The 258,664-nt window shown below is 40.9% G+C and overlaps 1 protein-coding gene across 9 annotated transcripts; it reads left to right on the forward strand.

Moving 5' to 3' along the window:
• Window positions 1-57,118: 57,118 nt before the first annotated feature.
• Window positions 57,119-215,435, forward strand: MBNL2 (muscleblind like splicing regulator 2). Of its 9 annotated transcripts, XM_036831100.1 has the most exons (11): window positions 57,119-57,333; window positions 90,976-91,082; window positions 106,488-107,259; window positions 161,714-161,878; window positions 169,854-170,054; window positions 173,182-173,445; window positions 180,296-180,349; window positions 180,981-181,134; window positions 188,286-188,321; window positions 189,614-189,708; window positions 212,641-215,435. In XM_036831100.1, the coding sequence occupies exons 3-11, from the start codon at window positions 107,086-107,088 to the stop codon at window positions 212,653-212,655; spliced, it is 1,158 nt and encodes a 385-aa protein (XP_036686995.1). In that variant the 5' UTR covers window positions 57,119-57,333; window positions 90,976-91,082; window positions 106,488-107,085; the 3' UTR covers window positions 212,656-215,435. The 9 variants fall into 9 exon arrangements, with proteins under 9 accessions (XP_036686995.1, XP_036686994.1, XP_036686998.1 ...); XM_036831099.1 differs by lacking the exon at window positions 90,976-91,082; XM_036831101.1 differs by lacking the exons at window positions 57,119-57,333; window positions 90,976-91,082 and adding an exon at window positions 91,094-91,114.
• Window positions 215,436-258,664: the final 43,229 nt, after the last annotated feature.

Genomic DNA, 258,664 nt, shown 5'->3' on the forward strand with positions numbered 1-258,664 from the left:
TTGAGATCTACATGAAGCCACCTCTAAGAATGAAAAGTATGGTGGAAGAACAAGTAACAGAATGCTTACTGGGCTCCAGCCTTGGATAAGTGGAAATGTTCCGTACGTAAGCAGTGGCTCATATACGTGAATTCTTGCATAGAGAATGCTCCTGTGTGGAGAGATGAGTGTATTTTCCACTTAACACCTGTTACTTTTGATACATGTGCATTCGTATGCATAGGTTTCTTTGTCTTACAATCGCAGTTCCTGCTGCATGTGGCTTAGGGAAATTGTGAAACTGTGAAGGGCAGGTCCTAAAACCCTCCCATAGCTGGGTATCTGGCGCTCCTCACTGTTCTTTCACCATCCTCAGGAGGAAGTCAGGACAGTCATTAAGGAAGGAAAAGGAAATTGTGCTGCAGCCCAGCCTCTCCCCACCGGCTCAGACTGGATGGAGTGAATTTATTCATCTTTGCATATTGCTCACAAGAGTGTAAACCTGTGCAATGTTATATTTTTATTATTTTTAAGGTCTAACATAAAACAGGTTTATTCTCCATACCTAGCCAAGATGTGGGTGACCAGAGAAGACTTTAGTCTGGATGGGGAGATAGGAAAGTCAGGGCATTTGGGGAAAGATGGCAAAGACCACAGGTCTTGAGAAGTTCGGGCTTCCTAGGTGGGAGATTTAGATGTTCAGGGGAAGAGGAAGTGACGACACAGAAGATCATTTCCTTTGCCAGCCTGAGCATGAGCCCACTGTCGGCCGCAGAATACTTAGGTTTGTAGACCACCACCACGAACGACCACCCAATGACAAGGAACCACAGCAAAGAACGAGCTCTGTCTTTACAGTTTTGTTTTCTTTTTTAATTTATTTTATTTTTGGCTGTGTTGGGTCTTTGTTGCTTTCTCTAGTTGTGGCGAGCGGGGGCTACTCTTGGTTGTGGTGCGTGGGCTTCTCGTTGCAGTGGCTTCTCTTGTTGCGGAGCACAGGCTCTAGGCGCGCGGGCTTCAGTAGTTGTGGCACGTGGGCTCAGTATTCGTGGCTCGCGGGCTCTAGAGCTCAGGCTCAGTAGTTGTGGTGCACGGGCTTAGCTGCTCCGCGGCATGTGGGATCTTCCCAGACCAGGGCTCGAACCTGTGTCTCCAGCATTGGCAGGCGGATTCTTAACCACTGCGCCACTAGGGAAGCCCCTGTCCTTACAGGTCTGAGGAGAAACAAGACACCAAGCAGAAAGAGCACCATCGCACAACAGGGCAAGTGCCAGCCTACAGCTTTCCTGAGCTGGCTCCACCCTCCCTTTTAGCCTCCAGGCTGTAACCTCTGTGGGCTGGGATGAGAGGACAAATGGAGGTCCTGTCCAGATACCAGATATTTAAATTTGTAAATTATACAGTGCAGTCCCTGGCTGAAGGGCAGGGACTTTGAAAAGATTGCATCAATTTTTATAGTCTTCTTCCTTTAGAGAGAGCCAAATTTAGACAAATTTTTACAATTAGAAAGCAGGTGATTAATTTTCCCTGTTTCTAAATAATGCCAAGGGGAAGAATGCCTCTTAGTTCCAGGCAACCCCAGTTCTGATTTTTCACCTGATGCGATACCACCAATGACTGTGTCTCCTGGGCCACATACAAAGGTCTAGCGCAGGCCTCCAGGGGGAGAATCATTCTCATTATGTTCCCAGACTTAGAAAAAGAAAATAAACTCTATTTCCAAAACAAACGCTAAGGGCCTATGCAAAAATATAGCCTGAGGGAAATGAGGAGCAATGAACGGTTTTTATAATAATCCCTTAAAAGGGGAAATGTCACTTTAATTTAATTGGGGCTTTGCTATTACATTTCTTCTCTATCTGTGACACAATTAAACTCTATTATCTAAAGCACTGACCCAAGATGAGCTACTTTTTCTCAAAAAAAAAAAAAAATCTTCCTGACATCATTTTTCTAATGTCTTTTGTGAGTCCTTTGGTTCTGAATTAATTATTCAGAAGAAAGGAGAGTGAATCAGAACTTCAGTTGGAAGGTTTTGGGGCATGAGTAGTTTTGAAAAGCATATTCAACATTGTAATATAGATTTATTTCTAGAAAAATTTAAAAAATGTTTTGATGATACAAACCATAGGAAGTAAAGGGTGACAAATCCTCACTAGTAGGGACACATAAAAGACAGTCATCTGAGTACCAGCAACTCAGCAGCACCAAGACACTGCCCCAGGAGGGATGATCTTATCAGAATCTTGAACTTGAACACCTAGTAATACATTTATGCTTTTAAAAATATAACACCCTGTCTAATATTGTATTTTCTCTTCATATAATTCACACTGTCCGTGACATTTGGAGTCTACCTTTGGGTATCAAGAGCCTTGAAGTCTGTTCCCAAACCTGGGAGCTGTAACTTATTATTTGGGGTAGAATTCCTCCATCCTTAAAAATGTGCTTTGCCCCCTCTATGGCTACTGTTTATCAATGTTTTAAGACAAGTAACTAGAAACCCTTTCTAATCCTAGTGGATAGTTGCCAGGTAAACACAAAGTAACAGTTTGCTAAAGATCTAAGTGGAGTGGAGAAGACACAGTGTAAGACATGAATATCTTTAGAGTGTGAAAATGGTACTCCATGTTGGTTAAAGACAGGGGCAGGCATGATTTTTTTTTTTTTAACTTAGGAGATGTATCGTTTAGGATGTTTCCTCCCAAATTAAATAAGCTATCTGGCAGCACGTGAATCATACGAACTCAGAAAAGCCTTTCAGAGGGTCTTTTAATGTGTTCATTTTCTTACAGTAGTGGATGCCTTTCCTCTCCATCTTAGTTTCAGGTGTGAACGATGCAGGTAGATAAGGCTTAGGACATGCATGTGCCTCAATTCTTTCCTCTTCTGGGTAATTCTGACTCGGCAGCAGCAAGGGTGGGGGGACCTCAGCAACCTAAGGGTCTTCTTCTACCCAGATCTACCCGTTGGACTCCGTTCCCATTACAAAGTTTAGATAAGAGAAATGCCTTGAATGCTACACAACACAAAAGAAATGCCCAATAACATTTGTTGAACCAATGAATAAATGAGTATTAAAATATTGGGGGACTACCTCCCTGTATTAAGAATAATAATTAATGGAATAAAACAGCAAAGAATCATTCAATTTGAAATTCCAGGAATTGAGGTCAATAACCAAAATTACAAAACAAATCAAACAGAACATGTGTAGGGGAGTACACATGGGCGTAGGAGCGTGTTTAAAGAGATAAGCCAACTGAATTGCTCTCAGAATTGCCTCTAAATTGTAGCATTCACCTACATGCTCCACAATGTTGCCATCATAATTGTCCAAACGTGGGAAGACCAGTTAATGAGTTGGTTTTTTTTTTAAAGGTGGATCTTAGAAATGGGAACCAGAAAGTAGAAATTCTTATAGGAAAACCTACAAAGTAAAGGGAATAAAGCATTAAAACGAAAACAAACCAACAAACACCAAAAAGAGGGGAAAAAAAAGAAAAAAAACCCAAACCAAAACAAAAACCTCTAGAGAATGAACTCTTTTTATTTATTTATGAGGCTGTATTTCACTGTTTTCAAATTAGACTCATTATATTTTATATTTTTATTAATCAGCTTATTTAACATATCTAGACAAGTTATAGACAAATTTTATACTTAATCATAAAGCTGGGTATTCAACTAAAGGTCTTCATTCTACATGGATCATAAACATGACCTTGGGAGCAACATTTTTCCTATACTTCTAGAGTTCCGTGTGTTCTTATGCGTAGAGATCATTTTGAAAATAGAACATGAGGTCTGAGGAATGAGTGCCTTCTATCATGTCCCCAAAAGTGTATGTCTTATTTGTCCCTTAACCTATATATTTGTCAAATTTTAAATTGACTAATTTCTTGCCACATTAGCATACATTGTGGCAGGGGGAGAAAGACAGCCCAAATTTTTTGTTGGTGTATACTTTAAATAAAAAAAAAAAGTGGTCCAGAAGTTTAAAAAGAGTAGCTTCAAAACTCATCAAACACAAATAATCCCCCAATTAACTTTTATTTCCCCTGTGGCTTTCCAGAATTGTCAACAAATGAAGAACAACAAAGAAAGAAGAGATATTATGTAAACGAAAGAGACTAGAAGTGTTATATAAATATTTCATTCCCCATCCCTATCTCCCTTTCCTACTTTATTTTTCCTCCATTGAACTTGCCATTTTCTAATATTCTATATGATTTTAAACTTTGTTTGTTTTCCTCTGCCTCTGCAGAAAGTAAGCTCCATGAGGTCTGGAATTTTGTATGTTTTATTTTCTGATGCAGCCCCTGTGCTTAAACAGTGACTGGCACATAGTAGGCACATCATAAGTATTTTATGAATTGAATAAACCTAATGCAGGACTACAAATATCATGCCAACACATGCAGCTCAGAGCCCCAATTTTCTATCAACATTTATTTAGAACAGTATGTGGTATCAACATTTATTTAGAACAGAAGCACAAAGTCAGTGTTTTCTCAAGGACTACCAGGTCATACTTAACAGAAACAATAAACTAAATAACATTTCTATGGCACTTAAGCAATTTGCAAAGTTCTTTCTCTTGCACTGTCTCATTTGATTTCCCAGCAGCCTCTTGGGGAGCTATTTCCATTCTTACCATGTCACAAAGGAGGTTACTGAAGCTCGGACAGGTGAAAGGATTTGTCCTAAATCACCAAACACAGAAAGTGCTGGAGCTTAGATGTAAGCTGCATCCTGAGAAGGCAAAGTTTATCTAGGCTCCCTTCAGCCACATGACTTCTTATTTCTGGATTCTTCTCAAGCTGCCCTCCATGCAGCATCCCTGTAAATGGCCATTTCAGCAACCAATGACTTGTCATAAATGTATCCATGTCAGATTGCTGAATGCTCCATAATTTCAGATAACTCTTACTTGACAACCATGTTCTTGTAGTTATTATGAGACACTATTTTGTCAAATGAAACAGAGAGGGTAATTATCTAAGGTGGTTTCATTTCCTCTCATTCCTATCCCCTAATTAATTATAAACAAAATACAGTTGACACTTGAATAACACAGATTTTGAACTCTGCGGGTCCACTTACACACAGATTTTTTTCAATAAATAGCACTACAGTACTACATCATCCACAGTTAGTTGAAGCAGTGGATATGGAACCAGGTGTACAGAGAGCCAACTGTAAAGTTATATGCAGATTTTCAACTATGCTGGGAGGGGGTCAGCACCCCAACCCCTGCATTGTTCAAGGTTCAACTATTGATATAATGCAGTAAGGTGTCAGACACTCTGCTGGACACTAGAGATTCAGTAGTGAGCAAAAAGGGCTTCAGAAAATGATGGTTTCCATGATAAAAACTCTCAGTAAACTAAGAACAGAGGGGAACTTCCTCAACTTGATACAGAATATCTACAAAAATCCTACAGCTATTATCATACTTGATGGTGAAAGACTGGAAGATTTCCCACTTAGAGAAGGTACAAGGCAAGGATGTCCCCTTTCACCACTCCTTTTCAACATCATACTAGAAGTTCTAGCTACTGCAACAAGAGAAGAAAAGGAAATAAAAGATATGCCAATTGGGTAGAAAAATATAAAACTGGCTCTGTTCATGGATGACGTGGTTGTCTATGTGGAATATCCAAAAGCATAAATAAAAAACTCCTGGAACTAATAAACAGTTATAGCAGGGTTGCAAGATACAAAGTTAAAGCTCATCACTTTCCTATATAGCAGCAAAAAACAAGTGAAATTTGAAATTAAAAACACAATACTATTTACATTAGCATCCCCCCAAATGAAATACTTAGATGTAAACCTGGCAAAATATGTATAAAATCTATATGAGGAAAAGTATGAAACTCTGATGAGCAAAATCAAAGAACTGAATAAATTGAGAGATATTCCATGTTCATGGATAGGAAGACTCAATATTGTCAGTTTTTCTAAATTTTGTCTATAGATTCAATGCAATCCCAATCAAAATCCCAGCAAGTTATTTTGTGGGTATTGACAACTGATTCTAAAGTTTATATGGAAAGGCAAAAGACTCAGAGTAACCAAAACAATATTGAAGGAGAAGCACAAAGTCAGAAGACTGACGCTACTGAGCTTCAAGACTTACTGTAAATCTACAGTATCAGGACAGGGTGGTACTGGTGAAAGAGTAGACAAATAGATTAATGGAGCAGAATAGAGAGCTCAGAAATAGACACTCATAACTTACCTACAAAACAGAAATAGAGTTACAGATGTAGAAAACAAACTTATAGTTACCAAGGGGGAAGGTGGGGGATAAATTGGGAGATTGGGATTGACATATACACACTATTATATATAAAATAGATAACCAATAAGGACCTACTGTATAGCACAGGGAACTCTACTCAATACTCTGTAATGGCATATGTGGGAAAGGAATCTGAATAAGAGTGGATATATGTGTATGTATAACAGATTCACTTTGCTGTACACTTGAAACTAAACATTGTAAATCAACTATACTCCAATAAAATTTTTTAAAAAATAATATTTTCCTAATAAAAAAATATAAAGTGGCCTTGGGAATTTCGTGATCCAAAGGGGAAATTGAGTTGGTGATACATTTAGTTTGGGTTTAGTGAGAAAAATTTATACAATTTAAACTCAGCTGATGTAGGGCTATTATTGCTAGCTGTTCTAGTGTAAAAATGGCTTCTATGTATATTCTCACCACTCACTGTGACAGCCTATCATTATCATCACGAGGCCAGAGGTAATATTGTGATATCAGCATGTCCAACGGCATCCAGCACTTGAAATATGTGGATAATGGAGGAGAAACAAGGTTTGAGAAGAGCTGGAAGCTGGTTTGAGGACGATTCTACCAGTAATTACATATATACAATTTCTAGTAGAAGATTCTCATTAATACCTACTTTAAACAGAAATTCTGGGCTTCCCTGGTGTAACAGTGGTTAAGAATCCACCTGCCAATGCAGGGGACATGGGTTCGAGCCCTGGTCCGGGAAGATCCCACATGCCACAGAGCCACTAAGCCCATGTGCCACAACTAGTGAGCCTGCGCTCTAGAGCCCGGGAGCCACAACTACTGAGCCCACGTGCCACAACTACTGAAGCCCATGCACCTACAGCCAGTGCTGCACAACAAGAGAAGACACCACAATGAGAAGCCCGCTCACCACAATGAAGAGTAGCCCCTGCTCGCCATAACTAGAGAAAGCCCGCACACAACACAAAGACCCAACACAGAAAAAAAACCAAAACCCAGAAATTCCCTCCTCTCAGAAATATACTTGATAATGCATTTATTTTTGACAATGAGAAATACACTATACCATCTTTTTTTTGCCTGGGAATTGCACAAAACAGAAATTTATGAATTTTAAGGTGTATAGGATAAAACCTGTGCATTATTACAAATAGTAAGTATATATCTTTGTAAAGTCATATGCATCATATATCCCAACCAAAATAATAGAAAATAAATTCCAACGAACTATGTTAAAAGAGAGACTGGTTGTCTTTCTTTTCTCCGCAGAAAGTATGACAAAATCATCGTCACATGAAGACATGATCAAAAACTATGCTGCCAACAACATTGGAATCAAAAAGTATTATAAAGTAAACTCAAATTGGATAAAAGACCTAAATGTAAGGCCAGACACTATCAAACTCTTAGAGGAAAACATAGGCAGAACATTCTATGACATAAATCACAGCAAGATCCTTTTTGACCCACCTCCTAGAGAAGTGGAAATAAAAACAAAAATAAACAAATGGGACCTAATGAAACTTAAAAGCTTTTGCACGGCAAAAGAAACCATAAACAAGACTAAAAGACAACCCTCAGAATGGGAGAAAATATTTGCAAATGAAGCAACTGACAAAGTATTAATCTCCAAAATTTACAAGCAGCTCATGCAGCTCAGTATCAAAAAAACAAACAACCCCATCCAAAAATGGGCAGAAGACCTAAATAGACATTTCTCCAAAGAAGATATACAGATTGCCAACAAACACATGAAAGGATGCTCAACATCACTAATCATTAGAGAAATGCAAATCAAAACTACAATGAGATATCATCTCACACTGGCCAGAATGGCCATCATCAAAACATCTACAAACAATAAATGCTGGAGAGGGTGTGGAGAAAAGGGAACCCTCTTGCACTGTTGGTGGGAATGTAAACTGATACAGCCACTATGGAGAACAGTATGGAGGTTCCTTAAAAAACTAAAAATAGAACTACCATAGGACCCAGCAATCCCACTACTGGGCATATACCCTGAGAAAACCACAATTTAAAAAGAGTCATGTACCACAATGTTCATTGTAGCTCTATTTACAATAGCCAGGACATGGAAGCAACCTAAGTGTCCATCAACAGATGAATGGATAAAGAAAATGTGGCACATATATACAATGGAATATTACTCAGCCATAAAAAGAAATGATATTGAGTTATTTGTAGTGAGGTGGATGGACCTAGAGTCTGTCATACAGAGTGAAGTAAGTCAGAAAGAGAAAAACAAATACCGTATGCTAGCACATATATATGGAATCTATAAAACAAAAAAAAAGAGGTCATGAAGAACCTAGGGTCAAGACGGGAATAAAGATGCAGATCTACTAGAGAATGGACTTGAGGATACGGGGAGGGGAAAGGGTAAGCTGGGACAAAGTGAGAGAGTGGCATGGACATATATACACTACCAAACGTAAAATAGATAGCTAGTGGGAAGCAGCCGCATAGCACAGGGAGATCAGCTCGATGCTTTGTGAATACCTAGAGGGGTGGGATAGGGAGGGTTGGAGGGAGGGAGATGCAAGAGGGAAGAGATATGGAGATATATGTATATGTATAACTGATTCACTTTGTTATAAAGCAGAAACACACGATTGTAAAGCAATTATACTCCAATAAAGATGTTTAAAAAAAGTATTATAGATGACTATCAAGCAGTAAATTAATAAAAATACATTGTTTTTCTGGAAAAAAAAGAAATAGACCCTCATAAATACAGCCATCTGATATTTGACAAAGGACCAAAAGGCAATAAAATGGGGCAAAGATCGTCTTTTCAACAAATGATGCTGGAACAACTAGACATGCACATGCAAAAATATGAATGTAGACACAGACCTTAAACCCCTTACAAAAATTAACAGAATGTATCACACACCTAAATGTAAAATGAAAACCTATAAAACTCGCAGAAGGTAGCATAGGAGAAAACCTTGATGACCTTGAGTATGGTGATGCCTTTTCAGCTACAACACCAAAAGCACAATCCATGAATGAAATAATTCATAAGTTGGACTTCAATAAAATTAAAAATTACTGTTCTGCAAAAGACTATGTCAAGGGAATGAGAAGACAAGCCAGGGAATGGGAGAAAATATCTGCAAAAGCGCATCTGATAAAGGACTGTTATCCAAAACATACAAAGAACGCTTCTTTTTTTCCTATTAGAACGACCAAAATCCAGAACACTGACATGACCAGATGCTGGCAAGGATGTAGAGCAACAGAAACTTTCATACATTGCTAGTGGAGAGTACAAAACGCTGCAGACACTTTGGCAGACAATTTGGTGGTTTCTTAACAAAACTAAACATACTCTTACCATAAAATCCACAATTGTACTCCTCAGTATTTACCCGAAGGAGTTGAAAACTTAACGTCCACAAAAAAGCCTGCACGTGAATGTGTATAGCAGCTTTATTCATACTTGCAAAAACTTGCAAGCAGCCAAGATATCCTTCAATAGGTGAGTAGATAGATAATCTGTGGTCCATCCAGGCAATGGAATAGTGTCCAGTGCTAAAAAGAAATAAGCCATAAAGCCATTAAAAGACTTGAAAGTTAAGTGCGTATGACTAAGTGAAAGTAGTCAATCTGAAAAGGCTACATACTGTATGATTCCAACAATATGACACTCTAGAAAAGGCAAAATTATGAAGACAGTAAAAAGTTCAGTAGTTGCCAAGGGTTGGTGACAGGGGAGGGATAAATAGGTGAGCACAGAGGATTTTTAGGGCAGTAAACTACCGTGTATGATACTATAATGGTGGGTACAGTCATTATACATTTGTCAAAACCTGTCGAATACACAACACCAAGAGGGAACCCTAACGTAAACTATGTACTTTGGGGGATAATGATGTGTCAGTGTTAAGTTCATCAGTTACAACAAAGGCACCGCTCTTCTGGAGGATGTTGATAATGGGGGAGGCTATACATGTTTAGGGGTAGGGAGTATATGGGAAGTCTGTACTTTCCCTTTAATTTTACTGTGAACCTAAAACTGCTCTGAAAAAAAAAATAGTAAAGGCTTAATACACACACACACACACACACACACACACACACAGAGTCTGATGGTTTCATGTCTGCCTATCAATGTTTGTGTGCTTCCTCAAATGTCCTCAAGAAGAGATAAATTAGGTTGGAAATTTTGCAAAGACAAGATTTCTCTGCTTTCATAGTTTTCTGAGAAAACTCAACCTGGCCAAAGCCAAGTGTTTTATTGTATTTTGAAAGCTTGTGTCCCTAAATGAAATCATGAATGCAAAATGACCCTGCAATTGTCTTTTGCATTTAAAGTTCTCCATCTTTCCTGGCTTTTATAGTTGTGTATGTGAAAAGGTCTAGTGAGAACGTCTAATAACAGGACTAATGGTCTTCCTTTCACACTACTCCTTCAGCCTGCCCTCCCTCCCAATTACGACTGGGGCCACTCTTCCCAAACCTCGTCCAGAGCAGAGGCTTAAAAGATGCTTCCTATTGTACTGGGCACTGACTTTGCGGTGTTCTGGAAGGTTGTTTCCCTACAATGCTGCCACGTTGATGTGGCCCTTCAGCGTGAGGCTCACATGGTGCATTCAGTTTCACTACGTTAATCCCAATGAGATGATTTCAATTTAGCACGTTTTGGAAAAGAAATCCGATTGCTAATATAAGAAGTGTCTGGGCTTCCCTGGTGGTGCAGTAGTTAAGAATCCGACTGCCAATGCAGGGGACACAGGTTCGAGCCCTGGTCCGGGAGGATCCGACATGCCGCGGAGCAACTAAGCCCGTGTGCCACAACTACTGAAGCCCGCGCGCCTAGAGCCCGTGCTCCACAACAAGAGAAGCCACCGCAATGAGAAGCCCGCGCACTGTGACGAAGAGTAGCCCCCGCTCGCCTCAACTAGAGAAAGCCCGCGCGCAGCAACGAAGACCCAACGCAGCCAAAAATAAAAAAAAAAAATTAAGTAAAAAAATTTTTATTAAAAAAAAAAAAATGAAGCGTCTGATTGTTCTTTACTTACACTGCAACCACATCCTAACCACAACTACCTAAATCATTAGAACTCCAAGGCTCAAGTTCTCGTAATTTTAACAGTGGCTGTTCTGGTCATTCTGACACTGCACATTATAGGGTTATCCTGATCCCTTTCATCTGGGATACTTTTCTATGACTAGGATGTCAATTTCCTTATTTGCCTGAGATCAGCCTAAATCCTATGTACTAGGAGACCGTTAAGAGTTACATGTGGCTTTGTGATGATATTTAAAGCATGTGTGTGCGTGAATTATAATTATCACTCCCATTTATTGAGTACCAACCATGAACCAGTCCTTATGCTAGGTGCGTTACATGTGCTATCTCATTTAAAACTCCCAGTAATAATTATAGGACATAATTATCACTGGAGGGGGTAAGGAACTTGCCCAAGGTTGCACAGTGGAAATGCTGAAACCCAAACAGGTTTGTCTGATCTCAAGCATTACATAGGACTGCCTCTTCACTCCAATTCTAAGATTTTTAAAAGGGTTCAACCACGCTCACTTAATTATAATAATAGTAAATACATAGCACTTACACTCATCATGAGACAGGCACTAGTACTGCTTATATATTATCTCATTTAATACTCATGAATAAGGTAGGTGCCATTATTATAGTTGGGGAAACTGAAGCCTACAGTGGTTAAGGATCTTGCCCAAAGATCTTTGCACACAGCTTGCAACTTATAGAGTCAGAATTTGAAATATGACAACCTAGTACCAGAGGCCTTGCTGATAACCACTACATTATATTAGCTACTCAGCTTAACAAATACCTTTGAAGATACTTTTGCAAAATCATTAGAAGTGTAAAAATTTTCTTTGAAGCTACGTAAGTGTATCCATGTGCACATACTGTACACTACACCCATACACAATTTGTATACTTAAAACCCTTTCTTCACCATATGAATCATTTACAATTTGAAAATTTACCATGCCAAATAGATCCTGCCTACAGAGAATACATTTAGAATTGTCCCCTTTTTCCCCCACCAGACAAATCTACACGGATTTCTTGGACACCAAGCCAAACAGGACAGGAAAAAGAATCAACCTGCGGGCATTTCATTTTCATTGGTCCATTCCAGGATGAAGGAGGAGAGCTTATTTTGGTGGCATCCAGCATCACAGACAGAAACCCAAGGCGCAGGGCGCTCAGGGCACTGCCGGACACTTGGTCAGCTGTGAACTCAAAATCGTCCTGTTGTTGTTTCAGTGCCCTTCTGCCTAGCCCTGAACACAGTCCTGTTCTCTGTTCTGTTCTCTACATAAAGTGTTAGCAATTTATTTAGGGCAGAGCTCTGATTTGGATGTCAAATAAAACTGATTGATTTTATGATTCTGTAAAGGTTACCTCAAAAGGTGAAATGATTTCTGCTGCAGAAGAGCACCCATAAATCCCAGCTATTTGTGACAAGACCTGTCCCACTGTGGGAAGATGGATTCTTGGATCTGCATCTAATCTAGAAGAGAAGGCAAATTTTCCACCAGACGTGGCTTAGGAGCTCATGCTCCTGAGGCATCAGGGAAGGTGACATACACGAAGACAGCATGGTTAAAGGAGAATTTGTTTTCAACTTTTCCTAGGGCTGCACCATGAGAATGAGAAATGAAATCGCCATGCTATTCCATCAGCAAAATAAAACAACGATTCTCACACCTGTTAGTTACCTCACTGCCATCAGTTAAGAGCCCTGGAACATGTTGCCTCCAAATGGTTGAGAAGGTCAGTGTGTGACTAAAAGCCTTCCAACTCTCTCACCTCTTCCAAAACTCCCGAGAGGCAAGGAGTCTTCTTGTTGGGTATCACAGACTAGGCGCTCAAATACATTTCATGAACTCTTTGATACATCTTGAATTTCCTCGTATCCTCAAAACTCTTTGGGATTCTTGGCCCAGCAAATGGAGGATGGGAGCCATGGGAGATGGTGACTATGGTAGAAAAGTGAGGGAGGAGAGGGATGCCGTGCGTGTGTGTGTGTGTGTGTGTGTGCACCTGTCTATAAAAGCAATGTCACAGTGGATGGATGGGCAGGGGTGCATACTAGTTTAAAGCAAGAGGGTCCACTGAGCATGTTTACTTATCATGACAGTTGGCCTCAAATAGCTACCAAAAGCAAGACAGTAGGGAAAACTGGAGGTTACTTAAAAACACAGAGTGAGGAAAGGGGATGAAACCACGTTCTGTGTGCCAAGCAGCACGTCAGGTACTTCACGGGATCATCCTCTCTAGAGCTCAGAATTAACCACAGGGCAGAGTGTGGTTCTGCTCTGCAGGAATGTGGCTGAATGACACCATGTACAAATGACTGGCAGAGTAACAATTCCAGCCTGGTCTTTTGGCTGCGGTTACTGCCCTTTATTCTTTTCAATTCCTGCTCTCACCCACCTGGTTCAGGCCCTCACTGCCAATGGCTAGCCTGCCCTGCTCTCTCCTTAGTCCTTATGGCCTAATCAGATTGTGTCGATATCCAAGTCAGACCATGTTGCTCTTCTTTCATTCCTTGAAGCAGCACCAAAGGACCCCACGATCTGGCCCTTGCACTTTCTAGCATCCTCTCAGATCACCCCTCAGCCTCTCACTTGCCCCCCTGCCTTATAGTTTCCCTACATGCAGCTGGATATTCCTCACCACCATACATTAGCTATTCCATCACCTATTTCTGGAACGTCTGCCCCTCCCATCTGTGCCTGGTTTGTCTAACATCATCTGACACTTAGCTGAGACCTCAATTCCTCCAGGGATCTTGCCTGATTTCCAAGTTGATTTAGGGGCCCTCCTGGATGTTTCCAGAGCATTCTCTATATTCCTGTGCCATAAAAATTTACCACATTATGTTAAAATTGCCTTTCTATATCATCTATCTCACTAGTTTAAAATTCTTTAAAGGCAAGGGCCAAATGCTACATGTTTTTGTACACACGGGGCTTTAGATGCAGTGCCTTTAAGAAAGTAAATTTAAAAAATTTGCTTTTCTCTATTATATATAAAACACATAGAAAAGGGAGATTTGTCTTAGATAGAGTGGAAATGTGATTAATCTAAATTGCTCCTGGAATGATACTGGTGGGTGGGCAGCGGGCATGAGAGAAGATAGGTTTATAAGAGGAAACAAACAGGAGGGCATTCAGTGGGGAACAGCCTCATATCCCAACTCTATAGTCAAAGAGCTATCACAGTCTGTACCCAGATCTTTCCGATTTTCTTCTGGTCACATGGAGGAGTTGGCCCTTCTCTGGACTAAAATTTATCACTTCATCTCTAGATCCCATCCTCTCCTTCCTCCTGAAGGCTCTCAGGTCATTGATTATCCCTCTTTAACTCTTGAATTCTCGATTGATTGAGGCCTTCCATCAGAATTTACACATGCGCTGGTCTTAGCGCTTCTAGGTAAAGAAAGTAGGTTTCATATATTCTTTACCTCCACTCTCGTCCCTAAATCTATAAGAATAAAGGAACATAAATGGTGTAAACGCAATAGGACAAAGAAAAGCAGGACAGAAATCTACAGTGGATGAGAAATGTTAACCAAGTTTTGAAGCTGGAAAGAGGATGTATAAAAGGTCATTGACTTAGCAAAGGAAAAATAGCTGAAAACTGTGTGTCTACATAGAGAAATGCTAACTAGAAGCAGATTGATTTGTGCTGTAAACCCCAGCACACACTGAGGGATAGGAGGTGTGAGGTATGGTACCTCAGAAGGCAGGTTTATAAGGTATGGTTGAAAACAGGATTGGTTATAGAAGAAGCAAACTCCTAAATCTCACCACTCACTTTGCAAACAATTAACCACCCTCCCCTAGCTCAGCATTAGAAGGTTTGTTTTTTGGAACACTTTTTGAAGCAGAGGCTCTCCAGTCTCAGAAACACTGCAACCAGTGGAAAGAGGTAGTGAGTCATTCACCTTGAAAACAAGAAAATTCAGTGAAAGTCCGTAAACTGATAATGATATTCTCAGTCCCTTCTCCCCTCAACTCACAGATTACTGGTAACCAGATGTGGGTCTTCAGGAAGTAGACTATAGAATTCTTCTGTTGAGAAGATGACTCTCTGTAGCAGCCAAAGAAGTGGAGGTGGATAACTAGAGTTAAATCCCAACATAACTTTGCTGGCAATGTACTGTGTCTGATAAAGGAGGAAAGAGATTACTCACTAAGAAGCTGAAAGAATTAGCTAGTATGTACTAGGAGGAACTAGCAGGGTACCCCTGGGATTAGATTTTAAGAGTAATTGATCAAGGGGACCAGAATATAAAGGCGTATAAGCAAGAATACATTGATTTGAGGGCATTTTCTTAGAACATGGGATTAAATACTCTGGCTAGGATCCCAGGGGTTGGAGCAAACTCACTGTTAGGCAAGCCTGTACATGCTTGCCTCACACTGAGGAAAACTGAAATGCCTGGATTTCTCTGGCAGATGGCAGAGGAAGGCATAAAAGGTGGAGAAAGGTAGGCCTGCTGGAATAGACATACTATGTGAGGCCCAAAGTCCCTCTTGAGGATTCTCCTCAAGAGGGTTCAGAGGATGCAACAGTCACCTAGGCCATCAGGAATGCACTGGCAAGAGAGTAAACAGCATCAGTAAGAAGTTCAGCTTGTGCTGCATAAGAATTTGCAAGTGTTTTGAAGGGAAAAGTCCCAAAGAATGTAAGACCCACCTCAAACTGTTCCTCTTCTCTCACAGATCTTGGTCCCTCAAGTCCTGGATGATTTGGTAGCCTTGTGATACCTGTCATCAGATGTTTTGTGTATATTGTCATATGTTTTTAGTTATATTTTGTAGAGGATTATTCTGCAATGAACTACTTTGCCACTACAGAAGTAGACATCCCTCTAGCTTTTTTAGGTATTTAGGTTTTTATACCTAAATATGAATATAAGCCCATAAATAATGAATATGAACCAGTAATCAATAAATAATGAAAATGTACCAAAAGTCAGATCTCCAGAGACAATTGAGAAAATTGACTAACTTGAGAGGCAGATACAAAAAAACAATAAAGAAAAAACAAACTTTGAGAGATGCATGTGGAGCAGGGGGCAAAAAAATAAAAATATGTAGTATACTTATCAGAGAAATAAGAGAAGCTATTGCAGCCATGAAAAAACAACAGGATATCATCAAAATGGAACATCTGAAGAATAAGTAGAAGCTTTTGAAACTTAGAAATCATTATTTCTAAAATACTATATTCTAAAATATAAATCAATAACTCAGAGAAGATTTGGAGGATAAAGTTCAAGATAAAGTAGAACAAAAAGGTGAAAAAGAAAAGGAAAATTGAAAAGAAAAATAAGAAAATAGAAGATCAATTCATTAGGTCCAATGTTTCAGAAATAGGAGACAAAGAAGAGAAAAAAATTATCAAAGAAATAACAGAAATATTTTTCCAAAATTAAAAAAAGTGTTTGTAGAAAATTCCTGAAAGAACACAATGACTGAAAATATAAACAAGACACATTATCATTAAACTTCAGAATACTAAGGATAAAAAGATAATCTCAAAAACTTCCATAGGGCCTTCTCTGGTGGCGCAGTGGTTAAGAATCCACCTGCCAATGCAGGAGACACGGGTTCGAGCCCTGGTCCGGGAAGATCTCACATGCCAAGGAGCAACTAAGCCTGTGCACCACAGCTACTGAGCCTGCACTCTAGAGCCCATGAGCCATAACTACTGAAGCCCACGCTCCTAGAGCCCGTGCTCCCAACAAGAGAAGCCACCACAATGAAAAGCCTGCGCAACGCAACGAAGAGTGGCCCCTGCTCGCTGCAACCAGAGAAAAGCCCGCGTGCAGCAACGAAGACCCAATGCAGCCAAAAATAAAATAAATAAATTTAAAAAAAAACTTCCATAAAGATAAAATATGTCACATATGAAGGATCAAGAATTGGAATGGCATCAGAATTCCCATTTACAATAGTGAGAGCTAGAAGAAAATGGAACAAGGTCCAAATTCTGGTGGAAAATGATTTTCCACCTAGAATTCTCCAAGACAAACTATTAATTATGAGCACAGATTACTCCCACTTCCAGACATTTGAAATCTCAAAAATTTACCTCCGGGGGCTTCCCTGGTGGCGCAGTGGTTGAGAATCTACCTACCAATGCAGGGGACACGGGTTCGAGCCCTGGTCTGGGAAGATCCCACATGCCGCGGAGCAGTTAGGCCTGTGAGCCACAATTACTGAGCCTGCGCATCTGGAGCCTGTGCTCCGCAACAAGAGAGGCCGCGACAGTGAGAGGCCCGCGCACCGCAAGAGTGGCCCCCACTTGCCGCAACTAGAGAAAGCCCTCACACAGAAACGAAGACCCAACACAGCCATAAATAATAAATAAATAAATAAATAAATAAATAAATAAATAAAAATTAAAAAAAAAAAAGAATAGCCATTTAAAAAAAAAAATTTACCTCCTATGCATTTGTTCTTAGAAAGATACTGGAGAATTTTCACTACCAAAATGACAGAGTAAACCAAGAAAGCCAAAGACATAGAATCTAGGAAACAAGGGGCTCCGACAGAGGAAGAGGCTGTGGGAATTGATCCACAGGATTCTGGCAAAGAAAATGCCAGGATGACAGCCCTTTGGCATAAAGAGAGAGCAACTGGGGTGGATTGGAGCAGAATAACAGAGGTTGACAGTAAGAAAGGCTTCAGTAACAATAACAACTATGAAAATGGACCTGATTTATTTATGTGTTTGACTATACTAAGAGGAATATACAATTCTCTTGGAGAGGTTGGGGAAGAATTAATGATCAGCACAAAGAAATTTAATGAAAAACAAACTGTACAAGAAAGAAAAAGCAATAATAGTGTACTTTGTGGCTCAACATGAATAATAATTATATAGTAAACACTAAATATTTATTTAAATAAAAAATTGTTATATAACCATTTTGGGAAAATAAGGGGAAAAAATATGTATGTGGGTACATAGGTTTTCTCTAAGAGTACTTCCACCTCATCTTTCATAGCAGGGAGTCAATAGAAATGTCCAAAACGAGCATTACTTAGAAATACAATGGCAAATATCAACATGAACAGCTAAAAACATTAAGCATGTTTCTAGGAAGTAAGTCCTGGAGATGGAAGGTTGAGACGGCGGAATTATAGTCATTTTATTAGCCTTTGAGCCATTTGACTTTTTAAAATTTTGTACATGTATTGCTTTGATTATATATATATATGTATAATTTAAGACCTAATCACTTACACAATAGGAAGAGCAATCAGTGAGTCACAAACACTTAAGCATGTACCAGTCTCTCCCATCTTAAAACAAAGAACACCATAAACCTCCCTTGACATTTTGGCTTCTTCCTTTCTGCTCCATTTCCTTTTCTTCACAGACCAGCTTCTCTAGCAGTGATTGTTCTCACTGTCTCCATTTCTCACTGGCCACTTAATCATCCCCCGGCCTTACTGATCTCTTGCTCAACCCCATACATTCATTTTCCTTGTTTGACCATGTTATCGACTTCTCTTTTGGCTTACCTCCCACAGTTTCTCCTACTCTCTGTGCCCCTCTGGTCACTCCTTATCTCCTCATCCCTCCAAAGCTTCTGCTTTTTCTATTTGACATGCAAATGTGCTCAGAAAACCTCTCTCAGTCCCTGTAACTCAATTCCCAGGTTATTTCCTAGGTTCCTCTCTGGACTGACCCTTAAGCAGAATGTCTCCTCCTTGCTTCCAGATTTGCTTGCTTCCTCACCTGCTCTCATCAGATATGAGGTCACCAGGTTCCCTTGAAGTATGCCCTGAATCTCTGAGCCTTTTGCTTACTATTCTGCCCAGCCCCATCTTCTAAGGCTGCTGCCTGGGCCAGAGAATCTGGTTCCTGCTTGTCCAGGCAAACAGTATGCATGACAGCCCTCAGGAAGGAAGGAACAAGGTATGTCAGAGGGACAGAAAAAGAAGTCCATTACTCAGTTTTCCTTCTTTGCGATGCTGTGCATCTATTAAATGTTTTACCTGAGCTCCTTCTCTTTCCTCTCCCTGCTCCCACTAACTGATATGGTCTTACTAGTGACATATATGTCATTTAGCTCATAGGTGGAAGACTATTGATGAGAACGATGGAACACAATGGAACAAGAGGAGGAGAGGGCATCACTCACATAATCTAGGCTTGGAGATGGATGGAGAAACTGGCAGAACTTTGGGTTATGTTCCTTTGAGAGAAGAGAATCGCTCACTTTTGATGTGTCAGGAGAGTTAACTTATGTTAGTTTGGGGTATTTTTTGAACTGTCAAGATGAGAATAAAGATGTGGTGGATTTTAGGCAACCGAGTGGACTATATTAGGCATATATCAGCTCTTTTTTTAAGTGCACATCACCATCACCTTTCCAAGAATATGTTGAATTCGTTCTGGGGAATGACTCCCCTCCATTGTGTATTTCATCTTGGCAAAGGAAACTGGTTGATCTTGGGAAGGGGAATGCATGCTGGCAGCCAAAAACAAAACAACAAAAAGGACAAGTGTCCATTGCAAGCTCCACCAAGTATAGATATGTCTATTGCCATATTTGGAGAATAAACTCAAGATTTTTATAATGTCCATAAAGATGTCTGAATTTTCAGCACTGTACAATGGAAGTATATGCAATTTACTATACAATTACTATACAATGGAGTCAAGCATAAATGCAGATCTATCAAAATCAAATGTTACAGAGTAGGGCCTTCTTATCAGCTCTAATCTCTTTTCAACAAAGAATTGAAGAAAGTTTAACCTAGATGTGGCTACAGGATGTGTGTCAAATTTGGTTTTCTCTTCCGCTTTGATTGTTCAGCACCAGCGATCTCTGTGTGTCTCTCTTTGTCCCAAGTATTCCTTCCATTATTACATTTAATAGAAATTGCAGCAAATTCTCTCTCAGATTAATTACTCAAAATTCAGCAACTATGTTCTCGAGCTCTAGTTACCTCTATTCTTAGTTACACAGAACTTAAGAAGATTCTTTCTGTTTCCAGTGTACCTGTAAAATTCCTTCCCTTTATTTATTGCCTGAGATTAGCATTTTTCTATTTGGGAGATGCATTTTGGCAAATGTCTTCTCCTCACCTCACTGATCTCTCCTTCTACCTTTTTCTGAGCCCTCCTCAATCTGCCATCATACCCTGCCAAATACCCAGTGGGATTTCCTCTCTGCCCAGATACCCATTTGTGTTTCTCCTAAATACATAGTGGCAAACACCTGGTGTTTGACAATTTCACACCCGCAATTGGGTACCTCTCAGAAAGCACCTTGGCCTGATCTGACTGGAAGGTAACTGTCCATTCTCTAGTGCATGCCTTCCTTTCCCCCTTTAATTTTCCTCTTAATGGTATTTTTTTAAGGATGTGAAAGGAAAAATATTGAAATTTTAATGGTAATTTCTGATCCTTGCCTAGGTGGATTGTGTTTACCTGCCTTCTGATGTTGGTAAGAGGGAGAATTTATTGTCTTACCCTTTCTGGCATTACCTTTTTTTCAGTTGTTGAATTGCTTGCATAAAAGTACTTCTAGGTGACTGAACTAATTGTTTGGACTGTAAAGGAATCAGACAATTTGATATGAAATCAAACCCCCAGTCTCTTTTCTTCACTATTGTGCTTTGGTCTAGTCATTCTCATAAGAGGGTGAAACTAAGGCTTTTTAAATGAGCTAGAGATTTCAGAGATGGATATAAAATATTACAGCTTAAATGATCATTAGAGACCATCTGATCCAAACCATGCATGTTAAAAATGAAGAAACCGAGGCTCATCAAATGGAAATATCTTTCCCATAGTTAGAGAGAGAAAAGACTATTCTCATATTCATAACACTACCAGGCACTGCTTCTCTTTCCTGAAAGACATAGAGAGTGTCATCTAGGAAAATTTAAAGTACACATTCAATATAGCCTAGCTCTTGTTACACAGCTCTGCCTGGTGCTTCGGTCAGAATTGAGAATCTCCTCTCTTCTCTTAAAAACGATGACAACAGAATCAACCACCTCGCTTTCCTGGTCCCTGGCTTCCAAGAAGTTTTGCTGTCATCTTTCCCTCCCTAACCAGTGATCTCCAGCTGCTGTCCTGATGGTCTCCGATATAATCCCTCACTGTCTTGTCTGCATTCCCACCTCACCTGGGAACTGCTCTCCCCCAGCCATCACCAGTGACCATCTGACTCCCCGATTCTGTAATTCCTCCATTGCCCGCATTTCACCTCGTTTCTGTATTTGGCATTAATGACTTATTCCTTCATCTCTTCCCTGAGTCAGACTGTTAAGAATTCTTTGGTATGTCACTTTTTAAAAGCAGTTTTAAGTTATTTTTTTATTATAGAATGCTTGAGAATTAGAGTAAAGGACAAAAGTACGATCTGTATTCCCATGTTTCTAACGAAACAACTACCCATTTGATATATTTCCTTTTGGTCTATTTTCACATTTCATGTGTGTTATCTCAATTATTTTCTGTGTTCCTGCCTATCTTTCATGCTTTTAATCATGAAAGCAGAGATTGGGGTAATGTACTTTGAAGATGGAATGGGCCATGAACCAAGAATGTGGGCAGTTTTTAGAAACTGGAAAAGGCAAGGAGAGAGACTTTTCCCCTGAAACCTCCAGAAGGAATGCAGATCTGCCAACACCTTGATTTTAGTGTGCAAAACCCATTTTGGACTTCCAACCTCCAGAATTGTAAGATAATAAATCCACTAAGTTTGTGGTAGTTTGTTACAGCAGCCATAGGAAACTAATACAATCCCCTTCCATACTCAAGACCAGAACTCCAGGAGCTCCATACAAAACACCATGGCTTTGTTCTAGTGACTCAGGGTCTCCTTCTAAACTCTATCACCCACCTGCAAGTTCACGGCTTCTCCTCATTTTGCTACTTTTGCCCAGGCCTTGGGTTCTTCCTCTCTACCCTGCCCCTTTGGATTTGGATTAGTGAACTGGGTTGACTTTTTACCTGGATGCTCTCTCTTGATAAGTCAACTTTCATCTCTTCAGTGTCTGGCCTCAGTATCTAAAATCCTAGGCTGAGAATAGCACTCTGAGGTCAACACTTGTCTAAAAGGGGAGATTAGACAAGGGTTTTCAGATCCATAAGACATGGACAATTTATCATTATCCCAGAACTTTCCTGAGCTCCGGACTCATATGTTCAATAACTTATTGGGCATGTCTCCCAGGATGTACCCATAGATACTTAATATGTCAAAAAGTGAACTCACAGTTTCCCCAAGTCCTAACCCTTCTCTTGCATTCTTAGTCCTGGTTATTGGCAACACCCAATCATCTCATCCTCAAACCTCAAAGTTATTGTGGATCCCTCCTTCTCCCTATGAAGTGTATGCCACCCTATGCTCCAATGTGGAGAGCTTGGTCAGTTGTTTACTTTGGAATACTTATAGCTTACCATTCATCAAGGACCATAATTATAGTAGACATTATTATTTTAGTATAATTTAGCTATCATTAGCCATTAATAAAAAATGCATATAATATTAATATATAAACAAATATAGTATTCAAATTGGTTTGTCAATTAATGAAACAGGCCAGAGTGAATATCTCCCCATATGCAATGCATGTTCCCCTTACTAACTAGAAAACTGCACAGGGCCTTTACCAGTATAACAGCAGGCTCTTTCTTCTCCAACTACGGGTACTTCTAAATTCTTCTGGAGGTCACAGCAAATTAGGCTTGTATTATAGAAAGAGGTTATTCCTGTTTTCAGTTTACCCTGATAATAGCATTTAAAGTGATCATCGTACATCATGATACAGGCGTTGATATTTTGATCATATGCGGGAAAGGGTAGCATCCCACACTTGTCATTGCCGGTGCTCAGAAAGTGCTTCTGGGTTAAGATACAGATGTATTGAAATTGGATCCCAGGGGCTCCCCAAATGATCTCTCAGTGACTTCATCTTGTAGGGACCCATTGACCTCCACTGCCTTATTCTCACGCTCAGTTGGAAGAGTAAGAAGTCAATCTCCTTTAAGGATTCCCTGTCCTGTGCATTTTGTCCTACTGGGGATGACAGTCTTAACGATCCTATCAAATATTTACTAACAGATGACTGCTTAGAAAGTGCAAGTGACACGGAGATGTACAAGCCATGTGCTTTTTGGAGTGTAGACTAGAGGGTTTGTAATTTTTATGTTTCCAAATGGGCTCCAGCCTTATTGTTTTTCTGTTTATAAAAATATACATTCTCATTGCCAAAAAGTGAAGGTAAGTATAAACTAAGATATATAAAATAAGTGCCGTCTTAAATCCATCACTGAGATTTAGTTACTGTTTACATTTGGTTCATATTCTTTCAGGATTTTGTCTAAGTAGCAAGTAACTCAAAGGCTTTTGTCTGTGCCAGAGGGGAAGAAATGAAACAGAGAAGCTAAAATGTTCAAAAATAGGAGAAGCAATCTCTTATTTGTGCTGTGACAGCAAACATAAGGAATCAGAGCCCAGAGCCACGCATAAGACTCCCTAATGTAATTAGAAAGCCAAACCTATCTGTTTCCTTCTGGCTTTAGGAACCCTCACACCATGCAGTATGCAGCTTAAAAAAAAAAAAAAAAAAAAGGAAACTGACACAATATCTTTCCTTAAATGCACACAGGACGAAGATATTTGTCCCTAGTCCGTGGAGAATTGATGTAGCCCTTGATTTACTAGATCTTCTGGGGAACAATTTTGTTTTTCTTCGCCGCCTCTGACAGATTCATGCTTAGAGCAAGGCTGCTTTAGGTTGCAGAGGGAATATTTTCCCTAAATTCACCCACAGAGTAATTGTCCTTAAAATGAAACTACAAAAGGTGAGAGGATCCTTAGGAGGCCCTTGGACTGACAAATGGTTCCCCTGCAGCCATCATCAAAGAGACAGAGTAATTCCATCACCTCGCCAGATCCTGGCTCTCTTCCCTGCCTGGTGGGGCTGGAAATCCATGTTCAAGACTCCTCACAGGATGCTTCCCCAAATAACGTCCTGACGGTGGACATAAGGGCACTCCAAGATGACTAGAGTCATGCACAAATATCGGGAATTATCATCACTCCTGGGGCCATAATCATACCCATCAACTCTGAGTGGTGAAATTTACTGGGGGACACACACACTTTTCTCTCCTCCTGTATTTCTGTTTAGATCACAGAATCCACATCTGCTACACACACATTGAAATGTACAATGTTTTCTCCTTAACTGGATCCACTGTTTCTTATAGCTTTCTGAATCAATTGATTGAGGGAACCAAGCATCTGTATGCAGCTGATAGACATATGATTTCCCCAGAACACGAATACATGTGAAAACTAAGCCAAAAGAAAAAGAAAAGGGAGGCAAAAATAATACATATCTTTGACGCCTTATTTTTCACTAAACCCACCCTGATTTCCTTTGGGCCGTGGACCAGGGCTTCCTTGAGCACGCATTCTAAGCTCCTCATTGTGACACCCAATGTTCTCCATTGCTCGATTCCCGTCAGTCTCTCTGGCTGTCTCTCAGTGTCCCACCCCATCCCACTTCCCCCAACCCAGGCCTCACTGACTTCTTCACTCTCAGCCAACATTACCTGAAATTGCTGAAAGAGCCGTGCTGTCTCAGGCCTCCACACCATTGCCCACACAGGCTCTTCTCTCCCTCTGGGACTCTCCTATCGCCGTCTGCTAATAAATCTTGTCCTTTAAACAACTGTTGCACTCCTTGACCTAGGAAGCCATATCTTAACACTCCAAAGTAGGCAATGTGCTCCACGCCCCTTGTACTCACCCCATCAAAACCCCATCCACTGAATTCCAGGGGTCAGTTTAGTTGCCTGGGTCCCTCACTGTGGCAGGAAGGGATTGTGCTTTCTATCTTGTTTTACAGGTACTTGGTACATGATAGAACTCAGTAAATACCACCTATTGCAGAGAAAAAGGAAGGAAGGAGGCAAGGAAGGAAGGAAGGAAAGAAGGAAGGAAAGAAGAAAGGAAGGAAAGAAGGAGGGAGGGAGGGAGGAAGTTAGCTCAAGGTGGAATCAGAGCATTTTGGCTTTGTTAAGATGAAACTGAATATTTTGGTAGGAGAAGAAACAAAATAGTTCTTTGTTTCTGTGGGGAAGGACACACGTCTATATATGGGTGTGTATACACACATACATATACGTATACACGTATCAGCAGAAATGTGTATACATACGCATGTACATATATTTATGTGTATATACGTGTGTGTATATGTGTGTCTGTGTGTCTGCAAGTGTGTCTGTCTGCATGCGCGCATGTACACAGGCATGGAGGCATGCAAGCACACATGCATACTTATTCTAGTCTTCCTGGATCAGCTAGCAGCATATCTACGCAAACCACAGTATGCAAAATGGAATTAAGACGATCACAACTTAAGGGGACAGATAAGGACTTTTAGCCAATTTTCAGCAAATGGTTATCGATGTTTACCTTTGAAACCACATGCACAGCATGTGCAGCTGGTGACGCTGTGTGGGCCACCTGCTACCTCGTGCTTCTTCAATCATGCTTGATTACAAAGATGACGGAGAAAATTACCAGATAGCCCAGGCTGCTATGTATTTTATCATTTAGCCTGTGTTTGGGCAAAGGAGTTCAAACCACGCATGTCAGCAGTATATACGACGGCCTGGGGCTCTGGCCACCTGCCGCAGCAGATCCCTTGCTTGGTTTCCATGTGCTCTGTTAGCATGACAGAAAGCAAATCCAACTGGCCACAGTAGGTGACAGGAGCTGAAGCTCAGCCCTTCCTGAAACTGACCTGTGGCCTCGCTGATGCTGATAATGTTCTGAATAAATTTTCCAGCTCCCTTGTCCTGTGTAAATAAATTAAAAAAAAGAAACAATCACCAGCAGTGAAATAAAAACATTTTATGAAGACCAGCATAATTATCCTCCCTTTCCTTTGGATGGCACTTCACAGTTTGTTCATTGTTTCATATCTATCATTGTGTTTGTTCTCTAGAATAACAGAGGAAAGAAGACAGAATGTGATTTTTTTTAAAAATGAAGATAATGAAAATAGAGAAGTAAAGTTAATTTCCCGTAATTGCTCATGATAAGCCTTGAAAAGTCATGTTTATTTTGTATCACATTATTTATTTATCCTAAAACAAAAGTTCAGAATAGTAGAAGAACAATGGGCTTAGAGGTAGAAGAGCTTTGAGTTTGTCCACATACATCTACTGGATTTGGGCGAGTCATTTGCTTTCTCTGGGACTGATATTCTCATCACTAGAAAGGAAACATCTGCCTCTTGCATGTCCAAGGAGATGGTGTGTATGAAAGGACTTTATGAGTTATGAAGGAGTAACTCCTATAGGGGCGTGACCACCAATGTGGTGAGTGCTTTTCATCTGCACTGATTGTTGGTCTTCAGAGGCCCATCTGACAGAGTCTGAAGCCTGAATCTGAATTTATGGTATCACTAGAATACATCTGCTCCTAACATCCCTTTGCAAACAGGTTACGTATTCATAAATCACAGACTGGTTTCATCTTTTATTGTAACTTATCATCTCTTGGTTAAAATATCTTCTGTTGCTTTGATTATGGATAGTAACACAAAGTTTTAATGAGAGATGTGTACTTTTCATTAAAAGTAAGTCAAATGAAATTGAAAATTTTCTTGTTTACTTGGGAATCAAAATGCCTAAAATCAAGTCATGCTATTGTAGATAGAACAATGGAATGACTAGCTCTGATAAAAGAGTTGTCACCTGAACCCTCTGTAGGAGCATTTTTCAGTTTACATGAAGATTGTGTTCTAGAAGTTCATGTATAAGTTTATACTTATTGAAATTTATAATTCAGGTCCCACAGAAAAACATGTTATCTGTGTCAGTCAGCCCACCAACGCCTATTGAATCACAGTGTGGGCAAAACGTAAGAGGAATAATTCTGCTATGTTTTGGATTAAAAGGAATTTTGTGGAGTAGCACGGTTTTAATCTATTCACCGTTCTTGTGGGAAAATTTACTCATGAATGGGAACTCAATATGCTGTGAGTACACATTCTCATTTTCAGAACAGTTGCAAAAGACACCCCCCTGCCAATGAGAAGAGTCCCCCTGGGGAAGGGGACTCCCTCTGCAGCTGTGCTGGGCACCTGGCACAGGATGAGAAGGGACCTTCCTCGATGCATCTGCCATGGCGTCTCAAAGGAGAAAAAGAAAATGTTCTACCCACGCTTCGGGACTCAGCACAGGATGTTCCTATATATAGAACATTCATAATTTAGGTGTTTATAGGTCAGGGAGTGGCTATGACGCATTTCCTAAGTTTTGTTCCCTGCTATAGACATGTACGACGGGCAGTCCTTAACTATAAGGTCTAAAAACCAGAAATCACCTGGCCCGTGGTTAACCTCGTTACTATGACAGCTTGGTTGGCCTTTTCAAGCTTAACATTCACATCCGCAAATGAAAGAAAACAATATGAGAAATTAACATCTTCGGTAACTGAGGCAGACCTGATATTAAAGGATATTTATTCAGGAAAAAAATCTTCATTGTTCACGCTTTCACAATGTACCAACTGCTTAATTTAGCTTTGATCTGACCCCATACGTATTTTTCCAGCATAATTTTTGCTACTGGTATGGATATGACCCTGGGCTGGACCTGAACTGTCGCTAGAGAAAATAAGATCAGACCTGGCCCACATGGCAGATGTCAAGTGCAAACAATCGGAGGCAGAAGTGAGACAAATAACTTGGAATTGAAAGCTTGGTTTATACTAGAGCTTAAGAAAATAATTAATACTCCCAAGGTTAGGCCAGTTGGAAAACAGATGGAATTGAGCCCGTCAGCATAGACAAGGGCGCCCAAGAATAGCTGAATCTGAGCAGGCTCATGGGTACCTGGGCAGTTGAGCTGCCCTATTTACTGTCCATGGCTTGGCAAGCAGGAAACCCAGGATCCTGAGAAGGGGCCAGGAAGTCATTCTACACCAGAGGTTGGAATTACCCAGAGGTTAGAATTACTCCACCTGCAGAGATTCTGATTCAGTTGATTTATGGCAGGCCCAGGAACCTGTGGGTCACAATTTGGAAAACACTGTACTAGGGAATACTATTAGATTTCACCCCAAAACAAGTAGGTCATCTGTGACACTGGTAAGTGAGTAAATTAAGATAAAGAGGAGGTGAAGTCAAAGTGTGTACGGATGCCCGGTATCAATCAGCAGGTTCACATGAAGCTTGACACAAGCCATGGATCAAGCCAGCAGATGAAGAATAAACACTAGAACCATTCCGGGCTTTGGTCCCAAGACAGCTTAATCAAGAGGGACTTGGTGGATATTTGGATGTGATCACTCTGCCGCCCATTTCCCATCCAAGTCTGAAGAGCCCTGACAGGTTTTCAGGTGGATGGTTACATAGAGGACAGGACCTCCTTTGAGGGAAGGCTGCAGGGAGGCACCTGGTGTGGAGGGCCGGACAGAACATAGATGGTCAGGAAGAGGTAGCGAGGGAAGGGAAACCCAGCGGGTTAAAAAGCAGCAGCAGCACCATTGTCCAGGGGATGGGCAAGTTCTCCTAAGTACTGTCTTCTTTAGACAAGCCATCCCTGGAGAAAGATCTACCCAATCAGCTGGCTTTGGTTCTACCAGGTTTGGTTCACACCCTGAGGGCCCCTGGGATGGTTGAGGGCAAGATGTGGAACAGTGGGAAGGCAGGACCCTGAAAGGTATGTTTGATGGACATTGAGCCGGCAGGAACACGTGGACTCGTTGGTTTCTGCTGGGATTAAAGCTGACAGAGTGGGAAGGAGGCACAGTGCAGGGTTTTAAGAGGCAGCTCCGGCAGCCGAATGGAGTTTGCATCTCGGTGTTAGTGCTTTTTGGCTTCAGAAACCGTGGGCAAAATATTTGAATTTCAACTATTTTATCAGTAAAATGTAGATAATTACAGTTTCTACCTCTTGGGGTCTTGTGAGGGTTAAATGTGATAACAAGCTAAAGTGACTAGAAATTACAGGGTAGATGCTACCCATGAGGGATGTTACTATATTAAGAAGTTCTTTGTCCTCTTGGCCTTTCTCTGTCAATCAACCCTCCTTCTTTTCATGTGCTCCCTGACCACTGGCTCATTCCTCTTAGCATATACAAACGCAGCAATTTGCTCCATGTTTTAACACTCCAACTCAAGCTGGCTTTAAAATGAGGCTGCTTGAAGGATTCAACTATACTCTGTCATTTCCTCACCAACCATTCACTTTTGCCTCCACCCATCCCCCTTCAGCTGCTCTTGCCAGCGTCCCTGATGAGATGATGGCCAAATCTGCAGGTGCCTCTCAGAAGGTTGTGTCTAGGGCTCCTGGCCACCCCTGGCGCTCACCCACTCCTTCCTCCTTGGGCCTCCCTCCCTCCTTGCTGGCCATTCTCCCAGGCTCCAGCGTTTCTCCATTTCATGAGCTATCGTCATACCTTCTCAGTGTCCCGGAGCTCTCCCTCCACTGCACCACACTTCCACGGCTTGCCCTGGCTGTCCTCACTTCTCAGCAGCCTTTGTCCCTATTGCGGTCATTTCCCCAGTGTTATATTGCAACCTTCTTAACCTCAGAACGTCAAATCTTCCAGTGACCAGAAGTCTCCCTACCTTCCCCCAAGTCCCACACCCCCCGCAAAGCTTAGTACATCCACCACCAGACCACAAGTAAGATTTCATTTCTACAGTGTAAATGTCCTATGTTTCCTGTTCCACTCCACCCAGAGTCTCCAGAAATTAAAAGACCAGTAAGGCTGGAGCCTAGCGAGAGAGGACAGTGGTCCGAGGTGATGCGGGAGGGGTTACCGGGAGTCAGACCACGGAAGGCCCGAAGCCATGCACGTTTCAGTAAATGGCTTCATCGGTGACATGGCTGTCCAGGCCATAGAGCTAGGAGACGTCTGTGATGAAACACTGGCCACCATGTTGCGTGGCAATGTTGTCAGAAGACAGAGCAGTGCTACCTCCAAAGTATACCCAGTTCTTGTCTCCCCTGCCACCATCCCAAGTCCCAGCCACCATGACTTCCTTCCTGAACAACTGCCGTATGCTTGGTTTTCTTGCTTCCCTTCTTGTCTGCATGCAGCCCACTCTCTACCTAGTAGCCAGGGCTCTGTCACGTCACCTCACTGCTCACGGCCTTTAAATGCCTTCTTAGGGCATCTTCCATGAACCTCCAGCCCTTTAGCCCTGGACTTCGGGCCTTCCGTGGTCTGACTCCTGGTAACCCCTCCAACATCATCTCGGACCACTGCCCTCTCTCGCTATGCTCCAGCCTTCCTGGTCTTTTAATTTCTGGAGTAGTGCCAGTTCCTCGCCTACCTCAGGGCATAACATTACCTGAATATCCTGGCATATCCTTCTGCCTGGAACATTCACCCGGCTCTGTGTGTGACTGCCTCTTTCTCAGCTTTCAGGACTTTCCTTCCATAACAACTCCTTAGAGAGGTCTTCTCTGAACGCCTCGCCCAAAGTCCATTCCCCTGGCCCACAAGTCTCAACATGCACCTTATTTCCTCTGTAGCGTTAATAACAATTTGTACCTATTTTATCCATTAAAATTGTTTTCCTTTCAATGTGCGCCCTACCATACCTCCTTTAGAATCTAAGTTCCGTGAGGATTAGGGACCCTTTCCATTTAGTTCGTGCCTATATCGTCAATGCCTAGCATCATACCCCGTATACAGGTAGGTTCCTTAAATACTTGTTAAATGACCAGATGAATTAAACTGATTACAAACTTCAGTGATCTCCAGAGATCACACGGCACAGATCAAAGCCCTCGGCATGTGAGGCCCCTGCCCGCCCACCCACGCCCTTCTCCTGACATCTCTCTCCATTACTGGAGGAACCGCCAGAGCAATCTCTAGGCAGCCTCTAAATGGAACATCCTATCTCAGGATGGTACTTCTACCTGGAAGATTCTGCCTTGTCCTTGTCCTCCTAGAGAACTCAGGCATTATCTCCTCTATGATTTCAGCTACCTCCCAGCCCACCCCAAAGATGCCAGCTCGCACCTTCCACTATGCAAGGCTCCCTATTTGGAATTATTTGTCTCTTCCCAACCCTGCTCTCCTTTGGACTGTGTGTGCCTCAGGGACATATCATTTGTCACTGTATTGCCAGAATCTAGCACCTTACATAGCACATAATTGGCGCTCAGAAAAAAACTGTAGAATAAATAAATGAATGAATAAATAAATATCCCTCTTGGAAGGTTCTTAGAACAACTGTATTAGACTACCCATTTATTAGTCTTACTGAAGTTGATCATTTTAGACTAGAAATTCCATATGGCATATAGGGTGAATTAGCATGATGTAGGTCATGGTACTAAAATGATATGTTATAGCATAATTATAGCTGGTATCAGATAATTAGATGTGATAGGTGACTAAAAGGTTTTAGGTACATTTGCACTAATGGTTGATTCTCGGCAGTCCTGGACATTTTTGATATTGCCGATTGACACGTAGCTTGGTGACGATCCATTTTAGTGGTGAGAGCCTCGTATCTGCGGCACGTTGTTTTTCTCACTAGTGGTACAGCAAATGTTATTTTATAGATTCATTACACTGGGCAGCATCAGTCAAAGGTAAGTGGAGGATAATCTCCAAGGAATTCCATAGTCCCAGCAAGACAAACGTGTACAAGTGGCTTCATTAGTTTCAGCCTAGAGAACATTAGTTTTCAAATAATTTTGACCTTAATCTTTCCCTCGCTGTGTCCTGTATCAGTCCCATAAAACGATAACAAATATAAACCACCTTTTCGTGCTTTGCAAGGTTGAAACTCTGTTCCTCCTCTGTGTATCCTCTGTGGATATGACAGGAAACCTCAAAGACTGAGAAATGACTGTCTTAAGGGGGACGTGGATCCAATTGACATAGGAGGCGACCAGCCCTGCGCAGAGCCTATAATTCATCAACAACTTCTGAACAGAAATATTAAGATTGCATTGCATTTGAAGTGCCATAGAAGGTGTTTTGGGAATTATAAGACTATACAGTCCCTACCCTTCAATTTTTTGTTGCCACTTAGAAATTACCTAGCACTCTTTTTTTTTTTTTTTTTTAAACTAGCACTCTTGTGTTATTCAGGGGAGCAGAATCCAATTTAAATGGTTCAGAAGATGTATTAAAGAAGGGACTGTCCACAAAGGTAAAGAAAGGCAGGGTAAAAGCAACCTATAAGAGATGTCGAGGCACCCAGGGATTATCAACAGTGGGAAGCCATTATCACCTTCAGGTCTGGAGGGGAGAAGCGAGGGACAGTGTTTCTGGGGCCATGGAGGAGGGGCCCACGACAACAGCTGGTGCCATGGCGGGTCACAGTCACTTCCAGAAATGCAACTCAAAACGAGGCAGGAAGATACCTCCTCCTGGGTGTCCATAGAGGATTAATTCCAGGGCACAGAAAGGTGAGGATGGGGGGGAGACAAAAGCAGAATAACTAGCTAAATTCTACAATTCTAATTACCATGATCCCTCCCCACATACTTTCTTCTGAACCTTACCCATTTCCAAGATATTCTTTGCCACCGTATGGTTCTGAAGCTCCTTCTTTGAGAACCAGCAGCCTAGAAACTTGCGATTTAAATTGAATGTCTCTCTAGTGTGCCTTTTGTGATCTTTGTTATTCAGGTTGTTTACATAGACCAAGGGTCACCAATTACTTTGCCCCTAGAGCTAGGTTGTGGAATGCCAGGAAATTGCTTTCAGTGATACTGCAAATTAAAAAGCAGAGTCACAGAACCTCAAAAGGCATTGATTATCCAGCCTGCTACTTGACTGGGGAGGTCAGATACCTCCCTTATTAACTCTGCCATCTGTAAGCTTGGCGAGAGGTTTTTCTCTAGTTTGAGTAACAAATATACTTTATTTCTCATGTAGATAAATTGTCTTGATATGATGCTTCTACTTTTATTTAAAAAATGACTGTTCTTTGCATGCACAATCATTCTGCCTTATACCCTACACTTTTACTAAATCAGAACAAACTGAAGAATGAATTCGTAACCTCTGCAATAGATTCATGTTTTTATAAGTGAAATTATCCATTACCCTTCCCTGGTTAAAACAATGAATTCTGGTATTCTTAGTTCTTGAGTTTCTACGTTTATTCCATTAGTGTGTCAAGGTCAGCTTTATGTTTATTCATTTTCCCAAAATAGAATTGATAATCTCTTGAAAGTTTGCTGCTACAGTGGTTTCTTTTCATTTGCCCTAGAGATAGTTTTTCATTTGTTCAGGCAATTTTTTTTGTTTTGTTTTGTTTTGCCATTTTTTCTCCAGCCCGTGTGCTCATTCTCTCTGCTTTCTCATACTCAACTCTCTTGATAAAAATCACATGAACGATATGTTTGCGTTCTTTGATCTACAAATGCGTTACTACTTTATTTGAAGTATCTATAATTCCCCTAATTTTGATTTCAGTAATGTAATGTTTCTCTAGAGAATAATATTAATGGGTCTTTGGATTATATTGCGATCCAATTAAACTAGTTAAGTTTTTTTTTAACTTCTTAAACATTTGCCTGATTTTTTATCCTTAATTCTTCTTCTTCCTCTTTTTTTTCCACTGTGGTTATGTATTGAGCCTCTACTTCCATCCTGGATACAAATGATAAACAAACACAGATCCTGCTGTCAGGAAGACTTAGTACAAACAAGACTCTCAAGATTGGATCTCCTGCCCAGCCCTGTCCACTGAACTTCAGACTCATGTTCAGCTGCCTTCTCTCGAATGTCTAATGGGTATCTCACATTGAGCGTGTCTCTAACCAAACCCTTCACTTCCCTTGGCTCACCTGCTTCTCCCACAGTCTTCCCTTCCTCAGTAAATGGCAACTGCATCCTTCCAGGTGCTCGGGCCCAAATCCCTGGAGCCATCCCAGGCTTCTCTTTTTCTACCACATTCCACAACAGTCCTTCAGAAAGACCCATTGGTTTTATCTTCAAAACATATGCAGACCCTCCACCCTGATCCAAGCCATCACTGTCTCTCACCTACTGCAATCAGCAATAGCTTCCTAATCAACCTCACTGCTCCCACCACTGCCCCATCATCTGCCCTCAATGCAGGACTCAGATCACATCACTCCTCTGCTCAAAAACCTTCCAGTGGCTTCCCTTTTGACTCAGAGTAAAAGCAAAAGACCTTACAGATTGCTTGCATAAGATCCAACATGATTTGCCCCTGCTACCTCTCGGGTTTGTCGACCTCCCCTTTCCCCTTTGCTCATGCGTACTGGTCCTACTGGTCTCCCTGCTATTCCTGGAACAACATGCCAGGCCTCCTTCTGATTCAGGCCTTTGTATGCACTGGTCTCCCTTCCTAGAATACTTGTCCTCCAGAGCTCCGACAGCTGGCTTCCTTACCTCTTCCACGTGTCTACTCAAGTAGCACCTTGTCAGAAAACCCTTCCCTTCCCTTCCTATTGAAAAGAGCATCCCTCTGTGCTTGACAATTCTAATTGATCTTATTTTTCTCTGTAGCAACTATTGCCTCCTCACATATATTATATACACTCTTTAATCTGATGTCTCCCCACTAGAATATAAGCTCCATGGGGGCAAGGTGTTTGCGTATTATGCTGCATCCTAGCATGAAGATCAGTGCCTGCCCCCTTATAGATACTTGAGAAATAGGAGTTGGCTGAATAAATAAGCATGGGCGTGGATGACCGCTGCTGAATGCAGAATGTGTAACTGCTATCCGAGACTCACGAGACAAGAGCTGTGCATGTGGAGATGAGAGATGACATCTTATGGGAAAGACCAAAGAAGGCTCATTTCTGAGGAACCTCTGATCCACATTCGGATAGGATGGAAGGCTGATGGCACCTCGGTTAAAAGCTCAGGCTTCCTATCAGCCATACCTGGATTCAAACTCCGACCTTGCCGCTTACAGCTTTGGTGACCTTTGGCAAATCTCTTTACCTTTCTCACCCTCCATTTTCTTAACTGGAAATGAGTAATAAGGCCTGTTTCCTAGAGTTAATGTGAAGACTTGAAGGGGTGAATATAGGTCCTGTTTCACAGGCGCGAAAAGCACATCTCAACACGCGGTCACTCTTAGAGAAGCAAAAACTGGAGAAAGCATTCTAGGTATAGAGACCTGGAAAGGAGTCATAAGAGGCGGGGAAGCACAGGATGTGGCTGGCGAAAAGCAGGATGGTCTGATCTTTCTGAACATGAGGGCCATGCACGGGGAACGTGAGATAAAGATGAAGAGGAGAGGGTTGTAGCAGACCGTTGAGGAGCTTATGTGGCAGCCATACCTGTGAACTTTATCTGAAGGCACCAAGGAATCATCGAAGACATTGCATAGGGGCGCAGCTGGAATGAGATGATCCGAATAAACCCATTCTAATCAGTGTGAAGGAAGGATTGAGATATCCGCGTGCAAGTTGCCTCTGTAGCACGGAATTCAGAGTGAGAAAACCTGGCCCCCAGCCCTCACTCTGCAACATTCTAGCGAGTTAATCTCTCGGAGACCTCAGTCTCTTTGCCTGCTTCATGCAGGCAGTAAATGGTGCATATATCGCACAGCTGATATGAAGCGTCAATGAGTTGATGCACGTAAAAAGCTTAGACTCTTCTGATATATGGGAACCACCCTACTAGCTATTTACGGAGCCTTACCGGGTAGTGACTTTGGGAGAGAAAGAAGAGGACAAATTCTAAAGACATTTTGCGGATAGATGCAGAAGGACTCAGATCTTGCAACTGCTTAGAAATGAAGAGGATTCTGATGTTTTGCTCTTATGTGTCTGCATCAGCCAGTTGTTCTTAATTGCAAGTAAGAGAATCTCCTCTAATTGGATTAAGTGTTTAATCCTGCCTACCTAGCTTGTAAAATCTTCAGAATATACAAAGAAACAGGCTAGGAGACTATTTAACAGGAACAGTGCACAAAGCATACCACAAAGTCCCTACCGTTGCCATGGGGAGCAGACACCACAATTCCCACCTCAGAACTGGGCAACAGAAACCAGAACCTCTACCCTTGCTGTCCTGGAAAGCCAAAAGCATCCAACCGCCACTCTTGCTAGAAAGCGAATTCCAAATGGTACCTACTCTGTCCCATTAGTCTCCTTCAAGTGGAAATCTTGCCTGGCTACAACTGATGGGTATAGATTATGTCAGACACCTTACCGGACCTGCAAGGAAGGTGGGGAAAGAGAGTTTCCTAGGATGAGACTAACCACGTGTGAAATTCCCCAGACATAGGAAATGTTTTTAAAAGATACTTGGAGGCCACAAATCATGACAAATGTCAATTTCTGCTGTTAACAGAAATTAGGAAGTCAGGAGAAAGAGTGTATTTGCTCGGGGAAAGGAGATGCTGAAAAATTGAGTTTGGTGTTGAGATTCCACTGGATTATTTGTCGGAATACATCTAGCAGACATTGGATGTGGATTTGGAATTCAGAATGGCATTATGGGGAATGTCATCCCAAAGTGGAGATTGCTAAAGCAATGCAAGTTCATGAAATTGCTAAACTCTTAATGGGTGGTTTCTGGACACTTCCCCGTGATTTTGTTTCTTTAATTGTGAGAATTTATTTATAGTTGAAAAAGTGAAAATATACAGTGAAGCTCAAAAATCTACATTGTTGGATTTCATTAAATGACAAATTTATCTTCCTGTAAGTTCCGTAATGGTCAAATAATTATTTAATTCAACAATTATTTAATGAATTCAATTTTTTATTGAATTCAATTTTTTATTAGGATTATTTATGTTTGAGTATATAATTAAGTATATAATGTAATCTAGAATTATTATTTACAATTCATTTAGCTATTAAATTAACTATTGTTATTATTTTATTAAATTAACCAATTATTATTACATAATAATTATTAGAATTATTCATTATTTAAAATTATTTAGGTTTTGATCTTTTAGTCTTAATGAACAGAATATTGATTAATAAATATCTTGGTGAATGAAGAAATATGAGTTACAATTTTATATGCAATATTCATATGGTTTGCCAATTTGGGGGACTTTACGTGAATTCTGGAGGATATTTTTTCTTTCAAGCACTGAATGAATTTTAGTTTCTGAATTGTTTTTCTACCTCATTCGGTTAGTGCATCAGTCAAGGTTTGATCAAGAAGCAGAATTGCTACGCATGGTAAGACATAAGGGATTTGTTATAGGGGTTAGACCTGTCTGCAAGTGTGGGAGCTGGTGGTGCAGTCCCTTACTGCTGTTGGCTCTGCACCCCATGTTAAGCCAAAAACATGGAGCCTTTGGATCGGCCAGATTGGCAAGTGGGGAAGAAAGCTGGATGTGGTTGAGAGCAGGGAGCTGAACTGATGAACTGGAGCCCTATGAAGTCAACCGTAACCTTTGAGACCAGTGGGGCCTGCACCTGTGTCTCAGCACCTGCGACCCCGATGCCGTGGCGGGGAGAAGCGGGTGTCTCAGCGCAGAGGTGCACGTGCACCTGCTCCACACCTCGGAAAAGTAGAAGGAGCAGATCTCGCGGGAGCTGGAGGTGCGATGAGTCTGGATGCGGTGTTACACCAGCCCCGCCTCCGGCTTGCGGGTCAGCAGTGATGTGCAAGGTCTACCGCGGGACCTGGAGCCTGGCCCTGACCTTCAGAGTGTAGGGAATACGGCTGCGGCTGCACTTCCCCTTCTCACGTCAAATGTGTCCGGTGACCAGCGCTAACCCAGAACCGTACAAGCCAAGGAATCTGGGAAAACACAGTTCCGGATGAGCCAAGCTGACCCACCACAGTTGTAAGAATTTCTACTCAAAACATTTGCGTTTTGTATGTTATTTCTCTGTATAAAATATTAATAGGCATTGGACGACAACAAAAAAATCCTCTTGGATTGCATTTTTTTATGATTTTGACTTTAAAGAGTTTTAAATAAATTTTGGCCAGATCTCCTTAAAATTTGCAAGTTACTTATCCCTTAAACATGACTTGTATTTGAGTATCTTGTTTAATATTCTAGCACCTGCAGACAGCACTTAAAGATGAAAGAAGCAGTTGTGGAGGGTTTTAAGCTAAGTAGGCATATTGAATCACTGTATGCTAAAGAAGCACTTTTCTCTGCCCTCTGTTCCTAGAGACAAGTTCCAGATGCGTTAGGGAGGTGGGTTCCTTCCGGAACCTAGGCTGCCCAGCCTTCCACCCAAGGTCCTGCAGTACTATATGCCCTTACTTGTTTCATTTAAACTCTACCTTTGTTTGTGGAAGTTCATTATTCTTCACCCACCCTAGCCCTTTCCCCCTACTTTTGACCTCAGACTCTCTTCTCTCTCTGAAATGATTTCCTCACTCTTGCTCATTAAGCTAATAGACTAGAAAGAGAAAAAAAAAAAAAAGTTCTTTGAAAGCCTCTTCTTCCTTGAAGCCCTTGAGTGATGAGCTTTTAATGATCTATCACTTTCTTCTTGGTAAAGCAAGGCTGGGGGTGGTCAGAGTCATCTGCCCATTAGAAGAAAAGTGAAACTTCAAAGACCATCTTATCTTTAGAAACACATAAGCCCTCCTGTCTGAGTCTCATCTGAGTTTGCAATTATTTCTTTTTTTCCCCATATTACATAACAAAGCAATCATATTTATAATGTTATAATTCACCTGCTTGCCTATGTTTTGGGTTCTGTGAAAAACAATAGTTTCATTTTACATATTATTAAAAGACTACTTTTAGACGTATGTCTTGCTAGATATATAGGTAGGCACATTGATTCATGGATGCATAAATGGATGGGTAGATAGATAAATATACTGAGTGTCAGAGAGGATGAGGCTATTTGAAGTCCTATTATTCCTTTTTAACACCAATGACTCCACTTTTCAAGGTTAGAAAGACCGTCCACTAAGGAAATCATACTTACGAAATAAAATCCTTATATATACATATATATATGTAAAATAACCTTCAGAAAGTTCTAGAATTTGAGAATTCCAAATTATAAGTCACTGATAGTTCAAATTCCTCATTTCATATATAAGAAACTGAGGCCCTAAGAGTATAAGTAGTAAACTTAAACATGGAGCCAAAACTTGAGAACTAGATTTTCTAAATCCTGTTGCTTTCTGCTATGCCACTTGGAGAAATACATGGCCTCAGCAACTTGCATGTAAAGTAGCCTCATTTGATCAAACACATTTAAGTGTCAATGCTGGAATACAAATGATGCCATTAGGGGTTTGGTAGATTTATTCCTTCATCTGTACCAAATCTTGTCACACCTATAAGATTATGGCCTTGTAGTTAAACTACAGCTTGAGACTGGGTATTTGTTGTTTTTAATGAATTATTGTTCATACTTTTAGGTGTGATCATGGTATTGTGGTTATAGTTTTTTTTTTTTTGTGGTTATAGTTTTTAAAAGTTCTCTTTTAGAAATACATAATGAGATGTTTATTGATGAAATGATCTGGATGTCTTGGACTTGCTTCAAAGTAAAATAGTGTTGGGGGAAAAATAGATGAAACAAGACTAGCCTTATTTGGTAATTATCGAAACTGGGTGATGCATACCTAGGAGCTCATTATACTATCCCTTCTACTTCTGTTAATGTTTGAATGTTTTCACAACAAAAAGTTAGCTTAGGAAAAGAAAAAGCACTGTCACTGGAGCATTGAGGTGATGAGCATAGGCTCTGGAGGGGAGTCAAATGAGGGAGATTTCAATTCCAGATCTGCCACTTACTACCTCTCCATTTACAGAATGCACGTCAAGTAGCTTCCTCATAGGGTTATAAAAATTAAATGAGATAATACATATAAAACCCTTAAAACAACCCCAGCACATTTGTAATCCCTCAAATTTTACCTAGTATATTATTGCTGTGATTGTTGTTATTTGAAAAGCTGCCTTATCTCCATGGCTTTCTGTTCTTCCACACCTACTGCAACGGTTAAAAAAGAAATGTGACATGAATAAAAGGTGTGAATACTATTATCCTAGGTTCTGAGATAGAAAGAGTTACTCACTGAAGTTTTTAGATGACGAGTGGCAGAGAAGTCGAAAGGTTCAATTGCTGACTGCAGAAAGGAAAAGAAAAGAAATGTTCTTGATTATAAAGATGAATCTTTACCAAAATCAGAGCAATCTTATACCTTACACTCAGCTGAGAAGTGGGCACCACAGGTGGCTTTGGCCTGGGGCTGGATGTGTGGTCTGTCGTGGCCGGCAGATTCCATTCATTGCCAAAGGAATTGCTCGCTGTAGACTCCCTTTGGCTCCTCTTCTCCTTCTGTGCTTGTCTTTCTTCCTCACTTCTTCCACCACTGATTTTCTTGTCTTTTTTTTAATGGAGAAGTGACATGCTTAGAGTGATGGGTAGACCAGAAGGATTTGTGTGCCAGGGCTGTTCTGGAGATGGGAAAGCTCTAGGAAAGGATGCCTTTAACCAGAATCAAGGAAGCCGTACTTTATTCATAATATAGACCACTTTCCATAAAAAGGTCAAGACCTATTGCTTTGCAGACGACTTTGGCGGGGGATCGGGGTTGCGGAGGTGGTTATCAGTATTTAGCCAGTGCCCATTTTAAACACTGCTAAGTGTATGGATGTGGAAACAAAAACCTGGTATTTTTTCATTGTTAAGGGTAGAGGTCCTCGTTAATTCACATATACATTGTTAAATGCAAAACAGGTCAATAATTCTATGACAGAAGCCAAAGTCTTTAGAATATCACAGGAGTCTCTACACTGTTTGGAGCGCCACTGGCCATCACCCCCCACCCCACATTGTAACCAGCCTCATCTCTTCTCTATGACTTCCACTGCCAGCCCAATGTGCTCCAGGTAAGCACACCCCGACTTCAAGCTGTTTGTGCTTGTTTTTCCTCCGCCTTGAAAACTGACCTCTTAGGGGTCGCTATGGCTTGCTTCCTTAGTGTCTAATCAAATACAGCCTGCTTGGGGTGGCCTCCCCTGACAACCCAATACAGTAAACCACCACCTGAATCTGCATTCATTACCCCTTTTCTGTGCTTTACTGTTCTACGTAGTATTTATCATCTTTTAACACATTATGTAATTTATTTACTTATTTAGGAAATGATGGATCCCCCCCTACCCTGTGAAGGCGTGTATTTATTTGTGTCTGCTTTCTTCTGTTATGGATCGCCAGTGCCTAGAACACTGCCTGGCACACAGTCGTTGTTTAATTGAATGAACAAATAAGGGAAAGAAATGCTGAAAAAACTGTAAAACTTGTCATTACAAAGTGTTGCTCATTCATTTTTAACTGGCAAAGACCAGTTCCCTCTTCTGCCGACCTAGGTCTGTCTTCTGAGTCTCAGCTACCTGCCTGAGGATCTCATTTACCCCAGACAGTCGCAGCAGTGACGGATGTCCCCTTTCTAAGAGAAGTGCCATGTCACCACCTCCTACAGCCCACAACATGAAATCATCTCACTTCAGTAAGCCCTACTTTTCCACATGTGCAGTAGAGGCTGCAGTGAGTTACAGGGTCGCAGAGCTTAAGCAGAGAGAGTTTTAAGATCTATGCTTGGATTTAATGCCTTGACCAGTTATTACATATCTTAGGAAAAGGCTTATCTGAAATAAAAAAACATCCATTTAAAATATTTTTCAAAATACATTCAAAAGAAGGCAATTTTGGGAATTCCCTGGTTGTCCAGTGGTTAGAACTCCTCGGTTTCACTGCCAAAGGCATGGGTTCAATCCATGGTCGGGGGACTAAGATCCCACAAGTCATGCAACGCAGCCAAAAAAAAAAATCAAAAGAATACAAGTTTGTTATCCTAAGTACATAGAAGCAACTCAAACTGTTAACAAAGTATTACCAACATGAGGCGCTCCTAGCTTTGTTTCTTTGAACACGTAAAGTACATTTATTATGGAAGCATTTATTTGTATAAACTGTTTAAATATACTGTTTAAGGAAGAAAAAAACTATACTTTCTTAAGAATGTTGAAAAAACTTTTAAAATTATGTAGCAGTTGAATGATGTATCAACTTATTTAGGAAATCTCTTCTTCTGAAGGAGGAGGAAGGGGATTGCAGCTCAACCAACGTCAGCCTGCTCACACATGTACTACATATCGACACCCCAAGTCCACGCAGTTGCCTGTACAGCAATTCAGTGGTTTCCGTAATGTTCTGCGTATAAAGTAAATGACAGAAGCACAGCGTTCCCCTTGAACTCTCCCCTTTGTCAATGTTCTTCTGTAACAATGAGTTGGCATCTATGAGTCTTGCCTTTGATAACAGAGTATCCTCTTAAAAGACTCTACATCTGACATTTAGGCTGGATTACAACTTATATCAATTTCCCTCTTGTAAGAAGAAAACTCTCACTCAGAATAAGATTTGCCAGAAGGTGACAGCTGTTTTTTGTTGGATGTGGATTTAGGTAAACAGTTAAGACAGTGGAGCTTTTACTAAGATGATTTAATAAAGCTCATTAATGTGGCTGATTTACATAGCTGACCCGAATAGAATATGACATTCATCTCTCTGCTGCAGTAAAGTGTCATCAAAATATATTAATGTATTAAATTCACTGCCAATGTTAAGTTTTAATTCTAAATGTAATCAACCTTTCTGATGAAGGACAACACAAAGGGAGAAATATTGGAAAAATAGTTCACATGTATTTTCCTTTGTTTTTAACCCATATAAATTGCTCAGTCTACCTCGTCAGGAAAGTATTAATAGCATTTCCACTGGTATGGAAAAAAAAAAACTGAGTTATTTTCGAGATTATAGATCAAAGCTATTAGATCAATCAATATAAAAGCCAGTGAGTCGCTAGAGAAGAGCTGTAGCTCTCAGTAAGCATCCCCTTGTCTCGCTCAGCTGTATCCACAGTCATGAGTCAGCAAGAAAGCATTTGACCCAGCAAAACTCACCCCTGTGTCTGAATCGTGATCCATAACAATTCTGAGCCTCGGAGCACAAGCCACTTGGATATTTTCTATTTTCTAGTTGAACGCTCAATGCTCTCACTCTTCACCGCACAGTGACTGAGGGTATCATATAGTCCACCCGACAAGTATGTGATTTTTCACATATTAAGATCTCTTAGTCCCCCTTCAGCTTCAGGGGAGAGGAAGGAGAGAGGGACTCTGTTTTACATTTGATCCCAGCAGTTCCTGGCAGTTCCTGACATAGCCTTGGCTATGAAACTTGTAAAATTTGAGAATTAAGCTGTGAATAATAATAATAAAAAGAACTGGCAACATCTATTATTTACTCAAATAGTGACGGGAAGTATTCAAAGTATTTTCTGAACACCAATTCCTTTAATCCTCTCAACAATCCTATGTGGATTACTGTTCCCTATTGCAGAGATGAGGAATCGAATCGTAGGCACAGGGGACCCCCAGGCAAAGTCACATGCCAGTCAGTGGGAGGGACGGGACTTGGACTTGAGGACTGGTTGGAGCCTGCACTCACCACTGTACCATGGTGCCTTTTCCACAGTAGCGCTATTAGCAAGCGTAAGATGATACCAAAGGTAATGAAGTGGAAGAGCAAGGGGTTTGGAGGCATCCATATGGGTTCAGGTTAAAGCTGTTCACCGAATAAATAGCGTGAGCTAATGCAAGCTGTATAACTTCTCTAAGCCTCAGTTTCCCCATATGCAAGATGGATTTAATAAAACAGGGCCAGGTAACAGGCTGATCTTCCCTGAATTCCCTTGGTCACCTGTCTGTGGTTCCTTTCCCTCTACTTTGCTGTTTCCCTAGGCCCCCAGACTGCTCCTTCTCTTTCTTGTATGCAGGCTGTTGCGAAGCTCAACTCATTATACAGTGAAATCCTGTGAGGTGCTTGGGAGAACCTGTAAATGGTCAAGGTTGTGCTGTGCACATTATTATGGATGCTAAAACCTAGCTAGCCAATGAGGGTGAGATCAGGGAAGAGTCTTAAATCATGTTGAGAAGCAATGTTTGTAGAACTTGTTCTTCTGTAGACTAATATTTCCCAAAGTGCATTATTGTTATTAATAGGAGTTACCAAAAATAAATAAGTAAACTTGGGGATAAACAAAATTAAACAGATTTATTTCTTGCAGGACTTCTCAGAGCCTTTAATATGCTAACACACTATGTGAATCTCCAAGTGGACAATGTAGCATGCAGTGTTTCCCAAACAACTCTAAAAAGGAATCCGTTTTTATTTCCCCAGATCATCTTGCAAGACCAGTATTGAGCAGGAAAAAACTGGGGAAAGTTTTGGGCTTTGATGGCACCAACGAATAGATGTAGAACTCAATGCTGAGGATTGTTTCTGTGACTTAGGGAGTGGAGCAATGAGACTAACCCTATACCGCTGATTCCTTTGTAGAGCTGGAACTCAAGCCTTTTGAGGAAGCTGCAGCCTGGCCCAGATTGTACAACAGAACTAGATTGTTCCTAGGACTGTAGAAGTAAAAGCTGATTCATGGATTTATTTTATCAATCTCCTGGGATTTAGAAACCCTAGTTATTAGTCCTTAGGCTATTAGGAGCAGTGTAGAGAAGTCTCAGTTGTAGATGTATATGGGTCAGGGGCTTAAGAAAGATTTGAAAAAATAATGACAAGATTTACAGAAGACTAGAAAAGAGTCAGGGGAGAAACACAAAGATTATCTAAAAGTGGTAAATCTGTGACCAGCCCCTATTAGTGTCTACCACCCCAGTCTTAATCTGAAGATGTTAACTGGGCAGACACGTACGGTTGAGCAGGTTGTGTACTGCATAACTCCAGGGGAGCACGTATTTTATGAATGGTGACTGCAGAATGTTGACTACAACCTGAATAATGCCCTGGAGATCTGCCACGCATAACCTCCTTGGTCATACACAGTGGCCCTGAACATTAACCTCAGGGACTAAGTAAACTAACTGAAAATGTGTTCTTACAAAGTATTTATTTGGTTTGTCAAGCTGTAGCTGGTTTGTCCATTAAGCAGAGTTCTTAAAGTTGGGGGCAGTAAAATCAAACAGCTACCCAAGCAGCTAGAAACACACAAGAAATGAATTCAAAATACCATAAAGATATGATTTGAGTAATTTAATTATGAATTTAAAAATTAAACCTCGGTATTTCCTTTAGAACATTTCAGGAAGTGCTCTATATTTTCATGTTTTCAAGACAATCCCTTTCCTTATTATTTTCCTCTTCACGAGCAAGAGAACCCACCAAAATTTCACTTGCAAACTCCCTGCTAAAACATGGCAATTGAGTATGAATCTGTGCTCAAGTTTCAGGATTAGACCATGTCTGAGTGTTTGTGCCACTGAAGGGCCTAAATTTTACACAGAATCTGGGTTCACCACCCACCTCAGCCACTAGGTTCTTTAGAGACCCAGGATGAAGCCTTCAACCTTCGGCATCTCAGTTTCTGTACTTGTAAAATGAAGGTAAAGAAAGTGACCTCCCAGACTGAGTACAAGTATGAAGTGAAAAATGATTGTAAAGTGCTTTTCAAAAGAGAGTGTATAATGAGTGCTTAATAATAATCGTTCCAATATTGAAGACATAAAGGTAAATTAGGCAGCCCTTTTTTCTCCTCTGAGAACGATAGAATCCGTATTTGCGTGTCAGAATAATTAGGGCAATAAGTACTTATTAGTTGATTCGGTGTGAAAAATATGCTCTAATTGCCCATTTGGTGAAATTTACATTTTTCTTGAAGTTTGGGAATCTTTTGTTTCTCTTTTTTCAATGTTAAAAAGTCCTTTACAAGGAAAATGTTGATTTCTAACCAAAAGGCAGTTTCCTCATTATATTTAAATGTGAAATCTCGAGAATAGAGAGTTTTTAAAAGTATGGTCCAAATTATTAGCTCAGCAATGTTACGTAACTCAAAGTATATATAAAGCAAAGTTATAAATGCTTAATTATGTTAAAAATGTTTACGCTTTAAGATTAAAATAGATTAAAAATATCATCTGTGCTTCTTAGTCAGGGATCCAGCAAACTGAGAACTTTTGAAATTACTTCTGGAACGTGACGGTTAATAAGTGATGAGAACTCATGAAGGAAGTCTTTGTTTGTAGCAGAGCTTGTGGTTTTGAAAGCTGAGCACCTGCTTTTGCCAAGGTGTTTCATGTATGTGGATAGTTTTCTACTCATTGACAGCAAATTTTTCCTGTAGATATATACAAATATTTATTACTGTAAATAAACATAGCTTAGATAATCCTACACGACGCGAATTTTTAAATGTTATTTATTTTGAGACCACAGTGAGTATTTAAACTCTAAATGGAGGAGTCTCAGACCAGTTTCTGGTACAGGAAGGATTTCTGGCTGCTATAATTCAGCCAGTTGGGTGTATGGAATTTTTGTGTATGAAGGAGACCGTGGGGAGGCGCCTGGGGCAGAGATGCAGGGAATGGGGGCCAAGTATGCACCCAGTGCATAATATGACACCCTGGAATCATCCTCACTGAAATTTTGAGGAAGTACAAACTTCCAGAGGGTTCAAATCTCTTCTGCTTTAATAAAAGCCAAGCATTGTGTTTCCTCACCTTCAAATAAGGGGCTAGAATCTAGATGAACAGTAAGATATCTTCCAGCCCTAAGGATCCATGATTGTAATCGCACCATAATCGCCTGAGGACTAGGCTCCTTTGCAAAATAAAATAATTCCATTTGTAAGTGATCAGGCTTGTTGGGGAGGCTGGCAATCCAGCGGGCTGGGGGGCACAGAGAGGGGGCTGTGGGCATCAGCACAACTCGGGAGATACAAGGGTATCTTAGGCAAAGCTGTAGCAAAAATTGGAGTGAGTCGAAAAGGAACAGTTCTCATTTTGTTTGGCTGTAGACGAGAGACCTGCTAACAGAGTTCAGGATTATGACTCAGTGAATATTTAAATGTGGCTATTTCTTCCTTTCTCATTAAGCCTTTTAGGTGCAGAGATCTATAAAGCGTTGAGATTTAAAGGTCTGAGATTTTAGAGAAAGAACACAGTGACATGAGACCGGAATGATGTAAGGTGATGACATCAGCATCAGAATGCTGTTGCTAAGGTGAACCTATTTTTCTCTCTGATCCAGATGGAAGGCTAAATAATTGCCCATTTCTGGTAAAGAATCTGTCCATGGCATGATCCCTTTTCTGTAGCAGATGAAACAAAGCCAGATGCTTTCTCTTTGCACAAATTGTTTCTTAAAGACAAAATTTGTATTACAAAACATACCACCTGTTCTTCAAAGAAAATTCGGAACACTTTATATAAGTTTGAAATTTTGATGATCAAGAATATATACTGAGATCTAAATGGATTATCTGAATGAGATGATGATTTGATGAATCAACCTAAATTTAGTGAAAAGAAATAGGGAAACATCTAGAAGGGAAAAGAAAGATCTGTCACCTTCAGATTGTTGACGGAGGGAAGGCAGCGAGGGGAGTCCTGGGTTGGAAGACAGAGAGACAGAAGACACTGTTTTAAGGCTGTGGACTGAGCCAAACTGAATAATGGATTATGCCATTAGTACGGAGAGGACAGGGCAGAGCTGAGAAAACCTATGAAGAAACAAGGGGTGGGATTCAGCGACAAGTTGGAGGCCAGAGCAGTTGAACACAGAAGTCCCTCCCACATGAAGGTCTTCCAGAATTCTCCCTGGAGTTTGCGTCTTCCGCTGGAGCAGGTTTCTCCAGGGATCCATGACAGACTCCCCCAACCCTGCAAATCTTGGCTCAAGGGACACTTTCTCAAGGAGGCCTGTCCTGCCTACTTATTGTAAGATGGTCTGGTCCCCTGTACCGTGTCCTTCTTTTCCTTTTCCTTTTTCTTTTTTTTTTTCTTTTTTTAACAACACTTGACACCTTCTAATTTACTGTATGATTTTTTTTTCTGTTGCTTTTAGAGCAGCATGCTGTAGTGGCAAAGAAAATGCACTCTGAAACCAGCCTGCTTGGGGAAAATGGCCTCCACTGCTGACTTGCTGTGTGGCCCCGGAAAGGTTCCTTAACTGCGCAGGTGACTTTTCTCCTCTGTAAGGTGAGGCTGGGATAATAGTAGCATGTATTTCATAGTGTTGTGCTCAACATAGTAATTGCTATGTAAATATTTAACAATATTACAATATTAATATTGTTAATTAACAATATTAAATATTATATTAATATTTAATATTTACTATGTAAATAAATTGTATCTACCCCCTCCAAGCCCCCGAGACTATGGGAAATCCTGAGAAGCACTTGTCATGAGTGACATTTGATGGAGGAGAGAGATGAATAACACATTTTCCAGAAACTGGTGTTTTTGTTGAAACATAGAATTTAGGTGGGGTTACGATTTGGAAGGGTAGTTCCGCCCGTAGGTCACTGGACAACCACCAGGGGCCCTCTGCTGGCCAGAAAAACCTGGGCAAATGGTCTCCAAGATTTGACCAAGAAGGACGGTTGTGAAGGTCTGGTCCAGCCAAGACGTCCTGGAGCCACAGGGACTTCCAGGTAACTGTGGTCCCAAGAAATGAGTAGAAAGTAGCACTGGAGACGTGGTAGATGCCTCACAAGTTGTCGGCGAAGTTGAGGACCTTGATAGAGTAGGAAGATCTGGCATCAGATAAAAGACGTTGAGGTGAATGAGGTAAGCAGATATGGGCATGGCCCAAAGAACAGGACAAGAAAAATAAAAAAATATTTATCTGGGCCAATGTTCCCCAAAATGCATCACCCATATAGTTAGATGTTACACCATACTAGTTAGATGTTTTTTAATTAAAAGGGTCTGTGGTAAAATAAATTTTCAAACGTGGCAAACTACATATCCTTCCTTGGAGATTCACAAAGCATATTCCTAGAATTAAACCTCTGAGAAGTCCTTTGATGAAAGCACATGCTTAACTGGTTATTCCAACATTTCCTGAACTTACTTGGCTGTGACCCTTTTCTTCAGGAACATTTTGAGATCCGTAGATCGTGCTTTGGGGAACCTCTGTGTAATTCTTCAAGCTCCTCAGGGTCAGGTCCTACTCATCTTTATATCTTCCATATCTCAGTTGGAACCAACGTATAGCAAGTATTTCATAAATCCTAATCAGATGAGTGAAAAAGAGAATCTAGGTAGAGTGGCTATCCTGGGAGAAACTGAAAGAGATGGAGATGGGAATGAGAGCCTTGAAAAGCATTCCATCAAGGAACGTCATATTGTACTACATCAAAACCAGTTGTATTTATTTTTAAAATCAAGCTTGCAATCAAAGCTGCACTTACACACATGCCACCCTTCATTTCCCACAACTAGTTCATACGGGCGCTCCAGGACAACAGTTGTCTTCTCTAGTCAACAAGCTCACATTCTCCTGCTGTCACAGAGGCTCACCCAAGAACTCACCAAGATCTTTTTCTCAAACTCACCACCCACTTCTCAGCCTTTTGGAAAGGAGGTTATTCCCATTCCATTCAAGACGCTTTCTAGGGATCTGGGCTGCTCACTGAACATAAGAAACATGACATCCCAACTCTGCCAGAGCTCACGCTATCAGGTGGCACAAAGTTGCACCCTCAATAGCCGGTCTTGACTTGTCCCTGGTTTGCACACACGTGGCTCTAATGACCCTTGGAAGGCCCTTAGGGAGTGCCACTCCCGCTTTGATGGTTTCCTGTCTCTCAAGCACAATTTCCTACTCACCCTGTGCCACATTTCAGTCCTCTCATATTTTATTCATTTACTTAATGAATATTTATCATCAGTCCCATATGTCAAGTATGTGGTAGGCACTTGGACTATGCCAATGAACAAAACAGGAAAAGCCCCCTGCCCATGGGTGCCTACATCCTAGTGGAGGAAATGGACAACAAAGAATAAATATCAAGTAGATTATATAGTATGATGAAAGGTGACAGGTGCTATGGAAGAGAAAGGAAAATAGAACAAAGTGAGTAGATCTCCTTCCATCCAGTTGCTATTAGACCCCAGTCCAGCTTGACCCCTCGGTCAGAAGATGGTCAGGAGGCAATGGACAGGAAAGTCTTTCAGGTAATCCAACAAGGGGAGCATGCCAGCCCCCTCTAGCATTTCAGGTTTGGAGGATTCTCTGTCATACACACCACTTTACTATAAGGAGGTGGAGACAGGGTCTAAGAATAGTCAGTCACCCTTTCTTACAGGTGAAGGGTCAAGTTATGGTGGCCACAACAGGAAATATGAGGGAAGCGTGGTGATCCACCAGCTAGCCTAGAAGAACAATGGAGATGAGCTGCAAAAGATGTGTGTGGTCTTAATGAAGAGGAATTATAGGAAAAAGACTCATTGTCTCTTCCTCTTTGCACTTATTTTCAGAATTCACCATTTTGAAAGGCAAGTGGTCACTGGCAAGTTCTCCCTGTGAACAGCTGGCAGCATCAGAGTCCTCTTTGTCCCATCACGTTCTTCTCTATTTGGCCCACAAGCATCTGAAATTCTGAGGACCATAAGGTTCACCCACTACTCAGAAGCTTGTTTTCAAATGACCTCAGTTTCAGGGCTGGACATGTCCTGACCTTGTCTTTGCAACTCCAAATCCCCTTGGGCCTCAGGACAGGAAGCCTGATGCAGCTATCACACCAGAAAAAAACACCGGGACAGGTGATGTTGGCCAACCTGTCGCGACCCTTGCCTTAGTGCTATGGTTCCCAAATTGAACCATGAGTCACCCTGGGAGACTGCGGTGAACACACAGGGGTTCCATGGAATATTTTATATTTCCAGGGGAAACACAGAAATATTTAACATTTGTCAGAAACTGTGCAAACTACTAATTCAAAGTAATGCAATTCCAGTATTAGAAACACACTACATTCCTTTCAATGGTATCATATACCTTTGCAAAGTTGGACTTTCAGCAATTGCTAAGAAGAAAAGCAAGTGCAACACAAAAATCAATGTGGAGTAGGAAACGAGAGCAGTGTTTCACTCTTATTTCAAGCTTTGAGAATTGTAGGCAGTGCCCAATAGGCACTCACACAATTCATTAATAACTAATTAAGGTTATTTAAGAATGAAATAAAAATACTGTTTTTTCTTTTAAACTTTTTGTATTAACTTTTCAATCAGCTACAAACTTGTGAAAACGTAAACTCTTACTAAGTTGTTAGGATCTAGTTAATAAATAGAACAATTAGGTGTTTCTTTTGGTCTAGGAGCATGGTGAAAAAAATACTGCTACAAACCAAGAAAGTTTGGAAATCTCTACTTTAGTCCATTACCACATAGACTCCTCAGTGAAATCTTGCTAGAATTCTAGAAACTAAAAATGATGATGCCGATGATGATAACAGCAGCAGTAATAACAGTCGTAGTTAACATATATTGAGCATTTATTATGTGCCATGTCTATGCAAAGGATTTCTCAGACGGTATTTTATTTATATGCTTTATGCAATTTATTTTTTTTAACCCAGAAATGTTAGTCTTAATTTTTCCCCAAGTCTACTGCCCCTGGACCTACAGAGAAAATTTAGGAACCAGTTGAACTTTTTGTAATAAATTTGATTGAAAACACTATAACTTTTTTTCTAATGATTATAAAACAAATTTTCTATTTCCTACTGCATTTTCGACAATCCACGTATTAAAAAAAAAACTACCAGTCTCCTCTAAGTATGCAAATTTTCTGCAGGTTCATAAATAAAAATCCACCAACCAAAATTAATTCAGCATTGCTCCATGCTAGGCAGTGTAGAGGATACAGAAGGACTTAAATGCATGATCTGTGTCCTCAAAGGACTTCCAATAGGATTTATACATAAAATAACTAGAGGAAAATAAAAAAACAGTATCTACTAAAGAACTAGGTGGGGAAGTGTAAGGTAGAGATATTATATTGAGAGAGGAATGCACCCTGAGATTGAATTGTCACAGACCTGACCCATCTGCACCTTGCCTTCCTGTCTCATTTCTCTTTCGCTGTAAACAAACTTCTCCTTTCTAGCCATCTCTTCTGGAAAGTCAACACTTCCATCTGTTCTAGGACACCTATCCATTTCCACTTGAAGGAAGGCTTTGTTTCTATGGAAATCACCTCCATTTTAAACATCATCAAAGATTAATTTTCCTCTTGCCTGTAAGCTTGCTAACTTTGGTATATCCAACAAAGGAGACGATCATACCTGCATGTACTTTATGGCTTTTGTAGTATTTCTCCTTTCCCTTCTCTAGAGAAACATTTTTTAATATATAGACCAAATCCATTGTCTCTTTGACTTCATTATCAGTTTTTTTTCTAGAACCCTGAATTTGTCTTTGCCACTTTATTACTAGTGCTTTTTTCAAGTTATCCACTAACCATTCAACAACTGTTTAATAAATGTCTATTATATCACTGCATGTTCTAGGTACTGGAATAAACTGATGGGCAAGAAAGACATGGTCACTTCTCTTATAGAGACTAGCGAGGTACATAAACAAGTAAGACATATTTAATTGCTAATTGATATGGGATAATTGCTATAAAGAATAAAATGTCAAATTGCCAGGGAAGCTTTGGTGGTCAGGGAAGGCTTCCTGGGAGAGGTGATGTGTACATTAAATGTTGCTGGATGGAAATATGTTAGATGGATGTAAAAGAAATAAAAGATGTTTCATGCAGAAGGAATCCAGGCTCTAAATTAGAAAGGGCACAATGCATTCTAGGAAATAAAATTAAAATTAGTTTAGTAATATTAGATGTGAAGTAGGAGGGAAGTGAGTTCAGGAGGAGTGGTGAGAGAATATACTCAAGTCTTAGGCAAGAGATTTATTCTGAAGGTAATAGGGAGTCACTGAGTGACTTTGTGCAGGTAATGGCACCATACGATTTGTGTTTTTAAAAGATGAGTTTGGCTGTGGTGTTGTGAATAGAGTGAGAAGTGAGGGGCAAGATTGGAGGCAGAGAGGTGAAGAATAGACAAAAGATGATGGATGTTTGAATTAGCGACAAAGCAAAAGGGGAGGAGGAGGAGGAGAAAAAGAAAAAAGTCCAGCTTGGATCTGCAGTATACTGTATTGATCAATTCATTAATTCAACACACATTTATTATTGAGAATCTCTTTTTATGTGCCAGGCACATCCTAGATTAGATGCTGAAGAGGCAGTGGTGACTCTGACACTGACAAGCTGGTTGAGAAGATAGATCTTAAGTAATTAACCAAAGAAATGTATCACTATATCCTGTTAAAAAGGGCTATAAAATGAACAACATCTATAAAATCTTGCTACTCAAAGAATAGTCCGTGGACCAGCAGCATCACCTGAGAGCTTGTTAGTGAAGCTCAGCATCTACCTAAGAACGACTGAGATAGAACGTGCATTTTTAACAAGATCCCTGGGGGGCGGGATTTACATGCATATTAAATTTGAGAAGCACTGCTCTAGAGAGTACGGGGCTGCGAGAGAAAACAACAGGTGGACCGGATACTCCTCTTGGGGGTTAGGGAAGGGTTCCCTGAAGAAATGGCCTCTGGTTGGCTAGAGAGGTAGGCAGGGGCTGGGTAGCACAAGACCTTGGAGGCTATTTTGAAAACTGTCATCTCTTCCTGATAGCAACTCAAAGATGTTTAAAGGTTAGGTTCATCAGCTCAAGCAGCCATAACAAAATACCATGTAGACTGGGTGGCTTAAACAACAGAAATTTATTTTCTTATGGTTCTAGAGGCTGGAAGTCTGAAATCACCGTGCCAGCATGGTTGGGTTCTGGTGAGCGCCCTCTTCCTGGCTGCCTTCTTGCTGTGTCCTCACTTGGCTGAGAGGGAGCAAAAAGATCTCTCCCCCTGGTGTCTTTTCTTATAAGGACACTAATCCCATCATGTGGGCCCCACCCTCATGAACTAATTACCTCCCAAAGGCCTCATCGGCAACTGCCGTCACATGGGGGCTTAGGGCTTCAACATATGAATTTGGTGGGACACAACTCGGTCCATAGCAAAAGTATGTGGAGTATTCAAAATTCTGTGTTTGAATTATTATTCTGGCTGATGTGCAGAAAAGGGATTGGAAGGACCAAGAATATATGCAGGACACCAGCCAGGAGGCTATTTCAATAGTCATGGTGAATGACACTGAGAGCTTGGACAAAGTTGCGCTGGTGGAGATGGAGCAGAGTGAAACGTTTCAAAATATTTAGGTGCTAAACTTGACAGGCTTTGATAATAGATTTCATACGGTGGTTGGGGAGAGGAGGGTCAAGGATGACTGCCAGATTCTTGGCTGGTGCAACTGGATGGATACGATATCAATTCTTGAGATAGGAGTCATGAACTCAGCAGGTTTGTGCGTGGCATCTTGCTAAATGCAATGAACAATATAGAAATTAAGATAAGAATAGCCATCATTTAGTGAGCATTTATCACATGCCAGCCACTGTGTAGACACTTTACATACATTACCTTCTTTAATATACTATGCAAGCCTAGCCTTCTGAGATGGGAAGATCAACTCGTTGCTAAGGGTTTAATGGTCTGCTAAAATGAACAGTGCAGAATGCTTTTGAAGGAGAAGATCAGAGAAGACAATGTGAACAGGGAAGCCATCACAGAAGAAAGAGGATGCAAGCTGAGGTTTAAAGGTTGGATAAGACTTTATTCAGTGAATCTCTTGGGAGCCAGGTCTGAAGATGGGCTGTGGGAGCCAGGTCCTGGAGACTCAGGCATGGCTCCCTCACAAAGTTCACTTAGAAAAACAGAGTAGAAAAAGTTGAGTGGAAAGGGAGGGCCCAGATTATGAAGGGCCTTGAAAGTCAGTAGTTTGGATTTTAAGAGAGAAGAATTGAATATGAAAGGAACATGACACTACATGACTTCGGAAAACCTGTCTGGCAACAGGGGAGCTTGAACATGGGGAGGCTTGAGTCCCAGAAGCCAGCTTATTAGCATTTGCATTAGCCAGGTAATAGGTCAGATTTGTGAACCAGCTAGAAGGAAAAAAATCAACCAGATTTAGTTTCATTGAATGAAAATAGAAGAATGGGCTTCCTTGGTGGCGCAGTGGTTAAGAATCCACCTGCCAATGCAGGGGACACAGGTTCGAGCCCTGGTCCGCGAAGATCCCACATGCCGCAGAGCAACTAAGCCCATGCACCACAACTACTGAGCCTGTGCACCGCCACTACTGAAGCTTGCGCGCCTAGAACCTGTGCTCCACAACAAGAGAAGCCACCGCAATGAGAAGACCGTGCGCCGCAACGAAGAGTAGCCCCTGCTTGCCACAACTAGAGAAAGCCCGTGCAGCAATAGAGACCCAATACAGCCAAAAATAAATAAAATAAACAAATTAAAAAATAAAGCCTTTAAAAAAAAGAAAACAGAAGAATGAGTCAAAGAAGACTAAAATTTCAGGATTTAAATCAAGGGAAAGGTAGTTTTAAAGTCTTAATCAGAGGGGGATCAGGAAGAGGATATTCATAAACCTGTGATATCCCATTTACATGCAGTATAATATTAAGAATATTTAAAAATAATTGTTTACCTGTTTGACCACAGAGATCATTTAAATTTCCAGAAAAATTATAGTAGATGAAAGACTCTAAGTTAGGTATATCTTGGATTTACACTGGGATGAAAACAAATTGTAAGTATAAGATTCAAGGGGAATAAAGTATGGTATTCTATTAAAGAAAGAGCCTACAAATCATATGAAACATTGTGATTTTTAAATGCAATTGCCAAAATCAAAAGAAACCATTACATTCCACCCCAACTGTTATTTCATTACAGATGCATCAAACCGTCGCTTATAAACAACAGTGCGTTGGGTTCAACCTTTCAGATGAATGGGCCTTTGTTCCCACCTTGGTCTAGCCATGTAATCATAACGCAGTTTTTTTAAAATTCAAAATGTTGTGTTTAGTGGAAGGAAAATGTATGCTTTTTTGTGTTTTCTAAATGCCATTTATACTTTTTCAGAACGGAGTACCATTGACTGGGAAAGAAGTAAATAACCCTTACTAAGCTTTCCATTCCTCTTCTGCTTTATCTCAGGGAACTTCAGCACCTCCAGACCATCCTTTGTGGAGTTGCACCTGATGGCGCCCCTTGGGTCACGTGCCATGTGTGTTCAGCAGTAAACATCCTCCTGTGCTGGTTGCTTCATTAATGACAATATGGACCAATGCACGGTATTTATCGAGTGGTACCCAAGGAACCTAAGGGTTAGGTTAAGGCACACCTAATCCTCTCAGGGGAGCTTGCCAAGAGCACAAAGGGTGAAGTACAGATATCAATTTTATTGTTCAGAATTCCTTAATTGAAGTCCCGGGGAGTCTGAAAACTTAAGAGGAAAGATGTATGGGCTACAGTAATTAACCACTGCAGTAACAGATGTTCTACAGGAAAACTGTGTGAGGGATATAAGCGTGTTTTGACTTTGACTATGCACTTGGGCTAACACGTCCTTCCTCACTAATGGAAATCATATGCAAACGTTTTGTAAGGTATATTAATTTCCATGGCAGACATTGAATTGTTTTCCTTTTAAAAAAATATATGCTTTGTCCAATGGGGTAACGACTTCAGTTTCATGTACAACCTGGATTTTTCCTAAATCTGCAGTTTTCTATTTTCCAAAGTTTTGACAATGCAGCCACAAGCTTTGGGCTGGCTGTCTTAAAGGGTGTTTTCTGGAGCTACCCCTCTCTCTGCTCTGCCAATTATGTGCCACTTTGTCTTGGTGCTCTGATTGCTTTCTTCTGAGAGGGAAATTCCTCTTTCATCAGTATGGATGCACTGTTTTCACACACTGCAAGTGCTGTGTTGCTGTGTCAGTCATCCTATTAGGGCCAGTTTCAGACGAGTAGGGCTGACGAACTGGCTGGGGATTGGCTGCTCACAGCTGGGAGGGATTTGTCGGAAGGAAGGGCTGCAGCTTACAGCAACAGAGTTTAGACTGTCTTTGCTTCATCATCTGAAGGCAAAATTTTCCAGATACGGCAGACGGCTCTCAGAGTACAATAAACAGGGAATGAGAACTATTTACATGGAAATTTCTTCCTCATGATGCAGCGGAGAAGCCTCGGCCGCTTGATTTTGCCAGATGTTCCTGGGGTTACTGTAAAAGGAAAGGAGAGGCAGAGCTAAACAAGGTAGGGAAATCATCCCCCCCCCCTTCTTTTTTTTTTTTTTTTTTTTTTTTTTTCCTGAATGTTTAAAGAGTTTGCTGCAGTATGCTGCATTCCGTGTATGTTGCTTAGGGAAGCCAGGGAAACCGGATTCCACTAGTTCAAATGTAATACTTGCAGGGGGGACCCTGGAGTTTTACGTAACATTGTGATTCGAGAAAGAGAAATGGCAAAGCGTGAATCTATGCTGCCTGTTTGGGGTGAGGCATAAAACGAGTTTTTATTCAAAGAATAGATCCACTGATTACTCAACAAAAACCATTTGAATTCTTGGGAGCATTCTTATTTTCTTGTTCTAGAAAATGTTCATACTGTCGTAGTTAGCTCCCGAATAAATAAAGTTTACGTTGATCCTGTTATTTGAAAACAGACTCGTAATTAAGAAAAAGGAAAACAACTTCATGGTAAATAATTATCGGTTGGACGTTTAGCCAAAAAAATACGTCTACTTATTGGAAATTAGCGACCTACCTAGCTCCACAACGCCACGGCTTTAACTGAGTTTCCAAAGCACATTTTTAACAAGCCAGCAAGAGGTAGCTTTCTGACAAGTTTTCGATGCTGTAGTTCAATGTTTACATTTCTTTTTCTGGCCTGTCTGAGCCTTTGTTTCCAGCTTAAAAGTGGAACCACTATATTCAAAAGTAAAGCTGGGTTAATAACGCTTACTGCAATTATCTGATCTTTATGCATCTTTAATGAGAACACACAGCCAGCAGAATAATTTAATGAGGGCAGGCTAGCTTTTAAAGCTGTGTTTTCGCTGTGCCGAACCATATCAACTTTCTTGCCGAGAAGCAGCAGTGAGAAATGATGGAGAAGATTTATTTTTAACACACTTGGCCCAAGAGAAGGAAAGGATATATTTGTTAAAGAATTCTTTCTGCCCTTTTCCGTTTTAAATTTCTGCCAGGCATGAGGAAACTGTGCTTTTTTGTTAGGCCTCAGAAGCATATGTTTACAATAAATGTGTAACATTTTTAGAATAGTTAGCAAGCACTGAAGCAAAGAAAAAAAAATCTGACTTGCCTAACCATCACCACCGTGAATGTTATTCAAGAAACATCACTGGCCTTTGAAAAGACAAAGGTTAAGTGGAAAGATATTTGTTAATTGAGTCATATGTGCATTTTGAGGATAATAAAGTAAAAAGATAAAGAGGTTCTTATAACCTGTACATAAGATGAAGTTTCTTCAGCTAGCTTGCCTGTTTTGTAAGAAGCCGTAGAAGTACTCATTTAAATAAGGGCAATGCCACGTAGATTCTTCCAGACCCACTGTTTTTACTTTCAAGGAGAAGTGCAGGACACTAGCCCAGAACTTCTGACGTCATCTCCCAACTATTTCTGCTGTGTGTTCTTTTATTCAAGCTCGTGGAGAGGAATATTTTTTTATGTCCTGGCTAGGAACGTTCTAACTCTGACTTGGCAGGTCTTGAGTTAGGTCTTCATATTCCCGTCCTTTCTAAACCCAAAGCCGACCTCCAGCAGAAATAGGGCATCTTCTCCTACCTGCTTCCTCATGTCGGGCAGGTCAGGGCGGTTTTTGTGCAGGACCCTGGCTGCGCTCCTGGAAGCGGCAGGGAGTGGGGCACGGCTCTGCTTCTGGTCCCACTTCCCCTCAGTGCAGCCCAGCACTGCCCCTGGGCGGACGGTCCCCGTGGCCCCGTTCCCAGCTCCCCCAGAGCCACTTTTTAGGGCCCAGGTTATGCCACCAAGTTCGCGGCTGGTCGCGATGGTGGGAACAGCCGCTCTGATAGAAAAAGCACCGTGTCCTTGTGCAGATGGACCCCAGGAAGGGCAGTCCAGTCAGTACTGCAGGCTGTTCAGCCCGTGTCACAAGTGGCAACCTTGGTCGTCGCGATCAGGGGATGGTTAGTTTTTCATAAGGAGCCTTTTCAGAAAGAATTTCCGTTCTAACAGCTTGGAGTTCTCGGGAGTTCCCAGTTCTAGTTCGCACCCTCTCTAGGACTGCTTGTGTTGTGTAGCCTTGAGCAAGAACCCATCTCCATTTTTCTCTCTCTTAATAGAACTGAATAATACTTGCCACACTTTCCTTCATACTTCTAGCATTTTGAGAGATCTTGACCTTGCATCCAAAAAAAAAAAAAAAAAAAGTGGTTTGTCTCTTGACACAGTGAGCTAGTTAAAGTACAAAGGGATAAAACCCCCCTATTAATGAAACTGGTAAATGCCTTAGGGTGTTAAGATATATAGTCATATATACAGAACCCTTCAACCTACTTCATGTTCATGTACACTTTCTAGGGATATTTATCCTTAGACCAACGCATACAATTTCCAAAGAAATCAGAGCATTGCTGTGTGCATTTTCTCCGTTGATCTTGTGCAATATACTAGAAACTGTGCAAACCAGACCCTTCAGACACAGGCCTTGCAGTGCCCAAAGCATTTAGGGCTATTTTTGCTTTGACTTTGGTATTAAATGTGTGCAAGTGGAGTGAATGAGAGAGAAAATGAGAGGAAAGGAGAAAAATACGCTTGTGAAATCTACTGGTCGTGTAGCGTTACTGGTTAACAGCCTGCCTTCTCCCTGCTAGTTGTTTTAATTTGCTGTTGCTATGGTAAACAACAAATCAATATCACGTGGCTACCAGCCAATCCCGCTCGGGGAGTGCCACAGAGATTCAAGATCAGGTACTCACGCTTCCAAGCAAGAATTGGGAGAAGAGGATTTAGATATTGAGTCTGCGGGATTTCCTTATGGGAGACTGATAAGGCTCAGGCTTGCATGCGTTTTCTCTCCCTTTCTTCCTGCACTTTCCTACCGGTAACGAGAAAAGCTGGGTATTGTATGTCAACGAGACGTCAATAAGAAAAAAAAAAAAATGGGAAGGCCTACTGATTTGTTTACGTTTTCCAAGATGACAAAACATATTATCCACATAGAAGGAGGCTGGCCACGTGGCAAGTGGCAAAGGATTCTGATTAACGAAGAGGTGGGACACCTGCAGGATATGTTGGTTGTGAAAACATAGGTTGGGGTCTTGAGTAGCTCCAGGTACAGCTGCACAGGAGAGCTGGTGGGTCAGAAACAGTTGTGACTGCCGTGTCAGGCAGAGAAAGCTGGCATCTCTGGGGAGCAGGTGCGCAGGGGGGCGAGGGGCGTTATGGAAAGATAGGGAGGTGTGAGGCATCAACGTGAGCCCGTAGCAAAGTCACGAGAAAGCTGTAGGTCCAAAGGCAGGCCAGGTGAGCACGGAAGCCCGGGGGTAGAGCAGCACAGGGGCCAGGACACTTAGCTCCTCTCATAAAACCTGCCTGAGGCCCAACCTGAAGGCCCAGCAAAGAAAGAGAGGAAGTGGCTGTGAAGAGAAGTGAAGATGTCATGTGCCCAGGCATACTTTCTGGAAGGAACCAGATGGGCACAGATGTCCGCTGCCGGGTGGACCAAGGAACTTGGTACTTCATGCTTTGCTTTATTGCAGAAGAATGATGCAGGAAGACTTAGCTGGGCTTTGTAAATTAGTTGCAATACTGTTTTTTTTCCTCCAGATTTTTACTCAGCTCAGTTGGTTTTTGTTGTTTTGTTTTGTTTTGTTTAATGTGCACGAACCGTTAGTTGCAGCTGTGATAATATTCATAGTAAGGAGCTCAAGGTGGCGTCATGGCTGGTCTGCGTCAGGCCATGCCTCCAGTTGCTCAGCCTTGTTGAGCTGAAGCTGGTCCCCGCCCTGTTGCTGAGAGTGAACACAGGTGTGAAAGTCAAGGCCCTAGGGTTTCTTCTGTGAGCCGGAGCCACAGTGCTGATGGATAAGTTTTGGGCTGGCCTGCTCCCCTCAATATGGCAGAAACGCTTGGTAATAAAAGTGGACCCACCGATTTACCTTAGTGCTCTGACAAAGATTGCATTGTCTCCGAGATCCTAGGTCGGTACATTCCATCAATCAGTCAACAAGTGTTTATTAAACACCTCTTGGTTCCCCTGGCTTTTGCCATTTGGTTAGAACAAGTCAATTACCTAATAGCTAACTCTGAGTACGTGCAAAATGTAGGACAGAAAGAAACAATGCAGAATTGTAAGTTTCAAAGACTTTAATAATAACTTTATTGGCTAACATTAATTTAACATTGTTAACCATCAGACGTTAATTGTAGCTTTGAGACAGTTTTGGTGTTTGGGGGAGGAATAAGAGAAGGAATTTTGAGTTTAACTCTGTAATTTCTTCACCTCTACTATATTTCTCAGCATAATGCCGTTTAAATAACATATAATGATGTAAGATCAGCAACAGACGTATGAGAATGCTGCTCCCACAAATCCAAAATATGGGGCTATTGAGAGCATTCCCCCCATCTCAGCAAGCTGAGAGTCAGCCCCAAAATGACTGGGGAATATGGGTGCATCGTCCAAAAAAATCTTAGCCATCAATCAACAAAAGGAAATCCCAGACCCTCTCCCACACTTCTGAGCCTCAGGGTGGCTGAGATCTCACCGTCCCCATCCCAGCAAGGAAACCTGATTCCTGACCCTGGAGGGTTAAACTCCACCCCCGCACACACACCTTTTTTTTAAAAGCGCAGTTACTTTAAAAAAATATATATTTCCCTTTTTAAACACAAAGTTTTTGTTTTGCTTTGTTTTTCACCCTAACATCAAAATTAATGTGTGTTCTCTGGGCACAGACAAGCCACAAGGGAAGGAGCCCAGTTTGGGAAGAGCTGGGAGAGGGGACTGAGGGTGTAAGGGAGCCTCAAGAATTCCTTTCAGCGATGGGTCCTGGCAGGCAGATGGGCAGGCTCTAAGGTCTAGGAGCATCGAGGTGAGCTGGTTGCCAGAGAAGAGCTTTGGGGGAGTGTGCCACCTCAGAAGACAGCAGCAGGAGGCAGGAGGCATGGAAGATGCTGCAGGTCCCTGGGCCTGAGCAGTTTCCAATCCACACTAGCTGGGGAACGAGACACTTACGAACAAGGTAAGAGCAGCGCAGCACACAAATGCCTTCAGAAGGATAATTAGCATATGTATAGTTCCCTACCCTCTACAGAGGGCTTTCACAGACTTTGTCTCAATTAACAGTTCAAACAGAGGGTTAAAAACTGGGAGCCTAAAATTAGAGCACGCCTGTGAGGATGTACTAGGTAAGGCTTCTGGCGGAGATGAGTTACGAACCGGATTTTTAAAACTTTTATTCATTGATTTTTTTCAGCGTTGGATTTGAATTTAGAAAACCAGGAGACACAGGTGCTCCTGGTACACGTATGCGTGTCACCTTCTCGTGTCCCCAGATGCTTTCTTGGACAAGTACACTTAAAAACTGGTACAGTAGGCGTCCCGGATGCGGCAGCAGAGCAGGAGAAGTTGGTTGGCTTCGCTTTCCCAGCTCTGACTGCTCAGAAGTCATTAGGGGACAAAACCTACACTGGCTTCATGCCCCAACCCAGGCACACAGTAGCAACGTGAGTCTGGCCATGACTGGCAAGGAGGTGCTTCTAGAACATAAAATTCGTAAATGGTTGTAAATGGCTCACAGGTCAGGGAAAACCCATAGTCAACAATGAACCCAAAATTCAAAGTAGTCCATTTGCCCATTAGAGCACCTCATTGAGTTCTCTTAAGCCTGTTAAAGGGGTCGGGGCAGAAATTAATATTTTAGTGGCATGTGTTATAAACTAGGTGCTTTACACACATATCTTGTGTATTTCGAACCTTAAAAGAACTTCATGAAGTTACTGTTATCCCCGCAAAGTTAATGCTGGCCAATAGAAGTTCTGAAAGTTTCCGGAACACACCCGTGATCCCACAGCTGGTATTTGGCAGAGCCAGGATTTAAACTCAGGCCCGATCATACCTCCAACTCCTATAGGGAGGCAGCACCATGTTTTCAGCTGAGCAAATAAAATAGAGAAAATAAAAATAATTTATTTGCAGAAAGAAAGCTCAAGGTGAAGGTAGGAGGCCGATTATTTTAGAAATCTCAGATGTAGTTTACATTATGATACATAAATACTGGGTGTAATAACACTAGTATCTTACTTCATATATCATTTCTGTTTTATGCTTATCGTCTCTTTTAATGGCCACAAAGTCCCCTATTTGTCCCCATCTGATAAATTAAATAAAAACCAAATTTGAGTGAGGTTAAGCAATGTGTTAAAAATCTCACTAGCCAAAAAGCGGAAAAGCTGGTCCTCAAAACTGTGGGAATCTGTGCATATGATGTTCAATGAGATCGAATAGTCTTTAAATGAAATGACACTGCAGCCTGACTTGGAGTTTTCTTGCAATGGATGTTGCATAGTGGACTAGAACAATTTTGGGAAGACAGTACGTTTTTAATTAAGATATTGAATTATTTTTTAAAAATCTATCAATTTCAGGCATCCTAGATGCAAGCTTCACCTAATCAACTAAAAAGTATTGGTGAAGTATATATTATGTCAGTGATTTACTGCTTGTAGTTTTCAATGCTCTGGGAGTTCAGGAAAGTGGAACTCCTTTTGGGTTGGAGTACTAGATAAGGCTTCGAAGAGGAAGAGATACTTCCTCTAGCTCTCTATGGATATACTTTGTCTAGATCAGTGTTTCTACAATGGGATGTTTACACCCCAAGCCTAGGGCAAGGTCATCATCTCCGTGAGGAAAGGAAATAGTTGAACTTACATCTTATATGTTATTTAACCCGTCCTTTTAAAATGTCACTTTTCACATGTTTGATAACGTATGTAGCATATTAGTATTGTTATGCAAGTATAACATTTATAAATAAGTAACTAACCTTATAATGGTTGTTCCTGCACAAAAGTATTTTTCTGATGGGGATATATGATCTAAAAAGTTTGGAGAGGACAATAGTCAAAAATAGAGGAAGGAAGATTATCTCTAGAAGGGAGGAACAGCATGATGTAATGTAGGGGCCAGTGTGGAACTTTGAAGAATAGGGATTAAATGCTGGAAAATGAGCATTTTTTCAGTGTGGAAATAAGTTTAGACAGAGTTGGGGAGTGAGAATATGGAAGAACTAAAGAGCCATGTGCAAGAGTTTAATTTGTTACCTACAGCATCATGTCTAATGCTTTATAAGGATTGAATTGAACTTGTGAGATCAGGTTAGAGGTTAGAAAATTTGTAACAAGTGATGCCACTGGCCGGAAAACTTTTGCGATATTTCAGGCATCGTGTGGGTAGGAGTTGCCTTAGAATGGCCGTGTGAGGATAGAGGAGAAAGGGCAAATCTAAAAGATGTCTTGAAGGAAAAATAATAGAGGCTAGTGAGAGCTCAGAAGAGCCAAAATGACATTGGAGTTTCTAGCAGGAGAAATATCTGTGGGACCCTAACAGAAAATGGGGGTAGATGGAACAAGGGGCCCATCATGGGAATGGGGTCAGGGGAGGGATTGAGGATGAGTTTTGAGTTTTGAGTTCTGGTAAAGGTGTTTTAGCTAACGATGGGACATCCAAGTGGGTCATCCGTAGACATGTGACAACATGAAATGGAGAACAGCTGAGGCACCAGGCTGCAAATGTAAACTGAGACACACCTGTGTTGAAGCCATTGTTGAGGCCAGGAGTTCTCATTGCCTCCAAGAAGAAGGGAACATAAATGGAGACAGGGAGATGACCAAGGATGAGCCTTGGGGAAGACTGCCTGGGCCCAGAAGAGACTAAGAGCTAGCAAAGAATCAGGAAAACAAATACCCACAAAGGAGCAAAACTGTCAATCAAAAACTAAGTAACCAAGACTGCTGGGCAGCATACCACAGCCTCCGTGGCTCCCGTGCCGCGTCGTTCCGCCGGGGCTTACCCTCTCTGACGTGAGCGCTCAGTCCGTGGTCCTCGTGGGGGCAAATACCAGCTCCCTGCCATGGTGACAGCCACAGAGTATCGGCGGATAAGGAGAACCTCCTGCCTGGATCTTTCATGTAGATACAGATATAGAAACTTGACTATTTAAAAAGTAAATCTTCACTAATAACCAAAAGAAAGCATTTAAAACCAACAATTATCAAGATGTATCCATCTGTATCTCAAAATATGCATTTTGAGGGTACAAGTGGTTAGGACAGTCATTCCAGAGTGACTGGAGATATTGCTGGACACTAGGCCACCCGTTGTCAGAGACCTAGGGTTCACTCGTTGCTGGCTCTAGCAGGTCTCAGCTGAACCCAGCTGTAAGGACTACTTTGAAGGAAATGAGAAAGTACCCTCACGCCTCTAGTGAGCAAGCCAGAACAGCACTCCTCAAACGTGCGTGTGTACAGCAGACCATTGGGGATCGAACTAAAACTGTAGAGTCTTGATTCGGTAGATCTGGAGCGGGGTCCGAGATTCTGCATTCCTCCCGGACGAAGATGATGCTTGCTGCTTGCCCTGGAGGCTTTGCTGGCGTAAACGTAGACGGCGGTGGGTCTCCGGGTCTGAGATGATTTTAAAGGAGGCTCTGTAGGGCTGAGGGCCAGGACCTGCTTCCTCCATCCAGGAGGCCTTTCCAGGCTTCCCGGGCTCAAGAGTGGAGCAGAGGTCGAGCCGACTTATCCTGCAAGCCTTGCACCGAAGCTGCTGTGGTCGAGGCCACGAAGGTGGGCCTTCCAGCAGTTTCCAGCAGCTCCGTGGCCACAGCAGCGGGTCTGTGGATGGCGCCCCGTGCCCGCGATGGCCGTCTTCTCTGTGGACGCAGACTCTCACCAATTCCCAAAAAGACGTGCTCACTGCCTCCAGGGAAGGCTAGTGTGTCTGTTGCCACGTCTGCTCCAGAGATATTTTTTCCTACCAAATATATGTGTTCAAAATCAGCCATAGACTTTTCCCTCTAGACAGTGGTCGGAGCTGGAGCCTGCGAGTCTGACAGCCTCAGCGGGTTACTTCGGGGAACTCTGACAAACCCAGCGTTTCCCTTAGGATACTGCCATTCTCCCCTCATTCCCTCCAAAGAATAGGAAGAGTGTAGAGGAAGTGTTATGTGCAATTAAAATCACATTTGTTTAAACATGCCAGTTTTAAAGTCTCGTGCTATGAGTGAAGACGTTAAGAGAAACGACAGCTGGCTCAGGTGGTGGCTTCAGTGAAACTGTGGACAGTCTTAGATCTTGTTTCATGTCCGTCTGTCTTCCCTGCCCTCCAGAGCTTCATTTTTCTGTATGTCCAGCATGTGGCCCCCTCTTTCCTAGAACCAGGAGTCCCACTAACCAGATTTAGAGAAAGTCTTCCCTGCCCAGATGCCCATTTAGCCCACACACAGACGACCGGTATTTTTATGCATTTTTAATTTACCAATAACCTTTTAGGACTGAAAGGAAACAAGTATTTATTGAGTGTCTACTATATGCCAAGCCCTCTGCCGAGAGCTTTCTGTACATCAACTCAGTTAAACCTTTCTACGAAGAAAATAAAGTCTCGGGAGGCTGAGTTCCTTGCCAAGGTCACACATGAACAAGTGACACAGAGCAGGGGGTGAAACTCCAGTTGGCAGGTCTCCGAACACCCAGACCTTTTGCAACGGTGCTTACTTGGGGGTAGCAACAAAAGGGGTTTGCTTCGGGAAAACTTCTCTCTCATTTGCACGTACTGTTAGCAGAATTCACTCAACGGTTAAATAGAACACAAACAAGCAATTCCTGGCAGGCTGGGCAGGCATGAGTTCAGTTTTAGCCGAGAGTTCCTCCTCACAGAGGGACCTGGGAAATCTCCAGGGACAGCTAGAGCGTCATCTTCATTATTTGTTGTGATTAGTGGGCCTTTTCCTTACTCCTGAATCTCCCTTGTGTCTGTGTGCGTGTGTCTGTGTGTGTGTGTCTAGGTGTGCAGGAAGATGCTTAAAGAAAGACCTCGTCCGAGGTGTCTTCTAGATACTTTCAATTGATAACACGCTCATTATCAGCTATGAGGCCTGTGCGAAAGCGAGACGCTTTGTGCTGCTGTGGTTTGCTACGCTCTAGGAGGACTTAGAAATCCCTTTTCCTTGCTATCGACTTCCCTGTTCTCGTGCAGGGCTGTTTACGCTCACGCGTGTCACCCGTTCTCCGGCAGGGCCGCGTGGTCCTCCCCTCTGGCTGCATCTCCTGACCACCCTCGCGCTGCAGGCTCTCCTTCTCCCTTGCTCTGCCGGCTCCTGAGCTGACCCATGACCTCTTTCCCCGGGTTCTCTTCTCTCTGCCAAGGCTGTACCTGGCACCCCTACTACATGGCACACAGATGCCCCATGTCTCTGGGGTTCTAGTCACACCCGACTCTTAGCTGGTAGAAGGGACTCTTTATTTGCCCCCTTAGGAAGCCCATCATTTGAACCCGAAAGTATCAGCTTCCTGGCGGCCACCACAAAGACCATGCCCTCAGGAAACAAAACAAACCCTATCTCTAGATTTTCCCTGTTTCTCTTCTTCAAAGTTCCCTGCTGCAGCTAAGCTGCAATTAAGAGGCAGGCTCAAAGGGACTAGCTGCCTCTGGGGCTGCTGGGACCCACGCAGAGCTTTGGCCTTTTTAACTCTTTGCTTCCTGTGACCTGCTGCCCCCACCGCGTCTCTGTTCCTCTGGGTGCTCATGTATCAGAAAGGTGAGCTGTGGGGAGACATCGGGGTCTGCAGAGGAGCTTTGCACACTCCACCAGATTCCGATCGCCCCTCCGAGAGCCACCCAACTGACAAAACCCACAAAGGTACGATGGAAAGCAGAAGGGAATCCCAAGATGGAAGGAATTGGCGGGCTTATCTGGCACAATTCGCGTCTACCCTGTGCCACGGTCCTGCCAAGCAGACTCTATCTGCTGCTCATCCATCTCTATATGCCGGACAATCACGACTCCATGATGCACACAAACCGTAACACTGTGTTATACAATTCTTCCCTGTGCTGAAACGAGATGTGACTCCCCATGACCCTCACTGCTCAGCCCTTGTTCAGGCCTTCGGATTGACCCTAAGCAAGTCAAATGCCCCTTCAGCAGACGAGCCCCTTCACATACTTAAAGAGAGCAAACAAGCTTCCTCTGATAGGAGCAGCTGGCACTGCCTATTATTTTCAGCAAAGAACACTTTATCTATGCAACCGAAGATACTCAGTTTTTCTGGCAGCTTTGTCACATTGCTGACCCATATTGGTATTATACTTGAACCTTGAACCGGCTGTGGTAGAGAAGGGGGTGGGCTCTCCATTTCCCCTCCGCTCTGTTCAGGCCTGAGCACAGTGGGGAAAAGGTGATGGATGGAGGTGAAGGGGGGGAGGGACAGACAGCTTCCCCAACTGCACAGAAGGGTTGAAAATTGTCTTCCGTTCCAACAATAGGCTCTAGGCACCTCTGGAAATGCCTGGCAAGTTCCTGGGCATTGACTTGCAAAACCACCGATAGATAGATAGATGGATAGATAGATAGGTAGATGGATAGATAGATGGATAGATAGATGGATAGATGGGAGATAGATAAGAGATAAATAGATATAGATTAATATATATGTATCTATATAATACACTCACATAGAGATTAATAAAGATACACCTATAGATAGATATAGATTTAGATTACTGTATAGATAGATGGTTAGAGATACAGATTAATATTTATATATACAGATAGAGATAGGTAGATAAAGATATAAATGTATACACAAATAGATAGCTATATAGATTAGTATATATACACAGATGTAGATTGATTGATAGATAGATGATAGAAAGATAGATAAATGATAATGTTCACACAATTTGAATACCACATTAAGGCAGTTTTCAGAGGTAAAGTACGTGCTTTGGGTTTTCTTTTGTTTTGTTGCGTTTGTCTTATGCACGACAAAAGGGCAATCGTTTTAGCAGTAGCTCCGAGTCTTCCAGAGCTTCTCTGCGGCTCTCAGCACAGTCCTCAGCAGCTTAGAGACACTCTGCCATCAGTAGATGCCAAGGTCACCGAAGGAACTAATTAATCCCAACTCCAGTCAACAGCAGGCTGCACTAACCTGCCCTCCTTCCTCTGAGTGGGAGAAACCAGGAAGGATTTTCTCCCTCAGTTCTGCCCGGGCCTACTCAGGGCCTCCCTGAGCAAACAAAGGGAGGGAGGGAAGGCTGGTAAACCATTTCCCGACTAGCTGGCCAGGTTTCATCTAGAGAAAGCCTGTTCTAAGGCTTTAAAACTTGAGTTGAGATAAGCCCTCCACTTTTTCTTAGGAAAATTCCCAGGTTGATAATTAACGTGAAGGTCCCCAGGCCCCCCTACTCTATCACAACACTGCCGTTTTGTTTTTTTTTTTCTTTAGTGCTAGTTTCACGAATGTCCTCTAAACCCAGCCAGCACTCTTTGCCTTGTTGAAAATTTGCCTTTTTAATTAAACCTACAAATTTTCCAGCTGACCACTAGGGAGCAAGAAACTTTTTCCCCCTCAGGGTAAAACTGATGTCGTATAACCCAGACCACACTAAATAATTGATCAGAAAAAATAATTGAGAGGAGTGATGATTTTGGGAAACACTGCCGGGATGACAACACGAGAGGTGAAGTTGGAGAAAGTTGCGGTTCAAACACTGTGGATCCCCGAGTTAATAATCGTCCCCTTAGCCAGATACATGCTGCGTCCTGAGTTAATTGTTCTGCGGCTGTGGATTTTTATTTGATGTTCTGATCCCTTCCTTCCAGCTTGAGAATGAGTGCAGAAAGTAACGGAGAAGCTCGGACACGGCCTGCGTGCTTTGTCAGGTCAGCAGTCCGGGGTCAGTGCTGCCGTGTTTTAGCCCCCGGTCCTCAGTGTGTCCCCCCCGCCCCGACCCACCGCAGCTGCTACAGCAGGACGGGCATCGATCTGGAGTTAGTTTTGCCTTACAGTTTGGCAGGACCAGCAAATCCTGGAGTTAGGGTTGTGACACTCTCCATCTTGCTCTCTGGTTCAAAACTGAAAAAAAAAAAAAAAAAGAAATCAAAACCATATGTTCAGTACGGTATCAGGCTTCCAGTGAACACTGTGCTATGAAATAATAATCAGAGACCTAGGCCCATATCCGAAGGCTTGGGAAAGAGGAGCCGACCTGCTCCAGCCAAGCTGAGGCAGGTAGGGAAGGGCGATTCCGTTTGCTTCCCTTTCTCGAAATGGCATGTCGCTGGAACGCTTCCAGCTTCTAATGGGGAAAGCGGAGCGAGGCTGTGTCTACTGACTTATTTCCCTCCTTCACATCTCCCTTCTTCCCCTCACATCTTCAGGATTGAAAATTAGAAACACTTTTCTCCTACACACAAAACTACTCCCTCACACACACTTTTTTTTTTTTTTCCCGCTTTGAAATGGCAATTGCTGCCAGAAAAGTCGTCTTCTCAAAAAACACACGCTGTTCTGGCCAGAACAGTCAAAGGGTTAACTTCAACTGGAGCCAGCTAGTTAGACGTAGTGGCTGGCTAAGGAGAGGGCTCAGCCTTTGAGGAAAGGGAGGTTATGACCCAGAGAGACGCCGGAGGGCCAGCCAGGGTCCTGCTAAGACGTGACCTCTCAGTCTGGGTGCGGGTTACCCACTGGGTTCACTTGGTGGAATCCAGCGAGCTGAGCACTTAGGATAACGGGCTACGTCTTTTAGTCTTTCCTGCCTGTAAGGAAAAAATTTTTAATGTAGCTGGCCGCCGGGTACTGCCTGTTATCAGATAAACGGAGAACTAGTCGGAAGGTACCCCCTGTTTCCTTCTTTTATTTCCACTCACGTCTCCCCACCTTATCTGTTTCTCTCCTAAACTTCCGGGCTTCCGAAGTGGGGCTCCACTCCCACTAATAACAGGAACCATGAAGCCCTATAACGTCCTACCCCCGGGCCAGTGGAAGTTAATGCTTCAAATGCAAACTTGAAAGGAAATCATCAGTGTTAAATAATAATGATGATAATGATGATGGTAATCATGATAGTAATAATAAGGCCACTTGGTCACAGTATACAAAACATCTACTTTTCTCTCCCTGTCTTTATGTTTTACATACACATGAAAGTTTTGCTTAAAAGATTTTGGGTTTTTTTTTAATCCTATTTGGCAGTCAAGACTAGTGGGAGGAAGGGACACCCTGGAGACCACAGGTGACAGTGCTCTTTGCCCTTTCGGGGGACTGCAGGTCTCAAAAGATAAATAGGGTGGCTGAGGATGGCCAGAAGCCACAGCTTGCGGATTGTTGACATGGATTTGAATCCTGGGCTCCCCTACTTAGGATGAACAAAAGTTACCAAGACACTTGGAACTTTGATCTCCTGGTTGGCACAAATCAAGATCATCATGACACGTCTCAGGATTTTTGTGACGATTTGGTGAAACAAGGTACCGGAAGTGCCCTGCACACTGTGAAAGCCCCAGTGTCCATGGGAGAGACAGAATCATTGTTAATTTTATCTTCACCTGCTTGGCCAGAGCAAATGTGTTCTACTTAGTGAAGTTTTCTTGGCGACAGAAAAGTTTGTGGAGAAAAAGAATGCTGTGTGAAAGGTCAAGGTCTTCAGTTTTCCTCATTTCCTTTTTTCTCATGGAATTTATGCTCTAGAATAACAGATAAAATGTACAAATAAATCGCCCGGTGAAGGTAATCTGTGCCACAAGGGAGGTGTAAGGTGCCTTTGCAGAAGGTTAACTGCTGTCCGGGTGAGGCAAGGAAGGCTTCCTGGAAGAGGCAGCCTCTGACCCAGCCTGTGAAGGAAGGGCAGGACCGCGGTGCATGCACTTGGGGAGCACCCGTGCAGGTGTCCGTGGAGTACTCGCAGGGGCGGAGCTAAAATGCTTGGAGGGCCCTGAATGCCAAGCTATAGATTTTGAACTTTATTCAGAGTGCAGCAGAGAGCCACCAAATGTTTGTGAGCAGATGAGTGATGGCGTCAGACACTACCTGAGGGAGATAATTCTGTGAGCGCAGTTTAGAGCCGAGAAACACAGGCACCCAGGCGTCACGGAGGCATGAGCTGGAATAGTGGCAATGCAACTTCGCGGGAGGCGATGCACCGGTACAGGGGCAGCGTCCTAAGATCGTGGGCAGGACTTGTGGAAGCCGAGGGACAAGGGGGGAGTCCATGAAGTGAGGTTGCAGGAACATTCATGATGCCAGTGACAGAAGCTCCCCAGAAGGCGTGGGGGAGGGAATCAGATTGGTTCTGGTCATCAGAAGCTTGAAGTGAAGTTGGAATGTCCTCGTGGAAGTGTAGGTCGTGGCTTCCGTGGAGTTCAGAGCTAAATGCACATTTGGGATGCATCCACAGAGGAGCGGTATCTGCACTCATAAAAGGAGCTGAGATCCCTAAGGAAGCAAGTGTGATCTAGAAAGTGGTCGGTGGCACAGGCTTGGGGAAGGTTTACATTTAACGGGATTTCCTAGGCACGCTCCCGCTGGCAAAGAAATCCAACGTCAAGAGCATTTCAGAGGGCAGGTGCTCCTTGGAACAGGTGTGTGGTCCTCAGGGCGTCTCCCCTTGCCTTTGGGTCTGTGAGAAGAGATCAGTCTATTCACTACAGTAAGTCCCCTACACATGAACGAGCTCCGTTCCGAGAGCACATTCGTAAGTCCAACAAAGTTAGCCTGGGTACCCAACTAACACGATTGGCTATATAGTACTGTACTGTAATAGGTTTATAATACTTTTCACACGAATAATACATAAAAAACAAACAAACACAAAAAATAAAGAAAACGCTTTAATCTTACAGTACAGTACCTTGAAAAGTACAGTAGTACAGTACAACAGCTGGCATCCAGGGGCTGGCATCGAGTGAACAGGCAAGAAGAGTTACTGACTGGAGGAGGGAGAGTTGGTGGGAGATGGTAGAGCTGAAGGATCGTCAGCAATAGCAGACGGAGGGCAAGCTGCAATTTCACTCACGCCTGACGTTGATGGCACGCACGTTTGCATCTCTGAAAGTTCGCAACTTGAAGGTTCGTGTGTAGGGGACTTACTATGTCCTAGAAATAACACCGATCAGTGGTACAGTATGAATGTGTATTACGGTTTCCTAAAACCAGGTGATAATGGAAAATAATGCCAGAGAGTGGTGACTGGGCAGCCAGGTCCCAGGAGAGTGGAAAGCCAAAATCTTCAGGGAGGGGGTGTGGGGTATTTAGAGCAATCAAAGGAGAGATGAAGTAAGTGGAGGAGAAGCGGGGTTAAGATAAGACTGTGTAGGTTTGTCGGAAGGTGGGCTGGGTTGGCTGTTGGCACCTGGCGCTGCTTGAAGCCCGAGGAGGCTGCAGGGGATAGATGGGCTGAGCCCACCAGGGAGAAATCGTTTGTGAAAATCTGCAGGGAACAGGTCTGATTCTGCTGTAACAGGAAAGGGGGAAAACGTCAGACATATTTGAAGGAAGGTGTAAGTTGAGGTCTAAATGCTTCTCCAGGGAGACTCCGAGAGGCCTTTGCCTTGAAATGAATCCTGCTCTATTCAAAATAACCATCGTGGGGTGAGGCCAATATACTGCATCGATCCCCAATTATTAATTAAAGATGAGCTTTGCATCACTGCAGGCTTAACTAAAATGCAATGACTGCCACTTCTTTCTAAAGTGCTATACCAATGTTATTTGGTTGTTGCTTTGTTATTTACTCATTCTCCTTAGCTTTTTCCTTCATCTCACTGGGTTCAGCAAAAAGAGAATCCGTGGGCCTAGCACCCTTTTCTGAAATAACAATCTGTCAATAGAGATATCGCGTGTGGAATGTTTTTAAAGCTCCTTATTTTAGTAATCCTCATGCAATTTAAACTTGAACCAATGTCCAGTAAGAAGTAGGTGTTCGATAAATGTTTGTGGGACACAATTGAATGATTAAAGTATTTTATAATTGAGGCAGGCCTTTCTAGAGATGATTATTAGCCACGAGTCATGCTTACAGAAATACGTAGTCCATCATCCACCCAAATACACCCAGAAGTTTCTATCACAGACACAGAGAGAATGCATTTCCCCCCAGAGATTGTGCACATTTGTATGAAGTTGTCGTTTAGTACTGGAGAGGGGCCAGCTAAACCTTGACCCCTTCAGCTAGGGCTCTTTTTTCACTGAAACTTCACAGAAGAAGTTTTGCTGATGAAGGCAACAGGCAGAGAGAGACGAAGGGTGAAATGCATCAACTGGGGAGTTATCCGGAGTGCCCTAACTTTGAAAATAAGTTTTAGTTGCTTAGTTGCAGTAGGACAGATACTTCTGATTATGCTTAGCTGCACAAAATGTACAGCACATCTCACAAAACGGATTGGCCTATTTATTCGCGCTTGGGGGCCACTTGAAAACTAAGTAAAAAATAAACATGCCCGAAGTCCAGGCCACAGTGAGCTCTTGTAGCCACTGGGACAAGGTCGTATGTCTGTACTACATTCGCTGCCCCACCCAACTCTAACCTCAGGAGAAGAAAGAAGTTGTGTTTTCTTTCTGAACCCATTTCAAAAGCCCTTACCAGTTACTCCAAACCCTGGTTTCATTGGCTGCACAAACTCTTGGGAAGCTTGTTAAAAAAATAAAACAGATGACAGATTCCTAGGCCTCAGCCTCTGAGATTCTGACTTGGGACGTCTGGGGTAGGGCCCAGGAATCTACATTTACTGTAAAACCACAGAGTGATTTGAACACAAATGACTAACAGACCTCCTGGCACAGAGGTTAAGAGACCTGCATTCAGGTCAAATTCAAACCCTGCATTCAGATTCTGGCTGGGCCGCAGACTAGATGCACAACTTCAGGCAAATTACAAAATGTATTTGAATCTCAGTTTTCTCATCTTTAAAATGAGGATAGTAATACTCACTTCTCGGGGTGATGGTTAGGATTGCATGAGATTACCCGTATAAAGAACTTTCTCTATGGCACAGAGTAAACACTCAATACAGAATATTTGGGTATCTTTCTCTGGGTGAACATGAAACTACTGAGGACTAATCCCCAGTGACTGCTACATACCCTCCAAACAATTCCAGAAAGGGTAGGGGCTTCACCATGACTATTTCTGCAGTTTCTTAAAGTCTTGTTATCACTCACAGACTGCACTGTTTTCTCAGCAAAATGCAAGAAGCCTTTATAGTTTACAAAATAATGCTATACCAGACTTTGGGGAAGGCTTGTATTTGGTAAGGATGGTAAGACACTGGAGCATGTTACCCTAGACTGAAGGAATGCTGTTGCTTTTGAAAACAGGAGGACTGAGCCACTCGCAAGAAGTTTCATACAGCGTGTGTGTGAAAGTGGAGCCCTTAGCCCAGCTCTGTGACTGCCCGTGCCTTGAGCTGTTTTGGCAAAGATAAGGTTGATTCTGTCCCCACTCAGGCTGCTTTTAGGTCGTTGAAGCAGATGGTAACTGGCTCATGTGGAGACTAAATTCCTGAACTTCAACTTTTGGAAATGAATGAATGAATGAATGAATGAATGAATGAATTTCCTCTGAGGCCCAGATACACTCCTGACATCTGCCAGTCCATTCTGGCCCTCTGGTCCCTGAGGAAAGGTTGACTCTTTGTTGCTTAGAGAATAAATAAGCAAGGACTGCTCCAAGGTGTTTCCTGCAACCACGCGCTCCTTCCTTCCTGGATGTAGTAACGCAGTTGCCTGTGTTGGAAGGCTCAATGTCACATGTCCTTTTTTTTTTTCCCCCACTGCAAAGCCATCAACAGCAGAAGTATCTTCACAAGTTAGAGGCTTGCTGGTGCTCCAGGTCATGAGATCTGGGTCACACACAAACAGAAGGAAAGAAGTGTGGTACAGAGTCCATTTGATCAACACACAGGGAGAAATAACAGAAAAGTGAAAAAGAAATTCAAAAACAGGGGTTGGAGTGCAAAGAGAAATTTATGATACTCTGGGATAGAAAAGTCTTAGTTTCAGCTCGGTCTATCTGCAAATCTTCAAATTCATTGTGAATCATTTTCAAAAGACTCATTCCCTCCATTCAGAATGTACTGATTAAAACCCAACTGTGTGCCTGTCCGCAGATGCTATAGAAAGCAAGCAAAAAGAAGAGGATTGGTAGCTAGCAATTGCACTGAGGTGTTAAGACATACACGTGCATGCATATCTTGAAAATACACACACACACACACACACACACACACACACACACGAACACAATGGAGAACCCTAACTGTAACTCTGTTTGGATTAAGGGCCCCAGGCACTTAACTGCTTAATCTAAGGCAGGAGGGAGGGAAAGGCCATTAGAGTTAAACCAATTGGGCCTGACTCCAACTGGAGTGGCTCCTGAGTTGAGAAGGATGCCTGGATTTAGATAATTTCGAAGGAGAGCGGAACACATCCCATATCAAAGGCAACCATTTAAACAAAAGCCAATAGGAGGAAATGAGCTCTTATTGTGCACACACATGGGGCTCCACAGAAAGGAAATTGCCTGATTCAGGACGCTTCCGATGCCTGCTGAACCTACAAGGAAAGGCCTGCGTTCCCACAACCTGGAGAAGGTGTCTTTCTCAACCCAGGGTTGGCTGCAGTGAAATGGGTAGGACTTTAGCAAAACCACCCACTTTGCTGGACCTCCAGAGACTTCGATTACAAAAAGTGTCCTTGGAAACCTAAAAGGCATTTTCTTATGCCCCTCCTTGTGCTTCGGGGTGTTTGGAGATTGGAAAAAGCAGGGAGCAGGCACATGGGTAGAGTTCCTTCATTCTTCAGGCTCCATCAGCCATCTGAGACATAGCCCGTCCCCTGCGGGGCCACCTCTCTACAGGGCCCTTGTTGGCTCCCTGCGGTGGGTCAGGCCAACCAGGATGAGGCCCCTTGATCAGCTCAGAGGGATTTTACATCCACGCCCCTCAGTTAGACAATAGTAGCATCAACAGGCTTGCTTCCTGCCGTCTTCTACCCAAAATACAATCCTGACCATGAGCTTTTGATTTTGCAGGATACAGCCTGGTGCCTGCCTGGTGCTTGTCCCGGGCCCCGCAGGGAACATAGAAACGTATAGGACATTCCCAGTTCCCAAGGACTTTAAGGTCTAGAAGAGGATCATTCATTCCAGTAAACATAATAAGAAACAGGAATTTCCCTGGCCCCTGGAGCCCCTGGGGTGGGGCACCTAAGAGTTGTTAAAAAAGCATGGAATGAGCAGAACTTGTTATTTTTTTTTCACCTTTGTGTTATTTGATTGACAGCTTGAGTACAGTTAAGCTTGGGTCTGTGGGGATGCTACTGTAAGTGGCATGTATTATGGAGTCATTTTCCACTGACGTCATCCTCTGAAGGGGTGCTGGTGGAAGGAGAAATGAGAGAAGACTAAGTCTTCTTAGTCTAAGACTAAGGGCTCCACACCCAACACACGGCCTGCCCCCCTCCCCCTGCCTGAATGGATGCGCTCCTGTGGTGGAGTCTCCATCCGCTTCCGCCTCGACCCCCAGAGCTTAGGCACAAGCTCAGAGTGTCACCACCCCGATCCTCCCCTCCTCCATCCTCCCCCACGTGACTGTCTGCAGCAGTGGCCAGTAGCAGGCGTGGACAGTGGATGTAGGAGAGAAAGTTGATCACAAGACAGTGCTCCTTGGACACATCAAGTTTCACTGCAGCTTAGGTAAATCGATTTTCAGTTCACTCTGGAGGATGGAAAATTAAGGCCCTTAAATTTTCTGAGGAACTGCTCTTGGATCATTTATTTATTTGGTCAGTCAATCTGTCAACAGAGCCTAGGTGAGTACCCACACGCTGTTCTGGGTGCTGAGCTAGAAAGAAGGGTTAGCCTGGCACCTGGGCTCAGTTGGCTCATATTCAAGCCAGGCTCAACAACAACAAGGTCAACTTCAAGGACATGAGAGGGGGTCACAGTGGTCAGGGAGAGTGAGAGTGGCTCTCTGGGGCAGTGCGGATGGGGGACAGGTTAGGGAATGACTTTCCAAGAAGGGACATTTGATCGGGGACCTTGTAGGATGCACCAAATGACAGCCAGCAAAGAAAGGGGAGAAGGCTGTCCCAATCTCCTAATTAGCATGCTCTTTCTAATTAGTGGCTTCTGAGGCTTATCAAGTCTCATCTATAAACTAAAACTACTAGGCAGTTAGATTTTTTTTTTTTTTTTTTGCCTCTTTCCTCCTACCCTTCAAGGGAAAAACACATGAATTAAGAGTTAATATGGCAGCAGATAGCATAATGTAGATGCACGGAAACAAGACTATTTTATTCAGCATGGATAGGGCTAGATATTTAGGGAGATTTTTGTCCTCCAGCCTAGATCTTGTTTTGTTATCATTCATCAGAAACATCAGGGGAAAAGGGTCAAAGTAAAACTTCTCTGCAGATTCCTGCTTGTTCTCCCTACACCACCGTCTCCCACACCATCAAAAAGGCAAGAAAAGGAACCGCACCCTTCTTTTTGGCCACAGCGTGGACCGTCTCCTGCCCTCCCCGCTGGCTAAAAATGACGAAATAAAAAAAAAAAAAAATTCGTCTCACATGACATTGGATAATGGCGGTTTCAAAATTCCTCATAGTTTAAAGGCATTAGCATTACAGGGTTAGGTCATGGAAATGCTTGCAAAATTCCAATGTGATTCTTTAGTTGTGTTTAATTTATTTCAAATATTACCACATGCCCAAAGAAAAACCTGCACTCATGAAAATATTTGCAGTGAACTTGTTTGCTTGCGTTTCAAACATGTTGACTTTTTTTTAGCTGTCCTGAATAAACACAGGCTATAATTTTAAGGGCAACAAATTGAGAGATACAGAGAGAAAAAGAGGCCAGTACCCAATAATACTGCTGAGTAGATCATGATCAGAAAGGGAAACGTGTCCTCTGGTAAGGAAAATATGGAAACTAAATAGAGACAAGTCAACTTAAATTCAGGATGATCCCACCAACCATTGAAGTTCACTGAGAACCGTGAAACTTTGGCTTTTTCATGTATTAACAGCGCTTTTGTGCCTTTTGTTTTACAATGTAGACCAGCTGATAATGTGCCTTGTTCCTCATTGACTTTGCAATCTCATTCTTTGCCACAGATATAATGGCCTGTTTGTTTTGCCACTAATGCACACTGGCCAAAGAATCAGACATTTGTTTCACAGTGCTTGTTTTGAAGAAATCAGCTCTCGGTACATCTTTACACTGCTCATAAAAACAGAGGCTTATCTGGGTGAAAGACACCCCAGGTCTGCGCTGGGGTAGGCTTACATTTATCCACTACTATAGAAAATGAAATTGAAATATAATAAAACTTCATTTCAGTCTAATTATGGAAGAGCCTGAATTATAGACTATTCATAAAGATGGACCCTTTTATTCATTACAGCGACATACAGCAATGTGAACTGGCCAAGACTATTTTATCTCATAATGGCTCTTAAGAAGCTCTTATTAATGAAGAGATAAGAATGATTTATAAGTAGTATTACAGGTATTTATATCTAAATGAATGGTAATGAAATGCCTGAGAAGTTTGGTCTCCTAAGTAGGGTAAATATTCCCATTAGAATTACGTTAAGACAGTTAATTTATTCAGCAAGCACGCACCCTCTGCCCCCATTTTTCATAAGTAGTTCAAAGGTAACCTTTAGCCTAGTCTTGGGGTGGTTTCAACTCACAAGGGCACTCTAATCAGTTGGTGGTGGCTGCGTGCCTAGAAACTCGTTTTGAGAAATTTTTGAGTGCCGAGTGTAGATCCACAGGGGAAGAGCACGGGGATCCATTGGTCATGCCTGCTGGGGATGGGAAAGGTGGCCGAAAGGAACCTGAGTGACATCCATTTGCTAGCCTGGCGTAGGCCCTTCCGAAGTGCTAGAAAGTTGGAATTCTCACAACAGTCAGCTCCGGAACAGACCGCAAAACGGTAGTAGCTTCCATGCTGCAGGTGACACAGTTTCTGTGTGTCTCCAAAATCCAGCCATCGAAGGTTCTTTCTGCAAGGGTGGTAGCCACTGAACTACCCTAACTCACTGAAACTCTAAGAAAATCAAGTTGCATTTACTAAATGTAGCTCTGTAAAATGCATTTTTATTTTTACGAAGTTTGAGGAAACAGAATTATTCTGCAACTCTTCTTTCGCTCCTTTCTCCTGAATGTGATATTAGGGGTAGGGTGGGGAGCAGTTAACACAGGAATGAGCCCTTTGAAATGACATTCTGATATTTTGTTATAGTTTAATTTGTAGTCGTTACTCTTGCAGTTTTTGAAAGAAAGTGAACAAGTGCTTATTTCCCTCCACTAAAACAAATCGGAAACTCAGGGCCCGGTCCACAGCGCAGCACGATTTTCTTTCATTTCTAGGTTAAGTAACATAATGAATAGAACAGAGGCAAGGAACTAACTCTTTTAAAGCTCCTGCTATGTTCTAGGCACTTTGACAATTACTTTCAAAATGTTAACATTTTTTTTCTAATTTAATGTTCCTCACTGCCCTGAGAGCTTCATAATACTGCCTCATTTTATAGATAAGAAAAGTGACGTTTAGAACATTTAGACTGTTAGTTCAATGTGCAGCTTAAATTGGAGCCAGCCTCTAAAGCTGGCTGAAATTTCTGTTTGGCGTTCAGAATCTAAACATACCCACCCATCCTAACTTTTAAACAGGACTTTAGCAGTGATGTTTTAATGTGTTGGCTAATAAGAGTTTTATAACTTTAGCATTTTGAGAGCCCTCAGTAAATGTTGGTTACTATTATTTCTCTCTCCATATACATACACATATTCATATATATACATCTATATTTGTGGGCTAATGCCCTATTGAACTTCAAATGTTTATCGCAAACCACTTTGCCTTTTTATTTCAAAAAGAAAACGTGAATGCCTCTTTGTGTTAGAAAATTATCTAAACCTAGAAAGGGGAAATTTTTATAGGAGGATAAAGAATGTAAAGAATACAATAAAATCAGCAGCGTGTGTAAGGAACTAGAATATCATCCTGACATTTTATACAGTATGTAAATTGCAGTCCTAATCCAGAAGAAGTCTGCTGTTAGTTAAGCACTGTGAATAAACTCCTGTTTCTAAAATTCACTGCCTCTGTCTTTTGGTGGGAGGGGGCAGCGGCTTTGGTGGTAGGGAGAGAGGCTTTTTTTTTTTTCTTCTCTGAGAAGGCTTTTTATTAATTTCTTTTGCCGAATTTTTGACCCTGTAAAGAAAAAGAGAGCTATTGTACCGAACCACACCACAGGACAGGCTCCCCCAGACGGGATTTTTCCTTCCTGCTGAAGGACACAGATATCAACTTTATGAGCTGGTTACCGTCAGCTTTATCGCAAAGCCAGTAGATTTTCTTAATATACTTATTGCTGTTCTGTAAATAGCACAGGAGCAATCATGAATCTGAATCACTTATGGGGCCACAATGAGATTGCTACCGGTAATCTGGGGAAGAAAGTGTTGAGTAGCCTAAATAATGAAACTAGTAATTGGAAATCTTCCTTATTGTGCAGGCTGACAATCTCCAGACCAACACTTTGAGTACCTATTGTCCACATCTGAAATTTAATGAGATAGTGCATGCTGGAAGCACTTTATTCACTGTATAAAATTCTGTGTAAATGACAGCTGATGATATTAATGAGAATAATTATATTGAAGCTTTTAACGAAGACATGAAGAGAGCTCTAAGATTGCCCACCATGTTTCTTCAAAAAGAGGATTCATTAAAGACTGCAGTCTGCTTTACTCGTTTCTTTATGTTCAACAATATTAGAAGGAACAGGCACCTGAATCCTGGCTATATGTTAATAATACAAAAGCCCTCAGAAGACAGGCTGAGATTTTTTTTTCTTTAAAATGGTATGCTGCCTTGATTTTTAAAATTTGAAATTGTCTTTTGATTGAGTTGTCTTTTGAAAGAGGGACAAGAGAAGAGATACGTTCTAAGGTCTAGGACAGAAAACCACTAGCTTTTCATTCTAGAAAAACGTGACTATGGTTCTTCTCAGAGCTCTCGGGGAAGGCGTCATCTCTCTCATATCTGTTCCTCTTGTTGATCGGTTGAAGTTAATCAATCTGGGATACTCATCTGTGGATTCAAATGTAAAATGTCGTGGTTTTTGAGGCAGTGGTGTTGCTTATATGAAAACTGTTTAGAGCTCTAGATGATTTCTTTAGTTCATTCATTAGTCAGTTAGCTTTTAAAAAAGCCAATGTCACTTACCCTATATTTTAATCACATTTTGATTCAGTTGCATTATTTTTATTTTAAATAGTTTATAAGCAGTTAATATTTGGATCTGCTGACCAATTGCTCTACTTGTAACTTTTACCCTAAAATCTAGGTGTACCCATATCTAGAACACATTTATTTTGAATCAAAGCATATATGGCAAATCCTGCATCACACTTTCTCAACTTAAAATATTTTATCATCAGACAGTCTCATTCTAGTTTAATGTTTTTACGTGGCACTAGAAACGATGTTTCTCGGCAAATATTCCTTCCCATATTTATTACTGCTGGATTTAACGTGTAATTATTTATTCTTTGCAGAACAATTTACTCTTCATAATATTTCATAGTCATGTTTGAGGCTCTTGTACATGGTTGAATAGCTTAGTTGATTAAAGCATGAGACAGTGATTATGGGTCCCCCGTAGCACAGACTCATACTTCATTCCAAACCTTAGCCAACCCTTCTAAAAATATGTGCTATGAGTTCCCAAAGAGACCAAACCATAGCCTAATATCTTTAACCATTTAAAACACAAAAGGAAACCCTATGTTCATTATTGCCGTTAAGAATAATCAAATTCAGCTACCTTTCTTTTTTCTTAGAATCCCCTCTCTTTTTTTCTAAAATCTTATAACATCAAAGGAGGTGATGAGAAGGTGGAGCCATAGCCTAAATGTAATGTTAAAACTGTCTCATTTGGTGCCTTAGTGGTTAATTTTGCATTAGTTATGTCTTATTATTAGAAGTAATAACAAGCAGTTATAATTTAACATTTTTATTCCAAGTTCTGTGAAAAGTGTTATGCAAATTTTACTATTATTAGAAAGCTACAATTTGCAAGCCATTGTCACTCTGTTCATTCTTTCATTTAATCTCTTTTCTTAAAAGTTGGCCAGCCTCCTCCACCATGACCCACTCACTGTGAGTTTGAATTATTCAAATTAACCTCAAGTTGTTTAAATATTAAACCGTATTTTACTTTGTGACTTATTTTTCAGTAACACTTATTATAATTTCTGCTGAGCAACTTGGATGACAGGCTATGACATATGATATGCTTATTATCTCATCTAACTGGGCAAAGTTCACAATCATGAAAATATGTCTAGACTTAGCAAAATAATGCGATTTCCCTATCTTGCTACTATCTTGCATTTGAGGCTATTCAGGCTGGAAAGTGTATCCACACTTTCTAAATGATTGTCCCTAGATCTTGGTAACATTTGACCTATTGTTCAGTTTTAAATGAGGAAGTGACATGTTTGCAAGCATAAAAGCCCAGGGGGCATTTTTAGAATTTTTGTCTCAGAATGTTTTTTGTTTTGTTTTCTGATAATAAAATATTTGCTTCCTAAAGAAGAAAATATAAAATATTTATATCACACGATTAAGTGTTTGGACCTGACATTCTACATTGTTAGAAAACATGTTTTTTTTTAAGAGCTGCTTAATGTCCAATAATATGAAGGTACCATAATTTATTTAGCATTTTCCATCACTTAACATTTACATTGGTTCTAATTGTTTGTTTTCATAAATCATGCTGTGATTAACATCCTGATACATAAATATTTAATCCCAGTGCCTGATTTTGTTCCTTTAGGGTATATCCCTTAAAGCGGTATTCCTGGGAACTGCTGTAGTTTTTGATCCCTTGCATATTTGAGAATATTTTTCACTTTCATGCAGGAAATATAATATGATTGAGTATATTACTTGGAATAATAAATTTCTCCCTCAAAATTCAACAGAGATGTTTCTACTGACTTTTAGTGTTTTGTACTGCAAAGGAGAAGTCAGAAGCCAGTCAGTTCATTTGTAGGTAACTCTTTTCTGAGCAGAAAGGGTAATAATTTTAGAAATCTTCCTTTATCTTCACAATTGCCAGGATGTTCACAGACTTTTCACTGCTTTGCCTAGGACACTGAATTCTCTTTGGATCTTCTTTCTCAGTTCCTTTTTGAACCTCCCAAGACTTTCTTACCTATATCTTTTAATTATTGCTTCTATTTTGTTTCCCTCCCTCCCTCTCTCTCTCCCACCCCCCCACCCCACCCCAACCAGGGGCATTAATAATTCTTAAGCTGGATCTTTGTTTTCTGACCTCCATATCTGTCACTAGCTCTCTGATCATTTTAATCTTTTTCCTTTTTCTCTACGTTGTGTAAATGTGTCTCGTGTATTCTCCACCTCGTTGATTACATTTTGTACACCCACAGTGCTCTGTACTGCATAAAATTAAGATTTGTACTCTGCTATTGAAATGTTGGTTTACTCAGATTCCTTTCTTACGTCAACCAACTACCATTTTTATTTCTGGATATCTCTCAGTCCCTTTCCAATTCAGTCTGTTGTCTTTTCTTCTCATCTTTCCTTTCCTATTTCGTAAGTCCATGAAGAGAGGATGAGCTTTACCGAACTTTACTGAAAACACAGAGTAAGATGCTGTTTTAATATTTACCACTTTTTTATGGTAAATCTCGAGTGCTCCATCTTGATCCTCTTTTTAGTTTGCAGAATCTTTCCTTTGGTCTCATATTGGATCTGTGTTGCATATCTAGATTTTTGCTTTTTTTTTTTAATTCATTTATTCATCTTGAATGAAAAGAAGTCTGTCCAGGCTTGGTTCTTTTTATTCAAACAGGGCAGAGGAGTCTTTGTATAGTTCCTCGCTTGCCACCTGACTGTAGATAGACTCTCTCGTCAAATATTAAGTAGAAAATTCCTTGATGTCAATTTGGTAGAGTTCAGTGGTGGCACAGCTTCAGTATAGGGTAGAGAGAGAGTTGTGGCCAGGGGGTGCCCGCCAGGGATATGCCACCTCTGCTCAGTCTCTTGTCATAGGGGTTACTTCTCTCTACCCAACTTTTCCGTTGCTCAACCTGTATGACAAGTATCCAACTCAGCCAAGCCCCACTGCTGTTGCTATTTCTACTGCACAAAGGAGACAAATCAGTGAACTGTTGTTTTTTGGTTTAATATAGCTCCTGGGCATAATTTGGGGTTTTTCAGTATAACTAGTAGTAGCACAGGCTTCAAAACATGTGGCTGATACACTTTCCTTATTTCTAACTCTGCTTCCATATTTTTTGAATCAAATTTTAGTCATTTCACTGGGGATTTTGCGGGGGAAGTTAGATAGCTACTTGCGCTCAAGCTGACACTGAACTAAGAAGTCACAAGCTTCGAGTGATGGCCTATTAAAGCCGTAAAAGATCGACCTTTTTGTTGTTCTTCTTTGTTTTCTTTGTATACAATGTTGTTTTTTTTTTTTTTATTCTTAGAAAGACATGCATGCCTGTTCTTGATTAAAGATTCAGCTGTATTTTCTTTTGCCTTTTTGTCTTTTATCTTTTTTAATCAAATCAACATGGAATTTATTTTGATGGACAGTACAAGTTGAGTTTACAAATTAGTTTTCTTCTTGTTTTTTCAATTTTTCTAAACGAGTCTTATTCAATATGAATAAGGCATCTTTTCCCATGTGTATACTTATTATCTTGGATCCTAAGTTCTTAGGTATACTGGGATCTCTTTCAAGATACTTATAGTCAATTTCATTGATTTATCTATCTATTTCTTCATCAGTAACAAACTCTTTTGATTGTTTTAGATTAATAGTGTATGTATCCATCTACTAAGGCCAATTCTATATATTATGATTCTTATTCAGAAATTTCTGTTCTGCCCTCATCTATTTCTTCTTCAAATTTCAAAATCATTTTCAAGTTCTTTCTCATACTCATAACGACCTCTTCCAGCAACAAAAAATCCTTTTAATATTTTATTAAAATTGTGTTGAATCTGTAATTTTGTAAGAACTAATATTTTTAAATGATAAGAATACTCATCTAGAAATATCTCTCAATTTTATTCAAATATTACTTTACATCTCCAGGTAAAGTTTGTTAATTTTTATGTCTGTCTAAAACATTTTCAGTTAGCATTATTTCCAGGTGTTTTATGTTTTATGTAGCTATTATAAATGATATATTTTTCTATTATATATTCTACCTGATTATCGCTATGCTAGAGAACAAGAAAACTATTGGTTCCATTTAACTCTATTTAGTTGTCTCATTTCTGGCAGTTTAACAGAATTCACTTTTTCCTTGTGAGAAGTAAATTTAATTCTCTTGAATTTTCTGGGTACGTAGTCATATCATCTGAAGATGATAACATTTTCTCCTCTTTTCCAATAGTTATGCCATGTATTCCTGTTACATATTAATGTATCGGCTGCACCGTTTCTTGACTTTCTGAAAATTATGGATAGCTCATCTTCTGAAAATTCTCAAAAACAAATAGTTCGTGACAGAGGTTTCTCTTTATTTTATATCCTGCTATGAATGCAAGCTTCCCGAGAGAATTTTCAACTGATAATACAACCAGCAGTAGAAATGGCATCTCGCTGACTGAAATCCAAGACCCTTACGCATCTCATAAATATTAGTTTTATGATATTAAACAAAAATTCAGGCTACTACATTTAGACTGACTGCACAAAAGTTTCCTGCTTTATAGAAAATATAACTGATATATACATTTAAAATAAGGAGAACCAAACATTTTTGTTTTGTTTTGTCCCATTCATTCATCCCTCCACCCATCCATCCATTTATCTACTCAACAAATGTTCATCGAACCCTGTGCTTAAAGCAAAGACATGAAAGTCTCATCCCAACCCTAGAGAGTCTCAGCCTAGAATTATTAGGAATGTATAGTTCTGTTCATGTAAGTGTACCCCCAAAAGTACATGACTTGATTAAATGATGTCAAGTGGAAATGTATATAGTTATTAAGTTCTTATTACATTCTAATGATATGCTTATGAGTTAAAACTTCCTCCTTTGAGATAGAAACACCTGTGACACGTGAGTAAAAGCAAACATCACTTGTGGATCTTGTTCATTCATTACCAGAGGCCTCTTTCCCCCTCTCCATTTTCTTGTATCCTCATCAAGGTCTGTCAGTCGGGAAAAGACTGGCGCTGTATGAGTAAATGCAAGGAAATTAAATGTGTTCCAAGTCTACCGATTTTCACACTCATTAAAAAAAAAAATCCTTTAGCTAATCCTCCCTTTAAGAAATAATGATACACAAAAATTTTCTTTTTATAGTAACATCATACTTATTATACTTATTACAGACATTATCATATAGTGTTCTTTGGAAGTTTACATTCTAGAAAATGTGCTACCCATTTTCTTAGGAGTTTTCCAATACAGTGTTTTCAAGCGTATAGAATTTTGGCTGATAAATGTTGCTGAGTAAGAAGCATTTAGATATTTAGATTAAAATATTAGCACATGGAATCATTTCCAAATTTGTTAATATTTATGATTTCCCTTTGAAAAACAAACCACAATTCACACTTAGAAATCTACAAGAAATCAATTCCATTTGTGAAGCATGATGGGGGAGTTTGCTACATTATGATTGAGAAGGAAGACACTTAGCAATTACCAAGGAGTAAGTAGCTCGTGAAAATTTTGGTTGTAAAAGTTTAAATGAAAAGAAAAACTAATATTATTAACAACTAACACTCCTACTCTAACTTATTTCCACCATAGCCTCTGAAAAACATTGGCCTCTATTTTGAAAATATTTTTTTCAGTCTAAACACTTGATTTGAACTTGCCTTTTGACTTCTTTTGATTTTTTTTTCCCCCCAAGGAGGAAATTGTTTTCCTTTTCCCTTTCTTTTCTCTTTTTTTAAAAAAAAATTTATTTATTTATTTTTGGCTGTGTTGGGTCTTTGTTTGTCTGCGAGGGGGCTTTCTCCAGTTGCGGAGAGCGGGGGCCACTCTTCATCGCGGTGCGCGGGCCTCTCACTGTCGCGACCTCTCCCGTTGCGGGGCACAGGCTCCGGACGCACAGCCTCAGTAGTTGTGGCTCATGGGCCTAGCCGCTTCGTGGCATGTGGGATCTTCCCGGACCAGGGCATGAACCCGTGTCCCCTGCATTGGCAGGCGGACGCCCAACCACTGTGCCACCAGGGAAGCCCTGACTTCTTTTGACTTTAAACCTAGTCTTCCTTCCTCTAATATTTGATTCTTATACATGTAGGCATATAAAATGATCTGCAATTCCAGATCTGCTTTTTAATTACCAAATCATCCTTGGTCATAGTGCAAATCATTAAGAAAATAATTAATTGGACGGATTTCTTAAAACAAGATTGACTCTTGTGCAATGTGAGCAAATACAACTGAAATGCAATGGACACCACTTTTCAGCGACATGAACAGCCCAGGTGCTTTTGGCTGACCCTGAGGCTGTAGTAAATTAATTGGTATATTAGATTTCCCAGCCCCAAAGGTAGCACTAAGTCCAGAGTACACCCCCATGCTCATTTTAGGCAAGCGAACGGCCGGAAGAAGCATTATTTTCTTTGAGGAGGGTTAGTGATTCAGATGAAATCTTTAGCTATAATGAACTTTGTGTTTCTGCTGCAGGTAACAAACCAAACCCCACTAGATCACAGGTATCTCTCTAAAGATCCCTCTCACTACTAGGCGAGAAACACAATCCCGAGATGTAAAAGGTAGAAGTGGCCCTGGAGACCCTGTCGTTCAGTATTTCTCAAGTTTTTCCACTGAGGCATCCTGATAGCAGAGGAGAGAGGAGTTGGTCTCCTGAAGCTTAGAAGGACTGACGGACCAGGTCCCCTTAACTTATCTAAAGTCTTCTAAATCTTGCCTTCTATCTGCTATAGATGTCTGCTCTAGTATAAAAAAATTTTAAATTACATACCCCTTTTACCCTAAAACTTTGTAAGTAAAACTGATGCTTCCATAAACTACGCTATATGTTTACCTTTGGCCCTGTAGCTGCTCACACCCGAGTTGGAAAACCACTGCTTGGTCCTTTTTTTTTTATGACTGAATAAACTCAGGCCTGCAGAGGGATTGTGACTCACCCCAAATCTCCTGGCAAGCGTGTCACTGTGCAAAAACTAACAGCTCTTCTGACTCCCAGCCCTCCGCATTTTCTGACAATCAGGCAATTAGGCTGTCCCCAAGGGCAGTCAAGTACATTTCAGAGGGTCTTTACCTTTTATACTTTTCCACTTTGGAAAAAGAAATACTGGTTGCCCTTTCCTTCTGGAAACTTCCTGGAACCTGCTGAGTTAACTGTGCTTTTGGTGGGGAATGAGGAGAGCTGAGCCAGTTACCCACAACGTGTCCATAATCTACCCACGGCCTTGTGCATTCAAACACTCCATCTTCTTTCTGCTCTTGGCGACCAGAGCGCTGCTGTTTCTGAAGGCCACACCCTTGAGCAGCCTAAAGCGTCAGCTTAAGACAGATATGAGTGAACCCTTAAAACTGCTGCCTTGGGGACAGGGATCTTTTTTTTAAATATATTTATTTATTTATTTATTTTTGGCTGTGTCGGGTCTTCGTTTCTGCACGCGGGCTTTCTCTAGATGCGGCGAGCGGGGGGTCACTCTTCATCGCGGTGCGCGGGCCTCTCACTATCGCGGCCTCTCTTGTTGCGGGGCACAGGCTCCAGACGCGCAGGCTCAGTAGTTGTGGCACGCGGGCTCTAGAGTGCAGGCTCAGTAGTTGTGGCTCATGGGCCCAGTTGCTCCGCGGCATGTGGGATCCTCCCAGACCAGGGCTCGAACCCGTGTCCCCTGCATTGGCAGGCGGATTCTCAACCACTGCGCCACCAGGGAAGCCCCCGGGGACAGGGATCTTTATTATCAGTTTTCTTTGAACATATCAGAACTATCACTTGCGAAGCTGGATGAGACCTGGGAATACCTGTTAGCAGAGGTGACGGGGAGTTGGTTATAGTGTCGGGCCCGGTGAAGCGCGCGGAGTCAGGCCTAATAAATGTTGGCTGCTGAGTCATTCTTCCTGGGAAAAGCGATGCAAACAAGATCATCTCTGCCAAGGGCTGCAGGGTTATCACTGCCCTTCACCAAGGTTTCCACCGTCAGTTGCCATCTTCCTGCCATGGCTCCGGAAGGACCCCAGGGATGAAATCTTCACACTAGTGTTCTGTGTTGTCTTCCAATGCTTTCATAGACAGTTGATCAGTAGAGTCTTAGAAACAACCTGCTATTGATGGGGCAAAGGAACTCTCAAGTTTAAAGGCTGGCTCAAGGGCACATGGTTTTGTAAGCTGCATCTCTTGACTCTCAGAAGCCTGGATTTGCAAAATCATAAAAAAAAAAAAAAAAAAAGAAGCCTGGATTTAAGTCAACCATCCATGTCTCATTTAGATGCACACTTCTGTTAAATTCTAAGAAAGTCATTCTGATTGCTGCCAAGAAGACCCATTCCAATAAGCAAAACATCATTTACATCTACACATAAAGTTTTATTGGCATCATAAAAATTATTTCCAAGTTCATCCCTGTTAAAAAGAGACTGCATTAGGAAAATCATACTTTAAATGTAAAAGCATTACTTCATGGACATGTTGCTTTTTCATACACAGTGTTAATGACCAAAATAAAAGAAGATTTCAGGTACTGGAATAGGCAAAGAGCATAAGTGGGTAACCATGGGATGATCTGCACACCAGAGAAGGTGTTTTTCAGACTCTACCTTTTTTTCCTCTCTCTCATTTTATCTTGTCAGATTTGGTTTGATTCAAAGCTGTTGGTTCTCTTAGAGAAGGAGGACAGACCAGTTTCAGGAATAAGCAGCATTAGAAGAGCAATTGAAGTATGCACATGGGAACGCAGGTGATAAAATCATTTTGAAAAATAATGAACAGGTAACTTGAGAGCTTGTCGTGAGGGTGGTATGACAGGTTATACCAGGTTATTAGTTTTCTGACTCAGCAGTATGCCTCTCAAAAAACTCTTAAAGGAAAATGGATGTTTTTGAAAGAAATGCAGTTGGCAGAGGAGAACTAAGGAGCTGAGTGAGTCCACGGGTCGGTAGACCCGGGAAAGCAACACTACTTACATTTAAATAAGAATTGTGTGTCTGAAAAAAATGTGCAAAATATGTAGTTAAGAGAGCAGTGTTTTGTACATTAAAATAGACGTCTATGGATCTTTTGGTTCATCTACAAAATACCAAAGCACCCACCCTCTCTGTTGTTTTTCGTTTGTTTGTTGAAATGGCTGAGTGACCTCCATGGGTGTGGTCATCAGGTTTTACATTTTGCTCCTCCATGCACAGGAATGCGGGAGAGCCTGAGCCCTTCCTCAGTCTCCCCTTCCATAAAATGGGAAGAAACACCCATTCTGAGGTTTGCCACCTCAGAAGTTGCTCGTGACCAGGAGCGGTTCAGCCCGTGACTATTTTTCCTTTTCTCATTTCCCCGTTGCACGCCTCAAAGTGGTGGCCCGCTGTTGCCATGGTGACACAGCACAGGGTGACGTCGCTTAGAAATAATGACAACTGGCAACAGCGGGGAAGCAGAGCCAGAGTGGTGATTAGCCTCGGAGGAGCGCCCTGTCTGGGCGGAGAGGCAACAAAAGAAGGAAGGAACGGGAGGGCGAGCTTGATTTAACAAATCGTGAGCGGGTGCTACCTGCCTCCAGCAGTTAGGAATCACGGGGCCTGGTAACGCCCCGTGTCAGAGTGCCGTACGTTTTTACAGAATATCCCTTTGGTTGCCAGGTTTGTCCTTCTTTATTACTCAGAGCTCCCGGTTTAAGTGCAGTAAATATTTGTTGTTGATCTCGATTCTAGCTCCATCTCCTGAAAGATAAGAGGAACTGTTGACACACCATCTTTGTAGCCTGCTTTGTACTTGCGACTTGAGTCGTGCCTTGTCAATGGCGATTTTTAAAAGTGTGGCAGGAAGTTGATTTTTTTTTTTTTAACTTCTAGGGTCAGTGAAATGACAACAAAACTAAAATCCTCTTTTAATAGATTGACCTCTCCCTGATCCTGAAGTCCTGGGCTCTGTTTTTCTGCTGAAGTCAAATGGTGCTCTGTCGGGAAATTTTTATTTGGTTAAATATTAATGAAATACTGTCACCTGCATGCCTAACCCTGCTGGTATCTTTCCCACAGTGTTCAAACAGACAAGTCGCACTCTGCATCCTTCTGGGGTCATCTGAACCCTGGGAGCATCCAATCCACATACCCCATATCTGGTTCTGTGACAGAATGATTGTGTTCCCCATAGTTAGTGGGGTGGGGTTGGATGTGAAAAGAAAATGGAAAGCTGGAGGGTTCTTCCCAGCAGAACCTCTCTGCGATGTATTCAACACCAGCTCACAAATCTCGAGAAGAATGGGACCTAGCAATGGCCGTTGGCTCAGGGGACCAGGGCGGAGGAAAAGCCACTCTCTCTGGTTTGCCTTCAGATATGTTAACCCCCCAGGGTACCCTGTGTTGAGGGTCCGTGTGGCTCACAAATTGTGCCTTAACTTGCTGGAGAATAGCACGGCTGGGGCAGGGCCTCTTGGAGCCCAGTCTTATCAAGAAACAAATTCACGTCCACTTTTAGCAACCTGTTTTGGCTGACAGCCTTCAGGAGCCAGTATTGCTTCCATTCAGAAAATTCAAGAGCCTCCTGGAGGTCTGAGAGCAGAGCAGCTCCCACCGCCACACCGTGAAGCCGGGCTGGGGGGTGGCTGAGCTCTTGGTGCACAGTAGCGTTCTGTGTGCTGTTCTTTTCTCAGAAGAGAAAATGTAAAGAAGAACAATTAAACCTCTGGGGCCCCAAGACCTAGATCTGTGTCCTTTTTGCAGCCTGGGGCTGAAGTGTTCAACAGCTGCTCCTTGCCGAGTGCTGAGTACAGAGCCTGCCACCTCTCCACCCCGCCTGGACGCCCCCTTGGATCTGAACTCTGGAGCAGGAACACAACGAGCTCCCCAAAGGCTCCTCCCAAACCCCCGCACTGATGTTCCTGTTAGATCCCCTGGCTCGAACAGCCGGCTAACAAATCTAGGCCAAACCCAGCCGAGCTGATAAGATTTCCAGAAGAGTTCCTAAAAATACACTTCTCCTTAAACCAGCCTTGCCAATCACTGCACAATCACAGAACTTGAAGGACAGAATTGGCCTTAGAAATTGTTGCACCCTCTCCATCTTTAAAGCTAAGAAATCGGAGTCCCAGAGAGCTAACCGCAAGAACAATGGTTGAGGAATATTACAAATCACATCATGAAGATGGAACAAAGCAAACCATAAAGGCAGTACAAACTATGAGCTGTGTAGTATATTCTTTCACTTATTTGTGCATTCAGCCACTCACTCATTCAGCAACTATTTATTGCGTGCTTACCATGTCCTAAAGTTTTGGTGTTGGACTAGATGTCAGGGATACAGACAGACCCTGCCCTCACGGACATCACACTGTGGTTGGGGGAGAACATGAACAGATAAGTAGGTAAATATGTGAGTGTAAAATAATGATCAGGACTTCGGAGGGAAGTAAAGCAGGGTGAGCTGGAGTGAGGAGGTAGGACTGAAACAATATCACATCAGGAATGGCCTACCCCAGGCTAATATCTGAACATCTGGGAGAGGCACATTCTCAGCAGGGGAAGAGCAGGTCAAAGCCCCAGGCAGGCCCATGTTTGGCCGCTCAAAGCCCAGCCAAAGGCAAGGGTGGCTGAGGGGGAGTGGACAAGGGGAGAGGAGGTCAGCGAAGGTGTGGGCAGATCCGGGAGGTCAGTACGGGCTATCGCAAGGCTCTTGGCTTTCACACGCAGGAGGTGGGGAGCCACTGGAGGCGTCTGAGCAGAGAAGTGATGTGATCTGATTAAGTCTGCAAGGGATTTGTCAGAATAATATGAGATGGGCCTGCAGGAGGCAAGGGTTAGGAGGTTACTGCATTAACTTACAGGAGAGATAATGGTGTAGTTGAAGGTACCCGCAGGGGAGGTGGAGAGAAGGGCCTGGGTTCTGGATCTATTAGAAAGATAGGGCCAGTGGAACTTCCTAATGGATGGGAGGTGGGCTATCAGAGAGAGGGAGGGAGGGAGGGAGGGAAGGAGGAGGGGAGAGAGAGAGAAGGGGTACACATTTGGGCGTCATCACTATCCAGTGGGCTTAAAGCTCTAAACTGGAGGAGAGAATGGTGAAGCAGAGGCCTGGTAGATTTTGCAGCCAAACTGCCTGTGTTCTAGCCCTTTCCTCACCGCCACCATTCACCAACCACAGATATGCCAGCCTCCTCCTCCTCCTCCAAGTAACACTGGCCACGAGGCATAAAGTCTTTGAATGCTCTCATCGTTATTACCTTTCACCTGAAAACCATTATCTCAAATGCTTCTCCATAAATATTTGTTTTAAGTCAGTCCCTGGGTCTTATCTCGCTGTTCACCCCCAGGTTAGTGCTGTCAACCAGGGAAGCTATCAGCTGCCTCTGCCCACCGGCCTCTTCCAACACCTGCCTCTTTCTTCTTGACACGTGTGCACTTCCTATGGCACCTCCTGCAGCTATTCACTCGCACCCAAGGGAAGCCACTGGCTCTTCACTCACTCGCAGATCACATGTGATTATTATGTGCTGAGCCCACGACTGATCCAGAACCTCTTGGTTGGGGATTCCAGCCGTGCGCACTTCTGACATCACTCACGCCCGCGTGCATGCGCACGCGCACACACACACACACACACCCAGATACTTCATGATGCGCTCAGACACAGTCACAGGATAACAGATACAATTTCCGCAAGGAGAGAAGTACGGCCCTTTCACCCACCTCCTCGGCTTCAGCCACCTCTGCATGTCCTCTTGTTAGAATTCCACCCTTTGTGCTGCTTTAAATTGTCCCACCTCCGAGGCCTGGACCTTTGAATTCGGTAGCATCCTTTCTCTGCCCCTGCTCTCAGGTTGCCAAGGATAGATGGAGAAATCATTCATTTCAGAAGAGGTTCACGCTGTCCCACTGAGGTGGAGCCTCCCGGGCCGCTTGACACGCCTCGGCTTTCTCTCCCTTCCCGTGGGGAGCGTCCCAGGTCCCGCCTCAGCCTGTCTCACCAGGTAGAGCGTCTCCTCCCCGGCTGAGACGTAGGGGCCACAAGAGCTGCCCCATTCTTCCTGCCTGCCCTCCAACGGGAAACCGGGCTGTCGCCCTCGCTCCCCTCCTTCTGTCGGCCCGGGTCTCAGAGCCTCCCCTGGAGCTAATGCCCTCGTCCCTCCCCTACCTTTGGTGCCTCCTCTGGCCCACACCCCCATCCTGGCACTTTCCCAGGTTCCTGTTGTGTTTCTCTCCTCCCACTCCGAAGAGAAAGGGAAGGAGGGAGAGTGATGGAGAAGCAGGTTCTCGCCACTCTCCTGGGTCTCTTACAGTTCTGTGCGCAAACCTCGGGCTCACAAAGGTCACTTCCCCAGGAGCGCACAGGTGATCAGGGGTCATCGGCCTGCAGAGCACAGGGGCTTCAAAACTCTCCTGGCTGCTCCATGGTGCCCTTGCGACCCCAGATACTCCAGGGAGCTCCCTCCTCCCCCTGTGCAAGTGCCACAGAAACTGCCACCTGGAAAGTCAGCAGTGACCTCCTTGTTATGGCGTCTAGCCACCACCAGTTGTCCACATGCCCTTGATCTTGTGGCACTGAACATTTTTGGCTGCTCGGTCCTCCTTGAAACTCTGAATCTCTCTCCCAGCACCCTGGATGCAGCGCTATTCAGAGGCTCTTTTGTCTCTCATTATTCTTTTCCTGTGGTGTCACCTGCTCCTCTTCTTTCTGTCACCTCTAAATAACTGAACAAAGTGTCCATGACCCTGTCCAACTCTTTCATTTTTTCTCTCCTAGATATACACACAGATGTAAACATTGATATGTGTTTCTCTCTCTCTCCCATTTCAGCCATTCTGTGGTTTTAGCTATCATTTCTATGAACATTAATTCCAACTATATATCCATGACCACGACCTCTATGTCCCGTTTCCAATTTGCCTCCACTCCCCAACATCCTTCCTCCTGGGCAAAGCATCAGTGTTCTTCTGCCCACACAGGACCTACATTTTGAAGTCCTCTTTGACAAATCTCTTTCCTGCACTCCTCACTCCCAATCCCCCCAATTTATCTTTTTCTGATGATTTTACCCCAGCCATGATATGGAATTACCCTCCTCCTTTTCCTTCCCACCCCTGCAGTATAACTTTGGGCCTGGATTACTCTTTTGCTCCTGGACCATTGCTGGAATCGCCAACCAGTTTCACCACCTGCGAGCTCTTCTAATTCTAGTGCATCCTAAGTGATCCTCCAGTTGGGGTCTTGTCTAGAGCTCAAGTGCTCCCCAATATCTACCAGAGTAAAGATCCTGATATTTTATAACTGAGCCTACTTACTCAGACTAACTCAGCCTAAGACCCTACAGCACTATTCTCAATGGGGACAACACCACTCCCTATAGAGAACTTTGGAAATTTAAAGGAGCATTTTTCCCCCCCTTGTCCTAATGATCAGGCAACATCTCTGGAATGTAATGGGCTGAAGTAAAGGATTTTGACATCTTCCAATGAATATGACTCCCTGGGAGTAAAGAACTAGTCTGTAACTCATGAGTTCTGAGTGTCCTGCTGGACATTCACATGGATAAAAATCCTGTTCTGGGTGATCTGGGTCAAGATCTTAACTGGTTCATGTATTTGCATGGAGTGTTTTTTTTAATTTATTTTTTATTTTTTGGACAGTCAATATAACTGAATTTTTCAAGAATACAACAACAGCTGTGTAAATTGAGTCAAGATTGTTCTTTAACTTGTTAGGAACTTTAACAGGAATTGATTGGCATCTTGAAAAGCCACGTCACCTGTCTCACCCATGTCAGTCTGCATTGTGCCCGTCATACAAAATAAGGTGTGAACATCCGACCACTTCATTCTGTCTTCTAACATATTTGTGCCTAAGCATGGACATTTTAAAACACACATTATTTGTTTTATAAATAACGACTTCCTTTGATATCTTAGTTATATTTCAGTTATGACAATATATTGAGTTTTCTTCAATGTGTACATGTTGGCTAGATTATTTACGATTTTCATCTGGTGGTAATAGAAGTTATGTTACAAAAATTTTGTCAAAGAAGGGGGCATTGGTCTTTGTACGTGTACAGGCAGATGAACTAGGCATTTGGTTGGTGATATAGAGAGAGAGAGAAAAGGGAAGAGGTCAGCTGAAAAGCGGTCCTGGCTACCAGCAGCTGTGGCTGGGAAGGAAATGGAAGTTCTGAGGAAGAATTCTCTGGCATTCAGGCCTAGGTTGCAGCCTGCAGCTCGATAATTGTTCTCACTGCAGCCACCGGGTCCTGGACATCCAGGAAACCGGTAAGTGCTGTCAGTCTTAAATGGTATCTAATACAATTGCTTTTATTCTAATAAGAGCAGCTCCTAACTGAATGATAAATGTTTAGATAGAAAACACAGGCGCAGTGAAAAAACATAATTTGAATACAAATATGTGTTGAATATATTATGTCTGGCTGTAGTTTCAGGAGTATGTTTAGAAATCTCTCCTCTTCTAATTGACGAAGGGATTTCTTTTTCTGCCCGTTCCTGGAAACTACAATGAAAATGGGCTGGGAATTTTCATGCATTAAAATGATTTCTGGATTTTATGAATTTTTCACTTGTACTTTAAGAGACAAGGTCCAAGAGGAAAATTTTTAGCGGGGGAATTTCTCCTTTTATTTCTGTTATTATGAAACATTGGCTTATCTGACTTACTGTGTGACTTGGGTGCTCCGGTGTTTAATTTCCTCTATAGAAATGTATTCGAAAGTATGTTCAAAAGAACAAGTAGCATGTGAAATGAAGACATGGTTGGTAGCCGTGGTTCTTTCCCTGCTTAGAATGAATGAGTGTTTGGAATTAGTTTTTGAAGAGCATCTATCAAAGGTTTGTCTAACATTCTCTGAAGGACTTCATACTTTGTACCACCATCAAAGAAAGAGACTTTCTACTTTCTTTAAGTTACACTTCATTTGCTTTACAGAAATGTATAACTCTTAGTGAGTAGGAGTCATTTCCACCTGTGTGTATACATGTGTGTGTGTGTGTGTGTGTACATGAACACAAATTTAAGGAAAGTTGATGCCTTATCTAACACTGATAAGGGTTAGACGCCAAACAGAGAGTCCTTATAATATACTACTAATTATATTTTGGTTGCAATACATCCATTTATGGTTTAGGTATTTTCAATCATCTCCATGATTCCAAACAAGGAAACTGAGACTCAGAGAGCTTAGGTGACATTTCACAGCTATTCGGGGCAGAGGAATGACTGACTGGAATCCAGGGTAGAAAACTTTGTTCTTACCCCGAACCCATGCCAAAGTTTCAAAGCACGATTTCATTTATATTTCCAATAAATAAAAAAAAAATCTTAAGGTGTCTAGAAAGAAAAATCTTTTTAAGGACAATCACTTTTGCTGCTCCCTTCACTCTTTTTCTTGGAAAAGTCAGTGAGGTTCTGTATTGCTTTGGCAGTTGGGACTGCTTTCATTTCTGTATTTTTAATTGGTCCTCGGGGGTTCCCATGGGAAGGCCCCAGTCGGGTCCCTCTTCTCCGTGGCTGTGACTACAGAGCAGGGTTACACCCACTCCTGGAGGTCAAGTGGCTTTTAGCCCAGGCCTCCAGCCAGTGCTGCTCTGGGTCCCTCTCCAGCCTGGGCGTTCGCATCTGACACGCAGGATACGGGGAGTCAAGGACCAAGGGAGAGAGCATGTGGAGAGATATTTTAAATTAAGCTCCAGAAATAGAGCTGGAGACGTCAAGCCACTCACAGGAAGGAAGGATCATTTTTCAATAATGTGTTTTAAGAATTGAAAGATTAAAAATACAATACTTGTTGGGTTTCCCTGGTGGTGCAGTGGTTGAGAATCTGCCTGCCAATGCAGGGGACACGGGTTCGAGCCCTGGTCTGGGAAGATCCCACATGCCGCGGAGCAACTAGGCCTGTGAGCCACAATTGCTGAGCCTGCGCTCCGCAGCAAGAGAGGCCGCGATAGTGAGAGGCCCGCGCACCGCGATGAAGAGTGGCCCCCGCTTGCCGCAACTAGAGAAAGCCCTCGCACAGAAACGAAGACCCAACACAGCCAAAAAAAAAAAAATACAGTACTTGTTTTTCTCTTTCTGACTTACTTCACTCTGTATGACAGACTCTAGGTCCATCCACCTCACTACAAATAACTCAATTTCGTTTCTTTCTATGGCTGAGTAATATTCCATTGTATATATGTGCCACGGCTTCTTTATCCATTCATCTGTTGATGGACACTTAGGTTGCTTCCATGTCCTGACTATTGTAAATAGAGCTGCAATGAACACTGTGGTACATGACTGTTTTTGACTTATGGTTTTCTCAGGGTATATGCCCAGTAGTGGGATTGCTGGGTCCTGTGGTAGTTCTATTTTGAGTTTTTTAAGGAACCTCCATACTGTTCTCGATAGTGGCTGTATCAATTTACATGGGTAAGCTGGGATGAAGTGAGAGCGTGGCATGGACATATATACACTACCAAATGTAAAATAGATAGCTAGTGGGAAGCAGCCGCATAGCACAGGGAGATCAGCTCGGTGCTTTGTGACCACTTAGAGGGGTGGGATAGGGAAGGTGGGAGGGAGACGCAAGAGGGAGGAGCTATGAGGATATATGTATAGGTATAGCTGATTCACTTTGTTATAAAGCAGAAACTAACCTACCATTGTAAAGCAATTATACTCCAATAAAGATGTTTAAATATATATGTATATATGTAAAAAGGGAAAAATTCATGAAAATGAATTACCAAAATTAAATAAATAAATAAAGGATTAAAAATAGGAAATCCAAGATTCTCCAAATTAGAAGTTAGGAAACTCAAGGAGACATAGTTTCTTTATGTAATTAGATTTATGCAAAATAAAATTAAAGGCATCCCATAAATTACTTAATGGATAATGAGTCCTTGACTGTCTGACTCAGAAATCGGTTTGTTTTGCAAGGATCCTTTAATCAGCTCTCTAGGAGGCCTTGTCTGGCAGACAGCTAAAATACCTTAGATGACCAAGAGTTGGCTGGAGGAGCTGTGTGCTGCAGAACTATTTTCCTTAAGGCGGTCTTAACGTTTTAATCAGTCTCAGTCTCAAGATTGGACATGATTGATGTGTTTCCCTTCAGAAATGTACAAACTGGCTACAAAGCGTTGGCAAGGCGAGGACACCTGGGGTCTACAGCCCGGGCTTGTCTGAGGGGCGTGGCCTGGGGCAGCGTCGCCAGGGTGGTAGAGTGAAGGACCGTGCTTTCCAAACTCACCCTGCGACATCACAGAGTGACTGTAAGGAACGAACGTGCACAGCGAATTCTTCCCTGCAGTCAAAAGTCACAGCTTTCTGAAAATCTAACACCTAGAAGAGTTTTCAATATGTTTTGAAAGATGAAGTGTCACATAAGTGAAGACCCTAAAAGAAGCTTGGGATTATTTTGTACTGTTGAACAGCAAGTCCTTTGGCATTTCAGGAAATACTACAGAACATCCTTTCCTTATCCTTGAACTTCAATCTTGCCTTTCCTTTGAAGATGAGTCCAGCAGTGAACCTCCATATTGGTCATATCTGGCGCTGGGGCTTTACACAGCAGCCCCTCTGTGGAGAGTTCTGGCGTCATGCGGCCGAGGACCAAGCTGCTGGCCACCAAGGACCGCCAGCCCCCTAAGACGGTCCTCTCTCAGACAAGGGCCCTAGAAACAAAGCCCTATTTACCCCCATCAAAGGCCTGCTTCATCCTGAACAAAACTGCAAGCTATGAGACAATCTATTTTTCAGATTCTCATAGAATCAAGTCTTAGCAGGGACAAATCTCTCAGGTGTTTCCTGTGTCATCTAGTTTTATTTTGTTTTGACTGATCGGAAACACAGCCACTGAGAGAAACCCTCAGCCAGTCCTCCTGCAACTGTTTGTGTGGGAATCGGTGACCCAAGACCCTGTGATCGACTCAGGGCAGACATCCTGGTTCCCTCAGCAACCCAGAGGATGCCTGGCACGCAGGAGGGCGGCAAGAAATGCTTACCGCAGTGCTTCTCAAACTTGAGAGTGCTTCAGAGTCACCCCTGGAGGGCTTGTCAAAACACAGATTGCTGGGCCCTACCCCCAAGACTTCGGACCCAGGACCTCTGGGCTGCGGCCTGAGAACCTGCATTTTTAATAAGCTCCCAGGGGCTGCTGGGCCTGCTGGCCCACGTACACTACACTTTGAAAACCTCTGGCCTAAAGACTCAGGGTTTTGAAGCTCAAATAATTTATCTCTGGGGCAGCTCCTCACCCTCACCCCCAACTTACTTGGCAACAACAGGGTAAGCCGGTGGCACTTGCTGGAATTTTCCTACAGGATAATACTGAAACTCTCTATTCAGAGCCTTATTCCTTTAGGTTAGACTTTGGTCCATATTAAAATGCAAATGCTCTTTGTAGGAGGATCAGGAGTTTACTGGACAAATATTCGTTGAGCATATTCTAGATACCAAGCACTGAACTGAATTCTGAGGATTGGAAAATAATAACAGTCTATTAGATACACAGGAGCTTATACTGGGGGGAGACAGTTGGATAAATCAATATTCACAGCTCTCATGAATTAAGGAATAATGATGTCTACTTAAAAATAATTACCAGGCAGTGTTAAGAGACGGACTACAGAGAGGCCATCAAAAGGGGAATGAAGGGGACTTCCCTGGCGGTCCAGTGGTTAAGACTCTGCGCTTCCAATGCAGGGGGCACGGGTTCGATCCCTGGTCGGGGGAAGTAGGATCCCACATGCCGCGTGGTGTGGCCAAAAAATTTTAAAAATAAATAAATAAAATTAATTTTAAAAAGGGGAATGAAGGAGGTCAGGCCGGAGCCCCGCTGCAGGGTGCAGGGCCGGTGAGGGCTGCCAGCCTGGTGACTCAGCAGAGCCTCAAGGGCAAGATCATGCCCTCCTCTGTGAGGGGGCTTAGAAAGGCAGGAGGGGGAGAGAACGTGGGGTGGCTGAATGCCTGGAGAGGACAGGGAAAGGGAATACCAACAAAGGCCAGAGAAATAACTGGGAACAAGTGCTTCAGAATTCTGCCCAGGTTCTGCCTGGGAAGGAGCTAATGGGATGGGATTGACTGTGAAGCTGGAAATAAAGCTGAAGCACAACTGAAAAGGAGCGAAGCAAATAGAAGCAAAAGCAAAGCCCTGGGAGAAACTTAAACAGAAAACACTGGAAAATAATGGGAGCAGGAGACCTTGCTTCCCAGAGCAGCGCAGAAACTTTCCAGGAAAGGTAAATGGTGCCTGGCATCTAATGGGTCCCAAACTGACACCCGTGGCAGCTTTTTGAGAATTAGAAAGACGTGCCCTCTCCACACAGACACATTTTAACAGGGACCCCTCTGGACAGGTGAACTAGAAAGTGCCACCCCCTGCTCCCCCCTCACCCAGGACGCTGCGAGCTTACTCAGCAGCTGCGCTCCCGCCAAGGCCTCGAGCCAAATGGACTCCCCGTCACTGCCACCGGCGTACTGGGACTCGGCATCACACCCAGGGTGACCGCTGGGCCCTAAAAGTGTTTCATCTACTTCTGGGTTGGTGGCAGTTGGAGGAAGACAGCAGGCTCAGGCCTTTGTAGTGACACCGTGGGAGGTGTACTCGGGGAAACTTCTCTGTGGGTTCCCTTCGGCTGCAGAGTAAGACGGTCTGAGAAATGAGGGGCGCTCCTTGCGATCACAGATCAGCTCTGTGATCTGCAAGGTACCGTCCTGCTCTCAGAATCTGTGGCTGGAGCAGAGCTACCCCAGGCACGACCCCAGTCATTGAGAGGGAACGACTGCAGAGAGGAAGCCTGGAAGTGGATTTATTCAATAAATATTTATACAGAGGCTCATCCGTTCATCACCTTGCTTTGGGACAGCTCTTGACTGTTCACAGAGTGTTTTTATGTTTCTTCTGTAATCAGTCCTTCGTGGCAGTAACCATGCAAAGTAGGTAGGAACTATCATTAACATTTTACAGATGAAGACACTGGATCTCAGAAAAATTGACTTACTAAGGTCATATGAAGGAGGCTTGGCAAAACAAGGGCTGGAACCTGGCTCTTAGGACAGGGTACTTTCCACCATTCCAGAAAGTTCTGTGGCTAATAGAAGAAATGCAGAAGCCCCTACAACAGCGCCATCAGCAGAAATATAATGTAAGCTACATATATAATTCTGAATTTTTTGGAGGGGAGCTAAAAAGAAGCAAGTGAGTTTAATTTTAATAATAATATTTAATCCAGTTTGTTAAAAATATTATCAATTCACCATGTGGTAAATATGAAGCAATATTAATGAGGTGTTTTCATGGGGTTTTTTTTTCATACTAAGTCTTTGAAATCAGTGTGTATTTTATACTTAGAACACATCTCAATTAGGATGCTGGATTTTTATTAGAAATACTTGATCTGAATTTAGACTTCATAAAATTTACGACTGAAAAGTAGATTCATATACTCAAGTTGGTCCAAGCATACTTAAAAGTTTTCCGATAAGTAAACCGAGGATCAGTTTTTAAGTGAAATTTATGTTAATTAAGGGTAAATAAAAATTTTAAATTTAGTCCCTCAGTGACGCCAGCCATATTTCAAGTGCTCAATAGCCACGTGTGGCTAGTGGGCCTCCCAGGAACCTCCAGTCTGGTAGACCCAATATGTAATTTGCTCTGTGTGTTAGTTAATTTAGTCTTGTCCCTTGATAACCATGTTAAAGGTTGGTCTTCTTCATCCTTGCCCATCATTGCCCATCTCCTTCGGTGGTCTCCCCTGACCTAAATTAAATCTATTCTCACTTCCTCATTCCCACAGCTGCTTGCTGTACCCACTCCAGAAGACGGAGGTTGTCATGGCCCAAGAGAGGTGATATCTTTGTAACAGTAGCTCGGTAACTTTTAGGATAGAAACAGAGAAGAAGCTGGGAGAAAGAGTGGATTCATGAACGGTTAGGACAGCGATCTATTTAGGGGCAACCTGACGAGCCTTGTGGAACATCTCTGACTTACACAGGACTCTGGCCGTCAGAAACCTGGCTCCTCTGTTTTCAAAAGCAAGTTCATCTTGATAGAGTCTGACCAACTAAATTCTGGTTGGATTTTCATAGTAGTAGAAATGGCACTCCGTTTCTCCCAGGGGGAAAAAAATGTCTTCTTATCTAAAAGTAGAAGCAAAAGTGTACCCCATTCACTGGATTGAGTTAAGAGCATTGTTCCTGTGTGGTTTTTAGGAAGACTTGAGTAATTATTCATTTGCCATCTGTGCATGAATATGTGTTTGCCTGTTTCTTTTCCTACACGTGAAGCATCGGCCAAGACTGTGCTGCTTTGTGGAAGAGCATCTCCTGCATCTTTGTTGTTCTGTGACCCCATTGGACCCAGGTCCTTGGGACTCAGGGACGCTGCAGAATATTTGGCAAATATGAACTACGTGTGTCCAGCCCCTCATTTTGTCTCCACATTATTGGCGCCTCAGCTCCACTGAACACACGAGCAGAAATGTTTCCTTGTCCCTTGCTTCCCTTGCTTTGTTCTCACGGGGTTTCGAGGTAAGGGTCGAGGTAATGAGGGTGCAGGCCCAGGCCGGTCGGTGAAACCTGACCCAGAGTCAATTTGGTTATTAAAGTCATCTTCTTAAACTCTTGAAGTTCAGATAGTTGATGTTAGCTGCTGGGAATGCAGTCCTGCCAAAAAGACAAGCAGGAACCTGTCTGGCCCCTCAAATATTTCACAATGGGAAGCTAGGAATGTGTCATAGCTTTCCAGGTTGCCAATTTCCTTAAATGCACATACAATTATAACTCATTCAAACACTTCTACTAACAAGTAAGAGAAGTATTGGGATGAAGAAGCATTTCCCACTAGTCCCGGGAGATGTTCCGCTAAATAAATGATCCACAATCAGATAAACTTGAGAGACGCCACTGCTTCTCTTCCCCTATCAGAGATTCATTCAAGGCCGAAAAAAGCCCTATTGCAAGGAAGCCTGTTCAGCTTGGTTTGCCTGGAGTTAACTAGACGTAATTGATTGTGAGACTTACTTTTTCAGGGAACACTTGTGAATCGCTCAAGAATTATTGCTCTCTGAACTTCTATGGTACATGACGATTTTAAATAACCTACTTCCAGCCTCCATTAAGTTTTTAGTTATAAATTTTTTAGAAGGCCATCAAGGCTAAGCAAGTATCTAAGGTAGCCCGTGGCATATCCAATATATAAAAATGACAAACTTCTGATATTTAGTCCTTCATTCATGCTTGAGTCAGTAATGTTAAGTTTTTAATGTTTTAATAGTTTCATAATCCTTGGAGATATTAAAAGAAACTAATTGTGCTGATCTTAGAAATCTGAATTGACTTGTTATATTTTTGTTGTGTTAGATATGTGATTCAGCTCCAGCATTCCACAGAACAGAACATTCTCAGATTGTGACTCTGTTAAAATCTAAACTGGACTCAGCTAAAATGAACTTGCATTCATTAGTCACTTAGTCAGTGAGTCAGTCATCAGTTAAATCAGTCGAGAAATATTTTTTGAGGACCAAATAGCCATGAACTAAGGCCCTAGGGAAACAGAAATGGAATATACAAACTGCCCTTACCCTCTGAGTGCTTACAGCCTAGAAGGGAACACTAACGTCAAGCAAGTATTAAAGGTGGAGAGAAAGTGTAAGAGATCTGAGAATAAATATCAGGAGGCTTCTTACCTTTCCCTCTCTAAGTTCAAATCTCTGTAAACTAGAAAGGATGTAAAGGGTAAGGAGCCCACACTTCATCCAGAATGACAATATCCTTATTATTTAGGAGAGTCACATCCCAAATGATTGGTTATAGCATTTCCAACAATAAAATCAATGGCCTAAATGTGAAATTAATTGGAAGTCACAGTTCTAATACACTGTTTTGGCGATTAGGCACATTAGATTGAATTGTTTCAGAATGCCTAATTATTGTGTCTGCCACACTCATCTGAGTCATTCCTAACTTTTGGACTGCTGCCTAGATCATTTCTGCAGTACGGTTGCAGTTTCGCATTCTTTTCTCTCTTTTTTAATGCATAACTTTCCTCACTATATTCAAAGCTCAAAGCTCTAAACTGCACTTTCGCAAATTCTAGATAAGAGCTAAATAGTTCGTTAAAGTGTTGATTCCATTGAGTTTGGGTGTAAGTTGATATTTTATTTGTGTTTTGCAGGTTCAAGATTTAAAAGTGCCTGTGTGAAGTCACTTTTGCTGGAAACCACAGCCCGGGAGCTTTCGTGTTATCGTGTTTTGCTATCAAATACACATTACCCTGACCTTACGAGTGGATGAAGATACCTCAATTGTCTGGCTTTGCCAATTGCTTGATTTCGGAATTTTAAAAAGTGAAAGGAAAGAGAAATCCTGCTAAGATCTGAACATCTAAGTGGCTTATTTTCCAGCATCGTCAAGAGCTGCATCAGAACTAAATATTCTCCCAGGGAGTGCCATGATATTGAAGTCACTTTATTAGAAACAATTGTGTCTACAAAACGATCAGGTGACTCGGACGTTTGCAGCCAGAGATGACACTGAGCATGCTTTCATTGCGGCCCGCAGTCTTCGAGTGGGGCATATTGATTGATGAGTGACCGCCTGCCGATAAATTCTCTCCTCACTCTGTTTCCTGGATTGGGCTTCTTTAAGCAATTTGTCACTTACCTTCAGACTTACATGTGGGATTTTTCACAGCACTAGTTTTGGAATCATTGGAACTTGATTTGATTTCATCATTTAACAGAAACGAACAGGATCCAAATTCTTTTCTCATCATGGCTTTGAATGTTGCCCCGGTCAGAGATACAAAATGGCTGACCTTGGAAGTCTGCAGACAGTTCCAGAGAGGAACGTGCTCCCGCTCTGATGAGGAATGCAAATTTGCTCACCCCCCCAAAAGTTGCCAGGTTGAAAATGGAAGAGTAATTGCCTGCTTTGATTCCCTAAAGGTAAGAGAATGCATTTTACGTGTCACATCAATGCCACATTGGACTTTCAAATGGAGTATTTTTCATTGTACTTTTACAGACGTTTAACAATCGATTTTAGATCCTGTTTTCTTATTTGTGGTGACTATTGGGAGATTTGCACTCAAATTTTTTCATATCAGGAATATATAAATTTTTTACGGATCCATGTTTAAATTAAAAATACATGGTGCTGTACTTTTGGTCTGGCATGACATTCATGTACCCAAGAGTTTTAAATCAAAGTCTGGCTTGTGACAACTGAAGATAAATATTTTATTAACGTTTGATCTTCTGGAGGTTATACAAAGGTGAAGAAATTGAATGTGTCACTTTTATGTGCCAGTTACTCTGATTCACCTCTTGAAGCACTTTCTACTCTAGTGGCTTTCTTTCTTGACCAAGGGCCTCCTAAAATACTTCACTTAATAGGTTTTTCACTCTCTTTGACAATTTGTCATGGCTAACAGAAATTATTAAGTACACACGCAGTACTCCTTGAGAACCTACTATGTGTAAGTTAACACATAGCACATCAGAGAAGAAATGAATGTGATTCAAGATGGTATCCTTGGTGATCTCACTGTCTGGTAGGGAAAATACAGCAAATGGCTACAATGCAAGACAGAAAGGGACACGTGCCCTAAGAGAAGGACAGAGGGCAGACTTCTATGGGGATCCATAGATGGGAGAGCTGGCTTCCAGCTGATTGTTTCAAGAAATGTTTTTGGAGGCTGTGGCACCTGAGTTGTATACTGAGTTTGGTGGAGCCTGGGCTTGAAGAAATGGGAGAATTACAATGAAAGATCTAATTGAAGGAAATGGGGATGACTTAACCCATAATGCTTTGAGGTTGATTTTGCCCTAAGATTATGGATTCTATCAATCCCTGACTGTCTAGGACAGTCCTAACATCAATGGATATAGGTAAGATACATAGCTTTAAAAAAAAAAAGATTTGGGAAATCACAGTGCTGTGAGTTTACAAAATAGTGACCTTAGTCTTTTCTTGGGTATGAAGGGACTGGGTATGTTTTTTGGAAAAAATTCATCTTAAAGTAAAAAGACTTTTAAGTGAAAATTGAAATACAAGACTTCGAATCATATATTAAAGGGAAAATGTGTCTATATACTAAAAGCAGAAGAATGCACTTATAGCTCAACAGAATTATTTTAAGGATTAAAATTTGAAAAATTATAGATATGTGATTTACCTCAATAACTACCCCATTTTCTTTCTTTTTTATCTTTTTTGTCTAATCTAAGTTTATTAGATTAGACTTTAAAATTATAAATCATTTTGTCTACACAGAAATGAATAGATGGATAAATCACAATTCATATAAACTATAACAGCATAAGCACATTTTTATATTAGTATTTATTTTGCTTGTAGTCAAAAAAGTAAACAAAGTGTGTATTTGCTTCTATGATTATCACCAATGGAAGCATTCACTATAAAAAGCAGTGTAGCTTGAAAACTAGAACATAAGAACTTTAAGATATGGAATCAGGTCAGAGATGAGAAATTCATTTTCCAGGTCATCCCCAATCTCTTCATTTTATTAATCCAACCCTTCTCTGGTTAGATATTTACTATTAAACTGAGATTTTAGCAAGTTTCTTAAAACTTTTAATTCTTGGACTTCCCTGGTGGCGCAGTGGTTAAGAATCCGCCTGCCAACGCAGGGGACATGGGTTCGAGCCCTGGGGGTCCAGGAAGATCCCACATGCCTCAGAGCAACTAAGCCCGTGCGCCACAACTACTGAGCCTTTGCTCTAGAGCCCGCGAGCCGCAGCTACTGAGCCCATGCGCCACAATTACTGAAGCCTTGTGCCACAACTACTGAAGCCCTCATGCCTAGAGCCCATGCTCAGCAACAAGAGAAGCCCACCGCAATGAGAAGCCCACGCACCGCAACGAAGAGTAGCCCCCGCTCGCCACAACTAGAGAAAAGCCCGCGTGCAGCAACAAAGACCCAATGCAGCCATAAATAAGTTAATTAATTAATTTAAAAAATTAATCTATGGAATAGGATATCTGCATGGTTGTGATGTATCTCCCTGACAGCTTATCAGTTATGAGGAAAAATTTTTAAAAAAACAACTTTTAATTCTTTTAACTAGTTAGGGAAATATGCCTGACCTATTAAGGCTCAGTATTTGTTGAATATCAACAGCACAACAACTCCCAGATTCTTATAATTCATTACCTCACTGTGGATTCACCGAGACCATGATTTTTTGAGGATTCCAACTCACGGAGGAAGAATCTAGAACAGTTAATGTTTAGTATAAAAGCATAAACCAAGTCGTGAGAATGTTGAACACTATTCAAAAAGGAACTTTAAAGATCATTTTCAGAAGTGTCTAGTAAAACCATTTTCAAGTGTGGAAGCAGAGTTGTATATTGCCTCAGGTTATTAGTTCCCTTTTAGAATTGTAAATTTTCCGGTTATTTAATCTGAGTGCGATGTTATATACTTGTGACGTTGTCAAACTGTAAAGAATGTGGAAAGAGCCCATAGGCACGGGAGTAAGACAGACCTGAGTCCAAATACCTGCTCAACCACTTCCCAGCCTTGGGTGGGTCATTTATCACTTCTTAGCTTTGTTGTCTTATCAGTAAAATGAGGATATTCACCAGGGACACTGGCTAAAGAATGCGCGGTGTCCAGCAGCACGCTGGCCTGTTCACCTTGCAAGGTGGTGGTAAAGAGTACGAATCCTTACCACAAGAACTGGTAAACAAAAGAGACACTCAAAAATAGCAGCTAAAATGACAAATTATGAGGGTGATAATAATGAAGCTAATTTAATTTTATTTCATGCATTAAAAAAGATACTGCCGCTCAGTGGAACCAGCCTGGGATGGAAAGAAGGGCAAGGGCTTTGAAGTAGGACAGGCTGGGGCTTGAAGAAACCCTGGCGGGGACACAGGCTAGCTATATCATTTGAGACAAGTGTTTTACCTGCTTGACTTCAGTTTCATCCTATTTAAAATTGATACAATAATTCCTGTTTCATAAGGTTACTGCAAAGACTAACTGGCCTAAGATATGCCAGATGCCCAGCACAGGCCGGATGTGTTAGGGACTGGTGATGTTAGATTTTTTCCCTTCATAATAAAGTATCATATAGTATGGACATTGATTTTGATGACTAGCTTTACAAGCAAGATGTGGCCAACTCTTAAAGAGTCCAATTTTTAATGTGTCCAAACTCTTAAAAATCTACTGTAATAATGCCTCAGTGATGCAAATTAGTCATGACATTAAAAGAAATCAAGTCTGGGGCAGACATCATTTTTGTGGTTACTTATTACAAGATATTTACTGCAAACAGCGTAGGGTACTTTTATTCATAAAAATAGGTAAAAGGAATCTGTGTTGGCCGATAGAGGGACAAGTTAGTTTGTGAGCCTGAGATACTCCTTTTTTGTTTTTGTTATGAGTTATTTGTATATGTGACCAAACTTCCATAAATACATACTAATCAAATTCGTGGGTGTTTGGAAAAGAGATTTGCTGAGGTCTTTGTAAAGAGTTGTACATATATAAATGTTTTTATAACAGATATTTTAGAAGATATAGCAGAGTTCTCACAATGACATTTGTACTTTATTCACAACTGTTACCTCACTGCATTTTATGTGAAACCACTGGACATTCAAGCATTTATGATTTTTTTTTAAGTTACAGTATTATTATGAACAATGGAATTGCTTAAATCTTTTCCAGAAGGCCAGAACATTCAAGAACACTGTGTTCCACAAGTTAGGTTTTGTTATTTTGTTATTTTTTAAATTTAATTTTTATTTTATATTGGAGTATAGTTGATATACAATGTTGTGTTAGTTTCAGGTGTACAGCAAAGTGATTCAGTTATACATATACATATATCCATTCTTTTTCAGACTCTTTTCCCATATAGGTTATCACAGAGTATTGAGTAGTTCCCTGTTCTATACAGTAGGTCCTTGTTGATTATCTATTGATATTTTATGTACAGTAGTGTGTATATGTTAATTCCAAACTCCTAATTTATCCATCCCCACCATGTTTCCCCTTTGGTAACCATAAGTTTGTTTTCAAAGTCTGTGAGTCTGTTTCTGTTTTGTAAATAAGTTTATCTGTATCATTTTTTTTTTTTTAGATTCCACATACAAGACAAATATCACATGATATTTGTCTTTATCTGAATTTCTTCACTTAGTATGATCATCTCTTGGTCCATCCATGTTGCTGCAAATGGCATTATTTCATTCTTTTTTATGGCTGAATGATATTCCATTGTATATATGTACCACTTCTTCTTTATCCATTCCTCTGTCGATGGACATTTAGGTTGCTTCCATGTCTTGGCTGTTGTAAATAGTACTGCAATGAACATTGGGGTGCATGTGTCTTTTCAAATTATGGTTTTCTCGGCACAAGTTAGGTTAACTTGACAAAGTGCAGATTGCTTCATGAGCAACTAACTTCCCTGTAGAAAAGGCCTTGACCAAGTTAACCCCACCTCTACACCTTTATAATCCGTGAAACAGTTTCCCTCACAGTTGAGATGTTTGAGATTTTTCTTTTCAGGTTCCAGTCTAACCACCCTGCCTGTTTGTTGTCCCCTGAATGTGCCCATCAGCCTTCCACCGCAGGGTGTTTGCACTTGCTTTTTGCTCTGCCTGGAATAGTCTTGCCTCAGTTATATGAATAGCTTGTTCCTTCATTCCCTTCAGGCTTATGATAAAAAATGCCAACAGTTAAGCCTTTTTGCCAATCTCATTTCAAGTAGTTCCCTCATTGCTTGGATCCCATTTCCCCATCACCTTGCCTTACTGTTCTTTCTAGTGCTTATCACCATCTGATAAACTTTATATTCACTTGGTTTTGTTCGTTACTTGTTTCCCTCCTCCACTCTACTAGAATGTAAGCTCCATGTAGTTGGAGATCATGTCTTTTTTGATCACTGCTATATCCCCAGAGCCTAGAACAGTGTTTCACACACAGTAAATACTCACTAAGAATTCGCTGAATGGTAGAGCGTGTTCATCAGCAAAGTACTCAAGCCTCTCAGATAGGGCTGCTGTATATGTTTGCACAGGGGTGCACCACACAACACGGGGACATTTCTCGTCTAGTCTATATGATGGGCACCCCCTGGAGCTGTGCAGTGCACAACCTGTGCAACCATGTGCTATGGTCCTGTTCTCAATATCCCATTAGATTTCAAAATCAGGGAGCTCTGTTCAAGAACTGGAGACACAGGTTGACTCTGGAAGTACAATACAACACTGGAAAATTGACAAGTAAATTATTTCACTTTCTCTGAAGCTGCATATGATGCAGAAACTAATTTTTATTATTACTCTCCCATTCTTTCTAAATTTCAAAAATGTAAAAAAGTAGATCTGCTCATTTACCTATGGGATGTTGGCTGTAAGTTGGCTGATGACAGAATTTTAGTCTCCGGATTTATGAATTAAAAATTAGAAGTGGGGCTTCCCTGGTGGCGCAGTGGTTGAGAATCTGCCTGCCAATGCAGGGGACACGGGTTCGAGCCCTGGTCTGGGAGGATCCCACATGCCGCGGAGCAAATGGGCCCGTGAGCCACAACTGCTGAGCCTGCGCGTCTGGAGCCTGTGCTCCGCAATAAGAGAGGCCGCGACAGTGAGAGGCCCGCGCACCGCGATGAAGAGTGGCCCCCACTCGCCGCAACTAGAGAAAGCCCTCGCACAGAAACAAAGACCCAACACAGCCATAAATAAATAAATAAATAAATAAATTAATTAATTATTAAAAAAAAAAATTAGAAGTGGTAGATATGTGACCATTTTGGACAGTTTTTAAACACATACCAAAAAAGGTATCAGAATATGTCACTGGCCTTGACCTTACCTTCACATTTTTGAATTGCCACTGGGCTCTTAAATAGAGGCTAATTTTTGTAGAAACCTCTTGAGAGTCTTCTAAGTTATATGCCTAATTTTGGCCTGATTTGGAAATATAATCTCAGGCAATTATTTCATTATCAATAGAAATCACTGTGGTTATATAGAGCCTACTACCTGCCAGGCATTTTTCATGCAATTATCTATTCCTTCCAACAACTCTGTATGGTAAATATTATTCAATCAACCATTATAGATGTGGATACAGATTCAAAAATACAAGTAACTCTCATGTAACTCATAAATGGCATAGAAGGGACCTGATCCCAGGTAAGTGTGACTCCAAAGCTGGCATCATCCTTTCCCTCCTCCTAACTCCCCTTCCAGAATAATCATCGATGTAATTAATCCTAAAACTCCTAGTAGCTTAGTCATATTTGTTTAACAGGTTTAGCATATTGAAGTGTAAAAAAACGTTCCAAAATAGAAGGCCCAGGAATGAACCTATTTAGGTGCTTGAATATTAAATATTTTTTAAAAGACAGAAACTGCAAGAGAATGCAAGGCACACGTTGTATTTATTTTTGTATCTGCCTACAAATATTTTATCATCCCTTACGAGGTCTCAGTAACAAAAAAGGTTTGGGGGCCTTCCCTGGTGGCACAGTGGTTAAGAATCCACCTGCCAATGCAGGGGACACAGGTTCGAGCCCTGGTCCAGGAAGATCCCACATGCCACGGAGCAACTAAGCCCGTGCGCCACAACTATTAAGCCTGCGTTCTAGAGCCCGTGAGCCACAACTACTGAGCCCATGCGCCACAACTACTGAAGCCCGTGCGCCTAGAGCCCGTGCTCTGCAACAGGAGAAGCCACCGCAATGAGAAGCCCGCGCACCGCAACGAAGAGTAGCCCCCGCTCACCGCAACTAGAGAAAGCCCGCGCACAGCAACAAAGACCAACACAGCCAAAAATAAATAAATAATAAAATTAATTTAAAAAAAAATGGTTTTGGTTCAAGGTGTTGGAGTGTGTGCCCACGTGATTCTGAAATGCATGATTTCAGATATTATGATGTGATAATGTGCAGGACAGCGTCACACTTTAAGAATTCTTGGACCCACCAATTATACTTCCTGCATAAGAGATCCATTTCCCTATCATGAATTCTACTCTCCCTTGTAAATCAACTGCTTCCCCTTTGTGGCCTCCCTTGACACTATTCAGACCTCCATATACAGTTTATTCCTCTAAGTATGTGTCCTTGTACAAGCAGGTAAGCTTCCCAAAGGCAGGACTGTGTCTTATTCATCTTTGCGCCCCAGCACCTAACATGGTACCTGGCACATAGCAGAGGTGCAATCATAACCATTCAAAGTATGCATAAACTAAGAAAGAGTCCCCACAGTTTTTCAAAAGGGATTATTGGTGATCATTGGTGAACTTCAGACCCAGAACTTCTCTGCATGAGTGTTCCCCATTTTCTTTAAATATTTCATTTCACAAGCCTGGCCAGCCTCTCCTTTGAAGTCTCTCCTGCTCTTTTCCCCCATGGTATGCTCCTCGTTCTTTTACCACTCTAAACTGCCTGGCTATTTTACCTCTAACGCCACCTTCTCCTCCCCTTGCTCCCTAATGTAGATGCTCTCCGAGACTCAGTGTTGGTCCTTCCTAAGTCAGGTTCAGTGATCAGTTCTGAAAGCAGACCTGCACTCAGATATTCAGTTCCCACCTCTGTGCTGCTCAATCCCAATTCTGCGTGTGTGCCCTTTCCTTGCCAACTTTGTGGCTCCGAATGCCTACTGAACACCCCATGTAAATGGTCCATTGTCCCCTGCAGTTCAACATATCTAAATCCACATTCTTCATCTTGTCTCCACCCTGAGCCATCACCCCAGTCCATCCCAATGCCTTGTTCCCCAGGCACAAAATCTTAGGTTGATCCTGACCATCATGCCAAGCACCCTTAGTTTTGTTTGTTTTTCTTGATGTTCTGGTTGTAGGGAAGTATACATCTTTAAGAATTAATAAAAACTATGGAATCTTTACCCAGAAAAGTGGTCATACCCTCAGACTACTGCAAACAATCTCAAGATCTCAAAGGTTTCATGCTGGCCTCTAAGAGCTCTCTCTGGACTGTGAGTTAAGGAACTCTCATTCACGGAGAAGTCTGACACATTAAGGTGGGCACAAGAAGACCGGAGGGTCATTAAAGATACTTTTTGATTATTTTCCAAGTTTTCCTAGAGCCAAGATTAGTGCCAAATTCCTCCTAATGCTCAAGATATTCTCTGCTAAGGAATGATATACCTTTAGCTTCCAGGACAAAAGGAGGGCCATTACTCCCTGTCTAAGGGCAGGTGGAATCAGCTTCAGTGCCTTCAGTAAGCAAAGGGATGAGGATTCTCAAGCAATGCAGAATCTGCCTAAATGTCTTACTTAGGGATAGCACATCTGTGGCATTTATGGCTGATGCCACTTTCCTAGGGACACAGCTTCCGCCAGTGAGATACCTACGTTCTAACACAGTTTAAAATGAAGAGTCAGGGACTTCCCTGGTGGTGCAGTGGTTAAGAATCCGCCTGCCAATGCAGGGGACACAGGTTCAAGTCCTGGGCCAGGAAGATCCCACATGCTACGGGAAAACTAAGCCAGTGCACCACAACTACTGAGCCTTCAATCTAGAGCCCGCGAGCCACAACTACTGAGCCCACGTGCCACAACTACTGAAGCCTGCGCGCCTAGACCCCGTGCTCCTCAACAAGAGAAGCCGCTGCAATGAGAAGCCCGTGCACCGCAGTGAAGAGTAGCCCCCGCTCGCCGCAACTAGAGAAAGCCTGCGCGCAGCAACGAAGACCCAATGCAGCCAAACATAAATAGATAAAATAAATAAATTTAAAAAAAATATTTTAAAACATTAAAAAATAAATAAAATGAAGAGTCAGATAAGATAATCTCTATGTCAGTTTCCTAGGGCCGTCGTAACAAATCACCACAGACTGGGTGGCTTAAAACAACAGGAATTTATTATCTCCCAGTGATGGGGCTGCAAGTTTGATCAACGTGTCCTCAGGATCTTGCTCCCTCTGCAGCTCCTACAGGAGGATCCTTCCTTGCCTCTTCCGGTTTCTTGTCGCGCATGCGTTCCTTGGCTTATGGCAGCATTACTCTGATCTCTGCCTCCAGCTGTAGGTGTCTGTCTTTCTGTGTGTCTCTTTTTGCCTCATCTTCCCTCTGGGTCTGTGTCCAAATTTCCCCTTCTTACAAGGACACCAGTTATATTAGGTTAGGACCCCCCGCTTCTCCAATATGACCTCATCTTAGCTAATTATATCTGCAATGACCCTATTTTCAAATCAAGTCACATTCTGAGGGACAGGGATAATTCTATTTAAGATTTCAATATATCTTTTGGCGGGGGTGGAGGCGTGGAGGGGGACAACACAATTCAATGCATAACAATAATGTCTGAACATCAGAAATCAAGCACTGTGGTCTCATTCAATGAGCCCAAATTGGGTTTCAGAGTCCATCTCCACACACTGCCCTGAATAGCCACTAGCCATCACCGGAGCTGGCAAAAGAGAGGAGGCTTAAAAAACTCCAGTTTTGGGCTTCCCTGGTGGCACAGTGGTTGAGAATCTGCCTGCCAATGCAGGGGACACGGGTTCGAGCCCTGGTCTGGGAAGATCGCACATGCCGCGGAGCAACTGGGCCCGTGAGCCACAATTACTGAGCCTGCGCGTCTGGAGCCTGTGCTCCGCAACAAGAGAGGCCGCGATGGCGAGAGGCCCGCGCACCGCGATGAAGAGTGGCCCCCGCTTGCCACAACTAGAGAAAGCCCTCGCACAGTAACGAAGACCCAACACAGCCATAAATAAATAAATAAATAAATTAAAAAAAAAAAAAAAAAGAGTCAGTGCAGGGCTAGACTCTCTAAAGCCCACCGCTTCCTTTAAAAAAAAAACAAAAAAACTCCAGTTTTTGATAGTGAGTAAAAGAAGGGATGATGATAAACTGTCATTCTATGATTATAATAGTCTGTGTTTAAAACACGTAAGAATAGATAAAAATAATTCACAGAGAAAAATGGCATAACTTACTTCTCCAGAAAAAAAACTAATGGAGTAAAATACTAATTTTAACCTTAATTATATTGTTTAATAATTACATTTGTTTGTTATTCACTTTGCCTTGGGCAGTGATGTTAACTTCTGCTAGTCTGCGTAGCAGTTCTTAGGAAACCATTTCTTTACATTTATCATAATAAAACGATTTGTTTAATATTCTATTTTTTCCAAACATGGAAATAGCATTTTGTCAGTACACTTCTTTCACTCAAACTCTTGTTTTTATTTTAGGATGTTTTTAATACAATGACATTGGAAGCAAAGATTTTAGGTAAAAGCCCTGGCCTGAGAATCTATAGCTGAGCCCTGGCATTTCTGCATGTAAGCTTACATCATTTCACCTCTCCCAGCTCCAGGTGACTCGTCAGTAAACATTCATTCATTCGTTTGTTTATTCATTCATTCCCTCTTTAACTAAACAAGAGGTACAAACTCAAAATCTGCAGGAACCAGCAAGTAATATGAGTGAGTGACTCAGCACTGACGGTTGGGGAGACCCAGGGCTCGCTGGAGACGGCAGGAATTTAGCTGAAGGGCACATAACCCCTCTAAAGATGGCAGCTGCCACCTAGCCACAAATAGCTGTTGGCTGCCTTGTGAGAATCCTGGAGATTTTTTTAAAAAGAACCAAAGATACAAGTTTTGATGTGAAGTTTCCCAATTTCTAAATCTTGGCAACCAATTAAAATATCTTTAAACCCCAAAGTTCATATAAAACACACCTACAGGATGCATTCAGCCTGAAGACCGCCACATTTAACATCTGAAATAAACAAACAAATATTGATCCTGTGACAGGTGCCACTAAACACTGGGACTAGAAGAGCATATACAGCTTCTTCCATCAATAGAGCTAATTGAGGGCAGAGTGAATTTATAAACTGCTCTTAATCATTCTTGAAAGACTTGATTCACACTGCTTTGGTGATTCACTCTCTGGTTTTCCCCTTACCTCATTGGCCACTCCGTCTCTGTCTCCCTTCCTGAATCTTCTTCCTCCTCCTGACCTCTAAATGCTGGCATTTCTCCAGGCTTGATCCTTGAGCATCTTCTCTGCATTTGCTCACATCCACAGTGGACACCTGACTCTTCTGGTAACTCACGAAGCATGTTCTTGCCTCAGGAGCTTTGTACTTTCTGCCCAGAAAACTGGACTTCCCTAGATGACCTTATCCAACCCAAAGGCTGTAAACATTTTCTATATACTGAATTTTTAAAAAATTTCTAGCTCTAGGCTTGATTTCTCCCCTGAACTCTAGACTCATGTATCCAATTGCCAACCTGACATCTCTACCTGGATATTCAAGTGACATCTCAAATTTAATATATCCACTAATAAGTTCTTGATTCCCCCTTCAACCTGCTGTTCCCATGGTACCTATTCTCAGTAGATGGTACCATTTATTCAGTTGATCAAATAAAACATCTTGAAACCCAGCCTGAATCTTCTCTTACCATTATCACCATATCCAATCTCTCGGTCTATTCTATCAGTAAGTCCTATTCTCTCTGCCTTCAAGAGGTATGCTAAATCTGAGCATTTTTCAGCACTTCTATGATGACTGCCTTGGCCCAAACTACCATCGTGTTTCAAATGGATTGTTATAATAGTCTACTGTAGCTTTCACTTTTGCCACTCCCTACTCTAGTGACCCAAAAGTCATGTCACTCTCTTGCTCAAAACCTTCCAATAGCTGTCCATTTCATTTATGAAACCTAAAATCTCTAATCCCTAAGGTCTGTCCCCCTGCTGCATTCCTGGTCCCACTGTGCTCCCATCAAATTGGCCTCTTTGCTCCTCAGGGCCTTTGCATTGGATGTTCCCTCTACCTGGAATGCTCTTTCCCCAGGTTACTATAAGCCTCAGTTCTTCACTTTAGCCTGGACTTCGCTTAAATATCACACATCCATCCGCAAAAGCAACCTCAGAACTTGTCCTTAAGGGATGTTATCTGCCTACGTATCTCCTGCTTGCCCGTGTCCACTGCTAGAAGGTAAGGCTGTAAGGCAGGGGTCTCATTGCTCTTTCCTTGTACCTGGCAGCTGCTGGGTGTGCAATCATATTTACCAGTGAATAAGTATATCCTTAAATCCTACACTTTAAAGTATCACTGTTCCAACAAAATTCAGATCACTTTTTTGGCTACCTATTATTCATTTTTTTCTGTTAATCTACAGACAGAAAACCCCTCAAAGTTAAAGGCTTTGTACAAACAAGTTCTTTGATTGACAACCCAGAAGGTGTTTCTGGATCATGTTCATGGTTTTGACTGCACTGATAGGCAGGTCATATGGAGACTTGCCCACAAGTGTCAGCTATGTAAATTCCTGGACTGGCTTGCTGGGCCACTGTGGGCACCCAACTCAGCCTCCCCAAAGCCTGGCCATAGACTGATGCTGGTATTGGACACCATGTTCACTAGTCTTCTATAAAATTAGGACATTGAAATACATTTGTGTATCTTCTTTTGGTTTGGTTTTGTTTTTATTGTGATGAGAACACAACAGGAGATCTACCCTCTCAACACATTTTTAAGTGCACAATACAGTATTGCCGTCGACAGGCATGACGTTGTACAGCACCTAGCATAACTGAAACTGTATGAAGCACATTTTTTCATAAAGGTAAATTCTTTCAAGGTTGCTTTTTTATTCTGAGATTGTTTGCTTCTTGTTTTTTTCTGATTATCGTAATATTCCTTTCTTTTCTAAAATGATTGTCAATGGATGTGTTTTGTTGTTCTTTTTTCCTTAATGTCCTTACTCAGCAAAAAAAAAAGTGGGCAACTCTATGTCAGTTCCCCTCTCTTCTTATGAAATATTACTGCTCCATAAAATTCATAAAAAACTATATCATTTGGTCTGAAATTCCCACCATCAGACTCACTTCTTTGAGTCACACAGGAAAGTCTTCATCATTAGAAAGTCACTGTTGAGTACACATTACCTGAGAGGACTCTCGAACTTTTTTCTGTTAGCAAATGAGGACAGACAGCTTGATCTATCAAATAAGCTAATTTTCATTTTTGGTGGGGAAAAGAGCCTGACCAGAGACTATGAGACCTAGAACATACTTGTTTCATTGCACAAGAGCAAGTCTCTAGGAAGCCAAAGACAGCTGGCATTCAGTGTCAAGGTCTAAACCATAGTGGGGTCTCACCCCTGGGGCTGGGGAGACCAGGGTTGTTCTAGGGGAGCTTCACCAATAATGAACTTCACTGGTTTTACAATTTCCCCATGAACTGACCTGCTAATGCTAAATAGAATATTCTTTCCACTTGGTTTGGTTCAATTTCCTCTGGCTCAAAGATTATAGTCTAGTATGTATTACTCTTTCTCAGTTCTGCTTTGACCAAGAAGGATAAAACTGATAGAGGACAAATACTCCCCTGAGCACCCACCCTTGGGATTCAGGGAGTAAGTGGACGCTGACATGTTTACTTGTGATCAATCTTACCTAGCCATCCTGCCTGACCAACCAGCAATTTGGGGATATGACTGATAAGACCGTTTTCTTATGACTGAGGTCATATACCCATAGTGAATATTAAGCCCTGTAGAAGATGAGATACTGCCAGGAGAAAGAGGAAAAGAAAGTGACTCAGAGGCTTTAACCTGGTTAAAGCAAAACAAAATGACTAGAGTCAACTTCAGGCATGTTTATATATTTCGTTTAGATTACTATCATCTTACTGGAGTATTTCATATTCTTTTAAAAATCATTGCTTATAATTTTTGATTGAATATGATATGTACACTAAGGTACATTTGTAATCAATCTTAATATGAAAACTTGTTTGCTGAAAAGTAGAATACAGTTAATATAGCCTTCTTAAAAATGCCCATCTGGTTCACTTCTCAAATCTCATTCGGAAGAATATTTCAAGTGCTCCCGGCCCTTAGTAAAATCATTAATAATGACACTGAAGATATCATTTCCACACCTGCTATGAAACTAAGCACTGACCCAGATGCTCAGGATCTAAAATTAACCAGCAGCAGCCTCATTTGAGTGATTCAATTCACATTGCTTCTCTTCCATTCCCGTTGGGTGCCTGAGTTGTTAACAGAAACAGTGATACTGGAAAATATTGGGATAGCAGAATTCTTAATGAAGGATTCTAGTAGATCCAGACGTTCTGAGCGTTGTATAAAGCTGAGGCGAAAGAAATTTCATATCCTAGAGAACTTCAGTGTCTTTATTCATTTACTTATTCTACAAATAGCCACTGAGCTACCCCTAAGTGCCAAGCATGACGTTTGGTGCCTAAAAAAGACACAGGAACCTTGTTCCCATGGAACTCACAGTCAAGTGCAGGAAACAACAAGAGAAAAGTAAACAAACTAATCAAATCATCACAATTTATCAAGACTGTTATTCCTTCACGAAATGCTGAGTGCCCACAGAGTGCAGGCATTCGGCCAGGCACTTGCAATACAGCACCATGTAAAAGCCCACAGCGTTCTTGACCCCATGGGGTTTTCAGTCTAATGGGAGTGACAGAAAACAAATGGGTAGAAACACTGCCCCTGCAAAAAGTGATTATTTTTAAGTTGTGAGAAGTGCTAAGAAGGAAATACAAGGTATGTGGATAGAAAACAATGCGACTGAGGGAGAATTTAAACAGAAAGGATGGCCTGGGATGCCTTCCCCAAGGAGGTGCTTTCTGAGCAGAGACCTGAAGGGTGAGAAGGAAGCAGCCATGTGAGGAGAGAAGAGCTTCCCCCGGCACAGGGCAAAGAGAGCCCTAAAGCCTGGAGAGAGAAGCACTTAGCCAACTTCTGGAAACAAGAGGTGAGGGTGACTAGATCATGACCAGTGGGTCAGGGGGAGACGCACCTGAGACAAGGAATAAGAGAGAGACTGTGTAGGCGTTTGGATTTTATGCTCCGTACTAAGATTTGAGCGAGAGGATGTTTTGCCTCGTGAGAAGTTCCTCTGCCTGGACAAGGAATTGCAGGAGGAGGCTGGGCCGGGAGCTCAGTGCGCGAAGCTTTGCATTGTCCCGATCACTGCCAATGCCACCCGGGTGGGTGATAGAGAAGAGTAAACTTAAAATAAATTTTGGAGGTAGATATTATTAGGAAAGATGCATCCTGACGGCGTATTAAAAGGGCCAATGAATATGCGTCGTAGCCTCGTTTGTTCCTTCCTTTATGGCACGTGGAACTGATGGTTTGGAGAGGGAAGTTACCATTCCCTCTGGAGAGTTCATTTCTCCCGGTCCTGTTTGCCCTGCTGGCTATTTTATTCTTAATGTTCTCTAAGGATGTTCTCTATGTGGTCACTCAGGAGCTGGGTGGGAACCAGAGCTCCCGGGAGAAGCTAGTTTATTATCTGAGTAGTGGTGCTGCTATGCAAAATCAGGCTGCTTATCTAGAAAACCTTTCTAAATGTGCCTTGTATAATTGAAGTTCCTATTACTTTTGGTTTTCTTTTGGTCAAGTCTTGAGATTGGCTTGAATCTCGAACTTTTTCTCAGACGTTTTACACAGAAAGTTCTATTGGATCATTTGTTTTTCAGAATTATTTTTTATTACCAATTTCAATCCTATATTTAAAAACTTAGGTTATTTTTACATGGCATTTAAACCCAGTTCTTTAACTACATTGCAGAAAGTGTTCCTTTCTCAGAGAGCCCTATGACCCCCAAATTTCTAAAATCTCTAATTGAAGTAAAAGTAACTTTTTGATAAGTGGTTCAATTTCTTCTTTGTTTATAGATTTTCTTCTCCTTAAGTTCATCTTAATTTACATTTTTCTCAATTATTTATTTTACTCAAGTTTTCAATTTAATCACTAATTTATTTTACTCTGTTATAAGCCTTAATCTTCTATTATTAAATAGTTTAAATAAATTTATTTATAAATGTTATTATATTTTTTCTTTCTAGTTTTTTCTTTGATTAAATTTGCCCGATTTGCGAGAGATTTGTCTGTTTAATTTGAAGAACATGTTCTTGGTTTTAGTTATCAATCCTACAAAAGATAGGCTTATTTTTTTCTCATTATTATATTTCATTTTTTTTTAATTTCTACTTTATTATTTTCTTTCTCACTAGCTCTCCTTAATTTCTTTTATCGTTTTTTGTTTTTTTTTCTAAATTCCCACGTAGACTGTTTAGGTGTCTTCTTGTAATTCTTTTCTTCAAAAAGCATTTAGAGCTGCGAATCACTACATAAAATAGCTTTGCCTCCATCTCATAGGTTTTTGTTCCATAATGTTCTCACATTTGTTATTTTCTAGTTTGCTTATTAACTCGTTTATTATTTATGTGACTATTTCTAAAATGTCCAAGTAATTTGAGTTTTTTTTTCCTTTAAAGTTCTGATATTAATTTCTAGTAATATTTTATTATTAAGATAATGGAGTTGTGCAATTTTTACTTTAAAAATGCACTGAAATATCTTATGGTCCAGATCATGATCAGGGTTTGTAAGATTCATTTTCTGTTCTTAGGTGCAAAGTTATATCAGTGTATAGATATTTATACAAACATTAAATAATTCATGTGCTTTATGTCCTTAGTTGCTTATTTTTGTCTCCTTGACCTACCAGAGAGTTATGTAATTTTGAAGCTTTAATACAACTCATGTGATTCCTTATATTTCTAGCAACTTTTGCTTTTCATGGCCTGACACTATGTTATTCTGTGCCTAGTGTTTTATGACTCGTGACTTTTTTTATGGTTTTACTTGTATCAATATGCAGTTGACCTTCTGTCAAATTTACTCTCTAATACAAATGTACCACCCCTGCTTTTTTTCTTCATGCTTTCCAAATATAGCTTGTCATTCTTTTATTTTTAATTGTATTATGTATTTATCTCATGTAAGCATCATTTCTTCGAATTTGATTTTTAATTTGAATGAATTTTGAAGTCTTACATGTCTTTGATATTTAAAAAAGAAAAAAAAAGCCTATGTAACTATCTAAGGAACCCCTTCATCTTTATTTTGAAACTTTTATCAGGACCTACAGTACCCTCACTATTGACTTTGTCAGATGATAGAATTGCACTAAAAGAGATAGAACTCATTTATGTCTGGTGTTCCAGATGGAGTAGAAGCGCTGGAAATAATAGGCCTTCTGGCCGTATTTATATAATGTAGTCTCGTGGGTTACTGTCTGACATCTCCAAAGGTCAGGTCTGCTGGAGGTGGAGACATCAAGCAACATCTGTGTACTCTATCACTTACACCTGGGAGCAGGCCACAGCACAGTGCAGAAGATACTTCTTTCAAAAGAGAAAGACTTTAATCTCCCTAATCTTAAACTTTTCTAGCTAGACTCCTGCAGTATCTGTCTGCCTTTTGTCTTTAACTTCTTCTGCTACCTCCAAACCCTCTCACCAATCGATCAATGACTCTGTTGAATATTGTGCCATATTCCTTGGGAGTTCTTGCCCTGAGGGATTTTATAAAATAACTGAGACAAAAAGCCATGTAAAATTAACAATTAAACACCATACTATTTGGTACCAATTATTAGAAGAAGAGGCTCTTTTAGAAAAGAGAGAGAGTAATTGGCTGTAATAGGCAGCGAAAACGTGTCACAGAAGACAGCTTTATAGGGTAGGTAGAATTAGCTCAAAGGAAGGACTGATCTTCATGTTGCGTACCCTACATCCATGGCTTCCAAATGCTCTTCCCTTGGGAACTTTCGGAGGCACCTGTTCGGTAGGTCTGGGTACAGATCCCAAGAATCCGTATTTTTAGAAGCTCTCCAATGATTCATATGCATGGCCAAATTTAGAAAATATTACTTTAAATGATCTCATCCCACACTCTGAAACTGTTCTGATGCTGCATAAATCTATTAGGCATCCCTGAAGGTCTTACTTAAAGTTTCCATTTGTCTTCCTAGGTTCCAATAAGGCACAAATGCTGTGATTTCTCACTGGTAGCATTTTCCAAGTCAGGATTTTTAAAAAAAATTTAAAAATAAACAAATAAAAACAGGCACCTGTTCTATACCCTTGACGTCTTATTCCTGTGCCAATTTTAATTGCAATGTTCAACCACACAACAGCCTATAAATCATTAGTCATAGCTGTAAACTATAAAACAACAACCAATCCTAGTTAGTCCCAGTTTAAAATATTATGGTGCCATTGAGAGGGGAGAACAGCCAGCATGTGAGATAATGGGGAATTCTGAATAAGGGAATGAATTGGATATATTTACTCTGCAGAAAGAGAGATTCAGAGAAGACATGATAGCCTTCTCCAAATATTAGAGCTGGCATATTGAAGAGGAAGTAAACTTGCTCTAGGTAAAGAGTGGAGCCAATGTACAAGGTCTGTAGAGAGACAGGTATATTTTTAGTATGAGGAAAAAATTAATAAACGTGCCTGGTAGGATAAAAGTTCCCATCTCAGAACTGCTCAAATAATGCAAGCCTGGGATTTGTATTAAATGTCCTTTAAAAAGTTCTTTTACATGCCAGAGATACTATGAGACAATCCCATGCTGAACTAATTACTAAAATGGCCAAGCCCGGCAAGAGAAGTTTTCCCCGGTGTCAGTGTTGGAATATTTGGTTGCCTAACAACCAGTAAATATCTATGATGCAATGGAAAATCAATAGTTTGTGTCTGAGTTGATTGTATAGTTCCTAACACCACACTTGGTTCATTTCACTGATGATAAATATTCCCGTTACAATTTGTTATGTACCAAAATGGTGTAGAGCTGCAACCTGCCCGGTCCTAATGTTTATCAAACACTAGCCGGCCATAATGCACACGATGGAAATAGATGTTGCTTTCAGACAGGAGGTGACACGGTAAGATGGTGAGAACAGAAGAATTTGGGGATCTGTAAAAGTGTTAAAGTTAAATCTAGTAGCGTCCTTAGAGTGATGGTAGAAGTTTAATCATGAACTCTTCAACTTTGGAATTCCGTGGATTTTTCATAAGTGACTGATACCATCATTTAAGGTATAGAACAAATTTTAAATATATAACATGCTTTAATCATTTAATCATAACTTTCCATTCACAGTCTCCTAGGAAACCGACAAAATATATCTGGATAGTTTAAAAGTTTGATCTCATTTTATAAAGGTTGCTTTAAGTTATAAGAACCCAAGAACTGTTATTTGTCAAACTTCCACGTTAAACATCTGCCAAGATATCTTATTAGGTTTTCTGAGCAATAATGACTCGGTACAAAATAAACAATGGAACCCTGTCAGGTTCTATCCACACTAAATAACTAAGACACTCCTTTGTTTGATCTCTCAAGCCCCAAACATAACTTTAAAAAGTGATTGATATGGATTAATTTCTCTTTCTCCCTGAAAGGTTCAGAATCGCTTTAGGTAACTTTTTATTAGCCAGTCCAGGACATTTGTACAAAAATATAATTAATAGCATTTTTAATGAAAATTATGGCATATTAATTGGTAATTTTTGGATGATTGTGCTCCCTAATTACTTATTAACCTTTAAATCAGATATACACAAGGGAACGGAGCAAGATTCATGTCTCTGAGTATCTGAAAGCTTTTCTCAAGGTGCTGTTTATGAAAAGAATCCAAAAGAACTGTTTTTTCCTCCAGAGGAAAATCAAAATTATATCAGCAGCTAAGTGTGGTATGACGCTTAACACATTAATATGCTAGAGAAGTTTTCAGTGTATCTATTCTTGACACTTCAGTGAATCATCATTAATAGAAGCCTGGTTTAATAAGATAGTAGAGATGATGCCATCAGTTTTTCTCTATCATTTAAATTTGGAGGTAGTTGCAAAAGGTGCTGAAAAGAGGAAAAAAGACTATTATTAGTTGAGATGACCTATTTGAACATTTCAATATATATACTAGAAAATGAGGAAGGCTAGACCTACAGAAGATTTCCAGGTCTTATGCCCCAAACATCAAGTCTGACTTCATGGAGCCAAAATAGGCTTTTGGATAAGGCATGGTGTGAACCTGACTCATTGCCATTTAAACAGTAGGTCCATTGAAACAGTTAAACATAAACTAGATGACGAGACAACTGGATCTCAGAGGCCAAGAGTCCAATTTCATTTTCTCTGGTAGGAAAGGGCATCTCACTCTGGGGATCTTCTCTGTAGACCTGCTTTCTTTGAGCTTCTGTTTGGCCTTTCTATCTAGAACTGTTGAATGAGTGTTACTATTTGAAGGTCAAAGTTGCTTTTCACGCCTTCTAGAGATTCATTTTGTACCTGTGCCTTACCTCTAGACCTTTGCCCTGTTAACTTTTTTACCTTCTCTTTCTGTCTCTGCCTTCATTCATTCATCAAATGTATTTATTAAAGCCTGATATGTCCCAGGCTCTGTCTTTGGCATAGAGGATCCAGCAGTGAAGATGCTATCCTGCCTTCAAGTTGCTGAGAGTTTAGTGGGGGTGGGGAGGAGTCAGAGATGAGTATCAGGCAACTTCCATACAGGATGCTAAGTACCAGAAAGGGTATCTGTGTGCTCTAGAGCATGGTAAGCTCTAGGGCATGTGCTCTGGAAGCGCACTTTAGGGTAGCCAACTCAGACTGGGGAAGATCAGGGAAACTTCTCATCAGACTTGACCAGGAGAATGGAGGTGGTGGTGGTGGATGAGAGGGCAGAACACACCATCTCTGAATCTTCCTTGTGTAACTCCATGAAGCCACCTCTTTCCTCACTCACCCCCACTCCCTGTCCTTTTGCCTCATTTCATATGTCTCCGTCTTCCATGTCTCCCTATTGGATCATTCTCTGCTTAAAGAGTAGACCCTATGAGAACCATCCATCAAACCATTATGCAACAATAAAGAATAAGACACTGCCTAAAGGCCCCGCTGCAGGTTGGAGAAGGCTGCAAGTTGAGAATTCTTCTACAGTGCCCTGCCTCCCAATTCCAAAAGATCTGGTGCAGGTGAAGTTAAAACTGGCTCTGCTTGCCATTCCAAAGAAGAGATAACTGCCAAAAACAAGATGCAAAGACAAAATACTAAACTGTAGAGAGAGCAGCAATAAATACATACATGCACTCAGAAATAAATGAATGTATAGAAAAAATAAACCAAATGTTTCTTGAAAGGAAAAAAGCAGACAAATGAAAGAAAATAGTAACAATCATAGCTGTCATTTACTGAGCATATACAATATACATCGTCGACTGTACCAGCCATTTTCAGTCTATTATATGTAATTCTTAAATTTACTGTATGTAAATCTGGAAGGCAGATTCTTTTTTTTAAAATTTATTTTATTTTATTTATTTTTGGCTGTGTTGGGTCTTCATTGCTGCCCGCAGGCTTTCTCTAATTGTGGCGAGCAGGGGCTACTACTCTTCGTTGCAGTGGGTGGGCTTCTCATTGCGGTGGCTTCTCTTGCTGCAGAGCACAGGCTCTAGGCATGCAGGCTTCAGTAGTTGTGGCACGTGGGCTCAGTAGTTGTGGCTCGCAGGCTTAGCTGCTCTGTGGCATGTGGGATCTTCCTGGACCGGGGATCGAACCTGTGTCCCCTGCATTGGTAGGCGGATTCTTAACCACTGCGCCACCAGGGAAGTCCCTGGTAGGCAGATTCTTAAAGCAAGTCCTGGAACAGTCTTTTGCCAAAGTATGGGCTTAGTAACTATTTCTTAAATAAATTAACAGATCAATATTTCTCTTTGCTTGGCGTCTGTCTCTCTCCCCTCCCACATCCCCAGAATGTAAATTCTTTGAGGGCAGGAACCTCGTTTTGCCTTCTTCTTTATCCCAAGCACCTAGAATGGAGGCTGGCACATGGTAGGCACTCAATAAATGTGCCTCTTCTAAAACACGAGGAGGGACTTCCCTGGTGGCACAGTGGTTAAGGATCTGCCTGCCAATGCAGGGGACACGGGTTCGAGCCCTGGTCTGGGAAGATCCCACATGCCACGGAGCACCTAAGCCTGTGCGCCACAACTACTGAGCCTGTGCTCTAGAACCCGCAAGCCACAACTACTGAGCCCACATGCCACAACTACTGAAGCCTGCGTGCCTAGAGCCCGTGCTCCGCAACAAGAGAAGACACCGCAATGAGCAGCCCGCGCATCGCAAGGAAGAGTAGCCTCCGCTCGCCACAACTGAAGAAAACCCGTGAGCAGCAATGAAGACCCAACACAGCCAAAAATAAATAAATAAATTTTAAAAATTAGAAAATAAAACATGAGGAAACTGAGATTTAGCACGATTCAGTATCTTACACAAAATCACATAAGATAAAATCATCACATAAACTGGGACGATTTGGGACTTGCTCGCAGGTCAACCCATGCTTTTCTTCCCTCCACGTCACACCAACCTGGCCTTTCCTTCTGCACAATTATTCTCTAATTATCTCAGGCCTGCTTATATTCCAGGGATAGTTTTCTGTCTATAATTCACCAATAAGGTCTTGTTTAAAGGACTTAGCACAATAGCATATATTGGTAAATATTTAGCAAATACCTATTATAGTGGCAATAATCAACTTTTCTAAAAAAAGTTGGGGATCGGGGAAGAGAAATGGGAAAGTTTTATTCCTCCTGCTTGGGCTGAAAAAGCACTAGAGGAATACACAGACAGAACGGCTTGCCTGTTCCCGACAGCTGCAGTGGGGCTTCAGCTATTGCAATGATGCAGTTTAGTGTCCTCATCAGCATTTATTTATATTATTAAAATGTAAAGACAAACACACTGATGCATTGCAGCTCAGCCTCATAATTACCTACAGTCATGATAACCTAGCGTGTAGTATAAGAGCAGAGTGAAGTGTGTAACTTGTCGTGAACCTGGCTGGTTTGGGAGAAAGGCAGCAGGAAAGCAGTGGAATGTTAGGAGTTACAGGATTAGGACTGACAATTGCTGTGATCGTTGGAACAGTACAAGTGGCTCAGAATTTCACAGAGTGTGATCATTGATAGGGTTTTTTGGTAGCTTATCATACTAGATTCCAGCTACTTTCATCTTTCTGGTTCTAGATATCTTTTTATTCTTTCTGTAATAATCTTTTTTCCCTACTTTTCCCCATTAGCTGAGCAAAATTAAAGATTGCTAACATTGACAGTGTTATAGAGAATTATGCACTCTCATATGCTATGGAAGTATAAATTAGCTTAGACTTTTAAGAGGACAATAATAAATTATATTCTTAAATGTTCATAGTATTCAACTCAATAATCCCATTTCTAGGTATTTACACTAGAGAAATATTTATGTATGTGAACAGAGAAGCATGTTCAAGGGTGTTCATGTCAGTAGTAATAATAGTGAAAAGTAAAAGCAATCACAAAACTAGCCCGTAGGGTAATCCAGGAAAGAAATTGGTTAAATAAACTATGGATCACTGATACTATGAAATATATCTGACACTTCAGAAGTGTGTCTGTCTATCATCTATATCAAACACATACACATCTGAATTGGAAAAATCTCCAAAACAGATTATTTAGTAGGAGAAAAGGCTAGTTGCAATATTTTATACACTATTATCTATTTGTATTTAAAATACATTCCAAGAGATATATTTCTATAAGTACATATATAATGTACCTATTACACATAATATTATATATTACATCACACGTTATATTAATATATCATGTTACATAGTATCTACAGATTATATTTATATACAATATATATTATAATGTATAATATATATATGCTGCAATTGGGTTGCTGCAGCTAAGCTGTAATAAGAGACCCAACAATTATATAGCTTTTAAACACATGGCATAGACCAGTGAACAAGAAACATTTCTCTCTCATACAGGATGTGATGGGTGTTCCACAGTCATTCAGGGCTGTGGTTCCTTCCATATCATGGCTCTGCAATTTTTAGGCCTTAGAGTCTTAGCATCTGCATGAGCAAGGCTGGATCACTGCTACATCCAAGTTCCAACCAGCCTTAAGGGAAAGGAGAAAATATGGAATGAAGCCCACTTACTATCTCAAGGGTCCCAACTTGGAGATAGCACGCGTCGCTTCTACACACGATCTATTGGTGAAAACTTGGCCAAACATCCACCCCTTATAGCAAAGGAGGTTGGATGTACAGCCCTGGCTAGATGACCACACACCCAACCACAGATTATTACAGTGGAAGAAGAAGGGAATAGATTTTGGTGGACAGATAGTTGTCTCCTCCATCATATAGAGGACATGAACACAAATAGAAAACAAAGGGGAATGTGAAGTTTTGATCTAAAGTGAGGACGGGGCAGCATCTCAAAGGAAATCTTTGCGTCAGCATTCTTTGAATCGTTTAATGTGAGTAGGAGAGATTATGACCGCCTGGGAGCCAGTAACGAGGTCAGTTGGCTAATCTGCTGTCTAATCCTGAGTGGGGGAGGGCTCCATGCAGCTCACTTGACCTCCCAACTGACCTCTTATAACTCTGGCAAAATTGCCTTTCTCTCCATCTTATTCTTCACCTCCGATATCTTTACCCCACTATCCCTCCACACTAACCACCATTGAAATGCTTCCAAAATGTGGATGCCCAGCACCTACTGGATTGTGATTTATTAAAAAGACAGGTCGCCACTGGCCTTTATCCTTGCCCTGGGATTTTCTCCTTCACTCTGTAACTCACACAAATATACTGAGCATTGATAACGATGCTAGACACAGTAGAAAGTTGGAGTGATGAGACAGAATTTTCATTGACACTAGCCTTCCCCTTCAGGAAAGTCTGTCTAACTGGCCAAACAAGACATCAGTGTCTGAGCAGATGAGTAACAGAGGCAGCTGATATGCCCAAGTTAGTGGTGACGCCAGTAAAGTAAGAAGGACTTCAGAATGATGACTGGGAAAGGAAGTTTAAGTGACGATTCCTCAATGAGATGAGACTGGAATCGGGCCCACGGGCACATGTGATATTTGTCTAGACATAAAAACATTCACATGTATATTGGGTGGAGAGAGTGAAACTTTCTTGACACCTGCAACATGCTGTGTACGCTGCAGGCATTTTGCATTCATTATTGCACTTATCCTTATAACGTATCGTTAAGATAGACACCCTAATTTTACAGATAAGGTAAGTGAGGCAAAGAGAGCTTCTATAAACGATTCAGGATCCCGGAGCTAGTAAGTGGAAGAGGTGGGATTTGGGTCTAGATCCCTCTATTTTCTGGATAGATTTAGGTCTCTCTGGTTTCCAATTACCTCACTGTGTGAGCATTTCAGGCATTTCAGGAGGAAAAGCAGAAGCGATGGAATGGAATGGGGCTGAGTGTGGTCTCTTGAGGTATGAGAGGGGTGCTGCCTGAGTGGCAGGATGTCAGTTCAGATGCCTTGGCGTTGAGGTCACCCTGGTGTCTGAGCGCTGTGTCCGGTGCGAGAGGATTGGGTTACTTATAGGAAGCGCTGTATCATGCTTCACTTGGCACTGAGTTCTCCCCCAGGCCTGGGGGAAGGAAGCTCTACGAGTCAGCCCAGCTCCACTGGCCAATTTAACAACGTAACCAGTTTAGAAAAGGGGCTTAGTTCGCAGAAAACACCCCCAGCCTGTACTAGTTCATCAACAGCAAATGGTGATGAGCCCTGTGCTGCTCCAGGTTACTTGTGGTCCCCTAGAAACGAGGGCAGGCAGGGTCTTCCTATCTCTTCAGAGGCTGGAGACCGCTAAGCTGCACCTGCTCCTCTCAGATTTCTTCTGTTGGACCTTTCCCAGCTCTTCATGAGGTGACTGTAATGCAGTGTATTCTCCGAGGTGGTGCCTTAGAGACGCCACCAGATTCCTGCAGCAGTTCCCCAGCCCATCCTCAGCCTGTCTCTCCCTGGCACCGCAGCCATCTCCACTGGCTTCTTCCTCAGGAAGCCCTTCTCAACTGGAAAGTCTAAGCAAAAGTCCTCCTTTTAGGCCATTCCCCCTTCTTTCATTCTCTGACCCAAGCCATAGACAATTCCCAAATGCTGTATGAAGAGCTTTCCTCCAGAAGCACCTCATTATTCTGATCAGGGAAATGAGAGGAAAAGAATCTCAATCGCTTGGATATGGCGGGGTGTCCTGTACTTTGGAGGGTCTGAATGTCAAACGGACTGGTTCATACTTTTTCCTAAAGATATTTTGGTTGTGGGCTGGGATCAGGTGAGGAAAGACTTGGAGTTCCTTGAGCAGGAGATAATTGGATAGGATAAAGTTGAAGTTTATGACGTGTGATCTGGTAATAGCGCATAAGACTAATTTCAAGTGAAAAAGAGACTGTGGCTCGCTGTGAGGACAGAGAATTGCTATATGCCCGGCACCATGCTGAGCTCTTTAAAAGCATTATTTCACTTAATCCTCACAACCAACCCTATGAGCTTGTGCCCATTTTGTGGACGTGGCAACTGAAGCTTCGAGAGCTTCGTTTGTCCCATGGCTGGTCTGTGGCAGAGCCGAGTCTGAGGCTGAGAACTTCAGTCCAAATACAACAGGTGCAACAATGTCACCAGAGTGAAGACGGGGGCATTCCCAGGAAGCTGGCGTGAGTCCTGAATTTCTCAGGGTCGGGACCCTGTTGGCTTCAGGAACAGACTGGAAAGGAAGGGAGAGGGCGTCCGCAGGAAAGGCCGGCAGGCTGAGAGTAAAAAGGGGAACAAAGGCCAGAGGGAGAGGATGCCGAGGGAACACCCTGCGTGCCCCGCAAATGCGCGTGGTTGTTTCAGCCAGCTCCACAATCACTTTATGAAGGAGATCTGATTTTGTCCATTTTGTGGTTGAAGAGACGGGTGCCGGGGTTTGAAAGGACGGCCCCTGAGTGGCAGAGTGGGGATTCAAACTGGACCCTGCGGGATGCCAGGCCGGCAGCTCTGCTCTGCTGTGAGAAGAGGGGCGTCCCCACCAACAGGGGCCAGGAGAGGCCCTAGGTGCCACCAAAAGAGGTGGAAAAGGGACAGCTGGCCCCAGAGGGTGCCATGATCGGAGACTCAGTGTGGAGACATGCAGAGAAAGTTCCAGCCCAAGCGCACCGCAGCCAGCCTGCCGTTGGTCCACTCTAACCTGCCCAGGCCGCTGCTGTGATATTTTCAATCATGTCAAATTTGTTAAGAATATATTCAATTCCATTAAATGCTGGAACCACAAAGGACGACGCGGTATCTACTGTCTCAGCGCCACTGCTTTGGGTGGCAAAGCGCCCTGTTTGCACGGTAGCTCCCTCTAACCGGTTCTTGTTTTCCGGTAAAGTATTTGCTGAGCATTTGCCTTGCATAAACAGAGAGAAAAATAATGATAGTGTATACTGCCTCAGAACATTATAGGAACATGTAGGCTCCCACTTAATGGGGTTTGGAAACGACATAGCAATTTTGATGTCCTGTCAAGCTTGTTAAATTGCGATTCTGCCAGGATTTTACATTGAGCCAGAGCCAGCACGTCCCAGGGTATAAATTAGACATAATTGGATATGCACTGATTCTTTCAGGTCACTGGAATAGAATTTAATGCTATAATTGAATAAATGATACTGTTGTGACCTGAAAAGCCCTCTCCCAAAACTTCTAGCCCACTCTCTGGGAGTAACTGGGGAAGCTGAATCCACTGTATGATCTTATCTCTGTTTTACAAACCTAACCCCACATCTGAAGAATGGCTCTAATCCGGACCTACTGACTTATATTTTCAATCAAGGGGGCAGGAATTTGCATTTTAAAAAAGTTCTCTGGGACTTCCCTGGCGGTCCAGTGGCTGAGACTCCACGCTTCCACCAGAGGGGGCACGGGTTCGAGCCCTGGTCGGGGAACTAAGATCCCACATGCCGTGCTGCACGGCCAAAAAAAAAAATTAAAAATAAATAAATAAATAAAAATCCAAAAGTTCTCTGATTAGCTCTGTTGGAAAGTCGTATTTAGAAAATGCTGTTCTGTTACCCAGGGAGGAAAGCTTTGTCACATATTTTATTCACTTAACCTCTGTAGGGATTGACCTAGTGGGGCTAAGTAGGGAGGAGTTTATTTGCTCATTGCCTATACCAACTATGATTTTAAAATTTATATTAAAAAATGTATGTACCGTTTTACGTAGGTCCAACGTATGAAAACAGATGTATTTACTTATTAATTTTTAATTTAATAATATTTGCTATTGTCCTTTAGTATGTTATCCAAATTCTTAAATATACCCTGACCTGGAACAGGAGTGTCATGAGATGGCAAGTGAAGGATTTCACAGTGTACCAAAGTAGAAGAGCTCTGAAGACCTGGTTTCGGATCGAAGATCTACCATTGAGAAGCTAGATGACCTTAAGCAAGTTATTTGCAAAACGGCAATAATAATGCCAGTGTCTAGTCTGCCATGGACTTTTCATAAAAATGAAGTGATGTGATGAAAATGGCAGTGCTTTGCAAACTATTAAATGCTTACAAATGCGATGCATTACCATATAGAATTAAAATAAAGAGCCCTATGTAGTCACCTCCAGGACAGTCCCCAAGAAGAGGAAAAGTGGGAGAGATTCCAGCTCTGCTAATTTAGAGAAACTCTATTTGATTTTTCTGCCTCATATCTGATTTATATATTGGTTTTCTACATAAGGCTTCACTGGAAATCTGCTGCTTAAAAAAGGGGGGTTGAAAATCACTGTTCTGTGGTCTTTTGGGCTTTCCGCCCATACTCTTGCTTCTTAAATTGCAAGCCCACCCTTAAGCAAGTAACTGATCATTATCACCTTCACAGACATTTTTAAAAGGTAAAATTCCCGTTGGTTTCCTTCCCTTACTTCTTATCAGGAGTTTTGGTTAAATTCTTAGTTGAGTTTAAAGCTAATGGTTAAAATAGGTTTTTAGATGAATTACTATTATTCCCAACTTTTCTTTCTACTGTCCCTATGCATAATTAGGAAATTACTATAATAGGAAAACTCCTTCTTAGCTAATTACAATCTACTACTTGGAAATAAGAGTGAACTCTGAGACTTACCCATGTACCAGGCAAAGTGAGCAAATCAGAAAACTGACCGGTCTCCAGCGCTCAGGTAATATTAAGTGGATATAATTTTAGGTTAACTGCTTAAAAGCCTAAATCATTACCTCAGAAATCCCAAATCATGTATTTGCAGGCTTTCTATATATTTTTGTCAGATTCTTATGGTGGATTTCTCATGAAAAGTTCAAGACATTTGATAGAAAGTTACCCAAAAGTAGTTAACGTTTCTGAGAGGAACTGAGCAAGAGTGGGGGGAGAAGAAGGGACAGAAAAGGAATAGAACAAATGCATTCACACACACACACACACACACACACACACACACACACACACACACAGATTAAGGGAAAACAACACAAACCAAAACCAAAACAGGATTCCAGTGGGGCTTTCTCTGCCCCAAGCATGGAGGGTATTGTTAGTGCCCTGGCTGGGCACCTTGCACTGCTAGTCTGCACGTGGTCCCTTCTGTCTACTCACACAGAGGAGGGTGGAAAAATAGAGACATTTTCCATAACATTAAACATCATCTTGTCTCCTCTTCCTCCAACATCTCTGACCAGACCTAATCTACTAGGATATTTCAGTGAAAGAATTGTCCAACCTTACTTCTCACCATTTTCCAGGCCTTGTTCACTGCATTGCAATCTGATTTTTGTTCTCAAAGCCCCACCAAAACTGCCCTTGATGAGATCACCAATAACTATGTAATTGCCATATTCAAAGATCACTTTTGCAACTCTGGATTTTACCTGACCTCTCCGCAGTACTTGACACTGCCGGGCACTCTCACTCTCTCCCCCAATACCACTCCTTTCTTTCCTTTCCTCAAGACCCATATGTATGGAGCCTTTAATTACCATCTGAGACCAAACTGATGATGGCCTCTTGCCACCACTGTAACTTACATGACACATATTACATTACATTGCCATGATTTGTTGATACTATTGAGAGGCTGGCCCTGAGCCACCAGTGTGAATGCCTGGGACATAAATGGGAAGCTCAGCCTTTGGTGATCCTCATTTAACTTGCTCCCTCTGAGCAAGGAACAAAGCAGCAAACGCTTCTAGAAAAACCTGAAGGAATTCCCGGCACCAGAAAGGAAAGGGGAAAAATAGGTGTCCTACTTATTAGCTCACCTTCCATGTGAAAAAAAAAAACATGCATGGGAAGTAGAGAGTCTTGGACATTGGTCTCCTGGGGCTCAGTAGAGCCTGATGTCAGTTGTCAAGCAACAAGAACAAGGCTCAAGGACTATGTGTTCTTGTCTAGGTGGGAAGCAGATTTGGATGGGTTCTCAACAGGATGTCTGGACTTTGTAGGGAGACTCAACCTCGGTTAGATCCTCAATGTTCATGAGTTCCTCCAGCATGCCTAGTCCTTTAGATGTTTGATTCTTGTTATCAACATAACATCTTATTTATTTATTGTTCTCTGCATGTTCTTGTTATCTCCCTAGTTAAATTGGAAACTCTTTTGAGGGATAGAAAGGAAGCCTAAATTTTATGGGTCCCACCTCCCAGCATCCAGTGTGTAATTATCTTCTATAAAACTATATTGGTTGATTACTCGACCTACCATCCTAGTTGGTTGTCAAAGGTCCTTTTTTTTATTTTTCTTACTGGACACAAGTTTATTGACACTTGCAGAGGCGAACTTTGCCTGTCAACTTTTAACTTCCATTGATTTTTCCATGGTGTGTGCCAAAACCTTAAATTGATTCCAGTTGCTCAAAAGAGATGCATATTTTTGTTCTACACATTTTAAGGGAAAAAAAAAACTTGAATGTATTTTCCCTAGACTAAACCCAAATCAGATAGTTTTTCCAGGAATGTATGAATGAACAACAAAGTGGTTACTTTGGAAGCAGACATGCCATTATATCTGATTTCAGAGAAGTCAAGTAATCCCATATTTCACATGACTCCAGGTAAAAGAAAAAAATACTTAGTTGTCAATAGGAAAGGGGAAAATAAATCCAAAAGCTCTCTTGTGCAGATCTGTGGTACAAAAACTGAACAATCTGATGTAGAAGCAATACAGCAAATTATATCAGGGAATATGAATTGCCTTTTAGACAAAAGAATATTCATGACATTTTTGCTTTTTAAAGATAAAATAGTTCTCTTTCTTGATCATAGACTCACAAAACCTTGGATCTGTAAAAGACTTTGGAGAATTAAATTATTTTCCACACAATGCCAAGACAGTGACTCCTCTAGGGCAAGGATCATATTTTCTGCTTCCTCTTCAAAATGTTCACAGTGCTGAGTCAAGAGCTGTGCACTCAGTTCCCTTAAATACCAGTCAATGATGTGGATACTGCTGATTCACAGCTGCAGGGGGTAAAAAGAAAATCTCATCTTCACTTTCTGGATTTGTCTTTCTCTTTGATAACAGCCCATTTTGAGCCATAGAGCTATTATAATAATAGGGATTACATCTTTGGGAGTTTGCCTGTGCCACTCATTCAGATGTCATTTGAAGAGCTACACTGGTGCTTTTGTTTCCTGACAAGCACTGGCCAGCTGCCCTAATGCCTGCAGGCTTCACTTCATAGAGAACCTGCACATTGACCTGCCCATTCAGAAGCTGTTGTTAGGGCCTTACCTTTATACCCCCACAGCACAGTCACTGACAATGACTCCAGATCAATACTCCTCTCAGAGTTGTCTAGGAAGTCCCACCAGCTGTCACGTAAGGGTAATTAACACATCTCTCTCAATTAGGCATGCTGGTGGAAGAATTTCAAACATTTGGCCGGATAACAAATCCATCCCCTCCGTTAGAGAAAGGTCATTGCTCTGGCCATCTGGATATTTACTTTTCTTCAGAAATGAACTTCATGGAATTTTCTGTTGGGAGGGGAAAATGATGAGGACAAAGGGAATTTCCTAGTAAAAATAATCTCCCATTCTACACCAGCCATGCCCACATACCAGCAATCTTAGATTTTACATCCAACCCTGATTTTATTTATTCCACTGTCTATCATATACATCATGCTGAGTCTGCACACTGTTACAGAGGAACTGTCTTAGAGGACCTGACATGTTACTATCGTTCTCTGTAGAAGAGTACATATATCTTTTGCCATCTATGTGTTCATCAGAGGTACCAGCAACCACTTTGGGGGAAGTTGGAAAAGAAAAGACACTGGGAAGAATGCAAGGATGGCTAAGTTCCTATGCTTAAGAGGGATACAGGTTAGCAGGAGGGAACACACAAGTGACTGTAATACAATAGTCATAATCCTTAACTGCCAACAAGATAGATGAAGCAAAGCCCTGTAGGAGGAAGAGACATGTCTGAGGGGGACTAGGAAGGCTCAGCGGACAGGAGGGTGCCTGAGATGGGCCTGGGAGGTGGGGGAAGAGGGCATTTGAGGCAGAAAGAGCTGCGTGAGAGTGAGCTTGGGGGCAGGAGAGTGCGGGGTGTTTGCAATCTGAGAGTAATGCAGTTGGACTGCAGTGTAGAGGAATATGGGGCGTATCGGGAGATGAAATAACAATGATATGTCAAAACTGGGTCAAGGGAGAACTGGAACGCCAAAGTGAAGAATTTAGAATTAATTTGGCAAGTCAGGACCATGAAGGATTTTGAGCAGGGAGATGAAAATTTGGGGAAAAAAGACCTTTGCGACTGCTCCAGGTTGGATTGCATCCCGCCTCCACTCGCTCACTCCACCCCACCCCTACCCCTGCCCAAGTCCTATGTTGAAGTCCAAGCCCTCCGTGTCTCAGAATGTGGCCTTGTTTGGAGAGAAGGCCCTTACAGTGGTGATCAAGAGAAAGCAAGGTCATTAGGGTGGGCCCTAATTCAATGTGCCTAGTGTTCTTATTAAAAGGGGAAATTTGGACACAGAGATATGCATACAGGAAAGACAATGCACAGAGACACAGGGAGAAGACAGGCATCTACGAACCAAGGAGAGAGGCCTGGAACAGATCCTCCCCTGGAGCCCTCAGAGGGAGCGTGGCCCTGCCAACACCTTGGCTTCGGACTTCTAGCCTCCGGAACTGTGAGGCAATGAATCTCTGTGGTGTAAGCCTCCCCATCTGCACCTTGTTAAGGCAGCCCTAGCAAACTAATACGGTGACAGTGTGTGAGATGGGCCAGAGTGGGCAGAATCGGGGCTCTAGGAATGAAATAGCACGTGCCTCACAGAGGATGGTGGCAATGAGAAATGGTGGCAGAAGGAAGAGAGAGAGATGGAAAGTGTCATGGAGAGAGGCACTTATGACTGAGCCCCTGGCAAGAGTGTCAAGGTGTAAGGTACAGCCAATCAATAGGCAGTTCCTCACGCTTTGCTCAGGGCTCAGACTGGGCATGAAAAGGCCTGGGTTCTCATTAACCCTGGCTCTAGCTCCAGGGTGTTCTGTGATCCCAGACCGGTCATGTTCTCTCTCTAGCCCAGTGTCTCTACTGTAAAAGGAGGGGATTGCACTAGATCATCTCACAGATTCCAGTTCCAAGAATTTGGATTTTATGATGCTAATTACATAAAGAAGTTTTGTGTTAAGGTACAATAAAGACACGTTTGTGTGTGTGTTTGCGTGTGTACGTGAGTGAGCTTTATAACCACCCTGTTTCTAAAAGGAATCTGAGGGAACTTTAAGAATTCAGCATCACTGTTTTTAAAAGGGACAACAAAATAGAATATCAATCCAAAAGAAACCATTACAGGTCACCTGAGATGAACTCATTATTGGATTTGAACTTTAGCTCTGAGTTTCCTGGCAGTTGAGGCAAAAAGAAAAACATATGCTCATTGTCTGATAAAAATCAGTGTAATATGATTAGTTCTTGAGAAAAACATCTAGATATGCTGAGCACTCAGATAAGATTTCACTTAAAAATACGCTGATTCAAGATATATTAAGCCATGCAAAAATCCATCCTGTTTAATCCAATAATTCCACTTAATCTGAAGAAAGAAAAACAGGGCAGGAAGGATGACTATGCGTGTGAAAATGCTGGTCACAAAAGTATTTATGAAAGCACAAAACTGTAATCGAAAGGAGAGAAATAGTTAAGTTAATCGTGCTACCTCCTTTCAGGGTAATACAAAGCAGGCATCGTAAATGAAACTCCCCATCAGCAGAGAGGAACAAACACGCTAATGATAGGCTCAGTGAGCATAATCGAGAGATGAAATGATCTGGTCAGCAAGATTTTAACTATATAAAAATAGGGAAAACATCAAAAGGGAGTCCTCAAACAGTAATAATTATGAGAGCATGGGGCTCTTAAGAGTGATTCCCCTCCCCCATACTTCCCAAATTTTTTTTTAAATTAATTAATTTATTTATTTATTTTTGGCTGTGTTGGGTCTTCGTTTCTGTGCGAGGGCTTTCTCTAGTTGTGGCGAGTGGGGGCCACTCTTCATCGCGGTGCGCGGGCCTCTCACTATCGCGGCCTCTCTAGTTGTGGAGCACAGGCTCCAGACGCGCAGGCTCAGTAGTTGTGGCTCACGGGCCTAATTGCTCCGCGGCATGTGGGATCCTCCCAGACCAGGGCTCGAACCCGTGTCCCCTGCATTGGCAGGCAGATTCTCAACCACTGCGCCACCAGGGAAGCCCCCAAATTTTTAATAACGTTTTACAATTAAATTTAAGAGAACAAGCCAGCTCACATACTGAAGCTTTGCTTTCTAGCTATTCTTTAGGGGATTTTATTTTTTAGTTCAAAGGAAAGGAAACGTTTTCAGAAATGCAAAAATAGCAAACTGAGATTGCATTACTTGGAAAAAGCTGTTGATCAATTTCTTGAGATGGCTTTTGTGTCTTAGAAATAACTCTTTTTTAACCGTGTGCATGTTGGTGGTCACTCAGAAGCTCTCCTTGTTTGCTTCTGAGGTTCCTGCAAAGCTGGCGGAATTAAGCCGGTGCTGAGATGCTATTAGGCAGGTAGTGACGGGTTGGGATCCATCCGTCCTCCGCCCCTAGTGCCTTCCTAGGCCCGCACATCTTGGTGAAGCCCCTCCCGTGAGCTCCCAGGCACCGACAGTCCTCCTTCTGCATAACCTGCCCCATCGGTCGCTACAGATCATTCTTCCCTGTGCCGATCTTGATCTTGTTACTTCTCTGAAGAGAGGATAAGAGCTTCTACCCAGTACTAATTCGAATGGAACCAACCAATTATGACCAAGAACTAGCTCTTAGTGTTGAGTTGAAACATTGAACAGTTTTTAATTTTCAAATCCCTATGGCACGTGAGGACAATCTAGAAATGGGCCATCCTAGGCAATAACTTGAAAAATTGACTCATAGAAGAGAAGCATAGGCGCACGTGTCACAGAATGGTCCAGCCTTTGGCAAAGCCCTTCCACACATAGAAAAAACAATCAATGTAAGAAACCACATTAATAGAATGACGGGGGAAAAAAGTGCATCACTTCAACTGACGCAAAAAAAAGCATCTGATGAAGTCCAACACCCTCATGTGAGAAAAAAGAGGTAAGTTTCTCTTGTGCTTGCAGCACTTCTCCCACTTTAGCTCTCTTCTCTAGGTTCTTTTCCTAATTTCATGGGTTTGCTTTTTTTTTTTTTTGGCTGCATTGGGTCTTCGTTGATGCGCACGGGCTTTCTCCAGTTGCGGCGAGCAGGGGCTACTCTTCGTTGTGGTGCGCGGACTTCTCATTGCAGTGGCTTCTCTTGTTGTGGAGCATGGGCTCTAGGCATGCAAACTTCTGTATATTTAAAATGGATAACACAGGGATAGCACAGGGAACTGTGCTCAATATTATGTAACAACTTAAATCGGAAAAGAATTTGAAAAAGAATAGATACATATATATGTATAATTGAATCACTTTGCTGTAAAGCTGAAACTAATACAACATTGTTAATCAACTATACTCCAGTATAAACTAAAAAGTTTAGAGGACCTGCCTAGCAGTCCAGTGGTTAAGATGCCGTGCTTCCAGTGCAGGGGGCATTGGTTCGATCCCTGGTCCGGGAACTAAGATCCCACATTCCACAGGGTGTGGCCAAAAAGTAAAAAAAGAAGAAAAAGTTTAAAAATTAATTAATTAAAAAAAATTTTAAAGTTACTGTGAATTCAATTAACTGTTGTGTGTTTCAATCTGTATTTTATTGGTGACAACAGCATTTTATAACCTTGGAGACTGTAATACATACATTTACACGGTCTACAAGCAATGTTTGGTGGCACACGCATCCGTGTTCCCCTGGCAAAAACTCCCCTCCACTGGCGCAGCAATGCTCTATACAGGGAAGTGCTGATAATTTCAGAGTAAAGGTAGTTCCAGAAAATTCTTAGAAGGAATTGCATGTATATATGCCAAAAAGAAGTAAATTCCCCAATACCTCAGGACGATGAACTTGAAAATGGAGGCTCCCAGCGGTGCCTTCTAAGTTTTAAAGGTCCAATGGCTCTTAGCATCCTAACATTTTCCAGGCTAAAGGAAGGTCCAATGTGTTCACTTTAAATCCTGAAACTAGAAACTGAGCTGTCAATTTGATTATTCTGAGGCAAATTTTCAGTGGTTTTCTCTGCTTTCCTTCTTTTTCACTCATCTAGCCGCCCTCCTGCCCTCTCACCATGCGTTGTTAGGCCCAGCGCCTTCACAGAGGGCAGAGCAGGAGAAACGCATGTTCTCATCAGCCAATATTCTCTTTGTGAGATACTCCTCAAAGTAAAAATAAAAAGTCGTGTTGAACTGTAGGGTGAAACTGGGGAAATAAGATTTGAGGATTACTTTATATTGTCAGGTGTAAAATGGGCTGGCAGCAGTTTGACCAGGAGTGTTCCAGGCCCCGTCATAAAGACCTTCCTCCCCTTACTGTTCTTCTTAGAGGTGCATCTGCAGGCTGCGGATGGATGGCTTTATCCCCGCAGCTCAGATGGAGGCTGCGGGGATCGCCACCCATTTCCTTTCAAGGAAGAGAGTGGGAAAGGTCTGGGGGCTGGAGATAGGTCCCCCCTCTCCACCCGCCCCATATCTGGGCCTCTTGTATTGAAGCCTTCTGTGCTCTCCGTGCCTTGCTCCCGGTCACAAGGGCAGTGCTATATGGAGCTCTGCATGAGATCAGCAATATTTAGTGATGGGAAGGCTGACATAATGCACTTTCTCATAATTTATTAAAGCTGCTAATACATTCTAAAAATATGTGAAGAACGTGGAAACCTCTGGTAATATCGCCCAGTGCATTAACCCACCATTGATTTTGCACCTCAATCAGAGTAAAAGCCAAAGTCCTTCTGAGGAGCCTGGTCACCAGGCTCTGGTCACTTCACCCTCCTCGCCTCTCCCATCTCAGTTACTGCTCTTACAAACTCTGCTCCAGCCACATTGCTCTGCTTGCTATTCTAGAATACTCTAGGCACACTCCTGCCGCCGGACCGTTGAACTTCCTGTCTCCTCTTACCAGAATTTACCAGGCTTGTTCCCCTGCTTCTGCCAGGTCTCAACTGGCAGCTTCTCACTGAGACCTCCCGCAGTCACGCTAACAGAAACCGCCAAGTCCCCCAGCCACACACTTCCTATCTCACTTAGGTTCCTTTTTCTGCATAGCCCTTACCCCCATCATACTCACTATAGATTTTACTTATTGATCTTGTTTAGTGTCTGTCTTCCCTCATTAAATGTAAGCTCCATTGAGGGTAGGAACTTCTGCCTGTTTTTCTCATTATTCTCTCTCCCTTGCTGAGAACAGTGGCTGACACAGAGGAGGGAGGTGCTCATGAAATATGCATTGAGTGAATGAATGTCTGGAAATGGTAGTGAATTCTGTCTAAGAACATGATTATTGGAAGCATCATGCCATGATATTTTTCCTCTACTAAGACAATCAGCAGCTTGGACACTGAGGTCAGAAACTGTAGGTCTGAGGGCTTCTAGGTGGAGGGGAGGAGGTCAGATGACAGGACGCAAGGAATTTTGCCCTTGGCTTTCAAGACAGTTAAGTTAGAATCCTGACTCTACCACCTACTAGCTCTGTGACCACCGACAAGCTATGTAACGTAGGTGAGTTACTTCTCTCAATTCACTCAATATGTAACAGGAAGATAAGGATACAAAATTCCAGGGCTGTGGTGAGAATCAGGGTCAATGTATGTAAAATGTCTGACATATAGCAAACCTTTGTGAAATTTGTATATATGTAAATCATTTCTATTAATTTGTAGTTGTTTGTGTTATTGGTAAAAGTAAGAATTCACATACTTGTTGGTATTTTCATTTTAGGAAACACATTCAGTCATTTTAAAACTAACTTGCAATAGTATTTTTGTCCTTGTGGAAAAAAAAAAGCCTACTCTATACGCTTTTACTAGATTCCAGTATGTATTTGTACTATTTAAGAATCCTTAAGTGGGACAAAGTAGCCTCTAAATCAGTGAAAATCATCTTCAAGTTATACTTGCTTGTCCCCTAGATCTCATCCCGCAAGGTATACAAGGGTCTTGTCTTGCAAAATCCATGTCTCCCCAAGGTTCATTTGTTAAGCAAATGTTGTTGGTGTACAAGCTCTGCCTCTGCCAGGCACTGTGCTCTACATTTTGGCTATTCTGAGGCAAATGAGAGCACTTCTGCTCAGGAGAAACTTACAATAAGACCTGAGATTGGGTCCCAAGAATCCTGATGATAGGAACAGGCATCAGGTGTGATGTACCGCCGAGCGGTGCAGGCTGCTAAAACAGCCCAGGGCAGGCAAAACCGCACAAAAGTAAAGAGGCTGGAGAATGATTCACATGGAGGAAGGTCAGTTAAACTGGGCCTTGGAGGGGAAGTGGAATTTGAACAATTTGAAAAAGGAAAGAAAAGAGAGGAGTGGACACAGCTTCAGCAAAGTCACAGAGGAGCCAAGGGAGGCATGGGGATTCGGGTGTCCCAGCTCCAACTGGATGTGGCTCTAGGCTGCAAGAAAGGAGAGCAGCAGGGGGGAGACTGGAAAGGAAGCTCGCTCTCTGGCAACATGGGAGGCCTTGCTCACAGATAAGGACATCTGGACGTGAGTCAGGAAGGAATGGTGTTCCATGAGGTTCTCAGAGGGAGACTGATGCAACCGGGGCCATAACTGAGGAGGTGTGTTCATGGCTGCCAATACCTTTCAGATGCCCAGGCCTTCCAAATGTACATCTCCACCCCACACCTCTCTCTTGAACTTGAGATTCCTATATCCAGTTGCCTCCTTGACATGCCTACTTCGATATGCTATAAGCATCTCAAACTCAGTACGTCCAAAAACACAGCTCCTGCGATTTCCCCAGTACTGACTTGATCCATGCCTTTCTGCATCTCAGAAGACATCAATTCCACCTTTCCGGTAGGTCATCCCAAAACCCTACCCTGATCTCTTTCACACTCTATATCCAGCATGGCAGGAAATCCTGTTGGATCTACTTTCAAAATATCACCAGAAGCCACCACTTCTCACCACCTCCTTTGCCACCAGCCTGGTCTAAACCATCACAGTTCTTCCCCCGGACGACTGTGCAGCGTAACTGGCCTCACTGTGCCTCTGACCCCCACTGTCTATCCTCAACACGGCAGCCGGGGCAACCCTTCTAAAATAGCAGTCAGATCATGTCACTCCTCCGCTCAAAACCCCCATTTCCTTCAAAGTAAACAGAGGCCTTAAAGTGGCCTACAGGGCCCAGCATGACCCTGTTGCATCTCTGACCTCCTCTTCAACTCTGCCCTGCCTCTGGGTGCCCAGGGCCTCTGGCCTCCTGGTACCCCTCCGGGAGCATTAGCTGCAGACGCTCCAGGCACACTTCCTTCTTGGGGCGTCTGCACTGGTTGTTCTCTGCACCTGAAATAAGCTGCTTTGGTCAGGCCAGGCTCAACTGTCCACCTCCTCCGAGTCTTTGCTCCAAAATTACCTTCTCAGGAAGGCTGACCCTGCCTACTGGATTTAACAGGGCAATCCAACCCCCTGCAGTCCTCCTCATCCTACTTATCTCACCCTTTCTTCCCCCATAGAACTTGACACATTCAACCCTGCGACTTCCTCATTTTTATGCTACGTACTGCTCATTGCCTGTCTGCCCTAAGTAGAAGCTGAGCTCCATGAGGACAGGGTATCTGTGAGTTGTGTTACTGATACAGCCTCTGTTCCTAGAGCATCTCCTGGCACATAGTAGGCCAGCGTTTGCCAAGTGAGCGAAGGGCAGGGCGCTGCAGGAAGGGAGGTGGGTGAGTGGTCTCACGTCAGCGTCGGGCCACACATCCGACCCTTCACTGGCCTGACGGAGGCAGGGGGATGGAAAGGGAGGGACAATGCAGGAGATGGAGTGGGTGTGTATCCAGGCCCAGGTGACTCCACATGGGAGACGCGGGGCTTTGTGAAGAGATGAGGCACCAGCCACAGGTTCAGTGCCGGCTGGCCCTGTGAGAGTCCCTGGGCTGCGTGCTTCGCCCTGCTCCCCTGTCCTTAGGATCACAGAAGTGACCAGGTGAAAATGAGTAGATAGAAATGAACAAAATACCAGTCCTAGAAAAACAGCTCAAAACTGCATGCACTCCCCGCGGATCCCACAAAGTGTCAGCCCTGCCCTGCTCAACTCTGCCATGCCAGGCCAGGCAGACGTTCCACGCTGGGGCCATCCAGGGAGGTGCAGAGTGCCCCAACGTCCACCGACTATTCCTGGGGAACTGCCCTCATCCGGGGCTTTAGGCCTTTTCCATAAGCAAAGCACAGACGTGTGCCTAAAACGTACACGCATTAGTCTTGAACTATGGTTTGATATACGCATAATCCATTTATCTCCCTGACATTCAGGTGCCTCACTTGCAGATTCTGAAAGCCTGTGCTATCCCCAAACATGGTAGTCGCTAGGGCTGTTAGTGGCGCCTCCTTCTGCCCTAAGACCTGCAGATGTGCTGGCAGGGGTCTACTTTGGTCGTTCCCCTCAATTATTAGTTCGATGTGTTAAAATTCAACCATATTTATTAAATGTACTCACTCACTTTAATTGGATTTGTAAGAATGCCTGATTTATGAAACACTACATGGATCCTTTCAGCTAATATTAAACTCAAATATTACTCATTACTATGGTTTCTTCCCTGTCTTCCATTCATGTGTATATGCATTGTAGATCTATGTATCTAGAGTTTCTTAGAGTTAGGAACAATTTATCTTTCATCTTTGTATCCACTTGGGCCTAGCACAGTACCAGGCATATCGTTGGAATTAATAATTTATATTCTCAGAGCATGGCAGTTTTGGCTGAGCCAGGTTGGATCAGTTCAAATCTTGGATCTTCCCCTTACTTGCTGTGTGGCCTTGGGAAGGTTACTTAACCTCTCTGAGCCTTGGTTTCCACTTTTGCAAAATGGGGATTAAAATAAGAGTTACCCTAGAGGCTTATAATGAACACTAACAAGGTCATTCCTGTAAAGCTCTTAGCACCATACTTGGCACATCATAAGCATTCAGTAAATGTCACTTGTATAAGTATATGAACATGTGAAAGAAGCACGGGGACCAAGAGCAGCGGCTCAGGAGTAACCCTGTGGAAATTCTGGTTCTGCCTTTTGCTCCTTGTATGACCCGGGACAAGGTGGGTACTCTAGCCAGGTCTCGGTTCTCTCATGTATCAGACGGAGATATTAATAGCACCTCCCCTTCTGATAGGTTTGCCTGAGACAATGCAGGTGAAACACTTAGCACAGTGCCTAGTATGTATTTAATAATAAGTAGTCAATAATAATAATAATATCAGTATTTATTTGTACTCAATCAATGTTACCAAGTATTATTACCATATATGTAATTCTCTTAAAAAACAACAACAACAAAAAAACCCACTGGACTCTCCAATAATGGATTGATTCAGTTTACAAATAAATGTGACCAGCAGTTGCTAGACTACGAGGAGCTTAAGTATCCAACCTGCAGCCACTAACGGGGAACATGGGGGTTTGCTGAGAGACAACACTTCTTCCACACACAGTCCTAAGAGCGAAAGGGAATAATGTCATATCTCAGTGTTTGGCTGAATCTGACCAGAGGGGCTCCAGAGTCTGGAGCTAGTTCTGCCCCCTGGACCAAAGAGATGCTGACTGAGCCGCTGACTGTGTGTCCACCCTCCTAGGTGCATCCCGGAGAAATATTCAGCAGCAGGAAGTCTGAGAAAAATAAGCAGAGTGTCAGCTGAGGGTGGGTGACAGTGAGGACAAATCCAGGGTGGGTCTGCAGGTGGGTAGCAGCTGTCCCCCAGTGGGTCACAGGGCCCAGCCTGTGGGCAGGGTTTTCTGGATGCAGAGGCCAAGCAGAGCTCTGACCCGAGGAGGGAGCCTGGAGTGAGGCAGTTTCTCAGCCCTTGAACTTGGAAGTGAAGAGAGAAACCCTGTGGTACCCACTGGGACACCCGCTAGTGGCAGACAAGGTGAAGAGGAAAGCAGAAAGTTGGGACGTAGCACAGAGCAGTCGTCTAGCCATCAAAACAGGGGGCCTGACTCGGTATCAGCCAGGGGCAAACAGCTAGCCTCAGTTTAGGGTTTGTCCTGGGAGCCTGGGAGAGAATGAGCGGGTGAGGCGGTCAGAAGGGTGGGAGTAGGGCAGACCTGGGCTGGACTCGGCAGGCTTCGTGTCCTTGCACCCCCCGTCCTCTAACATCGTCGCTTGGTGTGTCCAAGTACCTGTGACGGTGGCCTCACTTCCCAGAAACGCATATCAACCTTTTTTAAAAGACACTTCAAAATGCTGGCCACATTTACACACTTTCTTTGACTTCCCTCCTGCTTGACTGAGTGATTCCTCCCCCTTCCCCCATCTGCCTCCTCCATACAAATTTACTATCAAGGACAATCTTCATCGAGTCTTTCTCTGTAATCAGGACATAAAAATTATCCCAACATTTCTCTTTGAAAATGGGATCTTCAGAGACTCAGTAGGCCTTTATGCATTACTAATAAGTTCTATAGTGAAACGTTTTGTCTTTTACTAAAATAAATCTCTCCTATTAAATCTACCATGTGAAAAATCTAATAGTGTTTAGGCTGACAAAATTTCATTTGCAGAAAATCGTTGTACTTGTTAAGGATTTGGGAGTTGTCGTAGTTTGTTTTTGATAAGACAAGGGGATCTTGTCACTTGAGTTCACGAAAAAAATTAGAATACCCATTCGCAGAACCAAATCTTTGTGTCAGAAGATAGCATAGCGTTTTGCTGGTTGTAGCCTCCAATCTCATGAAAAACAATACATCATCTAGCATTTCTTATAAGTGATTGTACTTGTTTCCAAGGCTGCCGTAACGAGTACCACAAACCAGGTGGCTTAGAACAACAGAAGTTTATTCTCTCACAGTTTTGGAAGCTCAAAGTCTGAAACCAAGGTGTCAGCAGGGCCATACTTCCTCTAAAGGTCTAGGGAAGGAACTGTTCCAGGCCTCTCTCCCAGCTTCTGGCAGCCGCAGACGTTCCTTGGCTTAGAGATAGCCATCTTTTTCCTGTGTCTCTTCACATTGTCTGTCCCTGTGTCTAAATTTTCCCTTTTTATAAGGACGCCAGTCATGTTGGATTAAAGCCCACCTAGATGACCTTATCTTAACCTAATTACCTCTATAAAAGACCCTATCTCCAAATAAGGTCACATTCCAAGGAACTGGGGCTTAAGACATCAACACGTCTCTCCAGGAAGACACAATTCAATTACCCACAACACGATCGTCCCATGTCACCTCCCTAATATTCATTAGTATGCAAGGGGTCCACTCTGCTCTGAACAAATCTTTTGTATGTTACCCTGCAGCTTCCCCCCACTGACAGCAAGGGGCAAGGGAGGGCACATTTTTTAGTAATGGGGGTCCAGAATTCAGCCTGGTCGACTTTGGCAACTTGGCCTTGGAAAGTATCTTCAGATCTCTTGGAGCTTCATTTTCCTTACCTTTAAATTGGAATAACATATTACAAGAATGTTGTGAAGCTGTAATAAGATATTATGTGTGAAGAATGCTTTTTAAGGTGCAATAGGAACGTTGCATTGGCTTTTCAGTTTCTTAAAAATGGCTCTTCAGAGGGCCGACAGCACAGGCTGCCACCGGCCTGGGTCACATGCCCAGCTCTGCCCCTGACTACTTGTGTGACTCTGGGAAGTCACTTCCCCTCTCTGTGCCTCCCTTTTATCCCATAAAATGAGAATATTAACAGTTCCTCTGTTAAGCACTTGCATTGAAGATTAGAGTGTGATGTACCAAAAGCACTTAGAAACTCCTGGTACATGATATGTGCACTATTATATAAGTCTTTGCTATTTTTATTGAGGGTAAGATCACATCTCAGTACCCTGTGTGCAATTCCACCCCAGTTTCTGGCCTCGAGCAGATGCTCCACAATGTTTGCTGAATGAATAAAGGAATGGAGGCCCACAGCTCCTGCCCTCAGGAGACAGACACTAAGCCCTCACCTCTGCTCTGTAATGTGGCTCAGCTGATCCTCCCGTAAGCGGTGCAGAACTGGCCCTGCAGTGACGCAGGGGCCACGCCCGCCCGTGCCTCCCCAGGCTGTGTTTCCTGAATCAAGTGCAGCTTCCTCCTGCAGCTACTCAGTTTCCAGGTCAGTCTCAAGGCAGCGAGTAATACACACCAGCCCAAGAGGAATGTGCTTTTCTGTGTTACTAAAACTGGATGCACCCTGAAAAGGACACTCCACCCTTCCATCTCCTTCCAGCGCTTCTTCACCTGATTGGCCCTGTTTTCCTGGTCTTTTTCCCCATCTTCTTCCCCTTCCTGCCCATCCCTTCCCAATGCCCCATCCATACCTCACCCACCCCTTTCTCCCACCTCCTCCTGGAAGCCTTACCCAGCTTGACACCAACAACCAGGGCACTCTGGCCTTGTCACAAGTATATTTATAATGAGGTACGATATGCAAAATATTTTAATATAAATACCTCCCAGGGCAGTGACCAATCAGAATGCCCCAGAGCTGGGTCAGGGAGGCCCCCTCTTGCTGTGTCAGATTTAACTCTTTGATCCCTGGGATCCAGGAGGGAGAGGTGGTAGGATCGGGGGGAAGGGGCTAGAGTGACCAGAGAAGTGGGGAAAACACCTGACATTCCACAGGCCTGGGACTGTGGCTATTTTCTAAGTGGAACCGAGGTATTTATACCCACTAAACGTCAGCCTTTAAGGCTGACTGTCTGCCAGTGTCCGAATTCCAGGAAGTTCCCTGTGGGGGGGGTAGGTGATTGACCACGTGGTTTTCAAATCAGACTGAAAGAGACCGTACAATAACAGAAAGTGTAAAATAAAGTTTGTGTCTTTGGCTAGATTTCACTTATTTGGAAAATGACCAGTTTCTAATCATACTGATCAGCTGATGATAAAAAAAACAGTAGCCAATATTTCCTAAGCATTTGCTTTGTTTCAGGTGCCGTGTGAAGGCCTTTATAAGGCTTCGGGAACTTGACCGCCCCCCCAGAGTGGTCGTGAATTAGTCTGGCTCGCTTTAATTTTCCAAATCGCCAACCCTTACTCCCTACCCACCTCCCTCCGCATACACCCAACTAGATAATCCGATAAAGATCTTAGTCCGAACGTGATATGTGCCTTCCACTAGAGTCATCCCTGGCCCCTAAGCTAGGCAGAGTTCCCTACAATGTGTTCACAAAGCGCCTTGACTTCCCCCGTATTGTGGCATTGCTCGCTCTGTGTTTTGACTGCCCATTTAATATCACAGGGCTCGGCACGTGATTTGCTGGAGGAGAGAAAGGAGGACAGTCATTTGATAACGTGCACTGAGTGCCCACCGTGTGAGGGTCCCTGTACTGAGAAGTATAAGACATAGACCAGAAAGGCCTGCCCTCCCCACACAGGAAACATCCTAATGCTGTGAGATTAATATTGCACAGAGCTTCTGTTTCACCCATGGCCACAGCCATGCATACACGGATGAATGTGATGTCAGGAAACTAGACACTATGAAGTCAGGCAGCAGCTAGACCGGTTTTGTGTTATGTTGGTACATTACCACCACCCACACTACCCAGTGTTCCTCTGTGACTCAGAAGATATTAATCTTTTAGCTAAATAAAATAATTTTCAAATGAAGCATCTGATGCTTGGAAATCAGTTTCCTTAAATCTCTGGAAAATAGAGGGACTATTTTTGGTCTCACTGATTTCTCTTAACTGGCACATTTTCAGTTAACATATAAAGTTAACAAGATGGATAATCCTTACCAGTAAAGATAGGGCTTGGCTCCTCAATCAAACTGACAAACAGCTCTTTCCAATCATAAGACACAGTAGTCTGAGACACTTAAACTGCCCAGGCTCAAGGACAGAGAAAAGAAGTCGAAGAGAAAAACAGTGAAGAAGAATTCTTCACATAATTGGAGAATCAAGGGAAGGAGACACGCTCAGTACATTTTGAAGCATATATAAAAATATAAACTTGAGTCTTCATGTTAATAAATTAATTGATTGATTAATTAAACTTCTCAGGCAGCCAAATCCATTTAAAAAAATTGAAACGTGCTTTGAAATGGCAAACTACAAGCGATTCACCCTCTTTGCCTCTCCTCCCCATTTATTAATTTTTATGTTTCATCTGTTTAAACGGTCACAAATTAGGTCTTAACCGCACAATAGTGCTTGAAGGAATAGGGCAGTTACATTGGCATGACTATAATGGTCACAAATCTGCTCCTAGAGCACTGGTGATGGCCCCAAGGTCTTTCGGCCTCTCCGGGGAATAACAGGCTGCCCTAAATGCAAACCTAGAGAGGGCAGACTCAGAAGCATTCGCAGCTCCCTGTAAGGAAGGGAAAAACGCCAGCCTTGGGGAAGAGGGCTGGACCTCACCTGCTCAAACCAAGGCCTCTGGGTTTTCTTTCCCACTTTCAAAAACCTTGAGAGATTTTGAAACTAGGGAAACTGAGGCTGCGAGCATCTGATCCCCCCAGCCAGTTTAGTCACTTAGAAAACGTCTGCTAAACACTTTACATGTCACAGGGACCAAAGCAGTGGTCTATTTGACTGAATTTTCCACTGTAGGTACTTAATAAATCCTCCTAGACTTAATCGATTTTGACTTAATTTGCCACGTCTGCTGATGCACTTCATGCCCCGTCTGTCACATAGACTGCCCACAATTCTCATAACATATTGGGACTGTTGCCAACATACCTCCCAGGTGTCACCCTTCACTGTAACTGTTGGTTTATGTGGCTTTCTCCTTGTACTAGATTAGGAACATTCAAGGGGGAAATAAATAGATGTAGAATTGACAATGTATAGCAAATTATGATTTTTTCAGAGCAACTGTGGCTGTCTCTCGAGCTCTCACAAACATCGGAAGGAGTTGAGAGATGGCAACATGATCACCCCCATTTGACAGATAAGAAAATTGAGGCACAGAATATTATACATGATCTGCAGAAGTTAATCTAACCATTTAGGGATGAAGCCACAGCCAGAATTCCAGGATTTTCCCACTATAATGCATAGCTTCTTTAAACTCTAGATTAGTCATGCCATGTTAATCAGGCCTGGCAAGTTTCAGCAGAACAGATATCAAAGAAAAACAGATCTGAGGTTCTTCTGAAGAGAGAAATGGCCAAGGCTGGTGCTGATTGTGAGAACAAGAATAGTGTTAAAGAGCTTGGTAGACAGGCCAGAGAGAAGCACTGTGATACAGAAACTGAACTAGTTATCAGGAAGGTTGTTTTTATTTTTATTTTATTTATTTATTTATTTGCTTGGTTTCTGGCTGCACTGGGTTTTTGTTGCTGTGCGCGGGCTTCCTCTAGCTGTGGTGAGCGGGGGCTACTCTTTGTTGCAGCAGTGCGCGGGCTTCTCATTGCGGTGGCTTATCTTGTTGTGGAGCGTGGGCTCTAGGCGTGCGGGCTTCAGTAGTTGCAGCACGTGGGCTCAGTCGTTGCAGCGCACAGGCTCTAGAGTGCAGGCTCAGTAGTTGTGGTGCATGGGCCTAGCTCCTCTGCGGCACATGGGATCTTCCCGGAACAGGGATCGAACCCGTGTCCCCTGCATTGCCAGGTGGATTCTTAACCACTGCGCCACCAGGGAAGTCCCAGGAAGGTTGTTTTTAATACCATGTATTTTTATCTACTCTGCGGAGAGGGTGTTGGTAATAGTAATAATGATGAGGAGGAGAAGGAGGGGGATAATAATAAAAACTTATAGAGGGCTTACTATGTGCCAGGAACTGTTCAAACACTGTATATGCATTAAATCTTAATCCTTACCAAAGTCTGTGAGGGGGGAACTATTGTTATCCCCATTTTACAGATGTGGCAACTGGAGGCCACAAGGTCCCATGGCAAGAACAGCAGAGCTGGATTTTGAGCCCAAGTAGTCCAGTTCCAGAGACTGTTCCCTTTACCACTGGTTTCAACTGCTTCTCCAGGGAAGGTTCCAAGACAGAACGGGCTTCAGGAATGACTCCAGGACATCAGGATTTCGCTAAGTTGGTTTCACGCATGTGGAACGCGAGGGAATCTGAGAGGTTCTTCAGTGGCTTCCATGGACCTCCCAAGCAGGCTCCTGGACTCAGAGCATCCCAGCAGGCCGCTTTGGGAACGCATACCATTTGCCCCCAATCTTGGAGTCAGATTCTCCATTCCACAGCCAGGCCTGCTCCCTTGAAAACACCATCACATGCTGAAAGCCGTGAGCAGCCAAGACCCAACGGGAAGAGGAGGAATTCAGTGGATCAGGCTGTGACCCTGGGCCTCAACCGGAATTATCTCCCAAAAGGGCCTTTGTAGAGTCTGCTGATCAATGGCGTGGCCCACACTAAGAAACAATTTAAATTATCCCGAGTCGTACAGCGGGGGTCTATTGTCAGTTTGAATTGCAGATCATATAAAATCCATTGCTTTTCCCATGGAAAATTAATGGGATATAGTTGTCTGTTAGCTATTCCTATGGGCCAAACTCCTATTGTTAATCCCTTTAATAATCTCCTAATTAATCTGTTTTCTTTTTTGCTTCCATATTTTAATTGACTTTTTCAATTAGGAGCATACTAGGAAAAGATTCTAAAAATTCCTGGTTTTAAAATAAGCAATTGGAAAACCTCATTTTCCAATTATGCTTTTCCTTTCTCACACCAACCTGATTCTGAAATCTTTTCTTAGCCAAAGCTGCATTTATTCTCTCCCACGTCGTGCAATGTAATGACCATGTAATTCCCATAGCTCCGATCTGTTGTTCTGACAAGTACATATTACAGTTATTCAGCATCTTTCCTCATCCCGTTAAGAATCAACATGGGTATTCTGCATTGGAATCTTTCATGGTCGCTTATATTAATACACTTAATTCAGCTTGAAATTCTTACTTGCTTCTAACCATCCTCCCTAAACTAAATTTTCCTGGAGTAGAGATTATTTTGGGAAGCAGAATGAAGTGCACAAATCCTATGGAAACTACGTCAGAATTCTGTTATTGTTTTTAAATAAGTGGATTCCAAACAATGCAAACCATAACAACATTAGAGATACAAAATCTAATAATCAGGGTAAGATTTTATACGTAGCGTAAAACATAAATCTGATCTTGCTCTTCTCCTGCTTCAAAACTTTCAGTGGCAATGAAGTTCACAGCCCTTAACTTGACTCCCAAAGTTCTTTGTTATCTGGTTCTAGTCTACTTCTTCCCGTTTTATCTCTTATCATCCCCCCACTGCAACCCACACCCCCTTCTGTATTCCAGCCTTGAGAAACTTCAAGAAGGCCCCCAGATGGTACATTCTCCTAGCACGTCCTCTTCCTTTTGTCCTCATTTTGTATTCTCCCCCTCAACACACAAATACACACACACACACACACACACACACACACACACTTTAGCCCTCACTCACTCCCTTGCCAAGTTCCTTCTCATCCTTCAGGTCTCAGTTTAAATATGTCACTTCTTCAGAGCCCTCCTTTGCCACCAGTCGCAGTTCTGACCCTCTCCCACCATTCTCTCTCAGCCTTCTCCTCCAGAACAAGGACCACAGTTTGTAATTATACATTTATCTGTGTCACTGTTTGGCTAATATCCGTCTTCACCACCTGACTGCAGGCTTCAGGCAGGGAGGCAGCAGATCTTGTGTTTACTCACCTTTAGTTAACTAGCACTTAGCACAAGCCCTGGCATACAGCAAGGTCTCAATAAATATTTGTTGAATGAAGGAAGGAATGAGACCCTAGCCTGGAAATAGACCAAGAACAATGGTGAGTGTGATTCAGACCACCTGTCGTTTCTAAACCTGCTGCATCCCACCCAGGGTGGGCGGAGCCCCTGAGGGCTGCAATCGCCACATTAGACCCTGGTGTGGGACCATCTGCCTAGACTCCTCCAGGGCTCCCATTTTCCAGTTCTAGAAGATTCTTCACAAAGACTCTGGAATGGTGCCCTCCCACTCCATCCCACAGAAGCTGTGCCAGTCCCCTTCTCCAGGGGCTGGACCCTACCTCTCTTATCTCTCGGAAACAGCGTTTGACCAAGGGAGGAAGAGTTAAAATAAAACAAAAAAAAACAATCCTAGCAGCCACAGGAAGACTTTCCCAAGACATTTTCATCTTCATTTCTTGGACTAAAATTGGGAGACACTATTTTTGACACTTCTGTTTTGTTTCACAGTGATATACAAAGATGCTTTACATTTCTGCTCACTGCCCTCTCCCATCGGGTTATGACAACTTGCTTTGATAATCAACAGTATTTGTACGATGATACGTATCCTGACAAATCTTACGCCTTAACAAAAACTTCCTTACCAATTGTTTACTGTGTCAAATAGTTATATTTTGACAGTAACGTTTCCTTTAGGATTTTAGAGTCCTATAGTATCCCTTACTAAAATTCTGCTGCCTAGAGTTTCCCAGGCTTTGAATTTGTATGCCTCATACATCTGTGCTGCAACACCCTTCAAAATATTGATGCTAGACCGAACTATGTTCCAGGGCTCTCTCCTCAAATATGGACACTTGCAGAAATATCCTGTACACTTGAAAATAATCTTAAATATAAGGTATTTGAATAAGTATGATTAAGTGCTGATTGCTTTTATCATGTTTTGAAATGAAAAGCTACTCTAGAGAAGAAACAAAAAGCCAATCAAAATATAACTAAATCTGTAATCCTGCACTTACTGTAAAGAAAATGACATACAAATATCTTTTCTTTCTTTGGTAATGCTGACAACACTTCCCCAGTGCTTACTACGTGCCAGGCATTCTCTACACCTTGTGCCTGTATTAGCTCATCTAATGCTACAACAGCCTTTAGAGGAAAACACAATAATTATTTTCATTATATAGATGAAAACATCGATATACAAGAAATTCAAGTAATTTGCTTGAAGTTACAAAGGTAGGAAAAAGCAGAGCCAACTTATGTGCCCAGGCATCTGCCTCCAGAGCCTGTAAACCTAACCAACTCCTCTGACCCCCTTCCGACAGACAGACCCAGGCAAATGATCTTTTTCCACTCCCAAATCCTCATATATATTCTATTATGTTTTAAATTGTGTTAAGTAGCCTATTATTCTATGAAGGAGAATGCTAGATTTTTATCCTCCCTGGATTTTAACTGTTGCTAATAAATAGGTTAGTACAGTGATGTAATTGAGTCAGATAAACCTAGATTTAAAATCCAGCCCTACCACTTACCAATTATATAACCTTTGGAAAGTTTCTTGAGCTTTCTGAGTACATTTGCTGTTTTGTAAAATAGGGATCATTACAGCTGTTATAAGGAGAAGATGAGATAACCATGATTAAATTGTCTGGTACATGGGTAATCAATAATATACCTCACTCCAAGTGTGTAAGTAAGAACAGTCGGAAATTGTATTAATTCTCATGGAAAAGGAGGTTCCATCAATAAATTACTAATTCGATGTTGTAAATCATGTTCCATTGGCTGAAAATAGTTTATGTAGTTCCCGAAGAGTCCCAGTTGTATCAAGAGATGACAGCGTTAGGCTTCCCTGGTGGCGCAGTGGTTGAGAGTCTGCCTGCCAATGCAGGGGACACGGGTTCGAGCCCTGGTCTGGGAAGATCCCACATGCCGCGGAGCGACTAGGCCCGTGAGCCACAGCTGCTGAGCCTGCGCGTCTGGAGCCTGTGCTCCGCAACTAGAGAGGCCGCGACAGTGAGAGGCCCGCGCACCGCGCTGAAGAGTGGCCCCCGCTCGCCGCAACTAGAGAAAGCCCTCGCATAGAAACGAGGACCCAACACAGCCATAAATAAATAAATAAATAAATAAATAATTAAAAAAAAAAGAAACTTGCTTTAAAAAGAAAAAAAAAGAGATGACAGCATTAACAAAAAAACTGTATGTTTCTAGGCTAATCGAAATTTTTACCTGAAGCTACAAAGCATTACATTAGAAGACTAATGATCAAATTGACAATTATATGAACGAGCAAAACATAATAGCCAAACTGGTAGAAGTGTGGATGTTTCACAAACTCCAACTCCATTCTATGGAACTCTGCTTTCCCAAATCCCCGCATAAGGCCCTTTGTACATTTGTGCACATAGGCCCATACGTGTACCCTGTATACGTGAGCCTCTCTGGGTGTCATCTTCCAAGTGAACTGACTATGTTTGAAGAGAGTTTGAACTGAGCTTGTCAGAGAGAAGCCTGGGGAGACTTATCCTCTATACAAGAAATGTCACTCTGTTCAATTCTCCTCCACCCCTGATGATGGGCAGTAACTACGTCCCGTGACCACCTCCCACAATAGATGATAAGAATGTCTTTGGACACCTGACATAAGGCAGCCAACCCAGAGACTGGTCACATTCCTGTGCTCTAGGAGCTAGCCCAATCCGAATGCTTTCTCGGAGATTTTATTTTAGAAAATCCAGAGACTTGGGCAACTGTCAAGGGAGGACAGAAAGAGAAGTAAAATAAGACATGCCTGAAGCAGGTTGGTAGGGCTGGAGGGAACCTAGGACATCACAAAACAATGAGCAAAGTAAAGTTAGGATTAAAACTTGACCTTAAAAATCTGCAGACAGAAGTAGATGGAGAGAGAAAGAGATTCCTAGACTGCTTTGACTTGGATTATTTTTTTTTTTTAACTTTTTATTTCGTATTGGAGTACAGTTGATTAACAATGTTGTGTTAGTTTCAGGTGTACAACAAAGTGGATTATTTTAAATTGTGGGTCCAGTTTGCCAGTATTTTAACAGTGGACCTTCTAGTACTTGACCCAAGATGTCTGTTTCCTCCCTTAGGATGCTGAATGAAACATCGACAGTATGAACTTGAGCCTAAGGAGACATGCTGACCTTGCCCATTGTTACAGAATAACTTTAGCAGAAACGTGACCCATTCCTTCTGGGGTCCCCGGTGCCCGCCTCTGCGTCCTCCCTACAGAGGGCGGCACAGCCTCTCATGCTGCTAAGGCGGGTTGATGAGTGCAGAGCACCAAGCTGAGCCCAGGACCCCTGTCTGCCCTTCTCCGCGGCAGCGTAGGAGGCTGACATTCGGGAGGGAGCCTGCGCCACCACAAGTGCAGCTGAAATGAGCAGGGGGCAGCGTGCGAACTCCAGATGTTTAGAATTAGGATGACTATAAACAAATTTGTTTGCCCAGATCCACCCAGCTTGCTTTTTAAAATTACTTTTGTATTTGGTAAACAAACCCATATTCTCTTTTCTTGGTTGCAAATAAGACTAATTCTTTAGGGAATGACAACCCCCATACTGGTTAACACAGTTCGTTATTCTTTCTCCAGAAATTGCATAATTCACACATCAACATGATTCTCTCAGTTGGTAGTTTTGAAAACTTGGGAACTCAGTATGAACACTACCATTTGTGATTACTCTTCAAGACTGGTTTTAGGCACACCTGTCACCTAGTTAATTTTTTTTTCCACTTTGCCAGCTTTAACATCCCGATGTTACTTTAGCTGTAAACACTCTTCACTACCTCATATGGTGACATTTAATTTTATACAACTGTCACGGGAGTGGGGCAGGGACATGGGCTGCAGCTTTCATGTATTATAGCAAACTGCTCCGTTGCAGGTGATTATCTGAGTTCATGCCTGGAAATTTCACCTGTGCATCAGTTACTAAGAAATGTCCGCTCCTATTCTACCACCGCCTCTTCTTCAATCATTTGATTTAGGGGTGTCTTCAGCCACCCTGGAGCACACATTTCAAGACCTTCTGATTACTTTCCCTGCTGCACAAATGTGGCGCATAATTATTCACATTTTGTCATCACTCCAGCACAAACCAACGTTTAGCAAGTTCAAAGCTTCCTTTTGATAAGTCACAATAAATATGCTCCTCTGCTGGCCTTCCACACTGCCTAGAAGGGTCCGACTTTACTCTCAGCACTCACGTTTCCTTAGGGTCTTTTGTCAGAGTTAGAATCCACTAAAAACAACAACATTTCAGGAAGCTTCTCTGTTCAACAGGTCTGAGCAAGGCTGATAATCATCTAATGCCTTCACCCCTTGTATGTTCCAACATACGTGTGCATGCGTGTGCACACACACAGATACACACCTTCGTATATAAGGAATGATTGTTAAATGGTTGACAACAGAGTTGAAAGCTACTTATGACAGTCCTAAAACAAAAACTCTTTCTTCCAGGGCCGTTGTTCAAGAGAGAACTGCAAGTATCTTCACCCTCCAACACATTTAAAAACTCAACTCGAAATTAACGGGAGGAACAATTTGATCCAGCAAAAAACTGCAGCAGCAATGCTTGCCCAGCAGATGCAATTTATGTTTCCAGGAACCCCACTTCATCCAGTGGTGAGTACACTGCATCTCATGATGGGCTTGATGATTAAAGTGTTGGTACAGGCAAGGCCATGTTAACCTAAAATGGTGTCCCCCTACTTTGTCTCTTTGGCTACCATTAAAGCAAATAGCTTTGAAGCTAACTAGATGCTGAAAATAGGCGTTTTTAGATTATTTAAATGGAAAAACGCATGTAGAAACCGTAGGCAAAGACAATTTCTAAACAATATCTGGGAAATCTGTGTCACTCCAACTCTTTCTCACCAGTAACCTCCATATTTGAACCATCTTAGAAGGGCAATAGTTCTACATTCTCATTTAGAGTATGAATTGATGATCTATGCAAAGAAGAGATTCTGATGCCTAAAACATTATTAGCAATGCAACAGATAGATTATTTAGTTCAATGGTATCATTTTAAGGAAGGGGAAAATGAAACCACAGAAGTTAATGGATTTACCCAATGTCCTGCAGCTAATCAGTTGTGGAGCTGAGCCTGGACCTCAGACATCTTGACCAGGGCGCTTTCTGCAGTCTGCTCCCCCTGGAGCCTGGCAGAGGCCTGAAGGAGGGCTGCCTAAGCCACCCACGCCTCCCGTCTCAGAGGCCTGCAAAGGGTGCAGGAGCTGAGGCAAGGCCCGCAGGATTAAACGCCCAGGGAATTCAGTCTACAAATACGTACTGTGTCATATTTTCTCCCTGATTTCACAGTGTTTGAAAGTACTTCCTTAAAGGTCTGGAAATTGCTCTAGGAATGAGGCCCTGAGGGAAAGGAGTGCATTTTTTGGCTTTAGTGAATTTCGTTTACACTTGTAAATTTTTTGTCAAAAACAAGCTAATTTTTTAAAAAACAAAGCCAGTGAAGTGAGTGAAATTTGCTCTTTTTTAAAAAAAGGTGCATACACAAGAGATGATTGTTTAAAAATCAGTCCTTATTGTATGAAAATTCTATGTTATTGAAAGCTGCTAAATGAAAAGGGATAGATACCAGGGAGTTACATTTTCTTGTTGTGCGTCCATGAGATGAGATGGGGAAGGTGGGGTTGGTCCAGGAAGAGGAGAGAATCTGGGCAGATTTTTGGCAATTCTGCTTGTCTCCAGGTTTCTGCCCAAGAATAGTGGCACAAAGTAGCCAGGAACCAGCTCTGCCCAGAGTAAAAATAAAAAAGTGCAGGTGTAGGGGACTCCAAGATAAATCAGCTACAGTCTTGTGGGTGTAGACAGACTCAAGGAAAAGGCAACGTAAGATTCAGGCCCAGGGAATTATGATTTTGGATGAGGCAGGAAAGGCTGCTTGGAGGAAGTCCCAAATAAGTACATCCTAAAGGATGAGTAGGAGTTATCCTAGATGTAAGGACAACACAGGTAGAGTGCTGAACACATTTAACACCAAATACAGGCATTTAAGTGGATCTACTTAAAACCATTCACATGTATAATTTATGGTTCTCTTTATTGATATACACATATAAATTATTTTATTACATTACCTAAATGCTAAAATAATTTAATTATACATATTAAATGACGTCTATGGGAATAAATTTAGAACCACCTAGGTCAACATAGCAACAGTGTATTACATCGTTTTAATCATTCACTTCTTATTTACTTAGAATTTGTAAGGATTGACCCTGGAACCCAATAATGGCAATGTTAATAAGAAAATTCCATTCCTGTTATAAACTATTAGTTGAATTTTCTTTGAAAGTTATGTTTATGTATTGTCTCATATATTAATTAAAGACAATAATCACGATTACTCTGTGAAGAAGGGATATTACATTTAAGTATTTTAATAGAGGTTTTTAAATCTCAAGAAAAATTAGAACAAAAAATGTAATAAACTTAAAAATCATTAACTCTACAAACAAATAACTTCAGAGTCTCAGGAATGAATTAGTGACCTAATACAAGGTAGTAGGCCAAATAATGGCCCTCAAAGGTACCTGGAAATGTAAAGGTCACCTTACAAGGAAATAGGGTCTTTGCAGATGGGATTAAGCTAGGCATCTTGAGATGGGGAACTTCTCCTGGAATAAATGCAATCACAAGCATCCTTATAAGAGAGTCAGAGGGAGAGTTGACACACATACAGAAGAGGAGAAAGGCAATGTGCCCGTAGAGGCAGAGACTGGAGTGATGTGGCCACTAGCCAAGGGATGCCAGCAGCCACCAGAAAATGGAAGAGACAAAGAATGGATTCATCCCTAGAGCTTCCAGACGGAGTATGATCTTGACTTTGGCCCAATGAAACTGATTTCAGACTTTCGGCCTCCAGAACTATGAAAGAATAAATGCACGTTGTGTAAGCCACCAGCTTTGTGGGAATTTGTTAAACCAGCCACGGGAAACTAATACATGCAGAAATTGCTTAAGACAAAGAAATTGATAAACATAAAGTAGCCAGCACCCCTCCATTTTTCGGTTTCCTTCTTAGGTAAACTTCTCTAAAGAGCTATGCATATTTTTTCCACTCCCTTTGTCTCCCATCTCCCCTGAACCCATCTGCTGAAATCTCTCACCAGTGACCTCCATGTTGCTAAACCAATGGGCATTTCTGCTTTTATTGTATTCTTTCGACCTCTTAGTAACATGCAATCAATCTCTCCTTTACGGAGCACCCCTCGCTCTCTGATCGTTCCTTCCTCCTCTGTCTCCATTGCCCATTCTTTTCCTCTATTATATGTTGAGGCTGCTATACATTGATGTTCCCAGTGCTGGACCCCTCTCTCATGTACCCTCTCCTTCATGGTCTCATCCATTTCCGTGGCTCTGAATCATCTACAGGCTGAGAACTCCCAAATGCACGTTCCCAGTCCAAACCTCTCCTCCGAGTCCCAGGTTCAGGTATCCAGCTCCCTACTGGACTCACCTTCAAATTTCTCACAGGAACTTGACATGTTCAAGACCCATTGTTTTATTCTACTACACTTCCATCTCAGTATGTGCAACCAGCAGTTTCAAACCAAAACCAAGCAGATTCTCTCACATCCAGTTCATCAGCAAATCCTGTCATATGTGCCTTGAAGCCCATCTACTTCTTCTCCCAGCACCCTCGTCTGAGCCGCCACCAAGTATTTCAAAATACTTTATAAGCTGTTCCCTCCTAATCTCTCAAGTTCCACTCTTGCTTTATTCCAATGTATCCTGCACACAGCAACTGGAGGACTCTTTTAAACACATAAAGGCATCATATAAAGGCCTTGTAAAGGCCTTTCTTACAACCCTTCAATGCTTTCCCATTTCACTGGAGACAAAGCCTAAACATGTAACCTTGACTTTATCTATAGTGTCATCTGTGATCAGGTCCCTTCCCAGCTCACCAACTCATACTGGGCCACTCTTCCTTTATCCACTGAGACCAAACCAAACTTTCAATTCTGTGAACACACAGAGCTCTTGTTTGCCTCAAGGCCTTTGCTTTCGCTGGAAGTTTCCTACTACTCTTCACGTTTTAACTTCATCTTATTCATAAGGACTCCAACTCTATCCCCTGCGACCCACCACCAATCTCTGTCATTACCAGTGAGGCCTCCTCATTTCTGCTTATCCATAAAAATGAATTGTCATTTTATTTCTTTGTTCTTCCCCATTAGGGTTTAAGTTCAATAAATGCAGACACAGTGTTCTGGCACCATGTCTGTACCACCAATGAATATTTATTGAATGAATGAAAATGCAAACTATTCTTTCCTCTTCTGTCTCAAATTCATTACATTTGAAAAGTCTCATTCACCTTATTCCCCCTAGCAGTTTTTCTTTCTCCAATTCCTAACAGAGTGTAACAGCAATTCTTCCTTCCCTTCCCTTCCCTTCCCAGCACACTGCCCCCAACCCCTCACCTCCCACACAACCTTCCCACGTACACTCAAGATAAAGCAGCAGGTGGGTAGCCTTTAGTAGGACAGGGATTCAAGAGCCTATGCAATCCAGTCCTTGGGGGCAAGGTCTAGTGTTGAGTATTCTGTGCTCCAGAGATGCTTCTGGGAGTAAAGGGAGAAGGCTTAAGAGATGCCATGTTTTAGGCCTTTCAGTTTGAGTGCCAAATACCTACTGTTTGAAGTCAGAGCTTTCTAAATGTATGAGCTCTCACGCTCTTGTTTTAAAAAGTCAATTGACTACGTTTTAGAGCCATAAAATACCTCAGGCCACTTAGTCATTCCTCCCCAGCCCTGATCCTTCCTCGCCACTACAAAATATCAAAGAGCATGTGTGCACATGTGAGTGTGGGATCTTTGAACCCAGACCTACTACTGTAATGTACGGAGAAGGAAGAGTGGAGAGTGAGAAACACAGGCACGTGGGGTGAAGTCCAGAGCGGATGGCAAGACCGGCATCTCGGACACGATTTTCTTCCCGAAGACTCTCTGCAGCTCTTGTCCTCTGGCCTCTCTCACTGCAGTTAGTGCTGAGAGATGAGGAGGACCAAATGGATCTCGTCTCAGACCACCTGGCAACAGCCCTCCTGCAGGAACCGCGGGGCCGGTTCTCCCAAGCCCTAGCTCGTGGCCTTCCAGCAGCAGAGTCACCTGGAGGTGCTGCCCTTCTCTTAGCTACCAACTCAGACTCAAGTTCAGACATCAGCCTCAACGCCACCTGGAGACTTTAACTTGAATCCAGGATCTGAGACCCAGTTTTCCAGGCAGCTGTTCAGAGCAGCCCTAACCTCCTGCCTGCGGGAGGCCCTGGCTGACTGTGGGACACGGCTCCCCGCCAATGCTCACTCTGTACGCTTACGTCTGTAAGGGCAACTCGTGTTTTTGTTCCCTCTTCTGTTTTAAGAAATTACCAACGAAATCTAGTAAGTGCAGAGGAGTGAAAACAGTCCCAGGCTGGGAGCCAGGGGTCCTGGGTGCTTTGCCTTGACTCTCTGCCTCGGCAGCGCTGACCTTGGGCAATCCATGTAGTCTCTACTCTAAATTGCTTTCACCTGGAAGACTGTGCCGTTCTCGCTGCCACGCTTGCTTCTCGCGGGTATCGAGAAGATTAAAGAAGACACCGTGTGTGAGAATGCTTTGAAAACAGCCGAACCTTTCACAGATGTAAGGTATTACTGCCAATGATGATAATAATAATAATAATAATAATATAGTGCCCATCTCTGAAAATTACCATAACTGTATTTTTTTTTTTTACTATTCAACTTCAACAAAAAACACTCTAGATTAAAAAAAAGGGAAAATATCTAATTGAATCTATCTTCATAAAGCCTATGAACTTTTAACTTTCACATGAAAGAAAATACAGACTTTCCCAACCTATATTTCAAAATAAAGAAGGTATTTGCTATCATTTAGTAAGATTTTATACCTCTATTATTATATTGCTATCCTGACTACATTCCTGTTATAGAATCAATGGACAATTGGGGGGAAAAAACCTTTATTAATACTGATTTTTACACTACTAATGATAGCTGCTATTTCTTGCATTCCAACCGTGAGAAGTATTATAAGAGAGAACTAACACCTTGCTCAGCCCAAGTCTTTAAGCTAAGTAGCTTTACTTCCCTTCTGCAGATGAGAAAACTAAAGTTCAGAGAGGTTGATTTCCTGCCCAGGGTAAAGATTAATAACTGGCCGAGCTCAGAATTTTGAATTCCTGTCTCCCTTTGTCTAATATTTGTGTTTTTACTTTTAAATAATACTCTCTGTGACCTATATTACAGCTATCATCAATAAAACAAACTGCAACATTCATTTTCGACCATTAAATTAGATGAACAAGGAACAAAATTTGGCTAATGGCAAGAGATTTGTTGATATCCAAAAAGGTTTTGGGAAATGGGTTTTGAGGTTCTGACAGCCCATTGACAGTCAAGGTACAACCTGAATGTGTGTCCCTACACTGACCCAGGCTTCAAATTATCTAAAAGGGAGGGAGGTTGGGAATTTGCTTCAACAGAAAGTCAAAAATGGAGATGTGGGGAGGGCTCTAGTTTCTAAATGTTTACTTCGATCATTAGTCTCTAGATTAAATTACACTACTAGTACTGGTTTTTCCTAATATTTATTTTCACTCCTCATCTATGACAGTTGTCCCCAAACTGGGCTGCACATCAGATCATGTAGTAAATTTTTTTTAATGCAAATCTCAAGGACCCTGCCCAGACATATTGAGTCAAAATTTGTGATATCTCTATTTATGAAATTCCCCTCAGGCATTTCTGATATAGCTGGTTCTTTGAATCACTGATCTGTTGTGATTTATGACCTTTCAGAATTGATTTTCTTAAATCCTAACATTATAGAGCCCTTATACCATTTAAATCACTTGGCTTCTTTTCAACGGTACTAAATTATAAAAGCTACAGTTACTGAAAACCACAGCGTTCTATAATTATGACTCAAATGGGTTGAAAATGGAAAACATTCATGTATAAAACTCTGTAGAAAGTCAAGGAAGAAAAAAAATCCTAACTGCCATCAATTTCCCATGTTAAGACCTCATGAAGCAACTTTCCCCCAAAGTGAATTTTATGTCAGAGCCATAAAGATCTAAGAGCCCCTCGTGAGAGTGCAGCAGCGCCCTCTAAGACCATTAGAATCACCTCTTCCATCCCTCCCCCGGCCAGTCACTTCAGTGAAGCCTTTCAGCCTCTCCAAGAACTCCCCGCACAAACTATTAATAATTCACTGCTTTCTAACATCATCGTTTGTAAAAGATATTTTTCCATTATTGCTGTCAACAAAAAACTTAATACACACAGATTATTATTTTTCCCATATGTTCAACAACTCAGAGCTATAAATAGACAACAAGAATGTTACCCACAATGTACAAATAGAGAAGTAGCATGACATGGCCAACCACATAGTTCAATATGAGAAAATTGCATTAACATGTGATTGCAAATACCTAAAATATCCTAAAAATAAATAGGGTAAAAGTCATCCAATAACTAAAAACAAACAAAACCAACAAAAACTATTCAGGTCCAATTCACTCCACTGCAAAGTTTATTCTAAGAAAAATCTTTAGCATCTTAAATTTTTAACATCAGCTCTTTGAAAGTGAAGCAAAAGTTTGTTGTTCTCTTAAATGTACATTTTTAACATGGGCTCTTTAAAAGTGAAGCCAAGTTTGTTGTTCTCTTAAATGTGCATTATTTCCTTTCTGAAAGGCATATTTTCAGGTGAAGCTTTTGAAAACAATCATCCCGTCAACCCTCTAATATATTTCTTCTTATCCCTGGACAAAGAGTATAGTGATAGAGAAGTTTAGTAAGGAACTCTATGCCTTCATCACTGCTGCGTTGATTTTGTGACCTGGGAAACCAAAGCAACTTTTAATGGCCAATGGAAAAGTTCAAGCCCTTCCGTCCCACCTTTCAGGAAAGGAAGATTGGATCTAGACATAGCTGAGCTAGAGCAAGAAATAGCAGGTCTAGATGAAAGCTGCCTATGAATTTTGGGGTTATATATGCTAGTGATAGAATATGGAAACATAGTGGTAAATCTTAGCAAAATAAAATACCAAATAATCCCCACTTTTTGAGAGTGTATAAACTTGGTCAGTCTGAAAATCAGTCTATAGTCAAGGGTTTTTCTTTCTTCCTCTCCCTTTGAGAGACACGTAGGAGAAATCAAAGATTATGAGTCAGCATTCCCTAAGTTCGACTGCCTTCTTGTTGTAACAGTCAATAGTTTGGAATGATGAGCAATTAGAGTGAAGTTATTCTTTTCTTTTCTTGAGAACACTTTCATGGGAATAAAAGTTTAACCTGGTCCCTGTAGTTAGGTTTCTATGATGTTCTCCCATGTGTTTGTACAGTTTGGGGAAGAGAGGATCTGTATGGACTTCATTTTTATTAAGCAAAAAACAGAGAAGCTTAATGAATTTTCACAGTTCAGCATTGACCTATGCAACTAACACAAAGAGTCTTGTATGCAATGAATGAATTTTGTTCAGATGACACTTGCTGGTGATTTTGAAAAGTTTTCTTCTAAAGGAATCTTTGTCTTGTGTTATCTTCCTTTAACAGCCCACTTTTCCTGTAGGTCCCGCAATAGGGACAAATACGGCGATTAGCTTTGCTCCTTACTTAGCGCCGGTAACCCCTGGAGTTGGCTTAGTCCCAACGGAAATTCTACCCACCACACCTGTTATTGTTCCCGGAAGTCCACCTGTCACCGTCCCGGGCTCAACTGCAACTCAGAAACTTCTCAGGACTGACAAACTGGAGGTACTTCAATTATATTTGTGGTTTGAGATGCATCTGTGGTAGAACCGTGCCTCTATGTAAGTGAATGCTTGTAAGATATTAACTCAGTCTTGCAAAACAGCCATGCACACACATTCACCTAAAAGCCATGCATTCATAATTCTATTGTTTGAATTTAAGGTCGAGTAGAAAGGAAATTAGTCTGTGGGAAAAGAATAAGTTTAATACAAACAAGAATCTGTTGTGTGGAATGTGTGTTCAGGGCCAAAATATGTAACAACCAATGGAACATTGAATCAATCACTATGCAGGCCACGAAGATGGCTCCCAAGGGCTCCAGCTGCGCCAGGCATGAACCTTTGCTGGATCCTGGAAAGGTCTGGTAACGGGCAGGTTAGGAGGCCAGCAGCCAGGACAAGGGGGACAGTCAGGGACACGGGTGGGAAGACGTAGCACTATGACTACTGACCAAGTGGTATGATCATATTTCAGTATTTGAAGAACTAGTACGGCTGCTCTAGCGTGTTCCAGGATATCAGCCCCAGTTACGTAGAGGTAAACAGGGGGAACTGGAGCCTGGGAAAATCTAATTATTGATTTGAGATATTTTCTTTAACTTAAATTCAAGTGATCTACAAAAGTCAAGAAAACACAGACCTAGAGAACAAACTTGTGGTTACCGGGGGGGAAGGGTAGGGGGGAAGGGATAGTTAGGGAGTTTGGGATTGACAGGTACGCACTGCTATATTTAAAATGGATAATCAACAAGGACCTACTGTATAGCACAGGGAACTCTGCTCAATATTATATAACAACCTAAATGGGGAAAGAATTTGAAAAAGAATAGATACATGTATATGTATAACTGAATCACTTTGCTGTACACCTGAAACTATCACAATATTGTTAATCAACTATACTCCAATATAAAATAAAAAGTTTAAAAATTCATATATTTATAAAACATAATTCTTAAGTCATGAGTCAAACCAACTCAGCTGTACTTTACTAGGTAAAATTTCTCTTTAATCAGTTAGGGCATTCATCCATTTATCTTAACTACTGTATCCTATGACATTTAATAGAGCATTGTATATGGGTGTGTAAAGGGTCTGATAGATTTTTCAAAGAGTTCCTTTAATTCAACCACCAGTTAGTTGTTAGGTGATATATACGTATGGTTAGAATGTACACTGTGCTTTATCTTGGATCATCTGAGAATGTTCTTTCAATGTGCATTTGTTTAAATATTTACCCAATAAATATTGAAAATGATAAAATGTTGCCTAATATCAGCTTCCATCTGGAGTATATAGATCCCCAAATGAAAAGACAATAAACTCCCATCGCTACTGTTTTGATCAAGACTAACCCTGTGAATATTGAACAGACCTTTCATGGGACTGGAAAAGCGTTTGGGGCTCCACCTGGTGGACCCATGAAGGTTTCGTGTTCAGTACGTGACCGAGTGGTTTAGAAAACAAATTAAATCAGCTGAGTTGGGAACAAGTTGTCCTTCCCTACAGGATTGGTAGACAAAGACATATGTAAAACTGATTCACGAGGACTTTAGCAAAGCAGCTTGCAATTCATTTCAAACCAGGAATGAAGTCAGCTGCACACAGAGCCCCTTGGTAAATGCCTGAGGGCTACTCTACACCCCAGTGCAGTCTTAGCCTGGAGTCATTCCACTTACAGAGGGAGGCATACTCAGAATCTGTGGGAACAGTTTAGTAATTTTTATTTTGTACATTTTATGAGCTAAAGATGGAATGTTGGATAATATCCAAAGTAGAAGGAAACAATTAATAATTTTGTGATTTATCTGTTTACCCCTTAAACTCGCTTGGTCACTGGTCAGTGAAACTGTATTTCCCAAGTACTTTTGACTCTCACAAGGCTTGAATGTCATGTCAGTGACCCTTCCTGTAATACCACTAATGATAAAGATGTGAACCACCACTTGAGCACATCAACTTTGGATGTGGAGCCTGAGAAGAAAATAACTTACAATTTTACTAGTAATTCTTCCATGATAATGATATTTATAAATATAAGTATTATGTATATATGTTATTTGTGTTACTTGACGCTATCGGTATTTAGGGCAAGGTTAAGAATACTCTTTAAATTCCAAAGAAAATTTTCTTTAAACAGTAAACTCCTGATCCACGAGAATTCTCAGAGGATGGAGCATTGCAGTTACTTGAGATTTCAGGATAATTAAGGGTTAAGGAATAAAAAAAAGAAACAATACATCAACACTTCAAACTCTATCCTACTTCCCTCCTTTTACTTCTTTCCCTTTATCTCTTCCCATATTTCTCTCTGTTTTATTTTGTATTTTTACCTTCTTTCTGTGCTGTCAGAAATAATAATATTGTGACTTAAATGAAAGTTTTGGTGTCTTAGATATCGTAGTTCTTCTAATTTATGAGTATAAGCATACGTTATCTTTGTGGAGCAGGAGAGACCTATGGGAAAACGGGAGTATTCACATTCACTCCAGCCCCAGTTCCCATCCTCAGAGAGGAGAAACAAGTTTGTCACATCGCCTTATTCTTTTAGCAGTTGTGCAGCAATGACCTTGTGGCTTGATCTTTGGTGAAATAATCCCTCCATGTAAAAAACCTGTAAAATCTCAGAGTTGTCATGGTAGAAGAAGATGTGGCTATATATAGACGTCCAAATTTTATATACGTGTGTGTATATATATATACACACACATATATATAAACTCTCCAAATTACTATATATATATATATATATATAATAAACTATTCTTTCTTTCCTTTCTTCCTTCCTTCCCTCCCTCCCTCCTTTACTTCGCTAAATAAATAAATAAATCCCAAGAACAATGGGGGCCTTGTTGATTTAACTGCAGATTTTGACTTTCTTAATATAGATTCTCACCCCAGAAAAGAGGGCGAAGTAAAACTCAAATTATTTTGCCCGGGATTCCAGTTACTTGAGTCCTGGATAATCGAATGTTTATTGTAAATGGCACAAAAGCCACCATTAAAAGAAAGGAAAGGCATTTATTCCTTTTCTTTTCTTTTTTTTTACATCGTGGCTGCGCTCGCAGAGGTAGTTCCCGGCGGCCCTGGGGCTTCCTTCTGCATCGTGTGCTCTTCTCCCCGTGTCCTAGGTCTGCAGGGAGTTCCAGCGAGGAAACTGTGCCCGGGGAGAGACTGACTGCCGCTTTGCACACCCCGCCGACAGCACCATGATCGACACAAACGACAACACTGTAACCGTTTGTATGGATTACATAAAGGGGCGTTGCATGAGGGAGAAATGCAAATATTTTCACCCTCCTGCACACTTGCAGGCCAAAATCAAAGCTGCGCAGCACCAAGCCAACCAGGCCGCGGTGGCCGCCCAGGCAGCCGCGGCCGCGGCCACAGTCATGGTAAGTGGGGCGCGCGCGCCGCGCACCTTCCCCGGCCCGCGAGCCCGGAGCCGCGCCTTCCGCGCGGGGACGCGCACGCTCCCCAGACCGCTGGGAGCGGGGACGGCTGCTGTTCCCGCTGCTCCGCTGCCTACGTCCTGTCTCGGTTGCCCCCGTTTTGTTTTGTTCTGTTCTGTTCTGTCCCTCCCTCCTTCCCTTCTGCAGCACAATAAGTAAATCCCTCAGGCGGGTGCAGGGAACGCGGGGCGGGTGCGAGCGCCCTTCCCCACGCCCAGCTCTGCTCGGAGACCTGACACGGGCGGGACCGGCCCGGGCTCCTCGCAGAGCGGGAAGGACCAGGGAGGCGGCCCACAGCCCGAGAGAGAGAGAGAGAGAGAGAGAGAGAGAGAGAGAGAGAGAGACAGACAGACAGAGAGAGAGGGAAACAGGGCGGGAGGCCTGCGGCGGCGGCTGCGCATCACCCGCAGCGCTCCCGAGAGAGCAGCCCGGAGCCAGGAGCCCGCGGCCGGCGGCCCCCGCTGCCCGGCTCTTCCCTACCCCCATCTTTTGTCCCTCTTCTGTCACTTATCACAAAGGCCATGCTGCAAACGCTCTCTCCCTAAATGAAATTTTAGGCAGAACATCAAGTCATGAAACAGCTGAAGATGGAGCTGTAGGGCTGGTGCTTGGAAAAAAAGAAAGGCCTGGAACCCAGCCTCAGGTCCCTGAGTCGCTGTCCTGGCTCAGGCCCCACCCCAGACCTTGGGGCTCTGAATTCGAATTCTAAAATGTACCCAGGTGTTTTGTATACACAGTAACGTTTGAGAAGCCCCTACCTAGAACACTTAAATTTAGCTGTATTCTGGGATTACCTGAGGGATCTTGAAAGGTTCTAACATCAGTCCCTTCCCCCAAGTTTCTTATTTAATTAGTTTGGATGTGGCCTGGGCAGGGGCTTTCTTTCTTTATTCTTTCTTTCTTTCTTTCTTTAGAAGCTCCCAGTTGATCCCAGTGTGCAGCAAAGTTTGAGAACCACCGCACTGGCCTGTAGAATTAATTTGTTTTCATGTGAGATCTCTGGCTTGACAGAAGTCTGTTTTAATATATGATAGGCACTGGGCGTCCATTCATTCAAAACATATTATATAATGAGACCTGCCGTGCATCAGGCACTTGCTGGCTGGAAAAAATAAATCAGGCAGCTTTCCTTGCCCTCGGGGAGCTTGGAGTTTAGTGATGGCGATAATGCTCCTCCATGACACAGTGGAAATGCATAATGGGGTCCGGGGTGGAGGGGGGCAGGAAAGACTCAGTGGCCAGTCATCCCTTGCGAAAGACAGATATGGCTTCAGGGATGAAAGGTATAGTTTAAAACACATTGTTCTAACTAGCGACCACCACTTCATACACTGATGCCTGATCAGAATGCAAGGGTAGCTGTTATACACCAAGTTCATATTACTCAACATTCTTTCCACAAATTTTTGTTTTTAGAGAATGATTCATTTTATTTTATTTTTTTAGAGAATGATTCGTTTTATTTTTTATTTTATTTTATTTTTGGCCACACCACGCAGCTTGCAGGACCTTAGTTCCCTGACCAGGGATTGAACCTGGGCCCTCGGCATGAAAGCACAGAGTCCCAGACACCGGACCGCCAGGGAATTCCCTCCACACATGTTTATAAGGCCTGGCCCAGTGATAAGCAACAGGGATGCAGAGAGGAACAGAGCCTGCCCTTACGTCATCACCGCTTAGTGTGGCCTGTGTGCTTATTCAGACCTTTCCAATCTCAGCTTATTTCCAAGTATCTTGAGCACTGAGTCCTTCATCTCTCTCACTGTTTCTTCTCAGAGTCCTCGTCCCTTTAGTGTTTTTTCATCACTGGACATAACAGTGATTTCTCTGTGTGTGAGTTTCTATATGTGTGGGAATGTATGCATCCACATAAGAAAGTCAGGACAATATAGATGAATTCTCCCCTTTTTGTTCTCATAAAAGAGTGGTTTTCAAAACTGATTATAATTAGGAGCAGGGAGTGAGGGACCTGTAGGGGAGATGAGAATAAATTGGTCACTGAATGCTGATGAAAAAGGAATTCTTTTAAGAGAGCAAAGGAGGTCTTCTATACACTTCTGCAGTGTGGAATCCATCTTACCATCCACTTAGTGAAGATCTCATCCTACCGAGAAGTAAAATGTTTTTCATTGTAATCATTCTTTCAGGCCAGCCCAAATTTATTCTAACTGGTGTGTTGATCGTTGGGCACAAAGAACACGTTTTTACCTTAAGCGAATGTTATAAATCATAACTAGGTATCAAGGATACCCCCAAGGCTAATCAGAACTCTGGTTGCAAGAGACAAAAACTTTACTAGATCATTTAGTGCCCTCCAGGAGAGTAGAGGTAAAATAGGGCTCAGGGGTAGATGGATCCAGAAACTTGAAAACCAGTAGGTCTCTCGCTTTTCTTTTTTTCTGCTTCTCTTGGTATATCAGCTCCACTCTCTAAGATCAGCTTCTCCAGACGACACTGACCATGGGCTTTGGACACCTGTAGGGACACATTCTTACATCTCCTGACAAGAGACAAAAATAGTATCTTCGATACCATCTCTAATTAGGAAAAAAAAAAAAAAAATGAGCCACCAGGGTCGTTTTGGTGGTTGTCCTGTGGTGAGAGTAATAGCATGCCATGATTGGCTCAGCCTGGATCACGATGGTCATCTCTGGCCACTGGGATATGAGACAAGGTTCTGGGACTATGAAAAACTTAGTCCCTATACCTCAAATACCTGTTAAATACAAAAAAACACTGGTGCTAATAGTGACCTTTACAGCTGAGCCCTGAATTTATCTGAGCCTTGATTTATCCGGTTGCTACCTAGAAGTACCAATTCTAACATCTGCAGTCAATATGTTCTTCAATCACTGAAGGAACAATGCACCTAGAATATGTCAATGGTAGATGACCTGGGCTGATGGAGCTAAGAGAAGAACTGGCCATTTACACAAACAGCCCGGTATCTTTAAATCAAGATTCGACTCCTCTATGTGCCTTTCTGTGCATTTTCACATCATCTTCATCAAGATGCACAGATGTTGTTGCAGTGGATGTCAGTGTATTTAGTTACCGTAGTTTCCTAGATTGTTACCCTGTGCCCAGATTTGGAGTTCTGATACTTCAGGTGATCTTGCAGCACCGTCAAAGACAACCCAAAGGAATGTAGTTTCCTTAGTTCCCTGAACTAAGGAAACAAAACAAACAAAACAGAACAAAAGCGTCAGCTTCTTTCTGACAATGACATGAAAATTACTGAATCTGTCATGTCTTTTTAGTTGAAGTGAGAGGCTCATTTGAAACCAGTCTAGTTGCAGCTGGATGAAGTCAAAGTATTCTTATTCTCATAGCGAGATTACTCAGTACACTGAAGAAAAACTATTATTTCCTTATTTAAAAGAACAAATGGGAGTGATGATTGCAGTCAGAAGATATTAGTATTCCATTCACCTGGGTTCCATATCTGAACACCAAGAATTTCTGTAGTGCGATTTTTATTACTGTCCGGGATTTCCCCTTCTTTGGATTAACTGGACCCTGAAAAGGAATTGAAAGCTTTGATTCCAGAAAAAGAGACATCTCTTTCCTTTCGAGCCTTAATCTTTTGCACTGCCTCTTAAAACATGAGCATCACCCTCGTCAGAATTTTTCAAATGTAAAAATAAGCCAGCCAGAGCCTCTCTTTGGTAATTTTAACACAGAGCGTATCTGATCTTCAAGTCAGCAGTCTTTCTTCACGCACACACCAAAATGGGGCTACGCCAGGAGATACTTATTTTGTAAAAGGAAACAGGACCAGCTGCCATCAGCTAGATAAGTGTCAGTTGTTCAAGAAAACACGTACAGGAACTTTGAATCGCATCCTACTTGTCCACATCCTTTTCTTCCACATTCGAGTGGCAGCTCTGATGACTGTCGTCAGCATTTCCTGACTCCTCAGGTTTGGTCTTTGCTTCTAATGCCGGGCCCTTGGTTGGCTTGCCTTGACTTGAAGTTGGCTTGCTCCTTGATCCAGAAAATGAAAAGCCTGGCTGTATGTATATAAGGCTGGAGAAAGCCCAGAGGGGGCAAAGGATCAGAAATGTTGGTGAAGCCAGCAAGAATGGGTGCCCAGTGCCTGGCACACGGTAGGGGCTCAATTAAAGAGAACCTCGCTCTCTGCATAGGTGCCTAAGGAAGCTCCCAAGGTGCACCGGGCTTGGGGATCTCTCAGGCCTATTTTAAGCCTGAAGATCTTTCAATATAGGTAAACATATGCCTGCAGCCACATAATACCCTCTAAAACGGAACATCTGTCTACTACAAAGCCACATTAGAACATGATTATTCATCCATACAGTTTTTCAAAAACATTCTACACATGCGCCTCAAAGTGTGAGGTGTGCAAGATATTAATAGGTACACTCGACCCTCCAAGACCTTAGTGTTTCCTTGAAAAGACAAGATGTTTGCATTTAGTAAAGAAAACCCCAAATACGGAGTGGCGGAAAGGGAAATGCTGTCACTGTCCAGCTCAGTTTAGGGCTCTCAGCTTCTTTAAATTCCTAGTTTATTATAATTTCTGTCGAAATTGCATTTCATCAAACTAAGGTTGGGAAAAAAGAGAACATTAACCTTTCAGGTGTCCATCCTAAGGAGAAATATTTAATATTTCTTTTTTCTACTTGGAGACTTCATTAAATGATACTCTGTTAAATCAAAATTTTGTTCATAAATACCAGCCTGTGGAGACATAATCACTCTTCTAGTTAGCATATCAGAAAAGATCAACCCAAGAGCAGATTTGTTCTATACCTCTCAAAGACTGGAAAAGTGAAGGGAAGAATTGAAACCAGAAAGTTGAGGCCAAAATGATTTTGAGCTTAACCATCCGGTTAAGGTTGTTAGTGTACTCTGTGAGAACAGGCTATGCAGCTTTATGTAGTCAGTACAGGTTAATATAAGCAAAAAAATTTTTTTAATTTTTAAAAATTGCATTATCTAGCAGTGTAAAACTATACAGGAATGAAAGATTTTAAACAAAACTGGTGTCATGAAAGTTACATCATGGCAAACTGACATTTGAGGAAAGAATATTCAAAGAAGCTTTCTCACTGTGAAGCTTGTTGGGTTTTGAAAATGTTCACAATTCTGCCTGAAGAACAATGATTGTATGTTATGTGATGGCCTCTATCCAGACTGCCTTCCAAAGCAGCTTCTCCACGGGCCATTCTAAGCCTCTCCTCTACCTGTAGTCCTTTACGCTTTACTGCTAGTCTCCACCCCGCTCCACCCTTAGCTCTTTCCTTTACCTCCTATCACTTCCGTACTTTTAATCCTGAGTCTTCAAATGATGATGAACAGCTCTTTATTGGCCAAGGAAGATATCATTCATTGTTTCCCAGTTTGAGGGTTAAATACTATCCCATTTTCTTTCAAATGCCATAGCTGTAACTCGGAACTTTAGAATAAAACATTTTGTATTTATTGTGCAAACCTTAGGGATTTACCTATTGTGCTAAACATAGAAAATGGGTATTTCATTTCTTTTGTTTGCATTGGAGCTATTCCTTTGAATTTCTTTATTTTCATAGAATTCCATCATAAAATTTTTAGATTTTTTTTTACAACAGTCATCAAGGAACAGGAAAATTTTTTCATCATGGTCTAAATCAATCACTATTTATTATTATTTCAGCTGTTTAAACGAAACTATCTGCCCACAAGTATGGTTATAAGTTAAAGATATTATTTTACTTCTAATAGTCCAAGCAGTTCTTTGCTATCTTTTAGCTGTTTGCTATTTTTAGCTGTTGTACTTGTTCTAGCCAAGAGTTTCCCACATCTCGTTAACTGGGTTGGTCACTGATTATACTTAAAAGTACGACTAGAATTATTAAATATAAATTATTTTGATACCTGAGGACACTAAATACCCTTTAAAGGGTATTTTCTTAGTGTAATCTGGTAAGTTGTTTGCGATAAATTGAATTAAAATTTCAAATGTGGTGGAAAACAGAATGGATGATAAGTTAGTCATTAGAAACCGTATGATGGAATAAAAGCAGGAAATTTGAGAAACCTACTATGCAAATTCAAAACTTGTTAAGTTTGGAGCCTTATTCCACGTTACCAGATCCACACTAGCAAAGTGAAGAGAAAAATTGAGACAATTATCCACATAATTCAGACAAAAAACTAAGATCCAAACCCAAACAGTTTTGCCTAAATAATCTTGTGTTTGAATATTTTTTTGCCTGAATTGTTTGTCTCAGTTTGCCGCTTCATTTTGTTAGGCTAGATCTTCATTAAAAATTATTTTTATAAAAGTTAAAGATATTATCTTTTTTTTCAACTTGGATCTTATAACTTGGATGTTATACATAGTGCATTCATTATTTTATATTTGAAAACTAACTTATCAGAAGTTCTTCAATCCTGTGGCCCTTAAAAGTTTTGCATTTTTTTCTGAAGCAATGTAAAAAATGCTTATGGTATGTATGCAAGCTGCTGTTTTAATTAACTTTCCTGAATTTCAAACATCTATATTTTACTCTCTTATATGCTTTTAACTAAGGTATAGTAGATGCATTTTTGCTTCAATACTAATTTAAGGTGTAATATTCATTTCTTTAGAGAACATTTTTGTTGTTGTGCATGCCTAGTGTTTTGTACGTTGTATATTGCATTCAGAATATTTTTTTCCTTCTCACCTATCCACAATGCAATGCCGTTCCCATGATGCACCTCTGCTTGCTGTTTACCTGTATGTTAATTCGCTTGAATCCCATTGGCCCACTGCCATCATGTGCTCGCTGCCTGTTATTAAAAGACTCAGTCGACTGCCAAAGCAATGAAGCGACCTCTCGAAGCATCTGTAGACCTGGTACTTTGACCTTTCACCTTTCGCTTTGCATGTAGCTTTTCAGAGAACCATCTGAGATTTGTATTACTTGTAAAATATTGGTTGCAAACAATCATTATTATTAATTAATGAAAAAAATTCAATAAGGTGTTTAGCCATCTCATTTTCATATGTAATATGTGGAATAAATTAATCCTAACAAATTTTAATACCTTTTCCAAAAGAGTGAAGCAAATTTAAATTACTTGGCTTGGAAAAATGCTCATTATAATTCTAATTAACCTTTAAATTCAAGAAATTGCCATTTCGTTAAGGAAAAGAATAGGTATTAATAATAACACAAATGCTTCTTTCCCCCCTTAGACTAGTTTAACTCATTTTAAAAGCTGAAGTCATTTTTCGTTGTTGTTGCTTGATAGCTTTTCTTTTCCTTAGTTAAGATGCTACCGTTTTGGATTACAGAAATCATGCTTTGCTCTCGGTAACAAACTCTCACTCATTCGACTTTGCCGCTGTTTAAATTAAGGTGCATGGCAGACGCATCTCCTTAGCTGTCATTTTTTTAAAGTATGTTGCAATTGATGATCTCTGTGGACGCTGAAGGTGTGTTCACTGTGAGTTATACACATCTTATCCAATTCTTCACTTATAGGCCTTTCCTCCTGGTGCTCTTCATCCTTTACCAAAGAGACAAGCACTTGAAAAAAGCAACGGTGCCAGCACCGTCTTTAATCCCAGCGTCTTGCACTACCAGCAAGCTCTCACCAGTGCACAGCTGCAGCAGCACACGGCATTCATTCCGACAGGTACGTGCCCTGACAGTTCCAAGTCCTGTGTCCGTGTGCCCTCCGGTCATGTGCTTTCTTCTCATTCCTTTAAGCTGTTTGGTGGCATCTAGTTTGCTTTTAAAGGGACGATAAATACAGCCTGAAACTCATCATTGTCCTAGCTATCTAGATAATTTACCTTGCTTGGGACAATAGCTAAAGACTGTTAGGATTCTAAAGCCAAATATTTTATAGAGTTAAGTGACAGTTTGAACCCATGAGAAGCAAACAGCTGTTAGGGCTTTTGGTTTCTTGTATTTACACAAGCTGTGTAAAAATTGTTTATGTAAGTAAGACCTCTTATGTGTGACAATTGAAACTTGTCATTAACCCTGAATGACCTAAAAATAGCAATTCCAGTAAATACTAACCTTTTTTTTTTCCTATTCCTATTCAGAGCACTAAACAAAACAAAACAAACAAACAAAAAAAGAGGCTATTCAAATTAAAGCAATCCTCTACTCATATTTTTACATCCATTCTATCTCTTTTGCCATCCTTCTCAACTTCCACCAAGTTCACAAACATAGAGAACTCTTATCCTCAGTTTCTAAGCCAATGCCTGATAATATTAGGTGCTAAGGTGCTTTAACTCTGTCACCCTACTAAGAAATGAATTCTGTTAATCACAGAATCTTGAAGTTTAAAGGATTCTTAGTGATCTCCTCATCCAATTGATTGTTTTACAGATGAGAAAGCTGAGGCCCCCTAAATGTGCAGTGACTTCCCAAGGTGGCACTACTAAAGAGAAAAAGACCTAGAACCCAGTTTCCCTGTGACCAGTTCAATGTACATGACATGACACCAGCCAGCCTCCATAGGCGGAGGCCAGAGTCCTCCTTTAGACCTTGGCATAAAACATCGGATAAAAGTGAAGAAACAAAAGTACAATGCACGCCAACCCTCCTCTGTTGTTTTACCCACCTCCCTGACCACAGACCTACATCCACCATATACAAACACAAAGAGTCACCATAAATGACTGGGGTTTTGACCTTTTAGTCTGAGCTAAAAGAAGGGATAATATTTGCAAAATAAAATTTGCTGGAGTGTCAAAAATAAAAATAAAAAAAGAACCAGGGAGTGACTTAGGCTTTAGTGAGAAGGCTGTCCACTGAGTTCTTAGTTTGAAGTCAAAATTTTCAGCCCATGACAGTGGCTTGAAGGTCAATCTAAGTGAATAACAATCTTATCAAAAAAAAAAACCATATTGATCCCAATCCACATGGGTGGACCTTTCACGTTTATTATCCATTTTCTTAAATCCTGTAGCGTATCAGGAATTAACATAGGAGGGAGCTGAATAAATATTTCTATCCTATTCTTTATATAAAATCTACACTTTGAAATGAATTATTAACCTAACAATATTTATATTGTAGTAAAAATATAAATTACATTAGTAAAGTGGTTCTTAGTATATAGTTTTCTTATTTTAGTTCTGCTCTTCTCTTAAAATAAATAGACTCATAGACCTGTAGAATGAGTCTCCAAATCAGTAATTATTGGGGCTTCAGTCTTGTCCTATGACAACCTTAATTAGTGACATTTCAGTACAGTTATAGCACAGCAGTGATTGTACTTGTAATCCACTTGATATAGCATGTTTATAAAATAATTACTAGAAGGTAAACTTATCTGAAGGTCCTGTGTGATTTCTACAAGTGTCTTATTTGATAGACCTTGTCACTAGATATTTTAAGAGAAAAAAATTGTGGAAGGATATACTGAGGGGAAAAACAGAAAAGGACAAGTCTGTTTCTGAAGACTGGGTAGTAATGCCACTACCATTTCCTGGGAATGCCTCTGAAACCCTGGAGCTAAGCCATGCAAAAGGCTGAAGGCCTCTAACTCATATTTAACACTTCAATAATGACTGACTTGTTAAATCACTGGAAGAATTCTCATTTAAAAATATTTCACCTGGAAACCATTTAAAGACTTCCAAAGCAAGAACGAATAGCGTCCCTTTTGCAAGGGCCTGATTATTGTTGATGAAATGCTTGTATTGAGGACCCAAAGGCTGTTCTGGGTGCTGTGGTTGTGCATGCACTTCCTCCCCCTGCTGGACTCTTTAAGAACTGTTCAAGTGTGTCCAGCAACTCTCCATAGAGCGGGCTTTGGGAGAAGAAAAGTGGGTCCTAGCCCGCTTAATTCTGTGGATTAGAAGTATTTCCATCTGTAACATGACATAAATATCATAGTGAACAAACATGTGGATCTCATGCTCTGAAATGGTATTTCAACTTCTATGAAGTTTTCACGTTTCTCTTAAATGATGAAAGGATAATCTTATTAAAAGGAAATCAGCATAGTCCTTCCCCCCATTAAATCCATAACAGAAAATTCAGTGTTTATTTTGGCTCTAGTTTTTATTTCAGGCACTCTTTCTCATAAGCCACATTTTCAACCTAATTTAAAATGATAATGATAATAATCATTCTTTGTTAATCATTGTTTTAAACTCTGAAAATTAAGTGATGGTGTTCAAAAATAATTTTTTTTAACTTAGTAAATGAGGGGCTCATTGCTTTTAAACTGACAGATTTTGATTTTTCTATAAATGCTTTACATTAACAATTATCATAAATGTGAAACAAAAAACCATTTTATGTTCTCCTGGAAGTTACCCTTTATTGAAAGGTCATTCACAGTGAAGTTTCTGATATGCTGCTAAAATTCTCCCATTGATACAATGTGACTTTGAATTTCAGGGATTCTGCCTCCAGGCTGTGGAGATATTAATTTAAAATATTATGCAAAATATGGGATTCTTCTCCAAACCCATGCTAATATAATTATCACCCTGGTTGATGCCCTAGCACATTTGCAGTGGGTGGAATTTTTCCTTTTTTGATAGGCATTATTTTAACCTAGTGGTTATACTTTTTCTTTGCTATGTTAGGAAAGTGACAAAAACCACACACACAGAAATAGCAGCATAATAATTCTTGGCATTTCTCTGACAGGTTTATTCTGAGTTCCTCTAAGTGTTCTTATCTCATTATCCTTCAAGATAGTTCCGCCAAGTGGCAGGCGTAATTATTTGCATTTTGCAGATGGGAAAACTGAGGCTATGCCTTTGCTGTAAAGTGGAATATATGATTCATGGAATTGTCCAGATAATTCTACTCACAGATTCTAGAGTGGAAATGTTTGTGCAACTGAAGCAGAAGACAATTGAGAAGTCTTTGTTAATAGAATTAGTGCCTTAGTGAAATGCTTCTGCCGGTCAGAGCAAAGACGACCTACTGACTCTCTCCTTGATTTATTTCATTATATTGGAAATACAGAGTAAGTAGAACAGGGAAGTGCTAGCACAAATACTGCCTAACGATCAGAAACCAGACTATTACATAAGCTTATCACACACCTTGGTGAAAGATTTGTCAGTGTTTAGTGGAAACCCTATCTGTATAACCATAGCAAAATGTATTTATCCTGTTGAATTCAGCAAGCCACTGTTGAACACATAGTCTGTTCTGGGTTCCAAAGCCAGTAGGGGCATACAACGGAGTTCAGAACAAGGCAAAAACCAAATATAATGCAAAGCGTGAAGGGCTACCTTAGGGAATGGGCAAAGCGATTTGAGAATGAGGAAGCAAGAGACAATGTATTTGGCCATCAGATGTGCAGTAGGTGGTGGCGACGAAGGATATGGAGAAAGAAAGACTTTCCAAAGGAGGAGAAATTTGCTTAGGACTTTGAAAGGAAAATTTTACCAGTGTGGGAAGAGCATCCCAGGCAGGGGGAACAGCATGGATTGGGAAGAGTGTACTTGAGGAATAACAAGTTGTCCGTTGTAGCTCAGTGTAAAGTACTGAAGGGGCTGTGTTTGGGGCGGGGGCGGGGGCGGGTGGTGGGAGAGAGTGGGGTGAAAAGGCAGAGATGGGGCTTAGAAAGAAGATCAGGACCAGAATCTGCCACTGAGTAAGACAGCCACACATTGCAAAAATTACGTGTTTCCGATATTCATATCACTTTTAGGCCACATAGAGAGAGATGCTCATCAAATTACTCTGGTTGAGCATTTCAGGCACATCCTGAACTGAAGCCAAAGGACGGTTCCAGTCCTAGCTCAGTGTGGCTGTAGCAGCTGCTGTTGATGATTTGCAACCCAGTGACATTCAGGTGTGTCCAGGAAAGTGCTCCAAGAAAGCCCATCCACATTGGAAAGCGAGAGAATAACATGGAATTTTTATAGGGATAATTTTGAATCCAGCCATGGTTGACTTTGAAATCATTCACAAACTGGGTACTTTAATAACTTTTAGGAACAAATTGCTCCCAACACACTCTCACTGGTGGCTGAGAACATTCACTCAGTTGACTGTTTACCACGTGCCCCACAGACGTAGACAGACATGAACCCTGCCCTCCAGAGCTTACAGTGGAAGAGGAGAGGTGGATTTCAATAAATAGCCATAGAAATATATAATTAAAAATTTTTATGAGTATAATGAATGAAAAAGTAAAGAGTTCAGTAAGGTTTAAAATAGGAAACTGATTTAAGTGGCATGTGAAGGTAGGTAAAAGAACAATTGAACAGTTTTTTAAAGAAGCAACATATACCTCGAGACCTGGAAAATGAAGAGTGGGGTAATGATGATTTTAGGCAGTGGGGAGAGCTTGTGAGGAAGCCCAAAAGTAGGACAAAAGTGTGATGAGTTCATTTCAAAGAAATGAAAGGCTAATCTGTCTGGAGCTTGGTGCATGGGGGCCGGGGTAGGGGTATAGGATGAGCTGGGGAGATAGTCAGAGACTAGACCATGGGAACCTTTATCCTAAAAGCAATGAGAAGGCAATGAATCATTTCCAGCAGAGAAGTGAACAGACCTGTATTGGGGAAGGTTTACTCTGCCAGCAGAATGGAGAATGGACTAAAGCGGGGGACGAGAATGGAGGCAGGAAGACCAGTTAGGATGTTACTGCATAGCCGATCCCAGATCATAAAATGGTGATCAGGCCATGAGAAGTGGCAGTGAAGATGGACCAACAGACAAACACAAGATGCATTTTAGAAGCAGAACTGCTTTGTCTTATTGGTGAGTTGGACCAGGGAATTTCACGAGGGAAAGTGGTGTCAGGGAGAACTTTCAGTTTAGGCTAGAGCTATGACATCGATGGTGATGTCCATCTAGCATTTCCTGAGGTGGAGAAACAGATGCTAGGGAAAAGGTCAACGCTTGGACATGTTCAATTTGAGATGCTTGTGAGAAATCCAAGTAGGAAGGCCAGATAAGCAGTTAGATGGAAAAACCTGGAGCTCAGAGGAGCTATCTGGGCAGGATACATAAATTTGGAAGCCTTGAGCTTGTAGATGGTATTTAAATCCTAAATTGAATGATACCATGGAGTGAATGATATACCAGAAGAAAAGTATAGAGTAGATGAAAAGGAACCAGACTGAGCCCTGAGAAACTCTAGTATATAGAGGTAGAGTGTGTGTGTGTGTGTGTGTGTGTGTGTGTGTATGTGTGTGTCTGTGTTTGCATATTTGTCTGTGTCTGTGTCTGTGTTATCAGAAAATCCAAGAGAAAAGAGTGGTTTATTACGGAGAGAGTAGACAAGTGCTAAATGTTACCATGACTCAGGATGGAAGGGTTCTTACTGATTGCAGAAATACGGAGTTCTTTGATGACATGCAGTTTGAGTGGAGAGGTGAAAATGAAAGCCAAATTGGAGAGGACTGAAGAATAAATGGGGTCAAGGAAGTGCAAATTTATGTGTAGGTAACTTTCCAGAAGTTTGATTGTGAAGAAGTTTAGAAACATAGGGATGGAGAAAGATAGGGTGTCATGAGGTGTTTGTGTGTGTGTTTTCAGTTGGATATATTAGCACATGTTTGCTGAAGAATCCAGGAGTGGCCCAGTTAAATAGCCTCTTTTCCTGACTAGTTAATGTTGGCCTGATCGAAATGCAGATCAGGCAAAAAGTCTCCCTCAGGTGTGAACAGTTCAGCAGAGAGAATAAAGACCTACACATCTCAGATTCTTCACCCAGTATCTCAGAAGGCAGTTCTAAAACCCTAAGTGGGTACACCTACCTTCATTAAAGACTACTTCTCTGGCACCCATATGACACCCAATCTTCAGTTATCTAAATCCTTACATTACCTTGATTTTCACTCTAAGGAGCTGAACCAGAAGTAAATAATTCCTTTCAATACAATTCTTTTTTCAGTATTCCACAACATATGTTATATTCATGGTCAGTTTTCTGATTCAAGTACATTAATAAGACCACCCACAGGTAAGGCAGCTATTCCCAAGGAAGGGCTGAAATCCCCCTCCCTCCCCCTCTCCTTCCCACCCTCTCACTTACCCACCTAGACACCAAAAACCCCTAGCCCTGGTCCTATCCCAGCCCCAGTTCTGTGCTGTTTTGCCTCTGCAGTGTTTAGATTTTATTGCTAGCCACCGCTCCTTTGTCATAATGAATCTCATAACAGAAAATAGGTCACACACACATCCGGTCATCCCGTCACGGGAACCTCAGTCTTCCTACGTTGAGGGCTTTCAAGCAGTAATCTAAAATTCACCTGACCTGCAACCCTTTGATTTAGAGGATACGGAATCTTAATTATTGTTTTTATTTTCATATTGTTATTGACACAAAACATTTTACAATCAAACAAGCAAACTTTTAATTCAATAAGGTCAGTGTGATTTAGTGAATACAAAACCTGACCTGGATTTAGGAACAGAAGTCTATTTCTAGCCTTAGCCTTGACTCCCACGATGCATGACCTTGGAGTAGTTACTATGCCTCAGATTTTTCATCTGTAAAATACCCACTTCCTACCTTGGAGGATGAACTTGAGAATGTCTGTAAGATACTGTGAGGACTTAGAGGAAGGTGACTGATGCATTATCACATGTCATTCTTACTAGAATCATGTCAATGGAGATGAATCAAAAGTGTGAAAAGTAATGAATAATATTGGCTTACAATAAGTCAGATATATTTGTGTCCACACTGAACATGTGAATGACTCTAAAAGACTGTGTTAACTAACCCTACTTATTTCTGGTTGTGCTTCAATCTCACTTTGAATGTTAACTCTAAACCGCTAACCTGTTTCTTTCCCTTTATTCACTTTTTTCCACCTACCATTGCATGACATGCAGGGTCAGTTTTGTGCATGACACCCGCTACCAGTATTGGTAGGTTCCAACCTTTTTTTATTTGTCTTTTATATTATGTACAATACCTTCACTTGATTGAGATTTATCTCAAAGATCGTAGAAATGCTGTAGGAACTGGTAGATCTGAAGGCTTATTTGGCTTTAGAGTTAATGTATAGGTTTCAAAATGTACTTGTATACTGAAGACAATGACCATCTTAATGTGACTAGAACAACCACTGCAAGACATAAAACCACAAGTACGAGTTTGCTTTTTAATGATCTGTATTTTGTTTCTCTTTATAGTTTATATGGTTTAGCATAAGAAAAAAAAAAGCTTACTTTATCAGAGAGGCAGGCTAATTTCATCAGTGTTTTAAAGTTTCATGTGGTGTGCCTTTATCTCCTCTTTGCTGTGTGTTAGAGTTATCAGAGTTTCCCAGAAGTATTTATTTTAAAAAATTATAAACGGATGTATTTTGAAAACAAATGTCTCAACTGCCTTGCTTTATTATCCTTTTTAATTTTGTGTTGATTTATTTGTGATGAGTATTTGTACCTTACCATTCCCTTAGATGTTAACTTTTAATAGCACATACATAAGCTATCCCCACACATTCCAATGCCTTGGTACAAAAGTCTGTCTTAAGGACATATGGATTAGTTCCACTTAGAGTAAAGAAAAATAAACATTGGCAAAATTTGTCTGGCTGTTTCACAGTGACTGTGTTAGAATCTACATCAAGGCCATGATTTTTGCTCTACTGTTTATTGATCCAAATAAACCACAATCCCCAGTAATTCCAGTTCAAACAGGCAGGCCCAAATCGACCCAAAAAATTCAATTTAACTGCAATTAATTCCAAGAAAATTCTAACCCAAATTAGGCCTACATTATCGAGGCTTTGATGTTTTAGAATGATGATTAAAAGTGAATATTGCATAGTCTTACTTCATTTGGACATTACAATTTCGCGTTTTTGGGAGCACCGTTTATTACAGGCACTGTAGACTCTGACTTGGGAACGATCTAGTGCTGGAGGTAAAAGGGTTTATAAATACATCAACCAAAGTAATCTGCTTTGGCCTTTCTGGGAATCACTGATGATGTTTTAAAACTTCCTTTAATTGTACTTGTAATAAGCTATTTTCCCTTTTTTTTTATTTCTCTCCCATATGCTTCCTTGCTTTGCATTGTGATTGCATGCCATCTGCTGGTTTAACCCATGATGGCTTGCTGCTCTGATATTCACCATATGCCAAAATGCCACTTCTGTTACCGTAACGCTACACCCTCCTGTTCATTGCTCCCATGGTCCCCCTCCTGAAAGTACCCATGATGCACAGCGCTACGTCAGCCACTGTCTCTGCGGCAACAGCTCCTGCAACAAGTGCCCCCTTCGCAGCAGCAGCCACAGCCAATCAGGTTTGCTCCTTTTAAAGCTTTTCTTTCACAAATCCCAAACTCTAAATGAGTGCTGATAGTTTAAAAAAAAAAAAAAATTCTCAGGGAGAATTTTTTTTTTTCATGTTTATCCATCAGATTTTATTTTATTTTATTTTTTGATTAGTTTATGGCCAGCATTTGTGGACAGGTTGCACTTATTTAGAGTTAACATTTACTGCAAATAATGATGTAGCTGTGTTTCGTGTTGCGCTGTTCGTTTCCGTACCTAATATTGTGTGATTAACCTGACAGGCTTACATTCCTTTCAGGGCAGCATTACGCATCCAGGGCTTTGTGAATTGTCGCAGAAAAATCAGAAAAGCTCACCTGGGAGTGCTTCAGAACTGGCTGTATTTGGATTCAGTTCATTCAGAGACCCTATTATCTGTTGTGGAGGAAAAGAAAACTCTCCTCTTAGAAAAGTCTCCCCTTTTCCCTTAGTGTCAAATTTGAGGTCTGAATGATTCTTGTTAACATTTCATCTGGGTCCTATGTGCTCCCAAACTCGCTTGGTTCCCAAGTGAGAGACAAACGGTCCTGGAAGAAGAGTACCAGGCCACTGAGTTCACAAAGGCTGGATATAACTGATTAGGGGCGTGTAATTCTTTTGGTTTAACGCATGTGCCAATGAGACCTCGGATGGACTCTTTCTCAGGGAGGGCCAGTTGGCTGTTTCCTGTGGTCACAGGCTGACTGTAACCCTAACTCCAGCCAACCAACTTGCAAACATGTGCTTCTGATCCCAGGAGAGGAGTAAAAGCACAAACTCTCATGTGCCCGGAAAAACACTTGATTGCGCATGCTCTCCCTTCACAGAAGAGCCATTCTGGTTTTGCTGTGAGTGTAGTGGGGTTTTTTTCGTTTTGTTTTGTTTTGATTTTTGTTTTAATTATATCAACTGTACTGATAAAAGATGACAAGACATATAGGAGGAGGTGGAGGGAAGGTCCCAGCTAACGGGATAAATTGGAAAAAATCATGTCTGGGCATAAACAGCAGATTCCAAACTACATTCTGCAGGCGGGAAGGACTGAGTCACACTTCTTTCCCAGTTCTAGTGAATAAGTGATTCCAGAGCTATAGGTTTCATTGCTGAAAAGATAGGTGTGAGTGCACTTGTATGAAGGAATAAAAGTAAAATCCTGTGAGCTCCTCCTGTGGCCTCTGAATTGTGATAAAGCAGAAAAGAGCGAGGAGGGAGGGAGGAAAGGCCAAGCGGGCCCTCAGAGGCAATACCAACTACTGACAATGCTTTAGCTTCACTCGCCACCTCAACATGCCAGCTTCCCTCTAAGGAAAGCCAACTCAGCTTCCAAACAGATAGAACAAAGAACAGCAAATCACTTTCTTAGCTGCGAAGATTTTTTTAAATGATGGGATGGCAGAAGGGAGAGACAGTGTGCGTCCTTCCATCATTAGGTTCAAAGCACCTCTTTTCACATGGTCATTCTTAGTAGGGAAACTGGAAAGGTTTCTTTTATGTCTAAGTCCTGTCTTCCTGAACCATGTTTTTGCGATTTTTGGCAGAAGTTTTATATAAAGTCCCTTCATCAGAAAATAAGTTTCAAGTGTAATAGAGTGTTCGTTACAATGGAATGTAACATACTTTACGGCAAGTTAAGCACTTCTAATACAGACAGCTCTTTCCTGGGAATGGAAAGGAAGTCAAGATAAAGAACTATTTTGGAGTTTTAGGATAAGTCCCTTTATTATGATAAATTCTTGATCATGTATCATAAATATTTTTCCAGCCTAATGATTCTTTGGCTCCATTTAGTAGAAAAAACTGAGATTGCATACGTATGCGTAGGTTTATGTATGTGTGTAGGGGAAGCATAACTATTCAGAAGCTAAAGTATATCACTTTCCAGCGGAGTGTGATTGGTAAAGGAACTAACAAGTTAACTTCAATTAAATCCAAAGAAGTATAATTACAGGAGTACCTGACAGTAGCTTCAAGAATCCTAGATTCTGCATTTTGCAGTTTATCAGATGTAACCGTTGCTGGACTGCACTTCAGTGATGACTCTTGATGAAGGTCTGCTTGCACATGAACACAACAGAAAAAGAAACAGTAGTAAACATAAATTTTCAGATATGATATTCTTAATGTATTTTCAACAAGTTTCAAAGAGCAAAGCAGCTACAAAAGAACTTGGAAATTCTTTTAGTGCCCAAGAGTTCAGAATTCAGAGAGATTTCTGATGACTGTGAAATGACAAGTTTTCATCTTATTAAGATTTCGCCCTTTAAACTCACACTGAATCATGCCCATGTGAACTACATGTCGTTTAAACAAAATGAATCTGTTTCCTCACTTGTAAAAGGAAGATTAGAACTAGATGGCCTCCAAGGTCCCTTCCAGCTCTAAGACTCAACAAATCTATGGTTCCTTAGCTGCTGTGCTAAGCCCAAAGCATGAGATTATAAAGGTAAACACAAACAGAGTAGGAAGTGGTGCTAATGATTTCACAGTTCAGTGCATGATACGCATCCTCTCTTCTTTCGCTTCATTGAGCCATCTGTCTTTTTTTTTTTATAGATAAATATATACATATATATTTATTACTTTACTAACATGGATGTATGTTTAAACACACATCAAGTATATATATTGAGCCATCTGTCTTTAACACAAAATGCGGTAGGGTTTTGACAGTTTTTTAGTTCATTTGATCAATTTAGCCTGTCAGTTCAAATAGTTCAAATCTCATAAGTATTTGTAATAAGATACAAGTCATTCAGAGAAGAAAGAGCATAGATCGAAACATCCCATGACAGCTCCTCCGGCCCAGGTTTCCTTCACATGTTACCCCAGGGTGAGGCAAGTTGAACCAGCAATAAGTCTATAAATTCTACCCTCAGGGCTTAATCAAGGTGCCAGCAATGAAAGTTTTAACTGAACTTAGACTTGCAGTTTGAAATTAAATGACGACAAGATCCAAATACTTTTGGGAAATAGAAAATTAGTTTTTGGTTATTTAACTCTGGGAGTAGATATATAAACAAAAATACAATAAACAAATTTACCAACAGCTATCTCCTGTTTCAATTAAGGTCTTTGGGCCTCAATATACAAGTTATACCTAATAATAATGATATTATTATTAACAAATTACTTATAGATATAAGATACTACTCTAAATGGTTTCTCTCTTATATAATACATTACATATTTGTATATATCATATCATATATATCATATGAGAAAGAATACATATGTATAGGATACACTCAATCCTTACTACAGTGTTATAAATATTACTGTCATCCCCATTTTATAGACGGTAAAACTGAAACCAAGGTTAACTATCTTAGCCAAAGTTAAACATCTAATAAATGGTCTTGCTGGAATTTAAACCCAGGCAGTTTGATCCCAGAGGCCTTGCTCTTAACCACCATGCTACACTGCCTCTCTCTATAATTATAAATGAACAGAAGTCACTTCTTCCACAGGTAAAACTGTCTTTAAAGTGAAACTCAATAGCAGCAAGCTCTGTTGCTTTAGGGAAAAATGAAGGAGTTCTGCTAATGCAGCTCAGACTGAGGTGAATTCTAAGCTGGGGAGACGAACTGAATCTGAGCAGAGCTTCAGGCTAGTTATGTAATAGCCAGGTCACATTTAGAAACCATATACATAGTTGATATATATATTAATTATGATATAGAACTATTTATTAAGAGTCTATGTTATATTATACCCAGTGAGTAGACTGAAAATTATGAATAATTTCTGTACAAGTAAGATGAGAACTAAGACGAGAAATGAAAAGGAATTAGTCTTTAGTCCTGGTGAAGCAGATTCATGGGCTTCTTTTGTGTGAATCATGGCCCTGGACTTTACTCCCAGCCTCTGCCACTCATCTCACAAGTAGCATCGTAATGAGGGAAATCAGAAATGAAAACCCAGGTACTATATAAGTCAGTCAATTTCAGTCCGCTAACAGAAGGTCAGGATGTATACATCTATAGATGCCTATATTGAAGCCAATTTAATCTTAGAGTGTACAGTCAGCAGCTTAGCATATGGATTATCTAGTTTTTTTCGCATTATAAGAAATTTTATTTAATAAAATGAGAGTGCAGATTGAAATCCCTCTAACTTGAATTATTATGGTACTCTATCCTGTCATTGCTTCATTATTTTTTTACTTCAAAAATACATTCTATTTCAAAAGGGGAGAAAATAATTTCCTAGTAAATATATTTTAAATCTTAGTTTCTTCATTTATATACAGAGATTATTCAACTTACCTGATAACATCCTTGAAGGCCCAATTGAAATACAATTTATATTCTGAGTCTTTCCCTGAACCCCTGCAGCTAGAATTTCTTTTTTCTATCCTCTGAATTCCACAAGGACTCTATCTGCATGTTCCTTAAAGCATCATCATTAGATAGATGGAATGACAGTGCTGATATACAACAAAGGTGGGGAAGTGTAAAGCTTAGCAGAGAAAAACTAACAATCCCGTTGGCCAGAGCACCAGTTTTCGCGAGCGGCTGCAACATAGGTTTGATTCCGAGTGTGTAGGACCTAAAATGCCAGGGTAAAGGGTTCGCTGGCCTTTATTTGGCCACTGAAGGTTTTCAAGCAGGAAAGTGATGGAACACAGCTCTGAGAATAGCAAGCAGATGGATTCAAGGCGGGAGAGTCTGCGGAGACCGTGGAGAGGCTTTCACAAGAGCCTCAAGTGGGACAGTGGCAGCCGGCGAGTGGCCGGCTTTGCCTTGCCTTTGCCTGTTACATAGGGACAGTCACGTTTAGCCAAAGAGAAACATAAAAATGGTTTCATGCTATGGCAAAACCTGTCCAAATAAATGTCATGTAGCAGAAGAAGAGATTTGGGCTGACATGAAAGGTTAACCAGAGGAAGTTGCCTCTGTAGGACCTGAATTCAAGGATGGCCTTTCGGGCGGACTCCCTGGGCAAATGCCTCCAGGGTGCTTGCGCCTAATATGCAGCTCCCCACTCCCTACCCGCATGAGACGTCCGAGCCACAAAAGCTCAAACACCTCCCAGGCCTCTGCCTGGAAGAAAGAGTCCCTTCAGATTTGGAGTGAATACGTGTTGTCCACGTGTCCACAGTTAGAGCTATGTGGACGTGGAGGGCAGTTATTCATCTAATTCATTCTGGGTCATGAGTCCATGCTAGGAAGGCAAATTCTTACATGCTGGATATTAGGAATATTTTAATGGCGCATCCCACGCAGTGCCTTTAAAGCTGGTGAAATCAATTATATTTCTGGCAACACGTTAACAACACTAATTACATCTCCAAAAAGCGCTGATTGGTGTTTAATTATGACCGCAAGGTTTTATCACATCTTCTGAATCCTCTTCCAAAGATTAAATCCATTCAACAGAAAGCTGGCCTTAGGAAGAGTTTATTGAAAATTAGCTAATAACGTATTATACATTCCTAGCCCTCCATTTATTGGGATATTTGGTAAGTCAGAAAATCCCCATTTTCCAGACATGCCTGATTAGTATATATATAATAACAATTTCAACAGTATCTTACCAGACAAAATAATTACATGCAACCGGATACCTATATTATGCTTTATCAGGCCTGCTACAAATTACTAAAGGGAGATGAGAAAAGTTTAAGAGCATCAGATTTTACTCATTTCTCACACATAAACATGAACACGACTTCAAAGCTATTTGTATATAGATTCTTGGACTTCTATATACAAAGTTACAGTAAATCACCCCATCCTAACCAAGAAGTCTAGAAAGGTAAGGTCATGTTCTACTTAATCTCTCATCTCAAAGAGTTTTCTAAAACATCTATTATTCCAAGCCATCTGTTAGGACTATATTCAGACAAATGTAGGAGGCATTAAACATTCCCCACTATTCACCACTTGACCCATTTGGAGCCTGTGTTTTTTCACAAGAAAAATCTGGGTTCTGCAAAGCCCCAGCGTGGGAGGAGGAGACCCCCGTTAGCTCCCTCCCCTGAAATACACAGCAGAGCGACTGGCCTCCCTGTATGGATGATCAAACTGTGAACCGCTCCTTTCTCGCAGTTTGCTGGGTCCTGAGAACAGTCGACAGAAAGCAGCTGGGCCCCAAGTATGTCGTGCTCTGAAAGGGCCTGGAGAGCAACTGTCCAAATCCAGGGCCTGTAAATAGCGCTCGGGCTGAGACATCCATCTCAGCGTTGTAATGCTGCTAAAGTTGCTCGGCCTTCTCTAACTTTGGGCTGATATTCTAACTATAGAGGAAGGTTCCGTTTCAGTAATGGATCTGGTTGCCTCAAATGAGGCAGAATCGCCATATCAAATATTTTGTGGAGAGAGGGAGTGTGTGTGTGCGTGTGTGTGTGTGTGTGTAGAGAAAGAGGGGTGGAGGGACAGAGGAGGAGAGAGAGGGAGATTCACTGGAGCCTGCTGTATAGCTCTTCAAATAAAAAAATCAAAACAATAAAAATGGCGGCATTTGCGTTCAGTTAACACCATTGGTTAAAGCTGCTTGGCAATTTGAGTCTAAATTCCATGGTGCCACGTGGCTGGGGCACTGGAATCCAGTCTTGCTAGTCTGGTGGAAAAAAAAAAAAAGATGTTTAAGGTGGAGAGGAGAGGTGGGAGGGTTGCTCCGTATGTCTTAGGTGGAGCTGGATCTTTGAGAACCATATAGAGGCAGATGATTTTCTCTCTTCAAGAAAGCAGAAAATAAGAAGAAAAAAGGCCTCTTATTTTCCTGCCTCAGAAGCAGCTGCTTTGCAGAACTACCATGAGGTTTAATTAATATATGTATTTGCAGATTCTCCAAGGAAAGGCTAAGTTATGTAAGTGTTGTAATCTAGTACATTTTCATTTTTCATGAATAATTTACACCTCGTGGTGAGAAACTTGGGTAGAATTCTTTTGTATACAGCACCTAAAGACATAATATCAGTTCCAATTTTGTGCAGCTGAAGAGAAAATGTCAAGGGTCCTTCTGTGGAACTTGACTGCCTGGTGGATCGTCCTACTTATTTTCCTTCAAATCCCACCCTCTTTTGCATTTTGATGGAATTTGGGGGAATCTTTTTAGATTGAAAAGTTATATTCCCAGTAGTACTTTGGCTTTCGTTGACCGTAATAAAATCATGCTCATTTTTCTATTTGTAGGTTTTCTCTTTTGAGAGGAATAAATATACAGTTCATCCTATATGTGTGTTTATTTCCAGCTCTAGATTTGTAAGGAAAGAGAGACTAGGCACAGTGCAGGAATTTGGATCCATTGCCAAGGGTTGAGAGATGAATGGGGTCTCATTTTTAATAAAAGTTGCTATGAACAGAGAAAATTTTTGATTTATAGGCATCTATCTCCCCAAGTTTTGCCACTGCTGCCTGCCTTCCCACACTTCTACCTGCATGTTTGGGGAAGTTGCCAGCCTTGCTGTGTGGGTGGATGGAGAGGAGAGATCTTTGCCGTCTCCTGACACAAAGCTGGCCTGACTGTCACTTCACTTACTGGATATGACGCCATGATGAGTCAAAGACAAACTGGCATGAGGTCTGGCCTCTCAGCCTCTTCCAGCATTCTCTCTGGGCCACATCACAGGAGTCAATGGCTTCCAAGGTCAGACCTGTCTGAGTCTGCTGAACATTCTAGAGGCCACCAGTGTGGGGAGGTGCTAAGGGTACCCAGGAGTTTACTGCCTAGTCAAAGAGATGCGAAGCAATCAGACAGTGTCACAAAGTGAAATAGTCAAGGATTCAAACATTATTGCATGGGAAGTAAGCTCCACGGCAGAGCCTTACCCCCAAGTGGGAGGGGGGAGTTAATTAGGAGTTTGGGATTAACATATACACACTACTGTGTATAAAAGTGTGGAGGCAGGTCTTGAAGGATGTGTAGGAATTAGATAAGGAACAGGTGAGGTTGTTCCTGACCAGAGTGAAATGTAACAGGTAGAGCTGGGGGGTGGGGTAAGGGGCAAGGAGACTGGCATTATAAATGTACCAGCGTCATGCTTTACATGTGTTCTCACATTTAACCCTATCAGATGGGCTCTATTCTCGCTCTTTAACATGTGAAGACATCAAGGCTCAGATGTGGCTGTGGCTCTAATCAGTAGAAGGGCCTGCATTTGACCTCAAGACTCTGACCCTGAGGTCAATGCTTCCCCCTTATCCCACCTTCTTCCCCAATAGCCTTCGCGGCTCAGCTAGGAGTTTCAGAATCAGTTTCAGACTTTATCCCACAATAGATGCAGACGGAGCAGCTATTACTACATCAGATCTAAAGGGGGGGACAGTGTAGCTCACACGCACTAAAGGCCACACCGCAGTGAGTGAGGGAGTGAAGGGAAGACACACGTGGGCAGGACTAGAAAATCTCCTTGAGCAGGTGAGGAGAGGTTAGGTTACTGAGGAGGTCAAAAGGCAGGCTGAGGGCGGGGCAGCAAAATGCGAAACGAGAGACTTGCAAACACTCACCTACCGGAAGTGAGTGGGTAGGTGTGAGCTGGGATAGGCTGAGCGCAGATTAACTGGTGAGGAAGCTACTTTGTTGATGAAGTGATAAAATTGGGATAGAGAGAAAAGGGAAAATGTGGGGAGGGGAGGATGAATGCATTCGTCCCTCAGTATCTGTGGGGCATTGGTTCCAGGACCCCGAGTGATACCAAAATCCATGGATGTTCAAGTCCCTTATATAAAATGGCGCATTTGCGTATAACCTATGCACATCCTCTCTTATACTTTAAATCATCTCTACATTACCTAAGACAATGTAAATGCTATGTAAATAGTTGCCAGCGCATGACAAATTCAAGTTGTATTTTTTGGAACTTTCTGGAATTTTTTTTTTCAAATATTTTCTATCCATGGTTGGTTGAATCCATGAATTCAGAACCTGAAGATATGAAGGAGGACAGACTGTAACTAAGAAAATCAAGAAAATTCAGGGAGGCATTTTGATCCTTTACTCTCCCAGTGGCTCTTGCCAGTTTCTATAGTATCTGTGGATTCACCAGCTCTCTGCTCCTTGCCACATCAACCGTCTACAAGACATTTCTCCCAATGACTTACATAAAAAGAATGGCTCCTGTGGACACTTCTTCACTTTCATTTGTACTATAAAAGAGAAATTTGTTGACTGGTATTTTCTGACACTGGTTTATGAAAAACTACAGCTAGTCTAGCACTTAGACTCCGTCATGACTCTCGGCATCACGTATAATATGCTGAAACTTTTGGTCTGTCTGTTTTAACTCTCGGTGATCAAATTATAGTATTATCGTCACTCTCCTTGCTCTGGAGTTTCCAAAGATCTCAGAGTTTATGTCGATGAGCTTCCTATGATCAAATACAGACACTTTTCAGTATTTACCACAATGCATCTCTGGAAGCAGCATCATTAAGCTGAATGTTGTAAAACGTCACCCATTTTCCCATAGTCACTGTTGCCTCAGGCACCGCAGGTCTGACCCAAGACCTGCATTAACTACATCAAAGTTATGAAAGGTGATAAGTCGTAAGAGCAAACTGACCACAACCATGCCATACTTCTACAATAACAGAAAAGGGAAATGATGATGCAAGTTACATTATAAATTGGAACAAGACCCCAGATCAGTAAGGTGGCTTACCCAAGTCACATAAATAATAAGAGAACCAGGAATAGAACCCAATTGTCTGTGTCCTGCCTAGGGTAGTGTTTTTTCCCTTTCACCACACTGCCTTCCTGAGAAAGTGCTTTAAATGATCATTAAAGGGACCCCAAAGTACTATAGAGCATACAGAAAGCACAAAGATAACGCAAGCATCTCTCCGTTAGTAAGCTCTTACCAAGTGCCAGACATCATGCTAAGCTTTTATATGAATTATCTCATTAAAACCCAAAATGGCCCTGTAAGGAAATATTCTTCTCCCTAATAAACAGATAAGGAAACTGCAGTTTTGAGAAGTTGAAAAACTTGTGCAAGGTCATCTATTAAGTGGCAAAACCAGATATACAACCTCCCCCAACCTCCTAATCTTCCATTTTTTAATGAGGAAAAGGACCTACAATGGTTAAGTGACTCATTCAAGGTTACACAAGGGATTAGAAACTGATCTCCTAACACCATGCTTAGTCCTCTTTCCCTCCCTCAAACCACAATCCAGCATGAATACGCTAGCTATACATTGTTTAGAACAGTCAATAGATTTTCTTCCTCCTTAAAATTTAGAAAGGTTTTGGAGGAGTCAAAAAGATACCCAGGGATGTTAAACTCAATTCCTTCTTTTTCTCAAAATATTGTTCATAACTCTTCCATTAGTCATTCTTTCAATTCTTGTCATTGTTATCCCGAGATATTTGAAAGGGCCAGAGAACCACTTTAGTTATGAAGATCCAGGAGAAAAGGAATTGCTTGAATCAATTCCTATTGTTCATCTTCTTTTCTTTGGTCTTCTCTGACCCCTGTAACATTAAGGATGGCCTTGAACAAGGAAAGAAGTTAAAAGAGGGAAATCTAAGGTGTGTGTGAAGAATGAGCAGAAAAACCCACTGTATTCCTTTGCCTTGGAAAACTGTGTTTAAGAATTGCTTTCTTTTTTTTTTTTTAACATAAACTCATAACCTAAGTCCCCTCATTTTTCCTGCTGGTTATGTGAACCTATCTGAGAAGAGATGAAGGTTTGAAAATTGAAGTATGGATGTTTATTAGACAAGACTGGGTGTGCAGAAGTGTCCATAAATAGTAGTTTGCTCTAAGCCCAGTGATCTAAGAATTATTAGTAAATGCTATACCTTGTCAAAATATTCATATTCATGTTTTGTGGCATAGCCTAGGAAATTAAAATAGGTGAACTATTACCATAGGATTACAGTAGCATCTGCTTACTACCACCAAGCACTTGTTAATTACATTACCTAAGGCTCACAACAACTTATGCATTAGGGACAACGTTTGATTCCCATTACAGAGAAAAGGAATACTAAGAATAAAAGATGTTGAATCACTTACCCATGAACACAGTTATTAGGTCTAGAAGCTGGGTTTGAACTGGATCTAAATTTAAAGAGTGGGAGATGCTGCCTCCCATGGGATGTAACTTTTTTTTTAACTTGATTTTTAATTTATTATTTTATTTAATTAATTAATTTATCTATTTGGCCACACCCCGTGGCATGCGGAACTTCCCGGACCAGGGATTGAACTCATGCCCCCTGCAGTGGAAGCGAGGAATCTTAACCACTGGACCACCAGGGATGTAACTTTCTATTGCAGTAGACTTTGATCACTGTATGGTACTGGATGTTGATGCTTTTATAATAAAAGATTTTAGTTTGAAAAATGATTGATATGAATGACAGTCAAGACTTTCATGAACAATAAAGAAGTTCAGCCTATATTTATTTAGTTTTCAGTGACAGGTCAAGATATACATACACAGAAAGGGAAGTGCATTTGACATTTTAGAAAATCCTAATCTCATCAAAATCAAATTTATTATCAACACATATGGAGTGTCATACAGATCACATAATATTTAAATGCACAAAATTATTATTTGAATGCCTATTTAAGTAGAAGCTGAACCACATTTTATTTAGGATTATGAATTTTAAAATAAATAGACCAAGGGAAGGGAACCAACATTTATCAAAAAACACTACTACATATCAGACATTTTATATACATTATTTAATTTAATATTCAGTAGAACTCTGTGAAGTGTCTCATCCATTTTCCAGAGGAGAGCAAATTTTAAAGAATAATGTGCTTCAGATTCAAGCAGGTTGGAAGTGGCTGGACAGTTTTAGAACTCAGGTTCACTGATCTCCAAATCCTGTTCTCTTGTGTCTCCACCATATTTGAATTAGATTGGAGCTTATGGTCAATGTAGGACTGGGGTGAAGTTCTTTATATGGTTCCCTTAAAAACTGCTAACTACTGAGTTTAACTATTGGTTTACAAAGTTTTAACCACTGAAGAAGAAAGTTCCAGTAGAAGCAAACCTTTTTAAAATCCAAGTTCGATATCAGAAATGTCTGAAAATATGGTTAGTTGATGAGACCAACAAGGAAATTCAAATTTCAGTCCAGTAAACAAGAGCTAGAAAGTAGATGAATGAGGGCACCATTTCACCCTTCCAAGGGTGGTAAACTGGCAAGAAACTTCTGTAAAAAAAGAGTCTACCAGGAGGAGTCCTTTCATCCAGGACTTTTTTTTTTTTTTTTCTAAACAATAATTTTAAAAGAGAGATACTGTTTTTCTCCACTGTTTTCACAGAACCTTACCTTCACATAAATCTCAGGTTAAACGAACATCACTACTTGACTCGTTCTACTTGAGAAGGAATGTTTTGGGCAGCCTGGAGGAGGCAACTGTGAAAGGAGTGACTAGAGGTTAATTCAGTTGTAGGTAAAACCATAGAGCTCAATTCCAAAGTATCCCAAGGAATCGATGATGATTCAGGTACGCAAACAGAAAAATTCCATTTTGAAGCCCAAAATGGGGAGGATAAAAAGGACGGGAGGGAAAGAAGGAAGGAGGGGTTAAGTATTGGCAAGAAAGGAGAACAGGGAGTTATTGTTTAATGGGCACAGAATTTCAGTTTGGAATGATGAAAAGTTCTGGAGATGGATGGTGGTGACAGTTGCATAATAGTGTGAGCGTACTTAATGCCACTGAACGATACACTTAAAAATGGTTAAAATGGCCAATTTTATGCTCTGCCTATTTTACCACAATATTTTAATTGGGTGAAGGATCTGAATAGACATTTCTCCAAAGAAGAAAGTATTAGGATTGGAAAGAAAGAGGCCTAATTATACGTAGGTTTTTTTTTTTAATCCATAGTATAAAATTATTCTTTTCACATTAAAAATTCTTTATTGTTGCTGTGTTTTCCTTTAAGAGTTCTGTTTTCATGAAACAGGTAACTGAGTGCAAATGCAAATTCTTCCTCAGTGAACCATGCAGGCTAGAAGCTGGGTCTATTCTGAGGCCATAACAAGAGCCCACTGTTAACCCAGTGCAATGCATCTTCATACTTTTTCTCAACAAATGTTTACAAAGAGCCCACTATGTGTCATGTGAAATTCAAAATTCTGGGAATACAGCAATGAACAAAACAGTCCCTGTTCTTGTGGCTCTTACACTGTCAAGGGGACAGGCAATAAACCAACATGTAAGTAATTACAGTCAAAGTAATTATTATATAATAAGGATCATCTCAAGAAGTAGAGAAGCTGAAAGAATGGGCCTAACCACTGAGCTCTGAGGGAGGACAGTTAGTAATAGAGAAATAAGAGAGAATGTAGGAGCTTGCTTTCTTCCTTTGGTTTCTATTTTGCCATCTATTATACCAGGATATTTAGGGCATTTTCTGAGGAGTTATCAGGGAGGACAGATGGCAACCTGGTTAACTACCCACCACACTGCAGAGGTGCCAATGTGGTACGAGCAGAGGGAGAAACTAAGGCCCAGAAGGGTCACAAAGCTGGTTGGTGGCACAAACAAGCCTCCCGAAATTCCACTCCAGGACTCTCTTTGATTTTTCCTTTGCACCATTATTTTACACACATTGAGTGGTTTTGTTCATCTTTCTCTCGCTCTCTGACACACATACACAAACACCCAGGCAAAGAACTAGAAAGGAAGAAAACAAAACAAAGCTACTTTTGCTGGAAATTTTTTAAATGGCAGTGTCATCCTATCAATTTGAGAAATGTGTAAGATGACGACAATACACAAAGACACACTTCATGTCCTGCGCATGACATTAACTTACCCTTCTTTTTACTGAATCCCAGCATTTGGTTACTTTTCTGCCTTTGGTGTCTTAAAAGCCAGTTCTTAGCGGACTGAATTATACATTCTGCTCCACTGTTAAAATGAATACTACGGCCAAAATGTGCCCAGGATTCTAAGTCTAACATAATGGTGGTGGATACAAAAGCAGGGCACTGGGCAGGACTGGGGACTTAATGTTAAATCCAGCAGGATCTTGCTTCTGTGATTTTTCTTGGCCTGATTCTTCAATTTATTACTGGGAGCAAAACCCCATATTGAAAAGAACAGGTTTAAAGGAATGCTTTTGAAATTTCTTTTCAGTCGCTGCATAAACTGGTTTTTTAAGATATAAAAAATGTTTTCTTAGATTCTCCCTTCATGTCCAGAGGTCACCTTCCCTGAAGTAGCCTCAGATGTGGGCAGCCTGTCTAATCCCAGACAGCCTTGCTTGCTCCGTATCTCACTGCACATATTCTAAACATAATATTTTTAGAAAAATATCTTATTACCTTTTCTATAATATTTTACAGTATTTTTAAATAGTGTGGCCCAGTTATTATATATTATTTCTTGATATAGTATAGGAATTTAGCCTTCCTTAATATACATACAGTCTCTAATTTTTAAAATGTTTGTTCAAAATTCCCTTTGCCACTTGGTTTGGAACTCAAGTAATTTTCCTATGGAGACAGTGGTGGATTTAATGGTTAGGTCTCCAGGCTGGCCTATAATAGTTTATTTAACTGGTGACATTGCTCAAGGATAATATTGTGCTCACAGCATGAAAGAGGCTAAATACCATGTTCATGGATGTTTCTACATCTTTAGGATTCAAGAAAGATGCCAAAAGCATATGCTTAACCCAAAGCCCCAGACAGCGTGTGATAGGAAAGTCCTTCACCTTCTCCACCAGCTGAGGGTAGAGGAACCACAGTCTATGGTTCATTGCATGATTGGGATGTTTGTTGGGGAAGGTGTGTGGAGTAGGAATGGGATGTACGGCGTGGAGCCAAGAATGCCAGAGGATGAATAGGAAGATAAAAGCTGGAATCTGGTCCTGGGTGGCCACCAGATGCATTCACACCACCCTCTTTCTCATTTGCCTTGGATGCTATAATTGATTTGCCAATTTCTTTTTTCCTGGCTGTCGTGTGGCCCTTCCAATCTAGCATTTTGTTTTACTTCGACCTGCTCTGGCGCCTGCAGAGCAAACATGGTCTCAAAGCCCCTCTCTTCCTGAATGAGCACACAACACTCCCGAAGGCGATTTTCTTTTCAGCACTGCTATAGCAACAGGGGGAAGCATGAGGAATAAAAAACCTCCTCTCAAATGCCTTTCCTTTCTTCCTCATAAATATCATTTTGGAGAAAAAGTCACCCATGAATGATGTATGGATTTTTAGATGATCTGAGGTGTAGATTCCCATCTCACCATGAAAGCAACAGAAGTAAGCCTCAGAATTCCCTCGGGGGAATGGGGATTGATTGCAGCTGGGTCTGGGGTGGAGCTGGGAATCATGATCAAAGCATCACTGCAATACTCACAAGAGCCTGGATTTTTCCAGGTGACTTGGACTCATGCAAGGAGTGGAATCTTACTCAAATCAAGAAGTTCCATATATGTATTTTATCCAGATAATATAAATTGCCAGTGTGGACCCTCGTCAGTAATTTTCAATGAGGCCAGTGTTATTGCCTTTTATACGAAAAGTCAGTTAGTAGTATTTTAAATGATAATTCTTAGAAAGTATATCTGAAAAATCGTTTTGTTCAAATATCGTAGAGTGGAAAATATTAGACAGTCATGAGTCATCAGCAAAGTGATATGTCATTGAAAATAGAAGAATTAGAGTTTTAAGTGTAAACTTTAATATTAATGACAGAAGGCAAGACAATAATCTGGACTGAAGTACTCTTTAAGTTCTGCTAAATATTGTGGGCCTTCCCAGCAACCTCAGGTTACTCTTCCCAAGAGTGAAACTGGTTGTCACACTTGAGAATTTTCTCCCACAACCCACTATATACCTTTTCTGTATAAATAAAACTCCACTTGGAAAACAAGTCAAATACGGCAGAAGACCCTGCCCTGCCCTGGAACAACATATCACTCAAATAATGAATGTGACTGGTTTTCAAAGTGTCTTTCCATGCACCTCTAATTATCTTTGAACTTTTTATACAATTAAAATTTACAAATACTGGGACTTCCTTGGCGGTCCCCCTTGGCTAAGACTTCGCCTTGCAATGCAGGGGGTGCGGGTTCAATCCCTGGTTGGGGAGCTAAGATCCCACAGGCCTCATGGCCAAAAAACCAAAAACATAAAACAGAAGCAATACTGTAACAAATTCAATAAAGACTTTTAAAAAGGTCCACATCAAAAAAAAATTTTCAAAAACAAAATTTACAAATAGTCATGAAATAAGTCAAAGTTCTTGAAAGTGTTCATTGATCAACACATATCATGAGAATTACTCTGATAACCTATGTCCACCAAGAAACCAAAGGCATTTGCTTTCGATGTTAATAATTCATAGTATGCTAATCTATAGTAATCCACCCTAGAATTAAGTACAGAATTCTCTGGCAGCCAAAGATGTACAAATGGCTGTCTGCTTTTGTAGAGTTTGCTTCAACCAAAATACAAGTTTCACCTCTCAGACAAAACCAGGGAATTTCAGACAGTAGAGGCTTCCATGGAGAAGACGTGTGGAGCGCTAGGGAGACGATGCAGAGAATATTAAATAACGCAGGGCCTGGAGGACAGAGGAACGCCAGTGGAAAGTAGCAAAGAGCAACGTGAGTGACAGAACAAGAAGAATGCCGTGAATAAAGACAAAGATACTGGGATGGTGAGCAACAGGCAGGCCTCCTTAGCTTGGCCATATTTTTAGGAAATTCCATCCAGTTGTCTATTCTTAGATTAATAATAAGTTTTGTTTAAGGAGACAGTGAAACATCCCTTTCTTTAATTACCTTCTGAGGAAACAGGGCCCTCTAACCATGGGAAGAGATTTCTAAGAAATATTCTAAGTCTAGAAGTTTTCTTCAGGTGGCATTTTTGTTTATCTGCCATGTTACCATCCTCCGAGTGATTCTGCCCCCAGCCTGGAATATTTTTCCTTTTATCTATATAGAACATGGGGTGAGGGGATGGGGATGAATGTTTCTTTTTCTTGGATATTCCTGAAGCCTTAGCTGCTCTGAAAGGGTAACAGATGTAAACTCTCCAAGGGGTTCTTTTCCTGCCTCCATTGCAACCTCTTGCTTGTGAGAGGTCTGTTGGTCTTCTGTAGATGCCAACATTGCGGCATTATGCCTCGGTAAGTTCTTACTTATTCAGCCATCCATGCAACCAGTAATTAAGAAGTGCCTCCTATATAGCCAGCCCCATCCTTTTTACTAGGGATCTAAAGAGGAATGAGACAGTGCCCCTGTCCTTACGAAATTCGGTTGTGCTGTGGACCCAGTTAATGCAACAGCCCTGCTTGGAAATGTCTGCTTGAGCTCTTACGCTAGTGGTATGCAGATCCACTGAGATTCCTTCAGATTTCAGCAAGGCCACACAGATATTTGATAAGGTATATTATATCTACCTCTCCAAACTCAACATTACAAAAACAGTTAGTATTGAATGTTTAAAACATTCATTAGCCCTCTTTTCTAACTGTTTCTCATGGTTTGGATCCCTAGAAACAGTTGGTCTTTTCACTGAAATGTTTTTTTCTATCATTTAAGCCAAGCAATAAGAGTTCTTACTGAATTTACTACTGAACTAACATCTTAAAGGATAACTCATCTGACATCTCTGAATGTCTGCAATGAACACATTTACATAAGAAGTGCGAACATGTCTAGAAGTCATCTAGAAGCTCACAATTTCCAAAATTATTTATATGTACATTTCCTGGAGATCAGCCACAAGGTAGAAAACTCAGAAAGTATTAATACTTGATACCTGTGAAGCACTGAGGAAATTATATGTTGATTTGTCTTCTTTGAACCCTCTTGCATGAGTGCTAGTTAGTTCCGCTGTTGAGTTCGTGGTATTCATGCTTTCAAGTTCAGTGTTTCAGCCTCTGCACAGACTATTTTGCTTTCAACTGAGTGCATTTCTCACTCTGGTCAGCTCTTTTTCAAGTGCACACCAAACGTAAGGGCACATGGATGGCTCATTCTGAATCCATCATCATCTTGGAAAAGACAAGGCAACATGTATATTTCATATCTGGTGAATCAGTCAAGGGAGGGTCAGTAATTTCTTCTTAGGTAGAAGGTACCGGTGGGTCAAGTACCCTGTTCCTTTGGGTGAAAGCCAAATGTCTGAAAGTTGCAGGATGAACTCCCCATTAGACCTGCTCTCTTGATCCCGCCCACCATCACCAGCACTGCCTCCCTGGATGATGCCTTCAGCCTTGGCTACTGCCCGGCTCAGGAAGCTAGCAATCCAGGCTTAGTGGATATCTCCTTCAAGAAAGTAAGGCTCAAGGAGAACAGAAATTGGCAGCTCATAGCTGAATTCAGCTCAAAGATATATCTGACCCATACAGAGTTGTTTTCCATAATGTTAATCAGCAGCTGAATTTACAGCTTCTTTTGGCAGATGGAAAGGTCAGGCGCTGTAGAGCCCAGGCTTCCGCAGGTGACAGGTGGCTAGAGCTGAGTAGCTACTGCTCCATTCCTTCTAGGCACGGGCCCTTCCATCGGCCACACTTGCAGGCTGATCCACACACTTACGCACATTTCCTGCCTGGCCCCAGTAGGCTTAGTATTCAGGCAGTGCCTAACCCAGTCCTCTTTGCGATGAGCTTGACGGCCATCGCGCTGTGAGTCAACGGTAGGCATGTCACTGGGGAGGCAGGGGTTACTAAATGGCTGCTCATAACACATTTGGTGGGGAAACAACCCATTTGATGTTCTTTGGGGCCATTCATATTTTGTCTTCAGTAAATAAAAATGAGACTCATTGTGTCCTGGGCTCATATGGGAATAATTTACGGATGTGGCTTAAGCAGAATCTTTACATTCTTAAATCCAACCACCTGAAGGAGATGTTCATTGCTTGGTAGACTCTGTTGCAGCCAACTGATATTTTTGCCTGCAGACACCCTTGTTAAAACTAGAGGGTCCACTGAAGACTTATGAACGCAGTCATTTTTTGAGATCAAGTGTGTCTTTGTCTTAAAAACAGAATCGCCGATTTGGTGGGCATCAGCTATTCTCATTTTTGTGTGTTCTCCTTTTAGTGGAAAAAGAAATTGAAAATAATGCTTTCAGTTCAAGATTTTGATTTACCATAAAAGGTTAGCTAGAATCTTATTTTAATAAGTTAATCCCCATCTTCATCATGATTCTGTTATAGAAAATAATACTTATTTGAGGGACCAGTCTATCAGAGAGATGAACAGAAATACAACGTGTTCAATATATTCGATTTCTTTCCTATGATACAGCTTGCCAGGGCTCCTTAGAAGCTGAAGCGGTGGAACTCTGACTGGGTAGGGGCTTCTGCTGTCATAAGCAGACATGCTTGCTGCATCCACCTGGAGGAGGCCTAGGGTAGGATGTGGTTGACCACCCAGGCAGGGATGACCTAGCGGGGGGCCTAGCAGCCCGCAGGTCCATCAGCAATTGCTATGCGTCTGATTCTTGCACACAGTCATTGCTGCCTCTCATCCAGGGCTCCAGGCTCTGTTTGCTCTGGGCCCTACCCCATGGCCTCGCCTTTCCCTGATTCCCAAGCTCCCAGGGGGGTTCTGAGCACTGGCCTCCACTGGCACCACGAGAGGCACAGACCTGCTGTTTGGAATCACTGTCTCCTGGTCCCATTGCAGACGGTCACTACACCCTGGAGGGGATTCCCACGCCAGGGAGCAGACTGAGCTAACATCTCTAAGCTCATGCTGGTTTGCACAAGTACTTGGTATATTGTGCAAGCCAGCTGACACTGTTCACGCTGCCTCTTCCATGTCTGTGACATATGACCGGCAGTACTGACATAGCTCTTAAGGCTCTGATAAAAATTTCTCAGTACCTCCTGGAAAATCAGGGGAGTATCTATTAAAATTAAAACAGAGACAATAACGATGCTTCAGGGAGGGGACTTTTAGGGGACCTAGTGTTGTAGCTATTTCTCTGACCTCTACACATGCTGGCAGTCCCCAGGGGAGTTTTCGATTGACCTTTCTCAAAAAGCATGGGCTGCGGTGCCTGGAGGTTGAGGAAGGAATTTTGGATATCAGCCTCAGTTTTGATGAGTGCAGGGCAGGAAGGATGCCACTGACAGCCAGTCTATAGAGGTCACTTTGGTGAACTGTGGTTTAATTAACCATTTTTTTAAAATAGACCAGCTCAGGATTAGGACTTGTCAATATCAGACTTGGAGCCCATGTTCTGGGACCACATATAAGCCTGTTCTTTTAGGAATATATGTTTTGTATCTATATTGAAATATTCAGGTACCTCCAGAAGCTTTTGATCCTCCTGGCCATTGAAATTACAATGGAGGCTGAAGAAGTTTTCGTATACAGAACATATTTTATATGTTCATATTGAATTGGTGTGGAAGAGAATCTCCAAAGAGAGGCAACAGGGAAACATAAAATTACCTATTCATCTTATTTTAAATTATGGTTTTTTGATGTGAATTAAAACTATAATCCGACTAAAGAAAAGCCATATTAAAAGCTAGACAGAAGAGCCCTCTTTCCCTCAAAACAGCTTCTCCACACCCTTCCCGCTTGACACACGCCCACTTGGCCCTCCTCTTCCCTCCAGAGGTTCCTTCCTGCTGGAAACTGTCCTCCTCTCCCCGTGGGCCCTAAGACCTGTAATATCATGTGCCTTCTAACATCAGAAGCAGTGATCAAAGGGGCAGGAGTTCAATAAGAGGCTCTCAGTTGGTAACTGGTCCTCATCTGGATTCCTGATCTGTCTATATTTCCAAAATGTATTTCACCCCAGAGTACACTTAATTCAGACTGTACCAACAAGCTATATTTCTCAGGAAAAAAATTAATAATCAAACGGTATTTTTGAGAAAAATGCTACCACCAAAAAACACCCATAGCTTTCCTACCATCTAAGATCAAATCTCTTAAACCTCTTGAAGCTCACAGCTGGCAGGGGTGTAATTCATCTTTTAATATCACACACACAGTCCTCAAGATAGCCCAACACATAGTCCAGGGTATGGCCAGAGTTTTCTGGCCTAGATGCCAGGAAGCAGTGCGGCTGAGAGTTCAGTAGTACCAGAGGTCATTTTTATTTACGTCTTTATCCATACAATGGATTGTGTGTAGGCTGAGGGGAAAAGAGGGGAAAAGCAGTCTGGGTGAGCCCAGTTAATGCTTTTAGTTAACTTCAAGGCTGATTTACAGTTCAATTACATCTGGGTGGTTGGACACGTCTGTTTGTCAAATTCAAGTCCAAAGCATTGTAACTAATTTCTATAATACAGATTTGCCCATTGCTGGGCTCTCTGTAGGATACTTTTTCTTTCCAGGTGGCTGGGAATTTTCATCCTATATGGCATTTTCATTTCAGTCAATAAGCAAGAATGTGAATATGTTCAAAACATATATTATTATATATCAATTTAAGAAATTGCAAGTTTGTTTTCCATAAATATTTTAGAGAGACTTCTGCTGAAGTGAAAAGAAAGAAAAAAGAAATACATGATCTGATGTCCTAGGGCACATTCTTATTTGGAAAACTTACAGACAAGATTGAAGCTAAGGGATGAAATAGAATAATTCCTATTTAATAATCAAATATCTAAAAATGAAGCTATAATATAGCCATCTGAAGAATTTAATGTTAGCTATTTGCAATGACTGTTCAAAGATAGTATGATAGTATTTACATATAAACCATTATATCTCATTATTTTTATTTGTATATCAGTACATGAGATATTTTTTCCCAATTAATTTTAAATTCTTAGAACTTTTTGAAAAACAAAAAAAGATCTGATCTTATCCAAAGTTTTGAGTTTCCATTTAGTACAAATATTTAACATACATGAATTCTTCCTCTATTTTTATCAATTCCATACATATCTGTATATTCCAATAAAATAAAGGATACTCATATTTATTTCACGGGAGAAATTAAGTATATGTACTAAAACTGTTTTATATTAACTGCAGAAATACCTACTTAATGTAAAAAATATCCACATGTATAAATTCTAACATAATGGGATAAGAAATCATACTTGTAGAAATGAGGCTTTTATTGGGAATTGGATCCCAGTGTGTAGGAATATTGGCTGACCTTGATCATAAAGAATATTTACTGGTTATTTTGTAAACAAAGACTCGGCTATTTAATAAATAAACATTTTGTTTATTAACTGCACAAAGTTTGGTCAAAGCATTGCACAAAGAATAAATATTTTTGTTAGAATGTGTCAAAAGCTTGGCTTGTAAGCTGGATATTTAGTTGACTGGGTCACACAGGGCAAACTCCCTGTCCTTTGCAAAGTTATGGAGTTGGAAATGAACTTATATCAAACTTGTATTTGATAGTTTAGTTTTATCTGTGCTTTTGGAATTATTAAGACTGTTTTAACAGCTTTATTAGAACGTTATTTCTTTTTTCTTTAACATGGGACATTTAAGTGGTTCCTGAATTTGAAACTAATTGTTATTGTATCTTGGGAACAAAATTACTTTTGATGGGAACATATCTTTGAATTATAAATGCAAGTTAATAGATAAGTATTACTTAATTTGTTACACATTTTTAAATATCTATATTTAATCTTTACAAAGAACCTTTCACGTACAAACTAATTCTTTGATTAGACTTCCTTATCACATTAGCAAATATTAATTGAATGAGAATTGAACATATAATAAAGAGATATGAAGCCAAAACTAAAAAAAGAGATTAAGGTCTGAACACACTGCATGCCCATATATATGCAGTCACAGTTTTACAGAAAATACTGTGCATTTGAATCATCATTCTTTACAGTGGCCACATAGCAGAAGTGCTTAAGTGTAAACATTTTCAGCATGAAGGGTGGGGATTGTGCAAAATTATAATTGCATCAAAACTATGAGAAATTGCAGAAAATTCCTATTTTTAAATGTCTATCTTCAAAGAGTAAAACTTAAACTAGCTATCTTCCCTCAAGAAGGATGTCTAAATCACACTTGTCTTTTTCTTTAACAGATAATTCTGAAATAATCAGCAGAAACGGAATGGAATGCCAAGAATCTGCATTGAGAATAACTAAACATTGTTACTGTACATACTATCCTGTTTCCTCCTCAATAGAATTGCCACAAACTGCATGCTAAATAAAGATTTAGTTCTTCTGGACAGACCACAACTCTAAGAAGCTAGTGCTGCTATATCATATATGAGTATTAAATATGGTATGCTTAGTATATTCCAACCTAAGATAGTTAACTACCTGAGACCAGCTGTGATGTTTAAAGACATAAAGGATAAAGTTTACTTTTAAAGGGTTTCTAAACATAGTTTCTGTCCTAGGAATATTGTCTTATCTCCATAACTATAGCTGATGCAGAAAGTCCAACCAATTTACTCATTTTGACTCAGAATATTTCAAAGTTAGCAATAAACAATTAGCATTAGTTTAAAAAAAAAAACAAACCTATTCCAAGGGCAGGTTCGATTCTAACTTCAATTACTGTCATTTCATTTACCTACTGGATCAAAGCTATGTTTCACTTCTTGACAACACGAATGCTGCAGCAAAGATGAGAAGTGAAGTAAAACCGTTACCTGTCCTGCAGGTCTAAAATTTGAATGGAAATTCAAGCACAAGTACTGGGGACACATCAAAGTGTGGTATTTGGTTTGCCTGGAGATGCCGCATTGAATCATGTGATTCTAGAATAACATTAACTAGATTGAAAAAGAAACTTTGCACGGTATGAGCTTCATACCCCACCAAACAAAGTCTTGAAGGTATTATTTTACAAGTATATTTTTAAAATTGTTTTATAAGAGAGACTTTGTAGAAGTGCCTAGATTTTGCCAGACTTCATCCAGCTTGACAAGAATGAGAGGCCCATGCCAACAGTCTAATCAAAAGGATTAGTCTTTCAAACTCACCATCCGGTTGCCTGTTACAGAATAACTCTTCTGAACTAAAAACCTAGACAAACAAGGAAGCTGTAGGTGAGGAGATCTGTATAATATTCTAATTTAAGTAAGTTTGAGTTTAGTCACTGAAAATTTGACTGTGACTTTAATCTAAATTACCATGTAAACAAAAAGTAGATAGTTTCACTTTTTAAAAAATCCATTACTGTTTTGCATTTCAAAAGTTGGATTAAAAGGTTGTAACTGACTACAGCATGGAAAAAAATAGTTCTTTTAATTCTTTCACCTTAAAGCATATTTTATGTCTCAAAAGTATAAAAAACTTTAATACAAGTACATACATATTATATATACACATACATATATATATACTATATATGGATGAAACATATTTTAATGTTGTTTACTTTTTTAAATACTTGGTTGATCTTCAAGGTAATAGCGATACAATTAAATTTTGTTCAGAAAGTTTGTTTTAAAGTTTATTTTAAGCACTATCGTACCAAATATTTCATATTTCACATTTTATATGTTGCACATAGCCTATACAGTACCTACATAGTTTTTAAATTATTGTTTAAAAAACGAAACAGCTGTTATGAATTACTATTATGTGTAATTGTTTAAAACATCCATTTTCTTTGTGAACGTATTAGTGATTGAAGTATTTTGACTTTTGAGATTGAATGTAAAATATTTTAAATTTTGGCATCACTGCCTGTTCTGAAAACTAGATGCACCAACCATATCATTTTTGTTTGAGAAAAAAGAAATCTGCCATTTTAATTAATGTTGGTCAAAGTCTAGTGACTATTTATCTTATATCGTAGATTTGATAACCCTATCAAAAAAAAAATCACATTCTAAGTGTAATCTTACATAGTGCTTGTATTGTTGCATTTGTTTTAATTTGTGGGAAAGTATTGTATCTAACTTGTATTTCTTTGGTAGTTTCATCTTTATGTATTATTGATATTTGTAATTTTCTCAGCTATAACAATGTAGTTATGCTACAACTTGCCTAAAACATTCAAACTTATTTTCTTTTTTCTTTTTTTCTTTGTTAATTCACTTAAACTCATTGAAAACATAGTATACATTACTAAAAGGTAAATTATGGGAATCACTGAAATATTTTTGTAGACTAATTATTGTAACATTGTCTTTTTTTTTCTTTTGTTTCATGATTTTGATTTTTAAAGTTTTTAGCACACAACTATTTTCAGCCCTTTAATAATGGAGCATCAGAAACATCACCTGTACCCCCCAAGCGAATATAGAAGACTGTATTTTTACTATGATATCCATTTTCCAGAATTGTGATTGTAATATGCAAGGAGTCATAAATATGCCATTTACAATAAGGAGGAGGCAAGGCAAATGCATAGATGTACAAATATATGTACAACAGATTTTGCTTTTTATTTATTTATAATGTAATTTTATAGAATAATTCTGGGATTTGAGAGGATCTAAAACTATTTTTCTGTATAAATATTATTTGCCAAAAGTTTGTTTATATTCAGAAGTCTGACTATGATGAATAAATCTTAAATGCTTTGTTTAATTACAGAACAAAATCACCAATATCCAAGACATGATGATAGCAATTCAACAAATACTGTAGTTAAGAGATGAACTCGCCACTTGTATGGGAACTACATTTCACTCTTGGTTTTCAGGATATAACAGCACTTCACCTAAATATTCTTTGAGCCATATCACTGGTAACATTTCTACTAAATCTTTCTGTAACACTTAAAGAATTCCCTCATTCATTACCTTACAGTGTAAACAGGAGTCTAATTTGTATCAATTCTATGTTTTGGTTGTAATATTCAGTTCACTCACCCAATGTACAACCAATGAAATAAAAGAAGCATTTAAAAGGATTTCTGGTCATCCTCCTTTTTTTGTTGTTGAGACAGATTGATAATTAGCCAAACCAAATGGTTTTTACATTCATACAGATAACATTTCGTAGCTTCAAAGAAGAGCAGGCTTTGGATTTTTGGACTTTTCAACAGTAAGAAAAACAATTTACAAGGATCATTTTGGAACTACTTCTATTATTCTTTGAAATTAGAAATAAAAATAAATCCCACCACTCAGCCCTCATCTTCAGAATTCTGCCTGAATATGAAGAGATGTGAAGAGATCAGTAACCAAATGGGGAACAAAACGTCCGTTAATTAACAGACAAGAAAATGCCCATTAATCCATAAGACAGGCTTTCAGGTAAGAGCCTGATTGAGCAACGTGTCTTAGACCTTAGGCTGCAGATAGAGGCAGAATGATGAAACCTGTTCTACGTGGACATCCTGGCTGGGTGGACCGAGGAGAGCACGAGAGCTGAGCATCACACCTGAGGGCAGGTGCTCAACAAAGTGAGGCCTCCTGAGAGGTGCGGGGCACCTTCTCAGTCTTCTCCTTCCTCTGTCCTTTGGGGTCCATGATATTTCTCAGGGAAGGTGGGAACAGTCCTTGTCATGCAGAGGTTGGCGGAAGTCACCTCCTCTATGGGCCAAGGCAGGAACAGGGAGAGAAGAAGATTTTCTCCATGGCAGGTTTAAAGCTTCAGGCCTTCTGAGTGGTTATGAGACCCCTTATAAGGGTAGACAACACAAACATTCAACAGACCAGGCATATACAAATAAAGGCACTTGTATTTTTAAACACTGCCATCAGGAATTCCAAGGGTAAAAATACTTTCACACCTTTGTGGATGTTTGAAAAATTGGCTATATTTTTGGGTGAGCAATTTCTTTTATTGTAAAAGCAGAAGAAAAGTTGCTATTCCATCAGTCACTCCTGACAAGAAAACATTCTCTGTTAAGTGAGTTCAAGGTGTCAAGTTTCGAGAACAAGCTGTTATTTTAAGTGAAAAATCTAAGACAAACTGTACTCAAAAATTTTCACACTTGGTTTATGAAGTGTAATTTTCATCAGTAGACTGACTTTTTATGGTACTTACTACATCAAAATCAAAAGAGAAATTTAAACCTTAGAGGATAAAACTAATTTATCTCTTCAGCACAGAAAATATTTAAATATAAAATATCAATTATTCTATAATTATCTGCCAATAGGAAGGTGTTATTTTAATTTGGGGCAGCCCAAACTAAAAATAATGTTTCAGACTCAGAAGTATACTCTGTTTATTATTAACCACAGTTCTTCCTTTCTCTGATAACTTTGCTCTTGGGTCTTTTCAGGACTTGGGCTTATATAAACCAAGGGAGAAGTTTATTTATCAATCCTCCTGTGTAAACTAAAATGATCTAAATTAGGGGAATCTAACTTTTCTTTCGCTAGAGAAACTTTCTTTCAAACGAAAGGGTCACCCCACAAAAGTACAAAAGCAAAACAAGAGCAAAGTGCTCTCCTTGCTGGGGCTCTCCATTCCTCTACTAAGTGCTGCAATGCACACAAAGGTGGAAACCCACTCACTTAAGTATAAAACCTGTGGCTTTACAGAGGGAGAAGAGTATACTCAAAGTAGCATGGCAGGGACTTCCCTGGCGGTCCAGTGGTTAAGACTTCGCCTTCCAATGCAGGGGGAGTAGGTTTGATCCCTGGTCGGTGAGCTAAGATCCCACAGGCCTCAAGGCCAAAAAACCAAAACATAAAACAGAAGCAATATTGTAACAAATTCAATAAAGACTTTAAAAATGGTCCACATCAAAAAATCTTAAAAAAAAAGGTAGCGTGGCAGCTTAGGAAACCTGGCTCATAAGTTCTAAATACGTCTGAGGAACCTGATGTCCTGTATATATGGAGGTAACAAACATACCACAGAATAAATATATATGCAACACTGTCCCACACACGTTTATATGGAGAGCAATCTAAACACATTATCGTCCATAAACACAAAGCTGAGGATCTCTCAGTTCTGCAGAAAGGAATGATCAGCATCTGCATTTCCCAATAGTCTAGTGGTTAAGAGCAAATTTTACAGTCTTACGGCCCAAGTTTGACTCTCAACTCTGCTTTTTACAGCTTCTGAGCTTCAGTGTTTTTCATCGGTCAGCTGGGTCTAACAGGATCTCTCTCACCTAGACATTATGATGATTCAATGAAAGAATGTGCACTGACCACGGAGAACAGAGTCTGACACATAGCAAACTCTCAGTGAATATTAGTAACTCTTCTTTTTTTTTTTTTAAACTGTACCCCCCACCCTTCCAGAGGGTAGTGAGAAGTTTTTTTTTTGTTTGTTTGTTTTGTTTGTTTTTTTAATTTTTATTTATTTATTTATGGCTGTGTTGGGTCTTCGTTTCTGTACGAGGGACTTCTCCAGTTGCGGCAAGCGGGGGCCACTCTTCATCGCGGTGCACAGGCCTCTGTCGCGGCCTCTCTTGTTGCGGAGCACAGGCTCCAGACGCGCAGGCTCAGTAGTTGTGGCTCACGGGCCTAGTTGCTCCGCGGCATGTGGGATCCTCCCAGACCAGGGCTCGAACCCGTGTCCGCTGCATTGGCAGGCAGACTCTCAACCACTGCGCCACCAGGGAAGCCCAGTAACTCCTCTTAAAATAATATTAAAGTACGCTCCTGGGTTTCCCTATCAGTATTTATTTCCTCATTCTATCCAAAAATCTCTTGGCAACTAAGAGGCACCTCTTCTATGTCCTCGATGACAGTGTCAAAAGCTGACAGGCAAATTATAGGGGGTTTATAATAACAAATAATGAGCTGCATTACCTCTGGGGAAGCCGACAATTACTTCAATTCAACAAATGCTCACTGAGCCCCGACTAAGCACTGCTAAGCTGTTCAAGGAACACGAACATGGGCAAAGTCCAGTTCCTACCCTCAAGAAGCTTTCTGTGGGGCAGAAGAGGAAAAATAAACCTGTGAAAAAATGGAGAAAGGATAAAGAGTACTATAGTTTCCCAAGGCTGCTGGAACCAAGCCCCGCACAGAGGGTAGCTTACAGCAACAGAAATGAATTCTCTCCAGTTCTGTAGACTAACATCTGAAATCATGGAGTTGGCAGGGCCGAGATCCCTTTGCGGCTATGGGGAGAATCCTCCCCTGCCTCTTACTAGCTTCCGGTGCGGGCCGTCAATCCTTGGCGTTCCTTAGCTCACAGCTGCGTCCCTCCACTCTCTGTCTCCATCGTCACAGGGCCTCGCCCCATGTGTCTGTCTTCACATTATCTTCTTATAAGGCCACCAGTCATCTTGGATTAGGACCCACCCTAATGACCTCATCTTAACTTGATGACATCTGCAAAGACCCTATTTCCAAATAAGGTCACGTTCACAGGGACCAGGGGTTGGGATGTCAACATGTCCTTTTGAGGGACACAGTTTGACCTGTCACAACAATGACAACCTAAATAAAGACAGGTTTCTATAGATATCAAAATATCAATGAAAGGGTTTCTGTTGTCTTTTCAATAAGAAGATCCCACCTACATGATATATGATGACGAGAGTCATGACCCCTTAGGCCTCTTCCATTTGCTTTGTTTTGGTTTTGTCTGTAGAATGAACCAGTTGGACTATAAGATCTCTAACTTCTATTCTAGATGCAACATTCTGTGATTTAATCAGCAGCTTAGCCCGCTCTTCACTGGTCTCAATATTTATTTAACTTGGTAATTTTTTTTTTTTTTTTTTTTTTTGGCTGCGTTGGGTCTTCGTTGCTGCGTGCGGGCTTTCTCTAGTTGCGGCGAGCGGGGGCTACTCTTTGTTGCGGTGTGTGGGCTTCTCATTGCGGTGGCTTCTCTTGTTGTGGAGCACAGGCTCTAGGCGCGCGGGCTTCAGTAGTTGTGGCACGCAGGCTCAGTAGTTGTGGCTCGCTGGCTCTAGAGCGCAGGCTCAGTAGTTGTGGCGCGCGGGCTTAGTTGCTCCACGGCACATGGGATCTTCCCGGACCTGGGCTTGAACCCATGTCCCCTGCGTTGGCAGGCGGATTCTTAACCACTGCGCCACCAGGGAAGTCCATTACTTGGTAATTTTGATTTGCAAATATATTTCATTGTTTATAAGTTTTTATTGATTGGATTAATTTTACTTAATCCATACTGCAGAGAAAGGCTTTTCTTTTCTTTCTATATGCATGAGAAAATTCGGTAATCATTCATAGGAAGTCTTAGCCAAGCTTGGCTAAGAAGACCAAGTGTTCTAACTACATCAAGAATAATCATATCAAATATTTCTGTGCCCTTATACTGTGATAGCCTCTTAGTCTGGATCATGTCATTTAATCTTTACAATAACCCTCTCTGGTTGATTCTATTATTAGCACACCCATTAATAGATAAGAACACTGAGGACTGGAAAGATTAGCTAACTTAACCAAAGTCACAAAGTTTGTAGAAAAATGGGCGTTGAAACCCAGGCCGCCTGACTCTGGATCCACAGTGCTTTACTGCCTCACTACACCAGATGTGGTCCTTGAACTTCCACAGGAGCACCTGGGGATTTGTTGGAAATACAGAATCCCAGGCCCCACCCCAGACCAACTGAAGGAGACCCTGCATTCTAACCAGACACTCAGGTGATTCATACACACATTAGAGTGTGAGAAGTGACACGGTGCTAACCAGTGCCACCCCCTTAAAGGCTCTGTTGACTCTAGAAAACAATGAAGGAAAACCACTGCCAACACTTGACCATTTTGATGGCCGTCTTCAATATCCAAACTCCAAAGAATTGTGGTTGTTTGGATACAAACTGGAGTCTCTCTGATTTTATTCCTGTCCTTTCTCGATCCATTCTCCATACGGCAGCCAGTACGTTCATAAAATAAAAATCAGATCACAGCATCGTCCCAATCAAAGGTGGATCCACTCCAGGTTTTGTGGGGTCTGAAGGTTATAAAACTTGGGGAAGAGGGGTCTTAAAGAAAAAGAATCCAAAAAATGAATATAGAATTAAATATGAGAATAAATACATAGAAAAAGAATATGAAAAACATGCCATTTTATGATTTAACCATTTGACATGCCTTATGATATGTTTTGTTTACATTTTTGACTGTATCCCCACCGTCTTATGATAACACTTTTGTGATGTCATTTCCTATATAGAGAACAGAAACGTAATTCAATCTCACCTCTAGCATGGTTAGCAAAATTTTTTTTAGCATCTGTTTTTGTATTGATAATTGACGTGCAATTCACACACACACACATATACATACACATACTGCTTATTATATACTCTTACAGATGTGTGCCCTACAAACACCTCCATCTCCTAGTTAAACACACACACACAAAACAAGACAAACACCAGTACTCACTAGTTTTCCGCTGCTCTTATGATAAAATCTGAAACCTTTTACCCTAGCCAACATCTCCAGCCTCATCCAGTGTATTCTGCTGTGCCAACTACCGTCCAATCCCTCAGACCTCTTTTTTGTTTCTTAAATACGTGGAGTCCTTTCTGCCTCCTGAATTCCTATTCCTTATGCCTTAGGAGCTTGTCTTCTCTCTCTGGCCATGGCAGAATCATTTCCTTCTGAAGACAATATCACCTCAGCCCTGATCTAAAGTGGCTGATTCCATCTCACCGCTATGTTTACTGCCGTCATAACACCCGTCACACTGTGTAATTATTTTGCTCATCTGTTTCAGTTGTATTATCGGTTATCTCATTGGAATTTAAGCTCTGTGATGTCTGGCCCTTGTCTTATTCACCACCATATCCCCTCTGCTTAGAACAGTGTCTAAGAACATAACTCAGTATGTATTTGTTGGAATGAATGACTAGTAAAACCATGGTGTCAGAAGAGACAGACATAAATGAAAGTATAAAATTATGAAATTCAAATAGTTTCTCATAAACTTTGCCTATACCCGATCCACATTCTTGGCTAAGGAACTAAACAAACTGCAGATCCACTCATTTAACAAATATTTTTGTATTACAAAATGCTAGAAAACATTAAAAAAAAAAGATATCTATATTCTTATTAGATTATAAATAATCTGAAATCATCATAATCTAGTTACCATCTAGCTAGAGATACATATGGCTGAAAACAAAATACATGTATTGAGGTATTTCATGATAAATTCCAAATTATTAACCAGCCAGTGACTGCCACGGGAGATTACTGAGAGCTGGAGATGTCACAGAAGTCTCCCTGAAGGAGGAGTTTCTTGAGAGGGAAGCTGAGGAGTTGTAAACATAGTATTTGGCAAAGCAAGAAGCATGAGAAGCAACAGGAATGGAAACACAGTGGCCTGTGATTAGAATGAAGGCAGATTCTACACTTAAAGGGATTCTGCACTTGGAGGAATGAGAGGCACACAAAACGGAAGAGGGCATTGGCTCCTACGAGCCAGCCACAACTCAAAGAACGATAAGTGGCTGCTGCAGTCTGCAGTCAGCTCCCCGTTCGGGATGCGGCATTCACTCCCCAGTGTCCAGGAGTGACAGCAGTCAGGTGCAGCTGTCAGCCTCCTTCTGGAACTGCACTGACTAAAGAGAACTGCCTTGTCCAAAGTCTCGCTCCCTCCCGCAGCACAGCCCTTGTCCAGTTGATTGACACAGGAGTATAAAGGCCCCCAGCTTTGCCCAACTCAGGGCAAATACTGCACCGGGCTCCCCAGCTCCCCACGGCGTGGGCTGAGGCTTTTGTTGAGACTACATCACGGCCCAACCTCTCCCTTGGCCCAATCGTGCTTCCTCCCCTTCTCCATGGATTGGAATCTCCACCTCAGAGTCTGCCTCCCAGAAAATCCAAACTGAGACAGAAAGGCAACTCTACCATTTATTAATTCCACTGCCCAAGCTTTGAGTTCCTTTCAAACTGATGCAAGAAATATATTCAACATAGCAATTTGATTCTTTTTGATAAAGAAAATTAATTGCCTGTAAAAGTGTCTCGCCTGAGACAGTACTCAGTTAATCATAGAAGAAAAAGAAGAGGAAGAAAGAAATCAAAACTGAAGTATTTTTTTTATTGTGGATTCCAAAAATGGCAAATTTTCACATACTTTCAGAGGAAACATAGCTTTTATTTTTTATTTTAAAGCATGCCTTTAAAAGGCATGAAAAGTCATGTTTCACTTGGTCCAAAGTTTCACTCTTAGTCTTTTATATTACTGAGCTCTTTGTCAGCATTTCTTTGAAAAGAAACCAGAAAAATGATCAAATTGGTTCTTACGGAAGCCAAGTATCTTCATATAAGGTTAAAACAAAGAGTATTCAGTGTGCGTTTGGTAAATACGATCCTGGAGCCAGTTTTGGCTATAAATAAAGCACAGGAGTATAAAACTCCGCTCCACCCGTCAGAGCCATTTCAAAATAATTGAAGTGATTCCTCTCTATCAGTCACGGCGTTTACAAGTTGAAGTGGGTCGCACTTGGAAACTAGTGCAGTTCACATGCACTATTGACCAAAGCAGCCATTAAGACAGCAAGGAGTAATTAAGAAACACATACACATAATCAATACTGAGATTATCTCAACTCCTCCAAGAGTCATCAACATATTTTGAATAAAAGCCACATGTTTGGTGATTCTGCTCTGGCAAAAATCTTTACAGAAATCAATTAGCATATTTAGTGCATGAGTTGATGACTACCTGAGGACACAGGGACTATCACTTTCATATATTCTACCCACATGAGCCACTGTAGGAGACAGGAAATTGGGGCAGTCGGGGAGCCCTTTGCTGATCCTTGGTCTGGGCTAACCGCACCACGTCCTGTGGCAAGTGAAGGCCCTACAGCATAGAGGTTAAGAACATGGCACTGGTAGCCAAGCTGGCTGTGTTCAAATCCTGACTTTTCACTTTCTGTGTGACCACAGGCAAGTGAGTGAACCTCTGGTCCTGTTTTCCTTCTCTGTAAAAAGGAGCTGATCAGTAATAGTATCTACCACATAAGGTAGTTGTGAGAATTAAGTGAGTTAACATACACCGAACTCTTAGAACTGTGCCTGGAACATAAAAGCATTAACTATCTTTGAAAAAAAAAATCAGACTTTGAAAAGTTGGCCATTTCAAAGGAATTCCTCTATATGTATCATTTTTCTAGGAGGACAGCCTGTCAGCCATGCTCCCGGCAAGGTTAACTGGCATAGTCTGCTTGCCTCACAGTGGAATTAGGTAAACCAGCGGCTAGTCAGCAGACACTGGTTGAACTCAGCAGATAGCTCATCTTTTTATATCTTGTGGTGATGAACCTTCTAGACTTCCATTTCTGGGGGGGAGGGGGTACAATAGAATAACTACAATGAATGAGCCTCTGGAGGAAAATAACAAGACAACTGGATAAAATATTAAGGAAAATCCTTTTAAATGCACTGTGGAGCTATCAAGAAAGTAAGAAATGCTCAGAGATTTTTTTTTTTAAATGGGAATATTTTAATGTGAGCTAGCACCAAATCTACCCTTTGCCTGGTGGCACGTGCCCAACTCCAGAAAACTGGAGTCTCCACATGGCACAGGAGACCAAAAGCTAGATTGGACCTTTCCCAGGCAGAGTGGGCCTGCAGCTGGAGCCCCAAGGCCTACACCTCCAGCACGGCTGGATTCGTGTTTACTCGCCCACCTCAGGCGGCCAGTAAAAGACCCAGTAATCCAGATAAAGAATATTGTTAGTGTAATATTTTAAAAATCAAAACTAATGGGGAAAAGTCCATAATGAACAAAATATCAAAATTGTGAACAAGACTGTCTGTCGCTGTTTGTTTGACATGGCACCCCACGTCACTCTGCAGCAGGAACTGGCCTTTCCAATCGGCCCGCACGTCCTTGCCGGGTGGGTTTAGAAGGGAGACAGTGGCCTGACATCAGATTGGGCCACGTGGGGCTTTCTATATAGTCTTGTTTTTAAACTATTGACCTTTCATTAAGTTTTGTCACTTGGTCCACAATACGAGAGGATATTTTGAAAAGTATATATATTTTGTATATGAGAACAAATCCTGAAAAGTGCACACATTTTTTTCTTTTGCTTCAGACTCCAATATGGTTCTACAGGGCGCTGCTGTCTGGCTATGTGAGAATGATTGAAAATAAAACCAGTGGACCACTGCGGCTAACAGAGGCAGTAATAACAAGCCCTGTTCTAAGGGCAATATACATATATATGCAATATACATATATACGAAATACACATATATATGAAACAACATTGTCATGAAAACAACATTTTCCCTAATTAGACATTTACTATTCCATTTACCATTCTCTTCTATGTACTTTTTAAAAGTCCTGGTCAATAACCACAGAATTATTTTCACAACTCACAGTTTCAAAGACACTGTTTTAGGTTAACTACTAAAGGTAACCATGGCGAGTACAACTACCAAATGGAAAAAAAATTAACAAACAAACAAAAAAACTCAACCCATCCAGAAGAAGGTGGAAAAAGGGAAATACAAAGAAAGAAACTGAAAAAAACCCAAAATATTGAATACATAAAAATCACAAAATGGGAGAGTAGAAATAAATGCAAATATCATTAATGACAATAAATATAAATAGACTGAACTCTCTGTTATATTATTGCCAGCCTGGATTTTTTTTAAAAGCCTAGGTATGTGATGTTTACTATAAGCATTTCTAAGACATAAATACACAGAAAGTTGGAAAGTCAGAGCATGAAAGAGGAGAAACTAGGAAAAACTAACCAAAAGAAAGCTGGTATCACCACATTAATACCAGACAAAATAAATTTTAAAGCCAAGAGCAATACTAGAGATTTTAAAAGGCCTTGTCAAATGATCAGTTCATCAGAAAATCAATTCTGTACTGGTATGCACATAATAACATAAATGCAAAATACATAAGCAAAAATTGAATATAAGCAAAATTGATAGAACTATGAGAAATCCTGGTCAAAGAAAATTTATACATCTGCTTAGTAATTGACTGACATAAGGAAATATTTGAAATATTTAAAGATTATATCATAATAAACAGAGAACTCAAAAAATTAAGTAATATTCATTATTTTCTTGCACATAAGAAACATTTTTAAAAATTCACTTTGTGCCAGGCCATTAATGCAAGCCTCAATAATAAATTGCAAATAATGCATATCCAATCACACTTTTCTGATAAAAAATGCAATTGTTAGAAATTAATGATAAAATAACTAGAAACTCCACTTGTTAAGTAATTTTAAAACAGTCCTCTGAATGACAGAATAATGGAAATCAGAAAATATTGAACTGAACAATAATGAAATATATATAAACTTTAAAGATGTAAATAAAATGATAAAGGAAAATGTATAGCCTTAAATGTTTATATTAGTAAAGAAAGCCTCAAAATTAATAAGTCAACATCCACATTAAGAAGTTAGTTTAAAAAAAAAAGCTTTTGACAAAATTCAACACCCATTTATAATAAAAACTCTCCAGAAAGTGGGCATAGAGGGAACCTACCTCAACCTAATAAAGGCCATATACGACAAACCCACAGCAAACATCATTCTCAATGGTCAAAAACTGAAAGCATTTCCTCTAAGATCAGGAACAAGACAAGGATGTCCACTGTCACCACTATTATTCAGCAGAGTTTTGGAAGTCCTAGCCATGGCAATCAGAGAAGAAAAAGAAATAAAAGGAATACAAATTGGAAAAGAAGAAGTAAAACTGTCACTGTTTGCAGATGACATGATACTATACATAGAGAATCCTAAAGATACCACCAGAAAACTACTAGAGCTAATCAATGAATTTGGTAAAGTAGCAGGATACAAAATTAATGCACAGAAATCTCTTGCATTCTTATACACTAATGATGAAAAATCTGAAAGAGAAATTAAGGAAACACTCCCATTTACCATTGCAATAAAAGAATAAAATACCTAGGAATAAACCTACCTAGGGAGACAAAAGAACTGTATGCAGAAAACTACAAGACACTGATGAAAGAAATTAAAGATGATACCAACAGAAGGAGAGATATACCATGTTCTTGGATTGGAAGAATCAATATTGTGAAAATGACTATACTACCCAAAGCAATCTACAGATTCAATGCAATCCCTATCAAATTACCAATGGCATTTTTTATAGAACTGGAACAAAAAAATCTTAAAATTTGTATGGAGACACAAAAGACCCCAAATAGCCAAAGCAGTCTTGAGGGAAAACAACGGAGCTGGGGGAATCATACTCCCTGACTTCAGACTATACTACAAAGCTACAGTAATCAAGACAATATGGTACTGGCACAAAAACAGAAATATAGATCAATGGAACAGGATAGAAAGCCCAGAGATAAACCCACGCACCTATGGTCAACTAATCTATGACAAATGAGGCAAGGATATATAATGGAGAAAAGACAGCCTCTTCAATAAGTGGTGCTGGGAAAACTGGACAGCTACATGGAAAAGAATGAAACTAGAATACTCCCTAACACCATACACAAAAATAAACTCAAAATGGATTAGAGACCTAAATGTAAGACCACACACTATAAAACTCTTAGAGGAAAACATAGGAAGAACACTCTTTGACATAAATCACAGCAAGATATTTTTTGATCCATCTCCTAGAGTAATGGAAATAAAAACAAATGGTACCTAATGAAACTTAAAAGCTTTTGCACAGCAAAGGAAACCATAAGCAAGACGAAAAGACAACCCTCAGAACGGGAGAAAATATTTGCAAACAAATCAACGGACAAAGGATTAATCTCCAAAATATATAAACAGCTCATGCAGCTCAATATTAAAAAAAACAAACAACCCAATCCAGAAATGGGCAGAAGATCTTAATAGACATTTCTCCAAAGAAGACATACAGATGGCCGAGAGGCACATGAAAAGCTGCTCAACATCACTAATTGTTAGAGAAATGCAAATCAAAACTACAATGAGGTATCACCTCACACCACTTAGAATGGGTATCATCAGAAAATCTACAAACAACAAATGCTGGAGAGGGTGTGGAGAAAAGGGAACCCTTTTGCACTGTTGGTGGGAATGTCAATTGATACAGCCACTATGGAGAACAGTATGGAGGTTCCTTAAAAAACTAAAAAATAGAATTACCATATGACCCAGCAATCCCACTACTGGGCATATACCCAGAGAAAACCATAATTCAAAAAGAGTCATGTACCACAATGTTCATTGCAGCACTATTTACAATAGCGAAGTCATGGAAGCAACCTAAATGCCCATCGACAGACAAATGGATAAAGATGTGGTACATATATACAATGGAATATTACTCAGCCATAAAAAGGAACGAAATTGGGTCATTTGTAGAGACGTGGATGCATCTAGAGACTGTCATACAGAGTGAAGTAAGTCAGAAAGAGAAAAACAAATATCGTATATTAATGCATATATGTGGAACCTAGAAAATGGTACAGATGAACTGGTTTGCAGAGCAGAAATTGAGACACAGAAGTAGAGAAAAAACGTATGGACACCAAGGGGGAAAGCAGCGGGGTGGTGGGGGTGGGTGGGATGAATTGGGCGACTGGGATTGACATGTATACACTGATCTGTATAAAATTGATGACTAATAAGAACCTGCTGTATAAAAAAATAAATTTAATTTAATTTTTTTTAAAAAAGCAGCATAAGTCCCAAAAAAGTATAAAGAAGAGAATAATAAATGTAACAGAAATTTTTCCTAAAATAGAAACCAATAGATAATGTAGAGAATCTTCTTCTTAAAATGGATGTTGATTTATTAATTTTGAGCCTTAGCTAAAATTATGGTGAATGTCACTCATGAAAAGAGATATAACAGCACATTATCAGTTTAATGAAGAAAAACATATGATCTTCCCAAAGATGCAAATATATCATTAAGTGAAGTAACATCCATTTATGACAAAAAAAACTCTTGATATGTTAATAATAAGAAGGAATTTCCATATCCTGATAAAGGATATACACAAAATTTTACCAGGCATACAATTAATGGCAAAATGTTAAAAGAACTCCCTTGAATATAAGGAGCAAGGCAACTTGCAAACCATTGTTGCTTTGATTCATCATTGTACAGGAGGTCTTAGCTAGTACTGTAATACAAGAAAGAGAATAGAATCTGTAAAAAATAGGAAAGAAAACAAGCAAAGTTCGTTATTTACAAATGATGTAATATTTATGTGGAAAATACTAAGGAATCAACAGGTAAATATTTAGATTAATAAATGTGCTTATTGACTTGCTGGGATTAGAATTAATATGCATTAATTAAGATAATCATATTTGTTGTAATGGATACATCTCAGTGGCTTAACAAAATAAAAATTGTTTCTCATCATGTAAAGCTAATTTAATTGGAGCAGATGACAGATGAGCCTCCATGCTACCCAGTCACTTGGGGACCCAACGGATAGAGATGCCACCCTCTTCAACACGTGGCTTCCCAAGTCTTTCTGGCACCAACATCCAGCAGCTTAGAGGGAAGGGATGGGGGGCCAGAGAGGAAGTTTTTATGGGCCAGACCTCAATGTGGGGTATATCATAGCTGCCCCCTGTTCCATTTGTCAGAAGTCAGTCACATGGCCGCACCTAATTGGAAGGAAGGCCAAGAAGAAACATGTGTGTCCAGAAAGAAAGGGAAAAACCTTTAATGATAAGCAAGGTTGTCTCTGCCACACAATAAACAAAAATTGTATAGCTGTACCTAACAGCAGTTTAAAAATAAGTTTTTAAGCAAGATACCAGTGTCAGTAGCAACAAAAGCATAAAGTACCTAGGAATTAATCTAACAAAAGATGTACAAAGACTTTTTGAGAAAAATTTTCAACTTTTTTGAAAGACTTTAATAAACAGGGATAGCCCATGTACACAAATGGGAAACAATTTCATTAAGATGTCACTTCTTCCCATATTAATCTATAGCTTCAATGCAATCCAATCAAAATACTAACATTGTTTATGGGAACTGACAAACTGATTCTAAAATGTATATGGAAAAGCAAAGGACTAAAAATACCAAACCACTCCCAAAGGAGAATAAGGGAAAGGACTTTCCCAATCCACATCAGAACTAGTTATAAAACTGTAGCAACTAAGACAAGGTGGAACTGATAAAGTATCATACAAGGTAGACCCATGGAACAAAACAGAAAGGCCAGAAACAGTCCACACTTATGAGAAAGCTTGACTCAAGACAGAGAGACAGAGGGACTTGGAAAATCAATGTGAGTAGGGAAACTGTCCAATAAATGGTACTTGGACATTTGGTTATCCAATGGATAAAAAAAATTTTTTAATTGGATCCCTACCTCCCACCATCATGAAAGTTATCAATTCCAATTGAAGACTTAAATGTAAAGGTCAAATCTATAAGTTTTTAAGAAGAAAATGCATAAGAATACCTTTACCATCTTGGGGGTAGGGCAAGATACATTAAATGTTTTTTAAAAGCTCAAAAATGATAAAAAAAAATGATAAAGGAAAAAGATTGATCAATTTAACTCCTTTAAAATTAAGAACTTCTATTTATCAAGGGGATCAGTGAGAAGACACAAACTAAGACATTTGTTACACATACAAGAGATAAAAGATTAGTATTTGGAATAGGTGAAGGACTCCTATAAATCAATATGAGAAAAAAAAGACAAAATGAAAATGAGCAAAAGACATGAACAGACATTTCATAGAAGAGGAAATACAAATGGCCCAAAGACATGTGAAAAATTCTCCACTGTATCAATAATTTGGGGAAATGCAATTTAAAAACACAAGATACCATTTCACACCTAACAGGTCAGCAAAAAATTTAAATGTAGAACAAGAAGTACTCTCATACAGTGTTGCGAACTTAAATTGGTATCATCATTTTAGAAAACTATTTGGTATTACCTAGCAGAATATGTGCATCAGTACGGCGCTTGAGGGTAAAGATCTAAGCCCCAACTTACCAGTGATAACAGCTACCAGGGGCGATAACAGAAACTATGATAGAATCTTCCTAGTGTGAGATAGTAACTCACATTAATGGCCAAGTTTAATGTCTTCAAATATGGTAAGACATGTAGCATGGCAGTTAAGTGAGTAGCTTTGAAATCAGATTGCCTCAGTTTAAAGCTTGACTCTGGCCACTTATTCATTGTAGCCTTTGTTAAGACCCTTAACCTCTCTGTGCCTCAGTTTTACCATCTCTAAATGGGGACAGCAAGATTGAACAGTTAGTGAATGCTATTATGATTACTAATTCTTTTAAATTTTCCACTGGAGATGAGAATGAACGTGTAAGGGGGCGGGGCTGGGGGCCCAGACTGGGACAGCACCTGCTGAGAAGAGTGGTTGCTCATCTTCCAGGTTTACTGCCTCCTCAAGACTGTTCTGCAGGGGCTGTCTCAGGTGAAGACCAAGTTTGGTATGTTTCTTAGCTACAATATGGCATGTTTCTAACAATTTCACACAAGCCACAAAAAAACCCCACAAATTCCATGTCTAGCTTCCAAGCATAAATGAAGAAAATGAAGTTCCTGCTATTTTAAAAGCTAATTACTAGTAAAATACTTTCATATTCACATTTCCTGTGAAATAAAATTCTGCCTTTGAAATAAAGGTCTCTGGCAGAGCTATTCAGTAACACCTTTGTTCCAAGCAGGGGTTTTCCTTTAGTACTGAACATGCTGTACCCTACTCAGAAAATGTCTGATTTAGTTCTAAAGAAGAGACAACTAAAGCACATAATTTTTAACACACATTTAAAAATACCTATCCCATCTCATTAAAGAGATATGGATGTTGTTGGTGAGTTCTTTCATTTTTGAAAGGTTTACAATGAATAAATGAAACAAAATATGTAAAGATACCTAGTTTAGTGTCTGGAATTGAAAACATAAACAAAGAAATTTGACCACAAACTATCTACACTTAGAGAACAGGTTTTAAGAGACCTTCATATCATCAAATTTCAGCTTCTTTGAAAGAATGATCTTTATACATATTTTCAATGATTCAGTATTTTCAATTTTGATCATTTTTCTATATGTATACTATTGGTTCTTCTCAAAAAGTTATATTAGAGAATAAGAAATAATACAAAGAAAAAATCATTTTGAGCTTTTTGCTTTCTAATGATTTAATTCAACATAATTCCAAGTTGTGCATGATTAGACCATGGTGTGGTCCAAATAATAATAACTACCCCACAAAGTTGAATATATTGAGTTTGAGCTCAGAATTCTGCAGTTTCACATGTCAGTTTATCTACAAAATAGCATAAACTTTTGAATTTCTCCCAACCACTTGGTGTCAAGAAATAGAACACAATCTCTTTTCTTCTTTCCTTCCCAGTAAAAAAAAAAAAAGTAGAAAGAATGGTCTTCACTTGCCATCTCCAATTCCTCACCTCTGATTTACTCTTTTCATTTTAGAAAAGGATTATGCAAAATTTAAGGCATAAAAAGCCAAAAAGAACAAAACAACAAATGACCAGGTACCTACCTCACAACCTGATAAATAACGTATTTACAACACAGGTGAAACCCCTGTGAACCCTTCTAGATCACATAACTCTCCCTCCTGAATTTGAACTATACCATTCCCATGCATCTCCATGATTTTATCATGTATGTTATGGTTAAGGTTATCCTTAACCACATGCAATATTGTTTTGTTTTTTAACTTTGTGTAAACGGTGTCATAGAGTATGTATTCTTCTGCAACTTGCTTTATTCATTCAGCATTATGTGTGAGAAGTATCTGTGCACATACACAGTTTATGTTCACTCATTTTCACTCCTATATGATGTTCCACTGTATAAATACACCACAATTTATGTCCTGATTTAGTGAATACTGTCAGTATTCATTTATTACTGCAAATGGACATTAGCTGTCTACATTTCTATATGCCAAATCTTCTACAACTTTTAATATTGTCAATTTACATTTTTTTGACAGTCTGCTAATCCCACCGGGATTTAATCTGCATTTCTCCAATTACTAGTACAGTTCAGGCTCTTTCTTATAAGTTTCTAGCCATTTGAATTTTCTGAAAATTGTTCTACATACCAATCTTACTGGGGTGGGAGCAGATTTGTTTTTAATTTTTAACATAGTCAAATTTATTAAGGCCTTTTCTCTGTGGTTTAATAATTTTTCCTTACCCTGAGGCCATAAAGATATTTTCCTATATTTTCTTCTATAATAATTTTGCCTTTCAAATTACTCCACTGAGAATTGATTTTTGTACACAGAGTGAAGCAGGGACCCAATTTTATTTTGTTTTTCCCTTGAGGAGAATGGAATGCCTCAGCCCCATTTATTGAGTCAAGTATCTTTTACCCATTGGTTTGCAATGCCAACTCAGACATAGGTCAATTTTCTACATGTGAGTTTCCTACTCCTTCCTTCTGGGTTCAGCTCTTTTCAGTTAAAGTGTATCATCCCTTAGAAGTTCCTGCTAGAAGAGTTGGTAGGTGGTAATCTTCCTTAGAAATGAATAAAAATATGTGCCTTTTCTTGAATGACATTTAAGTGGTTATACAATGTAATTGCCCCAAGCATTTTGAAAATATCTCATTGTCTTCTGTTATCTATGATCACAGTGATCCTACAACTGTCAATTTGATTTGTTCCTTTACACATAATCTGTTTTGCCTCTTGTAGCTTTATATTTTTTCCTCTTTACCTTTGATGTCCTGTAATTTTAATATGTTTCTAGATGCAGATTTGTTGCATTTATCTTAACTGAGCTTGTGTGCCTTTTCAAACTCAGGCTTCTTTTTTGTTTAACTTTAAAACATCTTTAATAATTCTTCTTAATATTGCTTCTCCACAATGCTCTTAAACTCCTCCTTCTGGAACTTCTATTAGCTCTTAATTGAAGCTTCTCATTTCATTTTCTTGAAGCTTCTCATTTCATTTTCTATGTCTCTTCATTTCTTTTTCTATATTTCCCATCTCTTTATTTATCAGTTCTGCATTCTGTGTGGTTTCATCAGGCATATTTGACAATTCACGAATTTTCTCTTCATCTGCATCTAGCCTATTCTTTAATCTATCTGTTGATTTTTATATTAGTGACAATGTCTTTCATTGCTTAAAATGTCTGCATGTTTCTTTTTTCAAATCTGGATGCTCTTTCTCCCCAGAAATGTCCAGTTCTTCAGGTAGGAACCCTGTTCCTTCTTTTAGCCTTTTGAACATTTTAAATTTTCCTAAATGGGAGCTGTCCTGGTCTTTCCTTCTATGGTCTTAAAGCTTCTGCCCTTGGCTTTCTTATTTTCATAACCCTTGGGAAATTCATTCAGTTCCTTGGTATACTGTAATAGACTAATGACCATCAAATCTAGGCTAGATATATCTTCTGAGCTCCAATCCCATGTGTTTTCCTCCCACTGCTTGTATACGCACTGAAAAACTTCACAAGCATGTCAACCTCAGCATATCCACAACGAGCTCATGACTGGTCTCATAAAAGTCTTTATTTTCTCTCACATTCCCCATTCTTTTGAGTGGCACTTTCACCTATCTGCTCAGTCACTGAAGCCAGAAACCTGGGTAATATTGCAAATTTGCCCTTTTTCTCAGTTCTTACATCCAATCAACAATAACCTCTACATATTCTACCCCTTTGACAAATCTCATGTCCATCCTCTCTTCTCCATTTCTACTATGATGACCTGAGTTCGCTCCCTGATCCCTCCCCTCTGGATACTACAATAGTGGCCCAGATGATCTTCCAACTCCACTTTGGTCTTGTCAGATTTTTGAAAATAATCACAGACAAGAAATATATCAAGATTTTCTTATTATTTCTCTTATTGTTGAACCATGAAATCACCAAAAGGAACTTCAAAATATCATGCGCTCATTTCCGGTCTGACATGACTTCTGGATAGCAGCCTAAGACTTAGCCTTTCTCGACTTTACACTAATATATATAGGACACTGGGGGGAAAAAAAAGAAATGAAAACAAAGACTGTCCCACATCCTATTGCCAGACTATGGGAGGAAATGCCAATAACAAAATCTACAAAGCTGAAATGAACTTCAAAATCAATGGGCAACGCTGAGTCATGCTTTGAGTCTTGAAAAAGAAGCCATGCAGGCCAGCAAGACAGTGGAAAGAGGCATTGTTCCTCCTCCATTGCCCTCCTTGAGGCTGGAGGATCCAGAGTCATTACCAACCAGGACACAGGGCAGCCAGCCTCTTTTGCAGATAATACATTTTGATGCAACCTGAGTATCATTTACCCATGCCCCCTTCCCACCAACAAAGCCCATGTACTCATCTCAGATAAATTAGAGCCAAAAACCCCTAGAGACTAACAAAAGACATAAGAAATTGGGCTGACCTGCCTGCTTATTTCTCACTACCTCATCAGAATAGAATTCCAGCTATCTTAAACCATTCTAAACTAAAACTTACTAAAACTCTGATAAAGGTAACCTTTCCGGAACAGACACTGTTTATAGAGTAAAGTTGCAACTGTCTTGCATAACATTCAAAGTCTACTCTATAGATTCAATCTGCATTTATAATCTTACTACTCATTATATCGCCAAACATTGGGAACTCTAGCTCCACAGTATTATCATATATTTCTAAAGCATTCCCTATGCTCTCCTACCTTCTTGTCTAGGTTCCCCTTGTATCCTTCTGCCTAAAAGACCCTCTTTTTTCTCTTTAAGCTCACTGAAATCTTCCCCATCATTAAAGATCCATCTTCAAGGTCCAAATTCTTCACAAAGTCTTCCAAAAATCCCTAAATTGAAATTAATCTGTCCTCCCTTATATTCCCATAGAACTTTCTTTGTACTCTTATTCTAATACTTATCACTATCTGTCTTATATTGCTACCTACAACTCTGCTTCTCCCATTGGACTGTGAATCTTTTTTTTTTAATCAGCTAACACAAATCATAGTGCCTTCTGTATCATAGCTTTGCAGCAAACATGTATTGAATTAACTGAAGATGAGATGAAAAGGAAACACAAAGAGCTTCTCACTCAGATCTCAATTTTTACTCTCAACTTTATATTGATCTTTAAAACAATAGCTGAAAAAAAATAATAAAAAAATAAATAAAACAATAGCTGAGTTTTGTCACTAAGCCAAGCAGCAAGCTGAAAACAAACTAAATCTTGAATTTCCCTCACAGTTTTGAAGAGGAAACCCAAAGGTAATACCTTCCCTGACAAAGGAAAGAGGAACTAAAGGCCACAAGGGGGGGTTGGGGTCATGGAACAAAAGGAAGTCCTATTTTCTAATCTCCCTAAGAAGGTAGACTTGCTGATTTCTCCTGTTGCACTAGAGCAATAAAATATGTCACGGAAGGTCAGCAGATGTTACAGTGGTGGAAAAAAGCAGGAATGATGTGACTATAATTAGCCAAGATGCCCAGTAGGTCCATCTCAATTTTCTCTTCTTTCCTTCTTCCCACCAAATGATAAAAAAAATCATTGTTAATTTTAAAGCCAATTATTTATTTGTCACACAATAATGAATCAACCATCCAAACATCTTTCATAGTTATTTCCAAATTAGCCACTTTTACTGTGAAGTTCACAGTCATCCCTGAGCCAGCGTTCTATGGAGAACTTGCCCCTTCATACTGGTCACAAGAACTTCAAAACCCATAATGGTTTTGAAAGGCACAAAAGTTGTGTTTTGAGTTCCTTTTCTTACCTAATCCAAAAGCAAAATTGCTCTTGCTTTTCGGTCATTTATTCAAAGCATTAATCAAGTTCTTGCTATGCTCTAAGCACTGTGCTAAAAACTAGAGGCAAAATGATGAGAAACAGCAAGCATGACCCCTGACCTCATAGAGCTTACTTTCCCTTAGAGGAGACAGATATCAATAAAATAATTTCATGATAAATATAAATTTTACTGCTGTGAAAGAAGGTCTTGTGAAAAGTGTATGAGACAAAGGAATCTGAGATAGTCTGGAGAATTACAGAGTTTCCCTAGAAAAGGATTGTACACTGAAATTTGAAGGTTGAGTATGAGTTAAATAGGAAGAGAGCAGGGAGGATGAGGAAAGAGAATGTTCTAGGCAGAGTGAAGCAGTGCACACAAAGGCCTTGTTGCCTGACAAAAGACATTTATGAACACTGAGACAAAAACAGCCTTAAAGCTAACGTGGTCCATCCTCTCTCTGTTTGCAATACTACCTAGTGGTCAAGTTCATGGGATTCTACATAATGTTCTGTTTAATAAAAGTTAATTATTTAGCAGTTTGGAAAGCTTAAAATTGCAGACTGTTTTAAAAAGTTGAGTGAAAAGCATGTCCTCAAATGAGGCAGTGGCAGGGGTGAGGGGCTGCCCGGAGATGTGAATACCTGAGTGTGTCCTGAAGTTTTTGAATTGTTTTTTTGTGTGTGTGACCCATTCTCCTTCCTCTTCCTCCCTGAGCTCCGATGCATAGTCACGGGGTCTAAACCTTCCCTTCCTTTATTCTGCATTTTTCCCTTCAAATGAAAGGCAGTCATACAAAAACCAACTCAGAAAGGATTTCACTATCTGTTTTTCGTGGCAGTCTGTCACTGGACTTAGTAACTAAGCTAGTATAACATTCCAATACACTTTGTTTAAGGATCCTGGGATAGAAACCAACATTTTTTTTTTTAATTATCAGATAAGAGGACGCGGATCGGTTTTGTACCTCTGAGAGTTCGTTTCTTAAAATGGCCAAAGTTTGTTTCACTGATTCAGAATGACGATTGAAGCCGTATTTTAATTCAGTGCTTTACCTACTAGCCAGTGTGTTCTGGTCTCTGCCTTAGCAGAGGCAGTAGATTAATCTCCTCCCACAATCCTGCCATGCAGAATCAGCACAGCATTTATCAATTCACATTTCACTTCAACTGGTTTTCTTTTTACCTTCACCACATCCAACATCTTGGACTAACCATATCTATGTTTTCAGCACAGTGTAAAATGGGGTCAAACTTCTACTTCCTGAGCCGGGTTTAATAAACAAAACTAATAGCTGAGATTGATTACCCATTTAGACAGCAAACTACAGAACCTGAGATGGATTATGTAATTTGCAGCACTATGACATGTATTAAATTTCCAGACATAAGATAAATAATTCATGTAAATAACCAAGAGGAGATACCCAAGAATGAAGTTGTATGGTTCTCCTTTTATAGCAGGCAAAATAAATGACAAATTTCATTAACTCTTGACTTAGGTTGTCCTGTAAATGCATTTTAACTAACCACTGCCTAATTGAAACTGGTGTATAGATTAAGGAAATTCTGTTATCTGTCCTTATCTAGAGACTTTCTTAATTAAATATCTAGACCCCCCCTCAAAAAGTGATCCCTTAGCTTACAGGTTTCTTACACTACTCTAAATTCTACCTACCACCTTGTGATTTAGGGAATTAAAGTCCCTCAGATAACCACGGGAAGAAAAAAACAAGCATAAAGGATATGAGTGCTAGATTCTTCTTCTTCAGCATCAGGAGAGTAGAACCCAGTGGATAAAATGTGGCATAAGTGTTGAATTCTGTTTATACTTCCCCATGCTTAAATTAGTAAGCTTAACATAATCGCTTAACCCCTAAGGTTTCATAATTTGCAAGATAAGGATAAACAGTCCATTTTATAAGGTGGTTTCATGGTTTAATTAGATTTGAGGAAGCCAAGATAATCCTCATATCCTCCCAGGGAGATATAAAAATAAGGAATGATGTGATTGTTTTTCAGAGCCTGTAATGAAGAACGGTGCCCACTGGCCCTGCCACTGGGATATTCCAGTCTGGGATGAGAGAATGGCTAGACTGCTGTCAAAAATAGGATCTGTGACACAGCAGTGTGGATCTCCAGCCCCCAGGGATGAGAAGATGAGTACTTCCAGGTACTCAATATAGCTCAGAGAGTACTTAGTGCTGGTGCTAAGTGTTCATACTGAACACTGCTTTGGTCAGTGAAGTCTTCCTTGAGTGTCTACAAGGCAGCAGAACAGGTTTTTTTGGAATATTCTAAAGATGAAGACAGTTCCTGCTTTCTAAGAGTTTACAAGGTTTTTTTTTTTTATAATGGGAGCTATAAGCAACTAACTTGACTTTTACTCTTTAGAAGAATCTTTATTATTATTATCATTCCCATTTTACAGATGAGAAAACAAAAGCACAGAGTTCAGTGATCTGTCCAGTGCAACAAAGATAATGAGGGAGACAAATGAGGTTCAACTTGAGCTCACTCTGTACCCTACTGTTCACAGAGAAGCAAAGAGGTGGGATCTGGAGTCCCCTTTTGTGTTGAACTTTGTTCTCACAGGATCCAAAGTTGGCAAAACTTCATCAAGGATGATAGTTTGAATTTTAGGAATTCCTGAGGCTTTGTTTAAAAGTACTGACCTACTGATAGTTCTGGGTATAAATTCTCCGCAGTAACCATTTTTACTTTGTATATAATTACATAGGTTGCTAGGTCTCTACAGGCATTGTATTGAGCTACGATAACCAAGGAGTCCCTCACTGCATATGGTAACAAACCAGTCTTTGAAAATTTTCTGGGAAAATTAGAAGTGAGTGAAGAGGTAATATTTTGAATACATTCAGATTAAAGCAGAGGCTTTGTACTGTCTCAGTGAGGGAGGAGTTTAGGGGAGTTGATGTTGTCTTTGACAAACTTCCAGCAGGTTTTGTAGCCATAACAATCCCAGGCACTATTGTTTTTTTATTATTATTATTTTTTTTTAACATCTTTATTGGAGTATAATTGCTTTACAATGGTATGTTAGTTTCTGCTTTATAGCAAAGTGAATCAGCTATACATATACATACATCCCCATATCTCCTCCCTCTTGCATCTCTCTCCCACTCTCCCTATCCCACCCCTCTAGGTGGTCACAAAGCACAGAGCTGATCTCCCTGTGCTATGCGGCTGCTTCCCACTAGCTATTTTACATTTGCTAGTGTATATATGTCCACGCCACTCTCTCACTTTGTCCCAGCTTACCCTTCCCCCTCCCCGTGTCCCCAAGTCCATTCTCTAGTAGGTCTGCGTCTTTATTCCCATCTTGCCCATAGGTTCTTCATGACCTTTTTTTTAGATTCCATCTATATGTGTTAGTGTACTGTATTCTTTAGGCCCAGGCGCAGAGTCACCCTTTTGTCAGCTCCAACCCCACCCTACCCCTACGTTAAATTTGGCACTAGCATCTTCAATGACAAGTTGACTTTTCTTTGGGATTTTTTTTTTTTTTGCCAGCAAGTGTTGGTGTTCCCAAGCTGCTGAGTTCTCCCGCACCCAGTCTGGGATACATGAGGCAAAAAGAAAACCCACGGAACTCACAACTGTGTCATTCCTTGTATCTCAAGACCCCTAGCAGGTTACCTTTTTCTCTCTACCATTCAGAGGCTTATGGTTTATATAGCTTGTCCTTATAGCTTATATAACTACATACAGCTGTACTTAGAGAAATAGAGAAAAATATGCCTTCTACATCTTTCCCGAAGTGATGGTCCCCTTTACTTACCTCTGTCTGTATATGTGTTAAAATATATATAACATTTGTTGTGTTAACCATTTTTATGTGTACAGATCAGGGACACTAATTACTTGCACGATATTGTGCAACCATCACCACTAGCCATCTCCAAAAAATTTTCATACTCCAAACAGAATCTCTGTACCCACTGAACAACAACTCCTTTTCTCTCCTTCCCCTAAACCCTGGTAACCTCTAGTCTACTTTCCATGTCTATGTATTTGCCTACTCCAGGTATTTCATGTTAGTGGAACTGTACAATATTTGGCCTTTTGTGTCTGGCTTATTTCACGTAACATAATGTTTTAAGGTTCATCCATTTTTTAGCATGTGTCACAATTTATTCTTTATCATGGCTGAGTAATATTCCGTTGCATGGATTTACCATATTCTGTTTATCCATTCATCTGTCAATGAACACTTGGGTTGTCTCCTAACTTGCCTTTTTGACAAGGTAGTGCTGAGAACTAGGGGGTAGGGGACAGTGGAAGTGTATGAACATCTCACCTTGGTCTACCCTAGTCCCTGCTCTCAGTGCTGTTAGAGGCAGCAGGACAGAGAAAGGCCTGACTCTTAAGCCGCAAGTCCCAGCATCCGGAAACCATCTTCAGCCAGCTTTCCTCTAGGGAGCCTGTGAACTTACGTGGCTGGGGCAAAGCAGTGCTCACCTCCTTTAATAACCTTCCAATATGTGTTTATTCACAATGCAATCTGACGCTTTTTGAACGCCAAAAAGAAAAGACAAGAATATTGCTACTCCGTGCGCATCTTGCTGCTCCAGGGCCCCATCAGTCCCTGTCAGAGCACAGCCCTACTCAGACTGCCCCAGCACTGTCACCCAGCCTCAGAGAACCAGCCAACCGGAACCTGCAGGAAAACGGGAATGGAAAAACCCTGTACGAATGTGAGTGTTTGTGTTTAAGGAAACAAAATGCTTTTACACCAATTTAGGTTTTGTTGGAAGACACAATTAAGGTACCAAGCACTATAGTTAAGGTAATCAAATAAAAAGCTTGCTTAAAGTCTGTAGAAGCTAAGAAGTTAAGAAGAGTGTGACTTACTGAAAGGAAACCTGACATGGCAAGGGGGAACATACGTCTCCATCCTGACTGTGCTCCAGGGTCCAGGAAGGTTGCGCTGATGTCGGTATGACTTCTTGGGGTGACCACAGTCCTACTCAAAAGTCAACACTCCACAAGTTTCACCTTGAACTTTCCTCAAATACTACCTGACCTATTGTGCTTATTCCTGGTCAAACAAATAATCCCAGTTACTCCTCAAAGTTTAAAATTTGCAGTCTCACTGTCATCAGAGTTTAAGGTTTGTGCCTTTTATTCCAGATATTAGATATTTTAGGATAGGAGACTGTTTTGTTTTCTTTTGTTTTCTCAAATAACCTGCCACACTGTGATGGACTCTGAGATTTTAGATCCTGGCTCTAGTTTCCTCATGCCAATTCTGTTCATGACAAACATTAGACATGGCATTCTGGGAGATCTGAAAATCAGGAGAAGTCAAATCCTCTTTATACCAAAATCTGGAAACTAAGCAGATGGGTCCTTGGTCTTATTCCAAACACTTATAAATGTTGGATAAAATATATCAAATATAATTACACCAAAGCTAAAATTGGAAGATGGAATTGGAAATCACTGGATACAGAAACAGAGAAGAAATTGAAACCCAGAGTGGAAAGTAGGAATTGAGGTTTGGGCTGTCCACAGGGCAATCAGATCCTGACAGAGGTCCAGGTCCTGGGGAATGAAGGCAGGTTGGGGTTTTAACATCCACGTGGTTCCCATAGTTTCCACCTCAGGCAGGAGGAGAGCTGGGATAAACCCATGGACCTTAAGGAACTGCCAAATCCATAAATCGAGAACCAGAAGTTGGCCAAAAATCTACTAAATCTAGATCCTTCTCCTCAAAAAGAATTGTACAGCAAGCTTTAGACTCAGTTGAAAATGACCTGAGGAAAATGTTTCTTGGCACCAGAAAATTCAGAATCTTTACTAAGCAATGATAACTTTTGACCCTTGTCTAAGTCATGCATTTATTTAATTAGAATTAATTGAGACAATGAGGGTAAAATCAAGTTGTCAAGTCTGTTTCTGATGCATGTTAGGTAAATCATCATCATCATCCATGTTGCCCGTCCTCATTAATATCACAGATATAATTCTCTAAATGCGATCATCAACACTCCATACTTGATTTCTTATCAACAAATTATAGGAGTGGGTTCCTCCAAAATAGTGTTTACAAGAGGAGCAGGTAGGGCTCAGGCAAAATTGGTTTATTACTCATCAGACTGGTCTGCCTCATCAATAAAATGATTAAGAGCAACTTAACACTGTTTGCAGAGTTCATCAATCCAAGCCTTTGATTTCACTGGCAGAAGCCCTGTATAGGAAAACATATCTGCAACCCTACTGTAAATCTGAATTCTTAGGAGTCATAGCATTGTGGCCAGTCCATGACAGATGGCTCAACGATGACCATGAATGAGATCTGCCTAGTGGGAACAACAGTGCTGACGAAGTGTCTGTGGGTTTGTTGTCTCAACTGCCATTCTTCACTTTTAAACACTTCCGTAGTCTACACGCACTATATAAAGTTCCTCTTATGGAAACATCTCTGTTCCCCACCTTAAATGGAGATCTTGACTTCTTTTCTCCAATATTATCTTAACTATAATAATAGCAATGATAGTTCACATTATTGACTATAAACTAGGCCTTGTGCCGTGTGATTTATATACATTACTCATTCATTGTTTGCAGATAGAATATAGAGACTCTGTGAGCCTAAGTAACCTTTCCAAGGTCATATATTGAGAAGGTGAGAGAAGGTATTTTGGCCCAGGAATGTTTGACTCTAATAATGTATATAATTATGGATGTGCTTTTATCTAATGTAAATATGCCTCTAACACTAAAAGCCAATATTGAGAATAGAAAGGTCCATTAGCAGTCCACATTAATGATACAGATATTCAATAATAACACTAACATTCTAATAGGAACAAGGACTGCCTTTACGGATTGTATACATCTATTTATCTGGTATATGGAGGATACTTTAATGTACTACACATCATTTGATCCTCACAGTATCACTAAAAAGTAGCTCTTCTTCTTCCCATTTTACAGTTGAAGGTATTCAGGATCCAGATGGCTAAGTACCTTTCACAAATTCACAGAGGAAATAAGTGGTTAGATTCTAGTCCAGGGGCTTGATGCTACACATGCTGTCAGTGCAACTTCATAAATGCATCATTAAGATTACTTTCAGGGACTTCCCCGGTGGTCCAGTGGTAAAGAATCCACCTTCCAATGCAGGGGACGCGGGTTTGATCCCTGGTCGGGGAACTAAGATCCCACATGCCTCAGGGCAACTAAGCCCGCGGGCCACAACTACAGAGCCCATGCGCCCTGGAGCCCGCACGCCGCAACGAAGAGCCCACACGCTGCAACGAAAGATCCCACATGCCTCAACAAAGATCCCACAACTAGGACCCGATGCAGTCAAAAAAAAAAAAATTACTTTCATACTAACTATATGTGTATAAAACATATTTACAATATTATCCATGGACATACATAGTTTCTATTTTGTATTAAGGTTTGACCTGAATCAAAATAATCAAAATGTCTCCAAAAAAAGTAGAATTCTTAGATGTATATATCACTGATTATAGACTGTTAAGTGTGAATTCCCTGGCAGTCCAGTGGTTAGGGCTCCACAATTTCACTGCCAAGGGCCCAGGTTCGATCCCTGGTCGGGGAACTAAGATTCCACAAGCCGCATGGTGCGGCCCAAAATTAAAAAAAAAAAAGTGTATTATAGACTGTTAAGAGCTGAAAGGAACTTTAGGTTTATGGACTATAATCCACTTAATCTTAAAGGTGAAGCGACTGATGCCCCAGAGATGCCTCCATTTATACAGATAGTGACCAGTGGTGGGAGTATGGGCAAGTCTCCAAAATGGCAGCTAAAATTTGATGTGTTCAAAAACCATGCCAAAAAACAAAATAAAACAAAAACAAACATACCAGTTGTGAAAATAAAAATAAATAAAACAAACAGCACTATGTCTAATGTAATAATGTTAGCTAGATGATTTTTATCATTGCTACCAACATGACTATGTTAAAATTAAGTCACTCAGAAACTTGAATACAAAGGCCAAGTGTAGGGTGACTATATCATACAGCTTGCCTGTGGCAGCCCAATTTATGCTTGGTGTCCTAGCTTTATTATTAACAGTACCCCATTTTACTCTCAAAAGTATTCAAATTTAGATGATGAATGGTATAGTCTGAGAGTTTCACCTCCAAATTGATTTAAAAGTTAAATATGAAGCTACTTGAGAGATGATGGTAAGTTTACAAATATGACTTAGGCTATAACCCTACATGCCCTACATGCCCTTCACCTCAGGTTGGACAATAAGGAATTCCCTGTATTCACAAGAGAAACTACAACTGTTTTCTGGGTAAGCCAGATGCTGTCTTACAGCGGAACTAGATAATTTCATATTACTTTTTAGTTTCTCCAGAAGACAAGTACATTACCTACATGAACAAATGGTAAGTTGAAGCAAAACACCTCCTCTATATGAATAGCTGCAGGAAATACTCAAATCTGCCTGGCCTATCCACGTTTGGAGAGCTGGCACCCCGCCTCTATGCCTGGGCCTGTGAAATAAGCTGCATCCCAGGCCTCAAGTGGCATGACCTGGCTATTGCCTGGAGCTTTTGTGTTGCACTTTGTTATTAATGCAAAAAATAGCATGCATGAGAGACAATATTTCCATTACAGAAAGGACATGCTATATTCTCCAGGGAATATAGCTGCAACTTCTAACTAACCAACAGGCAGCAGCTCCAAGAGTTGCTGTCACAAGCTATATGCAGTTAGGCTCTGAACAGCGCTTGGGCCATAACATATAATTAATGCTGACAAATTGACAGCAGAATGCTGTTCATTTCCAATGTAAACCTAATTGAGGCTTAAGGGAACACATCCAAATGAAATAATCTTGTCTTTGTCAGGAGTCTTTGGGTTATAAGCAATAGAAACCCACTGATATTAACTTAAGGAAAAGGAAAATTTAGTATAACGTTGGAGTGGGAGAGGCATTTCACATGGCAATGGCAGGAAATGCGACTGGATTTCCTCATAAGCAGGAAACCTCTCAGAAACTGAGTGAGCTGTCACCTCTGGAACTAAGTAGACCATCACTGCTTTTTCTCTACCTCTTTTTATGAATCTGCTTCATTCTTTGGCTTTTCTCTGTAGATTGGCATTCTCCGCTGATTTATTTGTATATAGAGCCCAAAAAAAGGCCTCCTCGGTGTAGCTTTCCATCACTTCTTAGTTCAAGTGCCCAGCTGCAGATACCAATCCTAAAGTCCCAGGAGGAAACAAATCTGACCGCCTCTGAGCTAGACATGGTGTGCCAACGAGCTACGAGCAGAGAACTCATAGGCTGTAAACATGGGTCCTCAGGAGCCTGACTTGAGTGAATATTCCCAAAGAAATATATAAGTGGATACAAAATGGTCACTTGCATTTTTACTATATCTCTCTAGTACCAAGGAATCCTGTTTTTGATTTTTCCCAAATACATTTGGAAATAAGCTGGGCTTGTGGGCGCACAGAAACATCCTGGGATGCCACTTTAGCACATTCAACTGTGCCTCTGAAAACTTCTGTGCAGAAGATCAGATTGTGTAATTCATGAGAGTTATGGGGCCAAGGGCCCCAACCAAGGAACCCACTGTGCACTCACAATGAGGAAACTGGCATTCATTTTTCTCTACCCTGTCCGCTGTCATCTGGCTACTCTATTTTTGGGGGATCTTAGTTCCCCGACCAGGGACTGAACCCTCGCCCTCGGCGGTGAAAGCACAGAGTCCTAACCACTGGACTGCCAGGGAACTCCCCATCTAGCTATTCTAGTCTGAGCCCCTGTGGCATTTCTGTGCCCACCACCACCTCTAAGCTTTCGTATCCTGTCTACGCCAGACCTCAGGCTGGAAAGAAAGAGGGGGTCTTTAATAAAGGGATTAAAATCATAATAAATATTTCCTTAGGCAGCTTGTCCGAGTCCTACTATTCAGACGTCCTTGATCTCTAAGCAACAATAAAAGATCCTGAAATTTTAAGGGACGCAGACAAAACTAGACCAAAGGCTGTTCAAGTTTTTATAAATTGTCCTAATATTATTTTAACTTTGATGACTCACATCTTTAAAACTCATTTGCCTTGCTGATTTGTTTTATAATTGCTTGTTTATTTGTTTACCTAATTAGAATTTTCTTATTGGTTATTTTTTATTAAAAAAGAATTTGATGTGATTCCTTTTAAGAATGACTTTACATGCAATGAGATAGAAAATGGGAGCTTTTCTGTATTTTCCACTACTCTGTCAGATCCAGAGTTTGTTTGTGTTTCAGTACTAGGATTTGGTTAGAAAATTAGCAAGTGATTACCTAAAGGATGTGACTCAGTTATGAGTCTTGTGAATTAAGCCTATGTTACTGCTTTTTGAAGAATTATATTGTTTAAGAATCCTTCCTGTTATGATTTTAGCTGGTTCAGAGTTTAAGTGCAAAATTTTAAAACACAATTGATTTTAAGTGCTATGACGTCTTTTAATAGAGAGGATAATATAATAATTCAATAATTTTGAACTTGATCATAAGTTTAATACCACTTAATATTTCATATTTAATCCAATCCAATCAACATTTATTGAATATATACTATTGACCAGCCAAAGCAATATAAAGATTAGAAAGATAAGGAAAATAATTATAGCTTCTCCACCTTTATCTCCCCTGCCGCAAACATGCATGAGTCCACATACTAACTGAGAGGACAGACGGAGATAAAATAAATATAATACAAGAAAAATTACAGTACGTATCAAAAGAAAAGTATGGAGTGTTTGGGGAATATAGAAAGAGAGATTAATTCTAGTTTGAGGGACACATGGGGACGTGGAATTTAAACTAGGCTCTGGATTTGGGGTAGGTAACCTACTTATTCAATATCCTCAGTAGCGATTTGCAGGATCACCTCTTAAAGTGTGATTTTTACTTTAGAAAATGCAGAACTAATATTGTTACACTGATTTTCACCGTGAGGGCATGACAGAATCATCTAGAGAATTTTGTTCAACGTATATAGTATTCCCAGTAAGCACATGCCCGCCCCTCTGTCCCCCAGATTCTTAGTTGGGGAGACCTGGGTGGGACCTGGGCACACCTCCCCAACAGACACTCACACAGGAAGCAAGACAAAGTATGACTGCCATGATGAAAGTTATTACATAGATGTATTCCAATGTGAAATACAGTTTCTATAAATACTTTTTTGGACAAATAAGGTTAAGGTTTCTCGGAAAGATCTCATTTGACTCTTGGAATTAGAAGATGTATCACTATAGTTAATTTTTGTTTAAGGTTATCTTATATGAATTTATGAAATGTACTTCAGTGCTTTCCGAAACCAAGTGAAGTGGAAAAACGAAATAGGTAGATGACCTGAATGACTTAGTGTTCTCTATTTCTACTTTTGGAGAGCCAGGGTTTGAGGAAAATTACTATATAAAGACCAGCTCCCATACACACATGACTCACCAAGCCACGGTTAAATGTCTTACTGAGCTTCAGCCCCACCCCTAGCCCATCAGTCACAGATCCAGATAGAAAATCCCCAGGCTTAAAACAGTCTACAGTCCTGATATCCAGACAGCATTGAGCCCTTTGAAACTTTGCGCCTTTAGCATAAAAATCTTAGTAACACATGCTATTGATTGGTCTCCTTTCGCAATTATTTTACGTGGATTTCTTTCTTTTGAGCACCATAATCATAACCTGACAACACCATAAATTGCCCACTGTAGCTCCTTTCAGTTTGTCAATGTGTAGTGCAAAACTGACAATTTCATTCCTAGAGCTAATTGTTGTTCATATAATCTAAGTATGTCAACAGATTAATATTTCTTAGATAATTTACATATATAAATATTTTCACTGGAAACATTAGTTTGTATGAGAAATAGTCAAAATCTTTATTTAAAAAAAGAAAACAAAAAACCCTATAAATGCCAGAGACCGGTCCCCAACAGAATGGAATCAAAGCAACCTGCATTATAGGATGGCTTAACTTTGTTCAACTACCCAGTATGCCAAGGAAAATGAAAAGGTTTAATACCCCTGAAATGTCTTCCTGAGATTCTCTCACTCAAATGTAGACTGGAATCAATTTTGCCATCAGTGCCATTGCACAGAGGTAGCAAGATTTCTTTTTCAACTAGTGCAGCCAATTGATGTGGTTAATTTTCACTGAGTGCTAATATTTTGTGAAGCTGTGTGAGAAGCATTAATTAGGGTAATAATAAAAAGAGGATATACTGTTCTGCAAAAGCAGGAAGCTGAGTTTTGAGGCGATAACCCTGGAAAGCAGGATGAATAACTCTCCTTGACAAGATAACTGGCTGGCTGCTGAGAAGAACAATTGGATGGACCTTCCACTGTGACTCTGATCTGTCTTCCCCAAGGTGCCCCAAACCATTGTTGAACACAATAGAGTGAGAAGCAGAAGAGAAATCGATGGAATCAGATGAAAGATGCAGCTCCAAAGTTTGGAAAATTCTCACATCCACTTGAAAAGAAGAGACCATTTGAATGAAATTTAAGAATCTAGTAATTGTTAAGGCTGGCATTGTTCATGTCATACCATGTGAAGAGATTAATCTTCTCATTAAAAAAAATAGCATATGATGCAAAATATCAATACAATGGATTCCCATGGCCTGCTTATGCTCACTCTGGGCACACATTCATGCCATGACTTATGCTATGACTTAACTTATTTTCTTCTATTTTATTCTCCCTGTTTTCTCTTCCTGCCAGGCAAGCATAGCTGAATGTCCTAAAGTTTATAGGATAATGGTGCGATTTAACTGCGTATCTGCCACTTACATTATAATTGGAAAAAAAAAAAAAAAAAGCTTTTACATCAAAAGACCAAAACCCTAAGTGCAGAATTTCAGGCAGCAGTCAGCTGATACAAGAGGTGATTTTTCAAATTCTTCCTGGCACTTCTACATTCAAACCCACAGATCGATGCCTACCTTGCCTGTTGTGGACTTTCTCTTTTTGAGCTGGAAGTTTCTTTGGGGGATAAGGTGAGCTTTAGAGAAATATTTATATCTCCCTCTCCTTGATATTGAGAAAATCTCCATTTTTTTCCCCCTGTTTTCATCTTCTCTGTATGTTAAATACAGGATTTTCAGAAGCAAAGTTAGAGTTCAATTGTGCAGTTACAGGTATTTGCAAATGTTGTATGAGTTCCCGAGATGTTTTATGCAATGTGCTGAACGCTACTAACATTCAAATGAACAAAACACTGTCCCTGTCTCAGTCAGAGGAGACACTGCAATAATGTGCTATTGATGTTAAGACAGAAGTCTGCTCAGGGTTACACTTGGGGTCACAAGCGGTGAGTGGGAAATTCTATCTCCAGTATCCACGTCTATATGAACTGACTAATCTCTGACAAAAGAATATTTCACCTACTGTGTAAAAAGATAGAATATTGTAACCCCCAGCAAGAAACTAGCAGTTGCCCTTACTTCAAATGGAAAAAGTTATTTTGGAAAATTATGTCCTAACTCAGAGCCATTAGGTTAACTACACATCTGTCACAAGTGTGACAAGAATTGTGAAACTCACAAACTAAACATAAATCAGAAAAAAAAAAAAAGATGTCAGAGAATAGACCATACATGGAAATGTATCCTAAATAATCCTGTACCTACACTTTTATAAGTCCCTTTTCAAAGCAAAGCCTAATCTTTAACATTATGGCTAGTTTATATATACATATGACGAGGAAGAAGTCACCTTTAATTCCCAGCACAGCACCTTGCACACAGTAGGTGGTCTTGAATGCTAATCTTAGAAACCAAACAGCATAATGCAAGTCAAGTCGTAAGAATTTGCTTTTTCTATAACACAGATATCTTCTTAACTCTCCTTTGACTTTTGGAATTTTTTAAATTCTATTTTGATCTTTATAAGTTTGTGGTAAAAAAGTAAAATTTGTTTATCTAAATTTCTTTCAGTTATTCAAGAGATATGTATTAAGCTTTGTACTAGGCACTGATCTAGGTACCGAGGATTACAATGAACAAGAGAGAAGAGCTTAGAGTCTGGTGGAGTAAACAGACAATAAACAAATAATCAAAATGGCAGTTTCAGGTAGTAATGATGAGCGTACAAAAATGAAAACAGGAATCTAAAAGCATGTTCTAGGGTTGGAGGTAACTCTAGGTTGTGTGGTTAGGAAAGGTCTTTCTAAAGAAGTGACATATGAGAAGAAACCTGGGAAATGAGAAGGAATCAGCCAAGTAAAAATCTGAAGGATCCCAAGCAAAGTCATTCTGAAAATCTGACCCAACCATACAGACCAGTATGTTCAGGCCAAGAATCTGAAAGTTCTCCTGGATTTCTTCTTCTCTCTATCACCCCAACATCCAAACCATCATCTACGCTTGTCAGCATCACCCACAAAACAATGTCTCAAATCTCTCCATTGCTCCCCTGAACAGTCCACCATCGTCTATCACCTGGAACTGTTCTGTCCAATATGGTAGCCGCTAGCCACATATGGCTATTGATCATTTGAAATGTGTCTAGTCTGAATGCTCTAACTGTAAAATACACACTGGATTTCAAAGGCTTTGTATGAAAAAAAAGTAAAACACCTTATTAATAATTTCTATCTTAATTATATATTTAAATTATAATATTTTAAATAGATTGGGTTAAGTAAAATACATTGTAAACATTAATTTTACCTGGTTATTTTGACTTATCTACTTCTTCATTGTCTTCCCCCATTGGACTGTTGCACTCCATGGGAGAAAGACATTGAATCAACTTGATTCACTGCTGTATCTCCAGCATTTAGAACAGTGCCTATTTTATAGTTTGCACTTGATAGAGATCTGTTGAATGAATACTGCCTTATGGAACTTCTTCACCCTGGCACTTGAGAGTGGTGCTGAAGATGTCAGTTCTAAAGCTCATTTTTAGGACCCTGTTTAATGTTCCTCTTTACATGTGATATTACGGAAAGTCTCCTGACACTATTGCCTAGAAATCACTAATTATGACACTTTGGAATGGAAATCATATGGTTCCTCATTTAGGCATGTATAGATTTGACAAAAACTTCACTTTTTTTATGCCTAGGGATTACTGCATCACATGCCACACAAACTAATAAACACAATTGCTATAGTTTACAGATAAGTTGAGTCTCACAGAGGTTGAGTAACTCACCCTGTAAAGTGGAGGAGCTCAGCATGTGAAACCGGGTCTGTATGAAGTCAAAGGCCAGGGTTTTTTTTGCATTCCTCTAAGTTGCATTCCAAAGTATAAGAGTATGAAATGAAATGAATGTGTATGTGCTAGAAGGTAAGATGGCATGAGATAGGTCAAGAGTCAGAGTCAGAAGCTCCGAGAAGATAAGAAAGGAAGTCACTGGACAGAGCAGTACATATAATACTTTGTTTTTAGAAAACTTACTAGTGGGCTTCCCTGGTGGCGCAGTGGTTGAGAATCTGCCTGCTAATGCAGGGGACACGGGTTCGAGCCCTGGTCTGGGAAGATCCCACATGCCGCGGAGCAACTAGGCCCGTGAGCCACAACTACTGAGCCTGCGCGTCTGGAGCCTGTGCTCCGCAACAAGAGAGGCCGCAATAGTGAGAGGCCTGCGCACCGCGATGAAGAGTGGCCCCCACTTGCCGCAACTAGAGAAAGCCCTTGCACAGAAACTAAGACCCAACATAGCCAAAAATAAAAATAAATTAATTAATAAAAAGGCAGTAACAATAAATTCATATTTAAAAAAAAAAACTTACTAGAGATATTTGGATAAATTATATATCATCTCCTCCTCCCGGCCCCTCTTCCTTTGCCCACTCCCTCCACTTTCATTCACATTGGAACAGACGCGTTGAGAATGCCAAGTTTGGGGAGCGGCAGGTTTAATAATCACAGTGAGAGAGAAAAAAGTGTACCTCACAAACCTCTCTTGCTCCTTAACCACTGTGCAGGGCGTGACCCTCCTTTATATTTCATGCTATAAGTCTTCTTTGGGACTACATGTTTGATTTCCACAACTTGCATGTAAGTTCTTTAAAGGCAAGGATATTGTTCTACGTCTTTTATTGTTCTGCTCCCAATGCTCCAACATTAAAGTATTAGAATCTCTAGAATCTGAGTCATTATATACAGTTTGTTTTTAACTCTGGCATATAATATGGATTAATAATCTTTGATCCATGACACATTCTTATTATTGACTCATGCATGATCTACTTTTATTATTTCTTTAGTCATTTTAAATAATGAATTAAGTACCTGTGAACTTACCCCCCAAAATAAAAGCCCTAAGTGTTCTAAAAACTACCAGATTTTCCCCATTATCTCAACCCCTTGCCTCTCTCTACTCAATACATTCACCATTTTGCATGTGTTCATCATTTCCCTTTTTCTTGTTTTTACATAGTCTAACTGCATTTCTAAAAAGTATATTTTTAAAAATCTTAGTTGTTTAACATTGTTAAAAGGGCATCATGCTATGGGCAACCTTTGGGGCTTACTTTATTTTTAGTAAATAGTACAATGTCATCTATATTGTTGCATATTACTATCATTCATGTTTTGACCATCATATAAAATTCTCTACTGTGAACATACCATGATACATCAATTTACTCTCCAATTGATTGGCATCTAAGTTGTTTCCAGGATTTTATTTTGTTTTTTGTTTTTGTTATTATGAACAAAGCTGCTGAAAATTCTTGTACATGGCTATGGTTAAACACACGCAAGAGTTAATTTGGATATATAACTCGAGTTAGAATTGCTAGGTTATAGGGGATATGACAGTGGATTTTTCCATTTTTCCCTATGGTTATATTAGTTTTTGCTTTATATAATTTGATGCTATTTTATTAGTAAAATAATGGTAAAAATTCTTGGTGTATTGAATCTATTATCATCATATAGTAATTCTTCCCATGCCTAACAATACTTTTGACTTAAAATGAGTTTAAATCTGATACTAATATCACTATACTGGCTTTCCTTTGCCTGTTTTAATAATTTGCCTGATAGGACTTCTAACATACTTTTCCTTCAATTTTTGTATGTCCTTATCCTTTAGGTGTACCTTCTGTAAACCACATGTAAATGGACCTTTTTTTTCCTTTTAACTGGTGAGTTTGGCTTTTTAATAATTATTGATATCTCAGGATCTATTTTGAATGTCTTATTTTTTCAATATTTGAAAATTCTATTATTTTTAATACTTTTTAATATTATTCTTCCTTTTTTCTTCTTGTGAATACACACACACATATACATATTACACATTATATATGTATAATTACATTTATATATATATATGTATATATAAAACATCCCCCTTAATAAGACAGGAACACCTTTGGCATGTTCTCAAACTTCTTGGTGTACCCCCATCAGGCTGATATTATCTAGACTTTTAATTCTGAAAATTTATGGATGTATTTCCTCTTAGACATTTCTTTCATCTTAGATATTTTTAAAGACAACTGATTTTACTAAAATATTTGATCATCTTTTCTCGTGCAATATCATCTAGATTTTTACCACCTTTTCCTCAAGAACTCATGCACTGTTTTCAGTGTGGATCTCTGTGCTGCAACCGTTGTGAGGTTTTCTACACGTGAGATTATCTGTCTCCTATTCTCATACCTGAATGGCCCTTTGGCTGAATATAAAACTTCAGTTTCTAAGTCCTTTCCCTTCAATATTTTGAAAATCTTATGTTATTGTTCTTCTTGCTTCTTATGCTATTATTGAAACGTTTAATGTTAATTTGATATTAATTTTTCATACTGTAAACTTTTAGAATTTTCTGTCTTGGATATCCCAAATTTCCCTATAACCTGTTGGTGTGGGTTTTCTATATCATTCTCCTTTGATACTGCATGGGCCCTTCCATCTGAAGTCTTTTATTTGTTCATTCATCCATTCATTCATTTATTAGAAATTTAACACTTTCCTTTCTCTAAAAAGTCATCCATTTATTTTTCCTTCTCTTTCTTTTCGGGATTATCTGTATACTGCCACTTCTACGTCTGCGCTCCATTATCCCTTTTCTACTTCTCTGCACTTCCCTTCTTCCTTTTGGGAGGTGAACTCTGGTCTTCCAATGTACTCACGTGCTCCTTACTGTAAGTGTCTCTTCTGCTATCTTATCCTATCTCTCTTGTTCTTTATTTCAACTACGATATATTTCATTTGTAATATGGCCATTTGGTTCCTTTTTGTTTGTTTCTTTGTTTTCATACAGCTCACATTATCCCTTATCTTTTTTTAGTATGTTTATCAGGCTAATTTACAAATTTTGGTCCATTCTAATGTTTATGCTTCTGATGGAAACCATAATCTACTATTTTTTTTTTTTTGTCTTTTGAAATAACTGTACTTCTCAAAATAATCTAATTTGCACATGCATTCATTTTCCCCTGGAAATGTGTTGAGGATAGGCCGAGGATGACCCACTGGCACTTAGGGGTTTTCTGGGATGCTAGACTAAAACCAGGGCAGTCCTAGGTAAACAAGGAGGGTTCATCATTTTACTAGACCCCAGTCTGAGACAGGCCAAGTTGCTCAGGGGTGAGAGTAAATGAGCTCTGCAGTGAAGAACCCTAAACCCAAGAAAATCACAGCCAATCACTTCTTAGATCAAGAATTCACCTTCTGTTTCCCCAGAGAGAAGCACCCTCAGGAGGAGCAGTCCTCAGGTTGTAATTCATCAGCTGCCAGGGAAGTTAGAGAAGGAGGTGTTGGTGGGCAACTGCCCTAAGTTGGTTAGGAGCCAAGGAGTTTCTTGGCTCCTCACAAGCACAGGGCTTCTGTGCAGCCCTGATTTTCTTATTGAGTCTACATGGCCCAGAGCTCAGAGTCACAATGCATGCAGGGGCAGGCACTGATTTTCCCAAGGCAGTGGTGAAGGAGAAGCACGAGCAGATTTACAAGAGTTCTTTCCCTACTTTATTCTCCCACAGCGTGGCTGGCTGCTTACTACCCCAGGCCCACATCCCCACTACCCTCTTCTAGCCCCAGACAACTTAAAAACGACAAAAAACCCTCATTCCTGGGTTTTCCCATAGTGTTTTCATTGCAGGGTGTTTCACCCTCCATATTACTCCAGCGATCTAGGAGGAAGGAGCAGTAAGGCTAGTTCAGCATCTTCGTATCACATATTAGTATAGTTGCTCCTAATTATTTTTAAATTTTTTATTAAACACAAAAAGCTTCTTGGATATGTGGGAAAGTGATTTGGAAATGGCAAAACATTTTTATTATTCATAATAATGTAACTAATGTAAAAAACTAGTTATATTATTATGAATATCAAGATATTCATATGCCTACTGTAGCTTAATTTTAAAATATTCTTATATTTGTACAGAAAATAGCATTAGAAAAATTACTACAATTATATTTAACCAAAAACTACGTAATGTCTGACAAACTTCTGATTTTTATTACCGGTTATTTATTGTTGCTATACTATTACATTTGGTACATCTATGTGTTTTTTTATTTCCAAAGTGCATCACTACGCTATAATTTATTATTCCTTGCAGCTTCTTTATTGAAAAGATTTTTCTATGGCAAGGTACAAAAAGGCATTCTACAAAAAATATTTTAAGTTACATTATTTACCAAAAGACTATCTTTATATATTACTGGTCTGTTGAAATTTTTCTTTTCAACCAAATTCCATTCATTTCTACATAATGCATGTCAATAACAGCTACCATGAAAAAAATAACTATAAGCAAAAATTGTTTTCCTGTTTATCTTCATTTTTTGCTACTCCTCATTTTTCTTCCTGCTTCTATTTGTGAAAGTGTGAATTCCTCCTTCATGATGTCCTCAAGTCCATAATTACCCCTTATGACAATTTTTTCACAACACCCACATTATAAATTATTCATTATTTTGAATAATGCCTTAATTTCAAATGTACCTTTGTACTCTTCTACTTTTTCTTCTGTATTGTTTTTTCCTATATTATTTTCATACTTTTTATAATCTTGCTTTGAGACTTCTGGCTTCTGATTTTTTTCCCTGATAGTTGTCCCTAGAATGGCGTTGCTATAGGGAATTAAGGAATCAAGTGATTCTGTATTCCCCTTATTTCACTCTACCTCATTCCTGCTTTCTTCTTTTGCTCTTTCATCTTCTGCCCCACCTAGTCTATTCTTCGGCCACTTCCTTCAAAACATGGCTCCATATTAATTTTCTCAGACAGCTTTCCCTGACCAAACCCACTCCAGGTTATTATGTTTCTCTTGACCTCTAGGAATTCATGTATAAATGATACATAATATTACTGTGTGCTTGGAAAAGTGTTTGTTTCTGTAATTTTATTCAGTTATTTAGTTATATATTTTGTAATATTCTATTTTTTATATTTTATTTTATTACACACCCTTGTAATCCCTGATTTTTTCCTCCTTATTAGCATTAGTTATAGCTGTTATTACATAATGGAAATGTGTAATCAGTTGCTTAATGCCTGCCTCTTCTGTTTATAACGTCTGTACCTCCTCCTAGAATTCAAGCTCTTTTGGCTAATTGTCTATTGTTGTATCCCCAGGGCCTAGAATAATATACATAGTAAGGGCTCAATAAATATTATAATGTCTTGGAAATACCATGCAGTTCATTAGTAGAATGATAGTGCTCATAAATGCTTGCTGATCTTTTTAAACACCATTTTGTCTCAAATCCCTAACACTTTGTGTAACAGTTGAGATGTATTTGCCTGCAAGATGCAGAAAACCTAGCAGACTTAAACTAACAAACATAAAACAAAGGACACTAGCTGTTTACTTAACCATGGTCCAAAGGTGGGCATTTCCAGTATAGGTTTGACATTCCAATGTTGTCAACCAGGACTAGGTTCTTCCCTTCCTTCTTAACCATCCAAAGCTTGTTGGTTTTCAAACTCAGCCATAAGGTATCACAGCCCAAAGATGGTGGCCACATACTCATATTTCAATGTGCAAAGCAGGAAGCAAATGATGTCAAAAATGGGGTTATTAACTCATTCTTGTCAGAATCCCAGAAATTCCCCTGCCTAGCAGCCTTCTTCCCAGACCAATGGCAAGAACTGAGTCATGTGCCTACTTCTGAACTATGTACAGAACGGAAAGCGCTACCATCAATGATCAATCCTGATTCATCCCTTTTTTTTTTCCAAAAGTAAAGGGAAACTGCAGGGTATGCAAGCAACATTGTACCTGGTCTTCTATAGTCAATAAATTACACTAGAGCTATTTTCCTCAGGACCTTCAAGCTCTTAAGATTCTTCAGGGTTTTTCTTTCCCTCCACCTCCATATTTTAATCATTAAGTCTTTCCTTCATGGATTTTTTTTTTTTTTCTGCTGAAAATTGCCTATTGAAAAATTTCTGTTCTTGGGACTTCCCTAGTGGCACAGTGGTTAAGAATCCACCTGCCAATGCAGGGGACACGGGTTCAAGCCCTGTTCCGGGGAGATCCCACATGCCGCAGAGCAATTAAGCCCGTGCGCCACAACTACTGAGCCTGCACTCTAGAGCCCGTGAGCCACAACTACTGAGCCCACGTGCTCCAACTACTTAAGTCCATGCTCCTAGAGCCCATGCTCAGCAACAAGAGAAGCCACCACCATGAGAAGCCCGCGCACCAGAATGAAGTGTAGCCCCCGCTCGCCACAACTAGAGAAAGCCCGCATGCAGCAACGAAGACCCAATGCAGCCAAAAATAAATAAATTAATTTTTTTAAAAAAGAAAAATTTCTTTTCTCTATCAAAAGGTTTTTTTCATTGATTTGTTTACATACTCAATTTCTGCATTCTAATTCTTTTTCTTTTCTAAAGTGCTGAGACATATCACATTTTCAAAAGAGACACATTTATTTTGCCCCTTCCTTTCCACTCTTCATATATACTTCTGTTTCTCAACTGTATTAGGAGCCTGAGAGGCCCGGAAAATGTTTGCTGCTCTCTTTATAATTACCAGTAGCATTTCATAGGTGCTTAATGTATTTGACTTGTCCTTCCCCTTTATGGTTAATCAGAGATATGTAGGCTTTTATAGGAAGCAAAAGGAATCAGGGTCTTATAGCCAAGAAAAGCACTGGTCATATTATGAATGCCCTCTACTAACTTGTTTACATTAAATTCCTTGCACACTTGCTTCTTGCTATTGTCAGAAAGTCCCAGAATACAGTGTATTTCCCACTTCATCCCACCTTTTCCAACATCTTTCAATGAAGCAAAGAAAGGAGCTGGGTTTCCATGGTAACACAAGTGTGACAGTTGAGGATATATGGGCATAGGTGAGATAATTCTCAGATTCAGAGGGGAGAGGAAAAATGAAGTTTTTCTCTTTTCTTTTTTCTTTTTTCCTCCCAGCAATGTACTTCTGAAGCTAAAGAGACCCTGAAGTGTCAGTGTACACTGTTAGGCTTTCACTATCATACAGATTTACAGCTCTTGGGGAAAATTCAATTTTATTTTATCTCATTTTTATTTTGTCTTTCCCACAAACAAATGAATGGAGACATTTTATTTCTAAAATCACTCTCAGAATAGATAGTTCATGCTAG

Source organism: Balaenoptera musculus, chromosome 18, assembly GCF_009873245.2.
Source record: "Balaenoptera musculus isolate JJ_BM4_2016_0621 chromosome 18, mBalMus1.pri.v3, whole genome shotgun sequence".
Classification (NCBI taxonomy): Eukaryota; Metazoa; Chordata; class Mammalia; order Artiodactyla; family Balaenopteridae; genus Balaenoptera; species Balaenoptera musculus.

Excerpts from the sequence above, each read along its gene's own strand:
- MBNL2 (XM_036831100.1), top strand. The coding sequence starts at position 107,086 with ATGGCTTTGAATGTTGCCCCGGTCAGAGATACAAAATGGCTGACCTTG. Across the intron at positions 161,879-169,853 it reads GAACCCCACTTCATCCAGTG|CCCACTTTTCCTGTAGGTCC; the intron begins GTGAGTACACTG and ends TTCCTTTAACAG. Across the intron at positions 188,322-189,613 it reads GACACCCGCTACCAGTATTG|TACCCATGATGCACAGCGCT; the intron begins GTAGGTTCCAAC and ends CCCTCCTGAAAG.